This window comes from Cinclus cinclus, chromosome 18, assembly GCF_963662255.1.
Source record: "Cinclus cinclus chromosome 18, bCinCin1.1, whole genome shotgun sequence".
NCBI classification, from domain to species: Eukaryota; Metazoa; Chordata; class Aves; order Passeriformes; family Cinclidae; genus Cinclus; species Cinclus cinclus.
The window spans coordinates 3202278-3465761 of NC_085063.1; the positions used below are offsets into that span (position 1 = coordinate 3202278).

Consider the following 263484-nt stretch of genomic DNA (forward strand, 5'->3'; position numbering starts at 1 on the left):
CTTTAAGAGCCCTTCCCACCCATTATCTGATGAAATAGGTGCTTGTCCCCCAGAAGGTGCCTTCCAGCAGCACCCCTTGTGCCTGGAGCAGTACTTCCCAGCAGGCTGGACCACTGGGCAAGTTCTGGCTGCAGCAGGCAGAGTGGGATACCCATAGGAAACCATCCACACCCTTCCAAGAGCATCCTTAGAGACTGACACCAGGCTCAGTGCTTGGATTTGGAGTCACAAAGCAGAAGAGGAGCTCTGGCTGCCCCTCTGCCCCACAACACACTTGCTTAGAGTGTCCTGGCCTCTTTCAGTCATCTCCATAGCATGCCAGCAGCAGGTGGCATATATTTGAAGAGGGTGACCAGCAAACTGTCATAAACACCCCTCAGAAATATTATTTGAAGTTCTTTCCATAAAAAGAAACTGGAGTTTGATATATGTGCAGAGCACAAAGAATGGGCTCCAGCAGCACATTTTGAAAATCACTGCTTTAGGCAATCTCCTTAGCAGCTTGTTAGATGTTTTATAAGTGTCCTTCCCAGCTCCAAAAGAAATAATACCACTAATGATTGTGTCAGATACAAAATAATTTCACAGCCTTTTTTGTCTGCAAGCTTTCCAATTTCAATAAATCACATGCCCTTCTGTGCAGCTGAAGGAACCCAAATCCCAAGGAACAGGCAGCCTGGCTGGGAAAGAAAATAAAAATAGGAAGGGCACCAGGGCCATTTTTTTCCTGTATTAATTCCAGCAATACTTTGTTTGCCTTAGCAAGCCAGGCCTAGCTGAGCTGCGATTCCTGCTCTGATTAGCACGGCTGAGCACTCTGGGATCCCAGGGGGAAGGGCTGGGATTAAACATGCAGAGGGATAATGAGGGAATCTGCACAGCCCTGCATGTCTCACCGGTTTGCAAAGTGGACTGGTGTCCCTGAGAGGGCTGGGGAACGTCCCAGCTCCCAGGGAGGGGGGGAGCCGTGCCGTGCTACATCTCCTGTCACATCAGGGCACTGTGGGGACCTGTAAGCTCCCTGCAAATCCAGTGCCCCAGAGATTGTCCCTGTGGACACAGCCACACCTGAGTGACAGCATCAATCCAGCAGGAAAAGCTTTCCTGCCAGTGACATCTTGGGGGGCAGCAGGGATGAGACAGGGCAGTTTTAGAAGTACATATTATATTATTGGCTTTTCACAAATATAAAAATGAATGCTATATGTATAATGTTGGAAAATTTTTACTGAATGAATATAATTTATTTTAGTTCTGTTATTAACAAAACTTGCAAATAATAATGTGATAAATATATTTTTCTCGAACTAAAACATGGTGATGTAAAAAGCTTTTGTTCATGTAACTAACTCAGAGAATGGTAAAAAGATAATCAGAAAATTCTTCACATCCTTGGATTATCCTATCTGGATGAAGATGGGAGTGAAGAACACCAGAACGCCAGAGAAAGAATTTATTGATCAGGGAGTGGGCGACAGGATGGAGCCACAAAAAAAGTTGATCTACAGGTTGGGGGTATAATTTTGAATAATGCATGAAGGTCTATGACTATGCAACATTGATGCATTTAACAAAGTGTTTTCTGAGTTAGGGTGTGCTCTTGGCTGAATGTCAAGCACCCAGCCATATAACCTTTTGCTTTATTTTTTGTCTCTCATTGTCTTTCATTAAACTTTTTAAAATTAACCAGGAAAGTGAACCTTGTTTTTCACAGCAGGAAGCACAGGAGTGCCTTTGTGCTTTACCTCCTGGATTTGAAGACGGAATACTGTATAGGGGAAGTAAGAGACTTGTTTCACACCTCCCTTGAATCACAAAATCACTTAATGGTTTGGGCTAGAAGGAAACCTTAAAGCTCATGTTATTCCAGCTTCCCTAAAGGGGGCACCTTCCACTGGACAAAGTTGCTCCAAGCCCCATCCAACCTGGCCTTGGACACTTCCGGGGATGGGGCAATGCTGATTTTTTTTTCTCACAGAATAATTGCAACACAGGTCAGAGTTATTTTAAATACCCAGAAACAACCAGTAAAAATTCATGTTTCTGGGAAACGTGCATTTCCAGGTTTTTTTGAGACTCCCTGTTGAATTTTCACTGTGAGTTATGGGGGAGAAAACAATTGTTTGCAAACATAAATAAATGAGATGAATTGAAAAGAGCAGAGGATGGTGACTCTCCAGGGCCCAATGCAGGTCCAGACCATGAATAAATAACATTCACTGCTAGACCACCCTTCCTGTGGTGATTGCATGCACCAAATCCTGTCCTGAATAACAGCAGAGATCACTCCAGACTCTTGCAGAAAGTGGGGTGAGTTCTCTGGCCTGGTGACCCAGAGGCCTGTGGAGTGTTTGAGGAGAAACACAGTCCCACTATCCCTTGGCACCATGCTGTCTCCACACGCTGGGGCTGATGGTGCAGGTTGTCCTGGTTTGAAAGACAAGTATCTGCTAAGAAAGGCAGGAGTTTCTCCTGTAATGGAAAATGTAAACCCATTCCTCCAAATTATTTTAATTTTGAAATTAAGGAGTTTTCAGGCAAAGATATGGGAATAGGAATAACAGTTCTTTACTAAGAAAATAAAATAAAAATACAGTAATACAAAACAACAAAAAACTGCCAGAGTCAGAATCCAAGCTGATACCCCCTGTCAGTCAGTCAGGGTATGGAGCATTCCCATTAAATGGTGCCTGCATCCTCCTGCAGTGACAGATGTGGTTCTGTTGGAGCAGTGCTCCTGGAGAAGCTGCAGTTTTCCTCCAAAGGTCCAGTGATGATGTAGAAGGGTCAGGTTTTCCCCTGGAATCCAGTGGAAAAAGGCTGCCCTGATGTTCCAAATCTCCGATTTTATCTAGGTAGGAAATGTTTGGCTCCTCCCCCTGTGTGGAGCATCTCCCAATGGGCTGATGGAATTTTATCAGTCCTGCAGTGGGACTCAATGACCCCTTAACAGGAGATATCTCCTGGAGGAAGGATGGGTTGTGGAAAAGATAAAGAGCACTGCCCCAGCTGGTTTAACAGATGGTGATAGAACACAGACTTTTGGTCACATCCTGTATTGAAACCTAAGACACAGGTTTAGCCTCATTCTAATTCCAGGTCCTGGCTGGGTTTCCCCTGGGATTTGTACACTCTCCATCCAGTCCTCCGGTGGCTGCTGCACTCCCAGCTCACACAGTGATGTCACTCAGGATGCTTCCCCTGCCTCTCTTAGCCAGCTGCCTATTTTTTGAATATTTTGTAAGAATTTAATTACCTTTGAAACCTTTTCTGTGCTCTGTAAGACCTGACTGAAATTTAGTAATGGATGCAGAAAGCACAATTTAAATACCCGAAGGAGAGAGTTACTCTGCAATGTGAAATAACATCTGATCCAGCTGAGTTTCATTTATCCACAGCAATTACAATTTTTCCTTATTTGCTGACTGATGGAATTTTGAGAAATTCATTCCAGTCCTGCATGGCCCCTCATTTTCCATTGCAATTCCTGGAGTATCTGGCACCACTAGGGAGATGATTCCACTCAAGCCCTGCCAGGGACTCATCTCTGGGCAGAGCAGCAACCTCAGCTCATCATCTGCAAATTAAAAAATATAACTCAAAGGAGAAGGAAAAGCTCAAACAGCACATAATTAACTATTTTTGTGTGTATGTGCACGGATATTTAAGTTTTAGTTGTTAAAGCTGTCCCTGAGCTCCTGGGCTTTGCCCCAGAGGTGAGTGGGTAACTCAGGTGTGATGATCTTCAGCTCCCATCCATGGTGTTTCCATTGCCCTGCTCTGGGTTGGGATCTCCTCTTGTTTATTCCCCTGGCATAGTCATGCTAAACCCACATAAAATCCCTGTTCCCTTCATCCATGGTCACTGCCTCGGGATCCCTCACACTGATCCCTCATAGGGTAGTGCGGGATGCTTCTTCCAGGCAGGAGAGACTTCCAGTAACTGCAGGAGATGGATAAGAATGGTTGGGGCATTTGGGTGTTTGGAATCTTCTCATTTGTTGTCCTTTGTTTTAAAAACCACCTGACCATTACTGTTCTTTGAATTGTACCATTGGCTGATCCCAAAAAGAAGACTCTTTTCCCATGGCTTGAGGCTTTCATGGGAGAATGAAGATGAAATGTAGATCCCTGAAAGTCTGGAAACATCACTTCATAGGAAACAATCTGCTGTGCCCCTTGGCAGGGAGACACAGGATGGGAGTCATTGATTGTGTGGGTCCGAATGAAGGCTGTCCAGTGGAATTCCAGCTGCCCAACCCAAACTCTGAGGCTCTGAACTTCCACACAACACTTGGAATGTGCCGCCACCATTCAAGTGCACTTGGGAGATTCATTTCCAGCCAATCTGCAGTTTAATGACATCAGGGTCAGGATGGATCACAGCCATTCCCTCTGCTCTTGGGCTGCAACTCCAGTGCCAGATTTCCTTGTGAATTCCAGGGAGCTTTTGGGAATATCACATTCCTTGTGAATTCCAGGGAGGTTTTGGGAATATCAGGGGTATGGAAGCAGCAGCCTGTGCACCAGCTCAGCTATTTTACATTTGAATTTCAGACCTGGAGGCCTGAGGGCTAAAACAGTTTTAATGCTTCGTTTTGCAAATAAACATCCAATCTTACATGGCTACAAGATGCCAGGCAGCCGAGATAACTTATAAATGTAGGAATATTATGGGATAACCCCGATGCAATCAGAGGTAACTTGCCTGTAACACTTGTGTATTGCTTTCACATGTCCCAGCAGCTTTTTCATTGCTTTTTTTAGTGGTTTGGATTTTTGAAGGCAGAAGTTAATGACGTTACAGCTGACTTTAGAGTGATGCCTCCAGCTCCAAGGAGGGATTTTCCAGCAGCCCCATTTCCAAGCCGATGTTGCTGTGGCTTCATGGCCATGCTGCCCCAACATCCTGCAGGATGCCCTGGGAGGAGAAGGTGCATTTTCCTTTCTGAGTCCCTGGAGGCTCAGAGCTCCTGGCAGTGGTGAGCCATGAGCCTGTTCAATGGGATTGCAGACTTTTCCAGAGATCCCTGTGTTCCAGGGAGCCATGCTGGGGCCCTGCTCACAGCCCACGAGGTGCTGGGGTTTTATCCCAGCGCTGCTCTCGAGGAGCCTTTGTTTGCATTATTATCCCAAGCAGTGGGATAGGACTGCCCTACTTTGCCTCCCGTAAAAATAGCCTTGAAATAAGGTTTGATCTTTTTCCAGCCACAGAAATTATAGTGAACTGTTTGCTTCCATGCTCTTCCCAGTCAGTTGTTGGAGCTATTCTAAAATTATTCTTTCAGTGCTTTTTTGTTCTGATGGGGTCACTGAGATTGCTGGTAAATCTTGATACACCTGTCAAAATACCTTTTTTCCCCCACTGACAGAACATTTTGTATTCGATGTTGCAGCATTAGTGTATTTTAATATGTATCCATTTCTTTTGCCATTCTCTAAAGTAGTTGGAAGATGCAATTTTCAAATCTTTTATTGTACAGCCTTTTATCAAACTGTCTCTATAGCTGCTGCTTTTTTGCTTTTTTTTTTTAAATCAGATTTCTCTCTGATAGGATCAGATCTGAAATCATTTGTTATATTCCTTGCATTTTTCATTTCTAAAGGCAGGCATTGCTTTTTTACACAGTTTTTGTGGGGCTTTCTGAGCCTTTTGTACTTCTTTTCTCTCCTTTTAATATCGATTCTAATGTTTGTCAGACTATTTTATTTCTGCCTTCTTTGTTCTCTGCTTTTTAGATCTTTCCTGTTGGTGCTTCTCTATGAGATTTATAACTAAATTTCTTTAATTTCCACTTGACGTCCTTTCTTTAAGTGCTGTTGATACAGAAGAAAAGCAGGAGAAACGTGATAGATTTTCCTGCTGGTTTGACAGTCTAATAAGAGATGGAACACTCCAGCTCCTCATAAATCCTACAGGTTCCTTGTCATGGGAAGAGAATTTGTCTGAAAAATACAAGTGACATCCAGGGAATATCATTAAGGTGTGGATCCAGTCAAGCCAGATTGGTAACATAAATAAATGACTTTACAAAGTGGATCTTCGTTTCAGGAATCCTAGAACTGTGAAAATACCCTGAGCTGCAAGGAACCCACAAAAAACTTCCAGTCCAACCCCTGGCCCTGCAGAGACACCCCAACAATCCCACCCTGTGCATCCCTAGCAGTGTGGTCCATAAGAAGAATTGGAGTGACTTCCTGCAGATCCTGGTGTGTGGTGGATTTAGGTCTGGGTAGGGATAGGTCTCTTCATTCCCTTCCCAGAAGAATTCAGGAAGAGAGATTTGTCACACAGCAGGCTGAAATTCCAGCTCCAATAATAGAGTCACTGAAGAGTGATGTGAAAAATTAATGAGCAGTTTAGAAAAACTCAGTATCCAGCTGCTGAGGAAGGCTGGGCTGGCTCGTGCTCAGCTGCTGCTGTTTCCTTTCCTCATGTTCTGCTTGTTCCTTCCCTTCCTTCCCACCCTCTTTGTTTCGGATCTTTTCTTCATGTCCCAACTCAGCCCAGCTGGGCTGGGGTGGGCAGAGCAGCCCAGGATCACAGAGGGGCACTCCTAAACCATTCCTCCTTCACTATTTAATCCATGAAATCTGTATTTGCAGCACTGATGTGGACCTGAGAGTCTGGGCTGTGCTGTGCTCACACACACACACAAACCCTCCAGGCAGAGCAGAGCAGGGCAGGCAGCAAGCAGAGAAATGTCAGGAAACCGTGAGGTGTTGCTGAGAATTCCAGTCAGGAGTGGCAGTGCACGGCAGGGAGCTCAGACAGTGCCAGCCACGCCGGGGTGTCAGCCTGGGGACAGCAGTGGGGAGAGCTGACAGAGGAGGTGACAGCCTGGGAATGCCCTGGAAGAACAGGGAGGGCATGTGCTCACTCTGGAGTGGCAAAGCAAAAAGAGCTGCTGCTCTCCTTGCAGTAATTCCAGCCAGAAAAGGCATGGAATATATATATATATATATTTTTATTTTTTTTTTCCCCCCAAAATGCTGGACTTCCCCATCCCTCAGCAGCATCTCCCCAGAGCCCCTTTGGCTCATTTTAAACCATCCTCTCCTCTGTGTGAAGGGAAAGTCCCAGGGCTCCCAAAGGAAAAACTGAGTAGCAATACAACCTTTTAAAAGGACTGGTTTTGTGTGAGGAAACCAAGCCATCCATAGAGAAGTTGTTTCATGTGGACCAGGAACACCCCAAGTCCTTCCCCCCATGTTTCCAATAATCAACCCTTGCTGCTGACCAGGCACAGCCTCCATCCAGCCCCTGCTTTCTCATTCAAGAACCTGCTTTAAGAAAGTTATAACTCAGCTGCTGGGGCTGGTACAAAGGAGGAAGTGACAGGAATGTGTCACACTTGGGAATTCTGCTGGAAGATGCCACTTGCAAATGGTCTCCCACCCCATGGCAAGCCTGGCCTGGCTCTCCCTGAGGACTCATCTAAAAGCAAGAATAAACACTGCATTCAACAAGCCCAAGGGAGGAGAGGTTTCTACCACCTTCTCCTGCAACCCTCCCATTCTCTTTAGATGGAGGAAAAAGAATAAAAGTGGGAAAAAAGGGATTTTATAAAATCGTCAGATGATGTAACTTTTTTTTTCTTATGAGAGATTTCCGTTCTTTTGCACATCTGCTGCCTTTGTTTAATTGCAACTAACAAAATGGGGTTTCCTTTAGGAAGCCTGGAGGTGGCACATGCCCCAGCTGTGCCAAACATGCATAAAATTTGGGTTTTATCAGAGGTTCCAGTGCCCAAACTGATGGGCAATGAGACACACATAGAGTCCTGCTAAGGTCACCCCCATGCGAACCTTTTCATCATCCAGGAGTCCAGTATTTCAGTTTAAATCATTTTAATGGTTTGGATTCAGCTGATGAACAGCCCAAAACCAAAACTGTCCACGTTCTTGTCCCAGCCCTGCTGCATCGTGCTCAGAGCAATGATTTACTGAAGTACAGCTGGCACAGGGTCCCAGCCATGCTCTGAGCCCCAGCAATGCCCAGAAAAACAAATCCTGGCAGAAAATTTATTTCCTTGCAAGCAGTAGAAGCTGGCCCAGAAGTTTCCAAGCACAAGCTGCTCTGCAAGTCAGGAGCCACAGAGATATCCATCTTGAGGAAATTAATGCAGTAGGGGGTGCAGTTGTTCAGAGAAGTTTTGGTGAAGATGAAAATAAAATAAAAGAGAGATTTTCTGCTTTTTTTTCTACCAAACCTTCAGTGTTTGGTGTGTTTGCAAAGCCCCTGCTTTGGTTGAGTGGCACATGACCATTGTCCATCTCTCAAGAGAGGGAGCACAGGGGAAAGAGGTGCCTGTGTGGCAAATCATGGCATTTCCTGCAAAGCAGTGGATTGCCTGGGTGTCATAATAAAAATGCAAATTCAAAGTAATAGTAATAGTAATAATAATAATAATAATAATAATAATAATAATAATAATGACAGAATGGAGGCAAGGGCTCCCTGCTTCTGCAGCAATGGGAGCACAGGTGCCCAAAACCCGGCTGGCCACAAGCTTCCCTGAAATTGGAGAACCCCGTCCACTCCAGACCCCTGCAGCCAAAAACATCTCTGAGAAAGCAAGAAAATAAAATTCCTTTTGAAAAGATCAAAGGGCAAAACCTCACTTTAAAACGATCAAGGTATTTTAGGACATTTTTTTACTTTTTTTTTCTCACTGAAAACCATTCACTGAACCTCACCCTGGGCTGTTTCTTGCCCTCCGAAACACGGTTTTAGGGCAAACACCCTGTTCATGACAGTGTTTCACCCAGCTCTTGTTTTATTGCCAAAAAATGAGCATAACATTTACAGATGCAGGAGGCACAAATGTGCCTTATCCTGGTGCCAGGAGCTTGGAGCAAGAGCTCTGGGCTCTGCAGTCACTGCTGTGAGCAGTCCTGAAATTAGTGCAGGTTTCCAAGAGTAGGTTGGCAGATGACAGCCCCCCAAATGTCAGATCTGTGTCTGTCCATGCACAATCCCATTTTCTGAATCTCCAGCCCCGAATCTCATAGCTCAGGGAGGTTTAGTTTCCCATGTCTTATCCTGACACTGGAGACCTCAAGGAGAAAAGGACTCAGATGCTGCTGATATTGGACACCAGCACCATCTGCTCCCCATCCTTATTCACTCTACATTAAAGACTAGAAAGCTCTCATGAAGTCAGAAGAAAGAAAAAACCATGGATATGTCATCTGGGATTCCTGCTGTTTGCTGGTAATTAAGTTTGTCACAATCTTGACAGAGCTGGGAACAATGGAGAGAATCAGAAAGAAAAGGCAGAGGGAGGGAAAATATAAAAGAGTCACTCTGGAGCTTTTTCCTTCTGATTCTGTTGCCAAAGGAAATGATTAAAGGAAATAATGATATCTCCATGGCATTTGCTCTCCAGTTCCACTAACAATTTGTCAATTTTTTCTCAAGCTCAGGTAATGTCATTCCAATATTTACTGGGCTGCACAGCAGTTCCTGGGGTTTCTACCAATTCAAATCTAGGCTCTCCCTCTTTGTCACTCCCTCTTTGTTGTTTTGTCCTAGTTTTAGCCCGTCTTTTACTTTGAGAGAGCAAATAAAGCTGAGCCCAGCTCGGCAGCAGTGTCCCAGAGCTGGGCTAAAGGGCACCCCAGCAGGACTTGCCCATCCTCATCTTTCTGCATGAAAAAGGGATCACTGGAGTTCATTTTCATCTCTTGCCCTGCTCACTGCAGCTCATTTGGGTTGGGAAAAGCTCTTAGGTCATCAGACAGAGTGCAAGGATGCAGGAGAAGCAGGAGGTGTTGGCAGAGCTGCTTTTGGGTGGTGAGAGCTGCAGGAACCCAGACCAAAGGGCCACAGGCAGCATCCACAGAATGCAAGAAGGGCAAGAGACTGCTGGGGCTTCTCCAGTGGAGAGGAGTTTCAGGGCTGAAAAGACACATTTCCACATTTCCAGGGAAAACAGCAGCCTTGGTGTGGAGGAGTGGAGGACACAGAAATATGGAGGGGTCATTGCAAACAATCACCCCAAGCAGTTCTGGAGTTGGCCTCATCCCTGCTCTGTCACAGCCCAGCTCTGGGGCTCCTGCTGGCACCTCCCTGTCCATGGGATTGCCATGGGCCTGGAAAGGCTGGGTTCATTTTGGATCAGGTCTTAGAAGTCTTTTCCAACCTAAAAATTTCTGTGATTCCACTTATTTTCCTTTCGCTTCCTGGACCGAATAATAGTAATTTGCTCCTTAGTTGAAAATACAGACCCTACCAAAATAACTGCAGGAAGTGGAAGTATTCTCAAGGAAACAGAGGAGAAACTGAATCCATCTCACCTGTGTCCTCACAGCAACACTTGAGAGGCATTTCCTGTGCATTCCCAACTTCATGGCCAGAGTTGGGGCTGGGTTTGAAAAATGTGGACACCACAGGACTGCTGCTGTGATGTGCATCTTGTGCTGCCCCACCTCCTCCCAATCTGCTACATCTGCAGAGGGTCCTCAGACTGGACTTTGCAGAGGGCCATGAAAACAGATTTATTTTGGAATATTTTCACTTGCCATTACAATTGATCACCAGAAGCCAAGGAAAAGGAGTGCAGTTTATGAAAACATCAAGCAGGGAATGTGCCTGCAGGAACCTGACAAATGGGACAGCCACACAGAGAGATGGTTTAGAATAATCCATTTTCATGCCAGCTCCAGTAAAGAGAACGGGGAAAGACTGAGCAGCATCCTTCCCTCTGACAACCTCTAGAGCATAATCGTGGCCCTCATCTGAAACCTTGCAGTGGCTCCTTAGAACATTTTTGAAAGACAAGGCACTGTATTTTTCAAACTCTGTCTCAAGCAGGAAACTCAAAAGAGTTCCCTCTGCTGTGAAAAAATAAATGTTCCTCTATAAAACAAGTAAGTTCACATTTTTCAAACCCAGCCTCAACTCTGGCCATGAAGTTGGGAGTACACAGAATAATGCCATCTAAAGTTCTGCTTTGAGGGACTGGTGAGATGAACTCAGTTTCTCCCCCTTTTCCTTGGCTTCCACTTCCTTCCTCCCCTTGCCAGCAAGCAACAGGCTCCTCTGGGATGCATTTTTGTAGGATCTCCATCTTTAGGATGTAAGAGAAGTGGGGAATGGCCTTTTCTAACCCAGCCCCTGTGAAGTGTCCCAACCTCCAAGTTACCTGGAAGGATGAGGAAGAGAACAAGGAGGAAGAGGAGATTCCCTTCTAGTGATCCCCACCTTTGGGTGTGTGCAGTGTCAGGCACTCACAGGAGAGAAGATGGTTCAGTCCAACAGCAATTCCTGCAGACTTTCACTGCACACACAAGAAATGTGCTTTGTGTCCATCCCAACCCATTTATTTTTTTCATCCTAGTAGCTGAGCTGTAAAGGCAAAACAAGCAAATGCCCAAAGTGCAGCCTCGCATTGGGAAATCAGCTCCTAAGTGCCCTGAACGCAGGTGTTTGGGGAAGGCTGGGGGGGTTCTGGAGTTTGCCTCCCTGTGGGACAGAGGGATGGAGTTCCCATGCCAGGCAGTCCAGGGAGGATGATCCAGAGCCTCATGGGTCTTGTCCAGTCTCTGTGAGAGGCAGGAAAAGATCAGGCAGATTTCCTTCATGGTCTCACTCCAGCCTTCCAGGAAGCAGATAGTTTAGTTTTCTCCTTCTCTGCTTCCCCAAACTGTGTGTCTCTTCATCTGCTCCATCCTCTGAGAGTACTCCCAGCCAGGCCCAAAATAATTAAAAGTGTTTTGTGGCTAGTAATTCAAACACTATGAAAGCTCACAGGCATACTCTGTGGGGTTGGGGTTGGTTGGAAAGACAGAGTGAATTTTGGAGGATCTTTGCTCTCTTTTTCTCTTCATCTGCCTCTGGTGACCAACCTGGACAAGTCTTCACACACACCCCCATTTCCCATTCCAAGTCCCAGTCAGAGCTTCTGCTGGGGAAAGGAGAATCACCACAACCACAAAGTGGAACATTCATTTCATTCCAGCAGCAGCTCCTTGACCAGGAACTCCACAGGTCACCATGAAGAAGTTCACAGCCAAATTTCACCGTGGGTAGTTCATAACCAGGAAAAGGCACCCCTGGGACCTCCAAAATGAGTTGTGTCTCCTGAATAGTTCATTATCCAAGGAACAATGCCTTCTGAACATGCTCCTAGCAGGGAGGCTCCCATGGGAAGTGCATTTTAAGTGGATCAGCTAAAATCCTCTTCAGCATTCCCCAGCAAGAAATCCCCAGCTGGAATCTGCAGAGGGAGGGAGCTCATTGCTCCAATAGGTGAAATTTAATTTGACCTTAATAATTAAACCTCCAAATAACAGCTTTGACATGCCAGCTGAACCAATAAATTCCAGGAGTGGATGCAAACCTTTTTGCACTGAGTGGAGTTTACTCATGTGGAAATTTCCTGGTGCTCTACTGAACTTGTTATTGATGTAAATTTTTGTGGCAATGATTAAAAATGTTTCTCTTCCCTTTCAGACTACGATAGAATCTGTGAGTTGTCTGGTTGGGTTGATTTGGGTATTTTCAATCCACTTGGCACAAAGAAATTCCTCATTATTTGAGCTGTGCCTCAGTGCTGATGCACAGGACCTGTTCCAGATGTGGTGCTGGAACTGGAGTCACCTCAGAGCAGCCTCAGCTGGAGCCTGTGGGGCTGGTAAAATCCAACAGTGGTGCCTTCAGAACCCCTGAGAGTCTTCTTGTCCTGAGCCTCATCCTCCAGGATGCAGCAGCCAGGAAATGCAGTGGGACCACCAAGGCACCAGCACTCTCTGATAGACTCAACCACAGGAAATTAAACCAGAGGGTCTGAAATACCAGGTTTTCTCTTGTTCCTCCCTCTACTCAAAAGTCAGTGGTTGTACAACACAGCCGAACACCCATCCCTGAGTTTGGCTCAGGAATCTTGGCAGCTTTGGAAAAAAACCACTTTGCCATCACATGTGTAAGGCTTCCCTCCAGCAGCTCCTCCTGGATTCCAACCACAGACCTCTTTATAAATCTAAATAATTTAAAAGGCACAAGCAAGACCTCTCTAGCTGCTCACACACCCAAATCTGAGTATCTTTACTCACCAAAAAAAGTGCACTAATGAAATTGTAATGTACATGTTAATTAACGTACATATTTTCTCAGTAAATTTTGCACAGCTGTAAGTGGCCAAATAAATAATGAATGTTGTAGAATAATTTATGTGAGCTCTGTTTCTTACTGTACATGTTTTAATTACTGATACGGACGCATCCCAATGAATTATTGAAAGTCAAAGAATAAATAATATTAAAATTAAAAAGTACACCAGAAGCAAAGTTCAAATAGATATTTAATTCTACTAACATGCTGCAGTGTAATCCTTGCCCAATAATTGGCAGCTGGAGAGAAAATGTTGCTCCTGGCCAGCTTGAGCTCCACTTCTTCTCGGGTTTTTTGTGCTTTTCAGTGTTGAAATTCATCAGCTAAAGCTACAAAAATACTTTTCATCACTGAACCTTCAGAAGGAACTAGGTTAATTACATTAATTATGTCAATGCTTCCCTGTGAGGCTGCTGAGGCCCTGGCACAGGTTTCCTGTGGCTGCCCCATCCCTGGAAGTGTCCAAGGCCAGACTGGATGGGGCTTGGAGCAACTTGGGATGGGGGAGGGTGTCCAGGTTCCTTTGTGATGTCCCAACACCAACTTAGAGCGTTATAAGCAGCTTGTCACACTCACAGATCGTTCAGCAGACAATTCCACACCACTCGGGAGTTAATTAGTGAAGCTTTAAAATTCCCCCGTGGAGCTACAAATTGGTATCTGATTTTTACACGGTCAACCAAAGGACAGGGATGTTCTGGGCCTCTAAATGCAGTTTTTGCACAGTGTGAGCTGGTTTTGCAGCTGGGACCAGAGGCTAGGAACAACTGGGGGAAACGGCCAGTAATTAATGCTGCTGGTCATTAGCACGCTTGATTGCTTGCTGCTTATGCACTGCAGGGTAACGGTGTGCAATTTGCTGTGACCTGTGGTTCCTCACAGGTGCTGCTGTGGCCTTTGGAAGAGCTACCCTGCACGCTTTGCCCAGGGAGATGTTTGCAAGGCTTCAGCAGAAGCTGTGCATCTCTCAGGACATGGGATTTTGACACACACCAGGGTGATTCCTGAGTGATGGGTGCAGCCACTGTCCTCAGCCCAGCAGGAATCCTCCAGCCAAAGCTGCTGCTGGCCTGTTCATGCTCCCCTCACTCAGTGCACCATGATGGGAATTCTGCATTCCAGCCCCCTGCCTTTCCCTGCCCCTGCAAACCCATGGACTGGGTGCGGTGGTTTCACCCCAGCCCCTCTTTGCTGCTCGGTCACTCTCCCAGCAGCGGGATCAGGGAGAAAACTGGAAGGGTAAAAAGCTGGGTTGAGATAAAGACAGTTTAACAGGGGAAGCAAAAGCCAGGCACGCAAGGAGAGCAAAGTAAGGAATTAATTCACTGTGTGGTAATTGATAAAAGATTTGTGTTAATCATAAAAGCATTGGGGTTTGTATAAACCAGAATACTAAGGTCTGAAATGAAGCATGGACATTGGATAAATAGATATTATTAAATCATTCTGTTTAAATCCCCTGTTATGAATATTGTGTTTTGTAGTAAATTGTATTTGATACCAGATTGTACAATGGGGGTTTCCCACGGCCTGAGAGATATTGCAAAATCAGATTTCCTGCCTTTGCATAATCCATTGCATCCTGAAAGATTTTGCGATACCAGATTTCCTGCCTTGGTGTAATCAATCCCAACCTATCTGTTAAGACCAGACCCCCACGTCTACTGTTCTTTATCTACCAAGACCACATGGCTGCTTGACAAACTGTCCGGAGACTACAAGGAAAACCATCCTATAAAATGAGCTGCAAACCGAGGTTCGACGGAGCGTGGAGTGGGCGGTGACCCCTCACGTTCCCCAGCGCTGCTGGCTCCGTCTATATCAAATAAAACCATCTTAAATTTTGCTAAATATCGAAACTTTGTTTCTCATTCGTAACAACTGCTTCCCATGGCTGGGCAAGTGCTCAGCACCTCCGGAAGGGCAGGGCCCCGTCTGACTGTGACTTGGGAAGACAAAGCCATCACTCCGAACGTCTTTACTTGCACTGGCTTTCCCCCATGTTGTACACGGAGCATGATGCCCTAAGGCTGGAATATCCCTGGGGTCAGCTGGGGTCACCCGCCCTGCCCGTGTCCCCCAGCGCCGCCGGACGAGGGGCACGAGCGACCTCGGCCCTGTGCGATCCCTGCTCAGCAATAACGAAAATTCGGGTGTTAGCAGCCCTGGGCTGGGCACAAATCCCACCCCAGCCCCGAGGCAGCCCCTGGGGAGGGATTAACTGCAGCCAGCCCGGAGCAGAACGCCGCGGTTCCGAGCGATGCATGCGCCCACAAGGCCCGTCCCAGGTGGGATGCTCTGGTGCCAGTGCTGCTCCCAGGCTGCAGCCAGGAACTGTCCCGTGGATGTGTCCCCACGAGGGGCTCCAGGGCCTCGTCCCACAGCTCCAGTGTCACATCCCACAGCTCCAGAGTCACATCCCACAGCTCCTGTGCCACATCCCACAGCTCCAGGGCCTCGTCCCACACCTCCAGTGTCACATCCCACAGCTCCTGTGCCACATCCCACAGCTCCAGTGCTACATCCCACACCTCCAGAGTCACATCCCACACCTCCAGAGTCACATCCCACACCTCCAGTGTCACATCCCACAGCTCCAGTGTCACATCCCACAGCTCCAGAGTCACATCCCACAGCTCCTGTGCCACATCCCACAGCTCCAGGGCCTCGTCCCACACCTCCAGTGTCACATCCCACAGCTCCTGTGCCACATCCCACAGCTCCAGTGCCACATCCCACAGCTCCTGTGCCACATCCCACAGCTCCTGTGCCACATCCCACAGCTCCAGTGTCACATCCCACAGCTCCTGTGCCACATCCCACAGCTCCAGTGCTACATCCCACACCTCCAGAGTCACATCCCACACCTCCAGTGTCACATCCCACACCTCCAGTGTCACATCCCACACCTCCAGTGTCACATCCCACAGCTCCAGTGCCACATCCCACAGCTCCTGTGCCACATCCCACAGCTCCAGTGCCACATCCCACAGCTCCTGTGCCACATCCCACAGCTCCTGTGCCACATCCCACAGCTCCAGTGTCACATCCCACAGCTCCTGTGCCACATCCCACAGCTCCAGTGCTACATCCCACACCTCCAGAGTCACATCCCACACCTCCAGAGTCACATCCCACACCTCCAGTGTCACATCCCACACCTCCAGTGCCACATCCCACAGCTCCAGTGTCACATCCCACACCTCCAGAGTCACATCCCACAGCTCCAGTGCCACATCCCACAGCTCCAGTGCTACATCCCACACCTCCAGTGTCACATCCCACACCTCCAGTGCTACATCCCACAGCTCCAGTGCCACATCCCACACCTCCAGTGCTACATCCCACACCTCCAGAGTCACATCCCACAGCTCCAGTGTCACATCCCACACCTCCAGAGTCACATCCCACACCTCCAGTGTCACATCCCACACCTCCAGTGCCACATCCCACAGCTCCAGTGCCACATCCCACACCTCCAGAGTCACATCCCACACCTCCAGAGTCACATCCCACAGCTCCAGTGCCACATCCCACAGCTCCAGTGCTACATCCCACACCTCCAGTGTCACATCCCACACCTCCAGTGCTACATCCCACAGCTCCAGTGTCACATCCCACACCTCCAGTGTCACATCCCACAGCTCCAGTGCCACATCCCACAGCTCCAGTGTCACATCCCACAGCTCCAGTGTCACATCCCACACCTCCAGTGCCACATCCCACACCTCCAGTGTCACATCCCACAGCTCCAGTGTCACATCCCACACCTCCAGAGTCACATCCCACAGCTCCAGTGCCACATCCCACAGCTCCAGTGCTACATCCCACAGCTCCAGTGTCACATCCCACACCTCCAGTGCTACATCCCACAGCTCCAGTGTCACATCCCACACCTCCAGTGTCACATCCCACAGCTCCAGTGCCACATCCCACAGCTCCAGTGTCACATCCCACAGCTCCAGTGTCACATCCCACACCTCCAGTGCCACATCCCACACCTCCAGTGTCACATCCCACAGCTCCAGTGTCACATCCCACACCTCCAGTGCCACATCCCACACCTCCAGTGTCACATCCCACAGCTCCAGTGCCACGTCCCACAGCTCCAGTGTCACATCCCACACCTCCAGTGTCACATCCCACACCTCCAGTGCCACATCCCACAGCTCCAGTGTCACATCCCACAGCTCCAGTGCCACGTCCCACACCTCCCCCTGCTCCAAGCCAAGCGCCCAGGCTGATCTTGGGCTGCCCAGCTGGTGCAGCTCAGCTCTGCAAAGCAGCTTTTCCTATGAGGAGCTGATCAGTGTTTCATTCATTTGTTAGATTATCAGCACGTGTGGAAAACAGATCAATGAGCCCATCCTGGCTTGGAAATCCCAAGTCCAGATCCCTGCTCTGCACTTGTGGGTGCATCCATGAGGAGCAGGAGCTGCTTGCCCAGAAGGATCTGGGGCACCAAGCCCAGTCTCCAGGGAGGGACAGCAGTCCCTCTGCCTGCTCCCACGATCCCACCCCAGCACAGGATGGGAGCCCCAACAGACAAACAGGGGAATGAGACACGCTGGAATTCTTAAACGGTGCCACTTCCAATTAGTCTTTTTGCCTGCAGAATGAGAAGAACTATTTTTAAGTTATGTTGAAGATTTGTTTTCAAGCTTTTCCAAGGTATGTCAAGCATTTTCCTTTCCAAGATGTCACAGCTTGCGTTTTTGATCCTTTTTATGACTTGCCTTTGCTTTTTTGCCTTTTTTCTTTCTCCTGTCATATCCCAAACATTCACCAATTTTCCCCACAAAGACAGTATCCACTTGTGATTTTTTATAAAAGGGTTTTCTATGGAAATTCTCAGCGAACAATTAATTCTTTGGCCAGCTCTACAAATGCAAAATACTTGTTCAAACAGCAGCAATATGCCACAACTCCAACACAGACACACAAAATATCCTTAAGATGAATTAGTTTTCAAACAAAGAGGCAAAAATAAATTGTAATTTGCAAATACACTGACAGTAAAATTCACCCACAGAATGGGTTGGGTTGGAAGGGACCTTAAAGCTCATTTCATTCCAGCCCCTGCCATGGGCAGGGACACCTTCCAATGTCCCAGGCTGCTCCAAGCCCATCCAGCCTGGCCCTCCAGGGATTCAGGAGCAGCCACAGCTGCTCTGGGCATCTTGTGCCTCCCCACCCTCACAGGGAGGAACTTCTTGTGAATATCTAACCAAAATTTCCTCCCCTTCTGTTTGATCCCGTTCACCCTTGTCCTGTCACTGCAGCTCCTGAGGAAGAGTCTCTCTCCCATTTCCCTGTAGCCCCTTCACACCCTGGGAAGGTGCAGGGAGGTCTCCTCACAACCTTCTCTTCTCCAGGTTCTATTTTCCCAGCCTGGGAAAATAGGGAAGGGGCTCCAGTCCCTACAACATCTCCACCTGGCTCCTCACAGGACAGTACCCATGGAATTGCTCAAGCTCAACTCATGGACAAAATCCCGGCAGCCCTGGCTAGGACACCCCCAGATATTGCAATTTAGACCCAAAATGCTCAGGATGGTGAGGCTGAACATGAGCCAGCACAGTCCACATCTCAGCTAATAGCCATCATTTTATTCTGAGATGGATTCTCCACTGCTGACGTCCCCTTTCTCACGTGTCCACCTGCAGGACTGAGCAAATCTTCCCTCCTGGCTGCCCACTGAGGTTTCCTTTGCTTCCCCCAAAGGGAAGGAGATGGAAAACCAAGGCCCTGGAGAAGAGGGAGGTGAGAAACCATCCCCTTTTTACCACCTGGGAGCAACACAAAATTCTGCTGTTCCAAACAGCATCTGGGGCTCTTTGATAAAAATGAGGAGCAAAACTCAGGAACTGTTCAGCTCCAGACCAAAAATAAAGTCAAAAAAGCAAGTCAAAGTCATTGCCAGGCTGTCCCCTGCCCCCTGGCCAGGTGACTTGCACTGAATACTGAACCAGTGCATCTCACAGGAACTTTGCTTCAGAAATGATAAATCAAGCAGGTTTTTTTAAAGCTCCACCTTATCACAGTCTCTCCTCCAGCACTTCCATGGGAAGGAATAATTATTTTGTGCTCACTGCATGTATAATGAATTTTCAGGCATACTTGTTTGATCTATAGCATTGAAAATAAAAATCCCATTAGTCTAACAAGCTCACCAATTATTTCCTGGGATCACTGAGCCTATTCCAGCGGAGAGAGTTGCATAAAATTGAAAGTGAACAGGGAACAGTGCAATATGTTGTTTTACAGGGTACAACATTCTAAAATAGTGTTTCACGTCATGTTTGGGGGCAGAGGAAAGAGAATTGGAAATAGCAGCGAGCTTGCATCTGCCTCAGCTAGGTGGATGTACCTAAGCAGGGAAGAAACACATTTAAATTTGCCTGAATTTTGATATTATCTACTCCTGTGTCTCTGTCCAAGCTAGCTTGTTTTTGGAGGTTTCATGTTTGGTTTTGTTTGTTTGGTTTGGGGTTTTTTTAAGGCTTTTCCAGGACACACATTCTCACTCATTTCAGGTATTGAAATCCAGGGTAGTGAATGGCACTCCAGAAAAATTTGTTTCTCTCTCTCAGCTCCAAAGAAAGCCTCAATAACTCGCTCAGACACAGCTGCCTGCACTGGAGATGCACAAAGTTGGATGATGCAGATTTATACCAATCTCCCTCAGTCCCTATGAGCTCCTGGAGCTGTGGGGACAATTCCCCCAGGAGCCACCCACACTGAGCTCTCTCCAGATGCCAACCTCCAAATTAGTCCTGCTGTCCTCTGGGGTGACCACCTCTTTCCACTGCCTGAGCCAAAATAATAAAGAATTCAAATTGCTCTCAGGATGCTGGTGGCAAGCTGAACCCAGCACACACAGGGATTTATTCACTGAAGGCAGCAAGGGACCAAATCCAAGGCAAAGAGTCCCAAGTAAGTCTGCGTTGGAACCCTGAAGCCTGGGAGTTCTGAACTTTCTGTGCTTTCTGGCACTGAGCCCTGGAGAACACTGCTTTTCACCTGAGGCCTTGGAAAAGGTTTCCAAATTTGAGTGATGGAGTTAAAATCACAGGTGTGTAGTTAAATAGAAGTGTGTGCTTTCACATGGTGAAGGGTTTGGAATTTAGGTTTTTTAGAATATAGTAATAGGTATGGGACAGGATGGAGGATTTTTGGTCATTGTCTTCTTGCTTCTTTTCCCTTCTTCTTCATGATTTCAGGTAGTAGTTTTTGGTTGAATAGAAAATCCCGCAGTGCAGGTTATAAGTGTTTGGTTATTGCGTCAAAAGTATAAATAATATAGGTGTTAGCTCTTTGTTGGACTGTTTGGCTTTAAAAAACCTTATAACTAGCTAAATTCACCTCCATTTTGCTCACTTTTAGCTGGTAACTAGAAGTGCTGCAAAAACTCTCTGTGCTATAAATAAAATCTAATAAACAACTGAGGCCGAACACGAAAAAAAATCCATCTCCTTCATGTTTTAATCCTAACTCTGAGTAAAAGCAGAAGAAAATTAAGACAAGCCACTAATTAGATGATGCAACTAACTGCTTTCAAGTCTGCAGCTTGGAACAAGCTGGGGTGGGCATGGACAGGACACAGCTTCAGTCTGAGCATCTGTGTCAAAGCATCAGTAACCCCCAATAAGTGATTTATTGCTGGGGGTTTAAATCAGGATTACACCCAAATCTTGCCCCTACACACATTTGGTAGCTCATGGATCAATACATTGAGGAAGGCACCAGGAAAGAGGCTCAACCTGGTTGTTCCTCTGTTGGCAGAGGTGGCTCCAGGATTTCATCAGCCCTTCCCTGCCATTCTGAGTGTTGGAAGGAGGTGAACATATCAGAATTCAAAGCTCAACTTAATTCTTGTTTGCTCTTTAGGGGTGTTGAGGGATGTTTTTCTGTGGCTCTGGAGGGGCAGAGGAGTCTTGCAGCAGCAGCAATGGCAGGCAGCAATTAGAGAAATGCCTAAAATAGAGACGTGTAACGCTGGCATTCCTGACTTCCAGCACTCCACTCTGCACCCAGAAAGGTGGAAAAGACTGTTCAAACACCCATGAAAACTACAAATTAGACAGATCAGGAAAACAGAACTATTTTGTCCTGGGGGATGGCGTCAGAAGCAAAAATGGACCTTCATGGACAGAAAGGATGATGTGACTTAATCTAACAGGAAAATTGCAGCCCTGAAGAGTGTGGGGACTGAACACAAAGAGTTTTGAGGGTTCCATGGCACCAAACCAAGCCCAGGGTTGTCCCCCAGATGCCAGCCCAGCCCTGGGAGGATTCAGGGCCAGAGGCTGCAGGATCTTGTCCTGGCTCAGCCCGACTGCTGCCTTCTGCTTTTACCCCAGCACATCCCCTTTTCCTGTGCCTTGGAGTACCCACCCATGCTCCTGCCCCTCCTCCTGTGCCTCTCTGCAGGTCACAGCTGCTCTTCTGATCTTTGCAGCCTCTGCCTCCTCACATCCCTGACATGGAGACCCAACAGAAGAAGTGTCCCCAGAGCCCCAGGGGGAACAGGACATGCTGAACTGCTCTGGCTGAACAGATCCCACCAGGAATCAGGTGGGTGTCGAGCAACACCAGAACTAATGGGCTCTCTGGGGGCTGCTGCCATCCCTGCTCACATTTTCCCAGGTAAATGACCCTTCTGTTGGATGGATGCAAATTTCTATTACAAAAGGATTAAAAGCCCACCACCACCAAGAACCCCACACATCTTCTCCCTGTTCCCATCTCTGGAAAAAGATCCACAACTCAAAACAGAACATGGGAGTATTAAAACCAACCAGGAATGATGAGAGAAAAGGCACAAGTGGAGTAATGGAGCCATGAAAATGGAGTTTTAGCTTGTCATACTCAGTACTGCCTAGAGGACTCTGGAAATACTTTGCTCACTGAATCCCCTGTCACCTCTCTAAACATTAGAGACCATCCCAACAGGGCCACGAGCCACTTCTGGTTAGGCTGAGGTTTGTCAAGCACTCCTCAGGCACAGCAGGATATTAGTTAAGGGTTTGAACAGGTGGGCACCTGCAGATCACTTCTGGTGAACTGCAGCATCCCCCACTCTTCCCAGCTGACTCCCACCCACCAGCAGCACCTCACAACCTCCCAGCTCGGAGCCACAGGTGAGCAGGGCTCGCTCCCTGGCAGCAGGGCTGCAGACTGGCTGCTCCAAGGAAAGGTCTTTCCCAGCTGCAGGAGACCCCAACCCCAGCCTGTGTTTCACAATCCCATGAGTGAAGTGCTTCCCTGGGGGAGAAGTGCAGTCTGATTGTCCCTCCAGCTTCCCCACTGACCCCTTCAGCTGGAGGACTCTTCCTGGAGCACATTCTGTGCAGCAGGATTGTGTCCCCACACCTCCTGGCCAGCACTCCTCAGAGCCTGGCACCCAGCTGCTCTCCTGTCCTGCAGGACACAACCTGCTGGGAACCTTCCCTGGTGTTGGGGACACTGGCAGTGTCACCTTCTCACATGGGATGGTCCAGATGTGACCCAGATCAGCCCAGGCCTTTGCCCACACAGAAGCTGCACTCACTCCTTTCCAACACAGAAGCACACTCTGACACTGCAGAGAAATTTCTGGCAGCCAACCCTGCTTCCAGCAGGAGGTGACACTGGGAGACCTTCCCAGTGGGGATGGAACCTCCTTCACCTCCAGATGAGGCTCGCCAGTGTCCAGAAGGTCACACAAAGACAAAACACTGAACTGGAAGCAGAAATCCTGGGCACAGCCCTTCCCTGAGGAACCTGCGGGGTGCTGGCTCAAAAAAGCAGAAGGATTTTGGAGAAGTCTGCTACTGCCCCTGAAACTGGGATGGCTGGTAAAGCTGGGAGCAGAGCAGGGTCACCAAGAAAAGACAGGAAACTCCCCAGAGCCCAGTGAAGCTGGGACAGGGAGGTGGGACACAGCCTGGTCCAGCCACACAGCTCCAGCCATGGGCTACACTGGGAATTTGGGAATTCACACTGTGATCCTCAGCCTGGGCTCCTAAGGAAAACTCCTGCTCCTAAGGAGCTCTTCAGGGATGCTCAGCAGTGGATGAAGGTGGCTCAGAGAACAGATGAGAGGCAGGGCCAGGGCTGAGGCTCGTGGTGTGTCCCCAGAAAAAAAAGGGAGACAAATCCTTTCTCAGAGCTCAGAACCACTGGGAGCCTCCAAGGCATCACCTTTTGGGGACATTGCACCACAAAGAAGGAAAGGGACAGACCTCAGGAAATTGGGGATCTACTTGATCTCCACTTAAAAAAAACAACACTGACAATAACTGGGGCTGAAGAGGAAAAATTATCACAGAAAGGTTTGTGTTGGAAGGGACCTTAAAGTTCATATTGTTCCTCACCCTGCCATGGCAGGGACACCTTCCACTGTCCCAGGCTGCTCCAAGCCCCAATGTCCAACCTGGCCTTGGACACTTGCAGGGATCCAGGGGCAGCCACAGCCCCTGCCCACCCTGCCAGGGAGGAATTTCTTCCCGATATCCCACCCAACCCTGCCTTCTGGCAGTGGGAAGCCATTCCCTTGTCCTGTCACTTCATTCCTATCCAAAGTCCCTCTCCAGCTCTCCGGAGCCCCTTTAGGCACTGGAAGGGGCTCAGAAGTCTCCCTGAAGCCTTCTCTTAATTTCTGCTCCCAACCAGTTGCTCTGCCCACAGAAACTCAGAGTTCCTGCTTGTTCTCCAAAACATGCAGAATTTTATCTTTCCTTCCCCTTTAAAAGGCTGTTTATCATCTGCTCTCTATAAGGCTGTCTTCCATCATCCAGCTTTGTTCCTACCAGTGAGTCCAGTAGGGAATCTCCACATTTGCTCTTGCCCACCCAAGACCAGAACCCCACCAAAACCAGAGAGCCCAGCCCAGGACCCCTGAGCTCTGCGGCAAACTTGGTTTAAATGCCAAGGTGAGGCTGCTGAATTCTGCCTCAGTTTCAGACATATTATCCCAAACCTAAAAGGCTTCTTGAATAAAACATGAAAATCCAGAATGCCATCTGTGCAATATCATTGGACTAATTAAGTTGATATTAAATACAATTTGTTTTACCTAACTCTTACGTTTTTAATTTTAAGCGAATTACAGAATATTCTGGGTGAAATAAGTGTTAGAAAAACTTACTGGAAGCTCCGGCAGCTGAGCTGGAAACACCTGGGCTGCACATGAGAGGGAAGTCTCAGCAGAAACCTCCTGGAGCTCTTGTTAGCAAAAGAAAAATGACAAAGCATCCCTGGTAAAAGTGACCGTGCCCCCATGGGGCTCTGTGTGGGAAGAGCCCTTTGTAGCCAAAAGAAAATGATGTTTGTCCAGGAGCAGCCCCGGGGTCTGTCTGAGGGAAAGCTGCCTCTCAGCATCCCCACGAGCCTGCCCAGCCTCTGCCACTTTCTTGGGTGCCAAAAAAAAAAAAAAATGTGTAAAAATCTTGTAATCCACTTTTGAGACAGAGCAGCAGCCCCGGGCAGGTCCCCCAGCAGCTCTGCCCTGTGCCTTGCCAGGCTGGATGAGAAACACCTCCATGGGCTGCCCAGCCACCCCTCAGCTCCACGGGGAAAGGTGCCATGCTGTCCCCAAACCCATGCTGCCCAGGGCAATTCCCTGCCAGGGGGGCACCGAGGGAGCTGCTGAGATGGGACAGGACTGGTGGCACAACATTCTGTTGATTTAAGGGCTTCCACACATACCCAGAGCCATGCAAAGGCAATTCTTACAGCCTGGCCCAGCAGCAGCAGCTCTGAGTGCCCCCAGGTCACCTTTCTAAGTCCATCCAGCCCATCTAGACATTAGCTCCTCTTTCAGGATAATACCTTTATTAATATAAACATTATATTTATTCATATAAATAATATGAATATATACTATATAATATATAGTATAACATACATATAAGTATATATATAGCAAAATGTAATATAATATAATGTAATATAAATTATTCATATAATTTATTATAATTCAATAATCCCCTTTATTCTAACACAGGGAAGGTGACACTCCTGCAAAGCACTTGCAGGTGAAAGGACTCGGAAGCAACAGGCTGGAAAATCCTGCTTTTCCAGAGACACCAGCCCCAAGGTGAGTGTGAGTGAGGGACATTCCTGCCCCTCTGCCAGCTCTGTCTCTGTGAGGGATGAGAGGTCTGCATCTCTCCATCAGCTGCCCCCATCAGGCTTCATCCTCCACCTCCCAGCCTGCATCCATGGGACCTACTTAAACCCTTGCAGGAGATGCAGCAGCTAAGCACAGAGCACTGCAACTGCCTGCTGCTTCATTTGAGGTGACCAGTGGGATTTTCATCAAAATATATCCCAGTAAACTCCTGTAACAGGCTAAGACTACAGGCAACCTTGAGCAGATGGTGATCTTCCCTTTCCAAAACTTGCCAGTGTCACTTCTGTATCCCAAGGGCCCAGCAGCCCAATAAATGTGCTCAGTGCAGGGAATGCCTGAAAGATGCAGTTCCCAAGCCAGGGACAACCTCCTGCTAAAGTCCAGGACAGTTCTAGGAAATACTGGACAAGCCAGGGGAGTGCTGTGTTCTCACAATTTCCTGGGAGGATGAAATTTTCCATGTTTTCAGACAAACACTGGAAATGCTGAGAACTCAATATTCCCTGCCTCAAAAAAAAATCCCCCCAAAAAAACCAAACCAAAACAAAAGAATTTTGAAAACGCCAAAACCAAAAATAAAACCCAACAACAATAACAACAAAATTCAGCTCTGCAGAACAAGTAGATTTGTTACACCCATGGCAATTACAGGTACGCATTCCTGGGCGCGGGCAGGTCCTGACCAGGATGGGTTTATCCTGCAGTGCTGCAGGACCTGCAGGAAATCCTCCCTGCTTATTCAGGTCTAGGAGACTCGTGCCATTGATTTAACAGGGCTCAGGCTCCCAGCTACCATCCAGCCCTGGGTCTGTGTGCTGACCCCATCCCAAGGATCCAGCCGGATGTGATGGAGCCCAGCAGAGCCAGGAGGCAGCAGAAGCTCTGGAGGCAGTGCCAGCTGTGCTGTCCTGCACATGTCCCCAGCCTCTGCACGGCCCCAGGGCACACAGCAGAGCACACGGAGCCACCCCAGGTCCGTGGGCACTGGTGTCTGCCCGGTTCTGCCACACAGGATTGCCACTGGCAGGGCCCAGAAGGACAGCAGGAAGGGTCCCTGCCCTCCGGCCAGCACCCCTGCAGCACTCCAGGCTGGGGCAGAATGGCTGGGAAGGCACCTGGGCTTCTGGTGACAGCAGCTGGACATGAGCCCAGGTGGGCAAGGAGAACAATCCTGGCTTGTATCCAAAACAGAGTGACCACGAGCACTAGGACAGTGATTGTCCCCTGTGCTGGCACTTCAGGGAATCCTCGAGTGCTGTGCCCAGTTCTGGACCCCCCCACAAGAAAGGCACTGAGGGGCTGGAGTGTCCAGGGAAGGGAATGGAGCTGGGGAAGGGGCTGGAGCACCAGGAGGGGCTGAGGGAGCTGGAAAGGGGCTCAGCCTGGAGAAAAGGAGGCTCAGGAGGGACCTGGTGGCTCTGCACAACTCCTGACAGGAGGGGACAGCCAGGGGGGGATCGGGGCTGTGCTCCAGGGAACAGGGACAGGAGGAGAGGGAACGGCCTCAGGGGAGGCTCAGGTTGGATATGTGGAAGGATTTCTTCCTGGAAAGGGTGGTCAGGCACTGGAAAAGATGCCCAGGGAGGTTTGGAGTCCCCATCTCTGGAGGTGTCCAAGGAAGGGCTGGATGTGGCACTCAGTGCTCTGGGCTGGGGACACGGTGGGGATCAGGCACAGCTGGGACTCAGAGACCTTGGAGAACTTTTCCAACTTTTCCAAATGATCCTTGGATTCTGTGAAGGGATGCTCACATCAGGTACCTCTACCATAACCAGAGTTGGTTTCACCTGTGCTTTCTCTCCCTCCCACCACACCTCTGCTCCCTGTGGCCTCTGGGAAGAGCAGGGATGTGCTAAATCCCAGCTGTGCAATAGATCTGGGCCACCAGGGAGGTGGCACAAAGAGAATCCCAAGTCCAACCACTCACAGCCAGGACTGCCATGACTCCAGTTGGTGAGAAGGGCACTCCTGGACACACAGCAGCCAGTGGAACACTCCTCACCTCCTCCCTGCTACACATAACTCCAAGTTCTTGGTGTCAAAGAGCTTTCTTTGCCATGGGTGGAGGGGGGAAAAAAGCAGAAGAAGAACAAAATAAAAGCCAACCTGAGGAAGTCCAAGAAAGAGTTGAGCTCCCTGACTGAGGTTCAGGACACTCGTGTCCCCCATGATTCCTCCCTAAACCTGCTGAGCTTTAAAGAGGACACTAAAATAGGCTTAATTTTGTGCAAAAGTCTCTCACAGCCTCTTCAGCACCAAGTTTTAATGGGTCAGCTATCAGGATCTCCATCAGGCTGAGTGAGAGCTCCTGCATTCTCTGGCACCCCAAATTCCAAGGCCAGAGCCAAACAAAAGAAGCAAAGCAAACCCTGCTCCTTCCCCTTCCCACTCCCACCCAGGTGGCCAAGGCAAACCATTCCTGCTGAAATACCATTCTGGACTGGAAAGGGCTCAAAGATTGATGTGTCCCCTGGACAAAAAAAGCTGGCAAGAGGGGGGAAATACTATTAAAAATAAAATACATCAATCACTCCACAAATGATACTCTAATGCATCCTTCAGGCAGGAAGGTTCCCTGCTTGGTGCCATGGTCTGTTTCTGTGGGATTCTCTTTCTTTAGGGAGCACACAGATTGCAGCAGCTGAGTGGATCATTTAAGAGGATCTTGCACATAACAGACACAAAACCTGTGTGGGGCATTGCTGGGAGGGATGGGAGCCATGGGATCATCCCAGAGCATCTCTGGGCTCGTCTCTGCAGCACAACACACTGAGAAGACCAGCATGGGCTGGTGGTGGGCTGGGAAGCAGTGGGAGAAACCCCTGAGCCACTTTCCCCCCTCCTCCTCCTCTTCCTCCTCTTCCTCCTCCTCCCTCCCTGCAGACCGTGTGCTTCCCTTCATCTCCCCATCACAGGGCTTTCCCCTCCCTTGGCATTCCTCCTCTTCAGCTGCATCCCAGTGCTTGTGTTTGTATTTGATGTTGGGAATGAACACTCAAAGCTTTCCTGGTGTTCCAGGGCTGGCTCCAAACCCCTCACAGGGATCAGCTGGCTCTGGCACAGCACTCCTGAGTTTAGGATACAAACAAGATCTGTTATCACCTCTGCTTTTCAAATCCAGGAAATTTTCCAGCTCTTCACGATTTAAAGGTGAAACTTTCTGTACTTTGTGTTTGCCTGAACTGTTTGAGAAGGAAAATTGTTTGAAGAACATATTGTCTTTTTTGGTGTTTTGTTTTTTTTTTTTTGGGAATTGAAAGATGCTTTCCCCAGTGGTTTAAAAAGAAAACAACCATAGATGCACTTTTCAGAAAAAAAAAAAAAAGCAAGCACAAAAGCTTGAAACTGGTTCTGTTTCAAAAGCAAAACACTTGAAAATCAGAAAATCAGATGCATAAATCAGGTCATTTCTGAGCAGGAGCAGCTGATCTCTGTCCCTGCAGTCAGCTTCTGTGTTTTCTTTGCTTCTTCTTGTAGAGGAGTTAAACTAATTCCTTTCCCCTCCATTCCTCCTCTGGCACTGGTGGAAACTCTTCCCCCATCCCTGCTGCTGGAGGGTTCTGCAGGAAGCTGCTGTGGCTTTGTCAGAGGCAAAAGCAGCCTGAGGAAGATGAGAAGTGGGAGCCTGGGGAAGGAAGGAAGATCTGCAGCCTCAGGCCCCTGTGCTGTGTAAAATTCTGCAAAAACTGCCACAGAGCCTGGTCATTCCCCTCCTCTCCACTGTTAAACACAGCAGATTTCTTTCAGGGATGAGGTCTCTGCCCACTCCAAAGGCACTGGGACTCCATGGGATGAGGTTTGTGTGGATACAGACCCCAAGATCAACCAGAACTCCCTTCCTGGCTCCATAAAGCAGATTTAGCTCCTAACCCATTTCTAATATGTCTGCTCCTCATAGCCAGATGAATAATGAACAAATATAAATCACAAGGAATTTATCTGATGATGGCAAGGAGAGAAAGGGATGAATAATTTATTTGATAGATATTATTCATCCATGCATGGAGCCAGCCAAGTAATAAAAACATTTATTCACAAATCACTCTGTTGACAATCAAAAACTTTGTACAAGAAGTAATTCATGTGTATGATTTGACTCCCTAAAAACCCGAAATTGAGAGCTGACCTTGCAGAGGAGCAAGAATTGCTAGAGCTGGGCTTATCTTAGACCCACCTCATGCTTTCCATCTCTTTTCCATCTCTGAGACTATGGAAAACAGATTTTCAGCTCTGAACTATGGAAAACCTGACCTTCACCCACAGTCATGACCAAAAATCATTAAAACATGGCACGTGACTCCCATGAAGGCAGAGATGCTCTTCCCACCAACCCAGCCCCATTCCGAAGTGCAGGAGCTCCCTCCATATATAACCACCAGAAAGGCCTAAAAATAACATGGTTTTTTCTTCCAGAGGACATTCAGCTGCTTTCCAAACCCTGTGCAGTTTATTCCGTTAGCAGAGCTCCTTCCTCCATCCCGTCCTGGAGCTTCCAGACTGTTTAAAAAACCCCAAATGTGTCCATATTCCCTCTAAATAACACAAACAACAGTCAAGCAAAGTTAGAGCTGCCACAGATGAAAATATGCTATTTATGGTGCCCTGAATTCCAGTCACTATTTTATGGCCTCAACTCCTCTAAAAAGGATCACAAATCTACACAAAGTCCCCAAGTGCAGCTCTGTGAATTTGGGTCCTCCAAGATACTTAAAACCACATGAAGATGGACTGTTCCCTAGTGACCATCCAAACACAGAGGCACAGAAACACACATTATTCCAACATGATATGGAATAAATTGCCATCTGCTTCCAAGAAGGAGAAGAGGAAGAATTTCTACGGCCACAGCTCTGGAGCTGGTGAGCCAGAAAACTTGTCATGGTTCAATTAATCTCACAAAAAGAATCAAAATCACAGCAGCCTCTCTGAAAAAGATGCAAATCTCCAATCCCCTCCGGTGAGCAAAGGGGGGGCTGGCAATCGTGTCTGAGCAGGTTGCTTATGAGATTTTAGTGCTTGTGGGAAAGCACAAAGGCACAATCCTGGACATATGGCATTTGCAAGGTACTGTCTCCTCCCAGCTGAGATCCTGAGTGCAGGAGCCTGGCAAGGAGCATGAACAGAAGAGCTCAGGCAGGCTGAGCAGATGCCTGGGGGCTCTTTGCAACAAAGACCCTGAAGAAGAGTTTGTGGGGAGAAAGGTGAGAGGGATTAGAGATGACTGGGATGACTCGGGGCACAGGGCTGGGCTTCACACACAGTTCCCAGGAAAAGATCAATAGAGGCAAAATGTGTTCACAGGTAAGAAACTGATCTTGGGATCCCAGATTTGAATCCCTGGTTTGGGTTGGAAGGGACCTTAAAGATGACCCAGTCTGACCCCCTGCCATGGGCAGGGACACCTTCCACCAGCCCAGGCTCTCCAAGCTGGCCTTGGGCACTTCCAGGGATCCAGGGGCAGCCCAGAGAACCTGTGCCTCTCCACTCAGAGTAAATAATTTCTTCCCAGTATCCAATCTGAGCTTGTCCTCCTTCAGCCAATCCATTCCCCTTGTCCTGTCACTGTCTGCCCATATGAAAAGTCCCTCTTCCTCTTCTTTTTAAGCTGCTTCAGACAAGGGAAGGGGCTCTGAGGACTCCCCGGAGCCTTCTCTTCTCCAGGCTGAACCTCCCCAGGTCTGTCTCTACAGACCAGAGGTGCTCCAGCCCTCCCCTTGCCTATCTCCACCTGCAGCAGGACAGGATCTGAGCAGCAGGACCTCAGCCAAACTCCCAGCCCAGGCACAGGCACTCAGCTTTTGGTCCAAATTCAGAAACCCCTCTGGCTCCTACTTCCCAGCACCCAAGGGAGATCACCCAGATCTGCTCAGAGCCTGCTCCAGAGGTGACCAGCTCCCTCCTCCCCCATCCTCAGCCAGGGCATAATTCCCCTGTTTCCATGGAAGTTTTCAGTGGCACACAAAAACAGCCACAAAATTAGCAAAGTTTCATCCAAAAAATAACCCAAAGCTGGGCTTCAAGCCTCCCCTGGAAGCACAGCTATGGCTGAGACACAATTCCCTGCTCCCCACAGGGATATCTGATCTCTCAGGGAGCAAAACCTGCTTTATCCAGTCCTACTCTGCTGCTGAGGGGCCATACTGAATACCAGCTAGCCCTTAAACCAGGGGGATACCCCATTCCAACAACAGGTATCTGTATTTCTGTACAGCCCAACACCTCCACTTAATATACAATGCTTCAATTTCTAGAGCCCCTCAGTTGCACTGTACTCAGAAGAGCTACAAAAATAACCACCGTCAATATTTTGGAGGCTTTAGTACAATTTATAAGTGCATTTTTTAGTAAAACCACTCCTGCCTGAAGAGCAGGATCTCACTGAGAGCCCAAGAGCTTCAGAAATATTGAAATCTCCACCACAACCATTCACCTGCTGCATTTCCATTCATTTCCCCCTAATTACCAAACCCAGCACTTCCTATTAGCTCCAATTAAACCTCCATAGGTATCTAGCAAGCCAGATTTAAGGGAAATTTGAACCACGAGAACCTGCCAGCAAGTTTTGTTTAAAGAAGCTGAGAAATCTTTACCCTCAAGTAAATTCCTCCAGATTCAGCCAGCAGCAGGTTGAACACTTCTCTGTCCTGACTGCCAGCAGGATGGGATGTTCCTGCCTCCAGCACGGGGCTGACCAAAGGGATGGAAAAGGGAAGGAGGAGCTGATGTTTTACATTCTTGAGACTTTTTGTTGTTGTTTTCGCAGGCATCCAAACCGGTCTGCAGGCACCAAACAGCATCAGCTAAAAGCAGCCTGGGGGCTTTGCTGGGATGGGCAGGGAGGTCACTGATGTCCCCGCGCAGGTGACCTGCAGCAGCTCCCTGTGTGCAGGCACCTGGCAGTGCTGGGCAGGAGGAGAGCCAGCTGTCCTGGAGCTCCATCTAGTGCGAGGCACCCTGGGTTTATTCCTGTCCCCACATCTGGGGAAGCTCTGGAAGAGAAAATTAGAAAGAAAACATTTTCTGATGGGAAATACTTGATAGCTGGGATTTCCAGCTACTAACAGGTGAGGAGGCAGTGGTGTTAAATGAAGGTCACAGAGTGATTTCTACAATGTGCTACAACACTTTTGCTCACTTTTATTAAATATCTCTGCAGTGCTATTCCCTGGGAACTCCTGCTTTACACACCTTACAACTGCTCAACTTTCCATGGAATCACGGGATCATTAAAGTTGAAAATTTTTTTTCTCCTGGAATCACAGGATTTCCAGAGACTTGCACTTCATGATTCCCCCCATCAGTAAACGAGTCCATTTGCAGCTGTTGCTGCTGCAGGTGACACCATAAAAACACAGCTCAGGTGCATTTACAACAGGGATTATAGAGGATCCCGATAGGGTTTCTCTGGTTTTTTTTTGTTTGGTTTTTTTTTTTTTTTTTTTTTTTTTTTAAATCCTCTGGTTAGTTTTCGACTTGGAAGTACTTGGGGCTGCAAAAGGTGCTGCTCACAAGCACCGCAACCTCAGAAAGGGCTCGGGTGGCTGGAACACAGCTCTGGTGTTCAGGATTCAGATTTTCATGTCTTGACACCTGCTCCATTGTCTCTGAAAGCCTCTGCACCAGTGGTGCTTAGGGCTCCAGGAAAAGCTGGTTTCTCCTGAAATTCTTGCTGGAAGCTGTCAGCAAACTGGGACCTGCACCATGAGCGTGAGAGGGTGAGCTCCTGGTTTTGTTTTAACCACCAGTATCAAAAGGGGGGGGAAGATAAATAAAGAAGCCTTTTTGGGGAAAGGGCAATGTTAATTTTCAACGGAATGAAGGAAAAAGTGGGATGAGATCCTTCTCACTGCTTTTTCCCCAGATACAGTGAGCTGGACACAGTGACCAAGGATCTCTCTCCCCCAGTACTCCATGCAAATCCTTTTCCTAAAGCCCCTCTGCCATCCATGCCCACCACAACAGCCCCATATCCCAGTGTTTTCCCTTCCTCCTGCCCAGTTGTTCCTCAGGGAAACCAAGACTTTGTGCATGTCATTGTAATTTTAACCACACCAAATAATCAGGGAGCTTCAACTCCTGAGAGGGAGGGGAGATTTAAACAAAGGGGAGATGTGCATGTACCTGAATAAAGATATCAATGATCAAAAGAAATAACTGTTAATAATTGTTATTTGTTCCTTACCAATTGCCAAGATGCATTAAAGAGGCTACAAGGGATTTCCAGCTATTAAGAGGTGAGGAGGCAGTGGTGTTAAATGAAGGTCACAGAGTGATTTCTACAACGTGCTACAACACTTTTGCTCACTTTTTTATTAAATATCTCTGCAGTGCTATTGCCTGGGAACTCCTGCTTTACAAACCTTACAACTGCTCAGCTTTCCATGGAATCACGGGATCATTAAGGTTGAAAATACCTCCAAGATCATCGAGTCCAACTTTTAACCCAACACCACCATTCCAACTAAACTGTATTGCCAAGTGCCACAAATACTCTTTTTTTTTTTTTTTTTTTTTTTTTGAACGCTTCCAGGAATGGTGACAACCAAATCTGTGATCAAAATGTGGGGTTTTGCAGCAAACAGTGGGATATCCCCCACTCCACTGGGCTCCAGCCAGACACAGCCCCCCATCCCAGGGGGATGCTCCATTATTAGTGGACCCATCAGCTGCTGGTTTAATTTGGCTTTGAGTTCCATATGTCTCTCTTAAAACAATTTCCAGAAACACTTTTATTCCAAGGATGCTTTGACTCGAATGTATCTGATCCATCCCCCCCTCTAAATGACCCTTTTACAGCACAGCCTGAGCAGCCAAAAGGAAGCAGAGTTGTTTTCTCCCTGCTATCACAATCAAGTTGTTTGGTATAAAATGTGGCTGAGAAGTGAATCCATAATGTTCCTGGCCATGCAAGGAAACTGCTATTACCAGGGGGAAAATGCAGGTAGTAACTCTGTGGGTTTTTCTCCACTGGAGCTGTAATTAATGTGGATGCTGTGCACTAAGTGCAGGGAGAAATACAGACTTCACAGCAGTGAAAATGCATCTCATTAACACCAGAACTACTGTATCGTCCAAATGCATTATGTTCAGCAAGGAAAAGCTGTGTAATTGAATTCCCACCAAAGCACAGTTCATCTGCATCAAATGGCACTGTGCTCATCCTGCAGCTCCTTCAGGCTGCAGCTGGAAATGAGGATTAATTTGGATACCTGCTCATTACTCAGGGAGCAGGCACACACGCTGTGGTCAGGCTTGGGGCTGCACTGAGAGGCTCTGCTCAAACCCCAGCCAGGCAGAGCAGGGCAACCCCAAAGATTTGGATCTTCTTGCACTCAGGATGCAACAAAGAGTCAAAATTTTTTTGTTCGTGCAGAAAATGCTGGTAAAAGAAACCAAACAATTCATAGGAAGGCACCTCTGCTGCATAAATACTTCAGTAATAATTAATAAGTGATTTATGGAATTTGTTTTGAGTTATTCTAGGCTGGATTGGCTCGAGTGGCAGGGATGTGTATAAATCATTCTGTGCACAGCACCTCCCAATCCCAACATGCAGCTAATGAACCCTCTAGAGCCAAACACGTTCCTCCTTCAGGAAGAACCCACTGATCTGCAGCACTTTAATGGGCAAATTATTATTAATTTAAATAAATACATTAAAAACTCCCAAATACACCAGAGGGGAGAGTTCGGGAAGGGGTAGGAGATATCCAGGCAGAAACAGCAGAGAGGGTTTGGAGGTTTGGAGTGGGAAAGCTGCGTTCTCACTGAGGGGTCTCTCAGTCAGATCCAAGTGGGACTAATCCATCTCTGCTACAGCACCTCCCATCCGTGAGCCCTGGGGTGTGTAAGGGCAGCAGGAGCTCGTTAAATGCACTTTAGCTCATCATCATCATCATCATCATCATCATCATCATCATCATCATCATCATCATCATTTATTCTCCCTTTTCCTCCCCTGTCACATGCTCAGCAGAGCCCCAGCACACGGCTCTCCAGCATCCCACCAGCACAACTTCCAGGCTGAGAACCCCTGCAAAGCCAAACCCCAGAGTTATTTTGGGCAGAGGCATCTTGGGGCAAAGCAGCACACAGGGAGGTCACCCCGTCTCGTGTTGGGGTCCTCAGAGCCTGACTCCCAAAGGACCCCACGGTGAGAAGGGATCAGCCCCCTCAGCATCCCCTTTGGGTGTCACTTTGGGCTGTAGGGGAGCCAGTGGGAGCAATCCATCACCCTCAACTCTTGGAAAACCAGTGACTGCTGAGATATCATTTTAAGCTGCCACTTGGGTGAATTTTACTCACTGGAGGTGTGATGGATGCTGAGCTCTGGCTCGTTCTGGCTCCCTAATCATGTGGGACATGATCCCATCACTTCCAGGACCTCACTGTGCTCACCACTGCCTCAGCTCCCATGCAGTCTGGCACACCCCATTACTTTCATGCTTCAAATCCCATTATTCAGCTCTAACGAGGAAATAATTTTAATTAAGGAAATTAAAAATGTATTTGTGTTGGAATTTTAAGTAGATGTCAATTTGAAGGCATGAAAAAGAGCCCTAAGGCCAGTTTGTGTCAGGAGCAGCAGGGGATGGGGGTGGAGAAGGGGAAGGGCCCTCTGCATGCCCTGGGGACAGCAAAGGGTCCCTGGGGAGCAGGGGCAGGGCACAAAGGCAGGGCCAGCAAAGGCAGAGCCACCCCCCAGCTAAGGGGGGCTCCTGCTCTTTCCATTCCTGCAGGAGGGTGCAGCCAGGTGGGAGTCAGTCTCTTCTCCCAGCAAGCCAGAGGACAAAAGGAGTCAGGGCAGATTTAGGGTGGATGTTAGGGAAAATATCTTCATGGAAAGAGCTGTCAAACACTGGAGCAGCTGCCCAGGCCAGTGGTGGAGTGTCCATCCCTGGAGGAATTTGAAACCCCTGTGTATGTGGCACCTGGGACATGGTTTAGTGATGGGTCTGGCAGTGCTGGGAGAGCAGCTGGTAGTCAGTGATCACAGAGGGATTTCCAACCTCAGTGATTCCACAGATCTATGAAAAGCAGCAAAGAAGGAGTTGGAAAGTCCTTCTGAGAAGCTCTGAAGCCATGAGGCCACAAGGAGGGATGAGAATATTCCCAAGCTGGCCCCGGACCCCATGGGCTGCAGTGGCCTCTCGTGTCCCCTGCACGAGCAGCCTGAGGCTCACCTGGAGCTGCCAGGTCCTGCTTCCATTCCCTCCTTCACACGTTGCTGGTCTCCAACACCACAAGGCTCCATCAGCAGTGTCCCAGGCTTTCCACAGGTGCCACCAACCCACAGGGAGCTCGGCTGAGGGACAGTGCCACGGGCAGGTGGCTTTTGGCCAGAAGGAAGGAGATGCTTTCTCATTTTGTGTCCTTGCAGCAGAGACAGCCCAGAGAAGGCTGCAATGCAAAGCTCAGTTTAATGCAGCTGGCTAAGAGTCCTATCAAAAACAGCAGCTAATTAGTTAAGTAATACCCAGCGTTATTAATGCTGCAGCTCTGCCATCACCCATGTATTTATAATAATAGTGTTCCCACTGTAATAGCATTAATCATAATGGATTTACTAAGAAATTAAGGGGGAAGGGATATTATCTCCCTCGGGAACAGCACTTGACAGCAGCCCTGCTTAGTGTGTGGATCTGGATTGGTTTAATTCTCAATGTCTCACTCATTAATCTGCTTTTCCAATGGCCCCTCACAAACACCCCTCTGGGAGCACAACCACAGAGGGATGGAGGCAGGACAAGCACAGCCAGCTGAGGGGGTCAGGCAGAGCAGCCCCAGGGAAATCTGGCAGTAAACAACCACAAAACAACCACAAAACATCCACAAAACATCCACAAAACAACCACCAGGGTTTTCCCATGGGGTGTGAGGCCGCAGTCCTCTCCTGCCTTGGTGGGCAGTGTCCACTTCTGGGCATCTGCTCTTCTCCAGCCAATCTGAGATTCTCAGCTCCATGCTTAAAAGACCCTTCTAGCTTTACCTGGGGAGCAAGGAACATTCAGCACCTCTTCCCAACATTTATAACAAGCACTTAAAGGTTATATTGACACTTGTTTTCTTATAAACCTTTCTCCGCATCAGGGTCCTGGTTCAGGGCACTTGTCTGAAGCAGGGAATGCAGAGAGACACCCCCAAGGCTCAGACCCACCACCCTCACCAGAACCCAGCCATGATCAGTGCAGGGAGCTTTCACCAGCAGCTACTGTCTGATAAAAAAATAAAAGCTTGATGTATCTCCTACAAGTCAGATAATCTGAATAAAACTAAATCCTGATGAAAATCATAGCTTGATAAAAATTAAAGCCTGAAGTCCAAAGTGATCCAATGATTTTTGCCAGGAGTTCAGCTTTCCTTGATTAGTTTATGGCTGTGGGTGAAGACGGAGACTCCCTGCAGGTCCCCAGAACCACACAGATGTGAGAGCAGCTCCACCTCAGCCCCCTTTGCTGTGGAGAGATGTGCTGGACCAGAATGGAGGGGTTGCAAACCCTCCCCTGCACAGGCAGCAGGGCAGTGGGTGACACCACAGCAGCCACCCCAGGGAAGAATATCCCTTTCCTTGCAGTGGTGCTGTGACACCCTTTGCCAGGAGATCCCGGGGATCCCAGCTGTGCCCAGCAGCCTCCAGACTCCCTAGGAGCAGAACCAGGGCAGGTGTTTCCCAGTCAGGCACTGGGATTTCACCTGCAAGGTTTGATGCTGCTGCCCACTGGGTGCAGCCTTTGAGGTGCAGAGCAATGCCAAAGAAGGACTCAGCCATTGCTGGCACATCCTGAGCCCCAGGGATGAGCAGCAGAGCCTGGGTGCTGCTGTGCCCTGAGCTTGGCTGAACCAGACACTGGCTCAGCATGAACTGGTCCCAGCCATCAGCTTGGTTGGAAGGAGACAACCCTTAAGGTCTTTTCCAACCCAAAGCATCCTGTGATTCCATGGCTCTGTAAGTACTGAGCATCCATGACATCCACAAGGATAAGCAGAAAAAAGAGGAGACCTTCACCCTGCCTCTGCCAAAACCTTTAGTTCCAGTTCAAGGCAACAAGATTTGAGCCAGTTCCTGTCCACAGTGTCACCAAACCCCACAGCCCGGGCAGGGACAGCCCCCAGCTCCTTGCTGGCCACACAGAAGTGGTGGGAACCCTGTCAGCACATGTCCAGGAGAAGCTGCAGCCCTCCCTTGGTCTTTATCCCAATGCTCCCATCATTCTCCCTGAGCTGGAATTACTGTTTGGCAGATTGGTAAAACAAAAACAGCCCAAACTTTCCAAACAACGGCGTGAGCCCTGGTGCTGAGGAGCTGAGTTAGAACCTCCTGGTTTTGCTGAGGGATGGTTTGGCAGGGGAAAATAACATCAGGTGAGCGATGGAAGAGGTGGGTGAGGGAAGATTTGTAACATTCTCTGATAGCAAATGTGTCCTGGAGGGTTTTGCAGCTGGACCAGGACACTGGAGTGAGTCCCTGGGCACAGCCAGCCAGCCCTGACAGCCCTGTTCTGGGCAGACATGGGGGAAGAGCACCCCCGGTCCCCAAAAGCCCTCCCAGCAAACCACATGCACACACAGCCCCTCTGCCCTTGTCCTTCTGCCCTTCCAACTAAACTCTGTCCCTTGGCTCCTGGCCAGGGGATGTGGAGGGTACCAAGCTCCTGCAAATAAAAGGGAGCTCTAGGACTGTGCTCATGGGATTGTGTGAGATTTGTCAATATTTGCTCAGGACTGAGGTGAAACTGAACTGAAGGAGACTGAAGAATTATGTCAGATATTGGATTGGAAAGTGCTATGAAAGCCCATGGAGGTGGCTACTGAGGTATCACCAGCTGTTCAACTAAAAATGGTCTTTTATTTTTTTTTCTCCTTCTTCTTTGTATTTTAACTTATGTGCCAGGCGGAGCTGCTCCCTGTCACAATAAATCAGGGTGTTTTGCATTTTATCTCCATGTCATTACTGGCCAGGTGGAGCTGATACCAAACCATCCGCGGCACGAGTGAGGACAAGAGCCAGGAGAGGCTGTGCTTGACCCCAGGGACTCTGGCACTGGGAATGACAGAATCCCTTCGGATGGAAAAGACCCCCAAGATCATCGAGTCCAACCACGAGCCCGGCTTTGCCAAACCCAGCACTAAGCAGAAAGACCCAGCCTGGATCCGTGTGATGGGAGCTGTCCCAGCACTGAGCATCGGCCGGGACCTGGTTTGGGATACCCCAGCCCCTCTGCCGGTGTCGGGAGGGTGGCAGCTCCGGTGTCCCTCCAGCCCTGTCCGCAGGGTCAGGGATGTGCTGGGCAGGTCCCCTCCCTCCGGGGCTGGGGAACTTTTTGGGTGGACTGCGAGCTCAGCATCTGTCGCCTTCCTCCTCGCGCGTTGGAGCTGGTTCAACACTGACCTGCGCAGGGAGGGAGGGAAACCCATCCCGGCATTGCCCTCTGCTGGATAATCCCTCTCGGAGAAGCTTTTCCTGCGGCACTGGATTTCTACCAGACCAAAGCTGCCACCACCTGAAACTCTGGCTTGCAATGGAGTGCCCAATGCATCCTCCTAAACGACATCTGGACGCTGGGATGTTGAGTTTTGTTTCCTGTGGAAAACAGCCACCGTTCCTCTCCAGAGTCTTTTGGCTGGGAGTGGGGGTTTTGCCAAAAGAATTCCATCCTCTGCCATGTGGAATTGTTCTGCGTACCCCCAGAATATCCTGGCGAGCAGCTGTGCTGGCTGTGGATGCACATCTGGGCACCCACAGCATCCCCAAATGCCAGCGGCACCAGCAGCCTCAGCCGGAGGGATCAGACATTCCCTAAGGCTTGGTGCAGGCTCTGGGAGCCCAGGAAAGCAGCTGGGTGATTGGAAACAGGGAATGGAGCTGTTCAGGGACTGGGCTTTCCTTGGGGAAAAGGGAGCTGAAAATTCAAGAGGGGGAAAATGTTGTTATTAAAAGCCAGCAGCCAGTGACCCCATCAGAGCAGGGAAATATTGGTCTCGAATTTAAAGAATTTTAATGGTGCTCAGGAGAGAGACGCACAAAGTGGTTTGTTGGGAGATGGTTTTTCAGGGAAGTGGGATGCTGGGTGATGAGCCGCTGTTATTTAGGGTGTGGGTGACCTTGTCAGGGTGGCCTCAGCAGTGTCACCTGTGCCCCATCACCTTCAGCCCACTGGGGGCTAGAAGAGAACCCCGGGTCAGGCCCTGCATTCAGGACAAATGGCTTGTGCCCATGAGCTGGGGTTAGTGCCCCTAAATCTCAGGGGAAGAGCCATGAAGGGTGGGCAGGAGCCTCTGCTGGGCCACCAGCTGTGCCAGCACCCCCACAGCAGGGAGGCATCCCGGTGTCCCACGTCTGTCTGTCCAGAAAAGCAGTTCTGCCTCCAGGTGTTCAAGTGGCCATTGCAGGGTCTGTCCCTGCGTGGCTTGGAGAGGTGTTTGTGTGTCACTGCAGGGTTGAGCTGGCACAGGGATACTGGGCAGGAATCCTTCCTGGGAGGGTGCTGAGCCCCTGGCACAGGGTGCCCAGAGCAGCTGTGGCTGCCCCTGGATCCCTGGCAGTGCCCAAGGCCAGGTTGGACACTGGGGCTGGGAGCAGCCTGGGACAGTGGGAGGTGTCCCTGCCCATGGCAGGGGGTGGAATGAGATGGGATTTAAGGTCCTTTCCCAAACAAATCTGAGGATTCTGCAAGCACAGCAGAGATGATGGGCCAAGGCAGGACAAGAGGGCAGCAGGACAAGATCTTAGGTTGTGTCTCTGCTGGACAGCCCAGTCTAAACACCACTGGTGACTGGGACATTTGGGATCCTGAAGCCCTAGAAGCCTCAGTTCTACCTAATCCCAAAGCCATCTCCTCCCTAATGCCCACAGGGGAGTCCCAGGAGCTGCAAAGGTTTTGGAGAACTGTGTGGGTGGGGAAGATCAGTCTAAGCCCTGCACATCATGTCCCTGTTTCCCAGTGACCAAATCCCTCTGAAACCTCCTCCCATCACACACAGGCATGCAGGCAGAGCAGACAGGGATCTGATGGCATTTTCTAGAGAAACTATGCTTTCCCTCAAATGCTTTAAGTAGCAAATTGTAGATGATAGATTTTAGTGGGGACATCTCCCTCAGTGCATCCTGAGAGGCTCCCTGGAATGCTCCTGTACCCACCTGCTTCCATGTGAGGCCCAAGGCTCTCCAGAGAGCTCTCAGCACCAATCATCTCCCCAAAACCCATTACTAACCCATTACTAACCCACTACTAACCCACACATGCATTAACAACTCACCAGCGAAGCAACTGAGCAGCAATTTGCCTCCCCAGTGGCTGATGGAGCCCCCTATTCCCTGCCTCTTTAACACTGCACTGAAGTTGAATGTCCATGACTTAGAGGAGTCCCAGAACATCTCCTGGAGAGAAGAGCAGGAAAGGCACACAGGAGAATCATTTATCCACCTGGAAAGGTAAAGATCCACCTGGAGATCAATGTGACAGAGAGCAGTACTGGGCAGAGCTGTGGATTCCCATTATTCCTGCAGGGAACAGTCCCCCAGCTGCTGCACAACACCAGGGCTCTCCAGCCCCAGGGGTGATGTCTGCTCAGGTTTATTTATCCTGTTTATCCACCCACCTCTCTGACCCAGATTTCCCAAGTGAGATTTCACCCTGCTCCAAAGGTACAAACACAGATCCTTGGTGTCAGTGGACTCTGAGCCTTGAGCAGCCACCAAGGAGGGATCTCCTTCCTGATTTCCCCCCAACCCAAATGTGCAGCACAAATACAAAACACTTCCCTTGCCCTCCAGTACAAATGCCACGTCCTGGCTTTTCCACCTGCACAATTCTCTCTGTACTGAAAACATTCCAAGGGAAAAGCAGGGATGAGACCAGTCTGTATTTTCACAGAATCCCAGACTGGTTTGGTTTGGAAGGGACCTTAAAGCACAGCCAGGGACACCTTCCACTATCCCAGGTTGCTCCAAACTCATCCAACCTACCCTTGGACAATCCCAGGGATACAGGGGCAGCCACAACTTTTCACCCTGCTTTAAATGAAATCATTCTCATACACACATGCAACAGTGACAATGCTTTCCACCTTCCCCAGAGAAAAAAATACAAAGTTTTTCCATAAACTGAAAACACCTGGATCCCAGATTTCCACTTGCCTCCTTTAACAGCTCCGAAGGAAAACACTGGCACAGCTGCAACCTGAGTTGTTGAGGGCAAGTTAATTGAGCAGTTTCCCAGCATGAACTGGAGTGGCTTTCCCAGGAATAGGGACTGAGAGGCACTGAGTGGCAGCCACAGAAACTGCTGGCAGGCACAGCTGCTCCCTCCCCACTGCCCCTTGGTGCTCTGGACAGGGAAGTTCTGCCCTCAGAACCACTCTGGGCAAGGCAGCAAAATGTTCACTGTAAACATTCCAGCTGTTCACTGAGCAATGGATAAGGAATTCAGAGACAGAAAGGTGGTCAGTGCTCAGACATCCTGTTAAACGGAAGGATTAAGGAACCACCCCATCCTTTATTAAAAGGATGAAGAAAGAAGAGGTTGCCATCACTCAGAGTAAGCAGGAAGCCCCCCACACACTCCCCTCTCTGCTGCATTTGCCCTGCTGTGCAGAGCAGGCTGTGTTTGGGTAAAGCTGAGTGAACAGCAAAGCTGAGCTACCCCAGGGCACAGCTGGGCTGCCAGGGGCTGCCTCTGCCATTCCCAGTTCCTCAGCTCCCACATCAGGACACTGCACAGCATTAACCCTGCTCATGATTTCCCCTCCCAGCTCCCCCTCAATGCTCCTCTTGGGACACTTCACTGCATTTGAGATGCTCCCCTGTCATTCCTAGAATAAGACAGAGCTGCTTTAACAACATCTATTAGCACAGTGCACAGTAGAGGTAGTTTCCATTATGAAAAACTAAGCAAAGGGTCTCAGCTCTGCCCCTAAATCTCTTGCTTTGAACTTAATTCAGCTGATTTCTCCTTAGTGTGGGGATTTTCACACAGAACAGAATCCCAGGACCCCTGAGGTCGGGAAAGACCTCCAAGGTCATAGAGTCCAACACTGATCCCCACCTTGTCATCAGCCCACAGCACCGAGTGCCACATCCAGTTGTTCCTTGAGTATCTTCAGGGTTGGGGACTCCACCACTTCCCTGGGCAGCCCCTTCCAAAGCCTGACAACCCCTTCCATGAAGAAATTCCTCCTGATGTCCATTATAAACCTCCCTTGGCACAGCTTCAGATTCTCTCCTCTTGTCCTGTTCCCTTGTTCCCTGGGAGCAGAGCCCAACCATAGCTCAGCAGGCTTTGGAGTGGTTGTCCCTCATGCAGAAAGAGGCCAAACTACACCTAAATCACAGCCAGATCACTTAAACAGGAGAAGGAACTGACCACAGCAGCCACAGGTGAAAATTAATTGAGATATTTAATACAGTGCAATCCATAGTAGTTTCTTAATTAAAATAATTGTGTGCATGTATCTGAATGGGTTATCAATTATCACAAAAAAGCAATAAACATTGTAGTGCTATGTAGAAAAATGTACAACTGAATTTGAAACCTTCCCTACTTCCAAGAGAGCGTGGATCAACTGCAGATCATTCTCACCAATTAAAATGGGCACAGTGACGACGTCGTTGCGGTGACAGACACAGGGCTGGCCACACAGCAGTCAAGGGATATAAATAGAACTGGCAAAGAACTAAAAACCTAAAGCATTCTTGCACCTAAAACACAATAAAGAAGCCGATGGGGGCTTACGACTTTTCCTGGTTTTTAAATGCCTTACAAGACTCCTAGACACACTTAAACTGACTTAAAATTACAGAGTGTTTTTCAGCTTATTTCAATTCAATATATGGCCCAAATTGAAGATGAAGATCCAGCAGTGGCAGGAGCACGGTCCCAAAGCTGAGTGATTTTGCAAATACCTTTTCTACAGAAATTGAACCGTATCGACAGCAGGCAATTCCCCTGCTCCCCCTTCTCTCCTCTGGGCAGACCTTTTTTCCATGCTATGCAGAAAACAGCAATGCAGATCCCACTGCTCTGGGTTAAAATTAAAGATAAAGACATTTTGTTTATGCTTTCTCCTCAACAAAACACATTTGCACCCAGAATAGGTAACCAAAGTCTTTTTTTTTTTTTCCAGGGGCTGCTGTGGTTACATGGTTCCTGCCCAAGCTTCCAGCTCTTTCATGTCATCATCCTCTTCTTCCTCTTTTTTCTTGGCTGCAAAATCACAAAAGAGAACAAGTGAGTGGGAATCTTGACAGAACCCAGTGGCCTCTGTGCCACTGACAAACCAGTAAATGAAGCACCTAAGGCCAGTTGTAGTCAAAAAATACACAAAACCTTCTTGAACTGAAGTAAGGGGTGCTTTGCTGACAGAGGGCAAAACTTCCTGACAGCTCCACTCTGAGTGGAAAAAGACAACAGCTCCCACAGAAAGAAGGTAGTGGGCATGAAAGTTCAGGTGTGGTGTTCTATGATTTCCAAGCCTCTTCCAGAGGGATGCAGCTTCTTACAGAAACTCATCCGACGTCTCCAGTGCTAATCTCTTCCCCAACAAAAATTAATTCCTTCTTCCATCATTGAGTACTGTGAGTGGAAGAAATGAGGTGTTTGGGCCAGGTACAGAATGTGGAGGGGCTGCAGAGCCCTGGGAACATCCCACTCCCCTTCTCCTGTGCTCCCTGGCAGGGGTGTGGATGTGGATGGGAAGGAGCAGCCTGGACACTGCCCTCTCCTCATTCCTGGTTGTTCCAGGGCAGAAAATGCTGCTCTTTGTCATAACCTGACAAGTCCAGTTTCCATCAACTCAGCAAAAAAGCTCTGAACCCACAAATAGCTGCAAAAAAAAAAAAAAAAAAAAAAGAAAAAGAAAAAGTGAAACAATTCCTGGTCCAAGTGGTTCATGTCATTCCAGAAGAAATGTTGGCATCAGGAAAACTGAGTCAGCTCCAAGCTCCAGACCCCTCATTTGTACAAGGCTGGAATTTGATTTTCTATATTAAGCTCCTCCAGCCTCCATTAAACAAAAACAGCTTCTGCCTGCATTTCTTCTGACCCCAACAACAACAAAATTCCTCATTCAGACTGATTAAAGCCAAAATCCAGACAGCTCCTGAGAGCAGGAAAAGCAGGAAAGCTCGTGGTCATCTACCCTTCAATGGATAAAAAGGAGGTAACAGGGTCAGCTCAGCCTCAAAAGACACATTATTATCCCAAAAAGATGATTACACATGAGCCTGAACCATTAGGGACAGCACTCCCTTTGGAAGTCTGACCACGGTAATCACAAGCAAATTTTTAATCCCAGTGTTAAACCAGTTTTAAGTGAAAAACAATTCCAGTTCAAAAAAATAAACCCACACAAAATCCCCACCCAACACCACCCCAGAATCCCAGTTTTTCCCAAGTGCTAGCCTTGAAGGCAGCTTTATTGAACCAAAAAGTGCCACTTAAATACATTCATGAAATTCATGGATTTCTCATTTCCATCCAAAAGCAGCTTAGCATAAATCTTGTGAAACACTGAGCTTTATGCTTGCAGCTTTTACTACCAAAATTATTCACAATTTATATTATTTTAGGCACTTTCCCTAAGTTTTATGCTGTGCAGCTCCTTAAAATATGTCCACAATTAGAACACTTCTTACTTGTGTGCAGTCACAAAATGCAAGGAGTAGATTTGGGTCCAAGGCATTGTGTTTTAAGACTATTTAGATAACAAACCTCACTAAACCAGCCAGGCAATAAAAATGCACTGGTTCACTGAATCTGTTTCTCCTGAATCTGATAAAGTCTCAGATTTCAGATGTTCTGATACAATTCCCTCTCCTCTCACCAACTCTGGTCAGCAGTTCTGCCTGGCAAAACACAACCAGGAACACACAAAATCAGTGGTGTCAGAATAAAAACAGAGTAACACATAAGGAGCAGTGGCACAAAGAGAACCTGCTCTGCCAGTGCTGCTGCTTCCCACACCCATCCCAGCCTGGAAAGGCAGCAGAATAATTATAGACACACTGACCAATTGGGATTATTTTCATCCACGGCTTTTTTGGATTTTTTTTCCTTTCCCAAGTTCATTCCAATACGGAATAGAGCTGCAAAGTCTACAAGTTATTTATCATAGTCAGGCAGATTCAGCAAAATGGGCTTGTAAAGCTTCATATCCCATTAGTGCTGCTTAGAGGTGTCCCAGCTCAGCTGAATTCCATGGGTAATGCTCATACAGGAGGGATCACTTCAGATTTAAGAGCAGCTTTGAACCATCTGTGTAAATATAAACATTTCTTGTCCAGCCTCCAGGCAGAATCCTCATACCAGCTGAAATTCCCTGGATATGTGTGCTCTAGAACTGGGATAACCCTGATGTGGGACTGCCTGGCTTAGGTACTGCAAGAGGAGCCCACAGCCTTCCCAAAGAGGGGACGCCAAGGGAAGATCCTCCCAAAGGCCAGAAAAGCAGGGATCAAATTAAAACCCAAAGCAGCAGCAATGAAGCATGGATCCATGGGGCAATCTGAACCTGCCTGGAGCTGGATGACCCTGGAGGTCTTTTCCAACTTCAATGATTTTATGAGTTAATTTACTCTGCCCTCCCTTTTACAACCTCAGGGTACCTTGTCAAGATTTCTTCCTTGTTGACCCAGCAGGACCCAGAAAAAGTCTCCCTTTTCTCACACCTCCACTGCATCATCCAGGCTGCAGGTAACCTGGATGAGCTGGAGCAGAAAGCAGCTGCTCCTGTGACAGGGAATGATTTTTGTGCTTCTTCAGAAAGGCAGGTGCCCCTCACAGAGAAATGGCACTGGGTGTGATCTGGGATTCAGGAAGCAATTCCAAGCAAAATGTCTGTGCTTCTTGTAGCCTTATCTCCCAAATCCAAGGAGCTGGCAGATTAACAAGCATATTTTTAATGATCCAGGATGTTTCAGAAAGGGTTGATCCATACCTGGCTTGGAGGGTATTGATATTGAGGGCACATTTGGTAGTGGTACTGTCTCCGGACCACTGATTTCCAGCAAGTTTTTGTCTAGTTCTTCTTGTTCTAGTTCCTCTAGTTCTGCCATGAGTTCATCCTAGGATTTCAAGGAGAAAAAGAAGAAAAAAAAAAAGAACTTTAAGTCATATTTATTAACAACCAGATATAGCTGATCATATTATTGAAGAAAATAGCACAAATGCACAGGATCAGAGCGAAGTGAGGAGATGAGGAGTCTGATTCTGATGTGATGATTCCTGTACTTGATCTCTTGGAGGGTGGGGAAAGCAGATAAGAAGAGAAATCCAAGTCCAAATATTCTCAGGTCAGGCCATCCAGAGCATTCTGAACATAAAATCCAGGTCACAGCCACCACCAATTCCAGGAGAGATTTCACAGCCCAGCCCTGCACCCAGGCACACACAAAGGTGCAGATCTCCAGAGAAAGATCTCCTAGGGTCACAGTGCCAGGAAGGATTTCAAAGCCATGCACATGTGGTGCTCGGGGTTAGGGATGGGGCTGGCACTGCTGGGTCAGTGGTTGGGCTCTGTGATCCAAGGCTTCCCAACCCAGAGGATTCCATGACTCACTGGTACAGACAGAAGCAAACTGAAAGCCATACCTCATCAAATTCCTCCCCAAATCCTACTGGCTTGGAGATGGCTGTAGAGATCTCATCTGCCAGCTCTTGCTGTTCTGCAATGTCCTGCATTAATTCATCTACTTTATCAATGTCCCTGGAAAAGAAAGGAAAGAATTGAGTACCAGCAGGCACCTTCCCAACCAACACTGCATTTCCTGGGTTCTGTAGAAATGCCACACCACGGTGACATTTCCCAGGCCCTTCCCCAAAATACACTTTGCATGCAAGCGTGGGTTTTATCCCCCTGGTCTCAATACAATTATAGATGTATTTTGAACTCTTCCCTGCAAACTTAGCTCCCAGCAGTTATACAGACACCAGGGAGAGGTTTTGTTCTGCACCACTGATATTAATAATAATTTGCTCTCTTCCCTGATTCAGCATTATTACATCCACAATATTTGCTTGTGGAGCAAGCACAGCATTCCCATAATACAGTTTTACCTTTAATTATTGCTACATATGCCAACTCCACTGCAGAAAAACAAGTTTTAAGACCCCCCCCCCCCAACTTGAGGCTTAAAATTCTGGCTGCTACAAGACAGATCTGTAACTGCTTCAGGCTCCCATTTTCTTTAGACCACACTGGTGCTACCCAGCTTTTGGATAGACAACACTGGTGCTACCCAGCTTTTGGATAAACGTAGAAAATAAAACGGTAGCAAACTGAAGAAGCACTGATATTAGTGCATTTTGTTCAATTTTAGTTTAAGTGAGAGCCATTCAGAAGGTGGTTTTGCTGCTCCACCTTTGGTTTGAAACACCTGGCATTCAGCAGATCTAACAAATGCCAAACTACAGATCCCGTAGAGAGATGCAGGAGGGATTAACTTACATGTTATCATGAGCAGCTTTCATAGCCTTAGCAGCAAAACCCATGTTCTTAAGCACTTCAGTGTTGGTGTTGGCATTCTCCAGGGCTTCTCTCTGGAATTCAATTGTTGATAGTGTGCCATCTATCTGTGCCAGCTGCTTCTCGTACCTCTTCTTGCGCTTCAGGGCCTGCAGGGCAGCTGCACAGCAAAGCACAGGGTGGGACTGATGAGATTTGTGCCCAAAACAGCCCTTCACACTTTGCACCAATGGCACTCAGCACAGAGAAACAGCAAACGTGTTCTAGTGTTTGCTGTCCACTTTTCCCAGATAAACTATGCAGCCCAAGCCTTGATTTTCCTCCTCCTTATGGCCATCACCTGCCACAGCAGGATGCCAGCCCAGACTCACTCCTAACACCCCACAGACAGAAACCACGCCACAGCAAACAGAAAGCTTCAATATCCAAGCTCATCCACCAAAAACACCCTTGCTCATCCTCATCCCATCCCAGCAGGCAGTGCTGCTGGTGCAGCTCCTGCCAGATGAGGTCTTTGTGCTGCTGCAGGTCCCTCCCTTCTGCTGAACCCCTGGGAGAATCAGCTTCTTCAAACCCAAGGAGAAATGTTCCCTCAGCTTTGCACTTTATTGTGAAATACACGTTCTAAAAATGTTGGCATTTATGTATGTTTTGTGTTACTCCTCCTAGGAGGTGTCCTCACAACAGCCTGAGCTGAGAGAAGCCCTCACTGATGGTGGTTTGAGCAATTTGCTGTTTGTGAGCACTGTACAACATGGGCTGTGCAGGGAGCCCACCCAGGACAGCTCCCAGCCCTGGGGATCAGTGTGGGAGGACTGGTCCAACCTGCTCTACCCACCCCACCCACACAGGGGAGCACCCAGCAGGTGACAACAGCCCACAGCCAGCTCTTCCAAGACACCTGGAGGAAATCATGGGATTTCTGACAAAACACTGACAGGGAACACCAGCTACCTTCACAAAGACGTGGTCGAAGCCACATCTCTGAAGACAAGGCTTGGAGCAACAAACACCTTGTGTGACGTGGAGCAGGACACAAGTGCAGCTTCCCTTCATGGCACTGCCACTGCCCCCTGCTCTGGACTCACCATGTGAGTCCTCTCCATGACAGCCCTGGTCACACAATATCCCCGTGCACTTTAACCCTCACCTCATCCCCAAGCTGCTGCTCCAACAGCCTCAATTCCTGCACTCAGCCACACACACATACTTCATTTCTTCAGTGCTCTGATCTCTGAGAGTCTCACAGCAGAAACCACTTAATGTGACACACGATCAGCACTGCTAAAAATCAGGCTTGGCCCTCCCAAAAGCTCAGTCACACACACCAGGAACAGGGGCAAATAAAAAGCTTTAAATCTTTCAATCTCTGAGAGGCGTTATTTCCAAGCAGAATTTTTTGAGGAGAGCAGGAAACAAGGAGTAGGAAATCCAGACAAGAGACTCCTTCCCTTATCTCCCCTTCCAGAGGGCTGATAACTCAGGGATGTGATGAGCATGTTTCTGCAGCACACACAGAGTAGCTGCTCTCTTAAAAGCTGATGGAGCCCACAGGTACCCCGGGTGTTTTGGCAGATACCATCCTGAGATGCTGACAGTCCTGCAAGATAAACTCCTCAAAGTCCTAAGCAGAGCTTCAGCTCTGCAGCTGGTTATGAATATGCTGCATTTACTTCATTTCAAATTAACTAATGTGTTAGAGAGCAAAAAGAGCACTTTTTTATGGGAAGGCCCAGCTACAAATACCAAAAACACGAAGTAGCTCAGGATTATTTAGGAGAAGCCAGTAAAAACACCTGAACTGTTCCAAGAGAAGCCCAGGACCCAAAATAAGCCTCTGCACTTTGTCTCCAGTGGCCAGTAAAGCTCCCCAGTTTTGGGGCCAGTCCAACATCCACGTGTTTGACAGGAGTGAGAACAGGGGGTTTTCAAAGGACAGTGTTTGCTCTGCAGAATGAGGCACAACACAAATATCCCACACATTCCAGCTTTATGCCACATCATAAAGTGATGAGCAACACATTGCTGGGGTATTTAGGCTGGTTCATTCTGCACTAATGGTTTAATTAAGGATATATGAAGTTTTCTTACTCAGAAAGATAAAAACTGATAATAGCTGTGTTTATATAGTGACAGATGCTGGGGGAATGCCTGAGAACAAGGGGATGTTTTTTATTGAGAATTTTGTGCCTCATGGAGAATTACTAGCAAAACCAATGATTTTATAGCATTATGTAACATTATACAAAGCCAAGTAAAGTGCTACAATTTATGTAGCTCCTCACTCCAGCTTTCTCTGAGAACAATAAAATGAAATGAAAAAAATGCAGTTTGTCTGCATTTCATGCTCGTGTTTAAAACAAGCTGCTCAGACACCAAACATTGCAAGAATCATGGTGAAGGATCTCAAGTTCCTATCAGGATTGTTGGTAACCCTGCCCCTCCCATTCCCACCCACACCACCTGTACACCAGAACTGCACTGTCCCTAAACTTAACATGGATTTATGGTATTTTCTGTTTCCCACCCCTTCAGACTAAGGAAGATACTTATTTTCTCTTCTCCTTCCTAAGGGAACCTACTGAAATGTTTTTGTAACACGTTTTTAACACGTTTTTGTTAAATTTTTTATTAAAGTCAAAGCTATAAAAACTTAATCTGAAGGGAATTACATTGGCTCTTTTTCTCAAAAAAACAAAAACCAAAAAAAAAAAAAAAAAAAAAAACTTTTTCCAAAATCAGAAATAAATAACAACCAGGGACAGCAAGATACAAATGTCCTGTAGCATTATGGACATGCAAGAATTGGGTGTGTTTGAAATCAGTGGGACAGGGCCTCTCTGTGCCCTTCTCAAAGGCTGCTATCACATCAAACAGCCATGGCAGAGGCTCTCCTCAGCACCCACACCCCCAATTATGCCTTTACTGCTTCCAAGACAGTAATTACAGAGGCAGAAATGCAATTTATAGCCAGCTTTAATTGCTGTGGAACTGCTTCAGCAGGACCTGTGACCATACACGAAGTTAAAAAGCTTTTATCCCCTGGCAAGCCAGAGTTCACTCATGCCCTAGAACGTGTTCAGAGATCACCCAGCACAATTTTCTAGGAACAGCTGATCTCAGCTTTCCAGCAGTGGGACAAACTCCTTATCTTGAAGCCAAAAGTCATGCAAGATTTCCAGATGGCTGGGCCAGCCTCTCACAGCAGCTCCTGCACAGGGCCTGATATCCAGAGGTTCAGCTGGATCAGTGGCTGAACTCACTCTGGAATATCCCTGTGACATAAAAACCAGCAGCACCAGCTCACAGCAGCAGCTGCTGGAAGAGGGGATTTAACATTTAATACAAGCCTCAATGTCAGCAAAAATATCTGATCGTTCCATGGGCACTTTCCACAAGACAACAGCAAGAACCTGGCAGTAAAGAGTGTTTTAGACAGCCTTTACAACCTATACCTTCTCCTCACCAGGCACACTGGGTGTTTTTACTTGTAAGTCCAATGTGCAGCATTAAAGAGCCTCTAAAAAAAACGCCAGACAGCAGGTAACAAACCTTAGCTGCATTTTATCTGAAATGTAGTAAAGCTTTCAGAGAATACATATGACTGGGTGGAAAGGAATTAGATATATTCATATATGATTATTATTATTAAATTAAAAGTAATGCATTTAAAACTACCTGGATGACTTCTGCCATCAATCAGAATAGTGAGCAGGCTCAAAATGCCCTTCTCCATATGACATTTTGATATATTAATTGTCCTTATTATCAGCTGTGACAGGGATGTTGGAGCCAGATTTTAGTCATGAAGACTGCCCCACAGAGCCCTGACCAGTTAAAATGGGTATCAATAGTTTATTACCTCTTTCCACTGGCAAAAGAATGTACAATTTCTCTGTGTTAGTGAGCATCAGACTGTGATCTCTGCAGTTCCTTTTTACAGAGAAATTCTCACAAAGAAAACACCAGATTCCAGAGAGGAATAAAACTGCAGCTGAGCCCAGTGAGATCTGGGCTGGCTGCTTCAACTTCTTGAATGTAAAACATGACTAAAACTAGATTCAAAGAACATTTTTTCAGATTTTTTAACACATAAAAAACCTATTCCTTCCTCTGCTTTTTGGTTTGGTTGGGGTTTTTTGGGGGGATAGTTTGTCACCGGTTGTTGGTTGGTTGGGTTTTTTATTTCCAGTCTTTGAACTGCAGAATCCTATTTTCATTTTCTATTTATTTGAACTTCTGAGGTAACCCCCACTGCTAGAAATTCCAGTTCTGCACCTCCTGTTTGACCATAGTGATTCCCAAGAATCCAGGGTTTCGCTGGGATGTCACCATGACAGGACCCAGCTCCCCAACACAAGTAGAAGCAGGAACTCGTGTCACTATCCTGACTAATGAACACCCTGAAATAAAAAGAGCAGAGTCATTCAGCCAGACTCTCCTCCTCAGTCAGCAGATCAGTCAGAAAAACATGACTGCTCACCCAGATAATTTCACTTTGTCCTCCAGAAATGCTATCTGTAAGAATTTGATGTATTCTGAATTATTTTAACTTGTATATAGGCAAATTATTATTATTAAATGAACTGTTGTAAGTCTAATGATTTTCTTTGCAATATTTACAGCAGTTTGTTAGTCAAATGAGATGAATGTTCACTGAGATAAGCAGCTTGCAGGATAATAAAAATATAATTTTACTACATGGTATTGCATTCAGAGAGGAAAAATTGACTATGAATGTCAGTGGTTTTGTTAAAAATCAACAGCCCTCCTGCAAATAAATATTCCTTACACACTGGTAGAACAGGCAGTGCTCCTGGGATATTTATGGACACAGCAATGCTGTAGAATTAATGTTTTTAAATATCATTAGTAGAAAAGAGTAGATCAGCAGATAAAATCCTGGAAGAATAAGGCTTTCTGCACATAATTGGAACTTCAAGTTTTACTGGCAAAAACACATTTCAGCTTGAGAGGAGCAAAGAGCACTGGGAATAGAACTCAGGAGTTTCACTGAATTAAAAAACACACCTGACCAAGGTCAAAGTGTTGATGATGCCACAGGATTTGTCCCCACACAGTGCAGGTGTCTCCTGCCTCTGCAAAACCCTCCCAAAAACCCAAACCCTCCCAAAATTCACACTGACACCCCAAATAGAGAGGCTTTTCCTCCAGGGGAGGACACTGGGGTTCATAGCTCTGATTACTCCAACTGAGGGCAGAAAGAACTCCATGTCACAGCTAATTCTTGCACTCTCTCTGCAGAGATGGCAGCAGCAGAGGTGCCAGGGCACAGGGACAGCAGCAATGCTAATATGGCATGAGGAAGTTCCACAGAAACCTCAGAAAATAACGTGCACCAAATGTCAGCCACGCCAAAATAACAAAGAGTGCAAGAGGAGCTGCCCAAATTTGGCTGACTTGGCCCCTCGAGCTGCAAGCCCAGGCACTAAATAGGATTGAGACAATCAACTAAATAGTGGAAGAGCATTTTGCACATTACCCTGTGCATCCATCTATAAATTGCTCTGCAGAAAGAAGTGGCATTATTTTAGCTGCTTCTGAAAATACCACTCCATCTTCCTGGCACTCGCCTCGGCAGCAAATTTAATCAGGAACAACATCCTGGCTGTCCTTGGAATGGGATAAGCAAGGGGCACTGGAGGTGGAAGCAGTAATTGCCTGCAGTGAGGAGCTTTATCCTGGGCAGCAACTCTCCCCTCTCACTACCAAGATCCAGCAAACTGCCTAGATCTCAAAAAAAATTGAAAAAAAAAAAAAAAAAAACCTAAGAAGGGAATTTAAAGCCACGGACAAATTATCCCCCAATGCTACAAGCAGATAAAAAGACTGGCCACTACAGACCGACCAAACTTTGAGTTTTGCCTTGAATAAGAATCTTTCTGCAGAGGTTTGATGGGACCAGGACTGTTTAACTGTGTTGGTTCAATACAAAGGCACCCAGGCCATACCAAGGAAGGCTCATCCCAGGTGAATCTCAGAACACAAAATGTCAGAGCTCCAAAAAGCCAGGTGTGATTTTAAGCACTGTGGTATCCAAGTGGTTGGGACACAGAGGTACCAAAAGATAAATAAAATAAATAAATAAATCCTCATCAATTCCAGCACAGATCCTGTGCACAGCAGCAGGAGTTCCTTTGCCATGAGGATCACCTGAGAGCTCTGCTGTCTCAGGGATATGTTCAGGTCTGAAAGTCATGATCCACATTTCTCCCTGATGCCAGGGCCTGTCTGCAGCAGCTTCCTGCACCTTTCTTATGGGAAATGTGCACTTTTAGCAGGGAATCGTGGTCAGAGTTAAGACTTAGTCCTTCACTTGTCCTTCTCTGCCTGTTTATTAAATCTCTAATAAAGTTTCCAAACCTAGTCCTCAAAGGAAGGCAACTATTCTCAGCTCAGAGATTATGACTGATTAAAACTATTTCAATAAACCATCCAAACCCAGGCAGAGAATACAAGAAGGTTTCTGCCTAATCTTTTCAAATACAAGATTACAACTTCCTCTTGAGCAAAGCAGTGCCAGAACATTTAGTCTACTGTGCAAGAGATGAAACAAAACAAAAAACACTCCTGCCCTAAAAATCTATAAATGTACAAAAGGAAAAAAAACAAAGAGATAAAGAAAAAAGCATCTGCAGAGCAGCAATCAAGGGCTGTGATACAGCAACACCCAAACACAAGAGGAAGCAGCACCTTCACAGCACCCTGGTTCTGCCAGAGCATCAGGGACTGCTGATGTCCCACATCCACAGCCCAGAGGGGGTTCCTTCAGCCTTGGAAGGTGATTCCTCTGTCCCTTGAATGTCAAGGCAGCACTCCTCTGGTCAATAATCCTCTGTAAAATAATATCCAGGCAACTTTGGGACAGTTTTGTCCAAAAAAAAAAAAAAAAAAAAAAAAAAGGGGTGGAGTAATTTACAGTGAACCTTGAAGTTCAAATGAGAAAACCAGGAATGAGAAATCCAAATTACAGAGACAGCTTTGTTCCACACAGGAGCTGCAATGAGTGTGAGAAATGCTGGTTCAGCCAAAAACATCCAGGCCTGAAGTTTCAAACCATTCCATGAAATCTGATCCACTCTCTGGAAGCAAAGCCTGCACTGCATTTCCCAATTTTCAGTATCTCACTCCTCAGGGTTCTGCATGTCTTTGGATGATGGCAAGGGATTGCAAGGCATCTGCAAAGCTGATCTACCCAAAACACATTTCTTCTTTCCAAATTAAATGATGTATTTCTAAGGTTGTTTGAGTAAATTATCCTCTCTTTCCATCTGCCACCAACTTTGTCAGTTAAAAATCTACAGTTCCTTTGATACACACAAAATTCTGATGTGAAATTAGATCATTATTCAGTATTCAACCAAAGTTTAAACTTTTAGGATGAGAAGTGTATGTTCCTTAAGGTATCCCTGAGATTCTCACAGCCTGCAAATACTCTTTAGGGGTTTTCTTCTTTATTTTGTAGTTGCTGAAGGTAACCATTTCTGGAAGGTAATTCTCTCTTTAAAGAGAATTCCAGTGAGAACTCTGAATCCCTGCCAAAAAGGCATCAGGCTGAGATGAAGCAGCTCTTAAGTGTCTCAAAACGCTGTTTTCTCACAGGAAAAAAACCCAAACAATCCAGTTCCCTAAACTGAACAGCATTTTTGTAATTAGTTCACAAAACTCAGAAGATCCTACCCTGAAGTGGCACACTTCAAGACCTTTTCTTCCTGGGGAACTAAAAGAGTGACTGCCTGGGAATCCATCAGGCATTTTCCAGCCTTGGACCATTACTATTAAAGCATTGCCAAGTCCAAGAATTTCGTTGATGCTGTCATAATATTTAGCATTTTTCTTAACGGCCTGACTTCCCCAGATGAGATATTTTGGGATGTGAAAAAGTACTTTTTTTGTGAATGCTGAGATTCCAACACTGACAACTACGGGGGAAAAGCTGAGAACACAAACTTTTAGAAAGCCAAAAGTTATAAAGCAAATAAGACATACCATATTTATTTCTGAAAAGTTTGTCCTTCTTGACTCAACCTCTAAACACTTCAGTGGCAACACTGCAGTACTTTTTGGGGGCTGAACTGCAGTTTTTAATGGCAATGCCATGCTCTGAGGCTGGGATCAACTCCAGAGCCAGGTTAAGCAATGAACTCTGTTCCAGTGGGGGCTACCAGGGAAGCACTCACAAAAGAGCCTTTCTGCCTCTCACTGTCCTCCCAGGTCAGGGCACATGCAGAGCCCACCACGGGGAGGCTGCCAAAGCATTTTCAGGAAATACCACCTTCACTGGAGATGCAATAACTGTGCACAGTCCCCAGGGAGCCCACGATGAAGTTTGCTTTCTATTAATTTGTTTTATTTCAAAATCAACCAAAATCACCTCCAAATGTTTGAATACCACTGATGCTTCTGTCACTCTGACATTCCTCTTTTCAGTTCCACTACATCTGAGCAACCTCTGCACACTCACCTGAAGCCAACACAGAATCCCCTAAATCTGGATGAGATCCTGCCAAGCCATGAGGAGCACACACAGTGTGTATGTCTGGTGACACACATCCCATCACATCCCAGTAAATGCAGGAGAGATGTGATACTGGTTATTTGGACACCTGCAAACTTCCATCATTCACTGCCACCAGTTGAGAGCTGCAAGACAACACCAGTGCTGGGTCTGTGGCCACTCCACTGCCCCTGCTGCTGGCCACAAGGAAGGCTCCATGGAAGCACAGTGGTTTGGGTTGAGAGGGACCTTAAAGCTCACCCAGTGCCACCCCTGCCATGGGTCACCTCCCACTGTCCCAGGCTGCTCCAGCCCCAATGTCCAGCCTGGCCTTGGGCACTGCCAGGGATCCAGGGACAGCCACAGCTGCTCTGGGCACCCTGTGCCAGGGCCTGCCCACCCTCCCAGGGAACAATTCCTTCCCAATATCTCATTCTGTCAGTGTGAAACCATTCCCCCTTATCCTGCCATGCGGACAACTGTTCCCAGTCCCTCTCCAGCTCTCCTGGAGCCCCTTTAGACCCTGGAAGGGGCTCTGGAAGAGGAATCCCCTTTTCAGGTGAACACTCCCAGCTCTCTCAGGCGGTCCCAGAGCTGAAGGGCTCCAGCCCCTCCTTCAGGAAGTGGATCCCTGCTCCAAGACTCAGGGGGATGATTCAGAGCAGAACCAACCTCCTTATCACCAGCTCTACTGCGGCCTTGGGCTGTCTCAGGCAAAGACAAAAGTCTGACAACACTGATGCCTGCCCTATTTAGGATTCTCCAACTGCATCCTGTTTGTTTCAGACACTTTGTGCCAGGAGTTCCAATTTGCTGGGCATCTGGCTGAAAACTTGATGGAGAGTCAAGGATGAGAGCTGCTCCAGCTTTTAGTTTTTGCAAAAATCATCCATTTTTAAGCGGTGTAAGTAAATGACAAGATTTTACTTTAAACCTCACTCATGTCCACACTTTGCTGGCTGCAAAAAATCAGGCCATATCCTGCTGCACACACCACAGCCCAAAGTCTCTGAGACAAACATCACATACCCAAAAAATAGAAATGGCAATGCAATTTTGGGGCTTTGGGAGCAATAAGGGATCAACAGAGAGACCTGAATGATATAAATGCAAAGCCCAACAGCACCCCAGTCCACATAACCTCTCCACAACCCAGCACAAGTCTAAGTAAAAGAGAGTTAAACCAACTGGACAATTTGCATCACCTGCAAATTACAGTTTTCGAATTAGGAACACTAGAGCGGGATTCAGTAATTAGCTTGGAGTTTAATGAGATTCTAGAATCCAACATCTAATACATTTTGAGAGCAAAAGTAATAAACACAAAGTTAGTAGCTGCAAACATGCCAGATTTCCCTCCCCCCAGTGTACAGGAGCAGAGGAAGGATGTATTTCATCAGATACAGTTACTAAATCTTATCTGTCAGAATCACAGTATTTAGGGGGGTTTTATATGCCACTTTTAAAAGTAGTTTTTCAAAAAGTGTTTGTGAATCCCACCACTGCTCCCAAACTGTTTTATACCACAGAGTCTTGTCTCCAAAAACCTCTGCTAAATGCAGGTAGGGTAGAATCCAAATGAGAAGGTTCCTCTTGTTTTCTAAGGTCTAATTAAAAAGAGAATTATCACTTTTCCCAAGCCAGGTGGTGAATGCTCATCTCTTTAACCTCGGGTGAAGATGAAGGACTCCGGCCTACACTACCATCAATATTCCTGTACTGAAGCCCTGGGTTATGGAGAAGCACCTGGAACTCAAATATCAGTTTTGCATTAGACTGTGACTTCAAACACAGTGGGCAGGCTGAGGCCCTAAAGATGGACTGGAAATGCTGCAGGACTCATGCTTCCCTCCATCAGCACCTTGATGATTCATGGCAACAAAACCGTGGTCACATCTGATTCTGGGAGGAGAATCACTTCTCTTGGCAAGCAGGAGCTTTAAATCACCCTCCCAAACCACGTCTGAGGCTCGCACACACACTCTGCGTGTCTGCCCGTGCCCAGAGCTGAGGCTGCAGCCTTCCCCTCCCTCACTGCCAGACTGTGTGCACCCTTTGAAGCACCCAACATTCTATCCAAAACCATCCCAGCCATCCCGCAGGCGCTGCTGCCATGACCCAATAAATGACCCTCCTTCTGAATTAATGATCTCTCGCTGGGAGATCCCTGGTCACCCTCAGATATTATCACAGGTAGTGCCCCTGGGCAGGGACTACTGCCAGGAGAGGCAGAACTGCCCTCCTTCCTCCTTCCCATCAAATTCCTGCCTCCCTCTCCCAGCCAGCTCCAGCATTTCTGTGGTTAAGTGTGGAAAACAACTTTTCTTTGGTTTTTTTTTTTTTTTTTGTAAGAGTTGGGCTTTTTTCTGGCTCAGCAAGCTAATCCAAGTCATGCCCTGCCCACACAAACACCAGCAGCAGCACAGAGGAACAGGCAGGGCCACTCTGGAGCAGCCTCACTCACCCAGTCCCAGCTGACATCCCAGGCAGGTTCCCTGACAGGGGCAGTCCTGACAGCAGAACCCTCCAGCTGCAGGGAAATCCGATCAACAGACTGATGGGACAGCTTAAAAAAGGCAAAGGGATGTAAGCAGTTGATTTCTGTCACCTGAGGTGACACTGAGAGCCCCACGTGGGCCTAAAGTCAGGACTTCAGCCTACACCCAGCCTCCTGGTTTGTTTGGTTTTCGTGCTGGGTGGAGAATAAGTGTTCCCTTTCCAGGAAAAGCCTGAATTATACAGCAGCAATCTAGCAGTGGGTTTGCATCTATTTTGTGTACTCAGTGCTGAGGAAAAAAGCCCAATACTATATTTATGTACAGTGAAAAGAGAAACTTTGACATCAGGAAGGAAAAACTGCTCACTAACAGAAACCAGAGAGGAGGGAAAATCCATCAAATGTCACTCGCCTGCTAAAGCCTAAATATATATTGGCTTTTCACCCATTCCACTATTTGTGGCCCTAGTGTTAACTAACAGAAAGGTAAGATTAGTGGCAGGCAGGCACAAAACTGCATCCATTCACTCTGCATCTGAACCTGAGCTGCTTTTAACACTGGCACTCTAAGGCAGCACTGAGTTTCTCTCCCTGCTGTAATCTTCACGTGGAGACATAACTTGAGCTTTGGGTTCCAGAAGAAACAGACTGTGGAAATTTTATACCCAAGGCAGTTAGAGCTCAAGGAATTAACCCCTTGTTCCTCTGTGTGCCTGTGCTATTCCTCTGACAGCTCGGCTTTGCATGATTTCCCAGCCACAGGAACAGAAACACCAGAGTAGAAGTGATTAGGATCAGCTTAAACAGCCCTGTAACTGAGCACTGAACCCCAGAGCTCCAGACCCCTTGGAGTAGATGGAGCAGCTTAGTTTGTATCACGAGGTCTGAGCACTGAGAAACATCCCAGATGAAACAACAGCACGGACAAACTGGAGCGGAATAAAAGGAGGCAGCAGCAGCACGGGGCTCCCAGAGCATCAGGCTCACAGCTGCACTCTGCTCCTGTCACTGCACAGCTGATTTTCAGGGCACATGGAAAATGGACTGAGACACTGGCTGATCAGTGTTCAAATTAGTCAGTACTGCTGCTGCTTCTAGAAATTCATTGAGAGGAGTAAATAAATCCACTACTCATGAAGTAGAGATGAAGTGTGGGAGGGCTTTCAGAGGGGTGGGGACAAATCCCAGAACACTGTTTTCAAAAGATCGAACATTTCCATGACAACACAAAACAAAGAAACAGCGTAACCCAAGTTCCTCTCAGAAGAGGGAAGAGTAACTTGTCTGTTTTCAAAAATCCCTTCTAATGATGATTAATCTTGAGAGGTTTTCATCCCATGGACAAAACACAGCAAGCACATTAAAGCCATCACTGCTGCTCTCCCCAGCACACTCAGAACTTTTCATACAAGTTGAAAGTCTCCTTATGCCAGGAAACTACACAGACTGAGGAAATTTATACTACAAAGCCCCTTATTACAACGTCAGAATTTCCCGAGTTGTCTGGTTACATAGCCTGGGTACCCTATGTGCAGATTATGAAAAATACCCACGTAATGTAAACTCATAAATTAACAAAACCCTGCATGTGCTTGGGGCAGCCACAGGAACCAGAAGCCTCTAAGTTTCTTAGATTAAGCTTTCCTTAGACTCGAGAAGTGCAGCAGGAATGAGTGAATGAGCCTTTGGAAAGCGGGTCACTTGGCACCTAAACAATCTCCCAGTGTTCAGGAGCAGAGTGTTTCCTTTTGTTTCCTCAGGTGTGCCAGACACCCAGATTTCCTCTGGGACAACAAAAAGGCCACTCCACATTTTCCCAAGGTTGCTTTAAGCTTCCAGGTAAGCTCCCTGCCCCACTTTATCATCTTCTTTGGGCTGTCCCACAGCAGCTTCCAGGAGCACCAGCAGGACTGCCCAGCTGAGATCACAAATGTGCATCACCCACAGGAGACCCTCCAGGAACAGCAGGGATTCCAGAGTGAAATAATTAAATCTTGGAGAACTAAGCCAAGGATTCTTCAAATCTAATTTTTTAAAAGTTGTTCCAACACTTAAAATAATCTCTAGCTAACTGAAATCATTTTAACCGTATCACAGCATTTCCACTAAAATGACACTTTCACATACAAAACCAACATATTTTTATTTTCAGTTAAAATAGGGATTTAAGTGACTTAGCATCAAAATTGCATACATTATGGGTTATAAACCAGCCTGATGTCAGACAGGGAGAAATCCAGTATCTGGATATAAAAAAGTGCAATTTGTAGGAGCTCAGCTAATGACTGACAACCTGAACTCAGAAAAACTGAGTGTATGCTGAGGGGAATTCACTTCCCAGCAAGCCACAATCAGCTGCCTTAACTCAGCCCAGTAGGAACAGTCGGTCTCTCAGTTCCAGAAATGGAAAAAGTGGTTTCACTTTCCAGCAGAAACCCATCCCTACCCTTCTCCTATTCACAGCTCCTTAATTACTCCTCGGGCTGCTGTGCTGCTCCAAGCCCTCAATTAGTCTGACCCAGCACCCCGTGGGTGAATGGGCAGGTTTTCCTCCTTCCTCTACCTCCAAGGAAATTTAATCCCTCCCCTGCCCAAGGTTCTGAAGGACAGCAGAGAGAGATGGGTTTACAGCAGAGCGAGATAAAGACCGGAGCAGAAGTTAAAGAGGCCCAGTGTGACCCAGAAGATGAAGAAACTGCAGACAGAGACACATTTTAAAGTCTCCTTTAGAGCTCGTTACCAAACTAAACCAAAACCCACAGCACAGACTCACTCATTAGAACTGGTGCAACGTATTTGATTTAGAAGTGACTTGGTTTAGCCTGAAGTCAGGCTCTGCTGAGGTCCTGTGACACATCCCTGAGCCCCTGTGCGCCAGCTCCATCCACTTCAGCTCCATCCACTTCACCCACACGAGTTCTGGAGTCAGGAAGGAAGCGGAAAGTGCTGACTGAAGGGGTGACGTGAAACTCCTAAGGGTAATTACTGCCAATTAACCCTTGCCAGACGTGTGCTTGAAGCTCCCCGTGCCACGGGCAGAACCACTCCTGCTCCTGCACAGAGCATCATCCACAACAGAACAACATCCTGCAACATCCACACAGAAATCAGGATGTGCTTTCCGAAACATTTTTAATGACCAAGCTGAAACAAGCAAGAAGTTTGTTTTCAGAGCACTGCAATGTGTAACGTCACAACTTCCTTATGTCCAGACACACAGACGCATCAAGCACTACCCGGAAAACACAGCCAGACCTGCCTAGGGAAGCCAAGTTCCACCTGGGAAACACCAATTTCATTTATTTAGGAGTGTGTGTGTGTGTAAGAACCTCTTGGAGGGGGCTGAGGGCTGGGAATAAACCCCAGAAAAGCACCATTTCCAAAAGAATTTATATTTCCACGTGAACACAAAACAAAGCGTAAGTATAACCCAAGTTATTCCCAGAAGAGGGAACAATAACTTGTTTTCCAGAAACCCTTCTAATGCTGGCCAGTTTTCTCCTTGGAAGTTCTTCATCCCACAAACAAACGCATGAAAGCTGTAACTCTTGCTCTCCCCAACACGCTCAGAACTTTCGGTGAGAGCTGACGGAAATATATAGAGATTTAACCACAGCCTTCCATTAAGCAAGTTTTGGTAAAGATTTTGTTGATTAGAATTAAAAAACACCGGCAGGGTAAATCAAGGCCTGACGGCACGGTGCTGCCCTGCTTTTCCAGCTGCACCCAGCGCTGGGATATCTCCCTGACCTCTCTCCAAAGTGAGCGGCACAGGACGGGAAGGGAACGCCACGGAGGAGCCGAGCATTATCGCGACATGGGAATCGCGACATGGGAATGGTGAGGGAGTGACGCGACTCCCACACGGAGCATCCCCCCAGGAGAAGGGGAAGGCAAAGGGGAGGCGTCCTTCGCCTCGGAGTGAGGAAACACGGCTGGGGCGCGAATCCCGCCGGAGAGGGCGCTGGGGGATCGAATAATGGCAGCAGGTACAAAATAAAGGCACGAAGGTATCAAATCAAGGCCCCGGGTATAAACACAGCCGTGCAGACGCGGCTGCGCTGTCCAAGGGCCCTCCCGACCTGTTGCCCGGGTTTGGCGCGGCCCGCCCCCCCTCGCCGCCGCTCACCGCGCTTGTTTTTGGTGCCGTGCTTGCGGGCGGCCGCCAGCTCCTGCTCGATCTTCTTTTCCAGGAACTCCTGCTTCTTGCTGAGCATCTCCTCCGTGTCGCGGAGCCGCTGGATCGCCTCCTGCGGGGACGGGCCCTTCCCGCCGCCCTTCCCGCCGGCGCCCGTCCCGAACAGCTTCCCCAGGAGCCCCGACATGGCTGCGCGGGGCCGGGCCGAGGCCGTACAGCTGCGGTGCCCGCTCCCCTCGCTGCGCTCCCTGAACACACCGACCCGAGGCTCGAGGCCGCCGCCGCCCGACTCCGCCCGCCTCGCCCCGCCGCCCCCGCGCCGCCTACAACTCCCGGCGTGCCTTGCGCCGTAGCGCCGTGCGCGCCAGCGGGCTCCGCGCGCGGTGGCTGCTGGGAGATGGAGGCGCGGCCGCAGGGAGGCGCGGGGCACGCCGGGAAGGCGGTGTCTCCCGAGCGGAACCCGGCAGTGGCGCTGGGGCGCGCTAACGTCACGGGGCTCGCTGACGTCACGGAGCGCTGTGACGTCACGGGGCGGGTGTCGGGCAGGGAAGGAGGTGCTGCGCTGTGACCGGGACGGAGCGGGAGGTGACTGCCCGGGGAGCCGCCGGCGGGCGGTCACAGGGTCAGTAATGTCGGAAAAGCCCGGCAAGGTCATTGAGGGGTTAACCTGTGCCCGATCCCCACCGTGTCCCCAGCCCAGAGCCCTTCCTTGGACACCTCCAGGGACGGGGACTACAAACCTCCCTGGGCAGCTCCTTCCAATGTCTGACAACTTTTTCCATCAAATTCTTCTTAATACTCAACCTGAGCCTCCCCTGGCCCAGCCTGAGGCCGTTCCCTCTCCTCCTGTCCCTGTTCCCTGGAGCACAGCCCCGATCCCCCCCTGGCTGTCCCCTCCTGTCAGGAGTTGTGCAGAGCCACCAGGTCCCTCCTGAGCCTCCTTTTCTCCAGGCTGAGCCCCTTTCCCAGCTGCTCCTGGTGCTCCAGACCCTTCCCCAGCTCCATTCCCTTCCCTGGACATGCTTGAAGTGACAAGAAGTGACCACAGGAGCTCGCCCAGGACCAGAGCCTCCTGTCAGTGCAAATCCCCTCTTCCAGCACCCATCCCCACTGCTGGGGTAACTCCCCTTCGTGTACCCACAAGCCTGCTCCAGTGCTGCAGAATTTATTCTTTCAAACTTCCCTTTCCAACGTGCCAGCTGCACAAAACAAGTCTGTAAACCCACAAGCAGGGCTAAGGGGTGGTGACGCTGTGAGCTCATTTCCTGAACACTTGAGTCACATGCTCTGAGCTGTGGGGGCAGCATGGACATAATTCCATCACGTAATCCATAATTTCATAGTACCTATGTACAAAATCCCATGAGGAAGTCAAGTCATGAGTACCTCAGCCTGGTGCCAACTGGATACTTTCGACTTCTCTTTCCTTGTGCTTGGCCTCAAGCACATGTAAAAGTGATAAACTCCCATCTCCAGTCACAGCAGGGTTGTGACAGCAGGTAATTAATAAAACACTTAGACAATAATAATGTTTGTCACTTGATATCAACCAGGAAAATTAATCTCTACTTTGAAGCAGGGCTAGGATGTCACACACCACATGGAAAAGAGGAAAAACAACCCAAACAAATGCTTGTTGGATAAGAGAGCTTTTCTGTGCCCTGTAGAAGAGGGAGAAGCACTGCTCTGGGGAACAAAGAACATCCTATGTAGCAGGTGGGAGTTCATCAACAGAGCCCTGTAATGGCTCCTGCCATGTTCATCTCCCTAACACTGATAGGCAAACACACAGAAAAAATCCTTGAGGCTGATGGAAACACTGCCAGGGCAGGAAAATCCAGCTGACAGCACAGGAGGCTGAGGAGAACAGGGGGAGGGAGGGCTTTTACTTGCCCTTTTCTTCCTTCCACACAAGTGCTGCTGTCACTGACCACCACAGACCTTTGCTCTGATCCATTTCTTCCAGGGCATGGCTCTGGTTCTCGGATTCTCCTGGGAACATCCAGAAAATGCCAAGATGCTTCTGGAGCCGAGTTTGTAAAGAAAACAGCAGTGTCCAGAACACAGGATGGAACCAGGGAGAAAATCAGTGCCCTGAGCACCTCTGATCCACCCCAGCCAGTGGGCAGGGCTCTGCCAGGGAAACAGAAACAGAGGGAATTCAGGCAGAAACCTTCCCTGCAGGAAATGGGAGAGCTTGTAGACATGTGAGTTTGCAGGAGCTGAGGCAGCTGGACTAGAGCAGGGCAGGGAGGACAATCTTCAAAGTTTACTCTAAGAGGACAATCATTTTGCTCAGGATAAAACTTGTTCTGGTTCAACACCACCCCTTGTGCAAGCATCTATCAAGCATCCGGGGTGGGATCTCTGAGCCCTCCTGGCCCATAGTTACGGTAGGGGAAGTCCCCAGCCTGGTATCCCTCCACAGTCACACACAAGGCAGCTGTGTGGCTCTGATCCCACTCCCTAGTTACACCCAGTGCAGCCAGCTGGGTTCCAGCATCCCACCAAGCTGGAGGAAAGCAGGATTTGGGAAGGGCAGGCCAGGTCTCCAGACAGGGCTTCTGAGCTGAAGGAGCTGCACCCACACATCATCACCCCAAAATAGACCTGACTGCACAGACCACATAGTGACAGCTACAGTGTGGGACAGAGGGGAGGGAAATAGGAAAAGTATATTTAGCCAACTATTTCCTGATCCTGTTCCCCTCCTGGGAGAGCAGAGTAAAACAAACACTGTGGATAAACAAACTCTGTCCTTCAAAGCAGACAGCTTTCACAGAAGCACAGACACACCTAAGGAGGAAGGACCACCTGGATGTCCCTGGCCCTGTCAGCTCATGCCAAGCACATGCACTCAGGGCAGGATGCTATGTGCAAATCAGTAACAAGGTCTCAGGACCCCTCTGCAGCCTCCTTCTTTATACTGAGGAGAATTCAGAATCATGGAATCCAAGAGTGGTTTGGGTTGGAAGGGACCACAAAAATGATCTCAATTCATCCCTGCCATGGGCAGGGACACTTCCACTGTCCCAGGGTGCTCCAAGCCCCAGTATCCAACCTGGCCTTGGACACTTCCAGGAATGCAGGGGCAGCCACAGCTGCTCTGGGCACCCTGTGCCAGGGCCTTAGCACCTTCACAGGAAAGACTTTCTTCCTAATATCCCATTTAAATCTTCCATCATCTTGAGGCCGTTCCCCCTTCTCCTGTCACTACAGGCCCTTGTGAAAAGTCCCTCCCCAGCATTCCTGTAAGCCCCTTTTAAGTACTGGAAGTTGCCACGTTTCAACAAGTCCCTATTACCTCTCTTCCCATCCTGTGCACCTCTGGAGCCTGGTTCCACCTTCTCCACCCCCTTCTATGAGGCAGGGGCAAGACTTCCCCTTAACCTCATGTAAACCCTCAACAATCCCTTCTCCCAGCCTCCCCGGAAGCCCTGAGCTCCATTTCCTCCCACCCAACAACAGCTAGAGGTACACAAACATCTTGAAAAAAGTGAAATGAGAAGAAAGGAAGTTAGGGAGTGAGTGAGCAAAGTGAGCTGGTGACAGGACCCATGCAGACTGGAGCTGTGTGACTCTGTCACAGAAGTGACAGTGTAACCCATCATTATATGGTGCAGTCAGGGAACACAGCATACAGCCGTCTGCAAACTGCTATTAAGATTTTTAAGGAAGGAGACAAGAACACCTTGAGGTCAAACAAGGGGCTGGATCAGACCAGTCAGACCAGTAATGCTGGGCTGACTACTGCAGTGCCAGAACAGCCATAGAGTCCCAGACACAGCCAGGATTTCTGTACCCAGGGCTGACTGAACCCTGCACCACCTCTGGATAAACAGGTTGGGAATGCAGCACTTTGCACCCACAGACACCTTAGCAGCTCATCACACAAATTCACCTGGAAAAGCTTGGCTTGGCTTTCCCTACACTGGGAGCAGCGAGAATGACTGGGAGAACAGAGCATGGGGACACACATCCCAGGAGGACCTGGAGGCATCAGGAATGTGCAGGTCTGGGTGCAGATCCTTCCCCAGAAGCCAGTGCATCCTGTGGAAATTCCTGTTCCAGCTGGCACTGGAACATTGGCTCCTGGATGCGTCACAGATTTCCTGTGCAAACCCGGCCAGGTCACCCAGCCCTTAGTGCCCTTGCTGAACAGAGGGGTCACATTTAACTGTTCCCAGGGACTGACTCATTGCTCAATGTCTAAGGCACTCAGAAATCCCTGGATCTGGGAAAAAAAAACATGAACAAACACCCTGGAGAGAACAGCACCCAGACAGAAAAGCCCCCCCCCCCAACAGGTTCCCACACACTGACTCCACATGTGAGGTCCAGGGTGTTTATAAGGTGTAGTACAGACATGGTGATCTTTCTACTGAGACAGACAGAGAGAAGATACCAGACAGAAGTCTATCAGGGTATTTCTTAACAGTGTTCCCAAAGGATCTCAAGATGAACTTGCTTCCACTAGGAAGGATGTTTGCTCTCAGAAGGGCCACCCAAATACTGGGCAATACAGCTTTTAGGCCAGAAAAACCACAGATGGGACAGGCTGTGATTTGCAAAGCCACCTGATTTCAGCAGCTCTCTTTGTAGTACGTTTGTACGGTCCTCCTTCTTTCCCTGATTCAGGGATCTTTGTCTTTCTTGCCCTAAGCTGACCCGTGGTACAAAGGGACAAGAAATAATGGAGCCACTCTCTTCAGTGCCTTGAAGGCGTCAGTGGCCTCCAAGCATTCCTCTGCCCAAGGATGGGAAGAAGCAGCGGAGATGGAAGCCATTCTCTCCCCTATCCATCTACCTCCCCAGAAGAGCTTTGGTCTTTTCCACGGGGATAAATTTGAGCACCAAGTCAGACAGTGCCAGCAGCCCAGCCACACAGTGGCTCCAGGCATCGTCACTCCGAGGTCTGGATGTACACGGGGACAGCCAGCATAGCGCAGGGCCCATCCGAGGCTGTCTGCAGCTCTGCTAGAGCCAGGCTAGAGGCCATGCTGTTGGGCTGCCCAGGGACCAGCTCTGAGTCAGCAGCTCCTGACCCGCCAACCACGATAGACAGGACGGCATCCGACTCCTGGAAGGGCTCTTTGTTGGGGCCCCCCTCGGGGGGGCCGTCCCCGGCAGCGCCGTCCTTGAGCTCGGGCAGCCCCAGCGCGCCGGGCAGCGCCAGCCCGGCCTTGCGCCCCCGCACCACCCGCTTCTTCTGGGCCTTGCGGAGCTGCAGCTCCTTGTCCTTGGGCGAGCCCAGCCGGCACTTGTGGTCCCTCATGTACTTGTGGCGGGTGAAGCCCTTGCTGCACGTGGGGCAGCGGTATTTATAGTTGCCGGTGTGCGAGCGCTGGTGCTCCACCATGTGGGCGCGGCGGCTGAAGGACTTGTTACAGTACTGGCACGTGTGGATCTTCATCCCTGCACACAGAGGGAGAGCCGAGTTAGACCTGGCCATCCCAGCAGGAGAGCGGGACAGCTCCACCTCCTCCTCCTCCTCCAAGGAGCTGCTCCCTGTGTTTAACCATTGTTTTAGTCCTTTGTAAAGTCAAAATATCTTGAGCTGGGAGGGCCCCACAGGATCAGCCAGCCCAGCTCCTGGCCCTGCACAGACACCCCAAGAACCCCACCCTGAGCATCCCTGGCACTGCTGTCCAAACTCCTGGAGCTCTGGCAGCCTCGGGGCCGTGCCCGTTCCCTGGGGAGCCTGGGCAGTGCCCAACACCCTCTGGCTGAGGGAAGAACCTTCCCCTGATCTCCAACTGACCCTCCCTGGCACAGCTCCAGCCGTTCCCTCAGAACCTGTCCCTAGTCACAGAGAGCAGAGATCAGTGCCTGTCCCCCCACTGTCTCTTAGGAAGAAGCTGCAGAATGCAAATAAATATTCTTACCTCAAGTAAGAGCATTAAAGTATCACCAGAAAAACACGTCAAGTACTTGTGATGGAAATATAAAATAATCTTGAAGTACTGTTTATAGCAAATAGCAATTTTATAATACAATTTATAAAAAAATAGGGGTTTTTTTATAGTAAATAAAGAAATTTTCACCTTTTTTCCCCCTCCAAAATATGGTAATATACAGTCTGAAAGAACCCATGACTGTACTACCCATCTGATAAGCCTATCCCATCTGATCCCACTCTGCAGAGCTTTGGGCACAAGGAAACATGTCCAGTTTTACACTAAGAGATAGAAGTCTGACTGTTCCCTGGGGCACGGGAATAAATAATGGGAATAAATTATTTGTCTTTATTAGAATTGGGAGCATCATTTTTGGAACATAAGGGAACCAAATCCCATAAAATTCTTTTTTTTTTTTTTTTGCATGTGACATGGGATGGGGTGGAGTGGACAGAGCACTCTGGATAATTCACTTGATAGCAAACAGACCAAAGAATCCAGCTCAGCTCCTGAGTCTCACCAGCAGGCCCTGCCTACAGAATATATTGCTTTACAAACCAACCCAAAGTTTTGACACAATCCTGGACAGACACTCAAACAGGCCTGCAGCAAAAGAGGGAAAAAAATCTAAAGCTAGTAAATGATTCTCATTTCTCAGGTTTAGTCCTTCTGTCACATGCTCCTGCAGCACCACAGGGAATCCCAGTCACTGCATTCCCAACCACTCACCTGAATGGGACAGAATGTGAGCCTTCAGCTTGTCAGGCCTGTTGAACTCCTTACTGCAGCCTGTGTGGCTACTGCAATGACAACAAATGCTGGTGAGATGTGGCAATCAGGTGAGGAGCAATGTATAGAGAGATCCCAGATCATAAAGAGATCCACGACCCTTCCTAGCAGCACCTAGACGTTTCTCTGGGTGCAGCCTCACCAGGAGTTCCACTGTTTCAACCCTTCTGGGGAGGGGCAAGGACTAAACAGGCTGCCACAGGGACATGTGCTTTTTCCTGAACTACACATGGTCTGTGTCTCACTATGAATGCTCTGAAATGCAGAAGGTTCAAGACCCCAGCTGGAGACAGAAGTATTTTGGAAGGAGGTATGAGGTTGTTTGGAGCAGGGAGAAGCCAGTCAGTCTTAGCTATCTCAGAAAGTCCACGGTTGTGCCATGGATTTGGGATTGCACTTAACAAAACTCAGTTCCTCTGCCTTTTACATTAGGTCCTATGTTGTCACATGGTTTTGGAGATATGGCAGTGAGTAAGAGCCCATCATCCAGGGAACCTCTGTGGTCAGATAATACTCCTTCTCTTTCTAGTGCTCCCCCAAGCCCCCCATGAAGGCAGGAGTTAATTTACAGGGCTGATGAAGAAATGAAATGTGGCCCTACAGAAGTCAGTAACAAAGAATTGTGACTCTTGGGTTCCCAGTTCAACAGCACACAGCATTCCAACCTCCTCAAGCGGTCTGGTAGGTGCCACAGTGTGCCCTAGGATACCTGCAGGACACATTCCCCCCATCCCAACCCCAGGTATGTTCAGATATGATGCTATGTGCAGCCACATTACATACGAGAAGGGACATTTGTATTTCTTGAAGGGCTCGTGGATGAGCATGTGGCGCTTGAGCTTGTCCTTGCGATTGAACGCTGCGTCACACACCGAGCACTTGAAGGGCTTCTCACCTGGGGAGGAGAGACACCAGGGCTCAGGGACAGTCCAGCCACACAGCCTGCTCTGGCCACGGACAGGGCACCAGGCCAGCTGTGCCACACTACAGACTTCCCTGCCCTAGGGATAAATTACACAGAATCAGGTAGGAGAAGACCCTCAAAATCATTGAGTCCAACCTATAACCTAACACCATCTTGTCAACTAGAGCATAGCACTGAATGCCACACAGTCTTCTCAAACACCTCCAGGGATGGTGACTCCACCACTTCCCTGAGCAGCCCATTCCAGTCCCCAGTCACCTTTTCTGTGAAATTCTTCCTGATATCCAGCCTAAACTTCCCCTGGTTAAGCTGGGACACCTTAAGGCTGCAGTCTCTTGTCCTGTCGCTGGTTATCTGGGGGAAGAGACTGATCCCTACCTGGCTGCACCTTCCTGTCAGCCAGTTTAGAGAGTGATAAGGTCTCCCCTGAGCTGCCTTTCTCCAGAACAAACAACCCCAACTCCCTCAGCCACTTCTCAATAAAATACTAAATGGATGGGCACAACCATGCTGCACACTGTTCCTGCTCTCCAGGACCAAATTCCTTAGCTCTACCACCACAGCAGGTGGGGAAGCCACCTGCGTCCTCCACTTCCAAGTAGTGCAGTGCTGGGCACGAGGCTGAACCAAACCCATCAATCTGAAACCACATTACTACAAATGACTCTGTCACCCCTGTAATTCTGTCAGCCAAATCTGTCATCCCTGCTATGAGGGCCCAGGGCAGCCAGGCTGGAGCACAGAGGTGACGAGCACTGGGAGGAGAGGGATGTGTACCCGAGTGGATGTGGGCATGCAGCTTGAGGTAGTGCTCCCGCCGGAAGAACTTCTTGCAGATCTGGCACTTGAACTTGCTGCCCCCGCCGTGCGTGGGGATGTGGCGGCGCAGGTACCGCTCGCAGGGGAACACCTGTAACACAAACACACAGCTCACAGGGGAACAAACACACAGCTCACAGGGGAACACCTGTAACACAAACACACAGCTCACAGGGGAACAAACACACAGCTCACAGGGGAACATCTCTAACACAAACACACAGCTCACAGGGGAACAAACACACAGCTCACAGGGGAACACCTGTAACACAAACACACAGCTCACAGGGGAACAAACACACAGCTCACAGGGGAACACCTGTAACACAAACACACAGCTCACAGGGGAACAAACACACAGCTCACAGGGGAACATCTCTAACACAAACACACAGCTCACAGGGGAACAAACACACAGCTCACAGGGGAACACCTGTAACACAAACACACAGCTCACAGGGGAACAAACACACAGCTCACAGGGGAACACCTGTAACACAAACACACAGCTCACAGGGGAACAAACACACAGCTCACAGGGGAACACCTGTAACACAAACACACAGCTCACAGGGGAATAAACACAGCTCACAGGGGAACACCTGTAACACAGACACACAGCTCACAGGGGAACAAACACACAGCTCACAGGGGAACACCTGTAACACAAACACACAGCTCACAGGGGAACAAACACACAGCTCACAGGGGAACACCTGTAACACAGACACACAGCTCACAGGGGAACAAACACACAGCTCGCAGGGGAACACCTGTAACACAAACACACAGCTCACAGGGGAACAAACACACAGCTCACAGGGGAACACCTGTAACACAAACACACAGCTCACAGGGGAACAAACGCACAGCTCACAGGGGAACACCTGTAACACAGACACACAGCTCACAGGGGAACAAACACACAGCTCACAGGGGAACACCTGTAACACAGACACACAGCTCACAGGGGAATAAACACACAGCTCACAGGGGAACACCTGTAACACAGACACACAGCTCACAGGGGAACAAACACACAGCTCACAGGGGAACACCTGTAACACAAACACACAGCTCACAGGGGAACAAACACACAGCTCACAGGGGAACACCTGTAACACAAACACACAGCTCACAGGGGAACACCTGTAACACAGACACACAGCTCGCAGGGGAACACCTGTAACACAAACACACAGCTCACAGGGGAACAAACACACAGCTCACAGGGGAACACCTGTAACACAAACACACAGCTCACAGGGGAACAAACACACAGCTCACAGGGGAACACCTGTAACACAAACACACAGCTCACAGGGGAACAAACACACAGCTCACAGGGGAACATCTCTAACACAAACACACAGCTTACAGGGGAACAAACACACAGCTCACAGGGGAACATCTCTAACACAAACACACAGCTCACAGGGGAACAAACAGCTCACAGGGGAACACCTGTAACACACAAACACACAGCTCACAGGGAAACACCTGTAACACACAAACACACAGCTCACAGGGAAACACACACACAGCTCACAGGGGAACACCTGTAACACAAACACATGGCTAAGAGCCAGCACCATGCATGGGACATCACGCAGCTGGCACAAGGGATGTAGCCAGGATAGAAACATAAGAAACATAGAATGGGGTGTTATGGAAGGGACCTTAAAGATCATCCAGTCCCAACACCCCTGCTGTGAGCAGGGACACTTTCCACTATCCCAGGTTGCTCCAAGCCCTGTCCAACCCAGCCTTGGACACTTCCAGGGATGGGGCAGCCATAGCTTCTCTGGGAAACCTGAGAAAGAAGCTCACTCACTGCTTTCCCAGGAAGGATGCACTGTGAAAACCTTCAAGGTTGTATAAAGAAAGTACAGATAGAGCTTTAGTAACAAGCCAACAAAAATTCAAAACAGAAAAAGCACCAAAACTTTTTAAAGAAACACATAAGCTGAAACCTTGCTGTCAATTACATAACACCGCAGTGCTGAAGACCAGCATCCCAGAAGGACGCCCTGGGTCCCATCAAAGCTAGCAGTAGGATGGGCTGGGCAAGGACTCCCCAGGTGTTCCTACCCTCCCCACAGAGTTAACTTCACTTTCTGCTTCCTCATCCAAGGCTCCTACTCATGGAGCCAAGGCTTCCTGTCCCCCTCAGAGCCCTTGCCAGGTGTCCAGACCTGGCTCAGGCCATGCTCAGCACTCACCTTCTGGCAGTGAGGGCAGGGGAAGTTGTGCGTTGCTGTCTGCAGATGGTGCTCTAGGGCTTCTGGGGTGGAGTATTTATTGACACACTTCACACACCTGGATGTGGAGAGAAAGCACAGAGCCTGTGAGCAAGGCTACTGCAGCCAACCCCACATCACAGGCTGACCTGCCCAGCCCAGCCAGCTTCCAGGGTGATCTTTGACAGAGTTGATACAGAAAATAACCAGTCAGGTGCTCTAAAAACTCAGCAATCCACATGCCAGCTCACACTCACACTTAGCATCCTTCAGAGAGGAAGATGCTGGAAAATTGGGTGGAGAAGCCATTAAATACCAGTGCACTTGCCACAGGCTGCCATGGGAGCACCCAGAGCTAAGCACACATTCCACACTGATTCCTCATGGAGACAAGCTCAGATAAGGACTTCACTTTACTTCAAACACCTCCTTTCTTCTTCACTTGAAGAAGACAGCCCCCAGCTTGAAGACATCAGCCCCAGAGAAGGAGCTGAGAGTGGGGACACAGCATGGCAGGGGTCACACATGCTGGCAGCATTTCTGCCAGAGGGCTCTGCCAAAGTTAACAGACAGCAGGCAGTGGGGACAGGCACCGGGGACAGGCACCATCAGCAGTGAGGACAGAGGCACTCACACCCTGCTCCTGCTGTGAAACCCCTTCTCCCTAGGTCAGACTAAAACCTCAAGCACAAGCAGGGCTCTGATCTCAGGGATCCCCACTGCTGAGCTATAGAACAAAGCTCTGTAGCACAAGGGTAACTAGAAACTATTGTCTAGGGCAAGAATTAGCAGATATTTATTCCATGAAGTTCCTAAGCGACTCCAGTATCTCCTGGGGTTCCTACTCTCCCTGAACATTTCTATGGGCATTCCAAAAGCTATGTGGAGCTCTTTGTGGAATTCCTCACATTTTCCCTCCACATCAGCAGAAAAGCTTTCCAAGGAATAGACCCTTTCGCAGCAAAGGGATAGGGAATTTTTTTCTGGGCATGGCATCCACAATCCCTTTGCTGCAGGTGGAGAATCACAGAGAAGAGGTTGGGAAGGGTTTCCCTGGCTGTCTGACCCAGCCCAGAGCAGGTTCAGCCATGCCCATCTCACTCTTAACTGGTGATAAGAGGAATTGCAGTGATGGGATCTTCCCACATAACCAGTGCCAGTGTTTTGCTGTCATTCCAAGAGACTCTCTGCATTCAAAGTGCTTGGCCCTTGCAGTCTGGTGGAGGGACCCCCCCATGTGTCACCAGGGTGCCCAAAAGCACCACGGCCACTGCACACAGGGCCCCCTGTCCCCTCTAAGGCCCCACCAAGCATGCTCTGCACCCACTCACTCCTACAAGCCTTGTGAGCAGCGATTGTACTGTACTTGTACACGGCCATGTCCTTCTTGGGGCTGTGCTGGGGCAGCAGGCTGTGCGAGTACTGGTGCACGCCCAGCTCGTACAGCGAGGGGAAGTCCTTGCTGCAGAGATGGCAGCGGTAACTCAGCTCCTCCTGGTGGCTCTTGATGTGCTCAAGGAAGGACTCCAGCTTCTGGAAGGTCTGGGCGCAGGTCTTCACCACACATTTGTACACCTGGGAGAAGGGAGAGCAACTGGAGAGGCTCACCATGGAAACAAGCTGGGCAAAACCTCTGCCAACAGGCAGAACTGCCTTCCTTTCTGTAGAGACTGTCAGGGCACACCTCCGAGAAACAAGGTGGGACAAAGGAGTTTTGATGTGAGGGTGTGAAACCACTTGAGTGGGTGGGACCACAACACCCCAGAACTGATTGTCCCAGGACCAGAAACCTATCACTTCGACTGAAAACTTTGGACTTCACAGAATCATAAAGGTTGGAAAAGACCTCCAAGGCCAATGAGTCAAATCTTTGACAGAACACCAGCTTGTCAACTAAACCACAACAAAAAGTGCCAAGTGCAGTCAGTTACTGAGCACTTCCAGAAGGATGACTGCACCAGTTCTGTGAAAGCCTGACAACCTTCTCAGTAAAGAAATTCCTCCTGATGTCCAACCTGAACCTCCCCTGGCACAGCTTGAGGGCATTTCTTCTTGTCTTGTCCCTTGTGGGAACAGAGCCTGACTCCCCCCTGGCTGCATCCTCCTGTCAGGGAGCTGTGGAGAATGAGAAGGTCCCCTCTGAGCCTCCTTCTCTCCAGGTTGAGGCCCACCAAGCTCGCTCAACCACTCCTCCTCTGCCTTGCCTCTCCTCTCCCCTCTAGAACCCTTCCCCAGCTCTGCTGCCCTGCTGTAGACAGGCTCCAGCACCTTCATGTCTTTCTGGAAGTGAAGGGCCCAGAACTGGACCCACTTCACTTCTTTGCTTTCTCTCTAGTGACCCAAACTTGCTTGCTTAATTCTCACTCAGTTTTTAAAGCCACCCAGACCACACAGCTACTACCCCAAGAGCTGAGCTGCACATGAAGAACTGGCAGCTCCACAGATCAAAAGGCTCAGGACAGACCTCGATAAAGAGTGTATTATATGAAGCCAATCCCAATAATGCCACCCACACCCAATATTGGCACCCTCTGTCCCTACCTGTTCATTCTTGTGCTGTGTCATGTGTGATTTGAGCTGGAAGTAGGTGTTGAACTTGCTGGGGCAGAACTGGCACTGGTAAGAGCTGTCAATCAGGACAACCTGCTTGGCCTCCAGCTTGCCTGCCTCCCTCTCCTCCAAGGGGCTCAGGTCCTGGGGTGGGGGCACTGCATTCCTGGAGGGCTGGGGCAAACCTGGAGAGAGGCAAAGTCACAGCCTGCCATGAGACAGCTCTGAAAGCTGCTCTGCAAGCACCATGCTGCCAGGATACACCAGGCCAGGCTCTTCCTCCCTTTCAAAGACAGACTCTTTAGATCAGATGAATCTCACTAACAGAGTTGTTTAAAATTTGTTGACAGATTATTCAAGGCTCTCTACTACTCCCTCTTGCCCTCCCTAGCCCATTCTCTTGTTCCAGGGATGTAACTGCTCTGCGGAGCAGTCAGAGAAAAGGCCTTCACCAGTGAACCAGTGCCAGATCTACTCCCACCACTGGCAGGAAACAGGAGCTAAGATCCAGCCAGTGGTTCACAGTCCATGATGCCTACGAAGAGCAGCTCCAGTCATCCCTTGTCCTGGACATGACATTGTCACTGCATCCCCTTCCCTACCAGGTCTGGGGACACCAGCAGCAAGGAGCCCTTCCCTGCCTCAAGTATTTACAGGTGACCACCAAGGCCAGATCCAGCCTAGGCATGTCCTGCACAGTGCAAAGCCAGAGCACTGGGCTATTCTAAACCAGCAGCTATTTGTCCCCTAGTCCAGAGGGGCTTGTGCACTACCTGTCAGGTGTGGCTTGTGCACTACCAAAGCTGTACTGCCAGAGAGTGAAAAGGGGGAGATACCTTGCCCTGTTTATGCACATACTGGGACAGAATCTGGAGCCACTGTCTCCATCAGCACCTGAACCCACCATAGGGGTATGAAATGATGCAGCTTCCAGATGGAATTGGGCAAATGCCACACTTAGTGTGAGATGCTAAATACTACCAAGGAATGCAAACAGCACCCACAGCTCCCCTCCCTCCCTGTGGGGAGGTGCAGAGACCTGCAGCCTCTTCACAGCACTGCTCTGCCCCACACACACCATCCCAAGGCACCACACCTGTGTTCTCCTCGTCCTCAGGCTGGTTGGGGTTCAGGGCCATGACCTGCACAGTGATGGAGTTGCGGGAGATGGTGCAGCCCAGCCCTGGAGGCCACACTTTATGGGTCTGCATGTGCTTCTTCACGTTGGACTTCTGGGCAAAGGCTCGGCCACACACGATGCACTGGAAGGGCTTCTCACCTGTGTGACTGAAGGAGAAGGCACCAGGTGAGCAGCTGATGGAGAGAGGAGGCAGCCCCAGGGCAGGGCTCATGGAGAGGGGGCTGCCAAAGGACAGTGCTGGGCACTCGGTTTGGCAAATCACACCTGGACCCAGCAAACAAGGGCTTTGAGACCTGATTCACCAGAGGAGGTGGACTGTGAGAGGCCTGGGGAAACGAGTCTGGGTCACAGACAAAACACCTGTGGTCTGGGAATGACAGGGGATCAAAGGAAGAAGTAGGAGAGAAAAACAGCTCTGCAGGAACATCAGAGCATTCCTTGTCAGGGTCCCTGCACAGGTCTTGGGGATCTCATCACTTTCTACAAGGCTACAAGCCTTTTATTCCCTGTCACCCTTCTCTCTCCTGCACACATCTCTTCTAGCTTGCAGAGCCCTGATCCGCCTGAATGTTCTCTCCCTCGTCCATAACAAAAAGGTGTTTCTACTCTGTGTTTTTGCTTCAAGAGAAAGTGAAGAGTCCAGACTGGGAAGAGGTTCAAAAACCACCACTTGTTCCTTCCATCTGTTCTGAGTCCAGCTGACTTCACTGGGGGGAAAAAACTCTGCAGATTTCAGCCTCCTCCTGCCAGGGAAAAGCTCTCTGCTCAGAGCTCCCTGTACAGACACTGAGCTTGGCTTACACTTCACTAACAGCAGCAAAAAGGAAGGCTGCAGCTTGCTACAGAGGGAGAGGAAAGGGAAGGGCAGAGGCAAGCAATGGGAATGCTGCTACTTCAGTAATCAGGTGACAAGAGGTTTGGCTGTCAAGGTCTCATCAGCAAGGAAAATGAACCTCCAGTCCCAGCATGAAGATTACATCCACGATACAGCCTTCACACTCCAGTCACTGGGGAAAAGGTATCCTGGGGTGAGAGGAATGAAGGATCCTTCCTATTGCAGCACAGATTCTGGGACATAACAAAGCAGACTGCACAGACTACCTCAGCAGAGCTGTGCCCTGCTCCAGCTCAGCCCCTCTGCTGTGTGCAGGGAGTAACATCAGTTACCTCCTGATGTGCTGCTGCAGGTCAAAGTTCTTGGTAAAGGCCTTGTCACAGTATGTGCATTTCAGCTTGGGGGACTTGGGTTTGCCTGAAAGGAAGAGGAATGAGATCACACACAGGAAAGATCACGTGGCACAGCCCTGTCCCCACTGCATCACAGGGCCCTCATCCCAAGACATGGCTGTCCAGAACCAAGAATAAAGAGCTTAAGGAAAGGTAAGATCTGCCTGGCCAGCCTGGGGAGTGGTCATGAGCATAAACATTCATTTAACACAGCCTGAGCCAACTCTACAACTCCCAAGCAGTGTAGTCTGGTGGGGCAGGGCATCCCCTTCAGGCAACAGCAACTGCCTTCCAGGGACCCTTCCAGCTACAAAGCACCAACCTTAAAGGTGCTTTGGGCATTGGGAAAAGATACAGCAAGAGTGAGAGGAAGGGCCTCAGCTCTGACTCTGCTGTGAATCCACCAGGTCCATGCAAGGCCATCATGTTTTCCCTCCAGAGCTGCATAGCCAATGCCACCCCTCAGGGAGCCCATGGCTCAGCAGCCCAGCTGGGACAAGCCCAGTGACCCACAGGGCAGGTGCTGGAAAGGACTCACCTTCCTGCAACCCACTCTCGTTCTTGCAGCGGCGAGTTTTGGCAGCAGCAGGGGAATCAAAGCCAACCACAGCACCTCCTCCTGCACTGCTCAGGGGGGTGGGAGCACTGGTGCTCTTGACCTTGAACCCCTGCTTCCCAGGGCTGTACACAGGGGGAGAGGGGTACACAGGGCTTTCCACACACTGGCTTGGTACCTGTGAGAGGGCAATTCATCAGTGGAACAGATTCTTCTGCCAAACTGGATCAAATTCCTGGTTCACCAGTTCAACAATGTGTCTCTAACCAAAATTTAATACCCTGCACACTGTGAAACTCTTCTGCTGAACATCAAAAAGCATCCAGAAGCTATCAGAGCAGGAGCAGGGCAGCAAAGAAACTCTCCAAGGGAGCTGTCTTGTCCCTTATCTATGTCTCATGCCTGGAACAGCTTCTTATCCCTCTGGTGCAGGTTAGCAGAAGGATCACTGCTGACCCTGTGGATTCACACCAGTGCTGAAGCAGGGATCTCCAGGTCCTACAGCCTGTCCTGGCAGGACTACAAAAGGGAAGGAAGGCACAAGGAAAGTCCAGGTGCCAAAGCACAGCTGTTTATGTCAGGATTCTGATTAGGAAAGAACACTTAAGAGACAGAGTGATCAGTCTGGAGTGATAGTTTAAGGGCATTTCTGCTGCCCACCCTGATAAATTAACACAGACCACTACTTATCCCAATATCCACAACCATTCCTGTCCACTGACACTTTCAGAGCAGATGCCAGTTACACAGGTAAGGATGCCAAACCTCAGCCACATGCAGCAGCTCCTCTTGTGAAGAGCAGTGCAAATGTAGAGACTGCTAACAGCTGATCCACCAGTAAATCCACCTGGCCTGTGCCATTCTTTAGTTGGTGACAAACTCATTGAAATTTAGACTGGATTTTTCTCTCCACATAAGCCTGAAGTGCGCAGTGTGGTGCTCTGTGCTTCTACAGAAGGTGAGCCACTCACCTCTACTCCCTCTCACTCCCAACATATGTAGGTATCCTTCAGCCAGAAAAAAATGTTCAGGTCTCCAAAGCCTGTGCCAGTCCTCTGTCTCTCTTAGCTGTTTCTCCTGTTCTCAGAATCCTCATCATCTTACTGATCTCCTTCTATTTACTACCTTCTCCCAGAGAAAATAATTGCTGTCAAATAACCTAGCCCATCATCCCACAATATAATCCCACATTCCTCAAGGCCAGATTGGATGGCACTTGGAGCAATCTGGTTCAGTGGGAGGTGTCCATCTCAAAGGCAGAGGATGAGTTTTAAGTTCCCTTCCAACCCAACCCATTCTGTGATTCTCTGAGGACAGATCCTTAGGAGCAGTCCTGGCCTTACCTCCATGGGCGGGTAGGGCTGCATGCCCAGGGTCTGGATCTCCACGGTGCTGGATGCTGCCATGGGAGCAGGGGCACTGTACACCTCCACCACCCCGCTGCTGCTGCCAGGCTGCCCCGGAGCCCCCAGGCTGGGTGGGGGAGGCGGAGGCTGCGGAGGGGGCGGTGGTGGGGGCGGCGGTGGCGGCGGGGGCTGGGACAGGTAGCCAGCCCCAGCGTGCATACTCATGCTGCTCTGCAACCAGACAGAAATGCATGCTGGAAATGCAGCAGCCAGGAGCTGCAGGGGCTGCTCCCTCACACACGTTCCCCATCCCGATTCGCCCGCAGGAACAGTGGTGATGTCTTGGCACAACACAGCACATCCAACTGGCAGGTTGGACCAGCACGTGCTGGAGGCCTGGCATGACCTGTGGGTACACACTGCCTCCTCCAAAATCCAGGCCCTCAAGTCCCATTGCTTTTATTGCTTTGTTTTTAAAGCTTTTAATCCTTCTGGTTACAAGGGATATTTTCAGAGCATGGAGAGTATATACAGCCCAGCCAGCCTGGGGAGACCCCAAACAACCCTCCCAGGAGGAGAGAAATCCATGGACAAGGGCCCCAGAAGCCAATCATTATATGGGGGCTCAAAAAAAGCTGGAGAGACCACACTACAAAGATCTGAGCATCCAGCAACAAGCAAGTTTGTGAGCAACACCAAGCTGTGTGGTGCAGTCAAAACACTGGAGGGAAGGAATGAGGCACCCAGAGGGATCTGGACAGCCTTGAGAGGTGTGTCTGTGTGAACCCCAGGGAGTTCAACAAGACCAACTGCACCCTGGTCAGGGCCATCCCAAGCACAGGTACAGGCTGGCAGTGAATGGACTGAGGGCAGCCCTGAGGGGAAGGATTTGGGAGTGTTGGTGCATGAGAAGCCCAATGTGACCCAGCTGTGGGCACTTGCAGCCCTGAAAGCAAACCACATCCTCAGCATTGTGGGCAGTATCCCTGGAAGCCTTCAAGGCCAGGCTGGACAGGGCTTGGAGGAACCTGGTCTAATGAAAGGTGTCACTCCCATGGCCATGGGGTTGGACTGAGTGAGCTTTACCCACAACTCCTTGGATCAACACGTGCCCCTTACCTGCACCGGGGGCTGCACTGCTGGCATGGGCTGGTCCAAGGAGGTGAAAGCAGACATGGCTGACATCAGCACCTCGTCACTGACCAAGATGTTCCCCTGCACCAGGGTCTGAATCAAAGGTGATGGGGGAACCGTGATGTACGTGGAGATTTGCTGAAAGAAAAGAAAGATACACTGTTAACCAGCAACAGGACAAAACAATTCCCAAAAAACAGTGACATTGCCTTTTACTGAGCCTCAGGGTCTCTGCTTCCACAGCCTCTAGTCAGCAGTGAGCCACAGTAATTATCTGGAGCTTCCTGCTGAGTCCGTGGGAGTTCTTAGCTCCACAAACATTCTTCAGAAAGGAGGAAAAAAAATGACAGTAGCACAGAAAGTGGCCGTTGGCTGCAACTCACATCAGGGGTTATTAAACAAGATCTGCAGGACAAACTGGTCATAGACAAGTTCAGGCCTCTCTTGGGTGCTTGCCCCAGCAAGGGAAGGTGGAAAACTCAGGGAGGCTGCTCTGGCTCAGATGGTGAATGTCAGGTTACTCTCTTCAGACTTGACCCAGGTTATAGCAGGGGAGGGAGGCTGTTTCATTTTTTGGCAGTAAATAACCTGCGTTTGCAGCCCTGGGAAGAAGCACTATCCACTGGGACTACATTAACTTGCAAAAAGCAGTTGGTTTGAAAGTACTTTGGAAGCCACAGCTGCAGGCACATTACATGTCATGCACCAGGGACTCACACTGGAAGATTCTCTAGGGAATCAGAGATACTCCAGAGGGGATATTCTCCCAACATTCATCACACCACATTACGTGCTTATTTACAAGAATGAGAGAGAAGGGATGGAGGGATGAAGCTCCTCCACTTCTGCCCACAAGCCAGAACACATCCTGGGGGACAGCAAGAGCCATGGCCTCCTGAACACTGTGAGAGTGCACCCAGACTTGTGGCCAGGCTCTGACACTGGGGCTCCTCAGTGGAGCCCAGGTCTGTCTGCAGCACAGACAGAACATGAAAACCCTTCTGTCCTGTCCTGAAAAAAGGCTGTCAGACATTCCTGCTGCAGGACACCTCACTGCAGAGGGCCCCACTTTAACCACAAGGTGAAAAGCCAACAAAGGGACAACAGCTGAGCCTCCCAGAAAAGAGCTCAGTCATGAGGCACCACTGGATCTGAAACCATCACCTCGATGCCCCCAGCTCCAAATCCCAGCAGCAGAGGCTGTGCTGCAGCACGGTACCTGCCGGCCAGCACTGGGAGCCTGCTGCACAGAGGTGATGGACGGGGTGTACACGCTGTTGGTGGCCAGAGACACTGAGGAGAGGGACGGGGCACTGCCCTGGCACTGCTCTCTCTTGTGGGTCATGAAGGCAGGCAGGGAGTTGAACTGCTTCTTACACTTCCCACATAGGAACACATCTTCATCATCTGCAATGAAGAAGAGCAGAGCTTCAGACCTTCTCCTGCATTCCCCAGTGCTCCACCCAGCAGCCACAATGCAGGGTAACAGGAACCTTTGGATCTCAGCACATCAGGACATCATCATCATCAGGAGACAGCAGCTGCAAGGGCCAAGCTGTCCCTCCTCCCCAACCCCAAGCTCTCCCTAAAGCTAAGGGATGTTACTGAGCCCACCTTAGCCCTAGTCCCATACACAAACCCCACTGTCTCCCTGAGACACACTAATCCCACTGTCTGTCTTCTCATCCCAAACACAGGAATAACCAACCTTGCTTTTAATCAACCCTCTGCTTTTAATCAAAGCAGCTCCTTCCAAAGCATCAGCATTACGCTGGCTGAGGCAGATTTTATTACTCAGGTTGCACAAAGCACAGGAAGTACTTTGGATAAGGGTACAGAGTCACTCTCAGCTTTTGTCCTAAACCCACCCTCCACAACACTGCTGGTTTTTGGCACCTATGCCTGATGTTAGAAGCAGAAAGGAGACAACCCAGTTACACATCCCAGCTGAAATCTGAAGCATTAGCAAACCACACACCATTCACACTCCACGCAGGCAGACTCACAAGGCTGCTCCCCTGTTCTGAGTCACAGCCTGAAGTTGACCACTTTTGGGGACACAGACTGTAACTCCTCATGGGATAACTTCCCCATCCACCCAGCAAGTTCTAGTCCAGCACTGTGAGGGTCCACATGCACATAAATTACCAGCTCATTCATACAGAGATGCTCCAGGACTGGAGCACCTGAGCATCTCCAGACAAGGAGTGGATATTAACTAGAAAGCATGAACAGTAACAGGAACTAGATGTAAGGACAGTGGCTTCTCTCTCCCTTTGTATCTTTATTGGAAGCTCATGGTCAAGTCTGTTGTCATGACCATCTCCAAAAAACATCACTGCTCACTTGTCCCTTCCTCCTGCTCTGTCTGGTGCTGCTGAGCATAGCAGCACCCTACACACCCAGCTGTTCTGCCAGCTGTGCACGCTGCAGGGGAGATGTGCAGCTCTCCTGCCCCTGTCCTCTCTGCCAGTGGCACCAGGACTCACCCATGGGCTGGATGACGGTGGAGGAGTTGACATTGGGAGCAGACGGATCCGTGACACCTCCTTGCCCATCCAGTAAGGACTGCACAGCCAGCACTGTCTGATTATCCATCCCTGAAAGGAGACACAAGCACAGATGGTGAACTGAACACAGCCACACAGGGCGTGTTTGGGCACTGGGAGCTCACTCCTGAGCCACCCTCCAGCTGCTGCTCTCTCCTCCCTGAGCCACTCTCACCTTCCCACCCTCCACTTCAGCAGCAACTACCACACAATAGCAACACTCCCACCTATCTTCAGAACTCCTTTGGTGCAAAAACAGAAGGGAAGAAGGGCATGGAAAGCCAAATGAGGGTTTGGTTTCAGGCACTTGGAGAAGAGAGGAAGGATGCTTATAACACTGGGTATGAAAAGAGCTGACAATGTCACAGGAGTGTGGGGATGTCACAGGGCAGAAGCCTGGGTGGAACTGCCTGGGGATGCAACAGACACTGAGCTCAGGGCAGACAAAATCCTCGTGTGCAGCAGCTCTCCCAGCAGCAGTGTCACAAATGGCTCCCTGTGTTCAAGGCCAACATTCCCAGGTCAGATCAGATACAGGGCGCACACAGCCAGTCAGGTTTGTTGTTAAAACCAGCTTACTTGCTTTGGCATAAACATTTTTCACTACAGTTAAAACATTTTAAAATATTCCAGATAAATACAGAAGATTGGAACTGTTCATCCAGGGAGACAGCCTGGCCAGCAGCATGGGAGCATGGATTAAGAATTACACACTCTTTGTTTTCAGAAATTGAATGTAAAGACACAAAGGACAATCTGATTTTGGAGTAAAAAGAGGAAAACGGGGTGATTTTTATGCACCAGTCCTTCCTATTACTCTTTTATGACACAGAACTCACAAAGGTAGCAAATGGCACAGCAAGGCTGCATGTTATATCTTGTGGATTACAGGAGAGAAGAGAGCTGGGGGGTTCTTAGGTGGTTTCTCACTTCCAGATCTTTGTAAAATGAAACTGCCAACTCTGAACTCAGAATTATGTGCCACAAGAAAGGAAAATGACTTGGTCTGATCACTCCTAAGCAGTGAGGTGAAGACTGTGCTGAGATGAGGAGAGGTTGCTCAGCAGACAGCAGCAGGAAAGACAATGAAGCACCACAGCAGGGCACAGCATAGGGGACCGGGACAGCAGAAGCATCCACCACTCCACGTTCCTCTCATAAAATTTCTCCTGAACAACTGGAATGTTACCTTCTTGATGGGGGGACCCATATAATCTACAGCCTTCTAAAAATACCCTAAATATGCATTTCTTCTGCATTTCCAGTGTGAAGTATGTCACATTAAGATTCTGAGAACACCTTTTTCATCCTCTCACTGAGAACATGCTGCAAACCCTGCTCACGTCCCTGGGAGAGAGCAGAGCACCATCCTCCAAGGGCACAAGCAGCTGCTGGAAAGCAGCAGATCCCACATCACACACTCCCATCAAATTCCCACCATGCCTATGGGAAGCCTTTCACACAGATCACAGAGGCACAGCAAAGCTGCAGGTCCAGTTCTGCAAGCCTTGGCTTGCAGGGAGAGCTGGAGCCAGCCCTGCCAACAGAATGCCACTGAGCCAGGGCTGGGAGGATCTCCTCACTCCAGGCAAAGCCCTGCTCTAAAATAGACCTCCTCCTGCACAAAGAACCTCTGGTCAACTGCAAAGGGAGCACTGCAGCCCTCTGACAGCACAGCCAAGGCAGAGAGAGGCATGGAGCAGCTTCTCCAGCAAAACTAAGCCAGAAGGAAAAGAAGGGTCAAAAATTCAGGTGAAGTATAATGAGAGGATAATTACAATTGCACAAACAGTGCCACTCTTGATGTGCCTAGCACTGGACAACTGGGTTTCCTTCTGGCACAGAGTCACACCTTCCAAGGAAAAAACCCAAACAATTGCGTTGATCCCACTAGGAGGAAGAAGCTTGAGGAGGGGCCAAGACCTGAATTTAATGATGCAGCAACATCGTCAGTGTTGGACTCAGCCACTTGATGGGAGAAAAATGGCCCAGGACAACAGAAATATCTATTTGGCAATTCAGAGCTCCCTCACTTCACTGAGTAACTGCACACCACCACACTTCCCAGAGGGAAAGCCCCAAGGACATGGCTAACAACCCACGAAGACAAGCTGGCAGTTACTTGGTTACATGGATGCCAGTCACCGCCATCCACAGACTCCAGGAGAAAGCTCTTCTTCTTCTTCTTCTTCCCTTTCAAATTTCTCCCAGCTGGAGATGAAACAAGACTGTCCATGCCACCCAAGTGCTAATTTGCCCTCCCGACAAAGCCTTTTCTTCTGATAGGAGCACCAGGTGCTTTAGTGAGAGGTGAAGATGCACCTGTGCCCTGCAGCACCCTGAGACCAGGCTGCTCTAAGAATGCCAAGTCACCATCGACTTGTAATCCAATCAACAAGACAAAACAAACAAACTCGGGCACTAAAAGCTGCCAGTTGCTGTGGGCTTAAAAAACCCCACTCTTTTTCAGTTTGCTAAAAAGCTTTTCTGTCCAGAATGCTGCAGGGAAACTAACACAATGAGAAGCTGATTGCATAGAGGAAATAGGGACCTGATTCTACACAGGATGCTGGCAAATGCACCAAGTAACCTGACAAAATAAGAGAAAAATATTTATTCTCTGCTGCTGTAATTACAGGTGATATTCAAAAGCACAGGTGACAATCCTAATGCCACACCTTCCAGGCAATGGTGTCTCCCCATGTGAAGGAAAATACAACTGTAATCTAATTTAGGAAATCAATGCCTATGAAACAGGCAAATAGGCAGTCCAGTGTCAGACTGCCACAGCCTGGCACATCCTCCTCAGATAGTACCTGGCTTTAACAGGTACTGAGATGCATTTGAGCATAGCCCGTTCACCCACACAACAGCCACTGCCCAGGCTGTGCCAAAGAGCACAGTCACCCCTCAAAACACACATGCAGGGGCCAGCACCCACCCAGGCACTATCCCTGGGGCTGGCACAGAGCACGGCACAGCAGTGGAACCGGCAGTGTGAGCCCTGGGGCATGGAGAGGACGGGGGACCCCAGCATACACGGACCTGGGAGGTACAGGAGTGCTGAGGATGCTCTGGGATTAGTGGTGCTGTTCCCTGGGCAAGAAGACAGGGGTGATGGGAAGGCCCCGCTGTGCAGGGCACAGGAGCAGGGTGGGGATGAGATGGCCTGGAGCACCAGGGACAGGATGAGAAGGAGTGTCCAGGAGCACCAGGCGCAGGGGCAGGGTAGGGATGAGGTGCCCTAGAGCAGTAGGCACAGGGCAGGGAGAGCATGGGATGCCTCGGGGCGTCGGGCACGGGGCAGGGTAGGGATTCGGTGCACCGAGCACAGGGCCTATGGTTAACGAGGGCTACCCGGTGTACAGGGCGGTGCGGATCTGCCGCAGCACACAGGCAGGAGGTGGACAGGACCGGGGGACCGGAGGTGACAGTGGTGTCGCAGGGAGCTGCGGACGGCGTGGCGAGCCCTGGGCTGCGGCGGGGGCCGCCGGCGGGGACTGCAGCTGCGACCGCAGCGCGGGAGACAGCCCGGGGCTACCGGGATCGCCACACGCCTCGCCGGGCCGGGCCTCACGGGGCGGCCCCGCGGCGGCCCCTCGTCCCGCGCGGCGGCGGCGCTGGACAGGGGGAGCTCGGAGGAGCGGGAGTCGCGCACCCCGGTTGTCGCCGCGGCTCGGGAGGTCCCGGCGCGGCCCCGTCTGGCCCCGTTACCTTCCAGCGCCTCGAAGATCGCCTGCGCCATCTTGGAGCAGCGGCGGTAGCGGCGCCGCCAGGGGGCGCCCGCCGCCTGCTACGGGCCCACAGAGCGGGAGAGACGGGGGACGCCCCCGGGGCGTGGGGGGTCGTGTTCAACCCGGGGCGCGGCGGGGCGGCACTGCGACAGCCCGCGTACACCGGGCAGGGACCGCCCGGCGGCCGCCCCTGCCCTTTTCGGGCTTCCGGCGAGGCCGCCGCGGCCGCGACCCCCGCCCCATGACCGGGCTGTGGCGGGCCGGGCTCGCAGCGGCGCCCGCCGCCCTCACGGAGCGGGAAGGCGGGACGCCTCCCTTGGACCCCATTGGCTGCAGGACGAATTCCCCGCACCGATGAGAGAGTGAGGCCGTGGCGCTTATTGGCCGAGAGCCGTGATTGACTGGAGTGAGGGCCTATGGGAGCGGTGGGCGGGGCACCGCCCCCAGAAGCGGCGTGCTGCGGATGCCATGGCCGGCGGGGCCATGGCGAGCGGCGGGGATTCATTTCGTGTTCTGCTCCGCGCCGCTAACGCCCTCCTGCAGCAGCGCCGCTACCACGCCGCGCTCGCCGTCATCAAGGGCTTCCGAAACGGCGCCGTGTAAGTGCCGGGCCCGAGCAGCGGGGTCTCGATTCCCCCCGGTCGGTGGGGAGGCCGGGGATGCTGTGGCGGGAATGCTGTGGCGGGAGTGCGGGAGAAGCGATTCCGCCTCTCTCACCTGCGGTTGGAGAGGTCTGAACTGAGTTTGGGGTCACCTTCGGGCCTGGCTCGCTTAGGTGCGTGTGCTCTTCTCCCTCTGGCTGGGCTCCCGGTTTGCTGTGCTGCTGGACTGCCTTGAAAGTAATAGATGTTTGGCTAAATAGCCTTTAATAGGTTGTTAATAGAATAGAAATGCAATCATTTTCGTCGTATAAAACAAACTATGAAGTATCTGTCCACCTTTGCAGTTATGGAGCCAAAATCCGTGCCCCACACGCCCTGGTGATGACTTTCCTGTTTAAGAGTGGAAGGTATGAACCCTAATTCTGCATTCCTGTGTTGCTGCTTAGAATACTTTTGTCTCAGTTGTCCGTTTTTTATGATTCCGGAGGTTTTAAAAAACAGAGGGATGTATGAACCATGGTTGAGCCTTGTCCTGATAGTGAAGCAGACACAAATATGTATAATTGAGGAGTTAATCACTCATGGAATGGTTAATGAGAACCAGAGGACAGAGTGGGAATTAGCAGATGCCAAGAGCAGTGTTCTGTCCTGTGTTGAAACATGGGAACCCAGGCTATAGCGGTGCACGTTGTGCTTTTCCCTGAGTGCCAGAGGTTCGTATTTAGCAAAAAAAAAAAAAACCCAAAAACGTTTTAAAAGGGCTGTGCTCTGATGAGTGAGCCAGAGCTGAGAGGATTTCTCCTTTCCAAGACATTCCTGGGATGCCCAAGCCATCACTGTAGGTCAGGGATGCAGTGACCAGGCTGAGTGAGGAGGGCAGGGTCCTGCCTTTTATCTCCTCTAATTGTCTGTTTGTTTCCCTCAGTTTAAGGGAGAAGCTGAAATCCATTGCCCAGGCTACATACGCTCATTCCCGGAACCTGGCCTATTTTGTGTTCACCTACAAGGGACTCCTGGCAGCACAGTCCCGGCTGCAGGGGAAAAAAATCCCATTTCATTCTTTCCTTGCAGCCTGCATTGGGGGCTGGCTGGTGTTTGGTGACAACAATCCCATCAACAGCCAGGTAAAGGCACTTGCTGACTGGCCAGGAAAAACAACAGGGGTGCCATTGGTTGGTGGTGCCTGTGTCTGGTGGTTCTAACCACAGATCATTGCTCTTTTATCATGTTCTCTGCACAAATTGCTGTTTTGACTGCTCTGCACTCAAGTCCCAGGTTGTGTGTCTCCATGAGCAGTGTGGGCAGCTGGAGTGCTGGAAGCCCAGGTTCGCCTCCAGAGCTGCACTGAGTTCATAGGAAGGCAGTCAGGTGACCCAAAGCTGTGGGGTTATCCCACCTGTCACCTGAGCTGTGGTCAGTACCTGTGTGTTCCTGGTCTGGCCATCGCAGGGTTAAACTCTACCTGAAGTACTGTGAGTGTAGAATTTGATCAGTTGGAGCTGCACTGAACTAAACTGGCTAAACTCACAATTAAACTGATTAAACTGACAAAAGCTGCTCAGGGCTTATTTGATTTTAAGCTGGTTGGTAACACAGTCACAAACCAAGGAGTAAAACACAGAGCTGTAGATTAATCCAAAGTGCTCGACTTAAGCCAGGCCTTCAGGCTGGTGGTGTTTGGCTGTGTCCAGACTTCCTGAGCTCACACTTGCTTGGCAGGACTGCTCTGGATGTGTTCCATTAGCACCATCTGAGGTGGCATGACCTGGGCAAAACCAGAAGTTGTGCAACTGCATGGAAGTGTTACATGAAGTGCAGCCCGGTGATTGCTAAATCAGAGCAGCAGGACTTTGAGGAGACACAAATACCTGTGGCTTTGCAGACTGCTGATAGGGGAAATTACAGTGTGGGAATTGTTTCCGTACCTCCTTGCTAGATTGTCACTTCTGGAGCTGCCTGTGCTCAGTACTTACCCCCTGCTCTCTGGGTTTTTCCTCCTGCAGATCATCATGTACCTGCTGTCCCGGATCCTGTTTGGTTTGTCTCGGCTGGCTGTGCAAAAGGGCTACATCCCACAGCCCAAGCAGGATCCCTTCCCTCTCGTGGCTGCCCTGGTGTGGGGGACAGTCTTGTGGCTCTTTGAATACCACAGGGAGACTCTGCAGCCCTCCCTGCAGTCCTCCATGACCTACCTGTATGAGGACAGTGAAGTGTGGCACGACCTGTCTGACTTCCTCGTTTACAACAAAAGGACAGACAGCAAGTAGGTGCTTCACTCTAAAACACCTCAGAATGGGATGGGACTGCCCAGCAGCTGAGGGAGAAGGTTATTCTATTGCTCTTGACCTGTGATTTTTTTTTTTTTAAATTAACTTCTATCAAGCAGAGCTGGCTCTTGTCTCCAGGCCAGAATGTCCTCATCAGTCTTTTGGCTCCTTTTAGAGCAAGCACACAACCCACAGAAACTTGATGCAGTCTTTTTTAAGAGGCCTTATTTTCTCTACAAGTGTGGCGTTGGGGTTTGTTCTTTAAAAACTAAATATATTTATAAAATGACAGCCTGACACTAAGTGGAGAGTGTGAAAACATGTTCTATGGTTCATCTGAATGTTTAGAAGTGGCTTTTTCTGTGCTGCTGTGCTCACTGCAGTGTCATCAAGGATGAAGGGAGTGGGGGGACCTGCTGAGCTCTGAAAGCAGGGCCATAATTTCTTCACTGCTGTGGATGGCTGGAAATCCTGTTTAAACTATTACAAGGACAGCTGTGTGCTCCTTGAGAGAGTTCCTCTGCAGTTTCCCTCAGGGAGACAATAAAATGTGTGAGAATAGAACTGTTAAGACTGTCTTGCACAGGCCTGCTAAATCAGGCTTGGAATGACTATTTTTGCTTGTTTTCTTTCCTGAACTTGGGTTGGATCTGGGCTCTGCAGAGTGCACTAATAAATAACCTGTAATTATTTTAAATTTCTCTGTAAAGCTTTTAAAAGCTGCTTGAACTAAATACTAAAAGCAGTTACACAACTTGGGCTGCTCTACAACCACTCCTTGGATCTCATGCTGGGGACTCTGTGTGTTCAAGGGAGCAGCATTTACCAAGCACTTTTCTTTTGGTGAAGCATGACAAGGGTTTCTCTGAGGTCCAGAATCTGCCCTCCAGAGCAGTGGCACATATTGGCTGTAACCAGATTTGAATCTGATTTTGTACCTGTAGTTTGTGCGTGCTGCTGAGCCAGGCTGAGGCAATGAATGGTAATTTATAATAATTTATTATCTTCCTCTCAAAAATACTCTTCTGAGCCCCAGGATAGGGCAGCACACCCTGAGCTGTGGCAGAAGATTGACTAGATAGCTGAAAAAGCACAAAAACTGGTTTAATTAATCAGTTAATAAATTCAAACTCCTAGTAGTGCAAGGCAGTTGCCTGCCATGTAACACTACACAGTTCACTCAATGATGTGCACTGAAATAATTCCTGCCATACTGGTTTGATGTGGTGATATTTCCAAGAGAATTATTAGGTTCCCTGTTCCCTTTTTGGCTCAGTTGGGACATTTGGTTCACTTTCCCTGTATCCACTTGCTTTTCCCTGACCTGCCCATGTCATTTCATAATCCTGCTGATGCTCTCTTCATCATCTTTTGAACTCTTTACCCTCTAGGCTCTAGCAATTTCTCCTATTCAGTGCTACGGCTGAAACAGTACATTACACTTCAGTACAGTTAACTTGAGTAGAAAATATTCTCAAATTCTTCTTAAGTAATTTTTCCTTGTCCTCCTAAACTCCTTTTTTACTGTTACTCATATTCAGAATGCTGCTTTGCTCTTTATTTTCCCACTTTTCTCTGTCCATGCAAATCCATGATGTACATGGTGCCCAAAACCCAAGATACTTCTTTGTCATAATAACTCTCTATGATCCTCCTAATTTCATTGCCAACTTATAATTAACTGTTGTTACAGTCTGGATTAAATAATTGAATTGGAACATCCATCGGGGCCCCATGAAAGCTGTAAAATTAGGAATTTGGTTTCTTTTGGTCAAATATTTTTTCTCTGTATAGAGAAGCATAAAGATCCAATACAGAAATACTGCTGAAGCTACAGGTGAGGTCTGATTCCTTTATAAACATCTTTATTTCCACCACTGCTGTGTATCTGAAGCATCACTTTTTTTTTCTATCAGAAGCCTCAATATTATCCCAAATAAGAGCATTGGTATTCTGCTAAAATTGCTGAATTCCTGCAAGCTTTGATGGGATTTCAGAAAGCTGACAGCTGTGGCTTGGGAATTGCTCCCTAAAACTATTAAACTCGCAAATCCTTGACCATGTGTAATCATTGCAGCAAAAAGGTTCTGTGAGCTGGGGGTGTCTGAGAAGGTTTTGATCTGTTAAATTTGTAGCTGGTATTTCTTCCTCTGAGAAGGGCTTGTGGTTCCCTTAGAGGTGGAATAATCTTCCTCTGCTGGGAATTGTACTGCTGTGGCTGCTGGTGAAGCACTTCAATGTCCATGAGCAGAACAAGTGGCCTTTCCTGACCTTTCCACACTGCTCTCTGTGCTCTCTAGAATATAAATCCCAGCCAAAAAGCAGTGTCTGGAATCAGCCTGGCAGCAGTGAGCATGACTTCTCCTTGGTTCAAAATGCCTTTTTTCTTCTGGGAATCTCTCCCTTTCTAAGGAAACCGTGCCCTAGCCTCCAGCCATCTGCAGTGGAGCCCAGGAGGCAGCTGCCATCCCTGGCAGGCCAGCTCCTCCCGGGAGCACAGCTTTGGGCCTTTGCTGACGGTTGGTTTTCCTGCTGTGCTGGGGCAGGACGTTGAGCTGCAAGCCACTGCTTTCCCCAGGGAAGTAACTGGGACAGCTCCTTAATGACATCAGCCCCCATGGCTGTTCCTGGGACCAGATAGCTGGGGATGATCCCCTTCTGCTGCCAAGGTGTTGGAACAATGCAGGCGTGTAGTAAGGAAGTGAACTAGAAGTAATTTGTCTGAGGCAGACTTTTGGGATATGTAAGTGACACTCCCTGCCCTCCCCCAGGGCATTGTGTGGGGAATGGAGGGCCCTGTTTGGGTTCCCTTTTTATTAGCATTAAAAGCAAAAGAAATAAAGAGACAGTTGGGAAGCCACCTGTGTAAGGCCAAGTGCTTAAGAATCACAAAGAAGGACCATTTTCTCCCCCTAACCCTGACTGGTTTTGAATTTTAAGATGAGCATGGGCTCGTTTGCCTACAGCAACTTTGTTTTACCTTGTTATTCCTTCCTTGACGCCTCGCTGATGCTGAGTGTTTCTAAAGAGGAACAGAGTGTCTCAATCCTCAGACTGTCAGAAGCAAGGAACACTGGATAAAACTGAAGTGTTTAAAATGATGCTTCTCCCTCAGATTTTAAGCCTCTCTTAGAGGCAGTTTTAAAGGTTAATGAATCAAACTGATCAAAAGTTTTCAGCAATCCTGAGCTTTTCAAGTAGACCGACTATCCTGAGCCATTAATCATTTATTTTATGAAGGAACAAAGCAGGCTCGGGGTTATTTACTGCCGCTGCCTGCTGCCCTGGCATACCCACTGTGCTTCCCTTCCCTTTGGAGGACAGCTTGTGTGCTGGGGCTGGCTCTGGGGATGGCTGGAGAACCCTTTCCGGGACAATTGCATTATTTAACAAAGGTGAAAATGAGACAGCTGCCTGACATTTGGGTTAGGGAAGGTTTTCTGGGCTGTGTTTGATGCTGGCAGTGGAGGAGAGGGTATTTCTGAAAGCAAAACCTGTGTTTGGCCATTCAGTGCTGCAGAGAAGGGCTGGAGGAGGCTGGGGCTGCTGGAAGGTGTGACCCTGTGTCTGGGATGGGATTTGGGATTTGTCCTGGCCGCCATCCCTGTGTCTGTGCAATAACCAGAGAACTGGCCCTGTTCAGGGCATTTATCAGAGAACTGTGGGATGGTTTAGGTTGGATGGGACCTTAAAACCATCCCACCCCCGTGCCAAGGGCAGGGACACCTTCCACTATCCCAGGAGGCTCCAAGCCCCATCCAGCCTGGCCTTGGACACTTCCAGGGATGGAGCAGCCACAGCCTCTCTGGGCACCCCGTGCCAGAGTGGAGAGGGTGCATAGAAGCTTTGATATTGTTGCTATGAAACTTTCCTGCCCTGCTAGATAGAGTAGGTCAAGCTCTGCTTTACACCAGGCTGGGTGTGTGTGGGAGGGCAGAGATGATCCCTGGCTGCTGAAAGAGACCCAGAGCAGGGTCTCCCTGTGCAGAGTGAGCTCTGCAGCCAGCTGGCAGCTGCCATGGTGCTGCTGCAGCATCCAGAACCCTGTGCAGATCCCTCACCCAGGAGAAACTGCTGGGACTCCAACTCGTTTTCCCTGCATCAGCACAAAGGTGACCTTTGGATAATACCCCGAGCTGTGCACTGCTCCCTATTTGCCAGGTTGTGTTTGTCTCCCTGGCTCGTGCCAGCCTGAAGCAGAATGTGTTTTCTGATGCTGCTTTTGAAACCCAGCAGATAAGGGAGGAGGGGAAATAAGGCGTCATGTCTGTCTGCCACTGTTAATATTTTTGGGGTGTTAATCTTGAGTTTTCAACCTGTGTGTTCCTACCAGATTGGTGGAGGAGGTAACTTTTTTCTTTACTTAGAAGAATTTTCATGTCTCTGGTGATGAGGAGGGAGAAAAACAAAATAAAACTCTATAATACAGGTATTATTACCTCTGTTTTTGATGTATGTTTTGTATTCATAGTTGCTGTGTAATCCAGGCCCTGATTTTCTGACAGCATAGAATAAAGTAAAGAATGCTTGTAGAAATATCTTGGGTTTTGGGTTTAAAACAAAAAAAAAAAAAAAAGTGAGGGCAGGGGATTGTTGATGTAGCTCTGTCCAGTACGAATTGCCTTCTTGTGGCCATTATTTCTGTATAATCACTCTTTGAATATGACAATACTGTGCTTTCTCTAAAAATAAAAATCCTATTTTTTTCTCTTTTATTCCTGTCATCATTTTTAAGCTAAAATCTATGAAGCAGTGCTTGATTATTGCACGTCTGTAGTCCTGGATCTAGAGAAGCCATGCACAAGGTGCAGTTTTGGCATGGCTTGGGCTCTGGTGTTACCAGCTTGGAAACAACAACTGGTGCTGCTTTGACCCCACCATCAGATTTAATTCCTGCAGGGAATGCCAGGAAATGCAGGGAACAAAGGATGCCAGCTGCAGAAACAAATTGGGATGGCTGACACCCATTTTAAAAAAAAAAAAAAAAAGACAAATAGAGAAAATAAGGATATCTATAGATGGTTTTGCTGCCTCTTCCAAGCTAAAATTTCAGAGGCAATGTGCTGTAGAGGTGACTGCTGTGGTAGTGGGGACGAAGCAAGTGCAGAGTGTCTGTAAGACCAAACCTTCAGCTTTGTAGCTGTTGGAATGCTGGGGTGTCCAGCCTGGGCCTATGAGATGTCAAATTAGTACCTCCAAACTGATGCCAGTCCTACCTTCAAGTGTTTTTGTTTTTTTTTTTTCCTCCTCACAGAGTGTCATACTCTGAGCCCTGGTTCTGCTCCAGGTGAAGCTCTGGGTGATCTGTAAGTATTGTTCTGACAAAAGCAAAAGTGTTCCAACACTTCTGCTACATTTTGGGTTCTCAGTGCCAGTGACCATGCTCAGACTTCTGGGAAGTGAACCTGGACTGGCTGGAGACACTATGGAGAGGTAGAGGCTAGAGCCTGGCATATTCTCAAATCACTCCTCCATACCCCCCAGGCTCCCCAGAATCATTTCAGCCTCCATTCTTCCATGGAGTTTGAGTGAAGGAAATGGAAGCGCCTTGTGGAATGGAGTGGCTTTTAGTGTTTGTGGTGCTTTGGCTCAGAGGATGAGACAAGGCTGCCCTGGCTGGGTATGAAGAGCAGAGCAGGAGGGGAATGGGCTCCGTGCCTGTCGCTTCCACTGAGACACTCTGCATGATGTGAGCTTTAAAAACATGCCACCACAGGAGAGGAGGAGATGTCACTGCTGAGTCTGTTGTGCCCAGCATCCAAAAGAGGAGCTGACCTGGTATCCTGTGAGAGGAAGGGGGCTGTGTCATCTGTAAAAGATGCAAGTGAACAGGCACTGCCTGGCTTTTGCTCCTGGGATCTGCGAGGAGACACCAAAACCAGAGCTGCTGCCTTCTGCCACTGGCCGGCTTTAGACACTGTTTGTGCTTCCAGAAAATTGCTTTGGTTTGCACAGAGCAGCGATGGTTCAGGTGGCAGATAAGGGACTGGAGGGTCAGGGCAGCAGAACTGGGGGGGTGCAGGCTTTCCCCAGCTGCCTGTCCCCACCACAGGAAGATTGTGCCACACTGCCAACCCACCCTCTTGTGAACAAATCGGTGAACTGGGAACGGGGGCGTTGGCAGGAGACCCCAGGGAAGTCCTGCTCCCCTTCGTTCCCTGTGCACGTTCCTTGTGACAGCTCAGCACACTCGTGTGGGAACTGCTGGAGGCAGGACCGACTGCGATGACAGGGACAGTAAAGGTGCTCCTGGGACACCGCCACGCTGCCCTGAACTGAGCACCCTGAGGGGTGCAGGTTCGCATCCTGCCAGCTCTCCTCCCACCCTGCTCCCGCTGCCAGGTGATTTTCCAGCGCAGGTACCAGCTCTGGCTCCACCTGCAGACTTTTCCCAGCACACACCAAACTCAGCGATTGCCGTGGGCTAAATCCTGCTGGGGAACAAAGTGTCTGAACTTTCCAGCCTTCCTGACGGTGTCCAGGACAGAGCGGGGCCGTGCAGACAGGACTTTATCTGGGAGCAGCACCTGCCAGACTGCTAATCTTGGGAGCACGTCTGCACTCCTTAGCAGGGCTGGGGGGAGGCTGCAGCTGTGCAGGAGACGGGATTCATCTTGCTCCCCTCATCCACATGCAAGGAAAGCCCCTGCCCGCCCTTCTCCCAGCAGCGTTCGCCTTTCATTTGTCTCCACAGCCGCCCCTTTTCGCGCCGCCGGCGCTGAAAGCCGTGGAGAAGTCCGAGAGAGGGGACAGAGCCTGCTCCCCCCGAAAAGCTCCTGCATGAATTAGGGGAGGGGTGGGTGAACCCAGCCTTTGTGAGCGAGCGGGAGCAGCTGGTGCAGCAGCTGTGTCCCAAACCCTGCCTCATCCCAGGAAGCGCCGGGCTGAGGCTCCCCAGGGATGGGGAGAGCATGGCCAGCCATGCGCTCCCGCCCGGCTGCTGGGGATGCCTTTTCCCCCCTCCCCAGATGGAAGAAGCATTAACTGCATGCAAACATCTGGTCTAACTGTTGCTTATGCTTCACAGTAATGATGATATTGCAGTGGAAGGGCTCTGGAGAGTGGGGCCTGGAATATTAGAAGGGCCAAGTGTTAATTAACTGTATTAATTTCCTTTAAGCAAGGCAGCGTCTCTATTTGCTCTCTGCCGATGAAGAAATGAGGCACAGCGAGTTGATTTGATTGGTCACGGACATGCACCATGTTTCTGCTGTATTTAAGGATGGAGGGATGCAGGAAAATCACGGCCCTGCTCGGTGTTGCTGCGTTGGCTGTCCCCATGGGAATTGCAGCCACTGCCAAAGTATCCAGCATAAAATCCTTTAAAGCCAGAAACCTGTTAGGCCAGCCCAGGGGCACTGCATGTCAGGATCTGCTCCGCAGCAGAGGAGTTAACTCATCCTTGCAAATGCCTCCTGCATCCCACGCACTGCTGGGAAGAACAGCCCATCTCCTGCATCCCAGGAAGGTCAGGGCTGGCAGCAGGGCTGGGGCAGGAGCCAGCACTGGCTCACAGCCTGGCCTGGCAGCAGCAGGGCGCTGGGGCCACTGTGCTTGACCATGGACTGCTGGGGACACATGGGGCAGCTCATGGGGGCACAGAGGGGTGAAACCCTGGGCTCTGCTCAGAGAGCGTTTGGGTGCCTGGACCCCACTTCACACTTTCCTCATGAGCTTCCCCACATCTGGGCCCTGCAAAAGGCCTGATCTTTAAATGTTATTTTTTTTATTATTCTTATTAGCAGGATGTACTTTTTTCCTTTTTAATTTTGCTTCCTCATGCAGCAGGAGGTTATCAGTATCCTGCAGGCAGGAGATAGTGGTGCTGGGAGCTGCTTGTCCCGTGTCTCGTGGGTGGACACTCATCTCTCTCAGCATATGGGGCCACTCCGGCTCTGTCTGCTGTCCCTGTGTCCCTGCTTCTCCCCAGGCACACAGTCCCACGGCCAGAGATACCGCCTGGCACGGTCAAGGGTAGGTTGTGCTCCCGGCAGAGCTTTTCTTCTGCCCTGTAAGAGGGTATCAGGCAGTCCTGAAGGGGCTGCCGAGATCCACAGCTGTTTGGTGCTTGAAAACACAGAATGCCGTGAATCATCCGCTGAACAGATCAGTCCTTCTGTGTACGCTGGACCACCATCTGAGCCTGACACCTCCAGACTTGCCCGACAGCCTCATTAATGGTCACAGGGCTGCTTTGAACAAGGAGATGGACAACCCTGATCCCTTCATCGCTCAAACACTTTTAGACAAAAATTCTGCAGACACTTTGGCCCGCAGTACAGGAGAGCTCCTGCCCCAGCACAGCTGAGCACCCACTGATGTCCTCCATTGCTGCGGGGGGTGCCACGGGCCTGGGACAGGCTGGAGTTGCTGTCACCCCTGGGGAAGGGGGACACACGGGGGGTAGCCAGGGCACTCCGCAGAGCCCAAAGCCACCCTCTTCCCCACCAGTGACACTCGTGATTGGGCAGAGTCCGCAGGGCAGGGGAGCGGCGTGAACTTTGCTCGTGGGTACGTGCCGCTGTCGTCCCGGGCCATCCGGAGCGGGGAGCAGCCGCGCCCGCAGCCGGAAGCCCATCACCGCGGCGGAGCTGATCCCGCCCGGGACCGGCTCTACATGAGGCTTAAAATCCCCACGGGTGGGCAAACCGGGAGCTGGGGCCCGTTCAGAGCGAGGAATCCGGGGCGGCACACAGCAGTGGGACACCCACCCCTATGGGGCACACAAGCAGGGACACGGGAGGGGACACCCCCACGGGGGATACGAGGGACACGGGAGGGGACGCCGCGGTGGGGGGGCCGCCCCCGGCGGGACAGGGGGGACACAAACAGGGACACGGGAGGGGACACCCCGAGAGGGGGCACAGGCGGCGCGCGCCGCACCCACGCGGCGCCCCCGCCGCGTCCCCGAGCCGCGCTCCCATTGGCCGCCGCCCCGGCTCGGCGCCGCTGATTGGTCGCCTGTCAGCGCGTCCCCCGCCCGCCAATGGCCGCGCGGCACCGCGCACCGCCCCGCGCGCCGCGGCCAATGGCAGCGCGCCCTCGCATCCCCGCCGCGGGCGGGCGCAGCCAATGGGCGGGCGGCGGGGAGGCTCGCGCCGCTTTTCGCGGCAAAAAGGATTTGGCGCGCAAAGGCGCGCGGGGCCGGCGCGCCGAACAATCCGGCGGCGGGCGCGGAGCGGAGCCGAGTGGAGCCGGAGCCGGAGCGCAGCGGCCCCGCGCCCGCCATGGGCCGCGCCTCTGTCCGCAGCCTGCCCGCCGCGCCGCCCGCCGCTCCGGCGGCACCGGCTGCCATGTGAGCCATGGCGGCGGCGGGCGGCGCGGCGGGGCTGGCGGCGCTGCTGGGCAGCGCCTCCCCGCACCTCCTGATCGTCTCCGCCGCCGCCGAGGAGCCCGCGGGCGGCGGCCACCCCGATACCGACCTCCTGCTCTTCGCCACGCCGCAGCCCGCCCGCCCCGGCGCCGCGCCCAGACGGCCCGCGCTGGGCCGCCCGCCGGTAACCCCCGCGAGTGGGATGGGGAGGGGGCGGGGGCTCCGGGGACCGGCGGGACCGGGCCGTGTTCCGGGCTGTGCGGTGTTGGGCCTCGTCGAACCGGCCGTGTACCGACCGGGCCGTATACCCGACCGGCTTATACCGAGCCGGGCTGTAGACCTGAACCGTGCTGTACACCGGACAGGGCTCCATAGAGGGCCGGGCCGTCCTGCTCCCTGCTGTGCCCCGTGCTGTGCCATATGCCGTGCTGTGTCAGCCCGTGCCCGGTGCCCCCGGCTGTGCCAGGCTGTACAGCCGGGCCGTGCCACGCAGCACCTGCCGGCCCGGCCCCGCCGCCTCTCCGGAAGCCGCGGGCCCGGGCGCCGGGCCGTGCTTTTCCTCCCCACCCGCGGCCCACGCCGGCTTTGGGGCGCTCCCCTCAGCGTGGCAGGGTCCCCGCGGCTGGGACAGGCCCCCATCCCCGGCGGTGTGTGTGACAGCTGTCAGCTCCTTCCTGCCGGGATCTGGGGTGTCTGTACCCCACAGTGCTGGGGGGGTTCCTCCCAGAAACCCTCCATCAGCAGGGGAACCGTGGGGGTGGCTGTCCCGCTTCTGACCCCATTCCCTTGCAGGTGAAGAGGAAGCTCAACTTGGAGACGGATCACCAGTACATAGCAGAGAGTTTGCCAGTGAGCCGGGGCAAGGCCAGGAACCCTGCTAAAGGTACCAGCTCCACTCCCCCTGGCCCCCCCCTTGCCAGCCCAGCTCAGAGCAGAGGTCCAGCAGCCCCACTCTGCTCCCACAGACTCACTCCTGGTAGGTTCTTCCAGTCCCTTTGTGTCGGTCTGGATGGGCTCTTCCTGGGGCTGGGCTGCTTCTGCCCACTCTCTGCACCCACTGCTGTGCCTTGGGAAAGGTGGCATGGTTGTCCTGCCCATCTGCTGGATACCACACTGGCTCTTTCCCTCCCTGTGGGATGGAGCTTTAGGTGCCAGCAAGGTGTCAGTGTAGTGTCCCAGGTGGACCCGCTGTTATCTCCCCCCTGAGCCTGCCTGGCACTCGGTGTCTCAGTCACAGTTGTGGTCACAACGGAGCACAGGTGTCACAGCCTGTGCCAGGTGCTGCAACACCCTTCGTACAGGGGATTTGGGCAGATCACTCCATTGCCCTGAGAAAACAGATTGGGTTTGCGGTGTCAGTCCTGGTCACTAGTCCACAAGCCACCTGTGTGACAGGAGTTTTGTGACCTTTCATCTTCAGCTCTGGGTTTCCCTTATGGCTAAATGACACTTGTCCTCTATGCCTGGCAGGGGCAAAGTCTCCTGGAGAGAAGTCCCGCTATGAAACCTCCCTGAACCTCACCACGAAGCGCTTCCTGGAGCTGCTGAGCCAGTCCCCAGATGGTGTGGTGGATCTCAACTGGGCGGCCGAGGTCCTGAAGGTGCAGAAGAGGCGCATCTACGACATCACCAATGTCCTGGAGGGCATACAGCTCATCACCAAGAAGTCCAAGAACCACATCCAGTGGCTGTATGTCCCCTGGCTCATGGGGCTGTGCCTGGCTGTTCTCTGGGGTGGGGGAACTGTGTTGGCCAGACTCTGGGTGGAGGAGGCTCTTACTTGGGTGGAGAATTTTGGGGCAGGGTCACCAGAGCTTCTGCTGCAGGCTAGGTGGTGGCCCCCTGTGGGGAGGGCTGTACTCAATGGCACGAAGCTCCTGAACAGTGTTGGTATCACCTGTGAGTCCCCCTGGGGCTCCCCAAGATCATCCAGGGCAGTGAGGGGGCTGTATCCAGCCTTGGAAGTGGTCCGCTGCAAAATCCTGCAGGGCTGGTTCCCTGGGTGCGGGGTGGGATGTGGCCTGGCCTCAGTGGGGCAGAGGCAGCTGTGGGGGTTGGCTCCTGATGGAGACGTGGTGCTCCCCAGGGGCAGCCAGGCCGCCGTGGGAGCACCAGGCCAGCACCGGCTGCTGGAGAAGGAGCTTCAGGAGCTGCAGGCAGCCGAGCGGCAGCTGGATGACCTCATCCAGATGTGCACGGTGCAGCTGCGCCTGCTCACCGAGGACCCCGCCAACCAGCAATATCCTTTGGTTCTGGGGTGGGGCTGGCTGGGTGGCGGCTGTGGTTGAAGCCCAGTGCCGCAGGCAGGGTGTTTCTCAGCCCACATCCTCGTGTCCCTTCCTTGACCCGCCCCACTGCAGCCTATGTGACCTGCCAGGACCTTCGCAGCATTGTGGACCCCGCGGAGCAAATGGTGATGGTGATCAAAGCCCCCCCAGAGACCCAGCTGCAGGTCTCGGACCCAGCAGAGGTGAGCTGGGGTCATCCTGTGCTCCTTCTCTGCCCTCCCTGCGCAACCTGGTGTTCCCTGGCTCACCCCTGTCCCCTCCCCCAGGCGTTCCAGGTCTCCATGCGAAGCACTCAGGGCCCCATCGATGTGTTCCTCTGCCCTGAGGACAGCTCGGGGGTCTGCAGCCCCGTCAAGAGCCCCTTCAAACCCCCTGCAGAGGACTCTTCTCCCAGCCATTCCCAGCCCAGAGCCTCCCTGCTCCTGCATCCTGCCCAGGATGTGAACATGCCGCTGCTGCCCGGAGAGCAAGGTGGGGCTGGGGACACCAGGGAGCTGGTGGGCTGTCACAGTGTCTCTCATCAGCCCCTCTGCTGTTGGCACAAACAAGGAGCTGGGGAGCTGCTCAGGCACCCTAGCAGGGCAGGGAGGTGGGAAGGCAGGATCTTCATAGCTAGGAAACCATTTTTGGGCTTTATTTGGAGAGTATTGTGGGATTAACAGCTGTTTTCCATCCCCACAGAAGCGCTGCTGCCAGGCCCAAGCACGCTGCCCAGTAAGAGCCCAGAGGAGGAGGAGAGCCTGTCTCCACTGGCCTCCATGGACATCCTGCTGGAGCAGCAGAGCAGGGAGGAGGACTTGGCTGGCTTCTTGGCCGATGAGTTCATCAACCTGTCACCGCCACAGGCACAGGACTATCACTTCGGGCTGGAGGAGGGTGAGGGCATCAGTGAGCTCTTCGACTGCAACTTTGGGGACTTCACCCCCTTGGACTTCTGAAGCTGTGCCTGCCCAGGTGCTTGGGGGAGCTGCCAGGGGAGGGGCAGCCCTGGCAAGGCAGGCAGGGCAGCCCCTCTGGCTCCAGCACCTGCTGTCCCTCCCCCATCCCTTTTTGCAATATTTTCTCTTTACCCCTCCAGCCCGGTGGGGGCCAGTGGCATCCCCAGCTCCAGCCCCACAAGGAGGATGCCAGGGTGGGGTTCCCATCTCAGGGGACCCCCCCACAGGGCCCTGATCAGGGGGAACTGCCCAGGGCAGAGCCACTTCCCCCCAGGAGCCTGTTCCAGAGCTTTAAGCAGTCCTGTGTATAGATTAAGGATTTGATTAATTTATTATTGTCCCCTGGGGACAGCATTTCATTTCCATGGGGGTTTGGGGGGGCTGTACAGCAGAGTGGGGGTGCCGAGAGTTTATGTTGTGCTGGGAGGGGGTGGTGAAGATGTGGGGGATGCTGGGCCAGGGCTGCCCCCCTGTGTGGGGGCTGCCCACAGCCTGGCTGAGTGTGGGGTATTTATTTATTATTTATGGTGTGTGGAGCTCTCCCAGGACATGGAGGGAGCAGGAGGACAGTGCTGGTGCTGGTGGGACACACAGGGTGCCACCAGGGTCTCAGCAGCACATGCTGGCTTTGCTTGTGTCCAAAACGGGGCTGGCAGGGCCACGGCTGTGGCAGGTGGGAGTAGGCATGGGGCTGGGTGGGGCTGGTGGCCTTGGGACCATGTGTGTGTCCCCTGGGGGACACTGAGGTGTCCAGGGGGAGCGTCTCTGCAGGTGAGCACCCAATGCTGTCTCCAGGCTTTCCTTCCCCTCCCTGTGCAGCCCTTCAGCCTTTTGGCTCTGGCTCCCCATCCCTGGGTCACTGGGGCTGGGAGAGGAGGGGAGGGGGGTCCCGGGGCACCCCTGGGCCAAGCTGGAGACGCACTTTCACTTTTACTGCCATGTAACAAGCTTGTGTTCTTCTGAGCTTTGTGTTTAATAAAGGTTTTTACTGACTCTGCTCTTTGGCTATGCTCAGGTGCCTGGGGGTGTGAGGGGTGGTGGGGACCTCAGCTGAGAAACCAAGAGGTCTGGGGTTATTTTGCGGTCTGTTTTCCACTTTGAATTTGAAATACATAACCAGGTATGTCTGTACCTGGGGCTGCAAGAGGTGCTTCAGTCCTTGGTCCCACACAGGGTGGGAATCTGGGTCTGATCCTGCTCTCCCTGCTCCTCCAAAGAGGCTGTGCTATAGGAGGATAGGATGATGGATTTGGATGGGGTTTCCTTTCAGCAGTCCCTGTCCCCTCTTGGCTCCTTCCCTGCCTGGTCCCCTCCTTGCCTTCCCCTGGTTTTGGGGCAGCATTTTCCTGGCTGTGGCTGCAGCACGGTGCCCATGTGAAGCCACTCCATCCACTGAGTTCCCAGCTTTCCCCATTCACCCCAGCTCTTGGCGCTGCCTCAAGGCACCTGGTGGCACCAGTTTCTGGCCCAAAGTTCAAGGTCCCTGTGTCCTTGCTCGCTGGGGACGTGCTGTCTCCCAGCAGCAGCCCTGGCCCCGTGTGCCTTGATTCCCTCTGCAGCACACCAGGACTGATACTGGGGACCTCCAGGGAGGGATGCTTGGAGCTGCCAGGATGGGGCTCAGCTGGGCCACTGCCACTGCCACAGTGGCAGCCAGGGGCGTGCTACTTCCTGCCCATGTTTGTGCACTTTTTCCCCTCCTCCTGGCCAGCCTCCTGCCTGGTTTTCCTTTAAACAGTCTGGTAAATATTTCACCCTGACCATGTTGTGTAACCTCACCTGCTCCTGCACCAGTAGGGAATGGGATCTGAGGCCAGGCTGCTGGTGGGTGCTGGGTGGCACAGAGAGCCCATCACCACTGCCTGGCCTCCTGCCTGCATCCTTGTGCCTCTCTTCCCACACTTAAGGCAGTCCCTAGCAGGCTGTGCTGCCCCTGGATTGTTCTTACAGCTGGACACATGCGGATGGCAGCGTGCAGGTGTGGGGTGCCAAATCCCACAGCTCAGCTCCACAAACCGTTCCCTTTCCCAGCTTTCCCAGTCCTCCAAAGCATGGCAGCAGGGCTAGCCAGGGCCCTGCCACCCCCAAACCAGTGCCCAGCAGGGCAGTGTCCCTCACAGGCTGTCACGGGTGCCCCCTGTACCTGGGTGGGAGGAACTGGTTCTTGTTGCACTGCCACCCCTTCAAACGGGGCTTTTTCAGACAATGACACTGGAACAGCATTCCTGCTGCTCCAGCCCATGGGGCTCCTGTCCCACGGAGCCAGGGCAGGAGGATGGGGACCAGGAGGGAGGGCACGGACCCGAGTCCCTGCCTGCCGTGCTTGTCACCTTGAGGTGGCAGGTGCTGGAGGTTTCAGGAGTTCCTGCAGGGTGCCCAGCCCAGCCATATGCCAACTCCTCCTCATCCGTCCCTCCTCCTCTCTGCTTAGTTCCGTCGTGATGGATGGGGATGGTGATCTGCAGTGCTGCTGAAGGGGACAGATCCCAGCACAGGAAATGGTTTTTGTGGGAGCCAGGAGGCACAGGGAGAGGGGACAGGACTTGCACTGACACCCTGAGTTCCACAGGGCTGTTCCCACAGCCAGCCAACCCCCAGCAGCAACACAGCTCTGCCTGTTTCCCCTGAGCAAAGGCAAACCTTTCTGATGGCATCACCATCACACTGCCCTCGTAGGGAGCCTCCCGGGACACCGAACCCTTGGGACTCCCAGAGCCCACGGGAGCAGCCCAGGCAGGGACAGGGCTGTGTCCCACTGCAGCAGCACAGCCCATCCCTGGGGGCTGCGTTGGCAGCTCCACGTGAGCCATGGCATCGTAAAAATAACCACTCTGCCTCCCAGGATGATTCATGATGCAGCTGAAGGGCTTCCCTCCTGCTATTTCGGATCGCTGGAGAGGGAGCTGATGGTAGCTGCTTTGGAAGAGCACATGGCAGCGTTGGGAAGCAACCCCGGGCACTGCCTGGTTTTATTTATCTGCTCCAAAGATGCTTTTCTCTGTCAGGTGAAGGCAGAACAGTCATGAGATGGGCATCTTGCACACATCCTGCCTGCTTCATGGGCTCTCAGCTCTCATTCCCAGGCAGTGTGACCCCCACAGGGATCATGTCCATCCAGCCCTGGGGTGCTGTTGGGCTGCAGTGGTGACTCCATTGGCACTGGAAAATGCTGCGCAGGATCTGGCCACGGTGCTGAGCCCAGGCAGCCCTGGGACCTCCTGTCCTTGTGCTGTAGGGTTGGGATCTGAGGGAGTCAGGAGAGCTCCACAGTGGGATGAGCTCTGGGACAGGCTGGTAGTGGCATTAGGTGCCCCCCATAAAGGGTTTGTACCTTTAACCGAATCCCCCTCAGAGGGTCCTAGAGGGGTTTGGGGTCTCTACAGGCAGGGGTGCTCTGCTCCAGCTCTGCATTCCACCCCATGCTTCCCTATTTCCACTTCCAAAAACCTCTTCCATTTCTTCTACACAGAAGGAACTTACGGAGGTGAAGAGCAGCATTGTTTATTTCTGGGATGCTGTTGAGTGGGTGCTTCCTTTAATTCCACCCCTTTGAGGTCCTGGGGAGCAGAGCAGAGCCCTGGTCTCCCCCACAGCCAGGGCCATGTCCCCCTTCCCTGCCATGGCTTTCTGGAAGTGCCTGTGGAAGTTGGGAGCACCTGTTATCTTCTGCCATCAGCAGTTTTGCCCTGAATTTCATCCTCACTCTCAGGCTGCTCCTTCCTACATGGAAACTCTTGCTGACTCCGAGGGACCCCACTGGGCAGTGAATATGGATTTTTGGAGCAGATGGGAGTATGGGAAGCCCTTTCAAGGGGGAGATTTTGATCCACGGCAGAGCCTCACCATCACCCAAACCACTTTCATACCCCTGTCCAGGTGATTCTCCTGTCCTTGCTGCATCCCTTGTCTGTGTTTTGTTCCTGCTCCCATTTCAGTTGGATTTGATGATGGCCATGCTCAATAGCTCCAGCCCTCAGACCTCTCTGCCACCCTGGGGGCAGCCCTGTGCCAAGTGTGGTGAGTGCACGTGTACCCTGGATCCCTCGGATGCCCCTGCCAGGGCCCAGGTGCACTTTTTCCACTTCTATTGCCTTGTACACACCTGGAACAGCTGGGAGATGATAAAAATAGCTGTGATGCCGTGGGCTCAGCTCAGAGCACATTATCCCCAAGGGAGCAGGAGTTGAGTGAGTTCCACGTGCTGCAGCTCGGTCATGTTGGGGTAGGGAAGGAGCTTGGATCAGAAACCTGGCTTAAGCAGAGCTGAGCTCAGCAATCAGGGTGTCCCAGAGAGCTCCATGTGAAAGCAGAGGTGTTGCTGAGGGAGGCAAAGCCTGCCCGGGGTTTTGCAAAATCCAAGCAAAACTGGTTCATGCCCCTTTCTCAGCAAGTGAAATCCTGGAATGCAGGCACAAGCCCCTGAGTGCTTGTGCCAGGCAAGGGATGGAGACAGCTCCTCCTCCTCCTCATCTCCCCCAGCCTGCTGGGGCAGGGGGGGTTCACATCTCTGGAAGTGCTGGGATCCCAGCATGTTGCCCCAGAGGGAAACAGCACGGAGCAGAGGCTGCCTGGCACTGTGGGCATGGAGGAGCTAGCAACACCAGGAACTCATTTGGAACCACCCTGGGTGTCAGGGCACCACTCCAGGGCCACCAAAACCACAGTGGGACCACCTGTGCTCAAAGAGGGGCCAACCCAGGGCCAGCTGAGGAAGCCAGGACTTTCCCAGTGCCAACAGTGTACATGTTGGGACCACCTGTAGTCAAACTGGGACCAATTGGGGCCACAGTGGGATAACCAGGGCTATGCTAGGGCCAGCTATGACCACACTATGAGCACCCATGGTCAAACTGGGGCAGACCCAGGGCCATCTGGGCCTACCCTGGGGGAAAGAGCAACCACACTGGGACCACCCTTGACTCAACTGGTACCAGCTGGGGCCACATTGGTGTGATCAGGGCTACAGTGGGACCGACAGCAACCACACTGGGACCACTCAAACTGGGACCACTTGGGGTCTCAGGGCACCCAGGGCTCTGGTGGCGTCAACAACGACCAAAAATAGGACCATCCACCACCGGTCTAGAGCCACCCTAGCGCCAGCTGAGGCACCCAGCACTACTGTAGGGCCAACAGTGACCACACTGAGACCTGTGGTCACACTGGGACACCCAGGGACGGCCACACAACCCGTGAGTGAGAGCACACTGGGCTGCACTGGGTCCAACTGGGACCACCCCAGCGGCGAGCGGGCACCGGGACCCAGCGCGGCCCCGCCCCTCTCCCTCCGCCAAGAGCATTGGTGTTTCTTGGTGCCAATCACAGTTTGTGACCAATAGGATGGCGGCGGGGGCGGGCCCTGCGCGGAGCCGAAGTTGGCTGAGGCGGCGGAGCCGCTCGGCTGAGCCGGGACCGGCGGGGCGCGACCTGCGCACGGACCGAGCCGAACCGAACCGAACCGAACCGAGCCGAGCCGAGCCGACCGAGCAGAACAGAACCGAGCCGACCGAGCTAAACCACGCTGCCGAACCGAACCGAGCCCAGCGGAATCACCCCTGCCGAACCGAAGACAGCCGAAGCCATTCCTACGGCACCACACCGAACCCGTCCCTAGCGCACCGAGCCGATTCCTACGGCACCGAACCAAACCCATCCCTACCGCACCGAGGCCATTTCTTCCGCGCCGAGCCGTGCCCTACGGTACCGCACCACGTCCTACGGCACCGCACTGCACCCCGTGGTACCGCACCGAACCCATCCCTACCGCACCGCACCCCTAAGGCATTGCACCCTCCGGCACCGCACCGCTCCCCCGGTGCCCGCAGCACCGCACCATGATGTCGTGTGCCGAGCTGCTGGCCGTGTGCCTGCTCTCAGCAGATCGCGGCCCCAAGCCCCAGCGCCAGCCGCTGCCCATCTTCCACGACGTGAGTACCGCGGGGGGAACCCCGCACCCCTGCCCAGCCCCGGGACCGCCGTGCCTCCCCCGGGAGCCGCCGCACGTGTGGGCGTCGGGGTGAGGCTCCCTCCCGGAGGAACCGGCCCGAGGGATGCGCCTGAGGCTCTGACAGCCCCGAGCTGTGCATGGTCGTGATGGCTTCAGTAGTGATGTCGTATCCTTCTGCTGCATGCTGGGCCTCTGGGTGGCTGGAAACAGCCCACGCCTCATCCAGAGCTGGCTGTCATGACTCCCGGAGCGGGAGCTGTGTTTGGCAGCAGCGCTGTGGAAGGTTCCCCGGGGCTGTTCACAGCCATGGGATCCAACAGAGCGCTGCCTGCTGCAGCCCCCGGGTGCAGCCCCTGTCCCTGCCCGCTCCCGACGCGCCGGGGTTGGGGAGGATGATGCTCCGTGCGGGTTGGAGGTCGCCCGGGCACCCTGGCGGCTGTGGGCGGCACGGGGAACTGGAAAATGCAGGTGGTGGCTGTCTTTGTGTTCTGAGATGCTGGCACAGTTCCTCTGTCACACCGCGTCCCCTCCAGGCCGTGCTGCTCCTGTGAGAGGGGCCGGAGCTCCGGGGGAGGCAGGGCATCCCGGCCATCTCCTAGGGCTAGTGACACAGCCCGGGCCGGAGCCCAGCTCTGGAGCACCCCCTGCTCCCCCGTGTCTTCCGTGAGCTGGGTCTGGTGGACAGCGCCCAAATCTCCCTGGTGAGAGCCCTGGCACTGCCATGTGTCCGGCACCGCTGCGATCTAAGTCACCCTGTGATGTGGGGGCAGAGGTGCTGGCCCTGCCCTGCAGGGCTGAGGAAGAGAAAGGCAGCGAGGGTTAAGGATGAGGGCTGGTGGTACCCGGGCACCTGCACAGCCCAGGCTCGGTGCCAGATGTCACCTCCCAGCTGTCATCTCCGTCTTGTCCCGATCCAGGTTCACCCCCGTGTCCCAGTCCATCCCAGAGGAGGGGAACAGCAGATCTCGGGCAGCACTTTGGGAAGGTGAATTCCACGTGTGGTCCAGTCCAAGACCTCCTGGCATCCCCAGGAGGGCAGCGCGGCTCCCTCGGCTCTCGCAGCTGCCAGCTGGGGGTCAGGGGCTCTCCTGCCTGGCAGGGGGGTTCGGGCTCCCAGGCTCTCCAGCCAGCATCATTAACCGCACTAATTACTTGTCTGGAGGAAGATGGGCAGGAGGGGGCGGGTGGTGACAGCTGTGTTCCAGCTCAGCTCCTCAGGGCACTCGTTGAGTCGCACATCCATCCCTCAGGGTGTCATTAAAGCAATTAAAATGGGAAATGTTAACAACGCTAGCAGCTGCTTTCCGGGTTCCGACGGCTTCTCTTCCTCTACCCTGTGACTCCTTTGCTCCCATCTTTGCTCCAGAGCTTGACAGGGTGAGTTTAATCTCCGCGCTTTTGGTCTGGGCTGTTGGCCGGTGTCCAGCTGCCCCCAGGCCGCTCGGAGCGAGCATCCCGCGGCAGCAGGGCAGGAGCCCCGCGCGCCTTCCCGGCAGCGCTGCCCATCACAGATCCCGGTGGCTGCTGCTTCCCCTGGCACCTGCGGCACATCTCCTGCCTTTGGGAGAAGTGAAAAGGAGGAGGAGGAGGAGGAGGGCTTTGCCCGAGACGCTTGGCTGCCGGTGCGGTACGAACCGCAGTGCTGCCATCGCCCCGTGCAGCATATCAAGCCTCGGGGAGATTTGTCCCTGGGCTTGCTCGCTGCCCTCCCGAGATACGGGAGCCTCAGGAAGGCCGGCGTTCTGGTGCCTTAGCCTGCCGCGGGTCGATGAGCGCGGTGTCCCCAGGGCAGCTGTCCCCTCCCGGCAGCCGCCTGTCCCTGGCTGCCCGTCCAGCAGCCGCGGTAGCTTCCAGACCTGCAGGCAGAAATCCTATAATCTCCTTCCTTCCCGGGTGTTTGTGGGGTTCATCCAATAAATAAATGCTGTTTCAGTGCACAAGCCCAAGGGCTGAGGCTAACATCCCGGGCTCCAGGCAGTGCCCCTGTGCCTCTGAGGCTGCCAGTCCACCCCGAGGCAAGACAGGGGTTGCTTGTAGGGCCCTCCAGCAGCCCGTGCAGACCTAATCCCTCTCCCAGCCTGGCTTTGCATCTCTTTTCCCTGGCTTTGTCCCAGGGCTGCTGTCGGCCCTGGGGACAGCGCTGCCATTGCTGTGCACATGCCTTGCCCGGGGAGGGGACAGGATTCGCCCTGCGGAGCTCAGGAGCGGCTCTGTGCTGGCTGTGCTGGGCTGGAGCTGGGTCCTGCTCAGACAGGGCTGGGCTGGCTGCAGGCAGTGCGGATCCCTCCCATTCCAGGGGCTCTGCAGCAGACGTGGCCCTGCCTCGGGGGGCACTCCCAGCTCCCTGCTTGTGCCACGTTTATTTTGAGCTCTGGGCAGCTGTCATGTGTGTGCTGGCTCGTGTAACTCACTGAGCCTTGTGTGTGAGGGAGAGGCATCCCCTCTGTTTGCTGAGGCTCCTGCTGAACCCAGGATGGGCTCACCCTGGGTTAGAGATCTTCTCAGCTCTTGGGGATGTTCCCTGAAATTGTGTTCTCCCTCTGAGCCCACAGATAAGCCCTGCTGAGCAAGGTCAGCCTGCGGGTGGGAAATGTTTGCCCTCCCTCAAATCTGCACCCAGTGCCTGGGTGACACTTGACTGTCTCTGGCATGAGCTAGGTGGCCTCTGTGACACCTGGAGCCATAGAGGTGTCATTTCACAAGCCATGTGTCCCTCTGATCACACAGAGCTCTTCAGGATGAAGCTTCTCCCTGGATGGAGAGTCCATGGCAGGGTGGCACGGACATGTGGTAGCCACAGGGGCTGCCCTTGCAGCCGTGAGCACCACAAGGAGCCTGTTAGCCTGGAGAAAGCTTTGCTTTAAAATACAGAGAAATCAGCACTATTTTGGAGCTGCAGGTTTCCATCTCAGCTCCAAAGTGCATCCAGCAGGTCGTGTGTGGTGCTCAGGGAGTGCCTGCCCCACTTTCCTGCCAGGGCAGCAGCCTGGCCAGCTGGAATTCCGGGGGGGAATGGTTACCTAATGCTGTTCAGCCCAAGGCAGCCTCAGTTCCTGCAGCAGCTTGGGACAGGAGGAACTCACTTTGTTCAGAGGAGCATCCTCCAAGGAGCTGTCCCTGCCCCTGCTTTTGATCCCTTTTGGGGAAGGAACCAGGGAGCTCCAGCACTAGAAAAGCCTCTGTCCAGCTGCAAGCCAGAGGCTCGGGGTTTTCCTGGGCAGCTCTTACTTTACCTCGGAGCAGTTTCTCAGGGGTATGTCAGGACTGGATGTGGGACGTGGCCTTGGCACATGCAGCAGAGCTGGCAGTGCAGGAGGAGCTGGGGGCGGAGGGGCAGCGGGGCTGCTCTGGGAGCAGCGTGTGGGCAAGAATAGAAAAGTTCTCTCTCCATTCCCAGCCCTTTTTCTTTCCTAATCTTTCTTCAGACCTGCAGGTTTCTTCATCACCAAGGATGATATAAAGGACAGTTGCCACATAGACCATTTTCTGTTGTTGACTCCATTAGGATGTGCTGGACAAGACCTTGTGCATTTTGGTGTGGGAAAATGTTCCCAGGCTTTGGAAGTGGCGCTGTTCCTCCCTGGAGTTAGCCTCAGACCTTCCAATAATTACTGGTGAAACAGGTCCAGGCAGGGCTGAGCAGCCCCAGCTTTCTCCTGGGTCATGGGAGAAGCCTCATGGTTGGGAATCTGTGTTGAGACCCAGAACTGGAGCAGCTCTCCAACTGTGCTCTGTGGCAGAAGCGGTTACAGATTAATTAATTCACTAATAATTCATTACTGTGTGTGTGGACACAGAGGTGTTGCAGGAAGGGCTGTGCTGAGGGGTGCTTACAAAGCTCAGGGCAGGAGCTGCTCCTCGGAGCAGGGGCTTGAGCGTTGGTGATGCACTAAGTGCTTCCTTACAGAGTGGGTTTGTACCTAATGTTCTTTCCTTTAAATGGACTGAAAAATTAAACAGTTGCCATCACAGGGATGCAGCAAAGTCCTTTCTGCTTCACTTCTGTATTCTCTAGAAGGTGCTTGCTGTGAGTGTGGGGCTTGCTCAGCTGAGGGCTCTGTGCATTAGAGGCAAGAAATGGGTTTAATCATTGGCAAAGGGGAATTGCCCGGAGCAGCCTGTGCAGTCCCAGCAGCTGGGGCTCCTCTACGGCTCCCTGATCTCCTGGAGGTGATTCTCCGTGGTGCTGGGTGCTGCCCGGCTCACTGTTCAGCTGCCCTTCTCTCCCTGCTGCCACACTGAGCCCTGTTGTGTTTTGTCTTGCAGATTTTCCGGCGAGCCGACAAGAATGGTGAGTGCTTTATTCCTGCTGCTGCCTCCCCCTCCCTGCCTGGCTGTGGCTGAAGCAGTGTGGCTCCTTCCCACTGGGAGGTTTGGCTGAAAGAGGGAAGGTGGAAAATGCTTTTCTGCTTCCCCTGGATCCCAGAGCCTTGCCAGGGCCTGGGGATTGGGCTCCCCCAATTCCCCATCTGTGCACCACACAGGACACGGCCCCTTCCAAGCCCTTCTCCTGCCCAGGGGCTCTCAGGCTTCTGCTCGGTCCCTCCCAGGGCTGGTTCTGTCTCCATGCTCAGTCCAGGCTTTTACAGGTGCTCCTGGTTGGGTGATCATGTTTCTGGGTCCCCCTGGAGCCCTGGCATTTGGGAGTTAGGCTCTGCTACCCAGTTTTTAATCCAGCACCCGTGAACCAAGAAGTCCAATATCACAAATGGTTTCCCTGATCCTTTCCACACTCTTTGGCTCTTTCCCTTCATGTAGCTTAGGAGGTGCTTTTATTGCAGATCTCAATGCAGCCCAGGAGCTGAAGTCCTCCACAGAGAGGAAGGAAGAAGCTCTTAAGTCAATGGAGAGCACTTTCTTTCCATGATGCCGTTTGTTCTTGGACAGTCTGCGTGCATTTCTAAGAACACCATGATGGGGCCTTTTGGAAAGGGCTGAAATTCCCACCTGCAATTCCAGCAGCACTCCTGTGTTTTTGCTGGGCTGGTGGGCCACTCTCCCAGGCAGATCTGTGCTGTAATTTCCATGCAGAGCATGCCCAGCCATCCCACACGCCCACGGGAGCGGCTGCGGGGCGCTCGCTGGGGCTGGGATGCTGCTTTCCACAGATACGTAATTACTCTTTTCTTTGAATGCAGATGATGGGAAGCTGTCATTTGACGAGTTCAAGAACTATTTTGCTGATGGCATCCTGAGCTCGGAGGAGCTGTGGGAGTTGTTCAGTGGCATTGACAGGCGTCACTCAGAGTGAGTACCGCGCTGCACGGAGGAGATGCAGGAGAAGCTAAAACTGCCTGAGTGGAGATGGAGGATGTTTGGAGGCGGGTGTGATAAATAGTCAGGGTGAGACAAACCCACCTCTTGCCACACGCAGGTATTCAAAGCCATTGGGCACCAGCGGTGAGCCCTGGTGCTGAGAGCAGTCTGACGTTTTGAGAGCAGCCATGGGATTGACTGCAGTTCCAGAAAATGCCATTCTTTTGGTTTGGAAAATGTAGTCCAGGAACCCCCAGCCCGTGGAGCAGGCTGTGTGTCTGCAGGAGCATGTGGTGGTGTGGGGACATGGCACAGACTGTGAAAGTCACAGACTTTGCCACTGCTGACTCAGGGAACTGCTTTTCACTTATGTAAGAGCTGCTTCCCACCACAAGTGGGCCCGGTGCGTGTAACAGGGGAATTTAGGCCAGCTTCTTGTAAAATAAAGAAAGCCTCAAAGAGCAGGAGAAGGAATTGTGTTTAGCTCTGGTCTCCTCGTGAGTGCTGCTATCCAGAGGGGTCTGTTGGGCTCGGCTGGGATTCTCATCCCATCTTTTTGGGTCTCTATGCCCAGCTGGTTGGTGTGGGTGAGTCTGTCCTGGCACTGGGAGGAACTGGGTGCTGCTGAATTGCACGGCTGGGGTCTGTCCAAACATTGGGGTGCTGCTGGGGACAAGGGGCTGCAGCTTTCTCCCGGTCTGGGGGGCAGGTTTGGCTTCCCCAGCATCTCCTGCACCTCTGACACCCTTGACCAAGGCACAGGTCCCTGCCAGGGTGAGGAAATTTGGGGCAGCCTGAGCTGTACGTGCTGGTCCCAGGGCTTTGCAGGGAGCCAGGGCAGTGGCACAGAGGCCCCTTGTGACACTGAGATGCCAACAGCCACCAAATGCCACCAACAGCAGATACCCAGGACTGGGGCAGTGGGAATGATGGACTCCCAGTGCTGCTGGAGTGGGGTTTAGTTCCCACTGCAGGGATGGGCAGAGAAGTGGGCAGTGTGGGCAGCCTTGTGCTGCTTTCCTTGGAGCCTGGCTGCTGCTGTTGGGCTTGTGGATGAGGTATCTCCTGATAACATCTCTGTTTCTTTGGGCTGTGGTCCCAGGAAGTTGGCAGTGATGTTCCCTTTCCTCACGCTCCATTTTGGGGTGATCTTGGAGTCACAGCACCCCTGGAAAACACAGGGTGCAGTGAAGCTGGGAGCTTTAACCCAGCTCAAAACTGAACAGGGGAGGTCTCCTGCCTTCAGGGCTTGTTCCATCCGTGTGGAGCAGCTGAGGACCTGGCAGTGCCCGTGCTGCCTGGGGAGCCGTGGCTGCGGGGTGCCCCCACAGCTCGTTACCTAACGAGGGTGCCATAGCTATGGCAACGTGGCAATGTCACCAGCTGGTGACATCTACTAGCAGGGCATGAGCCTTGGGTCTTTGTTCTCTTCCTGCCACCAAGAGCAGAAGGGACCCTCAGACAGAGCTGTTTCCAAATTCCTGCCTTCAGCGGCTTTCAGCAAGTGTAGGGAACATGGGGTTTGGGTGTGCAGGATTTAGTGTCATGTGAGGGCTGTGCTGGTGTCTGCTGTCCCCAGGGAGGGGGGCTGGACTGCCCTTCTCCCCTGGGCTTGTTCTTTACACTGTCAGAAACTTGATATTTCAGAAAGCTGGCCAAAGTTTGCTGCCAGATTGAAGAGCTGGAAAGCAGATACAAGTTCCTCAAGCAGATCTGGTGTGCTGCTTTTGTGTCCCAAAGCTTTTGTGCTGATGGGAAGGTTTCACCCTTAATGAGCAGGTGGGTTTGGTGCTGTGTTTGTCATGTCTAGGCTGGAATTTGTGTTTCCTCATCCCTGGCAGCCTGACCCGAGGAGGGGCAGTAACAGAGAGCTCCATGGCCAGCACTGCCCAGACCCATCCTGACCCTCAGCCACCCTTGGAACATGCAGCTGCTCCCCTGGGCCCCAGCGCTGACATCTGGGAACATGAATATTCCAGAGGTTTCCCACATTTCTTGTTCTCCTTCCAGAGAGCCCTATGCTCTTCTCTCTCCACTTCCCACCCCTCTGGCTCTCAGGTGGGATGCTGGGGCCTGTGCATCACACACCTTTGCTGGGCTCACTTCAGATTCTGCATTTCCACAGGAGGCTGATTTTGTTCTGCGTTTCAGGAAATGGTTCCATTTTGGCATAAAGTATCCCCACACTTTAATTCTGTGACATCCAGAAGTTTATGCTGAAACCAAATTCAGCTCTGGATGGCAGCTGGTACAACAAACAGCAGGTCCATGGTTTTGTTTGGCTGGCCCAGAGCTCCACACCAGCTCTGGCAGTGGCACAGTAAGGTTCATCTTCCTGGGAAAGAGCATTTTCATCCTCTGAAACGTCTGGGTGAGAAGAGACTGATGTTTTTGGTGGTATGAGAGCTCCACAGCCGCATCCAGAATTTCAGGGGTTGAATTCCTGCTCTGTGAAACCTGCCCAGGGAAGTGCTGTTTGGTTTTACCCATCCTTCTATCCTGTACCTGTTGGGGAAATTGAAAAAAGTAAAATCTGGAAAATCCATCTTTCCATGAGGTTGTTCAGGAATTGGGTGCAGATTGCTCAGAGCTTTTGTCCTGGAGCCAAAAGGGGGTGGAAGTGCTGACCTGGTGCCTCTTAAAGTCTCTTGGTGGAAATAACCTCAAGCCTGTGATGGTCTGGAAGAAGGGATTTGAGTGAATTCCCTCCTGTCTCTTTACTCAGACACTCAGAACTGCAGCATCTGCCAGTCCCTGATGATGGAGGGTGACTGAAACGCTCAGTGTCACAAGAAAAAAGGTTTGGGAGCCAGATCTGTGATGGCAGTGGAGGTTCCCAACATGATAAATTTTAAAAATAAAAAAAGAAAAAATCCCGTCTGCTTTTCTGCATCTGATTGCTGTTTTCTTGCATAAATTCCAGGCACATTCTGACAAAATCCCAACAGCATAATGATGACAAGATCCTCCATCATCAGTTCAGGCTTAATTACAGTTAATCAGTGGTTTGAGCACAGTCAAAATACAGCTATGGGAAACGTGGAGAGTCTCAGGATGAGTGCTTTGGAGGCAGAGGATGGCTCTTCTCTTGGAGTGGCAATGGCAGAGAGGAGCAGAGGAAAGCCTGCTGCCCCTGGCAGCCCTGCAAAACGGGTCAGGATTTGGTGTGCACCTTCTGTCCGTGCTCCACCTGGGTTTTGTGTGAATTAATCCTGGTAGCATGAGAATGGCCCCAGCAGTCCTAGGGTTTGCCTGCTGTGCTCTGTCCTGCCCCTGCCTGTGCTCTGAGGCTGCTGCAGGCTGTGGGACATGGGGAGAGGTTCCTGTGCAGGGCTGCTGATGGAGCTGCACCAGGGAGGGAAGGGAGCAGACCTTCCCCTGGACAGCTCCAGAGGGATGACTTTTGCCATGAGATGGCGTTGATTGGTTCAATGTTCTATGGTTTAGTGATTGATTAGTTAACATTTCTTTTTAAGTAGCAAGCAGCCAAGATCTAAAGAGTTATTAATAACCTTAGAAGCCATAGGGTGGGAGTTGATGGCAGCTCTTTGTCTCACCTTGGTGGAACTGGCAGTGGGTTGAGCTGGGAGCTCCTTGTTCCTGCTGAAACCTTTCCCAGCCCCAGGGTCTCACTGGGACCAGTTAAAATGCCTGGGTAATGAGTGCACGAAGCGTCCCCATCCCCTGTTTGGTGACTTTTCCCCTTCCCTGGGATGGGAGCCTGTGTTTCCCTGCAGTGCCAGCTCTGGGGCACAGGTCTGACAGGCTGTGCTGTGGATGCTGCAGTGCCAGGGCTCTTGCAGCACTGCAGCAGCTCTGCAGGCTCCACACAGCTGCCAGAAACAAAGGGGAGAACTTTAGAAGGAGCAAAACCTTTTTCCAATGTGCACCGATGCTCCAAACCTCAGTGTCTCTGTCTGGCAGAGCTGCCCAGAGATGGGATCAGCAGAGTTGGACAGAGTGGAGCTGGCAGAGTGAGGGGCTGTGGCTTTGCAGGTTTATCTGTATTGAGTCTCGAGGGAAGCACGACATTTTATCCTCTTTAAAAAGTGCCTGCAGTGCCAGGTCAGTTTGCAGAGCCCTGCCTAACTCGGCTCCTGCGTGTTTAAAATAGCTGGGCTGAGTCCCAGGCTCACACTGCCCCTCTCTGCTGCCTGCAGAGCTCCAGATGCACTTACAGAACAGAGGGGCTGCAGTCCCCCTGCCCTGGCTCTGCCACCCCTCATGCCAAAATATTCCCATGCTCTGAACCACCACCTACTGTTAAAGAGCTCTCAGTGGAAGCCCAAAATAAAGTGAGAGACAGAAACCAGCCTTTGATGTCTCGGGAAAAGCTGTAGGAAGATTTTGCTGTAATTATTTCACCTTAAATGGCATTTTTGCACACTTCACACTCTGTCCTCTAATTTTACATGGGGGTGTTTTTGTCCCTTTTCCCTGTGAGCAGTGTCAGAGGGGGGACAGGGAGAGGTGGCCATGGTTTCCCACCCTCTGGGCAGCAGCACTGCAGCATTCCTTGTTCTTGGAACCTGGCAAACTCCAGGTACCATCAATTCCTCCATGTGTGACAGCACTTAAACACTTAAAAAACACTTAAAAAGCTCTCTTTGGGGCTCTCTTCTACTTTCCCAATCAGGATTAAAAAATGGCTGTAATCATTTGGGGATTTTGAGGCAGCAGAATGCCTTGAGCAGAGGCTGATTTGAATAAATGACATCCTGGAGTCTGTCCCTGCAGGCTCTGGGTGATGCTGGGCATCGAGAGCAGCTCTGCCTCCGTGGCTTTGGCCACTTGAGCAGATCCTACAGCACCATGCAGACCCATCCCAAAACCTGGGGCTGTTTTTGAACATTTCCCCCTCCACCCCAGCAGCACCATTAGCAGCCACTGAACCTGTGCGAGCCCTGCAGGGATGTCAGGGTGGATTGTGCAGTGCAGTGCTCTCTGTTAGTGAAAAGGGTGGGGGTCTGGCCCTGTCTCCAGGTTTTTGGAGCCAGATCTGTGCTTTAATGGCCTTCAGGGCTGGGCCAACTGCTCTGGAGGGCTGTGAAGTCATCCAGCCCCTGGGAACCTGCAGACAGCCCCACATCACCTGGGCTCTGAGGGAGGGAAGGGGAGGAAGAGCAGCTGGAGGAGGCAGAGGGGAAAGGAGGGGGTCTGGTGGGAGAACCTGGGCTGAGGTTAGGGATAAACAGAGAGGGAGCCCTGGCTGGGTGCTTCCCACTTTTGGGGGAAGAGGTTGGGTTGAAAAAGCAGCTCCAGGGCTCAGAAATGGGGCTGCCAACCCAGCTGGCCAGTCAGGGGTGTGGGGCATCTCCATCCCAAGCCCACTCTGTTGTCACAGATGCTCTCTCAGCACACTCCAGCTCCAGGAGATGTTGGTGGAGCAGATTTTCCAGCTCCTTCAGCTTCTAGGTGCTGCAGGGGCCAGACATGGCTCCTGAGCTGCTGGATCTGAACCTGTGCAGCTCCTTATTTTTCTACTGCAGCTTCTGAAAATACATGAACAAGCAGTAAATCCACTGTGACTCAAGCCCCCAAACCCCTGCTCAGCACCACCATTTCCCCCACACCAGCCCCACTATCTAACAGGAGCTTTTTTGTGTTTCTTGCAGCAATGTGGACACGGAGAAGTTGTGTGGTAAGTAGGGATATTCCTGCCCTTCAGAGCTTCCCCTCCCCAGGGTGTGTGTGATGGGTTTGTGTGTGTCTAACCTGGGCAGGGCTGGGTGGCATCAAAGATCCCCGTGGCTGGATCCCAACACGGAGGTGCTTTTCCCAAGGGCATAGGGAAGGATTTCTCATTTCAGTCCAAGTGGGAAAATGATTCTGGAAAGGGAGGGGAATGCCCCCCTTGCAGCTGTGGGCTGTGTGTGGGGAGCAGGAGCAGGGGAGGCAGAGATGGAGGTGCTCAGGAACCTGACCATGGTGTTCTGTCCCGCTCCAGATTATTTCTCGGCATACCTGGGGGAATACAGGAATGTGCTCTCTGCCCTGGAAACCCTCAATGCTGCGGTGCTGGCAGCCATGGACAAAACCAAGCTGGTAAGGATGGCACCAGGGGAGGGCAGCAGGGCAGCTGAGGGTGCAACTGGAGCTGTGGTGAGCTCAGCTGCTCCTTAGTGTGAGATCTGGGGAGCGGGGGCAGCAAACCCTTCAAATCAAGGGGTGTCTGCGTATGCAGGCAGTGCTGCAGCCACACAGCCTGGAGGAGGGGAAGCCAAGGCTGGGGAGGGGAAGAGTAAATCCAAAGCTTTTGTGCTCTGGAGACATCATCTCCCCCCCTTGCAGGGCTCTGCAGTGGCTGCTCCAGCAGCTCCTTGCAGGGTCCTGCCCACAGATACTTTCTGTGAGCATCACTGAGAGCCCGTGTTGGGTTCTGAGCCAGAAGAAAGTGTTTTGGACAAAGTGTTTCCCAGGCAGCAGCAGCGTGGCTCAGAATGTGCCCTGCAGGGCTGGTCCTGCTCTGGCTGGAGGGCAGCACCAAATGTGGCTGGGGGACAGGGACAGGGGACAGGGACAGGGGACAGGGGCTGGCACAGCAGTGTGCTGCTCCAGAGCTGCTGCCATTCCTGCCCTCCCAACCTGGGCCAGAGCTCACTCCTTTGCCAGGGCTCTCCCTCTGCCCACAGCCTGTGCTGATGGGCAATTAGCAGTTTTAATTCGGGCAAGCTCTGAGCCCTGGCTGTGCTGGGCAGCGTTGGGATGAGGCCAGTGGGGAAAGGCAGTGCTGGAGGGGTCCCGGCCAGGGACCAGCAGCCCCTGTTGCACCTGAGCTGTATGGAAGGGTTCAGCTGGGTGTTGGGCTGGTGCTGAGCCAGGGGAAGAATCCTGTCTTTGCCTTCAATGCTTCTGTCAGGAAAATTAATTCCCAAACACCAGAGGTTTATGTCCAAAAAAAGAGACAAAGGAGTCCTTTTCCTTTATTCAAATAAAGGGAGAGGCCATGGGGCATTCCCCTGGGATCTCTCAAATTTTTGCATGATGTAGCCTCCCTTTTTATCCCAATTTCCCAGTGGTTTTCCTCTCTCCCTTTTCCCATTGGCTGAGGTACTTGAGAGGTACAGACTTCCCGGAATGCTGGTACCCAAGATTCTACTTATTGTACTCTAATGTATAAACCCTCCCTTTCAACTTTTAATACCTTTAGAATTCATGGTTTTTTCCCCCATTGCTTCTTTCATCTTTCAGTATCCAATTTCATTTATCAGCAAACCTACAGTTTCTTTGTAAAGGCAAATATCATTTTTTCCATTCATCAATCAGTGGAATCCATCCCATTGTTTCTTTTACCTCTCAGTCTTATCTACCAGCAGAACCACAGCTTGTTTGTAAAGACAAAACTATCAATCCTCTCACTTTGTTCAAAGCAGATGAGGGACAATCATCCATGTGAACACTCCTCTGACCTCTTGGGAAAAGGGGGACCAGTCCCACACTCATCAAAGTGCTGTCTGTGCCTCTGTAGTGTCAGTCCCTCTCTGAGTTTTCCTCTGGCCAGAGCCAGCCTCAGCAGTGTCTCCCTGCATGTGTGGAAATGTCATGCCAGGAGAGGGAATCTCCTGAAAATGCATTTTTATCATTGGTTCAGGTCCCTGGCCCCAGTCACAGTTATTAAGTGTATTTAATAACACAGTTATTAAATACAAGAGGAATCCTCTCCAGAGAGCTGTGCTTTATTTCAGTTCCTTTCTGTTCTGGCTTTTTGGGTAATGAATGTGTACAGTCCTGTATTTCTCCAAAGGGCAGCACAGTCACTCTGTGCTCCACAGCACTGGTGTGAGGCTTTCCTCCCTCCACAGCTTCTGGTGCCACTGGTGTTCCCTGGAAAAGAAAAGCAGGTTTTTCCTGTTGAAGCAAATTTTGATGAACTCATTTCTCCACCTGTTTGGATCTGCCTGGAGCAAGGACAGCCCAGTGTTCCCAGCACTGCTCTCCCCCAGGAGAGGTCTGTGCTGATCAGGTGCTCTGATCCCAGCCCTGATTTGCCCCAGTGCAGCTATTCATCGTCCTGGGAATCTCTTCCCTGCACTTCCCTGGTGTGCTGGGCTCTGATCTGGGAGAAGGCAGGAGTGGGCAGGGCTCCTGCAGAGCCGTGGGATACCTGCCACTGCTGGAGGCTGCCAGAGGTGATAAATGCTGCATTCCTACCTGCTGGGACCTGAATATATCCCACATTTGTATTTCCAGAGATGGACTCCAGCTTGAGTTATGATTATGCTATGGGATTAGTGGGCTGGATTTTAGGCAGAGCTCACGCCTCTGTGAGCCAGGGCAGAGAGCAGATGTCCCATATTGCACCTGCCCCTCAATTCTTTTGGTTCAAACACCTCTCTGAGGTCTGGGAGCCCCACTTTGGCAGAGAGAGCACCCTCATGGAAGAACCAGATGAATTTTCATCCTGGGGAGCTGCTTGTGCACTGAGAAACCTGGAAGAGCCCTGCTAAGGGATCTGCAGGCCCTGCCTGTTCTTGCCAGGCTGTATCTACGAGGACTTTGCCTGACTCTGGAGCAGGCAGTGACATCCAGGCTGGCAGGAAGAAGGAGAAGGAGGAGATCTCTGGCTTGAGCTGTGTCTCAGCACAGCATCTCTTGGTTATGATCCGTTTCCAGTAGGGACCCACAGCTGGAAATGTGAAAATGAGCAGGAGAACAGACAGAGAGCCCGGGCAGCTCTGTGAGAGGCTGCTCAGACCATGCTGGTGAGCTACAGCCAGGAGGGAAATAAGGAAATCAAGGCTCAGAGGGAATGTGCCATGGGTGCATCTGGGAGCTGTGTTTGAGGCAGTGCTGCCAAAAGCCTTTTTTGGGATTGAATATTCCCAGCTCTGTGCGTGTCCCTGCGGGCCAGGATACCTGGCATGGATCACTGGGCTGTGTCCCAGCTGTCTCCTGCCTGGCAGGCTCCTCGATCTGCTCCATGCTCCTTGTCAGGAGAAACCCTGGGGGGAAGTGTGGGAAGTGCAAGCTGGGTTTGTCCTGTGTGACTGCAGTTTCTGCAGAAGTTTTGTGTGTGTGTGTGTATGTGTGTGTGTGAGCAGAAAACCTGCTCGTGCTTGTTTTTATGGATCTACAGGTCAGCAGGAGGAAACCAAACCATTAGGGGTTTCCCATGTCCCCATCCTTCCTCACTGGGCTGCTAGGAGCATGCTGAAGAAAATATGTCTTGTCAAGAAGAGAGGGTTTTTCCTCCACATTCTGTCATTCCCACTTATTTGTAAAATAGAACTTGATGGCTGTGCTGTAGTGTGCTAATTACACCTTATTTTGTGGCTGAATTTCATGTTTGCAATATAATTGCATCAGGGTAGGAAGTGAATAGTGGAAATAACTCAGAAAACAGCCTGATGTTTCTCACAGGGGGTCTGTATGCTAAAATCTTCCAGTCTCCAGTGTGCAAACATTGCAAACTCTCACATAAATACCTCTCTAAGCCAGGCAGACTTACTTATCCTTGGAGAAGAATTATGTGGCCACCCATTCCATTCTGTCCTGAGCTTAACTATCATCATAAGAAGACAATAAAACCCCTCCAAATCAGAATTTGAATACCTTTAACACTCTTGACAACTTGGTGATTTTCATCTGGGTAAACAGAGCCGAAATACCAGTGCAAGACCAAAATTCCTTGTCTTGTGCTTGCTGAGTTATTTCCTTTGTGACTCCCAGCCATGGGGCTTTGCCATGAGCAGAAAATGCTGTGCTTGGTGAGTTTATTGAACCTCTGATAACAGAGGCTTTGACCTCTGTGCAACGTCTGATGAGAGGATTTTGGTTCTTTGCCCCAAAATGAGGAGTGCAATGCTTGGCCGGACTCTGGGTTCTTTCTTTCCTCTGGCATGAGATTTTCCAAATTGATGCCAAAAGGTGAAGCAGCATTTGGAGCTGTCCTGAGGGGTGGTTATTTCCATCCTTGTCTCCAGCAATTCCCCTGGGTGTGCTGTGTTTGACCAGGTGTGAGGCAGGAGGCAGCTGGCAGAGCTGCTGTGTCCCTGTGGGACCCTCTGGAGCTGAGCCCCCTCCAAGCACAGCACTGGGGTTTTGGGGCTGTCACCCCACACTGCTGCCTGTGTTTTTTGGGGTGTAGGGGCTGCCCTGGGCGAGCTGTGGGGCTCGTGGCAGGCTGAATGTGGTGTGGGTGAGAGCAGCTCTGCTCCTGCCATAAAAGTCCATCCATGGGGGACGTGAGGCTTAGGCCATGCAGGGTGGAAGCTGGGAGGATGGGGATTGCTGGGAGGCAGGGTTGGGGCTTCTCCCAGAACCTGGGAAGGGGAATGATGTGGCTGGAGAGAAGTGTCCAAGCCCCGGGCAAGGGGAAGTGTCCGTGTGCACAGGCTGTGGCAGGGCTGGAAGGACACCCTAGAGATGGGAGCACACCTCATTTGGCTGCTTGCTGGAGGTAGGGCCCTTGGTGGTGCCAGAGGGATGGCAGTGTTTGGATTTGGATTTTGGGCAGTGAAATGGAGTATGCAGGGCTATGTGGTGAGTGAATAATGTGCCTGCTGTCTCCCCTGGGAGCTCGCTCACTCCAGCTCTGTCCTGGGGAGCCTGGAGTGTCTCTTGTTCCCCTTCAAGCAGGGAATGAGTACAGGCTGGCAGGAGTTGGGCAGGCACAGAGAGGCAGTGCTGGCAGGGATTTCAGTACCTGCACGCCCTGGGATGAGGAGGGGAAGGGTGAACAGGAATCCCCAGCCCTGAGCTCTTCATTTCTGGGGCTGTGGGCAAGGAAGGCTTTGTAGGAAACCGTGGGGTGCTTGGCTGGGAGAGGCTGGAGGTGCAGAGCTGGAACTCAGTTTGCTATGGCTGCATCTTGTCAGTGTTGTGTCACCTTCTTCCTGAAGCTGGAAAATGAGATTCATTTTCCAGCAGGGATGAAAACCTCCATCCCCCTGACCCCTGGTGCTGGTGGGAGAGACAGGGGCCTGTGAGCATCCTTTGTTGACTCCAGCATGAGCCCAGAGCTTGGGGGATTAACATCCATCCTCTTCACTCTTTCCACTTCCCTTTCCATCCCACCCAGCTGTGCCCAGTCAGACACAGCTCCTGGACTGGGCTGGTGGCACAGAGCAACCAGAAAACCATGGGGGGCTCAGGACCCTCCCCACTGCTCCCTTTCTTTGACACCAGCAGTGGAAGGGTTACAACAAAAATCCTTCTGTGCAGGGCTTCTGGAATTCCAGATCGTCCGTGTGCTGGAGAGAAATGCAGCAGGAATTGGAAATATTTGACCCGAGCATTGGGGTGGCATTGCTGGACATTATTTTGGACATGGTTCATGGAACCTGGGGGGGTGAGGGCAGCCTGGCTTTGGGTGCTACAGCCTTGGGGTCACACGAGGATTCAATGGGGAAGGCAGGAATGCTGCTCCAGCCTGTCTCCTTGTGAGCTCCTTCCTCGAGCTCCCACTGCTGGTACTGCCTCTCTTGGTGCTCACGGGGACATCCTGTGGTTTCTGTGTCCCTTGAGGAGCTGGCACGGGGCTGGCCATGGGGACAGGAGTCTGCTGTGACAGCTGGGCTGTGCTCCCCAGCTGCTTCCTTCTCAGCCTCTGCTCCCTTTCTAATCTAGATCTGCCAAGCCGAGTCAGTTCAGCGAGACAGCAGCAAAGCCAGGTGAGAAAATACCCGTTCAGTTCAGGGAGCTGAATTGGCTCTCTCAAGCACCAATTGACCTTTAGACCAAAATGACAAGGAGTGAGTGCAGTTCTCTGGTTTTCAGCTCCTCTTCTTCAGCCGGTGCTGACCTGTTCCAGGGCCAGGATGAGGAATCACCTCCTGCAGTAAGTGGCTGCAGTGCAGGTTTCTTCCCCTGCTCAGCTCCTTCCTCCCGCACTTGTGACTCACCTTGGGGGTCCTGCAGCGCTGATAGCTGGAGAAGGTCCCTTTCTCATCCTGGCAGCTGCATTTTCAGTTGGGAAATGCAACCTGGAGCATTAGGATTGACTGAACGTACCCAGACCAGACAGTCAGCTGGCCCGGATCCTCAGCATGAGCCCCAGTTGTTTTCCAGCCCGATGGGAGACACCCTTGTTAGATAGGAAATAACCTGGAGTGTCAGTGAAAAGCACTTTGTTTCTTTTGGGGCACTTTAATTGACTTTGCACCCCTGCAGCAGTGCGGGAGCCACTGGGTCACCACTGCTGCAGCTGTGTCCGGAGCGGGGCAGAGTTTGGGGTGGCTGCCACCTCTCTACTGGAATCTCGTGTGCACATACTCAGCCCCGTGCTCCTGGTACTCGCCCTTTGTCATCCAGGTGTGCTGGAAGGACGTGAGCGAGGCTGCCATGGAGCCCCCGGCCCAGGCTGCCGTGCCCCTCTTGGGGTTCGCCAGGACCTCGATGTGCACGCCCGCGCCTTGGAAAAGGAAATTCAACTCCAAGCACATCCTCTCAGGAAAGCCAGGAAACATGGAGGAGCCACCTGAGAGCACGACGTTCCCCAGCACGTGCTTCCTGAGGTGCTCGGGCACCGTCTGGAGGCTCTGCCTGGCCAGCCGGTGCAGCCCAGGGCAGCTGTGGTGCAGCAGCTCCGGCCGGAACAGCGGCTCCGGGCAGCAGAAGCGCTCCTTGCCCAGGGTGATCCAGCGCCCGTCAGGGGTCTGGAACCTGGCTGGCTGATGGGACCCTTTCTCCAGGAGGTCTCCCTCGTAGTCCAAGGACACGTAGCAGCATTGCTCCTTCAGCTGGGTCAGCACCTTCTTGCTCAGGGCCTGCAGCACCGAGAGCTCCGCGGAGCTCTGCAGCAGCAGCCGCTGCAGGTGCCCGGACAGGTGGTCCCCGGCCACCCCCAGGCAGCGGGTGCCCTTCCTCAGGGTCTGGCCCTCACAGACGGGGGTGACGTGGGACATGGCTGCCCCGGCCTCCACGGCCAGCCCGGTGACTCTGCCGTGGGCACAGAGCGACAGGAACCCGGTGTTGGCCACGTGCAGGGCGGGCACCCCGAAGCTCTCGAACAGCAGCTCGGCCGCCCGCTCCCTGTCGCCGGCGGGGCAGGACGGGGACTCAGCCAGCAGCACCGGGTGCTCCTCTGGGAGCACTTTGAGGCAGCAGCACAGGAGGTGCCTCCACAGGGTTCTCATGCTGTCCCAGTCCTCGACCAGGCCGTACTGGAGCGGGCAGGAGCGGGGGGCTGCGGCCGAGCCCGCCGGGCTCTCCGGGGCAGGGGAGCGCTGCTGGGCATCCCGCGGGGTGCCTGCACTGCAGGGATGCACCAGCGCCGTCCTCAGCACGCACTGGGGCTGCTCCTGCCCCGCAAAGCCCCCCCGGGTGAAGCAGCTGCCGCTGTCTATGACCACCGCAGGTTTCAGCATGGCTGGGGCTCCACAGGGATGCTGAGCGCGGAGGAAGAGCCTGCAGTGGAACAAGAAGGGTCTCGTGAGGGCAAACCAGGCTCGGGTACCTGCTCTGCAAGGGAGGGTGGCTCAGCCCCAGTGCAGGACAGCAGTGTCTGCTCTAGAAGTGCCTGCCTATGTCACAGCCTTCCCTCCTGTCTCCTCACTCCCTGTCTGGCTGAGCATCCCTCCTTGGGTTCCTTGCCTCCATGCCTGGAGGTTTTCTGATGGTGCAAGGACAGAACTTCTGCTGGTTTTAAGGAAGTAAGTGGACACCGGACAGTAAAATTGAGTGGTTTAACCAATTCCTGGGCTGCATCTGAAAGACTGCAACCAGCAGGTAAAGAGAGGTGATTCTCCCCATCTACTCTGCTCTTGTGAGATCCCATTTGGAATATTGTGCACAATTTATGTTGCCCCAGCATAAAAGGGACATGGAACTGTTGGAGAAGGTCCAGAGGAGGCCATGGAGTTGCTGAGGGCACTGGAGCACCTTCCCTACGGGGAAAGGCTGAGAAAGTTTGGGCTGTTAAGGATGGAGAAGAGAAGGTTGTGTGGAGAACTCAGAGCACCTTCCCAGGCTGTGAAGGGGCTACAGGGAAGTGGCAGAGTGACTCTTCCTCAGGAACTGCAGTGACAGGACAAATGGGAATGGGATCAGACTGAAAGAGGGAAATTTTATGTTGGATATTAGCAAGAAGTTCTTTACTGTGAGGGTGGGCAGGCCCTGGCACAGGGTGCCCAGAGCAGCTGTGGCTGCCTCTGGATCCCTGGCAGTGCCCAAGGCCAGGCTGGACATTGGGGCTTGGAGCAGCCTGGGACAGTGGAAGGTGTCCCTGCCCACGGCAGGGGGAGATTTGAACTGGATGATCTCCAAGGTCCATTCCAATTCCTGAACATTCTATGATACTATGAATGCTGCTACCAGCAGAGCCCACAGTACATGGAGATGAGCTGAGAGGATCTGTGATTCCAGCTGGCACAGAAAGGAAGGAGTCTGGGGTGCCTCTGTGTGTCCAGGCACTTCCCTGTCTCTCTTGCCTCCTGCTCCTGTGGCATGGTGTGCCTCTTGACCCATTCTTTGGGCACCCTCCAGGCCAGGTGACCCCTTCGTTCTCCCGAAACAAGTTCTCACATGTTCCCCTCTGGACCCATTTACACCCCCCAGTGTAAGCACACATCAGAAATTCATCAGGGAACCTCTCATGGAAGCAGACAGGCTTGGCACTGTTTTCCTGGGTAGAGAGAGCACAAAGCCAGCTCCTGCCTGGACCTGCCAGTGGTGTGGGAAGGAGCTGCCAGCACCCAGGGGGCCACCACAGGCTCCCAGGCTTGTCCCCGAGCTTTGGAGTGAGCAGAGCAGTGTGTGACAGGGGGGCACAAGGGATGCTGTGCCAGCCTGGAGCCCTTCCTGGGGCTGGGGGCTGTCCCTGAGAGTGACCTTTACCTTGTGGCTTGTGTCCATCTGCCCTCCTGCACGGCTCCTGGAGCTGGCAGTGCTGGGGCCGTGGTGCCCATGGAACCATGGCTGCATTCCCTGTTGTGATGTCACAGGCAATGCACCCCAAGGGTTCTCCTGCCCTGCAGTGTCACTTCTGCCCTGAAGTGTCACCTTTGGTGATAATTAAAATTTTATTGAAATCCACCCCGTTTGGTTTATTTAAGGGACAGCCCCTTCCAGGTGTGGTTCCGCTGCACAGAGATGTGACAGATCCTCTCCTCTCTCCCCCAGAGGTACGAGACTGCCTCGAAGATGGAGCAGTTCCTGACCCGGTTCCTGCTGCGGGAAACCATGCACCAGCTGCAGTCCCTGCAGGTGTCCCTCGAGTGTGCTGTGGACACCGTGGAGGAGCAGGCAGGACGGGACAGGTACCGGGCTGGGACCCGCTGGTCCCCTTGTCCCCAGCCCCACTCCTCACTGGGAGGGACATCTGGGAGTGGGATCTGCACTTTCCCAGCCTGGCGTGGAGCTGACATTTCTAGGAATGACTTCAACCCCTCCTTTTGTATTTCTTTTTCTTTTATTCCAGAAAGGAGATCAAGAAATCTGAGGCTTCGGTTGGCCTGAGGTCAGGGAGACGGTGTGGGCGCAGGGGACAGAAGAACATCTGCCTGTCCCCAGCAGACCCCTACTCTGGGATGCTGACAACAGGTACCTGCTGTCCCTCAGGTTGGTTGTGCCCTGCTGGAGCCTGGAGGGGATGTGGGACCAGAACAGAATCACAGAATCAGTAGGGTGGGAAAAGATCTCCAGGACTGAGTCCAACCATTTCCCCAGCACTGCCAAGGCTACCACTAACCCATGTCCTCAGGTGCCACATCTCCAGCAGGACTGGGCAGTGAAGGCTTCTCCTGGATGGAGTCTGGAGCATCCTGGAGAACTGGAACTTCTGTGGGATGTTGTATCTGTTGGGCAGTGGAAAAAAAAAAATCAAGCTTTTTGGATTAAATCAGAAGTTTAGAAGATTTTGTGGGTTTTGGGTTTTAAGCAAGCTTTGGCCATGATAAAACTGAGCTTTTTTTGGGTGACACCTCTGTGCCCTTTGCCGTGTAGGTGTTTGTGTCGAGGACAACAGCCAGTGGATGGCTCAGATCAACAGGCTCCAGCAGCTCATCGAGAAGCTGGAGTGCAAGGTGTGTGCCCAAGGGGGGTGCTGGGGCTGCCCCACAGCTGGGCATGGCCACATCAGTGCTGGGACCCCCCCTCCGTGCCAGCAGCCCCCCTCTTCAGCCCTGGCATTGTCACAGAGCTGCACCATGCACCAGCCCCAGCCCTGCAGAGCCACCCTTCCCTCCCAGCTCTGCTGACCCTCTCCTGGCCCTCTGGGGATGCTGACCAGTCCATCAGGCCCCACAGACCCCACAAATGTGCGGGGCGCAGCCCTGCACTCCCACGGGGAATGTCCCTGGAGCTGTCCCCTGCGTTAGTGCCTCTCCTGCTGCAGAGCTCTCCCATTAATGCTGATTTTACCCCGGTGTTAACGCAGAGCCCACGCCTGGAGCCGCTGAAGGAGGAAACCATGTGCAAAGGACAGGATGCAGTAAGTCCCTGTCCCTGTCCCTGTCCCTGTCCCTGTCCCTGTCCTCGTGGTTTGCAGGGGACCCCTCTCACACGCTGCCCCCGTGCCCCAGGCTGGGGGAGCTGTGCTGTGACCTGCTGATGGAGCGGGGTGGGATTCAGGGCTGTGAGCTGGGTGTGGGACCGTCCACGGGACAAATGCAGCTCCCTCCTGCTCTGCCAGCCCCAGGCAGTGCCCACAGCCAGCCCAGAGGAAGGAGCCCAAATCCCCCAGGAGTGCTCTGAGTGCCCACAGACCCAGGGGGAGGGGTCCCCAAGCCCCTTTCTGCTGGGGGACCTGCAGCAGCCCCAAAGCAGGACCCCCCTTCTGGGGGATGGAGCATCTCCTGTTGGTGTGGTCCTTGCAAAGACAACCTGTCCAGGTGGGAAGGAGCCACTCGGTGTCCCCGCTGTCCCCAGCACGGTGGTGCCAGACCCAGTGTGGTGCCCCAGGATCGCACAGAGGGGGGCAGCAGGGAGGGCAGGGGGGGACAGGCCAGCCCCTGACACCCCTGTCCCTGGGCAGCACATCCTGGTGGCCAAGAGGCAGATCTCAGTGGCCACGAGCAGCATCGAGGAGTTCCGGCAGGCGTTCCGCTCCTACACCGAGGGCACGGCCGGGCACAGCAGCTGCCTGCAGTAAGTGGGGTGCTCTGGGGGTGCTCTGGGGGTGCTCTGGGGGTGGCTTCCACAGAAATGGGGGTTTTAACACCCTCGGGGGACACAAGGATTTGTGTAGAGTGTTTTGTGTGCTGGCCGGGGCAAGGGTGGGCTCGGGGCTGGCAGGCAGGATGAGTGTCACAGCTGCAGTGTCCCTGCAGTAACATCCCATCTGCTGCAGGTATTCCCAGTAAGAACCAGTGCCTTGTTTATGCACTGGTTTATGCCAGCAGGAGTGGCTGTGGTGTGTTCTTGTAAGTGAATGCACAAGCTCCTCCAGCACTGAAGGACTTGAAAGCCATGGAAAGGTGAGAGGCAGAGCTCCTGCAGAGCACTGATTTATGGAGAATGTGTGGGAAACTGCCACGAGCACCTGAAGCTGCCCCTGGGTGAGGCCAAAGCTGCTCCAGAGCCTGCAGGGACATGGCAGTGCCAGCCTGGCCCTGATGGCACAGCTGCTCCCTTCCCCTCTCCCGTGGACCCTCCAGATCCCTTCCAGCAGGGAACATTCATGCTGTTTGCATTTCAAATATCCCTTTTCAGCTCTTCACTTCCAACAGAACAAATTCACATTTTCAATCCAAACAAAAGGAAGATACTCACTGTGACACGTGCGGTGGAGAGAATGGGAGGCTTTTTCTTTGGAATTGATGGGCTTTTTTGTCATCAGAGCTATTTGTGGAGACAGAGGGGTGGCTGCGTGGGCTGGCTCTCCACGTGAGCAGAAAACTGGAGCCGAGCCCAGGGAGACTCCATGGGCCTGGGTCACTCCAGGGAATAGCAAAGCTCCATGTGGGAGCAGGGGATGCAGCCTCAGAGCTGCTGGGTGACATGCTGTGCTGTCCCCCTGGGGCTTGGTCCCCTTGCCAGCAGCTGCAGGAGAGGCTCATCCTCAGCTGGAATTGCTGCTGCTTCCCCTGCCCTGCACCCCGAGCACTGCTCTGCTGCCCCTGCTGCCTCCCACCCACCTGCCCATGGACCGGGGGCAGCCCAAGCTTTTCCTGGGCAGGAGGGAATGTGGGAAGCATCCCTTTAGGGGCAGAGAGATGTTGGTTTGTGCTGTGAGCTCAGCTCCTCCCCTGTGCCTCAGTTTCCCCCTGTGTGAAGGGTGACAAGTGACACACAACTGCTCCAAGGGCTGGCAGGATGAGCTGTGTCAGTGCTAGCGAGGAGTAAGAATAATAAAACACAGAACGTGCTGGCTCCTGGGCAGCAGCAAAGACCAGTGTAAGAGCTGTAAAGCTCCTCTGCCACCTGGACACAGGAGCTGTGAAGCAGGATTTGGGTTTGGGATCCTTTGGAGCTGTCACGAACTGTGAATGCCCCCAGAGTGTGCTTTGGGAGCCTCATGGTGAGACTGACGTGCACAGCAGCGCCCTGCTGTCCCAGGCTGCTGGGGCACACGTGCCAACACCGTGCCAAGGCCATGCCAGCCTGGCCAGCCCCAGCTCAGGGCCACTCTGTCCCCACAGTGTCTCTGCCTGCAAGCTGACGGACGAGGCCTGCTTCATCCTGTACGAGTTCTGGCAGGACGTGACCTCCTGGAGAAGGTGGGATGCTGTCCATGGGTGGGGCTGGGGGGCTCACAGGGCTCCCTTTCCCCCTGTTCCTTTTCCTTGCCCAGCCTGTCCCACTGCTCTGCCCTGTGTGCCCTGGGGCCATCTGCTGCTCACAGATCCCGATAAGGGATTTGGGGAGCAGGGCAGGAGCGGGGGCTGGTGCTGGGGGTGCAGAAGCTGCCCTGTCCCTGTGCGTGGGCAGAGGGTCCCAGCACCACATTCCCCTGACCCTGCACCCTGTTTTACAGCCATTTGCAGTCCAGCTGCAGCAAGACTTTCCAGCAGTCCATCCTCAGCCTGCTGGAGTCCCCGGAGCTGCTGACCACCATGCTTTTCCCAGGTGAGGGGTGCCTCAGTCCTGCCCTGGGTGTGCTGCAGAGGCAGGAGCGGGGCAGGAACAGGCACTGTGGCTCCCTTCAGAGCAGAAGATTGGTTTGAGGTGACCTAAATGAGGTTTTTCAAGCCAGGGTGAGACCTGTTGTCCCCGGCAGGTTTGGCTGTGTGAGCTGGGGTCTGTCCCCTGCCCAAGGGTGCTCTCCAGTGGGAACAGCCAGGAGCAGGGACACTGCCCGGGTAGCAGATAAGATGAGTCCTGTCCCAAATACACCTGGTGCCTCGTTTTGTATTTCACCTGAGCCCTGAACCTGCTCTGCAAAGCACTGGTGCTCCTGGGTCAGCCCCAGGGGCTGCATCCAGGGTCACACCCAGTGCTGGGCCAGGGGTCAGGCCAGCACAGGGAACGTGCACATTCCCATGGTACCAATGCAAATGGGACCAGCTGTGGGAACTGGGAACCAAATAAAGCCCCAGTTTGCTTTCAGGGATCATTTTAGAGTCTTGTAAAATATTAGTCCATAAAATATGAATTAATTTGGACTGAACCCTACACTACCAGTGCTGCTCCTGACTTGCCAGTCCCGCTGAGCACATTCCCAGTGCTCTCCTGCAGAATTTGCCACAGTTCCAGGGGATCACCCCTCCCCAGGCCATGCCATGGCCATGCTCCCTGCCCGGAGTGTGGATGGGTGGGTACTTTAGGACCTCTGCAGGGTGAGGTCCCCCATCTCTGCCACCCCAAATCCCCATTCCCAGTTTCACACTGCCCTCACCTCCCTGCTTTTCCTCTCTTCCCAGCTTCCTGGTGGATCATGAACAACAACTGACCCGGGGCAACGTCTCCAGGACACCATCAGCATGCGGGAGGACGTGGAGCCCTGAGCACAGCCATCACCTTTGTCACCTCCCTGTCCTTCCATTCCCTGATGTGGCCAGCGGGGGCTGCCTGCCCTCGGCCCTGCCAGTGCTTTGCTCCTTTGCTCTTTTCATGTTAATTTATTTATTTTTCCTGCCCCTAAGACATTGTCCGAGCTGCGTGGGGGAGCCGTGTGTGTGGGTGGCAGCCTGGCCCTTGGGGGAGCACTTGTCTGGTGCTGCCCAGGAGCCCTCAGTCCCTCTTGCACTCAGCTCCTCTTCCTCCTGGCTCTGAGGCTGCCCAGAGTGCTTGGGATGGGCAGGGGGAAATGGCACTGGCCAGCTGTGACATCCTGCCCAGGGAGCCAGGGGGCCTGATACAGACTGGGAAGTGTTTTACAGGGAAAAAAATATATCTCATGCAGTGCTTCTGGCAAGGTGTGCCAGATGCAGGTGTACCTGCCATGGTGGCAGCACGTGCTGTGGCTTCGGGACTGGCTTTGTGCCCCACCAGCTGTGCCATGGCTGAACCTGTCCCCAGCACATCCCACTCCCAGGACAGGCCAGTGTGGCTCCAGTCTCTGCTGCTTCCCATAAGTCACCACAGGGCAGTGGTGCCAGAAGCTGGAGCTGACTTAATGAGGAGGGGTCTGGGGTGGGGGGCACTAAATGAGGGGGGAAGGCTGGAGCAGATCCCACCTGCTCCAGGGGTGGCACTGGGGGTTTCCTTGGTGGTGCTGTAGCAGCAGATGCTCTGCTGAGCCAGGAAAAAATGCATTGTCACAGCCAGTGTGGAGGGAGTGGAAGGGCACAGGAGGCAGAAGGGACACCAGCCGCCCTCCTGGCATGGACAACATCAATCATCCTTTTGCCCCTGCCTGTCCCCAAGCCCCGTGTGGCACCATGGGTGCCTGCACCCCCAATCCTCAGTCACCTGGGACCTGCTACCACCCCCGACCTCTTCTCCCACTCCCCGTGGGTGCTGCTCCACCAGAAACATTAATTTGGGTGTTTCTCCCCCAGTCCCTGGATGCAGTCAGTAAAATCTGTGCCTGAAGGGGCAGTGGGTGCAGCTCCATCCTGGGGACCCCTCATACACTCTGTGCTGGGTGGGTCTGACACGGTGTCACCCCTGGCCCCAGGGGGTGACAGCACAAGAGGGGTCTCTGGGTTTTTTCTTGGTTTGCTCCAGCAGAAGCTGCCTGGGTTTGGGGTGCCAGGGAGTGACTTGGCTGATGCCAGGGACAACCTGCAGAGATGGGATCAGGGAAGCTCCTGGCTGGAGAAGAGCAGCAGCTGCTGCCAGCCCAGCCCAGGGCAGGACCCAAACCACAGATGCCCCTTCCAGGGATGGAGTGGCAGAGCCTGTCCCTCTTCCCATCCTCCAAGCACCAGTTGTTTACTTGATTATCAATACCTGCTACTATCCCTGGCCAAAGCCAGGAGTTGCTGCCATCACAGGACAGCAGAAGTGGCTCAGCCCTGTGCAGGGGCAGCTGCTGGGCCCAGGGCCACATTGCCACCCCTGGAAGTGACAAACAAGGGACTCAGGGATGTGCTGGAGCCACAGCAGCACCGAGGGCCATCAGGAAAGGACGAGTTGTGCCAGGGCACAGCCAGGTTGGGCTAGAGAGGGGCACTGGGGCAGCCACAGAGGCAGGGCTGCAGCAGGCATAAGTTTGGGATTCCTGAGCTGCCTCCCCAGCTCCCTGTGGGGTTTACTCCCTCTGGTTCGGGTTTCTTCACCACTGGATTAATGTTTGCAAAAGCCTGGAGACCAAAATTCTCAGATTAAGCCGAGGTGTGGGCAGAGGGCATCCCTGGGGGGCACAGAGCTGGCAGTGGCAGCCAGCTGTGACAGCTGTGACCCTGCAGGCTGCTCTGTGCTCACATAAAAAAAAAGATAATTAAAAACAATGCTCATAAAACAACACACTGAACTATAAACTTAAAAAAATCACTGAGGATAGGGCTGAACTCCAGCTCTGCCTGCACTTGCTCCCAGGCTTTGCCCACTGCATCACCACCACAGGGGAAGCAATTTTTGTTCCTAGAAGTCCCATGGCCAAGGTCAAGGTGTGGCAGCATTCCCCAAAAAGCTGCCTGAGCACTCCTGAAAACCTCTGCACCTTCCCAGAGAGAAGGGGGAGCTGGAGGATGAATATAGTCTTTTTATTGACTACTTTTGAGTAGAACAAACTAAATACATCTGTAACAGTTTGGGTTCCTTTATACAGGACATTAAATAAGTTATGCACAGGAATGAAGTAACAAATTTCTATTACAGAATTAAATGTCAAAAAAAATAGAAACCTCAACCCAATGTCTTCCCACACCCCAAGTTCACATTTATCATTCCATCTTTTAAAAAAAGCCCAACAAAAAAGAAAGAAGCAATCATTCTAATAATGACTGTTAGTATTTCATTCATTTACACTGGGGTTAATTTTAATACACGGCCATCAGTGTTGCATGAGAATTATGGAAGACAATCTATTTACAAGCAATTCCTTCCAGCCCTGCCCTGCTCTCCCTTCCCACCCTGGCACTGTCACCACGGACCCACAGCGTGAGGCTGGGGCTGCAGGTGAGGAGGGGATGTGGGATTGACCTGGGGCTATTCCAAATGTGTCCCTGTCCCCTTAGGGCAGGAAATCCCTTCCTGACTGTCCTGAACACCCCTAGGATGGGCTGCTGCAGGTCAGGGTGGCTCCAGTGTCACCCCCACTGGGAGCTGCCTCAACGCCAGTGCCTGTGCTGGGCTCCAGCACCCACTCCTGGGGACACGGGGGAGACATCCCCAGGGCCACCGGAGCTGTCTTCAACACCAGGAGACCTCGTGGCTTTTTAATAAAACCTTGCAGACAGGGAATCAGCAGCTCTATCCCACAACAGCAGCTTCCCAAGGAGCTTTCCTGAGGGGCCAGGGCTGGAGCAGCAGATCCCCTGCTCACCCGGAGTGACCACTCATTACAGCTGCATTATTCACCTCCAATTGAAGAAGTGATCCAAAAGAACCTGGGAGTTACTCGACTCATTGTGCTCCAGGCCAGCAGTGGCACACACACAGTCAGGGAAGCAGGGCTCTGCTGAAGAGATGCATTTCCAGAGCCTCTGAGCGTGGCTGTGGGAGTTGGGAGCAGCTCCTGGAGGGCCCGTGCCCTCCCTCCCAGGGGCTGTGTCAGTGCCAGCCCCTGCACAGCCTCAGTCCCTGCAGTCCCTCCCCGCACAGCACAGCGGGGACTCTGCGATGGACACACGTCCCCAGGCTGGCCCCCATCCCCACCTTGCTCCGAGCCCGTTTTTGGGACAATCTCCAAAGGTGGATGCACATCCCTGGACGAAGCACTGAAGGAACTCCCGGGAGCTGGGGATAAGAATTGCCACAGGACACCCAGCCCTGCCTTTCTTTTACTGGTGTGGCTGATGTGTGGGGAGAGTATAGGCTGTAAACAACCTCTCGCACCAGTGAGGACGCCTGGGCTCAAAAACAACAGCAGGAACTCACAAACCAGCAGCTTCCAGGCAGTGAAAAAACAAAACAACGGCCCCCAGGTGGAAAGGGCACCTGCACCCAGCCCAGATCTGCTCTGCACATGTTCCCCCAGCACAGGGCCCACCCAGGAAACACCCAACTGTCTGTCTCACCACAGACCGGGATGAAATCCAGCCATCCAGCAGTACCTCCCTGCCACTGCCACTTGTTTTAGAGCAGACAAATCCTCTCCTCCCCCTCTGCAACCCTCAGCTGCCAGCCTGGAGGCAGAAGTGGGCTCAGCTTTTGCCATTGCACAGAGGATGAGATGCTCCCACTGAGAAACTGGCTCTGGTCTGTTCACAACAACTGCCCTGCACAGTCACCTCAGGCACAGCTGTCTGGGAGGAGGGAACAAACATTGGATACCATGGAGGAAAGGTGGCAGGATGAGGCAGTGGTGGCTCTGAAGCCTTGGGAAGCGAGCCTGAGCATGCCACAAGGACAGGGCTCCCTGCATGGGCACCACAGTCTCAGCATCATGGGCACCACAGTCTCAGCGTCTCCAGTGTGTGCCAGGTTCCCCAGGTGGGTGCCCAGTGGCCCCCAGGTCCTGACAATGCTCTGGTGTCCCCCTGACAGGAGCAGAGAGATGCTGCAGGCGAGGCTCAGCCCCCTTCACGAGCCACAAAGGAAAAGACAGGGTGAGAGGGCAAAGCCAGAGCATCAGCGCTCCGAGGGGCGGCGCGATGTGTCAAATATGTCAAGTGATAACAGCTGCTGTGGGGGGTTCTCAGCTTAAAAAACCCCAGGGAACTCATCCAGTGGAGCGAAGCAAACCCTCCCTCCTAGAGTCCGTTCGTGTCTATGGCTGTCACAGATGCCGGCGTGGAGGAGCGCGACGTGGTGGCCGAGGTCTTCTCCAGGGCTGGGCTGGGGATGCCATCGAGGCTCTTGGCTGCTGCTGCCACCCGGCCCGTGGGCAGGGCCAGGGGCTTGCTCTGGCCGTGCAAGCCTTGCCCACAGATGCGGTGGTGCCTCTCCCAGTCCTTGTGCTGGCAGAAGGAGCCGCAGTACCGGGCGATGTTGCAGCCGCTGCACGTCTCGCTGGCCTTGCGGCCGCAGTTCCAGCAGCTCTGCAAGACCAAAGACACTGTGCTTGAGAGGGGTTTAGCTTCCCTAAGAGCTACAGTCCCCCCTCTGGAGGGGACTGTTCATCCCCTCTGGCCCACATTCGGGAATATTAAAATGAGCAATCCGTTAATTCCTGCTATTTCCCAGCTCCTTGCCAATGGTTCTAACCCCCACTGCTCTTTGCCCACAGCCGCTGTCACACTGCTCCGGGCACATCCTTTCCTCTAGACCCACCCGAATGCAGAGAGCAAACAGCAGGCGTAGACTGACAAACATGCTGCAGATGCTGCTATTGGGCCTTTTTATTTCCTGTTTTAAGCAGCTCTATTTTGGTCTCGCTCCCAGCCAAGTGCTCTCCGCAGGGATCACGGCGCGCTGCACAGGCACCATTTGCTCCGCACCCTGCCTCGCTGCACAAGAGGTTGGAGCAGGCCAATTTGGAAAAGCAAATGCTCATTTGAAAGCCTCCCAGCCAGGTGGAAGCACTGCCAGAGCCCGAGCTTCAATCTGGAAGCAGAGCAAAGCCCCTCTGGCCATGGGGAGACGTGTCAGCTGGTGGCTCCTGGCGTGCCACTGCTTCCCTCGGAGCACAGGGCAAGCGGCCAGGCCGGAGCGGTGGCCACAGCTGCGCTGGGGAGGGGAGGAACGGCGGAGCAGCTTCCCTGCAGCTGGACCAGGGCGTAGCAAACACATCCTGGAGAGGGCAAGCTCAGCTGTGGGAATGCAGCCTCTGGCAGAGCTGGCCTTTGTGGGGACACCGCTGATGCGACCACCATCCAAGAGCTGTGGGTGTGGGGTGGTGGGAGATGCTGGGCTGTACCAGGCAGCCCTGTTGTGGGGAAGGGCTGGGAGATTCCCACTCGAGGCTCAGCAGCTCAGAGCCACCAGCTCATGCTATGATTTATAGGCTGGCAGTAAAGCACCCGGCCGGTTCACTTTGGAGTGAGCTCCTCCAGAGCCTGTGTGTCCCCAAGGGTCCTCCACCTTCCAGGAGAAGCAGGACTTGGGACCAAAAAGCCCCTATCAAAAGCTGTGGTAGTTCTTGGAAAACTGGGTCACTGCTTCACAGCTGTTTACACTTCAAGTGTTTTTCAACTGTATTGCAAAGGTTACAAGATGTGCCAGAACACAGGACAGCTTTTAGACAAGGGCTCTAGGGCTTGCACAGGGGTGCTCAGCAGCTCCCGAGGTCCCAGACTGCTTCTCAGGACAGCTGGAGAAGGACATTCCTCTGCTATTCCCTTATGGAGAAATCACTACTTGCCTCATTCCTTCCATGGCTTCCTGAGCAGTTCCACCCACTCCCATAATGTGACTGGTGCGTTCAACCCTCAGCAATTTCACTGGGAATTGCAGGATGGACATAATTCTCTGGAATGACACCTAATAATTCCATGGTCCTGAGCTGAAACCCTCTAGGAGGAGGGGATGGAACTGCTGCCCCCACAACCCAGTAGACATGAACAACACAGTCCCATTGGATTTCTGCTCAGCAGACGTAAATCCTCTGCTCTTGTCCGTGTAGAGAAATTAAAATATGGAGCAAAGCCCACATGGATGGGATGTGGTAGTGCAGGAATGACCCATGTGATTCCTCTTGCCCAAAATCTCAAGTGAACTTCCCATTAACCAAGAGGGAGGGTAACTGATGACTGAAGAATAGAAAGATTCTCTGAGGCACCCATTCAGCACATGTCACTGGCTATGACAAACCAAGAGCTATCCCTTCTTTTCCAACATGCAAGTGTGGTACAGACCACCAGGGATGTGCAAGAACTTTTCCTGCAGCCCAGCTTCTGCCCTGCCCTATTTTCAAGCCCACAAACATAGATTTCTTTTTCTGTAAAGATCCAAGTACCCCACCATAATTTCTGAGCTAAACTGCTGCATGCACCAGCATTCTTTTCTCTTTGCTTCTACACCTCTTTCAATCCCACAAAATCCCTGGTCATGACACTGAGTCCAGCTCAGGGTGCCCAGTGATTGCACACATGCGTGTCCACAGACATCGTTCAGGCCGATTCCCTGCCAGCAAAACCTAAAAAGGATTATTGATGATATTGGTGCACTGCTTTAGTTATTGATTGGAGAGAGACTTCTATAAAGAAAAGGCGTTGAAGACTGGATGGAGTTTGGAGCACCCTGGTCTAGTGGAAAGTGAGATGGTCTGAGATGATCTTTGAGGTCTCTTCCAACCCAACCCACTGCACGAGCTATGTGAAAAGGGGTGGGGACCTGCAGGCTTGACCTGGAGACTCTGCAGCCTTGGAAAGCCCTTCCCAGGCTGCGCCCTGGCACCTCACCTCGGTGGACTCCTCCTGCTCGTTGATGACGAGGAAGGCATCCTCGGTGGCCTGGCGCTTGGCGTCGGCGATGGTCTGCTCCATGCGCGCGCGCTCCGACGCGATCATCTCAAACGCCTTCTGCTCCGCCTCGGCCACCGCCTTCTGCACCTCCGACATGGCCTGGCGCTTCACCTCGTTCACAGCTTCTTCTGGAAGGAAAGAGCAGCCTCACCCACCCGCCCTGGGAATGAGGGGAGCCTCCCAGAGAGACACGGTTCCAGCAGCGTGTTCCCAGCACCAGCATCCCGACCGCTCCCGGGAGCGGCGAGGCTGGGCTCAGTCCCGCAGGATCCCCGTGGCATCGCAGAGGAGCAGAGCCCTTTGGAAAAGCCAGGCTGGGGATGTTGGCAGGCAGATGTGCACATCCTAGGGCGTTCCTGCAGCTGGGCTCCTGCTGTTTCTGCACAGCACATCTGCAGCATCTGTGTGTACCCCAGGCAGGGTCCCCGGCCAGGTCACAGCAAACACTCACCGGCTTTTTTCCAAATCTCCTCCGTGACGTAGCCTGGTCCCGACCTGCTGCTGAACTCCCGCAGGGAATCTGCTGGAGTAAGGGACACAGGGAAAGGTTGGCAAAGCCTCATCCCACCCAGCTGCCACTCACGTGCCCGGTGGTACCTCAGGACACCACGGGGCAGGGAAGGACTGACCAGCCAAAACTCAAAGCAGAGGATTCCTATGGTTAAAGCCAATCCTCAAACACTCAGCTGATAAATTACAGCATTTAATTAGCACCTTGCATTATTTATGACACTGTGTAACCTATCTCCTGGTACTCTAAAACAACAGGAAATGCTTATAGATGCAAGTTATCCAACTTCTGCACTGTCCAGAGGCTGTGAGCATCAATCTGTAGACCAACAGTTTACATTAAGCAAAGTACTTCCCAGCCCCAGGGCAATTCAAAGGCTTGAACTGATGGACAAGCTGTCCTCCAAGACACCTGAAGATGCTGCTTGATGCTTAACTGCACCTTCTCACAACAGCAATAGAGCTGGAAAATTTTCCCTAGGTCCCACAAGGGGAGAAAGCAACAGTGTCCCAAATTTACATAAAAACTCTAAATTATATCACATTTAACAACGCAGGGCTGGAAGTGTATTAGTCATGATATACCTAAATATAGAAAAGCTGGCTGTGCCCCCCAGGCTGTCACACACACCCACTGCTCCCCAGCCTTTGTGGCAACTGGAGCCAGGGGCACTTGGATTCCTTGCAGGAGGATTCACTCTATATTTTGTATACAAACAAGTAGAATATACATCAAATTGACATTTATTCTTGCCAGAAGAAATCCATTTTTATTACTGAATAATCAGAGGTTCTTCCCGCAGAACTTAATTTGCAGTGGGTTTGTTTGGATGGAAATCAGAACTGCATTGAAATAAATCAGCATTTTAGACGTGTTTTTTCCTATAGGGTCAAACCCCTGCATACTGGAAGGTGAAACTAGTCAGCTTCGATGAAGTTGACTCACGATACAAAAATAGAATTAGTAACACAGGTAGCTATTACACTTACAAAAGCCTTTGGTATTTTTAGAATAAATAAACCTTGACATTTAAAATCTTTCAGGCAAGAGGGACTGGAAGGGGGAAGAGTGGTGGAGACTAACACCTTTCCCCCTTTTCACCCCGGGGTTTATCAGCTTTGTTCCAACTTTGGCCAGCAGCGACAAGGGACGAGCAAAGCCGCCTTTAGATGTTATAAAAGCTGCTGCCTGTTTTGCCTCTCTTTTCTCCTTGAGAAAGCCACTCGAGCAGTGCTGAACCAAACTTATCCCGTGGCTGGCATGGACAACCAGCCCCGGGTGCCCGGGGGAGCCAGCCCTGCTCACCGCTGCCCACGGAGTCGGCGCTGGCAGGGCTGTGCTGGCGGCTCAGCAGCTCGGCGCCCGCCTTGCGCGGCTCGGCCGTCTCGGAGCAGCGCCGCTTCCAGTAGTTGAGTTCCTCCCTGTCGGCCTCCTGGCAGCGCCGCAGCACCGCCATGGAGCGCCGCGTCTTCTCCACCATCTCCATGATGCAGTTCAGGGCCTAAGGGAGAGAAGGGGTCGTAGTCACCCTGGGCTTTGTCCCCGTGGAGGGACCATCCCAGGTGGGTGAGAGAGAAGCGAGGTGGCCTTCCAGGATTTGGGATGGTGCCGTGCCCAAGGATACAGCACCATGTAGCTCAATGCCTCCTGACCGTGGTGGCCTTCCAGGATTTGGGATGGTGCCGTGCCCAAGGATACAGCACCATGTAGCTCAACGCCTCCTGACCGTGGTGGCCTTCCAGGATTTGGGATGGTGCCGTGCCCAAGGATACAGCACCGTGTAGCTCAGCACCTCCTGACCGTGGTGGCCTTCCAGGATTTGGGATGGTGCCGTGCCCAAGGATACAGCACCATGTAGCTCAACGCCTCCTGACCGTGGTGGCCTTCCAGGATTTGGGATGGTGCCGTGCCCAAGGATACAGCACCATGTAGCTCAATGCCTCCTGACCGTGGTGGCCTTCCAGGATTTGGGATGGTGCCGTGCCCAAGGATACAGCACCATGTAGCTCAGCACCTCCTGACTGTAGGAAAACTCCACCACTTTCCTATTAGATTAGGGTTGGTTGTGATCCTGGTGTCATGGTCTTACTCCAAATATTCAGCTACAGGGCCTCTGCTCCACCCCAACCCCATGCCCTTTAAAAAGCCTATTAGCTTAAGACCATGAGATCTCTTTGCATTTATGATCAAAGCTGAATTTTAATCCCATCTCTTTGAGGGAAACAGCAGTGAAGCGCCTGGAGGAGCTGGCCTTGCTCAGAAGGAAAAAGCTCAGCATAAAATCTGCCAGAAGCACCATGTCTTGTTTAGAGTACCTTTTATGGTCTATAAAGGGCTGGCACCTCAGGGGAAAAAAAGTCTTAAAATACAGTAATGATACGTTTACTCATTTTTTTAAATCCATATCCTGACTGCACTTAGCACATCTGTGCATTGTGCTGGCCAGGGCTGGGGCAGAAAAGATCCCAGTGGGGATAAGGCTGGGTTTGGTTGCTCAGCTGGCCATGGCAGCACCTGGCCATGCCCTGCAGGAGAAGCTCCCCAGCTCCAGACACTTCATCCACACTGATTTTAGTTTCCACTGACCACGGGCAGAGGAAACCGGCCAGCAAAGTGCTACAGCTCCTCTCAGCCCTCCCCACCATCCACCTGCTCGTGGTGGCTTGTTCCTCCACCAGCCACCAGGAGAGCTTGGATATGGTATCAACAAGGAAATCACAGACTGGAGCAGGTGGAACACTGGGTTGCTGCTTCCCACAGAGCTTCCCACAGCCCCTGCCATTCCTTACATGATCGAGATGCTTCCACTCATCCGCCCACTCCCTCTCAGTCAGGCGGTGATCCACCAGCTCGTCCTGGTAGCCTCCATTCAATCCTGCAACAAGCCACAGCCACAGAGGGATTAGATGGGCCATTGGAAAAAGAAGTGGCCTCAAAACAAGAATAAAGAGCTCTATTTCCAGCTCCCCCTAGCTGGGATTTTAGAGCATCTCTCCAGGTGGCAGCTCTACAGGGGTAATTTCATGCTGGTGCTTTTTTATCCCTGTCTGTTTCACTGTCTGAGAAGTGCTACAATCCACTTGTGGCTCCATCTCTGACCTGCTTGTGGAGCTGGTTCTCCTGTTATAAACTCACAGCAGCTCAGAGCCTGTGATTCAGGCTGTTCTGCTGGAAATACATCATGCACCTCCCACACATCCCTTGGAGAAACAGGACAGGGGGGGTCAATCTCTGTTCTCCTGCTTTGGAGATCTTGGAAAAGTTAATTTCTATTTCCCTGCCCTCTCTTCCTGCCTGCTGCATTAGCTACACTCAACTCACACCAAGTCCTTCCTCCTCACCCTCAGTGACTCCAGCCTTCATACAGGGAAATGCAAACTCTCAGTCTTCCTGTTTACAACTTCCCATGGGGAGTTGTTTCCTCTGAACTACCTGCAAAGACTCAGCTGTAAGGACATGCCCAGCATCACACATCTTTGGGTATGAGTGACCAAGCAGAGAACACCACCAAAGCTCAACGAGGAGCCCTCCAGGCTCTCACCCAGCCCGCCGTGCCTTTCCCGGATCTCTCTGTGCTCCAACATCTTGCTTGGGTCCCTGTAGAGGTGGGAGGTGGCAATATCTTCCAAGGTGTAGTGCTGGAGGGGTGGTGGGGTGGGGTGGAACTGCCCACTGGTGTTCATCAGGGGGATGGTGAGGGCAGGGCTGTGCCGGGGCGCGGGGCTGATGGTGCAAACCCTTTTGGCCGGAGGCTCTGTTGGCAGTGGCTCCCTCTCAAAGCTGCTGTCCTCCCTCCTGCAACCACACCAGCAGAGACAGGCATTCCTTAGCATCCCATAAATGCACTCAGAAAGATGCAGATTCAGAATCAGCAGGGTTTGGGCAGCAATGATTTTTCCACGGGGTAAATGCAGAGAGCTCAAATAAATGCGCTCAATTTGTGAGGTGATGCACAAAGTGACCCCATCAAAGAAAAGAGTTCAGGATGCCTGAGCGTTGCGATTCATCTCTCTGAGCATGACCAAATTAAAATTTCACAGTTTTTACAAATTTGAGGCATGCTCCACATAATTGCATAACAACTTTTATCTTGGAATAAAACATGGTGAAAATGAAGCGCATCCTTCCCAGCCCTGCCAATGCCTCTGTTCTTTGCCTTGGGGGCGGGAAACTGCTCAGCTCTCTGGCTCAGGCTTTTCAGTGCTACCCAAAAGTCCCTCTGGGAAGGAACACAACCTGAATTCACAGTGCACTAGCAACAGTCACTGGAGTCCTAGAACAGCCAGAATATAGCTGTTGGGAGCGATAACATCCTGGATGCTGCTTAAAGCTTTGTCAGCAGCAAAGATAAAACAAAAGACACGACTTCAACAGCTGAGCGGAGTGACAAAAGCTGTTTTTCACCTGTCTGGACTGTGCCTCTTGCCATTGCCGTTGACCTCAATGAGCAGCTCGGAGGAGTCAGCAGGAGATGTGGTGCTGGTGTTGAGCAGGATGTGCTCGTGCTGTGCCAGGTACTGGGAGGGCGTTTGCTTGGCAGCGCGGGCACAGTGCAGCAGCTCCCGCTGCAGCAGAGGGAGGTTGGCCTGGAAAACAAGCACAGGGCTGGATCACAGCAGGGCAGGGGTTTCCAGCTGTTCCAAAAGGTTTGGTTTTCATTAATACCTCAGAGCAGTAACACCTGTGGCCCATGGCCCCCATTCAGGATCCTCCAGCTCCTGGTGCCTGCAGTGTCAGATTTAGTTGTATTTTCCCAGGAGCCTGATGTTGGTGGACCCAAAATCCAAATGCTACAGGAAGCACTGTGTGCTTCCAGCACCTAGTTTGGAAGTGCTCAAGGCAATGCTGGACAGGGCTTGGAGCAACCTGGTCTAGTGGAAGGTGTCTCTGCCCACAGCAGGGGGCTTGAGTGAGATGGGCTTTAAGTTCCCTTGCATCCCAAACCATTCTGCAATTCTGTGATTTAACCATCCCAGGCAGACTCTGCGTGCCAGCACTTCAAACATTCCAGATCTGAACATTTGCAAATAAGATTATAGGCTCAAAAGCTGCCACATGGAGCTTGGTTTGCCTCCTTTATCTCCAGCACACAAGCAGACATATGCGGCACACGGCACAACGTCAGCCAGTCCCACATGGCCGGTGCAACGCTCTGTGCAGCCTGTCTTGGACTCCAGCAGAATTGCTGTGGTGCTTGCAAGGAGAGCTTTCCCAGCAATGTCACACTGCCAAGAGGCATGGGCAGGCACACGGAGTGTCAGCAAGCCCCAGCAGCTCCCTGTCACCTTCAGGAAGGGGATCACAAACGGCCGGAGGGGGAAGTTGGTCGCCTCTTGCAGCTTGCAGTGAAATTCCTCGATTGTCACCGTTGAGTTCTGAGAAAAGAAATTAAAAAAATGAAATGGAAATTTTTTCTTATTTTAAGACATATGGGAAATGGCTCCGAATGAACAGAACTGGGAGGGAGACAGCATCTGCCGCTCCAGGACTGACATTGTTTGCATTGGATCCTGCTGGATGCAGCCGGCAAGGCTCAGGCCAGTGAAGCAGGAATGCTGCACTAGGAGAGAAGTGGGAACTGCCTGGCTCAGCATCCTCCCAGCTCTAGGGTGGGACGCAGAGGCTGACTCCAGGGCAGCAGGACCCAGCTGGCATCTGCTGCATGCTGGGGCAGACTGTGGAGAGTCAGACTTCGATCCCAGCTGCTCAGAACTGCACGCTTTCCTCCCCTTCCTCCTTTTCAGTTCTCCTCATCTAACCTATCCATGGAGTCTCATCAGCCTTCTGTTCACTGTGGTCCTCTCCTGGTCCAGCCCTGCCTCCCCCAGGGCTGCTGAGACTGGGGAACCCGTGGGACAGCAGCATTTGATAATCTGCATATACAACACTGACCCCTGCAGCCATAAGCACACTTTGGGGTGAGAACAACAGCCAAAGCCTACCTGGACAGCTTTTCCTTCCCTCCCTGAAAGGGTAGGCTAAGGTACTACCCGACATCCATGGAATTATATATGCTATATAAATGCAGCAGCAGCATTTTACATCTAGTGCTTAAGCCCTGAGAGTGACCATGAGGACATGGACAGACTCAGGCTTACTGCCAACCTTGGAAGCAGAAATGCTCCAGGCTGCTGCAGTCTAGCTCCCTTCAGGGCCTGCTGAGCCTCAAAAGAAAATGTGCCAAAAAGCAGAGATCAGTGCAGGAGCCCCACTGGGTGCCCCATGGGACCACAGCTGCCCAGGGCTCCAGGGCCTCAGTCCAAGGTCACAGAATGGTTTGGGTTGGAAGCATCCTTAAAGGCCATCTCATTCCACCCCTGCCATGGGCAGGGACTCCTTTTACTCCTTTCACTTCCTTTCCTTCCAGCCTCCTCCAAGCCCCAATGTCCAATCTGGCCTTGGACATTTCCAGGGGCAGCCACAGCTGCTCTGGTCACCCTGTGCCAGGGCCTCACCACGCTCACAGGGAAGAATTTCTTCCTAATATGCAATCCAAACATCCTCTTTTTCAGTTTAAAGCCATTCCCTCTTGTCCTGTCACTCCATGCCTTTGTAAAGCATGTGGAGTATCATGTCTAATGCACTGGACAGCATTTCTCCCAGTTATTCTGTATAAATGCAAACACTGGATACAATTCTGCACCAAAACCTGTTCATTTGGGTATGAAGGGTATTCTCATGGCAGGGGTAAGGAATGAGATGATCTTTAAGGTCCCAAATCAAACCATTCTGTGATTCCATGATTTACAGAAAAGTTTTGGCCAATTCCTTCCAGGTTTCCTTCAGTTCAGCTGCACACAAGCTTGTGGCTAAGCCACTGGACCAACAGCTTTTTGAAACACAGCAAAGGCAAGAAAAAAGAAGTCACTGAGTTTCTCAAGAAGCACAAACATAGGAGTCTTGCTCAGCAAAGATCCAAACAGCCAATGTTGTGTGCCAGGATCTGGGAAAAGCCAGGCAGCCCGGGATGGTGCAGGACTTACCACGAGTGCCAGAACGAGGGTCCGGACCTTCTCCCCAATCTCTGGTGAAATGTCATTCCCAAACTGCTGTAGGGTGGTGAGGAAGCGCTTCAGCTTGCTGAGCTGCCGGGCTCCACATGTGGCTGGGAGCTGTTGGTTGGTCAGTGAGGAGGAGGAAGATGAGGAAGGGCCGTTGCTGAACCTCTGGGGTGGGGATGGGGCCCCGTTCAGTGTCGGGGGGGAATGGTTTATTCCGTTGGGCACTGCAAAGGGGAGACAGAAGCCATGCTGAGCACCAGATGGGCACATCCCTGTGCTCTGCTGCTTAAATGGATCCATCCTCCAGCCAGCAGGCTGCTGCTGCTGCTGAGGGGCAGCTCAGGTGATTCCACCTCATCGGAGGAGGCCTGGCAGACTGAGCCTGCCATCCCTTCCCTGGGGATTTACATGGAATTTCGCAAACACTGTTGTTTTTTCCAACCTGCTCCCATCTGCAACTTTGCCTCCTGTAACTGGTGAGCATGTCGAAACAGACTGAAAGGCTGGAAGTCTGGGAACTCAGCAAGGCATTAGGATAAATTGTTGACATCCCCACACCGTGGTTGTGCAATGTCGAGCCCTGTCTGATGAGCAGCTGTGCACTGGGGCCCCAACTCTATATAAACCCAGAATTTCAGAGTGAAAAGCACATCACTGGAAGTAGAGTCATAGCTGTTCCACTGGATTTAGCCTTAAAAACCCGGTCCTGGATCCTTTATGGATTTAAATGCTGACAAGGGGGTCACAAGGTATAAAAACCATTTCAAGTGATGGTGTTCAGAGAAGTCCTGAAACCACCTGGCAGAGCTGCGCCTTGTGTGTGGGATGAGCAAAAACTTGTGAGAAAAGATGCCAAAATTTCTGCTGCAGCTTTATGAAGATCATGCCAAATCCTGAGGAACCCAGTGAGGGGTTTTTCAGAGAAGACAGGAGGTACTTGAATAGTTAAACAACTCTGGGGCATGCCAGGGTCAGAGGCTGGAAAGGCTCCACACACCTGGACCTTCGTGGTGAGCACAGGAGGGAAATTTAACCAGAGTCAGTTAAGATGCAAGGAAAGATAAGGCTACAGAGACCATCAAAGGTGGTTCCTGCTAACCAAGGGGTGACAGGCCTCACAGACAGATGATGAGATAAAGGTGAAGGCCAGCACTGAGAGGATGGAGGTACACAGGCAATGAAAGCTCATGCCTTTTTCAGGGAGCAAAGCAACCTGAAAACTCCTGTTCACACTCCCAAAAAGCAGCAAAGCAACAGGGACATCAGGACATACCCACAGGTACAGCTCCGCAGAATACACCAGAGCTGTGTGAAAGGCAAGGCCTTTCTGGTAATTACTCAAAAAGGCCTTTATTTCACTATAGAAGGGTTATAAATAGGGTGAAGCTGCCACGAGAAGCTCCCCTCAAGCAGCAAGGCTGTGCAGCTCTGTACCCTCCGGCAGCCACAGCTAAGGCGCCTTCCCCCTTCTCTGTTTCACTTCCTCTTATTCTTTCAGATGAAAGTCTGGGGAGAGCAACGGGCTCTATTTATACCTCAGGAGAAAGAGGGCCTGTGCGACACCCCTGGGGCTGTGAGGGAGCCTCGGGAGAGGCTGCGAGGAGGGAGCAGAGGATGCTGGTGGATGGGGGATGCCGTTAGACAGGGCCCGGTAACTGCGCTCTGCTTTCCTGGGCTCACCCCTCCTGACCCTCTGCCAACGGCACCACCGCAGGGCAGCTGGCAGTTATCTGATCCTGCACACCACCAGGATCTGCTCCACCACACACCACACAGGCAGGCTGGCACCTCGACTTCCAGGTGAGAGCGCAGCGCCGGAGCAAGTGAGGCGGTGTACCAAGAGCAGTGGGATTGCTGGTTTGGGGACAGCAGGATGATAGCGCTCCTGGGAACAAAGTCCTCATTTAAGGCTACTCTTAAATTCTGCCTTAGGTCCTACACAGCGAAAGGTTTCGCTGCTTCTCCAACCCTGTGTTACTGATCCACAGGCAGGCATGGCTTTGTTCCAACTGCACCACCTCACCTGCCCAGGCCATGGGCTTTGACAGGGCAGGTCACACCCCCACTGAGTGACCAAGACCCTCTGGTGCAACCGAGAAGTGAAAGAGCAAGAAGGAACTTCACCACAGGTCGCAACTCTCATCCATCTTGGAAAGAGGCAATTAAGTCATCTGCAATCAGCAGATTCAGGCTTCTTGGCCCTTAACAGCATGCCAAGCATCCTCATTGGAAAAATTAATTTCTGTCACTTTGCTAATGGTCTTTTTCTGCCTGAGCAAAAGGAGAGCTATTAAAAACGCCTGAGCACATAAAGATGGGGACAATGTGTCTGGCGGGATAACCTGGTGATTAGTGCTGCTGCCAGCACCACACAGCACATCACAGTGTGTCCTCCAGGAGGCTGGGCTGGAAATCTCCGAATCCCACTGCCAGCGTGGAACTCTGAGACAGCCCAGACACTGTCGTGGACAGCACAGCAAAGCAGAACCAGCTAGGAACACCCTGTGCAGGGAAAAGGGGTGAGGAGAGCATGAAAACATGAACATGTCATGTGTGGAGGTCAGATAACTCCATGCCTAACAAAGTAAAGTAGCTTTGCTCTGGAACAATGCTTTTAAAAAGACATTAAATGGCTTAAATGTTGGCTAAAGAAGGAAAAAAAACCACCCTGTCTAGGCTGTAAGAAAAGACTGAAGGTCCTTTCCATCCACAGAGTCACCTCTGAGCAACACTCAGCTAGAAGTGGGTGCAAGGCTGTGCTACAGCTGGGCAGGATCAGGACTGACTGTGGCTTAATAAAAAAGATTATAAAGAGAAGATGGAGAAAAGAGAATCTGGATGGACAGCAAGGAATTTTCAAGGCTGGGAAATTAAAAAGAAAAACTTTCTAATCTCAGCTGCAGGAATGCTGTCTGCAAAGTGAGATACAGCAGAGTGGGAATTAACTCCTCCAAAAGATAAAGAGGAAAGCTCAGCTCTTGGCTTGCTTGAAGCTGACCTGATAAGAGATTCAATTTCTTAAGGAGTTCATGGTGGAAATCAAGGCTGCACCTGCGAAGGGAAAGACTCAAGGCAGCAGCACTGGGAGCAAGGCAGGAGCAGGCAGAGGGGCAGAGGGGGATAACACAGCCTGGTTGATGTGCTGCACGCGCTACAGAAGTGCCCAAGAGCCCCGGTCCCCCCTCCCTCCCTCCCAGCCAGGCAGCATCACCCGCCGTGCCCTGGCTGATGGCTGAGACAGCCCAGTGAGTTCTACGAGCAGAGCCTTCCCCCCTGGCTAGAGCTGGTGCCAGGGGACCAAGCAATGCAAGCAGCATTCCCGGGGTCTTACGTGCAGTCGGAGTGAAGGACACGGGCCGGGGGCCGCCGGGGTTGACGGGGGGCAGCGGTGGCATGTTGGGAGGAGAGGACCTGGACTGTATCTTCACTTCCACGGGCGATCCGGGCATCACTGGCACCCTCTTCTCACCAGCAACTGTACCAAGAGAAGGTGGCAAGGCTTAGTGACAGTCACCGACAGGCATTTCCCCGCCCAGCGTGCCAGGAACAGTTGCAAGGGTGAAGATAAGAGCCGGGGGAAGTCACGCAAGGCTCCCACCCGCTCTGCAGGGCCCCGAGCTGGGGACAGGCCCCCGGGGTCACACCCATGGTGGTGTCTGTGATCACCATCCCCGTCTCCTGACTCCATCTCCTCACCCCTCAGGCCCAAAGATGCTGTTCAAAGTGTTTCTGTCAATTTGCTTTGCCCCTATTTAAGATCTCTCTGATACTCCCCAGGTGTGCCCATGCTCACCTCACCGAGCCTTTCCAGAGGAATCCCAACCTCTGCGAGCCATGCAACAAGCAATGTGGACTTGGGCTGTGCCACAAGTGACTGGAATGGGCCTGGGACTGTCGAGGTGAGCCGATACCAGCTACTCACAGCCCCACTCCTGTGTGCAGTCTCTAGTGCCTAATCTATCACCAGCTCACTGCAGCTTCCTTCTTTCCAGCCTTCAGGGATGTCCCAGCTCAGGGGAACAGTGTGACCACACTCCCAGCTCCAGTGGCTGGGATCAGCTTCACAAGACAAAAAGGAAGAAACATCCTAATGGAATAGGGGGATGCTTTTTTTTTTCCAGAGGGGTGTTTTGAGGTATTTTTGGTTTTTAAAATGTGGACAACTCAGCAGACAAAGCCTAAGGATCTCCAAAGCACAGCTCCCATGGGAGCCAGTCAAATTTCAGGCATGTTCTGTATTGCACTGCCAGCATCTCCAGTGTCCATGACCCCAAAGAAATAACCCCTCTGAGATGATGGTCCCCACTCCCTGCTCTTCAAGCTGCCTCTCCCCTCTCTCAGTTAACTCATTAATGAGATGTGAGCAGCTTGTCCCACCCAGAAACACGGCCGGGTCCCCAGCACACCCAGCTGCACCCCAGCTCAGGCTGTGACAGAGCTCAGCTCAACTTCCCCCTGTCCAGTGATGCAAGCTGGCCTTGGGATCGTTACCATTTAATTTGTTATCCACAGTTCTTACAATATCTGTCAGCTGCAAGAAACTCAGCTTTTGAGCCCAGGCAAAGCGATTAAACGTTGCATTCCCATAGAGCACTGAATAGGTAGCAAAATTCTGCACTGAAATACAACCCAAACCTGCTACTTCTTTTCTCCCAACAACAAAAACGCTGCTTACAAGAGCAGAGAAAACACAAACTGGCACCTGAGCCCTTGTATTGCTGCCTGGGATCTGCTCTGTCACCGAGCTGCCTCATTTATTTTCCTTATGGCAAGTCATGGTAACAGATTAACTTTGTTATTCCCAGCATTTCTTTTTGCTGTTTGCAGGAAGGGGAAGCAGGGACGATACACACTGAAAATCCATGTTTTCCTGCCCTGTCATTACAGGTGGAATAACTTGGGCTGGAATCGCTACAAAACCCACGTCCCAGAACATTTGCGTCTTCATTTATCTAAGCCTGCTTTCAAGAAAAGGAAAAAATCCTAGGCTCTGCTTTCAGGAAGTGGGGAGATACTGAAGCCATGGGAAACTACTATTAATTTTAATATATAACTACATTAATCCCATATTGCAAACTACTGTACATGTGGTCCAGCTTCCATACAATTGAACCCTGATATGCAGACTCTCCCTGTCATTCCCATGAATGAATATGACATTCAGATGAATAACCATGCTTTGATGTAGGAACATGACATTATTTATACATGTAGACACCTAATCCAGCAGGTGAGTTTATCAGCAAGAGCAAGGAAAAACCCCTGACCTTCTTTCCTCTCTAAATAAATGCAGCAAAACAGTGGGATTTTGTACACAAAGTTAGGGGTATTTCTACCACAAAAAGTCTGAGTTCCCTCACCCAGGTAAGGAAGGGACACACTGCTAAGTCACCGAAATTTTTCTATCGAAACAGCACTAGTTGTGCCTCTCCAGCACTCTGTCACCTGCCTGATGACCATCCAGGGACCCACTGTCACCCATCTGCCTCTTCTTCTTCTTCTCCCTCTTCCCATGAAACCCCCTTTCCCAGGTGTACATGGCCAACCTGATATTGCCATACTCTGGAGAGCAAGAAATCCTTACGTTTTCTCCTATTCCTTCCTAAAAGGTTCCTCCTAGGGCACATTAAGAAAGCAGAACTAATTTGCTTAATTTACAAGGAGGGAGATAAATTTTGCATAGAATTTATAACCCCAAAATAAAACCAGCTACTGTGTGAGACACCAAAACTGAAGCCCACAAGAAGCCAACACCTTCCTTTCCAAACCCACTCCAACAGACAAGAAGCAAACAGGATTGTTAAATTTAAAAGCTTCCTGCTAATGACCTAGGGCATCTATAAATGCAGATAAAAAACATCTTTCTGAAGCTTTTCATTTTTAGCCTAAACATGTCCATTTAATGAGAATCATCTGAGCAAACCAGGCTGTGACCAAGGGCTTGAGTCAGCCTTGAGTTGACCTGGGGCTACAGCTGAGCCAGTGAGCTGCTCCCTGAAAAAAGGCTGCCTTCCTGGTCTCACTCTTTCACTTCCATCACTTGGAAATATTTACTGTCTCACCAAGAGCAGCTTTTCAGCACTGCCTCCAGATGCACAGGGAGGATGCAGAGATGCTCCTCAAAATACATGCAAGTCACTCAGCTGTGTCACTCACCTGAAGAGTCAAATGCCATCACAGATTTTGGACAATACTCTAATAAGAATAATTGTTGTAAAGGGCTGAATGCTCCAAGCACCAGAGCAAGGTATCTGCCCAAACCTGAATCAAGAACTTCTCCTTCCAAACCTTACCTGGATCAGAAACACAAACGCCGTTGTTACTTCCCAAGCAGCGCCTGCAGGAGCAGGCCAGACAAGTTTCTGGCACAACACTTGGGCTGCCAAGCTGCCAAATGTCCAAACTTTGCAATGACACGTGCTCAGCTCTGCACCGGGACCTGCCCAGGGTGACCCAAGGCCAAGAGGTGGCAGCAACCTGGACACCTGGGTGGGAGAGCTCCTCCCCAGCCTCAGACTCACTGCAATTTCCCATGGGAGGATGACTCAGAGAAAATGCAACCCAATGAGATGCTGTTTGAGTCTTGGCCCCGTGCAAGAATTCCATCTCCTCCCAGCAGTGGCGGGCTGCGCGGCGCAGACTTGGCAGCGCTGAGCTCCAGATCTCAGCTCGTGCTGCTGGCTGGGCACAGACCAGCCTGTGCTCCTGCCCTAGATATTTGTGTGTCCCATTTAAGGAGCCCAGGTGTGCAAGAGACCAGAGAGCCCCAGAGCTGTGACTGCACCTGGAGCCCTTTCTCCCTCCCCGGGTTCATCTGCCTCTGCTCTGGCTGTTGGTGTGCACCAGATTTCCTCCACTGCTCCAGTTCCCATCCTGGCGTAACAAATTAAAGAGGAACATATGTCAGCATTAAGTGCAGCTGATTTTCCTTTCTGGAGAGGAGAAAGAGCAAAGTGAGACAATGGGACAAGACGGCAAGAGAAAATGTGGGGTCTCAACTGATCCTCACAGAGGTGCCACTCCTGCAGTCCCAGCTCTCCAACACCACAGCACATTTCAGAGGGGGCAGTTTCAACACCAGCTCCAGACAGATCTCATCCTATTTATTTTCTCTAAATAATTCTTCCACCTATGGTGTTTAGTACAAAGAGTGTTGCTGTGACAGGCAACCTCAGCATTTACTTGCACTATAAACTGTATAAAGAAGCCGCTTTATTAAACTCTTTTATTAAACTCTTCATGCCTGTGGGCTTGAGAAAAGGGAAAAGGCAGAAGAAAAAAAAAATCAGCAACAGGCTCGGGACTATCTCAAGTACACTGGAATTTAAATTAATCCTTAAATTCCTTTGGCAATTAGTGAATAAACTAAGTGATGAAAAATAAGTAAAAACGGTGCATGAGGAGAACTGGATGTTACCTTCCCCAAAAAAGCAAGCTAAGGAACTGGAGAAGAGTAACAGTGAGGGAGACAGACACAAATGGTCTCCTCCTCCATCCTCTTCCCAAAGTTCAAAATCTAACTCAAGGCAGTATCAAGAGGTGCTCCACTCTGCTCAAGAGAAAACCTTGATCTAGACTCCTTGCCAGAGCCATGGATTTGCTGAGACCAAGGGAAGAAAGAAAGAAAGAGCCACTGCTACAGAGCAGAAAATGGGGATGCTTTATATCAATTTACACTGTAGTGTCTGCATGGGCACAACTTAATCCAGTCACCTCCCTGAGTGGTATCTTCCAGCCATTCCTGATGCAGATAGGATTCTTGACTCCCTGGCACAGGAGTTAAGGAGGAAGGATGAACTTGCCTGCCCCAGGAGTGATTTTGGAGCTCTCATTTGTAAATAAGCTGCAAAGAGTCAGAACTGTGTCTCACCAACTCATGTGCTAGACTCCAGCTCTCCAGCTTTCTGCAGAAGTCAAACCATGAAATATCTTGGAAGAAATAAGAGAAAACCACATAAAACATAAGACAGCCCTGCCACACCAACAGCTATGCTCAGGTAAGGGTTTGCTTTTCCCTTTGGCAGCTTGCAGGACAGAGAACACCCAAGCAGACCTTGTCAACAAAGCTTTTACCACTACGTGGTTACATTGCAAACCTGTAAATTAACAAAGGTATTTTTTGAGTAAAAGGCTGTGTACAAGGGTATGCCCAGTGGTTCAGTCTCAGGAGGGAAAGCAAGTAATGATTTCAGACAGAAAGGTTTAATCAAAACAGATGTTTTTGATTTCCATCTGGAACACGCAGAACATATTTGTAACCTAAAAAAGTCTCATCACCCCAAAAAGTATAAAGCTCCAAATTCACAGCTGGCCCTTGAGAGCAAGGGACTGGAAAACTGTCCCATTAACAACAGCCAAGGTCGGATCCAGCAGAAGATTTTCTTTGGTCACCCATGAGCCAGGTCTGAGCTCATTCCAGAGCCAGTGGACAAACAGACACCCCAAAGGTGATCCAGCCCACCCCAAAACATCCCTCAAAGCAAGGGACATCCCTTCAGCCACATCTCTTTCCACTGGCCCTGACACTTCAGGTGAGCACTGGGGCTAGAGGCCCAGTGAATTATAGGAATTTTATTAATCTATTATTATATGATCTATGAATTATAGATCACCTCCAAGTCAGCAGAATGACCCCTTTCCTACAAGCAGTCCTTGGAACTTCTTTCCCCACCATTTACACAGATCAGAGTCCCCAGCTTTAGATAACGCAATGCCAAAGTTGGCTAAATGGATAGAGAGGCCATTGGAAAGAGGGAAGTGAAGGAGGGACAGACCTTTAACAGCCCCCTCTGACCCAAACTATTCTATAATTCCACAAGTAGCTCCATGCCTCATGCTGGAGGGCAGGCAGGGAAATGCCCAAGCCCAGCCACGCCAGCCCTGATGTCCCCAGAGAGGAGGACGTGCTGCAGTTGGCTCGTCACAGGGTCCCTGTTGATCATCTGAATGCAGACGAGAGGCAGCATCAGTGTAACCTGACCTGATAATGTAAATAGGGTGAAATGAAATATGGTTCGCCACCTCCCCAGCTTTGGCGAATGTTTATTTTGAATAACATGCTTATCTGCTCCAACTGCTCACCATCTGTTTTCAGTCTCCACCAAGCTAATATTTTTCACATTTAGGAACTGAGAAATGGGAAGAATTACATTTAAATTTTATTAACATCTTTCCTCCGCTCCAAGGTTGCCTTTCCCTCCCCTTGATGGCTCTAAGCCATCTGTAGAGCACCTTTGCAGTTCTCCAAGGCATGCAGATGAGAAGTGATCTACATGCAAAGCTAGAGTATCATTACTCAGGCTTCCAGAAGATGCCATTTACTGCTTCTCCACCGCAATTCCCTCCCTCACCTGCTTCCAGACAGGTTCCCCAAGCTCAAACTCAAATCACATCATCAAGGGAAAAGTAATATTTTATCTTTTTGCAGCATTGCTGCATCAAAAAGCAACAGAGGGGAAAGACTGAAGATCAGCATCAGGAACAAGGCAGCCAATACAGCAGCTTTCAGAAAAAATGGATTGGTTTGGTCTGTCCCAGTTTGGAGGAGAGTGAGACACTGGAAGGTCTGTAGTCAAAATGACTTCCCTCTACAAATACTGACATTTATTTGCTTGTGGGGTGGTTTCTAGAGGTCTCTCTTTGCTTGAGTCAACAAAAGGTGATTTACAACCAGCACTGGGGGACACGAGTGTGTGGCATAACCAGGTCACCAGCAAGGGCTGGTCACACAAGGTCTCTCTCCATCCTCCTCCCTCCATGCCATGGAGCTGGCCAAGATACTGCTCCAGCATCGGTGGCAGTGGTAACTCATGTCATTGTACAGATATTTCCTCCACTCCATGTGATCAGCCTATTTTTACTCTGTTTAGCTCGGTTTTTATGGCACATCCCAGTTCCTGAGCTGTAAGATGCTGTGGGAGTGGAGAGGGCTCAGCACCTCTCAGGAGAGCCTTGCATCACACAGGAGGGAGCTGCTGAGCCTGGGATAGGCATTTTATAAATCAAAAATAAACGCGTGTATCTCCATTGCCATCTAGTCCTCTCCCACACACAGCTGTTTCACTTTAAATCTCAATTCAATGTGAGACTCAGATAGAAGAACTTGAAAGAGCAAAGTATGTTATCGTTCACAAGCAGTCCAGAAAGCAGTTAATAAGGGAAATAAGATTAATAATTTATTCCTGAAGGCAGACTGCAGATCTTTATCCATCTTGCCCTTCAGTGATTTTTATAAAATCCTATTAATGTGCCTGGCTCTACGAACTCAGCGGTAGCACAGGTTGGGTTTGGGAGCAGTTCCCAGCCAGACAAGGTGGCTGCAGCTCCAGCTCTGCCTGTGTCATGGCCATGTCAGACCCAGCAGCACAAACCTGCCTGCATGGCATTCCTGAGCTCTGCTCTCCTGTGGAGCCACGGACTCAGTCCAGGACCAAACCCTGGATGCAGGATTCACCCCACAAACTATCACATCCAAGATGCCCCACAGCTGTCATACATCAAGCCCCCAAATTCTGGTCACATCGCTTCTACAAGAACAGAAACCACCCTGCTGTGGTAATCCCCACTCTCCTGCTCTCTTTTCTATGAAGAAGGCAAGGAATAGTTACCCTGACAGCCATTTCCACCCAGGAGCTGTAGCTGCTCTAGCCATTCCCTTCCCACACCACTAGCATCTCTACAAATAAATTTTGGGGACCAAAGTTCATCCCTTGATGTCCCTGGCAGCAGCTTTTTCTCATCACTCTCTCTGAAGGATGCTGTGAGCCCTGCCAGGGAGCCCACGGTGTCCCAAGGCAAAAAACCCTCCTCATCCTCACCAGCTGATTGCTCTGCCCTCATCAGAGACAGCCACCCTGAAGGGAGGCATGCACTCCTGGAATATAGCCCAGGAGAACCCATTCCTGGAAACCAAGGCCTGCATTGCAGTTTTAGGACAGGAAGCACTTTGGGGATTGAGGGGAGTGACGCAGCCTCCCCAGACCACCCCTTTGGTTGGGTTATAACCTGGGACAGCACACTAGTTCAGCAAAGCCAGAGCTGCTCACTAATTCATACGCTCAGTTACTGCTAAGCATTTTGGTAATTTTTCATTAATTCCTTGTTCCATTTAACATTACAGAATCAAGGTTTTTTTTTTTTATTATCACCCACTGCCAGAACAATATTAAGAAATATTTCCTCCTCCACACTGTTTACTCCTTGGGCTAAAGCACTGGGAATGAAAAATGAAAGCAGTTACAAATATCAAACTGGCAATTATCACAATCATGGCAAAAAATTAGTTCTTAAAGTCTCAACCTGCTGCACTGCTCTCCAAAGCTCTGACTGGAACAACGGTGGCAGGAGCAAAGTTTCCAGATGGGAACATCTGTGTCTCATTTGCCGCAGGGAAGAAAACACCAGGAAGATTAACAGCTCCTGAGGCTGGTGGAGCCCAGACACAACATGTACAGAAGGGATACCATGGAGAAAGGCTTGGAGCAACAGCCTGCTATCAAAGATTGGGATTTTTTTATTTAATGATTATTTTGTGGTGCTTCTACGCAAGGAGAGATGTCAGGGCAAAAGAGAGCTTGGGTTTTACTTACTGTAAATGCTGTGTAGAGTGAAAGCAAGAATTGAGTTAATTATGCTCGTATTAAAAAAATAAAATAAAAGCAGCATTTTTATCATCTCGGCTACTTTTAAGATAGAAAAATTAATTTCAAGAGCTGGCTTTAAGGGGTTACACTCCCAAAAGGTCTGAAATTACTCCCTGCCCAGAGCAGCACGGCCATGCATTTGCCTCTCTAGGGTCCAGTGAACACCAATTTTACACCAGAGAGTGAGAAGTGATCCAACAAGTGGGAAACTCATGGTTGAATGACCAAGTCTCCCCTGGCAATGGCAGCAAAAGCCCTTTTCCCTTAGGAGCATTCCTTACATTCTGCCACGGTTTAGGGACCACATTTCCAAAGGTGGGCAGACATATAATCCACAGGTTTTACAGAAGAACAACTGAGCACTGTAATTTTGAGAATGCAAATCTGTTTTTTCATTCTGCTTAGGCTAAATACCATGGAGTAAATAAAGCTGGAACTTTTGTACCTGTAAGATTCTGGGAGGTCCAAAAGAGGGGAAACACAGTGAAACAAGCTCTAAGTTTAGAAAGCATTTTCCACCTTAACAGAGGCTTCGAGACAGCCTTTAGGACATGTTTTTGTCTAGCCCTCATAAATCCTTTTAAAACTTGGACTGCTGACCATTTAACAAGCAGCTCCACCCTTCTCCTGCTCTCCAGATGAAGCACATTTGCACTGGGTTCCATTTTGCTCCCTCCTTCTCCGACCCAGCAGTACCAGCAAAGCAGCAGAGCCTGGGGAACCGTGGTTAATTGGCATCCTCTAATTACTAATTAGCTCCAAGGGGCTCTCTGCAGCTCCGAACAGTCAATAGGAATGCATTCTCTGATTTAAACAGGCTTGGGGAAAGCAGAGCTGCTGGAGCAAGCTCCTAGGAGTGACCCAAGGAACTGCACAGGGAACCCACAGCTCCCCATGGAGGATCCAGCACCGGGCCACCACCACTGCAGCCCTTGCTGGGCTTCTCAGGAACAGCTATGCAGGAGCCTCAGGAAGGGTTGTAGGGTTCTCTCATCCAAGGGGACCATTCCCAGGGGGTTCTGGCTGCTCTGCTGCTTCTCACAAGAGTCTTTCACACAGATACTGCAATTAGAGATGTCCGAGCAGCATTTGTGGTTTAAAATTCCAATCGTGAGAGATTTAAGCCACAAATTCATCCCATCACCACTCCATTTAGGAACCTGAGCCTCCTCGCTGCCTGACTTTGTCCTTCACCAAGAGAGCTGAGGAAAGGGCACTGTGATGGCAATGTGCACAGAGCAGATCCCAGCAGGAGCCGCCAGTGCAGCGCACGCAGCGGGGCACAGCTCCCACTCTGCAGCACAGCCTTTCTCCCTGCTGAGCTGCTCCAGGAAATCCAGGTGAGCACTGCAGGTCTGCCATTCCCAGAATCTCCTCCCCATGAGAACCCCCTTCCCAGGAGAATCCTGCAGCTTCTGCACCGTGAGTCTGGCTCATCCCAAAAGTGATGGTCACCGGGTCAGCGAGCCTCCTTTTTCACTGCCTCGTGTTTTACATCCCAGCTATCAGTTTCAATAGGAAAAGTTGTGGGAAAGGAGGACATTTTCTAGCCAATCCCATAAGAAACTTAGGAGGTGCTGAGAAGGATGCTGTTTCTAGGTCAGCGCAGTGGGCCCCTTTGCTGAAGGCTTCCCACCAGCGGTCCCGCTCTACCCGCTGCAGGATGAATCCCTGCCTCTCCAAGGACAATAATTTTGGGAGTTTCCTCTGAGAAAAGCATCCCATCGAGCAGAGGCCACTGCACTGCCTGGTGCATTTTTAACCCCAAGTAGCTGAGGGATGGTGTGCCAGTGCCAGGTGAGTTCAGATCCCAATCCCACAGCACCTGGCACTTCAGATCCTGCCCACCCCTGTGCCTCTGCTCCCAGTTAGCTGCTAGGAGTAAGTCTAGCCACATGCAGGACAAGTTCCTACAGGGATGTGCATGGTCTGTACAAAAGTTCCCAGAGATTGCTATGAGGGCAGCAAGGTTTACTCCACTTTGTTGTCATCAGAGAATCCAGAAATCCTTCAGGCACAGCAGCTCCTTCAGGAGAGACAGCCCTGTCTGTGCAAAGGTATCCTTTCTCCCAGGCATCCCTGAGATCAGACTGGACCTCCACAGTGATCCTGCTTCACTGGGTACAACAAACACAGGCATTGGCCATGACTTGAGCAGGTCCCCATCCCACACTGACATACCCCAGGGGTCTGCACAGCAGGGCAGAGACACCCTGCAGCACCTCAGAAGTTCAATAAATACAAGGAAAAAGAGGAACAGCCTGAAAAAAAATCATTAAGTCTTTAAAAATAAAAATATTAATTCAAACCCACCTTAAAATCACCCCGTGACTGAAGATTTGGGAGCTTTAAACCTGATTACTAAAGACATACAGGAGGAGTTTAAAGTCAAACTTTAAAACCATTTAAGAAGACATCCCTCTTGCTGTTCTCCATCTTCCAAACTCTGCTGCTTGATGCTTTGATCCCCAACACTATAAATCAACCTTAAAATCATCACTGACCTCAGAAACCAATACTGAGCAAATCTGGATTTCTTAGAGCATCATGCATATCACTGAGCACACAGGGATCTGGGCTAATGAGAGCAGGAACATCAGGTCTGGGTTTTAAGAACAGGGGTGAATAGAGAGTACTCCAAATGAGTAAAATACAAACTGGGATAAAAACAGTCTCTGCATACCAGGCAGACACAAAGCAGCAGTGCCAGCATCTCAAGCACCACTACTAATAACTGTAAATAAGAGCAATTAAAAAAAGCAAGGTCACTTCTGAAAGAAGTGAGATCTCAAGGCAGAAAACCACATTTAATCCATAACAACCAATGTGACCGCAGAGAGGCACGAGTAATACCAAGGACACCCAAAGCCATTACAAAAGCTTATATAAAACTTGAAAAAAACCCCTAAAACTAACAACAAACCTGTTTGTTAAACACAGACCAGGTACAAATCCTGACCATCTGGAGAAGGAAGCAGTCCAGAAGCTCATAGTCAGAGGGGCCAGTTTAGATGAAAACAATGGTCATTACAACAAAAACAAAACAGAAACCAAATCCAGCGCAAAACAAACCACTAACCAAGTTCTACCACAAACCCAAAATGAAGCAATCAAGGAAGGATACAGAAAAACATTCCCCCTTGAGTCCCTGAAGTCATACCATTTCCAAATATAAAGCAGAGTCTTAACACAGAGCCTCCTTTCTCCAGATGGAGGCTGAGGAGCAGGAATTCACCACTGCCAGCCAGCTCCAGGGCTAAAGCTCCAGCAAACTTTAACCAAATCTGGACAAGTTGTCCAAGAAATCAAAGAGGAACTCGGGAAAGATTTGGGAAATCTCTTTCATCCTCATTAATTACAAGCTCCTACAAGTGCCAGAGGGGATCATCCCTCTGCCAGTGTCTGCAGGGAAGGGTCAGAGCAGGAACCAGACTCTGCTCTGTGGGGACAAGAGGAACAGGCAGCAACTGCTGCCCAGGAAGTTACACCTGAATGTGAAAAACTTCTTTACTGTATGGAATTGTCCAGGGAGGGCCAATATCTCTCTCACTGGAGCTATTCCAGAACTGTCTGGACACAACCCTGTGCCACGTGCTCCGGGAAGACCCAGCTAGAGCAGGGATGTGGGACCAGAGGCCCCGCTGTGGTCCCTCCCAATGAGACCCACCCTGAGACTGTGTGCCCAGGAGTGTCCCCTGCCCCACAGCCAGGGTGGCTTTGCCAGGCAGCCCTGCAGCATGGTGCTGGCAGTGCTGCCCACACCAACACCCCTCTCACTGCCCTGCTGATATTGCTGAGGAAGCCAAGCCTCACTAATGACTCCCCAGCTCTGTGGAGAGCTCACTTCATTCACTTGGGCGCTAAGTGCATTCAGTGCTGCCCAGCTAATAGTCCCTGCCATCAATGGCACACGCAGGAGCCTTGCCAAGATGACAATTCTGCCACTTAAAAACACTCTTCACACCACTACACAAATGGTTCTTCCTCTGTGCCCCAAGCCTGACCAGCTTGTGGGAAATTTCCACCATGGCCCAGAGCTGGAAGCACAGGAGGAACACATTTAGGGGTATAGGGGCCTGATGATGTGGAGGGGCCCCAACATACCTGGAAACCCATGAGCCAGCATCTCCTGCAGGGTCCAGGCACAGAGAGATCAGGATGCACAGGAGACCCACCAAAATTCACTATTTAGAATCATGGAATGGTTTGGGATGGAAGGGACCTTAAAAATCACTCTGTTCCAACCCTGTTCAAACCCCTGAACGCCTTCCACCAGACCAGGTTACTCCAAGCCCTGTCCAACTGGAACACCAACGCTGCCAGGGATGGGGAATCCACAGCTTCTTGGTCTGTTCAGGGAATGATCCCAGCAGAGATGGATGCACGGCCGTGACTGTTTCTGCTGTGCCTCCTTCCCCTCGCTCTCATGGGCAGCAGAGGTGCAGAATTTCCATGGAAAACCTCTGGAGAGGGAGGGCTGGCTCAGCTGCTGCTGCACTTGCTTTCAACCCATCACATGGCAACACAGCACAGACAAGTCTTCCCAATTCATCATTCTTAGGGTTGTCCTCAAGTAGTTACCAGTAACCTGCATTAACCTGCTGCCCATCAACTGGAGCACAGGGGAAAGACAAAAACCCAAAAAGCTCAGTTGCCAAAATTGTGAGATCAGGGCACAAAACAACCCAGCAAACCCCCAAGTTTGTTCTAAACTACCATTTTTCTCCCCTGGTCACAGCAAAGCCTGTGACACAGTGCCTATAAATTTCCTCTAATGATGCAGCAGTGAGGAAGAGCCCCATCTGTGCCTGGGCACAGGTGAGACTTTTCACTATCATGTAAGTGCAGGCTGCCTTTCAATTACACTCACCAGCCCATTAGGCAAATTAGATTTGCATATGAGAGGATAACTAGAAAGTCAAGAAATAGGCCCTAAAGGAAAATACATTCTATAAGCTACATGTCCCTAGGAAGATGTGGCCAGGGAGTTTGCTGTGCTGTTCAGTGTTTTAGGTTTTCATGGTGTTCAGGTTTCTCTCAGAGCTGGCGTGGGTTTGAGGACAGCCTCTCCACCAGGCAGAACTGAAGCCAGACAAAGGCATCTGCGTTCCCTGCATCCCCACCATCTAAAAAGATGCCCATATTTCTGCAGGGCTTTGCATCCCTTGCAGGCTCTGCCTTGCAGTATGCTGGAAAGGAGATTAAAATATTACCTGTGTGAGAGAATTTCAATTGATTCCACTTGGGTTTCAATAATATATCACTGAACTACAGAATTATTTCCAGCACCCAAAGAAGGTCCAGAGGGACATGATACCCAGTGGTATGGCATTACACAGGTGTCTCATGTCACTGAGGACATTCATGTGGGCTAAACAGTTCTGCTCAGGTGATTCTGAAGAATTCATCTGCCTGCACACTTTTTTTTTTCCCTGGTGAGTGTATGCAAAACAGAGACAACCTAGCTCATCTCCCAGAATCCAGATGGCACTTGCAAACCTTGTCTGTGTATCAAATGTTGTTTTTTAGATCAAGTGTCCCTGGTTGACAACACAGAACTTCATGATGCTATCTTTAGAGAGGCTTCTCTGCAAAGAAACACCCTTGGAGCATACGTTGCAGGAATATGCTAATGTGGCAGGGTGTTTTCAGCCACCACAAATGGATCTGTTCCTGGGAGCTCAGACACCCCACAACAAGCTGAGACTGGCTGGAGATGAAGGGTCACACAGCCCCTATGGAAAAGGTGCACCAACAAGTTAAAAATTGCAGAGAAAGGTTAAGTTACACCAATAGAGAGATGCAGGATGAGCTCACAGCAAATGCACTCACACACAACAATGATGATTACCAAAAAAACCATACTAAATGGGTGAGGGCAGCTCAAAACAGACAGCAACACCCGAGACTTTCCATTCCTTGACTTCTCCTACAACTTCAGATTCTTAACCTATTTCCTGTTCTGCTAAGTGCAAGGACATTATAAAAACCCAGTTATTTTTCTTCCTCAAGGTCTTCACTTCCTCCTCCACATTTCATGCAAAGATAAAAGCAGCACATGCAAAGTAAGTTCTTTAAAACCAGCCCATTAATAAAGAATAAAACTCTACAAAACTTGCTGTTTCACATATTTCTGTGATGGTCATACTACCTTCAACAAAAAAAAATGGTAGCAGATGTTAAAAGAAAACACCAGCATCCCCCCAAAACCCCATCCTGAGTCGTTTCTATTCTCCTCAGCTCCAAGAGCAAGAATCATCACCTGCATGTGAAAAAGCATGAAAAACCCCCTGACTTAAACACATGCCCCACTAAGCAGCAAAACGGCCTAACAAAAGCCAAGAAAAAAACAAAGAAAGCTGCAGAAACAGGTTATGGTACAGCTCAACCCTGGGATCAGAAGGTGACACCAACAGCACTGAGGTGGCAGAAATAACCCCTTGCGCCCGCTGCTGAAAAGAACATTTCAGAACAGTGACATCAGGTAAAGCAGCAGCTTTTGAAAAAAGAAAGTGATCCAGGAGGTAGCTCCTTCCATATTGCAGGCGCTCACAGTAAACACCATATGGCCTGCTAATTTAATTAGGGAGAAGAAACCCCCTAAGTTTGAGATTTGACTTTGAAGGGTTTAAAACAAGCCTGAGGAAAATCACTCGAGATATTCCATGAGGTTGCCTTGCCTCCTTCATCCACCTTCTGACCCACCATGCCTGGTGGCTCTCCCCAGGCTGCACAGCACCCCTACGAGCTGGAGTTGTGACAGAATTCTAAAATTCACTACCTTCCCCACCACTGCACCTGCACGGATGCTTCCCAGGAAGATCTGGGTGGTCCATGCCAAGCAGCCAAGCCAGGAGAGGTCTGGATCAGGAAGGAGGGACATGCAGTAAAGAAACCAAGTACTTCATCTGAAAAATATTCTCAGATAGCAACAAAAATTTTTATTTTAAATCCTCCCAATCTACATTGGCAGATCCCACCTGCCAAATGGAGGATGGAACTCATGGAGAAGGTCAATGTGGCAAGTGGTAGAGAACCAATGCTGAGACACAAAGCCTCAGGGCAAGTCCACTCCCCATCCATAGGTAAGTTTGCACTTGTAATCTTGAGATCAACCAACCAAGCTCCAGCTGTCCCTAAAGACTTCTGTATCTGAGCAAAGTCTCAGTGCAGTGTCTAATTCCAGACTAGCCAGGAGACTCTGTTTGCTGAGTAAAATGTCATTCTCCACTGTGACTGTATCTCCCACGTCTCTTTGTGAGCAGAGATGGGCATTTCTAGGATCATTTCCAGCTAGAGGTTTGCTTTCCTGCATCTGTGCCACGATGGGACACTGCAGCACCACTGCCACACTGCCCTGCCAGGTCTCAGCACGAACTGCTCAGTGCATCACCAGCAGGAACAAGAGCCATCCTGTGGAAGTGGCTGCTGGGGCACCAGCAAGAATGCCAAGACACAAAAGGTGATGATTGCCTGAGGAATGGCCTCCCAAGCTCTAAGAGCTGAGGCTTAGAGGTTCTGGTAGGCTCTCACCTTCAGCACCCCCTGAGGCCCAAGCAGAAGCAGGAACACCTCCATGATGCTCCAAGGACCACCATCCCCTCATGAGCTCCTCTGTCCGGAGCCTCCAGCACAAACCCCATCAGAACAAACCCCATCAGCACAACCTTTAGGGGGGCCAGCTGGGTAAGGGAAACCCAACGTTTCTCCAGAGAGAGATGAGACCGACCTCAGGCCTGGGACAGGGCTTTGGCACCCAGGCTGCCCGGGAACAGAGGGAAGCTCTGCCTGATGCCTCCAGCACGGGCACCAGCTGCCACTCTCCTCTACTCCTGCCTGGCACAAAGGAGGTCAGGGCTGCCTGGGCTAATCCACGTCACAGACGTGACCCACCTGTGTTCTGCACCGAGATGCTCTGTGCCTCTGAACAGCAGGTGCCTTTCCCGGGCCCAGGTAGGGCAGCAAGGGATGCTTTCTCCTTCTCTCCTCTTACCACATCTTGTCTTGAGGAAAACCCAGGGTGCTCCAAGCTAGCACTACCCCAGGGGATATTCTGGGAGGTTTGGGCTTCCATGGAACCTGCTGCCCTGCAGATAAATAGTGCCAGGAGAAAAATCACATTGTTCCTAGAAATTTGTAACTCTCAGTTGGTATGGAGTTTCTCCTTGACTCCTCTCAACAGCTGACTACACTCACAAATTAACATCCCACTTGTTTAACTATGTTTTCCTTGTCTATCCTGACCCAGGTTGGGATCTGTGTGTCCCTTTAATAGGTGTGTCACAGCAGTATGCCAGACTTTCCCATTTTCTAGTATTAAAAAAAAAAAGCCAAGAAACAAGCCCAAAGCCAAATAACAAAACATCTAAAACCTAGCAGACTTCTTCCTGCTAACAAGGAAACCTCCTCTCAGGACACTGCAAAGATTTAATTTACTACCAATTGCCCTCTGGTTATTTTACATTTATAGGGTGGGGGCTGAAGAAAGGAAGAAAGCAGAGAGGGTGTAATTAGCTTTGCTTGTAAAATGTTCATCCCAGTTGTAATAGCAACTGGACCCTATCGGGGCCTTAATAGATTTCAGGGTTTTGTTGAAGCTGAAGGGTCTGTGTGGATTGGGGGGTGGGAATAAAAAAAAAAAAAAGGGGGGGGGGGGAAATATATAAAAAAAAAATCAATAAGCCGATCCTACATCTCGCCACAGCCCCATATGGAAGTAATCAAGCACAAGGGTGGCAGCTGGGGCCAATAACAGTCACCTGCAGTTGAGGGACGTGGGGGTTTGGGATGGGTTTTTGATGCTAATTTCCTGGAGGAACAATGCGGGCGCGGAGCGGCAGCCGCGGGCGCTGAATGGAGCAGCGGAACAATGGCTGCACCTGGCGCTGCGGGCAGCGCACCGAGCCCGGCAGCGCCCGCACATCTGCTCGCACAATGCCCGCTCCCCCCGCCGCGCTCACAGCCTGCAACAGGTCCGGCATGCAGCCCTCCTCCTCCTCCTCCTCCTCCTCCTGCTCCCCTCGCCACGGCTGGTGACACTCGTGCCTCTTCGGAAAGCTGCTGTGGTCAAAGGGATGCACACTGCATCTCGCTGCCACGGACAAGGCGAGGAAGGAAAACTGACTCTTGGCTTGGAAGATCTGCAAGTGTTGGTTCTTCTAAATGCTCTTCTGGCCACCTGTGACTGTCCTCCTTCAATAGCCCAAGTCCTGCTGCAGCCACCAGAAATGGGAATCCCGCGGCTGAGGAAATTCAATGCGCATTATTCTAAAACCTTAAGCTTAGCTTATAAAAATGCCACTGCCCTGCTCAATAAAAGGCGTGATAGTTACACTTTAAAATGCTTTGAAACCTCTGAAATCGCTATTGTCCCGTCGGACATAAGCTGCTGACACACAAAGCCGTGCTAGGGTCAAGGTCCTGCCTCAGAAAATTGCTTGCAGGCCCAGGAACTGAACCCAAGCCTCTCCGTGCTGCACTTTAACTGTGGGATCACCGCTCACCATTTCTTCCTGGCTGCTGCTCCCACTCTAAACAAAGGTTTTTCCAGCCGTTCCCTGAATGCTGCATGAATTAAGGCAGTCTCCATCATAAAAATAAAAGTTGAACAGACTCCCAGAGACCTGCAGTGACGCTGCCCCCAGGGACTGCTCTGGAGTGTCTGTCGAAACACATTTCATACCTAGCTCCTAACAAGCAATCAGATATGGAAATAGTCACTAGATAAAGGCAAGCTTACAATCCAGCCCAGAACAAGTATGGATAAGCCAGCTCTTATAATGGCCAACAGGCAACAGATTATGACCATCTCCTGCTCGGATTTAAAAACTAGCCAGCATTGACTTAAATCTGCTGTATGTGCCCAAGTCCTCAAACAACTGTGTTCAGCTCTCCAGCTATACTATAAACATCACACATATACATCAAACAAATCTTGTTTTTTGTCCAAACCTTAAAAAAACAGATCTGGAAAAAGCAAGAGGCCACCTGGCTCCCCCATCCCATCCCATCCCATCCCATCCCATCCCATCCCATCCCATCCCATCCCATCCCATCCCATCCCCATGGGAGAGCACTGCCTCCTGCTAAATGCTGCTGCTGGCTATTGCATTTATGGGTCAATTTGGGGACTGGAGAGCTGATTGACTTGAAAACTCAGCTCCTGCAGTCAAACCACACAAACCTGTCAAACCAGTAATAACCTCTATAAGCCAAAATCCACCGTGGATGAGGCAAGACAAAGCTTTGTAAAGCAGCAGGAAAATCACCTGGGACCCTCTCTTGATGCGACAGGAGAGGCAGCATTGAGTGAAACCCCGCTCTCCTGGGGACACCAGTCCTGTAAGACTGAGAAGAACAAACCAGAAAAAAAACCCCAAACCCAACTGCCTGACCCAGGGTTCACGTGAGCAAAGCTCCCTTGGCTTTGGCGGGTTTAAACAAGCCTCTGCAAAACCAGCAGATGCAAGTTGCAAAAATAGCAGCATCTTGGAAGTAAGCAGGGGCTGTGGCTCCAGTCCTTGGGCAGAGCAGAGCCTGGCTTGGCAGCACTGGTTTGGCCTTTTCACTATTAAATGGAGTTTCTGCTCTTTTCCTTGGGGCATTCCCAAGGAAATAGAGTTCTCAGATTAACGATTTACTCTCCTTGCCTTTAGCAATTCTGCTCCTTCCTCGAACACTTCAAATCCTTCCCTTGGCTTAGCTGCACTTTCCCGTTGACAGTATTTGCTCAAACTGCCTTTGCTTTACTCCTTTTTCATTGTTTCCCACACTGGAGTCTCTGAGTTTTGCATTATTTGTGTGTTTGTCTAACTGCTGGATGTGCTGGGCTACCTGGCTATGAAGGGCACACAGTCATCTGGATGAAGTCTAGATAGTTGCAAATATCAGACTGAACATCCTTTCCATATTAATAGAGAAAATCATGTCATCCAGCAGACAACAGTGAGGGGAAAAATGTGTCTTCACTTGGATGTCCTGCACCATTTCTATGAAATTATTAGGACAGGCCACAGAGTTTCAAGTCACCCTCTTCCCCAAAATACAACCGCCTCTCATCTAAGCCCTCAGCTCATCAGGCACCCTAAATCCTTTTTAAAAATAAAGAAGCTTGAGGGAAAAAAAAAAACAAACAAAGTTTCCTGCAGGGCTTGAGCAAGACTCTACCAAATTAGTTGTTTAATGGCCAAATTGTGCTGCCCTGATGCCGGCAGAACTTCCGTTTGCTTAATCAGGGCTCGACCCGCAAGGAGACCGCAGGAGCAGCTGCTCCAGCACCCTGCACTGCCTTCACAAATACAGGAAATCTCCAGGAGAGCAGCAGCAAAGGAGCATGGCTCTTTGCTCCTAGATACCATCACACCCTGTATGGCTTTGCTGGACATTTTTGGGGTTTCAAACTCCTTTGTGCTGGTGCACTTTGAGATATTGAAGGGCACACACTCCTTCTGCTCCCTCTCCAGGGACACACAGGAGGTGTTTGGTGTGTCTCTAGAAGCAGACTTATACTATACAGTATTTTTAAAAGCCTCTACCCAAATGCTTACATGGTGCAAAAGAGGCAAAACCTTAAGGTGGCCCATGGAGTGGCCAAACTGGCCAAGCACAGAGCCGCAGCCCAAGCACGCTGCCAGGCAGGCTCTCCCTCAGGAAACACCATCATTTGACATGTTTAAAGCTAACAAAGCAACACCAAAGGGAATCATCCTGCACCAGGCAGCCCAGCAAATATTCCTCTCTCTCTTCTTCCAGCCTGACAGCAAGCAATGCTCAGCCACATTTCTGCTCCCCAAACTTTGAGTGCTGATTTTGGTGCATTTGTGGCTGGGCAGGGATTCTCCAGCACATAAAATGGATTGAATATCATTGTACAAGAGCTGAATGGTGAAGGGCGCAGAAAAAGCTGGTAATATTTGGGGAAGCAGCTTAAACATGCAAGGGAAGGATCTTTACAATAAGCTACACCAGAGGGTCACAGGAGTAATTTCAACTGCTGAACACCTCCCAAGGGGAGGGGGGGAAAAGGGCAGGTTTAAATTAAATGTGCAAGATCCAGGGATTACAATAGAAAAAGAGAAAATACAGCATGTCAACAGCCCATCAGCGAAAACATATAGGGGAGGCGTGTTCTGGTGTCACAAGATTGATCTGGGAGATTTAGATGCTGGGAGCATCAGTTTCTGTTCAAGGAGTGCAAAGACAAAAAAGGGAGCAGTCTCTGCCACAATGCAGAGAAGCCCTGAAAACACAGGGAAAATTAAGGAAATTTGGGAGCCAATGGAAGAAATCCACCTCTGCAGTTTATTCCCCCCCTCCCAGTTTCAATACCAGCATGCAGAAACCAGAGTAAGCCTAGGCACAGCAGAAAAACACGTTCTGCTAAAACACACAAACCCCTTCCTGCTTTGCCATTTCCCCAGAAAACACCAAATCCCAGCCCTCCGCTCATGGGGGGGGGCGGGGGGGAGGTAAAAAAAAAAAAACATTCCATAGCAACCCAGAACGAGCTGTACCGCAGCTCTCCTCAGAGAGAGTTTAGTGTTTTTTCAGCTGCAGAATCCTCACATGCAGCCGGCTGGGCTATTGAAGTTTTCCCCAGCACTGCAGAGGACCGAAGCAAGGCCGGCAAAGCGCTGCGGCCGCCGCTCCCACCCCGTCCCTGTACCTGCTCCCGAGGTGCGGGCTCTGCCCAGCCTACCTGCAAAACCCAAGGGCTCCCCAAACCTTGCCGGGGCACCAGGGCTGAGCATCCCCCCGAGCATCCCCCGCGGCCCCGGGTACGCCGAGCGCTGCTTCGAAATAATCCCGTTCCTTGCTTACCCTACCCAGCAAGGTTGCGAGGATCCAGCTGCCGTGCGATACACCTCGTTTCTTCCAAACAGAAAGAAAAGCGCTCTTCCTCCTCCTCCTCCGCCCGTGATCTTCGAGCGCAGCCGGAGCCCAGCCTGCCTTCTCCTTTCATTAGCTGGACATGTGTCAGGTCCCGCACATCTGCGATTTCTCACTGCCTGGAGCCGCCTGTCCGATTCCAGGGAAACACAGATGGATCCCAGATGGGAAGGTCCTGCCAAACAGACCAGCTCTCCACCTTGCCAGAATACCCAGCTTAGAGGCAACACACCCTCGGCTCGCTGCCTGCTCCCTGCCTGCGCCGCGCTGCTGCCAGGCTGCTCGCCAGCTGATGTCACCAGGCACACACCTACCAGCGCCTCGCCGCCCGCCTGACATTAACTTGTTAAATACACGGGATTTGTTTATGGCCGGCAGAACAGCGAGGCGGGAGCAGCTCCCCAAAGCAGCCCTGCCTTGTGCGGCACCGGGGGCACAGCAGCCTCCGTCTCAGCCCTGCGTTTAGAAATCGGGATGAGCTCTTGGGTAAACCGGAGGATTAATTTTCCCAAGGTTTCCCCGTGCACGTAAATCTTCGCTGCGAACCCCCCCCGCCCCCCAAGCGCAGTGCCAGAGTTTGCGGCGCTGGAAAAGCTGGCATGTGTTAGCAATTAGAAGCAGCAACAAGATAACAAGATACCGATGTTGCAAGGGTACCAAACACGGACTGGAAAATTCAAAGGAAGAGCAATTAAATGTGCAACATACTATCCGGCTCGAAGAGGAAGTGTTAAAGGAAAATGTAAATCCTAGATGTTTTATACCGGGAGTAAACTCCACCAGAGATCTCGGAGCAGGAAGCCGCTGGACCGCATTTGGCCGTTCCCCCCTGCCATTAAGGCACAGACGCGGCGGCTCTGCCACCTACAAGGCTCCTGGTAATCCTGACAGGCTGCTCCCCGAGGTGCGGCGTAACAACAGATATTAACTGCAGGCTCCCGACTAATCCCATCAGCCCGGCACCACTCACCGCCAGCCGGGCGCTGGGCAAACACGGATTTACACAACAGCATTGCCGGTCCCTGGCTGCCGGGGTACTGCCCGAGCAGGGGCAGCCACCCCTCCAGACTGCCCAAGCCATCCTGCTGCACACCCTCCCACTGCCAGCTCCCGTCAGACCACCCCTGGAGAAGAAGCGATCTTTGCATTTTGCCTGCAGACCGTGCACAGGCACGTTTTAAGACCTCGGGAGGGATCCACCGCTCCAGCCCGTACAGCTGAGCGGGTTCGGCTCTCGATCCTTTCCAAATCTCTGCAGTCAACACCACCATTCTCTCCAGCTACTCTTTTTGAGAACCAGGGACCTCAATACTTTCCCAGTTCAGCAGACTAAGAGCCTGCCGCTGCCCAGGCTGGGGGATGCCGCTTTTTCAGAAGTCTAGAAATCGTACATGCCAAATTCTCCACAGCTGGTGTAGGCACGACAGGATAGTTATTTGTCCACGGGCAGCAAAATGCTCCTTTTTATGGAACTCCCAGTGCTCTGGCAGGCTACTGCTAAGCGCTATGTCCATAAACCTGGAGGTACTGCCCCCCTGGCATCTTACCTAACCCTTCACCCTAGCTTCTCTGCTTCTTATTCCTAATTAGTTTAAGGTATCTCTGCTTCCCTTTGGGAGGGGAAAAGGCTGTAAAGGGAGAAAAAGGCTTTAAAGGAAGCATTAAAAAGCATTCTGCAAGCAGACACGGCATGAGTTCATGAACACAGGGACCACGATCTCCTCCTGCAGAGGACAGGCCTCCCAGTATAGATAGGATGCTGCATAATGGGGGGGGCAGTTTGGGCAGGAGACTGTGGGCTGCTGTAGGAGCACATGAAGCTGCTGCTTCCCTGGCTGGGCAAACACATCACCCTGACAAGAACAGCCTGGCTGCAGGTAGAGGGGGCACAGGTTTGCAGCAGCTCTCCCTCCTCCAAACTTCACCCAAGAGCAGAAATTCCACATGCTTCAGTTAGGAAAAAAGAAGTGAATCAAATTCAAGTATCAGCAGACAAACACCTGGAGCATCCCATGAGATGATGCTAAGGCAGCAAAACAGGTTGGGAACAGGCAGATCCAACAGTGCCTCCCAGCACCCCCTTCTTCCAGCACCCCAGTCCTCACTGGAGGGGCTGCTGGCGAGGCACACCAAAAAAACATTTAAGTTCAGAAAGTTCAGCTCGCTGGGGCTTCTGACACTTCTGATGGAGGTTGCGCAAAATACCGAAGCTCTCAATATTTCATAAGCTGAGATGGAAAAACCATCTCTAAATTACACAGACAATGAAGGGAGGCACAACCCAAGCAGCTCCACCAACACCAGAACTAATAAAGTTATTTTCCTATGGACTTGCATCTCATGGCTGTCTCCCTGGCACCTCACACTGTGAGGTCCCCAACAGGAGCCGTCCCCGGCCGGGCTGTGGAGACAGCGGTGGCTCTCATGTGGATTCTCTGACGTCTTCTAAGAAGGAAGCTCATGTTGCAGCTCTGTCTCTAGTGGAGATGGTACCAGGCAGATGCATCCAGCCCTGTCCTCCCAGCATTAATACAGCACCAGGCACCGCTGCTCCCTGTGCAGCCCCATCCCAACATCCCCAAACTAGCCTGAATCTGGGCAGCGAACTTGAAAGCCAAAAGCTGGCTTTGGTATGAATGTGATGGGGGGGATGCTGTATGATGAATAGCAGATGCTCAAGAGATGAGCCTGGGATCTGTCAGGTCTTTGGGTCAAAGCCGTAAGTACCCTCAGAAGGCACAGGGGACATCCTGGGGCTGGAGGGCTTTATGTGAAATAGGTAACCAGCACGAGGTGTTCCGAGGTGTTCCCTCGCCTGCTTTTTTAATCACGTTTCAGCTTAAGGACCTGAACAGCTTGTAACACTTCACACAAACAAAAGCTATCCACAACTGTGACAACTGGGTTCTAACTATCCTTTGTCAACCCACAGCCAAAAATATCTCCTTAATGTTTTTACAACCTAAAGCACTTTGAAATGTCAAGAACTCAGGTCACTGCAAGTATTTTAAGTATAGTTACAATGACTTTATAAACCTTTTCAAAAAAAAGGCACACAACTCTTTATCACAGTGTCCACATCCCAGTGTCTACTAAACCCCCGCCCTCCTCAGGGAAGACATCCCCACTTCTTGCCATATTCTGGCAGGAATATGCCAGATTCCATGGCTCACCATTTAGAATGAGAAAGATGGATGTGTGCTTCTTGGTTCTTCAGGTATGAAAACTATGGACACCAGGGTGCCCTGAGTGGAAGTCATTGCCAAACCTCCTTTGAAAGGCTCATGGATTGTGTCTTGCACATGATCCACATGCCTCACCTCACCCAAGCCGTGACCTATGCCTAAGCTCACGCCTGGCAGAGGCAGGTCTGTGAAGTATAGAGTCACAAAATCCCAGAGTGGTTAGGGTTGGAAGGGACTTTGAAGCTCACCTCATTCCACCCCTGCCATGGGCAAGAACACCTCCCACTACCCCAGGTTGCTCCAAGCCCTGTCCAACCTGGCCTTGGACACTTCCAGGGATGCAGGGGCAGCCACAGCTGCTCTGGGACATCCTGTGCCAGGGCTCCAGGTTGTTTCAACACCATCCAACACCTGGGACAGGGAGTCCATCCACATGTCATCTACTGAGCCCCCCCTCACTGTTCCCAAGAGGCCTGTCTGTTCCTAAATATGCATTAAAGCAGATTTTGTAGCCCAGACATCAACAGCACAGCAGAAAGAAGCAGAACTGCAGGGAGCATGGGGAGAACTGCTTTCCCCAGCTCACCATGCTAATCTACTTCTGCTTTCTTCTCCTGGGAATGTTCCATGGAAAGAACGATGCAAGCAAAGTTTGAACACTGGGAGCTATTGATACCTGCTGCTCAGTGTGGTTTCTGAGGAAAGCAAGGAAATCTGAAGAATTTTTCCAGTTTGCAGTGGAATTTTTATGCCTATTACAGCCCATTGCCACAGCAAGCACAAGAGACCCAAATTCTGATTTTTCTGCTATTCCACAGATATTTCATGATGTGCCTCGGCTTTATTTTTTGCCTGCTGTGTTCTTACCTCAGAAAGAAGCTTCACTTGAATTCAAGGCAACCCTGGAAAGCCTTTGCCGTTTTAAGCTGACCACTTTCCATCGCACAGAAAAAGAAATCCAAATGCACTGAGGCAGCCAAAGCCATTTATCAGGCTAAGTAGAAACTGTAAATTCATGCTAACTGGAATCTGATGGAAACCAATTGGGATCCTCCTTCTCCTCCTCCTCCAGGCTCAGGTCTGGCAGGAAAGTCAAACATTTTATTGCCTTCTTTATGCCTTACATGACAGTGGAGCCAAAAGAACCCTTTGAAGCGATGCTGGTGGGGTTGCAAGGGACACTGAGTGACTTCAGTTCAAGCTCAACCCCCCAAAACGAAGATTAGACCTCTCCATTCCTGGCAAATTTATCACATTTAACAAACATCCTCTTTTCAAGATATCCATTATTTGAATTAGTACATGGCAGATTATGTTAACAAGCTTAATTTGTCACAGAATCATGGAGAAAGGTTTGGGTTGGAATGGACCTCGAAGCTCATTTTGTTCTATTTCCTGCCAGGGACACCTTCCACTGTCCCAGGCTGCTCCAAGCCCCAATGTCCAACCTGGCCTTGGACACTTCCAGGGATCCAGGGGCAGCCACAGTTTCTCTGGGCACCTGAATTAAACACAATCTGAGGAAGTTACTGAAACTAGTCCTGGCCACCCATTGAGGGAGGGGACGCACATCACCTAAGCCCATGATGCTTTATTCCTGCGGCCATGTATGTAAAGAAAAAACATGCAGGAACTGATGTCCTATGCAAAAATATCCCCTCCAAAACAACAAACCAATTCCTAAATCTAACACCCTTGCTCTAATTAGAAATCCAAGCTTCTGTAGCTGTCATGGGTATTGAAACCAAACACAGAAATATGGAAAAAATGAGTAATCCTATTTGGAGAAAGTAAAATCCTGCCTGCAGAGGATTAATTCTAGTCCAACAGCCCTGCAGCTTGACAGTATTTTCCAGATCAATTGCAGTGCCTTTTGATTACAGAGATTTGTTCAAATACATACATCCACTCCCCTCCAATTGTCATTTTGGTGATTCTCAACTTCAGTTGCCCAACATCCAGACCAGGAGCATTCCTGGCACTGGAAGCTGTGTGGATGGAGCTCTGCTGCAGCTCTCAGCCACCTCTCCACTACTTTAGAAAACCCAATTTCCTGCCTATGTGTGACAGTTCTGCCCCACTCCTTGCAGGACCATCCTCTTTAGCACCTGTTTATGGTGCAGACCAGCTTTGGAAGCCAACATCCTCCCTTTTTCAGGTGAGGTGGCTGCTTTGAAAAAGCTGTGTCCTGGATCAGGCACCCTACTCTGGGCTCCCAACCACCAGATGTGGAAGACCATTTACAATTAGGCAAGCACAGGTTTAAGCCTAACAAAGCAGCAGAATTTGGTTTTTTTGCCTCATCCCAGGGGCTACTGTGAGCAACAAAACGCACATTATGGATCCCAAGCCCCTTCTCTACAGCAGGTTCACTACATCCCAGTTTCTTTCCAGCACCTCCCTCCACTGGTGCCTTCCCTGCCACAAGCTCTGGCTCTTCCCCTGAGAATGGCTTTTCCTTCTTTATCTCGGGCTCTTTTAACAGAAGCCTTTTTTCCCAGTTTCACCCCAAGCTTCCCCCGCTCCAGGCCCTGGGACTGCACATCTGTGAGGGCTGCTGGGGCTCTGCTCCTTTCCCAGTGCTTCAGAGGAGGAAAGTGGTACCTCCCCATCATACAGCCACCCAAGGAGCGTTCTTTTCTCATTAATTAGCTGTCACTAACCTGGTAACCTTGATTAAAAAAAACCAAATTCCAGTCTCCCTTAAAAAAAATAAAAATAAAAATCCCAAGTTGTTTTGTTCATTACACCCAGCAAAACCACCATCTGAGGATTTTAAGCAAGGCTTCCCAGTAGCATCCCAGCTGGCTTTGCAGGTTTAGCACCGAGCAGGACTCCCTTCCTTCCAGCTCCAACCAACCACAAAAAACACATTTCAAACATGGTTTTTGCTAGTTTTTCCTACATTTCTTTTTCTTCCCCATTTTTCCTTGCCAGCTCCCTTCTCCCACTTTCCGCTGACCCTTTAGACCTAACAAACGCTGGCTTAGGGGAGAGAAAAAAAAGAAGAAAGAGCCCAGTGCAGCCCTTTGCGCCTGGCCCGGCATTCCAGCGCTGCGCTCCCGGCTCCACAAAGTCTGATTTAGGAGCACTGCTGGGAGCGATTAGTTTACGAAAGGCCCAGCACGCCCACCCAGGCACAGGGAGGGCGAGAGGCTCCCCTTTCACCACTGCCATGTGCCTCCCATCCCATCCCTTTATCCCATCCCCATCCCTTTATCCCATCCCCATCCCTTTATCCCATCCCCATCCCTTTACCCCATCCCTTTATCCCATCCCCATCCCTTTATCCCATCCCTTTATCCCATCCCCATCCCTTTATCCCATCCCTTTATCCCATCCCCATCCCTTTATCCCATCCCTTTATCCCATCCCCATCCCTTTATCCCATCCCTTTATCCCATCCCCATCCCTTTATCCCATCCCCATCCCTTTATCCCATCCCCATCCCTTTATCCCATCCCTTTATCCCATCCCCATCCCTTTACCCCATCCCCATCCCTTTACCCCATCCCCATCCCTTTATCCCATCCCCATCCCTTTATCCCATCCCCATCCCTTTATCCCATCCCCATCCCTTTATCCCATCCCCATCCCTTTATCCCATCCCCATCCCTTTATCCCATCCCCATCCCTTTATCCCATCCCCATCCCTTTATCCCATCCCCATCCCTTTATCCCATCCCCATCCCTTTACCCCATCCCCATCCCTTTACCCCATCCCCATCCCTTTACCCCATCCCCATCCCTTTATCCCATCCCCATCCCTTTATCCCATCCCCATCCCTTTATCCCATCCCCATCCCTTTATCCCATCCCCATCCCTTTATCCCATCCCCATCCCTTTATCCCATCCAGCTCGGTGAGGCTGTGGCCGGGCTGGGGGAGGCAGCCAAGGCAGAGCCGGCCCGCACAGAGGTCAGGGCGGAGCGCTGGAGATCGGCACAGCCCCGCGCTGCTGCAGGAGAGGAGATTCATTAATGGGATGCTTATTAAGAGAGCTCAGCCTCCATCCAGACTCTCCTTTTATCCTGCCTGTTGTCTCTTGTTGCTATGTCCTGCAACTGCTTCTTCCTTTTTGTGTTCTTTTTCTGTTTCTGCTACCATGCTTTTAATCTCTTAGTTTTTAAAATCTGCTTTTTTGCCTTACTTTTGCTTCCCTTCCCCACTCTGCTTCCACCATCTCCAGGCTCCTTGTCTGCCTCCATCCCTTCCCCTAGAGCACAGAGAATCCCCAGCAGCCCCAAAAGCTGATCCTGAAAATCATCACTGTCCTCCCAAGCACTGGAAGCCCATGGAATCTGCTGAGCAAGCTCAGCCACCTGCCCAGGTGTCTGCTACCTGACCCTGTTACCCTCCTAGAATTAAAGCATGCATCAGCCTCCCCAAAACATGTGGCATGGGGAACTTAATGGTATGTTCTACCAATAGCTGTCAGACTTTGTCCAGCTCATTATCCCAAAATGCCTGGTATGGATGTGAGACAGAGTTAATTCCCCAAAATTGAAGATCAGATCAGTGGTAGGAGAGGCAGTGAGAAAGGAAAAGGGAAAACAAGTTGTAAAGCATCATTTTGGAGTCCATCAGGGTTTTGACATTCTCCAACTGGCTTCTATTAGCATTGTATCTGTGCTTGGGTGCCTGAAGGAGAAAAAAATAAAAGGAAAGACTCATTTCCAGAGGTACAGAGCACTCAGCAGGTTCTCTGTGCTTCCACTGCCTCTGCAGTGCCTGGATGCAGCTCAAGGAGGACCAGGCACAGTGAACAAGGACCTGAAATTTTATTACCTTCTCCTCCTGCCGGAAGCAGAGCCTATTTGCAGATTTACAGCTCGTGTCAACAGGAAGTTCATGTTTACAAGTTTCCTGGAAAAAAAGCCAGCATTCCTGTCCTCCACCACAGCCTGGTGGGAAGGCTGGCTCACGGGGGAGTGATCAGATGGGTATGGGAGACAGGAATGAGTTTTAGCCATGTAAAACATAGAGACAAATAGATAAAGCTATGAAAAAAAAAAAAAAAGAAAATTGAAGGCCAGAAGGAGAACAGTAATTCAGCAATTTGGTGGAAAATGCACAGCAAGACAGCACAGCCGTGCCTGGAAAAATACTTTTGCAGCATCTGGGATTCACACTTCAAAGAAGCAGAAGAATTTTAAGAGGATGAAAAGCTATATTCAGGCTAACATGAATTTTTCTCCTCTGGCCCAACTCTCCTGTCATTCCCATTACACTGTTCCTCCAAGAGTCACAGCCAAGCTCAGCTGCTCACACTGGGCTGGGCCCTTCTCTCCCAGCAAAGGCATTAACGGGACCACAGAGTGTCTGGTGGTGCTGCTGGATCCACCAGGATCCATCCATCCATCCCCAAGCTCAAACCCAGATGGTGCTGAGGACATTGGTTATTGCCTTCACAAACTGGAACCCTGGGCCTAAACAGCCCTATCTTGTGAAACCTGGATTTAAAATCTTCCCCTTTCATATGGTTATTAAAAAACACACACACACTCTCCCCCTCCTCACCCCCAAACAAACCAAAATAAAACTGAAAAAACCACAAAACTGAAACCAGACAAAAAACCCAATATTTGTTCTAAAATTACACAAAACAAGAGGACATGAGGACAGCCAAAGGTCAAGCAGCCAGAGCTCTACCAGGATGCCAAATACCCAAATCACTAAATATTTATTTAGGCTGTGCTGTACAGTTTAGTAAAGACAGATATGGAGTGTTTAGGGTGGTATCTGATCTTCTGAGAACATACTACTCCAAATAAAAGTCTCTGCCTTGACAGATGGACATTTTCTAACAGAAGGATGATCCAAATCACAAGATTCCCCCGAAACAAACTCATTCAACAATACACAACAGGTACAGAAAACCAAGTCTCAAGAAGTGACACTTAGCTTCTCCCTAGAGAAAGAGCTGGAGAAAACCAAGCTGACAAAGCACTTGACCCACGCAGCATTACCAGCTTCCAGGATCTAACATGCAGAAACTTGAAACAACCAAGTTGAAGAGGAAACTCAGAACAGGTCCTTCCAACACGACCACAGCTGTTCCCAGCCCTTGCAGGTGTCCCCAGTACAGATTTAGGGAGACTCTCCCTCACCCAGAGCTTCATGTCTCATCCCCTGAGCACCTGAGCTCTCTCCACATCAACCAGCAGCACTAAGAACAAAACTCCCAGTAGAATCAGAGAGATGAGAAAGAGAGAGTCATGCAAAGGTTCCAAAACTTATTTTTCCACCCTAAGTCCTCAGCAGAAAACCACTACTGAGGAGCTGCCTGCTCTGGAACCAAGCGTTTCACATCCAGGTGTCACCATCCCTGTGCAGGAGCATGGAAGTTCAAAGGGAAGATTTTGTAATAGGTTGAAAGGAGCATATGCTGAAAGCATCCCATCAAAGCAGGCAGGCGTGTTCTAACCCACACAGTGGACATACCTGTTCAGACAACTTCAAGAGCCAGAAGAACCTAAACATTTGTATAGTGAAGGTAATTCACATGCACAGAGAGAAAAAAAAAGCAAGAAAATAATTACCTTCAATCCCAACCTCAGATTTACTAAACTTGAAACTTCAAAAGTCATCAAAATCTTAATTTTCTACACCACAAGTTACACTTAAAAAAAAATAAACAACAACAACAACAAAAAAAAACAATTCATGGAGAATGATAAGAGAGAGACAACTTAAAAAAACAACAATAAAAACCTGGAGCAGTAGATAAAAAAAGAGAGATTCACCAGCAAAACTCCTCTAAAGTGGGGTTGGAATTGATAGCAGAGGCAGTTAAAACTGCAGTATTCTGGGAAGAGCCAAATTGATCTGGCTGTCCTACTGGGGAACGGGGGAGGAACTAACAAAACTAAAGCAGCTCAAAGACACATTAACTTCTTCTTCATTTCATTAATCCTACCCAGGGCTGTGGCTGAGGTGAAGCTGAGTTTATTGCTCCCAACCCTGCTCTGGGGTCTGCTCTGCCCAGGTGAGCCAGCACCTCCCGGGGCTGCTCTTAACTTCTCCCAGCTGTGTTTTCTCCATGTCCCAAACGTCTCCACCTGGTTCTGCAGATGGAGCAGCTGCAGTTGAAGGCAAACACCTGGTGAGCCACAGCCCTGCCCTACACTGCAGGGGAGATGTGAGTTACAGCAGCTCCTGCCCCATTTAAGGCCGTATCAGGGTGTGTTTGTGGTTAATCATCCCTTCCCCTTTGAGCCCAAGGAGCCTGAAAACTCAGCTGGGCAGCTCTGCATTGACCAGTCACCAAAAACATCCTGAAGATATGGAAAGAAGTGCTAAATGCAGCACAGGTCCTGCTCAGAGCAGACCACCACTGAATGCTCCAATGTTTGTACCTTTACAACAGCTCCATTTCTCAGTTTCTCAGCTGCACCACCCCAACCAGCACAGGAGCTGCACATGTGTCCAGGCTCCCTGAAGGGCTCCAGGCTGGCAGGGGGCTCCCTTGGGACAGAGGAAGGAGGACCCTTGTCCTATTCACTGCTGATGTCTGACCCGGTGAACGCTCGGAAATTCACTTCTCTAAAAAGAAAAGCACTTTGACAAACACTCATCCTCTAGGGAATATCATGATGAACAGAGAAACAGGAGTAGTAGGACTGTTTTTAAAGGGATTTCTACAGCAGTCATGTCAAGTAACACCTCTCTTCAAGTCAATACTGTAGTCTGAGCAGGCTTTTAGTCCAACAGTTCATTCTTCTTAGAGACTCCCTACCACTAAGTAGCAGTGCCATACAACTACCTGGGTAGCAGTACTGCTTCAGCATTTCTTTGCACCATTTTCCTCCAAGTTTGTGGTCAGTGATGGCAATATTTATATTAAGAACACAAGGGTATATAACTGTAAGACTACAAACTGGAGAGGCAAACAGTGCATTAAAAAAACCCCCAAACCCACTTCCCAACAGGCTCCAGACATTTATGGTCACCAAAGCACCAGCAAAAGAAGCTGCTTGTTACTTAGCAGTAATTTTCAAGTGACTTGAGCTGAATTCAGTATTGTAGTCACACAGGGAAAAAAAAAAATCCACAAGAAATGCTCAAGGCCAGGCTGGAATGGGCTCTCAGCAACCTGGGATAGGGGAAGGTGTCCCTGCCCACAGCAGGTGTTTGGAACAGGATGATCTTTAAGGTCCCTTCCAACCCAACTGTTCTGGGAGTCTGTGCAATAAAATATTGGGGGAAAGGGAGATAATTTAAGGGTTAAATTATATCTTAAATCTTGCAAGGCCAAACTGATAGGAATCAGTTCCAGAAAGCCTGCAGGGTCAACTTGTATTGACTACAGAAGATCCTTGTGCAAATTAAAAGGTTTCCCTGCCTGTTTGTTTCGGCATATGGAAAAGCTGCAAATTCATTCCCTGAGGTTCGCACTGAGGAGGCTGTTAAATGCCAGGACGAGTCTCAGGACTGGGATGTTTGGATGGTAAGGAGTGCTGGAGGTGCAGCTTGCTGCCATTTTCCTATGTGTTCAGGAGTCAAGTCAAATCAAGGCAACATTTGTAAAAGCCCCTCTCGGGCCCTATTTCCAAACACCTGCATCCCTGTGCCTCCTGGGTCCCCCTGCTCTCCTGTTTCTCAGTGCATCTCTGCAGGCAGGAGCAGCTCACTATGAAAATGCAGCATGCCTGTCTTCCTCACCCATGCAGAGCAGCTAATCCCAGCAGGATAATCCAGCTTTAATGAGAAAACTATAGGGCCTTTGATAAAGCATATAAATCTTATAAAAGCCCTACTACAACATTCCTTAGTCTCTGGGACTGGATGACTGACCTCTAAAATGGATTTTGCATGTGGCTGTCTCAAGCTGCGGAAGGTAACACGTGGCAGGGAGAGCAAATTGTTCCCTCTTGTTTGCAAGACACCATAAAATCTGTAACAGTGCTGGAGGCAAATTTCCCATACCTCTGGACATGTGTTGCACTCCATCAACAAAATACCTCATCCTCTGCCTGCCACAGGAGCCAGAGGACACCGCCATCTCCCACTCCTTTTCTGCAACTCACTGCACACTTCCCCACGTGGAAATGACCATGGTAGAGCTCACCTGCCCCAAGTCAGTGGCTCCAAGGGTCCAGTAATTTCCTACAGCCCAACAAAGTGCTGGGAGATGGCAGGAACTGTGTCAGAGCCAACCTGGGCTGCAGTGCAGCTGCTGAGCTCCAAGATAAACTTTGGAGCCTTTGCCAAACTGGGAATCTGTGTCAGGTTTTTGTATGACAAAAAAAAAAAAAAAAAAAAAAAAAAAAAAAAAATATTTGAGAACAATTCCTCATTACAACTTAGGTGTAGAAATCCACAGACCTTTTTTCTGACCTCACAAGACCTCATTCCAGCACTGGAGAAGAACCCAATGAACTGACATTTCAACACTTTCTTTTCCCCTCAAGAACAAACACACAACTTCTGAGAAAAAGCAGTGATGCTCTGACCTGACATGACCAGTCGTGTTGAGGGATAATTCCTGTCCTGTATCAGTGACTGGAATTACCAGGGCTTTGCCAACAGCTTAATGAGATGGAAACTCATGCTCCCAGTGCCAGAATTTGTTTGTTGGGCTATAAACTATTTAGATGCCCTGAATATTTTGCTCCTGTGTTATAAAACAGGTGTGAAGAGGTGCATCTCCATTCACGGAGCTGCTGCTTGGAGCAGCACGGCCTTTTTGACAAATGTAAATTCCTGCTGTGCTGCATGTACACAGGAGAGCTGTCCATTGGTGTGTCCTTCACCAAAAGGGGCTCTCAGAGCCTGGATGGGGACTGGATCATACCTGCCCAGAGTCTACCTGAAGCTGGACCAGCTCCAGGTTCTCCAGGGCTTCCTGGGCCACCTTAGACCAGCAGGAGCAGCAGCAGGACAGTAAAAGTGCAGTGCTGGTGGAAAATAAGGCAAAACTTACACAAGGGAAAAGGGGAGATTCTGTGCCAACCAAACTATCTTGTTTGGTACCTGTGAGACTGAAGGCAAGAGTTCCTGCATGGATCAGATCCAGGTCTTTGGTGCTCAACTGTGCTTACACCACCAGGATAGTCCTAGGCATTGATGGGAGGATCAAGATGTGGTAAACAACATTGAGGGGCAGTACTGAGTCTATTTTGAGCATATTTTCCCATAAAACCATAAAAAATTTCATTCAATTAATATTATCTCAAACTCAGCTTTCTTAATTAGAGGTACAGGGCTCGAGGGAAACTGCTGTAATTATTAAATGGGAAATAAAACCTGATGAACACAGCAACTGAAGTGACTGAAAACTTAAATAAAACTGGTAGAGGACAAATCATGAAATATCTAAAAATCACCTGCTCAACAGTTTGTGTGCTCTGATAGTTATTTACCTATACACATGCACAAAGAAGTTCTATTCTCCCTCTTGCTAAAATCAATACTAGACAGGAGAAAAAAAAGGTTTGTTCAATGAGACAAATATATTCAAGTAGGAAAGAGTCAGACAAGCACATGGGAACGCTTTTGGAGTATTGCAGTGCAAAACCAAGACTTTCCCTCAGAAGATTCCATTAAGTTAATTTCTAGGTGCTCAGCACGCTTAGATAAAGAGGGAAAACAAAGCTTCAATGGAAAAAAAAAATCATGACCTGGGGGGATAAAAGGATACCACCAGTGTATTCTGGAATGTGGAAACTCAGGTGGGCCAAGGGCAGTAATTTGAAGTCAGGTGTTTTGCAGCAGAGGGGTGAATAAACACCAGTAAATGGATGCAGGTGATCCACCCACAGCTCCAGTGGGAGCTGATCTGCAGTTGCTGATATGGGAGTCATAAGAACAAGGCACTGCCTGTGTGACACAGCTCCTGAGCCGTGCTGCTTCAGGAGTGGCAGTGCCTCTCTGGAAGAACATTCCTGAGGAGGACAGTTTCCAGCACCACGTGAAATACAGCGTGTCTACTTACTCACCACGGAAGGTGATCCATCAGCATCTGTAGTGTGAAGAGGGAGGCAAACAGCAGAAGGAAAGCAAAGTGCTAGAAAGAATTCCTGGCTAGAATTTGCTGCTTTTAATCTTCCCATGAACACGGGCTGTGAGCTGCAGAATGACATACTCGCACCAGGAAAGCAAAATGGGTACAAGGCTCCCATCCAACTCAGATTTAATGGCAGAGAAGATAGATCTGCTCTTTGAGAAAAATCCCAATTGTTGATTTCTATTTTGTCTGGCGATGGAGCACAGTATTCCTCCTTCCTTCCTGCCAAAAGTGGTGGAAGTATGATGTGCTTTAAAGTAATTACAGCAGCTCATCCCAGAAGTGGTTGCATTTCAAACGAGGCAGGAGATGCACAAGCAGGGAGTGGCTTTTCCCAGCTGAATGTTGAACCTGCCTTCAGACCTGGGGATGAAAAGGTTCTCTCCAAAACAAACCACCACATTTCCTTCTGACACCTGTCCAATTTGTCCCCTTCTGGCTTGCCTGACCCTGCACCTCCATGGATGGCTGCAAGACCCAGGGCAGCATGGCCCAGTGTGGCACCCATGGGCAGGACATGCCTTCCTACAGGGACTTAGCTCAATCCAAGTTGTTTTGAACTGGTATCTCTCTGACTACTCAGCAAAACTGGCAAACATTTGGCTGTGCTAACCCTGTATAGCCCTCCAAACACTGCAGTATTTAGAAGTGTGCAGTATTTTCATTATTGGTAGAACAGCCATAATTATCCAAATAAAACTATTACTATACTGGGCCTTTGATCATAAATAGAACTTAATGGATTTTATTACATCCCAGGAAGCGAGAGCTACAGAAGGAAAAGTATTGCTAAATGTGCTTTGCTACTACCTATCAATTTCTCCTAAACACTCAGCACTTAAGAAATACCCAAAGAAACACACTGCTCCCACTGCATAACCATTGCAAGTTCCCCTCTGAGCTCTTCCCCTTTAGCCAGCTCGCAGGGGACATTTCAGCAGCTGAAAATTAAAGGGTCACAATATTGAGCCTTCAGGTATCAAGTTCACAATGGAAATAGCAGCTGACACAGAAAGGGCTCTGCTGAGCACGGCAGTGATAATTCTGTTGCCTCGGAGCTGGAAGCAGCTCACTTACACAAAGTTTGTTATTTAACTCAGCGAGAAACGAAATAAAATGCCACAGCCATGGATTTATTCCTTACACAGCCTCTTTCAAATCATACTCCACACTGGAGACGCGCTGGCAGCGAGTCTTTAACTCTGGCTGCAGTATCCTCTTAAATCCAAATAATTCCCTGTCAAGTGCTGGGGAAGGCACTGATGGTCTCGGCAAGGGCTGCTCGTCCTGCAAACCTCTGCAAACTCTTCTGCTGGAGCCAATCTTCCAGAAAACTTCACAGGAGCCAAACACCACTAGATGCCACAGGTCCATGACCAAGAGGCAAAAAATCCAGGATATCCGACAGCCACCAGCCCAAGTGGCCTCATGAAGGGCAGGAACAAGGAGGACTTCAGTGGGGTGGCCAGATATGCCAGCTTCCCACTTGCCCCTGCTCACATAATCCAGGAAAAACCATCCTGCCACCCCCGGGGACTCCCCACCTGGCCCCGCTCCGCAGTGACAGCCCAGGCCTGCTGCTGTCTCCCAAACAGATGCATTTATTCTCCTGAGAGCCTCCCACGTCTTATCTGGCTGGCAGTTTCCAAACGTCGAGCGCCAAGTCCGGCTAAAACCACTTTAAGCTCTTTTAGGCAACAATTCCTGAAAGTGTTTTGGCAGGGGAGCGAGGGAGGAGGGACGGCCGGGTCCCCCCGCACTGTCCTGCTGGATGGGCACAGAAAGCAACCCCTGCACCCCACTCTGGAGATGCTGTAAACAGGACCTGGCACAGGAATGGATGTATAGTTTACAGAGATGCCTTGCTTCAAGCAAATTTGCCTCTCAACACATGGCCAAACTCTCACGCAATAAATTAACTATTTGGCAGCCACCAAACTAGTGCTGGAGCCAAACCAATTAGGGTTTAATGTGATCCCAATTTCCTATTTCTGAGACGGGGGTCGGGGAGGCGGGGGGAGAAGAGGGAAGAGAAGGGAGGGAGAGCAAAGTAAATCCCCTCCTGGTTTATAAATCCTTGCCAATCATCCCAGATAAACCTGTCACCCACAGCTCTAAATCTGTATTTGCACTCGCATGCTCCGAGGGACGCGGTGGGAAAAGGCGCATCAGACGCAGCCAGCCTGACTCCCGACATGTGTTTCCCATACTTGGGAAATTCAATCATTTAAAAAATATTTACCGAGCTTTGTCTTTAATTAGAAAAACATGACGACGGATAAGGCGAGTTATTGTTTCTAAGCTAGAAATGTCAGAAATCCTCATGATGTCAGAAGATAAACCCCATCAGTGACCCGCAGACACGCTGCCAGGGCCGCAAATGTTTTGAGGGATTTTTTTCATCTCCCCTCAAAGTTCAGCACTTTCCAGTTACAATTCATCGGTGGCTTCTTGGCCCCCAAGAAAGCTAATCATGAAGGAGGAGGAGGAGATGGAGGGAAGGCTCCTGCAGCAGATCTGCCAGAAGGGTGTTTTAATGCAAACAAGCTCGAGCAATGGGGGAGGAACAGAGGAACATTTGACTTCTTTGTGTTTTAACATCCTGACTCTGGTACTTCCCCTGCACAAATACCTGCCCTCAAGTAAGATAAGCAAATTAATCTCCTCTGCACCTGGAAATGCCTCAGGCTGAGCTGTCCCCATACTTTGAAAAAGTTTTAAATTAAGCCTCTGCTTAGCCAAGACCCGGGAAATGCTCGCTCTCGGGAATACAGCCTCAAAATACTGCAGCCTACAATACTCACCTAAGAAAAGGAAGCTGCCTGTGCTCCAAGCCGACACAACCAGGAGTCCTGCCCACCCGGGACCATGTGTGACCCTACAGCTGTACCCTACACTACAGCCCCCGCTCCACCTCTGCTCGATCCAACACCTGCAGCCAGATCCGGAGAGGCTCCGCAGGCAGGATCCACAACTTTAAAGTATAAAGCAAATATTTGTTGGCCAACAAACAAAAGATAGCCAGGATGTAATGAGCTGTCAGGCCCGTTTGTGTGCTCACCACTCCTGTTAAGGTGACTGAAGAGTCTTTGCTGACACAAGGGGGTCAGGAAGGGTCCCTGGACTGGCTCCTCAGCACTGCCAGGCTGTTGTTGTGCCACCAGTGCCAGTGTCTGCTCGCCCCAACCACCCCTCACCAGCCCATGGCCAGACCAGCCCACTCCCACGCACCCCAAAACTGCTTTATCTCCTTCAGGGCTTTATTCCTCCTTCTCCTCCTCCTGTTGCCTTCTGGCAGAAAAGGCAGGATCAAGCACACACAAAGGCCAGGTGGGAGCGTGTCAGGTGACAGATTTGGAAGAACTTCCTGCTGCAGCAACCAGGTGCACCACTAGGAAGTGAAAGCCAACTCCCAAGAGATCATGAGGATTAAAAAGTACAGATAAGCAGGGAGAAGCTGGTATTGATGCCAACAAACTGGTGTATCCGTCGAGTCCAATCTTACAGCAGTATATCTGCAAGCATTCACTAAGTATTTTTCTGATTATTTTAACCACAGGTAAAAAAAGGTTAACTCTGCATTTTTCATTCAAAACCGTACCTGTAATGAGAGAATTCTGTAGTATTTTTCAAATAATTTTTAGTGAACTTTGAAGTGTCATGTATGGCCCCAAAGCCAAGCCAAGAGCATGCCAGGTATCTTGTGAGAATATCCTTGCAACCCAAGGCTGAGTACTATTAGCAATGACTACCTTAAATACCAACATAAACCTACACTGGAGAAAATCCCTGCCTGAACAGCCTGATCCTTTAAATTATCCCCAGTGTGCAAAGCACATCATTGAGGAAAACATGTGCAAACTTGACCTCAAAGTCCAAGTGCTAGAAAAATTGCTACCTGTAGAAGTTAGTGCTGCTCTCTGATGAAATGGAGTAAAGGACAATTTAATTGACTTCCAAGGTCAGGGTTGATTAGCTTGGAGTGCACAGCCAAAATTATGCCCAGGATATGTCTGTAGCTGAATCAAACAAGGGTGTGCACACACTCAGGATGTGACACAAAGAGATGGGAAGGTGACAGGGACACAGGAGAAGTTTTAAGCCCCAGACACTGGCTGGACAAATGCCCTCAGGAAGGTGGTTTTCTGGAAGAGTTCCAGGTAAAACCCTTCCCCTGGGACTTTTTACATCAGGGAGGGAGAGATGGATTCACTTCTCACCTTTTTGAGTCTTACAGCCACCTCCTTCTGAAGGGGGAGAGTTCTCCTCTGATTATTGCCAGCAAGAGGGAAACTTGAGCAGGTCACCCCCCTCTCCAGTGGCTCATGGCAGCCTCTCGAGGTGCCTGTGACTCCTTGGCAGCTCAGGATGATGGAAAGCACTTAGCTCACTATTCCACTCCAGTCCTGTTTCCAAGAGTCAACTCCACAAGCTCTTCCCCACGTACAAGCTCTTTTCCATCCTCAGTGTGCCTGCAAATCAAAAATCTATTTTTCTTTTCTCTGACTGGTTTAAAATGCCGATTTATTTCACTCTCGTGAACACTAGCACAAAGGAAGAGGAACACCTAAAGCCTTTCATTTTACAGCATATGAAAATCAAGACTAAGTCCCTGAATTATCCATTTCAATTTCTGGCCATTGGAAATATGTGCATAAGAAGAGCATATTCATGAGAGCCAGTATGTGCCTTAAAGGAACATGGAACATCCCAAAGTTTCAAAGCAGCCCCACATTTCTTCTTTCTTTCTTTCCTCATTGTTAGTTTCACACTGAGCACTGATCCACTTCTCTGTAACACACATCCAGAGAAATCAAGCAACCTCCTGACATTGCCAGGATCTGTAAAATAACAGCAGAAATCATCGGGCTATGCAGATAATTAGATTTATAAAAATTACGAGTCCACAGCTGATTATTCACATTCTTGAGACCAAAGATAAACCCCAACAGTGTTCTTGGGCTGATACTGGGCCCAAGAACTGAGCGATGCCTCCTGCAAGTGCTCACACTCTTCAGCAGCTGGCACTAGCAGGGCATCCTTACCTGATCTATCTACAAAGGTCTTGATACCCAGAGCACATATCTATGTGCTTATCTTTATAAAGCAGCTGCATGGCTCACCAGACTTATCCTTAGCATTCCCCAATGGATGCTGGGCCACAGGCACATTAAACTGAATAAAAAATAACACTTTAGCTCCCACTGAGTCACTTCAAGCATTTCAAGTGCTCTCACCCTTCTCCTGCCAGGGACTATGGCCTTGCTGTCCCTGCTGCCATGGGGTCGGTGATTGCTTGCTCAGTTCTGTCAGCAGGACCCAGATGAAAAGCCCTAATCACAGAATAACAGACTGGTTTGGGCTGCAAGGAACCTGAAAGATCACCTTATTCCAGCCCCTGCCATGGGCAGGGACACCTCCCACTGTCCCAGTCTGTTCCCAGCCCCAATGTCCACCCTGGCCTTGGACACTGCCAGGGATCCAGGGGCAGCCATAGCTGCTCTGGGCACCCTGTGCCAGGGGCTGACCATTCTCACAGGGAGGAATTTCTTCCTAATTTCAGACATGGTTTAATATTGCAAAACTCAACAGCCACATATACATCAATATGTCCATGCCACAATCCAATAAAATATTCAAACAACTTGTCCCATGTTGCAGAAAGTGTCACAGCTGAGAGGAACTGGTTTCACATACCCACCCTGAAGCTACCACGGAGGCACAAGATCCCTGTCTCCCTTAGCTTCAAATATTTTCAGCAGGATTTCAAAGGTCTGACTGTCCTCCCTGTGCTCAGTCTGAGGGAAGCAGGGAATCTGACCAGCCTCTGGATACAGCACTGAGCTGCACCACCACAGACACACTGGGTGGGATTTGTTTCATCCAGCTCCTCACTGCCAAAGTCTAAGCCAGCTCTCCTGGACTCCCCTTGCAGTCAATGAAAAAGCCCAGGCACTTCCAATGCGGAATTTGTCTCATTCAGAGAGAGGTGAATGACTGGAGAGATGAATCACCCTCAGTAGCGCCTGTTTCTCCAATGTGACTTCAAAGGGAGCTTGGGGAAAGGATTTTGGGCACAGACTTTGGACAGCAGGGTTAGAGCACACAGTCTCACCCGAGCTCCTTCTGTGGGGCCTTTTCTTCAGGGCTGACAAAACGAAGGTGAGGAGCCAGGTGCCAGGGCTCTCCAAAGCCACCTGGACACAGCTGTCCCACCGCGGTGCTCTGCAGGCACCTGGGACACGGGCTAGGTAAAGTCCACACACCTGGACAGACTCATGCACTTCCAACTGCCCTAAGGGCTAACAGCCTCACCCCAAAATCTCCATGCACTCTGCCCTAAGCAGCACAATAAAGTATAAAACCACTCTGCAACTTCTGTCACTTGGTAATTCCTTCTCCATACCGGGAATGCAGCTTTCAGAGGTTTCCACGGTAGCATCTGTCTTTACACTGCTTCCCTATGAGCAATCACACTTCATTTTAAAATTCCTGAATTCCCTGAGCTTTGGAATGTGCTTTTAACTGCTTTATTTCCTTGTCCTGAGCAATGCCTTATCCAGAGTCACCTTGAAGCCATGATCCAGCCCACGTGTAATGGACACTGCTAGACACAGACATCCTGGCTCCGTCCGGCATCCCAAACTCCTCACCCCGGGATGGCTCCACTTCCATTCCCAATTGTGCACAAACAAGCACAGGCCGCAGAAAAGCTCAGGAGGCAGAATTACGGTGAGAGGCACCACGTGCTCTTCTGCCAACCTCAAGGCTTCCAGAGGGCACAACGCCGCCGGCAACAAGCGCAGGATTCTGGGGAAACTGCCGCAAACGGAGCTGAAGATACGCACCCTGCCAGCTGCACGCAGGGCAGGGTGCTGCTGCCAGCAGGTTTAGGAGCACAGGACTCACACTCACACTCACACTCACAGTCACAGCGGTGCCAGCTCGCTGCCCTGCCGAGTGCCCGCAGCCGGCATGAGGGGAAACACCCGTGCCCAGCTCTGCCGCGGGCACTGCGCTGCGCCAGCGCTGCCTGGGACACTACGGACGTGTTTTAGAGCCAGCGTGGGCAGTGCCAGGAGGGCGCAAACCCGCTTTGGCTCCGGCACTCGAGGTCGGGCACTGGCGGCCCCGGCCGAGGGGCGAGCGCGGGGGCTGCAGCCCCGGTTCCAGAGCCCCTGCAGCCTGGAAACGCCACACAAACCCGGGCAGGGCCGGCCCGGGCTTGCGGCCGGGGGTCCCCGAGGCCCACACTCGGGGGAACAAACCCGCACGCTGAGGACCGCACGCAGCCAGACGCGCAATCACAGACTGCCGTGCAAAGCGCGTCCCCCGCCCGCGCCCCGCTCCGGGGGCTCAGCCCCGCTCCCCCGGCCCGGCCCCGGCCCCGGTCCCGGCCCGGCCCCGGTTCTTACACTGGCAGCTCCCCGGGATCCCCACCATGGCCCGGATCCTCGGCGCCTCCTGCCCGGCCCGGCCCGGCCCGGCCCTCGCCGTGACGAGAGCGGGGCGCGGCTTCCCCCGGCCCGCCCCGGGACCGCCAGGAACGGGAGATGGGGAGAGGGGAGTGGGGGTTTTGGGGTGAGTTACAGCGGAGCTGCGGGGTGTAGGAAGGGAATATGGGGAGAGGGGAGTGGGGATTTGGGGTGAGTTATAGGCGAGTTGTGGGGTACAGCCTTCACAGACCCAAGGAGCCACATTCCCCACCTCCCCGGAGGTCTCTGCCTCCCCTCAAGGTGTTACAATACCTTTACACAACCCAAAAGGTGTTACAATACCTACACCCCCAAAATATGTTAAACCTACACCCCCAAAATATGTTAAAATACATGTACACACCACCCCAAAGGTGTTACAACACCTGTGCACACGTCCCTAAAGGTGCTACAATACCTATCCATCCCCAAAGATGCTACAATACCTGTACACAACCCTAAAAAGTTCTACAATACATGCACAGCCCCAAAAGATGTTAAAATACCTGCACACAACCCCCAAAGGTGTTACAATACCTGTACACACATCCCCAAAGGTGCTACAATACCTGTATGCTCCCAACGATGTTACAATACCTGTACACAACCCTGAAAATTCTGCAATGCATGTACACACCCAAAAATATGTTAAAATACACAACCCCCAAAGGTTTTATAATACCTGTAGTCCCCCCTACAGTGTTACAACACCTGAGGATGGATAAGTTTGTTCCCAACCCAACCCCAGTGCCTCAGGTATTGTTACCAATGTAGTTTTGCTCCCTTCTAGCACTTCCCACATTCCAAGCTCACCTCTAAACCACATCCACAAAGTGTCCCAGGGAGTCCTGCTGCAGTCAGATATCCTCGGCAAAAGTGAGACGTGTTTCCACTCCTACAAGCTAAAGCTTTCACTGCATAGGTACCTCAAAACCCAGAAATGCCAGAGTTTGAGATCATGAGAGCTTCACTGATAGCCTGAGACTCCTATTCAAGGGAGTTTGTCTCTGCTGAAGCCTCATAGAATCATGGAATATCCCTGAGCTGGGAGGGCCCCACAGGATCAGCCAGCCCAGCTCCTGGCCCTGCACAGACACCCCAAGAACCCCACCCTGAGCATCCCTGGCACTGCTGTCCAAACTCCTGGAGCTCTGGCAGCCTCGGGGCCGTGCCCATTCCCTGGGGAGCCTGGGCAGTGCCCAGCACCCTCTTTGGAAGGACCTTTTCTTTATGCTGAAGTCCAATCAGCATCTGAAAACTAAGCACAGCTTTGCTCCCATCCTGAAGGGATTTGCCATTTTAGGTGTTCTCTTGGAAGCTGAAAATACATCAGCTAGGTCAGGAATGTCCCCAAAGACTTGGGAGTAGCTGTAGGAGGAAGATATGTGCCTGCAAATTCGGTTATAGCTGGGGCTTCCCTTCCCAGCAATAAAATATATATGTGGTCCTGGAAGCAGGGCCTAGGGAGATGTCCTCACCAGTTACCAAGTCAGGCTGGTACCAGTGTGGCTATGGATGCCCTGCTTCAGCCTAGGAAGAACTGACTGCAGTGAAAGAAAGCTCTTGGGATGTGGCAGGAGATCCAAACTGGCTGCCCTAAGGCACTGTCCATGCCTTCAAGTCACCGCCTGTATAAACAAGGCATTGAGATCTGTGAGCCCTCCTGGGGAAAAAAGAGCACAGGGGTCAGGGCTGCTGTTTCCAGTAGGACCATGCTCCCAGCAGACTGGGAGTGTTTGTGTGCCCAGTTCTGGGCTGGTGGTTGCTGCCAGCCCAGCCCTGCAACTCAGCAGTGTTTCACTCTTGGTGCTTGGTGAGCCACAGGCTCTGTTGGAGTTTGCTGGCCAGGAACAGGCATCTCTTGGGCCCAGATGTCCCAGGATGGAGCAGATCCAAATTTGCACTAAAACAACAGGACCATCCATCCAGTCCCATTGTCTTGGTTTTAAGTTTGTGGCTTTGCCTCCTCCCCGGCCCCCTCTGTCAGAGCCCACATCCCCCGCGCCGCTCTTATCTCCTGCCACGCTGGCTGCAGCTTGGCTCTGGTCTGTGTTTGCCACCACTTCATTTCTGTGTCATCTACAGCCTCGCTGGAGCCAGTTTGACACCGCTGAAGCAGAAAGGGCCATTGTGTGGGGTGCTGATAAGGGCTTTGTTTTTATTTAGCTGGTCCTTAAAGCCTGTCAGGCTCCTTGGAGAGTGGCAGACTGGGCTCCACAGGGGCCCACCGTGTTGGGAGCAGCTTCCCAAGACACCTGAATGTGCCAGTACCAGCCTGGCATCTCCCTGAGGCCCACCCAGGGAGCCCTCTTTGTGCTGAGGGCACAGGAGATGGAAATGCTGTGGTTACAGTGTGGGGCTGTTGCTGCCTGCTCTGTGTCCCATCCTTCCAGAGCACCACAACCTTGAGAGATGAGCCCTGCCATGAAGTGTCACTGCTCAGGTTGAGGAGAGGGTGATGAGGACTGGGAGAGCAAAGCAGAGCACTGGGAAGTGCTGGGGAAAGCTTTGAAGGAGCAGGAAAGGTATTTTCATCTTCCTTTCTCTTCCACAGCTTTGATGGAGCCCAAGGTGAAGCTACAGTGGGCACAGGGCAGCTCCATGACAGGGACTGCATTGCTGCTTGGTTTCTAAAATGGAACAGCTGTTTTGGAAACCCCAAAGAGGAGAGGATTGTCTAAGTAATACCCCTGGAATACCAGGAAACAGTACACATGAAGCCTGGTCTGGCAGGCCTCAAGGTTGATGAAGGGTGTAGCTGTTCATGACAGCAGTTTTGGAAATGTTTCCATAGGTTTATGTGACTTCCCCACAGAAACAGGATCATGTTTGAAATACGGCCATCCTACTGCTCCTCCAGCAAGTGTGTTTGAGGGAGAGGGAATGGTGTGAGCAGGGAATGGGATCTCTGTGCTCTTAGATCTGAGACAAGTGGTACCAGGTCGTGGCTGAGGTGTGGGCATGGTCTTGTCGGGAGGATGAGCTCCAGACCTTGATGTTCTGTGAGCAAGGGGAGCATGTCACATGGAGATACCCTCTGCCACAACCTGCCCTGCAGGAAGCTCTTCTTCTCTCCCTTCCCCCCCCAGATTTTAAGCTGTACAGAGAGCTGAGCTTGTCCCTTCTCTGTGGAACAACAGCCATCAAACGAAGGCGTCAGATGCAATTTTTTCCTCTGCTGGTACATTGGTAGACAGAGCAATGCTCTTTATTTGCTCCAAGAGAAAAAAAACCCACCCAGCCTTTATGAGTCTGGATTTCTGTGCTGTGTCCAACTGAGCAACACCTGTTCACTCAGCTGATGCTGCTGTTTGTCCTTGAAATAGGCTGGTGGATGAGAGAGGAAGCTCTACAGGCATGTGGACTTCATTTGGAACCCTTTTCTTTTTATCACTTGAACACATCATGTATTTGGGACAAGAAAAAGGCTTCTCAGCCCAGTGCAGTGTGTGGGGACACACATACTGGAGAGGTAGATATATATGTCTCAGTATTTATACACATCCGTCACACCCGAATGAACAGCCACAGTTTTGCAAACAGCATTTTTAGGACTGTAAATACACAGCCACTATACAGGGTATGTATCTATGGCCAGTAAACCACCAAAATATTCATACATGCCCTCCAAAAGTCAAGAGCTCCCACCCTCTTTAGAATATTTAATTGGATATCAGGCAGTTGGGTCACAGACACTTTTTTCCATGATGAATTCTCTATCAGGTGCACAGAGAATGGTGCTTGCTGTATGAGCAGGTACTTGGCCTCTGCTCTGGTTATTTGCTGCCATCCTATAGCTCAGTTCATGCCATGCTGAGCAAGCTGTGCTCTGAAGGTATTTTTTTTTTTCAGTTCTATTTGCTGTCCTGCCACATCCTCACCGCTAGCTGAACACTGATGTGAAGCACCATTCTGGGTTTGGTCCCATCCTGAAGGAATGATGCTCCTTCAGCTCATGCAAAATTCTACTAAAGAGAACAGGATGGACAGAAGGGACGTGAAGCTGTTGGAGAGAGTCCAGAGGAGGCCCCCAAGGTGATCAGAGGAATTGGGCAGCTCTGCTGTGGGGAAAGGCTGAGAGATGTGGGACTGCTCAGCCTGGAAAAGAGAGGCTTCAGAGCAAACTAATTGTGTCCTTTGAGTACCTGAAGGGAGCCTGTAAGAAAGATGAAGAGGGACTGTTTAAAAGGACTTGAAGGGACAGGATAATAGGGAATGGCTTCAAACTGAAAGAGAATATGTTTAGATTAGGATATTGGGAAGGAATTCTTCCCTGTGAGGGTGGGCAGGCCCTGGCACAGGGTGACCAGAGCAGCTGTGGCTGCCCCTGGATCCCTGGAAGTGTCTAAAGCCAGGTTGGACATTGGGGCTTGGAGCAGCCTGGGACAGTGGAAGGTGTCCCTGCCCATTATGAGAATGAGATGATCTTTAAGGTCCCTCCAACCCTGATTCTCTCACTCTATGAGACCTCATTGCCTGGATAGCCATAGCCCTCTGAATAAAACCAACATAACAAAGATGTCTGCAGGCAGCTGAGCTAGAGGGAGGGAAGGTCTCAGCTGATGACTTTAGCCCTGGGTAGAACAAGCTCTTTCAGGCAAGGATGTATGGCCAGGCTTGCTCTCCACAGCCTTGTCCTGCCTCTTCCTCACGCCTTTGCTGCCCCCTCCCAGTTCCCACACCAGCTCAGTCCTTCCATTTCCTCTACAGCAAGGGCAGATCTAGTGGCAAGGATTAGTGGCTTTGATCAATGAACAGCAAACGCAAAAGCAAAAGGGAATGTTGTTTGGAAATCTCTCATCTCACAGGTATTTGTGGCTCTAAAAATGCTGAAAAAAAAGACATTTCTGTCATAGAAACGAATGGGAAATGAGATAAAGGATTTCTCTCACAGGGCAGGCCAGAGTACCCTGCCTGCTTCCTTCACTGGTTTGGGAACTGGTTTTCCAAACAAAGAAAATAGAAAGCTTAGTACAGGCATCATTAACAAGGGTGAGAACTGAGTGAAAGGAGAGCGAGGCAGATGGTGCCAGAAGGGAGGTCTGGAGGTCACGGAGTTTCTCAAGGTCAGTTCTGTGTCCGGTCAGTGTTTCTCCTGGCACAGTGCAAGTGGTCAGCATTGTGTGTAGAGGCAGTGCGCCCATGGGGAGAGGATGGGATCTCATTGAGCAGAAACTTCTGGAGGAGGGGATGGGTGGCATGAGACCTGTTCAGCAGGTGGAAGGCAGAGCACACAGTGGCTGTCGAGCCCAAACAGACAATAATTCTGTCATAAAATCTTGGGACATTATTTATCATGCAGGTCCCTTTTCTCAAACATGAATGTTTGAGCATGAGAGTGTCCAGCCCAGCTTAGAAGCTGTAATTCTGTCCCTGAAACCATCTCAGATCTTCCTCATTTGTATGTTTAAGCTGATGGGTGCCTGCTGCAGCCATAAAGAGGCTGATACTGTTTTGAATATCTTATTTGTTTTCCAGAGGCCATCTGGTTGCATTTCTTCATTGTTTGAGAAAGCAGTGACAGTGTCAGTGCTGCATTACCCCAAAAATGCCCTGTGCTGGGAGAGTGAGCAACTGGAGAGGCACAAAAGAAAGGTGTGAGCACTCAGCAGTCGGAGCTGTGCATCACTTTATGAGATCTCTCAGCAGCTCACTGAGAGGAACAAACTTGCTGTTCAGGACCCCAGGAGCCAGCAAGCAGCTCCTGTGCCATGTCATTAGCTTGTCCATGTCACCAGCTGGCCGGGCACCCCACAGCTTGTGTAGCTCAGGGTTTCAGCTCTGGGTGTCCCTCCCAGTGCATGCAAACTGGGATGGCTGTTGGGATCCACAGATCTGCTCCCTAGGAACAGTGAGGGAGCACAGTGCTGGGCATGATCAGGCCAAGGTGATCAGACTCCAGTGGCTGGCAAGAGCTGAGGAAAGCCCAGGCCCTGCGTTGGTTTGGACTCATCAGAGGATGATTCCCTGGTTGCCTTGCTTTTGGTGTCTGAGAGCAGGGACACTACCCAGCCTTGGGGATACAAACCCACCGTGTGTTTTGGTGTCATTCAGGAACCTGCAGCTGCAAAACTGCTCAAACTTTTGACTTTGCAGCCTCAACCCAGCCCCTTGTCAGAGCAGCCCCGAGCTGAGCCCTGCCTGGCTGTGCAGGCTGCCTGCCATCTGGCACAAGCAGGACCAAGGAGAGTTAAATAAATGTTAAATACACACTAATGCCATGTGACACCAGCAAAAGGCAGTGAGTTCTAGCTCCAAGAGTCTGCTTATGTAAACAGCATCCTGAAATTAATATTTACCTTTTAAAACAAACAGATATTTGGGGTGTTTCACAGCCTTTCTGCCTAGCAGATGCCAAGAACAACAGCTTGGTACTGCAGGGAATTGGCTTGATGGCTCAGGGGACGGTAAACTCCCCACCAGTCTCCAGACTGTGAGGTCAGAGCCAGTCCCTCTCTTTTCAAGCAGCTAAATTCGCACAAGTGCCAGATTAATCTTTGCTCAGGGGCTGCGACCTCTAATGAGGAGTGGGAGCCACCCCAAGTCGCAGCCGGGGAGCGGGATCTGAGCGGCAGATGGGCTGGGGTGAAGGATTTGGGGATGCTTGGAGCGCTCCCTTGTCCAGAGGGGCCCTGGGGAGGCAGAAGGGCTGCCCTGTGGTGGCTCCTTGGGTGACAGCATAGCCACCAGCCTGGCTGCTGTCCTCCCCTTCCAGACAGACCTGCACCTGTGGGGTAAATCCCATCATTTCCCTATGGAGTGATGGTTGTGCAAATCACAACCGCAGCTCCTGTCAGAACACAGCCAGGCTTGGGGATGTTGCTCACACATCCCAGCTTCTGCTGCACTTCCATGAAGACATTGTGGCCATCCCCATCCTCATGGGGTTTGCTATATTATTTTAAACCACTTTATATCATTTTTCAGCAACGGGATGTGAGCAGCCACAGACACAAAGCAAAAGTCAGCTGCCACCGTGGAGGTGTTTGGCAGTAAACAGCAAATGAGAAGAGGCTGGGGTAGGAGCCTGATTTTGGGTTTAATAGGGTATTTATTTATAAATATTTGAAGCAGAAGGAATTTTTGGTGTGTTGCACAGCTCACAACTTCTACCATCACCCCCAGTTGGATTTTATTTCAGCCCTCTGCTCCTAATGCACCTTTGTCCCTGGTACTGTGCTTTCATCCTCATCCTCCCAGCTCAGGATGACTCTTCCCTCTTGGCTGTGGTGCTGGTCCCCCCATGATCCTGCCTCTGGGTGCGCTTTTCCCGGAGGATTTTTGGGTTTACGTGGCTGTGCAGGGTCCATGCTCACAGCCACCATGTGCCTGTCATAGTGCTCAGCTGGCTCCTATTTTGGACTTTCAACTCCCTCCAGCAGATTCTTGGTGATTTTTCAACCTCCCATGGAAGCGGAGAAAGGAGACATGCGATGCTGATGAGCTAGGGATGCACCAGGGCTTGGGGCAGAGCTCGGAATCCCAAATCCATCCCTCCAGGAGCACACAGATCCTTACAAACATCGCACCCTGCGTGAGGGGACACGGGGCTGCCACCGCCGTGGGATGACAAAGTGACAGCGCTTTTGGGGGCCATTACCTGCCAGGCAGGGCAAAGCAACCCCATCGACACCGGCAGTGTGCGGTGGGAGCCGGGCTGGGGGGAGGATGTGGGGAGGCTCTGCTCCCCCCGTAAAACAAAAACCAACAACGACACCAGCCCGGCTGCGATGGGGCCCCGCCACGGGCACGGGGCTGACGGGGACTGATCAAACAGATCACCCCAAAAGTGACGGCAAGGCGAGCTGAGCTCACTAAACCACATGAAGTATGGGATGCTCGGGTGCCAGGGAAGGGCTGCACCCAACCTGGGCTGCTCAGCCTTTCCAGAGCGGCTGTGCGGAAAAACGAGTGCGTTTGTGTACGGGTCCGTGTCGAGTACCTCTTTCTCTTGAAACCTAATCCTCTTTGCATTGGAACTGCTGACAGTGCTTGTCAGGGCTTGCAGCCAGGGTGATTTAAAAGGTGATAGCGAGCGGTAAGAAATTCATCTGCGCCGCCCGAGTCCCACGGGAGCTGCGGCTCAGCGCTGGGGATGGCACCAAGACGGTGACAGCCCGGCAGGAAGGGCGGCTGGGCTGCTCCCCTCTTCCCTTCCTACAGTTCGTTCGGTTTGCTAATGAGGTCACCCAAAGCTGAGCTGGAGAAAGAGTTGGGTGGTTTTTTTGTTTTGTTTTTTTTTTTTTTTTTTCCTACAGAGTGACAACTCCAGGCTAAAACTGGGAGGATGTGATGGGGTCGCTGGAAGGCCTGTGGGGACATGGGGACAGGACACCATGGGTCTGGGGAATGCTATCAGCCCTCCTGCTTGCCAGGTCAAGCTCCAGAGAGGGTGTCCAAAACACTGTTGTGTCTGCACGACACCTCAGCATCCCTTTAAAAATTAATTAAAACTTAATTATCATGTTTGGTGTGTGGTAATAGGGTGCTAATTTCTCCTAAGTAGTGGCTGACATATATAAGACAGACCTGTAATCCCCGCTATTAAAATGAATGGGTAAGTTGCATTTTACACCAAAGCCTAAAAATAAAGGCTGCAAATAGACAGATTCAAATAATCCTCTCTGAACTGGAAAAAAGAAATGCTGGAGTTTTGAGGAAGAGCCATGCCCCATATAAACAGGGATGTTTTCAGAACTGGCAGGGAGCAGGACTCTTCAGGGAACTGACCACAGAGCTTGGTTATGGGTGATGGATTAGAGGAAGGTTTCCTGCCTTCTGATTTGGACCATGGACTTTGCCCGGCCTGTGTCCAGCTTCACCAAGGGTTTTGCGTGAGGATTTGCGCACCCTGGGGTTTCCAAGGAATATTTTTATACTACAGAAGAATAAAAGAAAATAAATATAAAAGAAATCTTAATATATAAGAATATAAAACATTTAAATATTAATGTATAATATGTGGAAAAATTTATTTTCTTATCCAAACCAAACCAGAGAGCAGCAATTCTGTTACAGGTAGCGAGGGCTGAAAATGATGGAGCTGAGGGAGGGGTTTTGCTGAGGGTGATGAGTTGGATCCCCCCAGGCCGTTCCCTTGCTTTTCCAGCAGCTCTGCCCACCCTTCCCTGGTCCCCCGGACACAGGAGGGCACGGGGCAGCTGCTGTCCTGGCCGGGGAGTTCCCAGACCACTCGCAGTACCCGCAGTCTCTCCGTGCAGCCAGAAGGAGCGGTGGGAGCGTTTCCAGGCTGCGGAGATGCCCTGCAGAGGGGCACGGCACCTCGTGGATGCTCTGCCCAGTGCCTGGCACGTGCCATGGCTGCAGCTCCAGGCCTGGCCTCCTTCCCACCAAGATGGCTTTCCTAGAAAGCTCTGCCTGCTGACCGCTCCCAGAGCCCCCGCCGTGCCCTGGCCCCTCACCAGAGATGCCGTCAGCCTGAAGGCAAGCAGGGAGGAGGCCCAGCAGTGCCAAGACCCCTTGCATCCCTGCTCAGGAGCTGATGATCCTGAAACAAGACCTGCTGGAGTGCCCGGCTGTTTTGGGTTTGAGTGTGAAAGGACACGTGGGTGTGTCCATCCTGCCCTGCAGCATCACCTGGCACTGCAGGTGTGCCCATCGTGCCTTCAGTGATGAGGGAGTACGCACAATGCAGTTTGGTTATCGCTTCTTTTTTAATAGCTTTTACAGTAAAAAATAATCCAGGACCACTGAGGAATTAACAATTGTTGTGATAGCTGAGCCTTGAAGGCAGCCTTCTCTCCCAGCCTTCTCTTGCTCCTGGTCCTCTGGACTGGGCCTCGCTGCCCCAGGCTGCCAGGCCATGTGGCACAGGGTGGCTTCAGCTGGAGCAAGGGGACATTCCAGCTGGGAAAAGTCCTGTGTTAATTTGGATGGAAGTTCATTCTGGAAAAGAGGAGTGAACAAGTGCGTGTGACATTTTTGTTCCAAACTCAGGCTTTGCTTTATGTGCTAAATTGTGGAGTTGGAGATCAGAAGAAGTTGAAATAATGAATTTCACTGTTAACTGACTTAAAAAAAAAATTAACTGGCAAATTCTGAAATGTCATTATTTTTCCGGCTGTTCAGCACAAAAATCAATCTGGAAGTGCCATTATCTGAGCCCCCAGCAGCCCTGTGATCCTGACTGGCTCCAGAGGTGCTGGTGGATCCTGGACAGGTCCCAGTTTGCTTTTGCTTCCTCAGAGAGGCCCCTTGGCTGCAGTGCACATCTTTTGCAGAAGGATATCAGACTTGCTGCCATCTCCCAGTGGCATCTGGGGCTCTGTCCCTACCACCAGGAGGGCGAGGGAGATTTTTTGGAAGTTCTCCTGACTGGACTGCCCTCCTGGATCAGTGATGCAGTACCTGCCCTGGGATTGTGCCTTTCCCCGGCCAAGGGTGGCACAGGGTGCCCTGGGAGCAGCCAGCTCCACCCAGGAGTGGTGGGGAGCATAAAGCCCATATCAGCAATGATTTCCTGACAAACAGTGCGGCTCATTGTCTGTTCTCATTTATAAACTGCTCCACACCAGCCATCTGATATCCATTATTACAATTACAAACAACCCACAGTAACTCTCCAGCTGGTCAGCTCCATCCTGACAGCACTGCAGCCATTCAAGGATGCCATATGGTACCAGAGTTTCCAAAGCAGCATTGTCAATCAGCCTTATTAATTTCTGAGTTCATTTCTTTTCCTTTTAGGGATATATTTTTTCCTTTCTTTCTATATAAGACAGAGACACTTCTCTGGCCTCAATTTGGAATATGCAGCTTGACAGAATAATTGAAACATCTACATCTCTGAGGCAGCTGGCAGAGAAAGGAAGAGCCTGAACTCTGTGAGCAGCCCCCCGAGTACTGGTGCTCATGCAAGACCTCCAAGTGTCTCTTCCCATCTATACCCCAGTGCGTGCCATGAGAATATTAAAAACCCATTAGATCCGGAGTGCCGGACATGGCTGGCTCTTTACTGCAGATGGAGGACTGCTAATGGCCATTTCCCTTCGATCTCTGAGTCTCCTTTGAACTATATTTATTTTTTGCCCAACATTTTGGAGCCTACGGGTGGTGCCATTGAAGTCAGTTGGAGATGCTAAGATGCTGCCAGCTCTGCTTGTTCCCATCCTGTGGAGAGCAGGAGCTTGGGAGAATCCCAAGGTGATTCCCAACTGGATGGACTCTTCCTTCGGGGTGGTTTCTGGGGGATTTCTGGTGATTTTGTGTCTGTCCACTTCCATGTGGCACCACTGCATGGTGTATCTCTCACAGCGTCACTGTGGATGGCACTGAGGGAAAGGGCTGTGCTATATATGCCATTCCCAACCCTGCAAACACATCCAGGCAATGCACCACAGCCACTGGCTGTAGGGACTGCTGGGCCTTAATTTTTGCTTTGCTTTGTAAAAATACAAAAGTATTTTTAAGCAAAAACAGCAAACACCCACGGGTGGTTTCTTTCCTTGCTCAAGGCAGCAGGATTTTGTGGCTCTGAAATGCTGGGCTCCAGCTAAAGCTCAGCACCTGAGCTCCAGGAGGCTTTTTTATTCCCTGGGGGTGGCATAGAGGTGATGTGGGGAGTGAAGGTGGAGACCTTGGAGGATGAGTCATGGGCACCCTCAAAATGTCCCTGTGAAAATGTCTCCACACACTTCCACAGTTTTTCTCTCTGCAGCTGACTGTGTGCTGTTCACAGTGGAGCAAAAGCTTCCTGTTGGGATGTGGGTGCCTCCAGCAGCACCCCAAACATTCTTGGCTGTGAGTACCCACTCCTGGGGTCCTGGCAGAGCTGCTCAACACAGGATTTCACTCCTGGCAGTGATACATCACCAGGGAAGAGGAATCAGGCTGAGAAGGGAGAGGAACATCCAGTGGCTCCTTGCACCATGGTGGGTGAGAGAAGCAGGTTTTGGGGCTGTGCATTATGCAGATCATGTGGGATTATGTAAAACCTCTTTGTTCATCCTCCCTGTCAAGGGCAAAGAGCTCTGTGGGGCCAGGACAGTTTGGGGGGAAATCTGCAGCCGCACAGATGGTGACACCAGGGCTCCAGCCACCGGAGGAGGATGTCCCCTGACTCCTTGTCTCACAGTCCTTATGGGCATTTCCTCGTTGCTTTTAGCTCTTGGGAACCCAGCAAGGATCCAGCAGTAAGCCAAAGCTTTGCCCAGCTCTGCCAGTGGCTTTTCTCCTTCCCAGAGCTGAGGGCAGTGTCCACCTGTGGAGGGAAGCTCTGGGAATGTGTCAGGAGCAGCATCCCTTCCATGACAGCTGTCACTGTGCAGTGTCACCACTGCAGTGCCTTCACCCACGGGAAGTGCAGGTTATGGTGCTCCTACCTGTGCTTGCCCTTGGCATGGGCTGGGAGCCCCTTTGACACAGCTATTCCTTATTGCCATCATTTCTGTCTGATGCAGGGCACACTCTTTGAAGGGTAGACTGAACAGGGTAGATTGTTTGATTTATCTCTGATAACAAAATGGCATTGTTTTATTGCTGTTTCACGCTTGTTTGGCTCCCAGCACAGTCCCTGTTCCCACCTGGGTGTCTTCAGCCATGGTTTGGTGCCCAGCTCACACTCCCATGAGGATACTGCCAGGCACTGAGGTGCTGTCCCAGAGCACAGGGGAGGTTGTGTCTCCACGGATGAATTCCCATCCCCAGCTGTGCCCTGATCTCACCTGATGCAGCTCGTGGTGGTGCTGTGATGGGGCAGAAGCCCAAGGCCCTGCTGATGCCCACATGGGCTGGGTTTATGTTGAGTTTCTGTCTGGCTTTTCCCTATCCTCTGGCTCTCTCCAGTGTGCAGGGCAAGGTTTCACAGCCCTGTTTACATGGACACCCAGTCAAAATTCACTCTGCTGCCATTTCTCTGCTGTTTGGAGTTTGGCTCTGTTGTTTCCCAGCATTTTCACCAGGACAGTTCATCCCAGCCTTTGATCCCAGCTCCCCTCCCTGGCCAGGTGCCTGGGCCTTTCCAGGAGGGCTGGAAGGAGGACTGGAGGGAGGACTGTCCTACAGCAGCCAGCCACTGCCCCAGGACTGCTTTTCCTTTTTCCCCATCCCTGATGCAATCGTGCAGTTTCCCCTTTGCTCCCTGAAATGTGTCCAGTTGCTGAACCCCTTCTCTTTCATGACTCTGCCCATCACCAAGGCTCTGAGATCCACACTTGCTTTTGCTTGGAGCTTGTTTGGGATATTTTTCGTCCACAATTTTTTTTTTTTAAATGTGGGATTTTGCTGTTTTCTCAGCATTCTTCAATTATGATTTCACATACCCCCAGGAGTGTACTCACTGCTGACATCATTTTTTTCTGAGCATCTGAGGGAAAGCCAAGCTAATATAACTTTCTGGTCTCATTCCTTGGTTCCTTCTTCTGCTCTAACCCTTCCTGACAGGCATGGTTCCCTGTGTGCCAGGTGCTTCCTTGGGAACACCTCACCATGAGCATGGAGCACACCTTGGTTCATGCACCATGTGGCCATGGTGCCCTGGGCCAGTTTTGGCATCATCTTGGAGCACAGGCTGGGCAGGGGAAGCTCCACACTATCACCCCTCCTGACTGTGACTGCAATTTATACTCAGATCAACAGAGGAGAGAATATTTCCCTTTTTCCCCCCCAAGCTCTTGAGGGTGTTAGAGAAAAAAAAAAACCCACTCTGACAGCTGCTCTGCCTGGAGCTTCCTGCACCAAGGATGGGGAGACAAGTGGGCAAGGGCATGATGCCAAGGTCAGTGTTTGCTCCAATGCCTTTTCCACACCAGCTTTCCAAGAAACTCTGCAGCAGGAAAGAAAAAAAAAACAAACAGAAAAAACCCCAAAACCCCCAAACAAACAATAATTAAAAACAACAACAACAACAACAACAACAACAACAAAACCCTGATTTTTTCATTTGCAGCTGGAGCGAGGCCAGATTTTGCAGCAGGATGTTTTTTGGTGAAAATGGAGCTGTTGTCTTCTGGCTAGCACTTGTTGAATGACCCCTGCCTGGCCACCACTGGGCAATGGCAGAACCAGGGCTGGGACATTGAGCTGAGGGGTAGCAGCCACTGCCTGCTGGGTTTAGGGGCTGAGCCTGGACCCCAGAGGGTCCCCTGTGAGGTGCCACCAGAGGGGACCGGCCGCCTCTGCTGCGGGCTGCGATCACAACTCCGCTTTGAAAACTCTCCAGTGCTTTGTTCTCCCCCTGATACAATCCATTTGGAGCAAATGCAGTCTCGGAGCATCTTGCCAAGCCCGCAAGCTTTGGGGAGGGAGGCTGCTGCGAAGCATTAGCGGCAGATAAGGCCTCCTTGGGGATGGCTGGCTGGGGAGGGAGGGACGCTGGGGGAGCCTCGGCTCGCCTTGTCCTGGCCCGGGCACTTCGATGACAGGGCAGCCAGGGAATGCCAACCTTTGCCTCGGCTGCTTCACCGAATTCATCCTGTCACCGCCCTGTTCCTTCCCCTATAGTGCTCCAGGGCCCGGCCCTGCTGCTCCTCACATCCCATCCCCATGGTCCCCTGCTTGCCGGGCACCCCAGGGTGCCGCAGCATCCCCCACTTCCAATGGGAGCTCAGTGCTGGACCCGACAAGGAGAGAGGTGTGAGACGTGACCTAACACAGAGAGATGTGGTTCAGTGGCAGGGGTTGGGACGGAGCCCCTGTGCTGGTGCTGAGCCCCAGGGTTGGACTCACCCCACCTGCAGTCACAGGTGTGCGGGGAATTTTTTAAGCCCCTGGGGGCAAATTCCTTGTCCTGCCTTGTCCTGCCCTGATCCATGCAGACAGAGGAGGTTTGGAGGTGCAGGAAGGGATGCCCGGGATACCCTCAGGCAGGGTCAGCAGTACAGCCGGGGATCCCCGGGTCCCAGTGAGGTGTCGGGGGTGGGTGAGGGATGTGCTAATCCCTGTGGGATGCAGTCTGTCCCCAGCCTGGGGACCTGGGGCTCTCGGTGACAGTTGAGGGGGTGGGAGCGGGGCAGGGTGAGGTTAATGCCGTTATCAGCCAGGGCAGGGGGTCTCCAACAGACGAGGCCTCGCCGGCCAGATGGGAAGTCTCCACAAAGGAGGATCCCCTGGCAGCAGCTGGTCCCAAGGAAGAGGTTAAGGCGACACGTGTCAGGGCAAAGCCCAAGGGTGGCAGACGCGGCCCAGGCCTTTGTGGGGGTCACCTCCCATCTGACGGGGAGCAGGTGGGGTGGGAGCCGCTGGGACCGGGGCCTGAGGGATGGCGGCATGGCTCTGACATGGTCCTGCCGGGCAGTGGCATCTCCTGTGACAGCCATTCGCCGTCTGCCTTTGTGCTTTTGCAGATTATGAACCCTTTTTTCCCCAGAAAGAATGGCAATGGCCCCTTGGCAGGAGATGCTGATGGGGGCTACTGCATGCCCTGGCCTGGAGCTGGGGACAAGACAGGGGATAACGAGAGGATCAATGACTTGAGAGCTGGGGCAGGGGCTGACCAGGCATCCTCACAGTCTGACGGACACCAGGATGGGTGTCCATCCTGCTTCCCACATATGTACAACTGGAAAAACCACAGGAAATGCTTCATCCCACTGGGCACTGCTGGCCCCAGGACCCACTCTGGAGGCCAGGATCCAGCCAGGGGTCAGGGCTCACCCCCTGCCACAGCTCAGCCCCTCACCCAGCCCAGCCCCCCCCAGCCCTGGACTCCCCCTTGCCACAGGGCTAATTTCAATTATCGTCTCCAGGCCATATGAATTCTATTAATATCAAAGTAATGAGGTAGTTACTGCGATTTGGAGGAACGGCTGGGGAATTGCTCGGGATAGGGTTTCGCCAGCCAAGAGGGTAAATTAAAACCTCCCTTTGGAGAGGAGAGAAGGGCTGTAGCAGAGGTGAATGGGGGCCAGCCTGGAACTGGGGGGATGGTCACGGCTGTCCTTCCCCTGGGGGGCCACTGCTGCCATCCCTGCCATCCCCCTCATGCCAGGGGGCTCCTTTGGAGATGCCATGAGCTAGATGGGGAGCTCACAGCAGGGATGACGCCCCCCATTCCCTTTCTGCAGCCCCTCCAGCCCCGGCAAAAGACCCCTAAGGATTGTGCCTGAGCATCCACAATGGAAAACAGAGGGATGGATCCCCGCCTTCAGCCTTCTTGGAGCCTTGTGGGTTCAAGCTGCTGCCCTGGCGTTTGTTTTGGGGTGCCCCTCAAAATAGCACTGAAATGGGCAGTGTGTGTCCCGTGTGCAGCAGCACCCCAGGGCTTGGGACTATGCTGAGCTCCCTCGAGGCACACAGCATGCAGCAGCCTGGGAGAGGATGGGGAGTGATCACAGACCCTTCCTGGCACCTGAATCAAAGGAACTGAGGCTTTTCCAAGTCCAGCACCCCTCCCTGACCGTCAAAAAGACCTGTCAAAGCTGCCAGAACTGCTCCTCTGGGCAGACATGAGATGACTTGAGAGACCTGAGAAGACCATAAGGAAGGAGAAAATAGCAGGGAGGGAAGGGGAAATAGCAGGAACCATATGTATATGTGTACATCCTCCTGCAAATCAAGTTCCAGCTACTTGTTGGGCTGAAAAAAGAGCTTTGTGTGGGGCAGTGGATGGGCTCCTCCTGCACACCCCCCGGCTGCAGGGTGCCTGGGGACACAGGCAGAGCCTGATCCCAGCTGCAGCGGGGACCCAGCCAGGAACTGGGGACGTGGGGAGTGCACGAGGCTTAGCTGGGGGAGCATGAATATTTTAAGGGTAAAAATAACTCTTCTTGTGGAGCACGGGCGTCACACACGCCTGCCAAGCTGGGAGGGAGCAGAAGGTGCCTCCCAAGTCCTCAGGAGAAGAATTGGGTGAGGAAGGGGAGGATGGGTTAAGAGGAGGGTAAGGTTTGTGCCCTGGGTGCTGAGCAGAAAGTCAGGGCATGTGGGAGGATCCTGTTGGACACTGCCAGCCCAGAGCCCAGAATAACTGAGCAGTGAGAAGGGGTGAGGATTCCTCCTCCGTGCCCTCTTAGCCTAGATAAAGAGGGAATATTTTTATAGTGGTGGTAGTGAGACACAGGACAGGGTTTCCCAGAGAAGATGTGGATGCCCCGGAGTTGGGCATCAAGGCCAGGTTGGATGGGGGCTTCCAGCAACCTGGCTTAGCAGATCTGTCCCTGCTATGGCAGGGGGTTTGGATTAGATGGTTTTTAAGGTCCCTAGCAACCCAAACCACTCTGTGATATCATAACCAGCAGGCTGAGCAGGCAGTATCCCCTGCCCCGCGTGCGGCACGAAGCCATGCGTGCTGAGATGAGCCAGGTCATCCCGTCCCGTTCCCCTGCTTGTGCCACCAGTTCTGCAGCAGCCGCGGGTGTTACAATTCGTGAGCTGGCGGCAAAGCCCCCCCGGATCCCCGCAAGGCTCTGTCCCTCGGCAGGCAGAGCCCAGCCGGACGGTGGGCTGCGGACAGAAGGGGTCCCAGCGCCCAGGGTGGGGATCCCCGGCCGCCCCCAGCCCGCGGCAGCGCCGGTGGCTGCAGAGTGGCTCTTTGCTGGCATCTGCTGACAGCGGGAGATCCTGCAGCCCTTCCCAGGGAGCGACGCTGAAACTCAGCCCGGAGATGGCCCCGGACCCGCTCCCGGGAAGGAGCAGGTCCCTGGGAGCGTGGGTCTGTCAGCCAAGCACCTGCCTGGAGCGCCCTGCAGGGATGTGGCTCTTGCAGGGAGGGTGAAGCCCCACAGAAGGATGGACTTAACTCAAAACTCTGATGCCGAAGGTGGCTTTCCAGCTAAAAGTGGGAAAGCCTCCCTCAGGCTTCAAACACAGCCTTTTCCTGGGATACAAGGCTCTTCTATCCCTCCTGTGCCTCTGTTACAGGCTTAGCACAGGAAGCTCTTCCTGCAACGTCCCCTGAATCAGGAATGAAATCACACCCGTCGAGGTCTCCTTGTGCTCCAGACAACCTCTTGGAATCACAAATCATAGAATGGTTTGGGTTGGAAGGGACTTGAACATTCATCCAGTTCCACCGCCCTGGCCATGAGCAGGTCCGCCTCCCACCAAACCAGGCTGCTCCAACCCCCATCCAAGCTGGCCTTGCACACTTCTTGGGATGGGGTTTCCACAGCCTTGGTGGTGCCATGTTGACAGGCCATCAGAGAGAGCTGACAGCAGCAGAGAGAAGTGACATTTATCAAAGTTCTACCTGTCGAGTTAAAAAAAAAGCAGGAGAGCTACAGAATCCAGAATCATGGGCAGGGTGTCCCACCAACTCTGCAGTCCAAGAGATGCTTATTCCCAGTGCCAGGGAGGAGGAAAACAGCATTTTCATTTGCAAGCTGTGAATTAACTGAAAAATGGCCCAGTTGAACTGAAAACATGATGGCGGATTTTACAATCCACAGCTCATGTGCTGATTTTATTACTAATTTATGTCCATTATCTGATTGACACCCCTACCACTGATGCCACTTGGTCTTAGAGCATCAGAGATCCAAAGCTGCACAAGGTAGTGACTGGGCTTGAATGTGCGACAACTTTTGCCTTTCCAAAATTATTTTAACTTCTGAGTGCTGCTTTTTCCCATCCAGTCTCTTGTTCCTTGATTAAATGATCCTGCCCTGATAACGTATGAGCTGCCATGCAGTGGCATAAGCATTTTCCCACTGTGAAAGCCCAGCTGACCGTGGTTATGTTACAGACATCCATGAGGGAAGAGCCTGCATGAGATGGAAGAAACTTTGTAGGGACTAGTTATGTCCCAAAGCAGAGAGAAACACTCTAAAGGACTTGGAGATCCCAGTGATTCTGAAGTCAGATACACTTGTTTTTGCTGTGTTTCCTGCATAGTGAAGGATGAACCCATCTGTTAAGTACATATTGCATATCTAAATCTGTTAATATCTAGACTAAAATCTATCTAGATGATAAAAGCTATTTACCTTCCATCCCTTGCAGGATTTTATGAGTCTCAATCCTGCAGGGCAGGGTTAGTGTCATGCCCTTCCATGAATTCCTGGGAGCACTGAGCAGAGCAGCCCTTTCCCAGTGCTGAGGGCTAAGGATTGTCAGGCCATCCAGCGGCCTGAGATGCTGTCTGGGTCCTCACAGTTTGGGAATGTTGTCCTGAATCCTGGATCCTCACAGTTTGGGAATGTTGACTGAACTTGAGCTCTTCAAGCCTTTTCTTCAGAAGGGAGTAATTCAATTAACACAAGTAACAAAACAGCTCACTACACTCTATAAATAGACTGGTGGGGTCTGACACAGCTCCTAGCTATGCCAAGAAATGGGACTAATAATAGCTGCTAAACGAAGGGGTTCGGGGGGCTGGAGAGAATAGGCAGAGAAAATGCCAGGATGGCTTAAACCTGCCATGAAAATCACCTGGGGAAGTGTGAAATCCCAGAATCCCAGAATGCGTTGGAAGAAACCTTAAAGCTCAGCTCATCCCACTCCCTGCCATGGGCAGGGACACCACTAGCCCAGGGTGGTCATAAGCCCCATTCAACCTGGCCTTGGACAGTCCCAGGGATCCAGGGCAGCCACAGCTGCTCTGGGTACCCTGTGCCAGGGCCTCAGCACTCTCTGCAATATCCCAACAGCCAGCGAGGAAGCTCTGCTGGAGGGGATGGCTCAGAGTGGGGGGCACAGAGCCCATTGCTGCCACACTGCCAGGTCCTGCTCCTGGGGACCGTTTGGAGGATGGTGGAGCCAGGAGATGCTTTTTCCAGCTAAAAAAGCAGCAATTTCCCTCAGGGTCGAGGTCAGGGTCCTGGCAGTACCCCCAGTCCTGCACCTCAGCTTTCTGCACTCCCCAGCCCCTTCTCCTCCCACTGCTCCTGCTGCCAGGAGAAATTCCCAGCTGGGCTTTTGTCACCGACGCACGCGTGTTTCTGCGGGAAGTTTCTATTTCTGTGAATAGCAATTTTTCAACCAACTCCTCCCCCGCCTGCTTGCTTTCACAGGAGCCCTGACGAACGCCACTGGCATGCCTGGAAGCTGCAGCTCACTCCTGCGTGCCAGCCCCGGTCAGAGCCTGCGCCCTCTGCCCTCCCATCCCAGAGCCTGTCCTACAGCTCCCCGGAACAGGAATTAGGCTCGTGGTATCTTGTGAGGGTCATAGGGAGCTGGGACCACTCTGTGTGCTGGGCTCCTGATGCTCACCGTGCACCCTGGGAGAGGCAAGGGCTAAAACGAAGTGGGGGAGCCTGAGAAGCCAAGCCTCTGGTAAAACCTCAAAACAGCAGCACCTCTGCTTGGGAGACACCGAGACCTCCAAGAACATCCTGGCACGTCCCAGTTTCTCATGCCAGAGCTCTTGCCAGGCCCAGTTGTGAAGAGGAACCAGCAGATTATTTCTGTCTTTGATTAAACCTGAAGCCAAGCCCCCAGTACTTCACCAGTCTGTCAGCCCTACTTGTCCCCTCCTGATGGACCCTCCTGATGCTCAGAGTGAGTCTCCCAGTTTGAGACCAGGGTCTTAAGGGCACTTTGGATTCCCTGTTTCCATTAGAAGACACCACCTGCAGTACTTGTCTGGGGTGTCTATCCCACGTAAATTGTCATAGGAATATTAATTGCTGAAGCAGGGGGGTCCCACAGCCAGGCAGAAGTGGTGGCTGTGGGATGTGTTCTGTGCTGGGGGTCACTGAACATCGGCCTTGCTGCACTCACAGGGTGAAGCTCTTTCCCCAAAGGAGGCAAAGTCAGAGTGCTGTGACCTGGATCCTAGTGTTGCCTTGAGAGGCTGCCTAGAACAGAGGCTAGACAGTGTAAAAGGAGTAAAGTAGGTATTTTTAAAAAGGCCTTCAAAGGATAAACCTTAGGCAGTACAGGAGCCCAGCCCTGGCTCCACCCAAGATGGGTGGTGTGTCATGAGTTTTCCCACTTTTATAAGTTTTGGTCCATTTCCATATTGGGGTTAATTGTCCAGTTCCAGCTCCAGGTTATGCAGTTCCATCCTCCCAGATTGCTCTCCTCAGCTCCCTGTTGTTTGCACTTTTTGGGCCTGAAGCTGCAATGGTGTCCTTGGTTCTCGGGCTGGAAAAGGATTGTTTTGTCAAACTAAACTGTGAAGAGAACTTAATATGAAGTTGAGTTACATACTAATGCAATACAGAATCTGGAAAACATGAAAGTTAAAACTGAAGGCATCACAAGGACTATGGTGCTTTCTCCATCCCAGCAGCAGGACAGGGAAAGGCATTGGAACCATCTGGATGGCTTCCATGCACATCCAGGCCATGCTTATCAGCATCGTGCCTGAGGGCACAGAGCTGAGAAATGAAAGGGAACAACCCAAACTCTGTTGCACTGAGAGCACTGTTTAGTGATCCCACTGCTGGCTCAGATGGGAATGGGCCCTTAGAGGCTGGAATTATCAAAAGCAGCTCTTGGGAATGAAAAAAAGCTGGACAAATTGCTGATTGCAGCTGCCTGGCTGGAAAAGAAAGTGAGTGCTGCCAGGGCATGTGGCACTGGGGGAATGAGCTCTGTGTCCACCTGAGGACCCAAAGACCAAATTCTTCTTGCTGTCCCCAAACTGAGAGGCACTGGCAGCAAGAGTGGGGCTGGACAGGGGATGGGATCAGAGTGGAATATCCTTGGGGTGGTGTAGAAGTGCTTGCCACAGCGAGCAGCTCTGTACTGCAAAGGCAAAGTGTCACTTAAACCCCGGACATTTTAGCAAAGAGAGAATCAGGAATATGTAATGTGTCTGTTTTGCAAAGAAATAACCTTCGGGGTTTCCTCTGCTGCAACCTCAAGAAATTCCACAGCTGCTACTGCGTGGGAGGGAGCTCGGGGAGCATTTTTCTCCTCTGCGTGAGGCTGATGCTCAGGGCTGGCTGCAGCCCTTGGCCAGGAATGGCTGTGCTGAGCAACACATGCTGCAGCCCCCCTGCCTCAGGTGCCCAGAGCCTCTCTCCATCCCCTTCCCAGCCAGCCATAAATGTTACAGAATTCTTACAAATCCTCGTGCTTTCCAGAGGGGCTGAGACCTCAGTAAGTCCTGTCCCAGAGGCTCCTGGAACTGCTTGAAGCACTCTGCAAGGGGCAGAGGGGATGTACCAAGAGTGATTTGCTACTCCTGGAGATATTTTCTGCTCCTAATTAATGCAGTAAAAATGGGTGTCTGCCAAGGAAGTAAAAATATCCCCGTTTTCAAGATCCAGGGCAAGCAAGGAAAAAGCAATGCAGACTCTTCTGAATGTCTGCAGACACCGTCTCCCCCTGCCTGGCTCCTGTTTAACACCCATTGGGACTGTTTGGAGGTTCCTGCCCTGGCTGTGGCTGCTGGGGTGAGCCATAGCTCTGTGCCCAGCTCCCATTGCTCCTCCCGTGACAGCCCAGCACAGGGACATCCACAATGTCCAGGGCCAGACCTGGGACAAGCAACAGAGCACTGGGGACCTGTGTCCATCCCCATGGTGCTCCCAGGATGGAGTGGAAGTACTGGGAAGATCCTCCTGATGTCCTGTGTCAGGCCTGAACAAGGAGCACTGGGGAGCACTGAGGGAGCTGTATCCCTGCTGGTGCCCCATCCCAGGATGGAGAGGGGAGAACCAGGCTCTTCCAGAGTCCCATCCCAGGATGGAGTGGGGAGAACCAGGCTCTTCCAGAGTCCCATCCCAGGATGGAGTGGAGAGAACCAGGCTCTTCCAGAGTCCCATCCCAGGATGGAGTGGGGAGAACCAGGCTCTTCCAGAGTCCCATCCCAGGATGGAGTGGGGAGAACCAGGCTCTTCCAGAGTCCCATCCCAGGATGGAGAGGGAAGCACCGGGGACTTGTGCTCTTCCCTGTACCCCACTCCATGATGGGGAGCATCGGGGAGCCGTGTCCCGTCCCGGTGGCCCTTCCAGGGTTGGTGCGGAGAGTACTGGCGAACACTGGGGAGCACTGGGGAGCATCCCGGTGTCCTGTCCCGGGAGGGAATGGGTCGGGGCCGGCGTCCCGCTCTCTCCCAGGGCTCCGTCCCGGTCCGGCGGGGCGGTGCGTGGCGGGACAAGACGGGGCGCGGAGTGGAGCGGTGCGCGGAGAAACTGTGCCGGGTGTGGAGAGGCGGTGCGGGGAGGTGTGGGACGGGGACAGGCGGTGTGGGACGGGGACAGGCGGTGTGGGACAGAGACAGGAGGTGTGGGACGGGGACAGGCGGTGTGGGACAGGCTGAGGGGCGGTGTGGGACGGGGACAGGCGGTGTGGGACAGGGACAGGCGGTGTGGGACAGGCTGAGGGGCGGTGTGGGACGGGGACAGGCGGTGTGGGACGGGGACAGGAGGTGTGGGACAGGGACAGGCGGTGTGGGACAGGCTGAGGGGCGGTGTGGGACGGGGACAGGCGGTGTGGGACGGGGACAGGAGGTGTGGGACAGGGACAGGCGGTGTGGGACAGGCTGAGGGGCGGTGTGGGACGGGGACAGGCGGTGTGGGACGGGGACAGGAGGTGTGGGACAGGGACAGGCGGTGTGGGACAGGCTGAGGGGCGGTGTGGGACGGGGACAGGCGGTGTGGGACGGGGACAGGAGGTGTGGGACAGGCTGAGGGGCGGAGTGGGACGGGGACAGGCGGTGTGGGACGGGGACAGGAGGTGTGGGACGGGGACAGGCGGTGTGGGACGGGGACAGGCGGTGTGGGACAGGCTGAGGGGCGGTGTGGGACGGGGACAGGCGGTGTGGGACGGGGACAGGAGGTGTGGGACAGGGACAGGCGGTGTGGGACAGGCTGAGGGGCGGTGTGGGACGGGGACAGGCGGTGTGGGACAGGGACAGGCGGTGTGGGACAGGCTGAGGGGCGGTGTGGGACGGGGACAGGCGGTGTGGGACAGGGACAGGCGGTGTGGGACAGGGACAGGCGGTGTGGGACAGGCTGAGGGGCGGTGTGGGACGGGGACAGGCGGTGTGGGACGGGGACAGGAGGTGTGGGACGGGGACAGGCGGTGTGGGACAGGCTGAGGGGCGGTGTGGGACGGGGACAGGAGGTGTGGGACAGGGACAGGCGGTGTGGGACAGGCTGAGGGGCGGTGTGGGACGGGGACAGGCGGTGTGGGACGGGGACAGGAGGTGTGGGACAGGCTGAGGGGCGGTGTGGGACAGGGACAGGCGGTGTGGGACAGGCTGAGGGGCGGTGTGGGACGGGGACAGGCGGTGCGCGGGGCGCTGAGGGGCGGCGCGGGGCGGTGTGGGACGCGGAGCGCGCGAAGATGGCGGCGGGCAGGCGCGCTCCGCGCACCGGGCTGCTGGAGCTGCGCGGCCCCAGCGGGCAGTGGCTCCGCGTCCTGCTCACCCTGGCCGAGGACGTGCTGGGGGTCAGCCCGGCAGACGGCCCCGGGCCCGGCCCCGAGGCCCCGGCGGCACAGCTGAACGGCGGCGAGCCGGGCTCCGCCGCGCCCGAGGCGCTCGCCAACATCAGGCGCACCGTGCGCGTCGTCAAGCAGGATGTGGGGGGCCTCGGCATCAGCATCAAAGGTGAGGCCGGGCCCGGGGGTTCCGGAGCGGCGGGGGGACAGGGGGCACCGGCAGCGGGACTTGTTGCTGCTGCCGTCCCGCAGCTCGCTCGGAGCGAACCCCGCGGGGAGCGGGGCTGAGGCCGGGGTCCTCACACCCCCAGCCGCAGCTCGGGACGGGGAGGGGGACACGTGGCAGTGACGGGACCCGAACCGTTCCCAGCCTACGGAAAGAGCGATGATTTGGTGTGTTGGAGTGACCGGCCAGTGCCTGCCCGCCGCGTCCCGGCCGGGATGAGGTACCGCAGGGTTTGTGTGCCCGAGGGGCTCCCGCTGCCCCCCGCACCCACGGATAGGGTTCTGTCTCACGGGGCAGGTGGGGTGCAGGGGGCACCCGGTTACACCAAACGAGTCCTTTTGCAGCCAAAGGGAGGGGTGGGCCGGTGTGTCCTTGTCTAACCGTGTTCCTGAGTTGGGAAATGCCCCTTTAAAACTGTCAGCAAAACGAAGGGAGCGATGTAAAGCCCCTGGAGATCTGCCGGCGCTGGGTGGTGTGTTAAACCAGCGCACTCGGGCTTGGAGATATGTGCTCCCGGGAGCGCGGCTACGGGAAGCCTCCCTGTTTAATGTCTGTTTTCCCTCCCGAGCTGGCCCGCTCCTTGGTGACTCGCCTGAACTTCAGGCTGGAAACTTCTTAGGGCAGGGATGGCGTTCCTGCCTTTCTGCCTGCCTTTGATTCTCACGTGGCTCCGAGCGTGTTGGAAACTGTGAAAGCAGGATGAGAAGGGCAGCGGGGAGACAGGGACAGGGCTGTCACGGAGCGTGGCTGTGAGAGGCAGCGGGCTCGGCAACCCCGGGGGCAGTGACGGGGCAGCTCTCTCCTCCTGACGTGGCTTCTCCTCCCAGCTCAGAGGGGACACAGACGCAGCCTCCGGCTCCCTCTGGAAGAGGGGAGGTTTTGCAATGTGAATGTGCGGGAACTGGATCGACACTGCTGGCCGTGTCTGCAGGGTGCCCGAGCCTGCCAACCTTTTTTTTTTTTTGGGAAGCACAAACCCCCTTTAGTAGCCATCCTTTGGCTGCCAAGTTATTGGTTACTCTGTGGCTCTCCCAGGAAAGGAAAAACTTCCCTTGGTTCAGTTAAAACCTTATTTTTGCAGTGACGTATGTGGAAAAGAAGTAGTTGCCATCAAAACTGGGCAATGGAAGCTATTGTAGAGGGTGGGGCAGCCTTGGTAGGGCAGGACATCACTCCTCACCGGGCTGCTGACTGTTCATGCGCCAGCCGTGTTTCCCGTAGGGACACTGGGTGTCACCCGGGGGGCGAATGTCCTGCCACGGGACGTGGCTTGGGGCTGACAAGACAGCGGGGAGCCTTGCGAGAGCCGGGCTGGCGGAGCTTCTTAGCTCTGGCAGGGCTCTCGGAGCTGGCAGCCCGGCCAGGAGCTGCTGCTGCTGCTGCAAGGACGGAGCAGCCCCCGCCGGGGCCTCTGACAGCTGATAACCGGAGCCCTCGCAGGGCTTGGCAGGCGGCTGAGCGAGGAAATGCCTGTGGCACTGGCTGGAGCAGCCCGGGGCGGGCGGTGACAGCGCGCTGGGCACAGCATCTCCCTTTGGATGAGGATCATCTCTCGGAGACTCCTCGGGACAGGCTGTCCCGGGGCACATCGGGCATTGCTGATCCCCGCCTGCCACGGGCAGTGGCTGCTGCATCCCTGTGCCCTGGCACGGAGGCAGCTCGGATCTCCCTGCGGGTTCAAAAGTCAATGTGCAAATTGATCTCCTGAAGCCGCCGGGAGTTTGAATAGCATTCTTTCAGTAGGGACAGCGGGGAGCAGTCGGTAAGTTGGGCTGCTGTGTGGACAGGAACACGCAGCCAGATTGGTTCACCTCTCTCTGGCTCTTTGGCCTCTCCAAAAATATTCAGCTGTCTTATCTGTTGAGATCATGAGGTCCTTGGAGCCAGGATAGTTGCTCAGCACAAATGATTAACAATGCAAATAAAGATACACTTTCCTGCCAAAACTGATGGGGAGATGGCCAGGTTATGTGTTCGCTCTGTGAATAATCTATGACCAATCTGAGTGGTTTTGGAGCAATCACTTCATCAGCTGTAGAGCCTCATGGTACTTTGGCTGCTGTGGTTGGTACAGGTGTCCTGTGGGTATCTGGGGGAGTGGGCAGTGGGCTGACCTGGCACAGTGCGTTGAGTACCAGCAGAAAGGCTCAGCCTTGCTGGAACCATCTGGTACTAGAGCATCCCCCTCCCCACCCACTCCTCTGAGTGCTCCAACAGCCACAACCGCTCCCTGTCTCTTCTGTTTCAAGGTGGCCGAGAGAATAAAATGCCCATCTTGATCTCCAAGATCTTTAAGGGGCTGGCAGCGGACCAGACCGAGGCGCTGTACGTGGGGGATGCCATCCTCGCCGTCAATGGCACCGACCTGTCCGAGGCCACGCACGATGAGGCCGTGCAGGCCTTGAAGAAGACGGGCAAGGAAGTGATCTTAGAAGGTAGGAGACAAGGATGTGACGGGGGCAGAAGGGTCCTCCTGTACTGGCATGACACGGGTGGCTATCATCTGCAGCTGCATTTGCATACTCTTTCAAATGGAAAACAACATATGCAGAGTAATTTGTCTGTGCTCATCCGGAGAGCTGGAGGTAACTGCTGGGATCTCCCTGTCTCCTTCCTGAGAGGAAAGGATGTGTGTGCCAGTGCTCCATGCCCAGAGGCTGTGTCTCCCTGCTGTGGGACCTCGGGCAGGCAGCAGTGGGAGGTGTGGGACAAGTTTCTGGGATTTGGGATTCTTTCATTGCACAGCATCACCCCCACGTCTGCAATTCCTGGGGCAAGAGGAAACATTTTCTGGTTTTCCCATGGTTTTAATTTAAACCCACATCCCTGGCTGGTGTAGGTTTATGCCAGCGGGGAGGGGGTGCACTGGCTTCCCACTCCTGCTGAGCACCTTGGGGTTTGCTGGGTGGGTTTTGGGCAGGTGGAGGGGGAGGCAGGGCCTTTTCAGGAACTACCCATCCAGGGGATGCTGCTCACTTAGGGAATCCATGGAAGCTGAGGCTACAAACATACCAGAGATGCAGCCTTCACCACCCTAGAGCAGGCTGTTCCCTGGGAACAGGCTCCCTCTCAGTACCAGGCAGATGGTCCCTGGTGTCTCACAGCCCTGAGAGGGCTGGCACACTGCAGGAGCCACTCAAGCCCTCCTTGAGGACTGGGTGAGGGTTGATGGTTTGGAACTATGGGAGTTCCTGAGGGAGAGACCCCATTCTTCTCTGGTTAACCTTCACATCACCTCTGTCCATGTTTGCCCACCCTCTGCCAGCTCAGCCAGGCTGGGATAAGCATCCCAGATCTGTCCCTCAGGAAAAGAGCCTTCCCCTCTCCTCATTTCCAACCAGTCCATGGGGTCACTCTGCTTAACGGGGGGGGTGAGGGGGGGGTGGGTGGGTTGGTTCTTGGCACCAGAGACCCTTCCCAGGTCCCAAAGGGAGGTTTGATTTGGGGGCAGTGCTTGGGGCTGTCCCTGGACAAAGCAGTTCTGTGTGCTGTGCTGCCAGCGACCACCATGGCTCCGGCTTTCCTGTGCCTTCCCCAGATTGTCTCAGCTCCAGATTTTCATTTTTAGCTTCACTCAGCCCTTTCTGCTGTGGGTTCCTCTTCTCCTGGGAGCCTCAGAACCACGGTTCAGCCAGAGGAATGTGCTGCTCTGCACAGCTGCTGGGAGCAGATAGGGTTGGTGGTGGGGTGGTTTTGTTGTTTTTTTCTGACCAAAGAGAAATACAAGAGCTTCTTTCTTTGTGAGTCTGTGAAATTCCTGCCTGGAGCTGCTGCTCTTGGACCACCCTCCCTCTGTTTCTTTTCATCCTTTGGTCTGGGTTTCCTTTCTGCCAGAGCTGCCAGAGGTTTAGAGGAGCTGCCCTTTCTGGAGAGAAAAAATTCTCTGCCTGGACCCCTCCTCCTCCTCCATCCCCTGGATCCAGGTCCCCCTCCTGGGAGGCAGCTGCAGGCAGGACCTTTGCAGTAGCTTGCTGAGCTCAGGTATGACCTGCTGGATTCCTTAATTAATTACAACTCCCAGCAGGTACCTCCTTGGGAGGAGACTGGGGCTGGGCTGGCTCCCACTACAGAACTCTGGAGCTCTAGGATCACTTTGTATCTGATGTTGTTGGGGTCCAGCCAGAGCAGAGGAGGGATCTCCACTTCTCATCTGATCACTGATGTCACTGATAAACGTGATACATCTCCATCCCCTCCCTGTTTTTGGGCTTGCTGGCACAGTGCAGCACAGCCATGGGAGTGTGCTATGGTCAGGCTGTCACTGCCCTGTGGAGGTCTTGGCCCTGCTTATACCTGCCACTGCTGTGGCTGTCCAGGAGCTGGCTGGCCAAACACCCTGCCACAGGGAGAGGTAGCAGGGCTGAGAGGCAGGGGCTGGCCTTAAAGTGCCTGGAGGGTGTTAACTCCGGGGGTTTCCTGCTGCCTTCTCCTGCTTGTAGAAGGCAGATCTTAAAAAAGAGCACCTTATCATTACTTGGACACTTTCTGCTCCCTGCATGTTGCCAGGAGGGACTCCAGCTTTCCTTATGGCACTCCGAGTGCTAAACGAGAGTATTTGGCACAGCCATTGTCTGTTCACTCCTTGCTGCTTCTGGCTACAATCATTCCTGGGATCCAGAGTTTTTAGGGTGGTTTGCAAGTGGCATTGCAGCAGGTAACAAATCTTGGAGATCTGGCATCTCCTCACAGGGCAGTGAGCTGGGCTGAGACTCCCCAGAGTGGCAGAGCTGGGAGGTGATGCGTTTTAATAGGAGTATCAGCAGTGGCTCCATGTGCCAGATTTCACCCTGGGCTGCTCAGCTTGGCTTCAGGCTCCTGGATGTCATTGCTGCCCAGGCGTGAGGACATGCAGATACCTCTCTGTGTGTCCTGCCAAGATTTTATTTGGATGTGCCAAACTACTCTCTTGGTATTTGCAGGAGGAGCTGGACTGTATTTATATTACATTGTTATTTCAGGGAGAGTTGCTCTCCCTTGCCTTATTTTTCCCTTCTTTTTTTTTTCCTTATTTTCATTCCGTGGAATTTAGAGACTCTCCATGGCAGGGACAAGGCTGATGAACATCCTTCCAGCTGCCCTGGGAAGGGTTCTGGGTACAGGAGTGGTTTTGCTGGTGAGGCTCCTGTGCTATATTATCACAGGGGAGAACTGGGAGCTGTGGGCAGGAGGAGTTGGGATAGCTGTGGGCATCTCACATCCATGACTTGCTTGCCACAGGGATGCTCCTGGGGCTGCCTCTGCTCTTTAGGACTTGCTTGGCCAAGTAATTGCTTGGAAGTTTGAAATTCAGAAAAACGGGTGCTGCGAGAGACTGGGGCTGGGGATTCTCCAGAGTGCTGGTTGCCATCACCCTGGGAAGGAAGGCTTTGGATCTGCCCTGGGGATGATGCCAAGAGGCGATGGGACACATCTGCCACCTCCACGCCTTGCTGCTCTGAAGCTTTGCTTTTCCTGCGGGGTTTCCTGGGTTTGTTTCTCCTCCCTGGAAACCCGGAGGGTTGTCCCATGATCTCCCTGCTGACTGTGCAGCACAGGGGAATGTTTAGCAAAGAGCTGGGAATGGAATGTGGAGCTGAGTACTGGGATGGGATCCTGGGGCAGAAGGAACAGCAGTGGTGCCTCACCCTGCAGCATCCCATGACATCTTCCTCTGTGGGTAGAAGGACTTGAGCTGAGGCAGCTGGGACAGGTGTTGTGTTCATACTAGGAGCCAGGAGCAGGGCATGGTCCCAAGGTGGGGTGCTGGGGTCTGTGCTGACCTTTTTGGAAGCACATCAGAGCATCAGGTTGGAGCTGGTAGGTCATTTCAGGGTGTCTCTTTGGAATGTGTGTTTGCTCAGCCCCCCAGTTTAACATGCCAGTTTTGTGTCAGTAATCTTGAGGCAGAGAGGGAGCAGCTGGAGGTGGGATTAGCATCTCTGTAGGCCAGCACTCGATCTCCAGGAGCTCTCTGGAAGATTTCCTGATGTGATAGCCTAGCTGTGTAGATGATGCTGGGAAGATTTTGGCAGGAGAAACAGCAGCACCATCCTACTCCTGACCAGAAATGGAATCTGGAATCTCTTATTTGAATCCACGCTGTGATCTCCAGGCTGAAGCAGAGTGTGGTGGTGCCCCAAGCAGTGTGAGGGTGTTCCTGAGCCTGCTCTGGATGTCCAAGTCTGTTTTCCTGCCTGGAGGAAGTCTTGTGGCTCCTCAGTGAAGCTCTGTGGGCTCATGCTTGGCTCTGAGCAGTGTTGAGCCATGGGGATGTGTGGGGTAGGTCGTGCTGACTCAGGATCCAGGGTGCCAGGAGTTATTGTGATTGTTCTCCATCCTCCTGAGGGATGGGGTGATGGAGAGGGAGAATTTCTACCCAAGAAGTAAAACCAAGGAATTTTGATGTTTTAGCCCCTTTCTGGCGTGCTTGAAGAAAAAAAACCAAAAAACAACAAAACACCTGCAACACAGAGGCAGACCACGGCCTTTGGTTAAACATGTCCCTGGTGCAGCTGGCTCCAGGGTTCAGGATGCATGGGATGCTGCAGTGATTTGGAGCTCCTGTGCCACCACCTGGCCCCCTGCAGAGGCACTGTCCTGGCATGGGATGGGTGACCACACACCCAGATAATTTTTCTGTTCCCCAAAACCCTAAAACAAAGTTTTCCTTAGTGCAAAGCCCTGAGTAGTTACAGGTCCTATTTGTCCCCTGACCTCTGTTCTGGAGAGGATCACTGGGAGAGGCTCTTTCCCTGGAGAGCCCAGGTGGCTTTGGAGGCCGTGTGGATTAGCCCAGCAGCCACCAAGGGCTGTGTGCCTGCTGTATGTGGCTTTAAGTCAACAGCAGCCAGGCAGTGTTGCTACCCAGTGGTTTTTGGAGGGTGCAGGCTGACAGGGAGCAAACAGGAGCCCCAGCACTGCAAGATGCTAATTAGAAAGAAAAAACACTTCAAGAATTACAGTTACCACTAGCAGAGGTGATGCATGATATGGTGTGAGTCGTATGCTTTAATGAGATGGAGGTAATTAATTAATCCATTCATTACCAACTGCAGGGAAGGGACTGGCAGAAGTGTTAAGTCAGCCCTCTGCGAAGCAAGTGCTGGGGTCACTGGAGGGGACAGCAGCTCTCATGGAGTGGTGACCTGCCCTTGGCCAGGGAGCATCGCAGCCTCCAGCACCTCCCAGCTCCCCGTGCTGCCTCAGGACCCCCGTGCTTCGCGACCAGCCTGGAACGCTCCTTAAAGCCACGTTCCGAGACGCACGCCCTGCCTGTTGCCTCGTTCCCCGTGCCCTGTCCCGGACTGGGCACTGCTGCTGTCCTCCGCGGCTCCCTCGGGACGTGGCCCTGCCACCGCCCCGCTAATGCCGGTGACGTCCCCGGCGTGCTCGGGGAGCCGGGCTGGCGCAGGGGCTCCGCTCGGGTTTCAGCGGCTCAATGGCATCTTTCTGAACTCCAATTAGTTCCCAGGCACCGGGATAATGGCAGGTCCCCGCTGCCAAGATTAATGGCTCGGGTCAGCTCTAGCGTGGCTCGGATTCCTGCGGGAACGTGGCTATTTTTGTAACGGGAGGTGCAGGGCACGAGGCTGGTGGCCCCCCGCCGCCGCCTTGGCCTCGGGGTCACCGCGGATTGACCCGGCCCACGTGGCACAGCACCGTGGCCATTTATAGCCCTACCTGCAGCTCCTGCCGGGCTGTCAGGATTGAGGGGTTTTAGGGAGCTCACTGGGGTAGGAATGAAAGGGGAGAGCACAGGATATGCTGAGTTGGAACAGACCCACCGGGATCATCCGGTCCAACCCCAGGCCCTGCACAGACATCCCAACAGTCCCACCCTGTGCATCCCTGAGAGCATTGTTCAAACGCTCCTGGAGCTCTGGCAGCCTTGGGGCTGTGACCTCGGGGGAAGATGGGTGGGAGATGGGTGGTGGTGGCCAGGTGAAGTGTGGGAGTGGATGGCTCTGCATGCAGACTCTTTCCTTGTGGGAAAAGCACTCCTTCCTGGCAGTACATCAGCCTGCTGTGGCTTGGCTGCAGTGATGGAGCTGGGCCCATCCAGCCACCTACAAGTGTTGGCTGCAAAGCCAAGCTTGTGTCCCCCATCCTGCCACCCACTCTGCTGGCTTGGACCTGGCGTGGAATCAGCCAGGATGGCGGGGGACGTGGCTGCAGGCATGTGTCTGTCCCGTGGTGTTTTCCTAAGGGCCTCCAAAGGGAAACCCTTCCCTGGAGTCAGTAGCTGCTCCCTTGCTGCCCCACAGCAGGGCCAGGACTGGCATCCCTCCTGCTCAGCTGGAGTTATTCAACCAGTATTGCCAAAGTCATTTTCAGGATGTGGTTGTGGGGCCCCATCAATTTGTGGTGCCTTTCATCTCCCCCTTCCTCCAAACCTCTGGAGCCAGCTGCCATCCCAGCATGGCTCTGAGGGCTGTGGCTCTGGAGCCAGGCTCGCTGGGGACAGATTTCTTGTCCTTGGGTTGAAGCTCACAGGGCAGGGCTGTGCGAGCAGAGAGCGCACTCTCTAAGGCTTTTCCTGGGGCCAAGCCAGGGTATTTGAGAGCTGTTCCTCAGCTGGCAGCAGGACTGGCTGTACCAGCACAGTTTGGACTGTGTAATTTTGGCCTGGGACTCATTCCCATTTCCCACCCCTGGCTGTGTGTGCTGCCCCAGGGAACTGCTCAAGCCTGGATCTGTGAACTCATCTGGGTTAAAGGGAAAGAAAAAAGGGGGCAAAGGCCGTTTTTATCCCTCTTGCAGAGCTCCCCAGTCTTGGATTTTGGGGCTGAGGTACTGGGAGTGTTCAGGGTGTAATGTGATGGTGGGCAGGCCCTGGCACAGGGTGCCCAGAGCAGCTGTGGCTGCGCCTGGATCCCTGGCAGTGCCCAAGGCCAGGCTGGACATTGGGGCTTGGAGCAGCCTGGGACAGTGGAAGGTGTCCCTGCCATGGCAGGGCTGGAATGAGATGGGCTTTAAGTTTCCTTCCAACACAGACGATTCTGTGATAAGCAATGTCCTGTTCCTAAAACAATTGCTCTTATCACTGAGGCCACAACCTCCCATAATTGTCTCTAGCAGCAGGACCCTTACCATTCCTGGGGTTAGTGTACAAATCCTCAATCTTCCCAAGAGCCACACAACGCTCCATCCCCCTGTACCATGCAGGAAAGCCCCACTGACATCAGATCTTCCCGATGCCCTACAAGCTCTGGCATGAATGTGCCAGCATTAAGGTCCTTTAAATGCTGCTTGAAATACCCAATAAATGGAATAAAGGGGGTTGGAATGGGATGATCTTTAAGGTTCCTTCCAAGCCAAACCATTCTGTGATTCTGTGTCACTTCATGTGTGACCTTGCCCACCAGTGCCCCCCCTGCATCCGCAGGGGCTGGGGACCCACAGCAGACATGGGTGGCGGCTTTGGGGAACTGTAGAGGGGTCACCAGTTCTGATGCAGGGAGGGTGCAGAGGTTTTCAGCAGGGTAGGATGAGGCTGCCCTGGCCTGTGCCATGTCCTCAGCGGGTGCTGCCTCTCTTCCAGTGAAGTACATGAAGGAGATCTCGCCCTACTTCAAGAACTCCTCGGCGGGGGCGACGGTCAGCTGGGACCCCTCTCCTGCTGCCCAGCAGAAGCGATCATCCCCACTGCTGCCCTCTCAGGAGCTCCGGGAGAGCCGGAGCGTCCCTCTGAAGATGTGCTACGTGTCCCGCAAGTGCCTCCCCGCTGACCCGGAGCACAGGTCAGCGCCTGGCGCTGGGCCGGCGATGCCACCGCGGTGCCCCGGGGAGCCGAGGGCAGGCAGGGACTCATCGGGGCCGTGTCCCTGCAGGTACCTGGAGGTGTGCTCGGCGGACGGGCGCGTTGCCCTCTTCCTGCGGGCCAAGGACGAGGCCACGGCACAGTCGTGGCTCGGCGCCATCCAGGCCAACGCGGCCGCGCTGCTGCCGCGGGTGAAGGAGGAGCTGCGGGCACAGCTGGCGGGGGCCGGCACGGTGGCCGGACGGGACATCAAGCACGTGGGCTGGCTGACCGAGCAGGTACCCCCGGTCCCCCGCCACCCCAGGCCACCGTGCTGCCGGTGACCCTGACCCAGTGCCTTTTCAGCTCCCCAGCGCCGGCACCAGGAACCTCCTGGCCGTGCTCACAGAGAAGGAGCTGCTGCTGTATGGGAGCCTGCCACAGAGCCGGGACGCCCTGGGCAAGCCCACGCACAGTTATCCCCTCATCGCCACCAGGTAGAGGCCACCAGCTCAGTGCCCTCTGCCCCGCTCAAGCATAGGGTGGTGGCAGTCCCTGGGGGCAGTCAGGGCAGAACCTAAGGGCTGGTGTCAGACCCCCCAAAGTGGTGACAGTGACCAGGGATGGTGTCAAGGGCTGGGGGTCAGGACAAAACTCCAGGGTGGTAGCAGGGGCTGGTGATGGTGGCACGGGCGTTTGAGAGGTTGGTAGAGTCCAGGGCTGGCGTCAGAGCAGTGGGGATGGTGACGGTGGGCAAGGGGAGTGTCAGGGCCATGGGCACGGTGCTGAGTAGCGGGAATGGGGCGGGGGTTTCGGCGAGTGTCGGGCGGGTTTTGAGGGCGGGTTTTGAGGGAAGGATTCGGAGGAGGGTTCGGGCGGGGTTTCAGGGTGGAGGGCGTGGGCTCAGGCGGGACTCGGGCGGGGTTTTGGGGTGGGGGCGGTTCCAGCGCGGACTCTGCGGGGCCTCATCCGCGGGGCTGCAGCGCCCCCTGGCGGCCGCGGAGCGGAGCGGGGCCGTGCGGGACACGGGGCTGTGCTGGGGCCGTGCTGGGGCCGTGCGGGACACGGGGCTGTGCTGGGGCCGTGCTGGGGCCGTGCGGGATACGGGGCTGTGCTGGGGCCGTGCTGGGGCCGTGCGGGATACGGGGCTGTGCTGGGGCCGTGCTGGGGCCGTGCGGGACACGGGGCTGTGCTGGGGCCGTGCTGGGGCCGTGCGGGATACGGGGCTGTGCTGGGGCCGTGCTGGGGCCGTGCGGGACACGGGGCTGTGCTGGGGCCTTGCTGGGGCCGTGCGGGATACGGGGCTGTGCTGGGGCCGTGCGGGACATGGGGCTGTGCTGGGGCCGTGCTGGAGCCGTGCGGGAGCCGTGCGGGATACGGGGCTGTGCTGGGGCCGTGCTGGGGCCGTTCGGAGTGCGGGGCTATGCCGGGGCAGTGCAGGGGTGCGGTGCTGGGGCGGTGCTGTGTTGGTGCTGGGGCCGTGCGGGACACGGGGCTGAGCGCTGGCCGTGCCGCAGGCTGGTGCACTCGGGGCCGGCCAAGGGCTCGGCGCTGTACGAGGCCGAGCGCTCCTTCGCGCTGCGTGCCGGCGGCCGCCTGGGCGTGCAGACCCATCTCTTCAGCCTGGAGAGCCCCCGAGAGCTCGCCCTGTGGACGCGCCTGCTGGTGGACGGCACCCACGGCGCCGCCGAGCTGGCCCAGGAGGTCTCGGCAGGTCAGCGGGGTCCCGGGGGGGCTGGAGGGTGCGGCGGGACCCTCGGCTCACCCCTGTCCCGTCCCCATCCCCAGCCTGCACGTGGAAGGGGCAGGACTGCACCCTGACCGTCCACATCGACAAGGGCTTCACCATCTCCACCAGCGAGCCCGGGCTCAACAGGACCATCCTGCTCCAGCAGCCCTTTGAGAAGCTGCAGATGTCCTCGGATGATGGCACCAAGATGCTCTACCTGGACTTTGGTGGACCGGAGGGAGAGATCGTGAGTTGGCTTTTCCTTCAGCAGCCCCACCCAGGCTCCCAGGGGGAGAGGGGGAGCAGAGCACCCACCCCGCTCACGGCATCCATCCTGCCTGGCATGGGGGTGATACATGGCCCTTTCTGCCCACCCCAGCCGGGGTTGCACAGCCTTTCCCAGGCCCCAGTAAAGCTGTGGTGGGTATGGGGAGCTCTGGGCATTCCCAGTTGAAAGCTGGCTGATGCAGGAACAGCCTTCCCCATTGCAAATATACCTCCTTTCCTTTTTTGCAGCAATTGGACCTTCACTCCTGCCCCAAGACCATCGTCTTCATCATCCACTCCTTCCTGTCGGCCAAGGTGACCCGGCTGGGGCTGCTGGCATGATGAGGGAGCCCAGCACTGGCCGGAGCAGCCCAAGCCCCTGGCCCATCTATGCACCTCCCTTCTGGCCGAACCCAGCCCCAAGCCATCCCGCAGAGACTACAGCCCCCATGGGATCACATCACTCCCACCAAGGAAAAGCACCATCCAGCCAGGAAAAGCCCCTCTTGGGCGTTTGGGGCAGCAGTGGGGTGAAATCCCTCTTGGATGGCAGCACCAGGACTTCTCCAGTGCCTTCTTCCCCTCCTTCCTTAGTGGCTGGAGAAGCCTGTTGGGAGCCCACGAGTGGACACGTGGCCATCACCCCAGTGCCTTGAGAGATGATATTTTCTGTACAAAGAACCCATTTATATCCATGTTTTATATTTATATTGCCCACTTCAAAACGCTGATGCAGCAGTTCTTCCACAGCTGGGTTGGACCCCTCGGAGAGTCCCCAGTCCTGCAGCACAAGGCTCTGTGTCTGTTTTCCAGACAGGCAACCCAAGGGCTGGAGGCTCAACCAGCTCTAAAATGCTTAAGGGACAGGAACTGCAAGATCAGCTGTATTTGCCAAATTTTTCCATATGGTATGGAATGATAGGAACCACTTTTCTCTATTGGAGTTGGACGGTTTGTTTGCTTTTGTGCACTCTGGGGTCACTTTATTTCTTGGTTTGGGTGGGAGGGTTATCAGGTGGCTGCTGCGGAATGACTTCTTTTATGAACCAAAAGATTCTGCATGAAAATGCCTATTTTGGAGGGGTTAAATAAACTTTGCAGATCACAACCAGCAAGAGCCAAGGTCTGTCTCCTGGTTTCACTTGGAGAAGTTGAAAGTCAGTTTGTGGGTGGTGCCCGGGCTGAGCCTTGGGGTTTTCCAGCAGGGGAAGGAAGGGATTTTCCTGGAGACTGCTGTGAGCTGGTGGTGCCAGAGACACTGCAAGGGGTTCAGGTGGGGACACAAAGTCTTTAAGGTGCCCAGTACTGTGTTGGGAGTGGAAAAGAGGGACATGCAGCAGCACCAGCTTTGGTGAGATCAGATGGGTTTGGATTCCCTACACTTTAGGATGCTCAGAGGAGGGTGGGCATCCTTTCTAAACTCAAGAAAGTTTTGTTTTTTATATTTTTCTAGTATAAGTAGCTGCTTGGCTGAACAGCAGCAGAGGCTTGAAAAGTTGTTGGGACAACGGGAAAGGGCTCTGTTTGCATCACTGCAGTGCCAAGTTCTGGGTTAACCACCCCCTTTTGAGCTGGCCCTGTACATGGGGGCACCTGGAGTCTCCCAGGAAAGCCATTAGCCAGGGACTAAAACACTCAGGCTGCAGGCAGAGGAATGACAACTGATGGGCAGCAGTATAACAGAGAAGCTGTGTCTGCCCCATCCCTGGAAAAGGTCAAGGCTAGGCTGGCTGGAGCTTGGAGCAACCTGGGACAGTGGAAGGTGTCCCTGCCTATGGCAGGGGTGGGATGAGCTGGGCTTTAAGGTCCCTTCCAGCCCAGAGCATTCTAGGATTCTGTTGTTTTTAGTGATGTCAGGTATCCTGCTGCCCTGTGAAGGGAGGAGCCTTGAAGGAGGTATTGGAGTGATACACATGCTTTTAGCATGTGCTGAACTGCTCCCCAGGGCAGGGACCCTGATGCTCTGGCAGCCTTTGGGGTGCAGAGGGAGAAGTTGCAAAAAAGGGAAATCCATCGAAATTGAGAGAAACTAGGGCAGTGAGGTGTGTGTGGTGTGGGCAAGGAGGAGCCATAAGATGAGGGGTTTGGGTTGGAAGGGACCTGTCAACTCATCTCATTCCATGAGCATGGACACCCTCCTCTGTCCCAGGCTGTCCAAGCCCCAGTGTCCAACCTGGCCTTGGACAGGGATCCAGGGGCAGCCACAGCTGCTCTGGGCACCCTGTGCCAGGGCCTGCCCACCCTCACAGGGGAGAGGCAGCACAGTAAGAGTGTGTTTGGTGTAAGAAATAGTTCCTATTTGGTACATCAGCACTCGGCTGCACAGCTCCTGGCAGGACTGGGTGATGGAGAGGAAGGGGATGTCCCGTTCGTCCCAGCACAGCCCCATGGCTGGCAGCAGGAATCTTTCATGATGAACAAGCCCTTACTTTTTATTGCACATAACTGTCAGATTTCCAGGAGACCTCGCAAAATGGATTTGCAAAAGAAAAGAAGAGATCCCCTCCGCCCCCATTCCTAACTGTTAAATCAATACAATAAGTAATTTAGAAACAGATGGTGTATTTTTCTGTGATCAAACGCATGTCAGCACAAGGAAACACATTATTACTGCAATTTACCTTCCTCCTCTTGCCCTGCAGCCATTAGTCTTTGGGGTTCATTGCAATAAAAGAGGGAATCGCTCCCAATCCAGAGCAGATTTCCTATTAATCTTATGGACCACAAACTACTTTAACTTGCCCAGAGCTGCTGCTTCATGCCTGAGCCAAGGAGGAAATAGCTCAGGTTGGAGTTGGATATTTATTTTCTTGGCTTTCTTTGCATTTGGTGACAGTATGAGGGTATTTTCCCCTTCTACATTTTATGGTGGTTTCTCAGCCTCTTCACCCTTGTGACACCATCCATCGCTTAACGGGATCCTTTTCCCAGGGATGCTCCTGCAAAGGGACCCATGAGTAAGACAATTGTCTCTTATAATGAGGGTCTGGAGCACCAGGGGGGGCTGAGGGAGCTCAGCCTGGACGAAAAGGAGGCTCAGGTAGCTGGAGATGTCTCCCTAAGCCCAGCAGGATCCTGGATTCCTGGGAAGATGTCTGGAGAGGTGCTGTAAGCACCCTGGGGACCCTGGCTATTTTCCAGTCTGGTTCCATAAAATAGAGGCCACTGCTCATCACAGACCCCAGAGTCTTGGGGAAAAAAAACATTGCAATTATTCCCTAACACTTCTAGTTTTCCTAAAATTTCCAATGCTCATTTGTCACAGCAGTGGGTGTTGATCAGAGTGCTGCAACCTTCCCAAAGGAGCATCTTGAAATATACACCTTGGGGACACAGTGCTCCTGCCCAGCAATTTCAGCTCTTGCGAGGTGGGTGATGCAGGAGTGATGGAGTCCTCATTTGGAGTTCCACAGAAAGTCTTTATTTATTAGGTCTGTGCTGTGGAGGGTTCCAGGGACGAGGTAAGCCTCAGGGAAGTCAGACAGAGCAAGGGTTTGTATAGGGATAGAGAGGGAGTGGTACAGAGGCAGGATAAGGGGAAGGGCCAATGGGATACATTGAATCTGCATAAAGTAGTGAAGAATATTGGGAGAAACCTCTTTTCTCACCACAAGCTAGTTATGCCTAGGGGCATTTCCTCCAGGGTAGGGCAGTGGGTTTTCTCTTAGCAGACACACCACACTCATTGATGTAAATGTCCAGAAACATTCCGATATCTGGGATCACTGAGTTTCTCTGCCCCGGGAACATTTTGGGGTTGGCAAAAGGGACTGAATCCCAGAGCAGAATGGTATCTGTATAGAGTGAGGAACATTCCTGCTTGGGACCACCATGCTGTTTCCTGGAGAGGTGTATAAGCTCCTAAGGGTTTTATTCTGCTAGGCAGATTTAAAAGCAGATTTAAAATAAATATAATGAACTCTTACAAAGCTGGAATGAGAGGAATGGGCTCAGGTTAAAGCTGATTTCCTCAGTTTTGTCACTTTGAGGCAGCTGAAGTTTTATTTGGTCACCATAATTCTAACAGCAAGGGCAATTCAAAGGTGTGTGAGTGGTGGAGAATGGGAAAGGGAGGAAGGAAGATAGCCCTGTTCTGCCCTCTACGTGGAGCTCTTGGGAGATGTCATTTGCCAGAGCAGGGCTGAAATGGGAAATGGAAGTCGAGGCACAGAGACTTTGGCATTAAAGCCCCAGCCATGCATGGAGAGAGCTGCAAAATGCCAGTGGGGGTGACAGCAGCCCAGTTCTGCTGCGATCCCTTCCCCTTTGGAGAACACCCAGGCAGGCCATGGCAAGGTGAGGTCTGTTTCCTCCACAGGGAAACCCAGCGCTCTCGGCATCCCCAACAGCAACGTCACGAGCAGGAATTTTCCCCAGAAATGGCTTTTTCAGGTTGCAAGACCTGAAAAATTGCCTTGACTGAAGAAGCTGGAGAGGGAAGAGAGAGATGCAGCGGGAAGAGTGATTAGGTTGTCCCCAGGTGTTTGCTCACCCCCGGCAGAACACAGTTTCCCTCCCGACACCGCTTGTACTTCCATTAGTCAGCTCTGACCTTTCAGTGCCGTAATCAAACAAGACAACCCAACACTTAAATCTGAGTGTTTAGTGCTGACATTTACAATTGGTTCTCGAGTTGGAGAGAACAAATGAAAATTTCCTGGCAGACAGCATGCTGCAGGGCAGGGGAATCAAATAATTCCTCTGCTGGACCGCCGGCATACTGGCCCCCTTTGGCTGAGCGGTGTCTGGGCTAGAACAGTGTCATTGGAAAGTCAATATTCACCTGGAGTTTGTGTGATCCCACTCACACTGCCCCGTCAGGGCATGAGGAAACTGGATTTGGCATTTGATGGATGTAAACAGGAGGGATCTTCCCCAGGAGGGAGCCCTGGGGAAGTGGGAAAGATATATTAAATGTTAGGGATCCGAGGCTGTAATGAGGATATTTTCTCTCGTTCAGCCTCGGCTGAATCCTTGCCTGTAAAGTGAGTCCTTGGTGCACCCCATGGCACATCCCTTGGCACATCCCTCAGTGCATCCTGTGGAACACCCCTGGCTCCACAGCCCCACATGTGCCCCATGGTGGCAGTTTGGCCGTGCCATCCTTGTGCACATCCCTGGATGGGGATGGGCTTTTCCAGACCTTTCTCCAGGGGAACCAAGCCCAGTGTTTGCCTGGTGAGGATAAAAGCCTGTGGGACATTGGGGTATTCTGGGAGTTGAAACACCCCTGGGAGCCCCCAGGTCCTATATCCATCACCCTTGTCCTCATGCAGTGTCTTTTCCCAAGGGATAGCTTCCCACTTTATGAAGTTAAATCCACTAAGTGTCTGGACAAGGTTTCCCACACTGCTGCTCATGATGTTCAGCGCTCCTCCTGCCTCCTCCAAACAGAGCAGTCAGGCTGTAAACCATGACAGCACAACTCCCTCTCACCTGCCTGGGAAGAGCCTCATCCCAGAAACAGCCTTAAACAGTCCAAAATACTCTGAATCTTTTCTTCCTTTGCTAATACAGTACTTGAATAAATTCATATCTTTGTTTTAATTACAGAACTTGAGCTATCTGAAATGCTCTTGCTGTATTTTCCCAGTGTTGCTCCATGTGCTGCTTTCCTGAAAAACCAAAGTTCTGTGCAGGGACATCCCATCAGGATTTGACATGAGAACTGAGATCAGAATTTGTGTGTGCAACTCCAGATTCTGAGGGTTGTCCTGTGCAGGGCCAGGAGTTGGACTTGATGATCTTTGTGGGTCCCTTCCAACTCAGGATACATTCCATGATTCTATGAAAAGCAATATTTTTTAAAAAAAGGCTTATTTCTCACCTTTATCAAATTGCACCTAAAAATTGCACTTTAAATGTGGGTTGGTGCTTGGGGCACCCAAACACCCCATCCTGCTCCATGGGTGCTCCTGGAAGCCAGGGATGGGAGGCAGGACTGGAGAATTTATAATTCCCCTTGTGCCCACTGGGCTGCTGCTTTCTCCCATGTTCCTGCTCTTTTCATCCCTTCTGGAAACTGATTGTTTCTCCTTTTCTTCCTCCCCAGTGCTGGGTGTGGTGCTGGGTCCCTTCCAGGTGCCTCATGTGACATCTCCATGGGAACAGGACACTATGTGGAATCTCATGGACGGCAGGAGAAACGGGTCATGGATGTCCCTCTTCTCCTGTTGGAACTAAGGGTAAAGGAAACTGGGGGAAAATGTTTTAACCTGTGATGTTCTCAGGGAGACTCTCCCCCAAAACAACAGGGCAGCTGGTGGGGGAAGTTTTCAGCTGCATCCTTGGGTGGGAATTTCCTTGTTGGGGGGATACAAAGCAGGTTGGTGTGGGCAGGGAAATAGATGCTGTGCCCAGGTGGGACCTCAGAGCAGCTGGAGCTGTTCCTCAGTCCCTTTGGGCAGCACTGGCACGTCCCTTTGCCTCTCCCTGCCTCTGTTCCTGGCAGAGCTGGCCTCTCCACAAGGCTGAGGTGGGAATGTAAACACCTATTCCCATTTCTTCTTGGGATGGGCCCTATTTCCCATCCCCAGCTGCTGTTTCCTTGCCATCACACACTCTCCAGGAGCTTCACCTCCCCTCCCAGGACTCTCCTGTGTGCTCCAGCTAAACCCACTCTGTACCTCACTTTGTCTGCTTCCTTTTAAGACTTCAGTAAGAACTCTTTTGCCTTACTATAGGCTAATCTTCAAGTTTCTGGACTATTTGCTCTCTCTGGAGTTTCTATGTGATATTAGTCTGCTTTCACTCATTTCTACTCTTTTTGGTTAAAATAACAATAGAAGCTGAGAGTACAGAGGGAAGGAAGGAAATGGGCCTCATGCAGCATCCCTGGTCATGATGAAACAGAGAAAAGAACCCACAGGTGACACCTGGATCACCCTCCTTACCAGGAAACAAGGAGGCAATGGTTTGGATGCTGTTACTAAAAGCACTGGGGAAAAACTCAGCAGAAATTCGGATGCTTTCACCCCAGCTCTGCTGCTCATCTTTTTTGGGAGCAGGGATGGGTTGGCTTTGTGCCTCAGTTTCCCTTTCTGTATAATGGGCACATCCCTGCCTCCTCCCAGTGTGTGTTGATAGCAGAAGAAGAGCACAATCCTGCAGCGTGAAATATCCCAAGAAATTAAAATCTTTGGGAAAGTTCCTATAATGTCTTTGTCCATGTATGATCCCTTTCCAAATGTAGATCTTATGGCACTTGTCTGTAAGGAAATGCTGCAGTAAAAAACTGAATAGTCCTATCTATCTATCTGTCTGTCTATCTATCTATCTATCTATCTATCTGTATTTCAATTTATTACATCCATTTAATTTTCCTCCGAGTGTTCTCAAATAGATGAGGTTTCCAGAGGCTCAGGTCCAGAGTTGGGCTCAGTTGACAACCAGGAGATAAAGGTTTGTTTTGCAGCAACGGGATGAAAAGCACAGAAAATTCAGCTTGGTTTTATAGCACTCATTCAGGAGTCCAGAAATAGGATTTAATGTATGATGTGGTGAGATATAGATGAGACCTATTCAGAGTTCCTGTGTTTTTGTTATATTATATTTATCAATGCTGCATGGGAGATATTTTCCTCCCCAAAATAATTCCTTCTGAAGCAGAAGGTTTCTGAAGGCTTTGCTGTACTGGTGACACATCCATGTGCAATATAAATGACCTGTTGTTTCAGCAGATGATAATGGGAATAAATACCAAATTAAAATAAAATAAAATCAAACCATGTAGATCAGGAAAAATTGTGGAATTTCCAGTACCCAGAAAGCTCCTGCTCCAGCAAAGGGCATGTAGCCATGGCAACAGGAGCCCTCACTGTCACGATAATAAAAAAATATATTATTCTAGGAGAGCTCTTAAAAGGGAAATATACATTTCAGTGAGGTGGATGATGAAATATTGTGCAGCAAAGAGAAGAACGAGCCGGAGGAGCCCAGAAAGTGTTGCTAACAGTTCTGCCACCTTCCACAGGTAGGATGGGGACACAGCCCTGGCAGGAGGATCCCATGGCCACATCCAGGAGCCGGTCTTTGCTGACCCTTGTGGGTCCTTTCAGGATATTCTGTGATCCAGGACTCGCTGCCTCCGTCTCCTCCATGTTCCTGTGCTGTGAGTGGGAGAGCACCGTGGATGAGCTGAGCCCTGCTGTGCACCTGGAGCAATGCACATCCACTGGAAAAGGCTGGAGATGGAGGGGCTGTGCTGGTGCAGGGCAGGGGGGCTGCAGGGGAGCCCCGGGACCCTGCTGGGGTCTGGTGGCAGCAGCCAAAGCTCCAGTGTCAGTAGGGACATCCTCATGGCATCACATCCCCCTGCACTGCAGGGACATCCTCATGGCATCACATCCCTTTGGACTTCAGGGACATCCTCATGGCATCACATCCCCCTGCACTGCAGGGACACATGGGGAAGGCTTTGAACTTTTGGCAAAGAGAAAATCATGGAGACCAAGCATGTTGGCTGAACTTTTCCTGGGTTTGAATTTTGTAAACAGGCTAAAAAACAGTGCTGGCAAGTCAGCATTTCCCCAGTGGTGATAAAGTGTTTGTTTGCAGAAAACTTTGGAAAAAGGGAGAGAAGAAAAAAGCTGTATTTTTCCCTACAAGATACCCAAGGTTTTGTGCCCAGAAAGAGCCTAGGGGTGACCTCCTCAGTGGAAAAGTCCAGGTGTCTGAACCTGCCTGGGGTGGGAGGCAGGGCTGCGATACCCTGGGAAAATCACCTTGCTCCAGGTGTGGAGCACCTGGCTGGACCTCCATGTCCCCATGGCCGTGCCCTGGCACCCCCAGACAAGGGACAGCTTGTGTCCTGGTTGTGCAGGACTGTCCATGGAGGAGCAGATCTGAAGCCCAGGGCAGGGAGGGATATCCTGACAGCCACAGGAGCCTGTGAGTGCTGGGGCTGCTCAGTGCTTTGGGGCTGTTTCATGGCTCTCTCTGGGTTTTGGGGTTCAGTCTGGGGCATCCCAGGGTCCTGCCTGATGACAGCACTGAGGTGTGGGGTAAAAACACCCCCCTGTCTGAATCCTTCTTGTGGGTGCTCTCTGCCATGTGGAGGGGGGAACCTGACCTAGGAATGGAGAAAGGGAAAGAATTGACCCAAAAGCAGAGGCTGCATCCTCCCTGCTGTGAGCTCTCTGCTGCTGGGATGCCTTAATGGGTCACACAGTGGGATTCTTGAAGTTGTTTTGTGCAGGGTTAGGAGCTGGACTTCCATAATCCTTGTGGGTCCCTTCCACCTCAGGACATTCCATGATTCTATGAATCTGTGAACTGTTATTTGTCCCTCCTCCTGCTGCTGCACACTGTCTGTGGTGACCCTGCCATGCTCACACCCACCCAGGGCAGACTGACATCACTGTCCCAGGAAATCTCTCCTGGCAAAACACCTGGAAATATTTCTGGATTCACCTGAGTGCTGAGGGAAGGGTGATGGCATCCCTGGATGCTGCTGGCACTCTGTGCCTCTGCTCTGCAGGGGAGAGCACAGACCTGGGGCTGAAATAATCTGCTGCCCAGAGAAAACCCTCTGTGGGCTTCCTTGCAGCAGGGAGAAGTCATCGCATGGATATCTTGGAGGAAATATCCCAGATCTCTTTTGAGCCAGAGATAACAAAGGACTTGGGCGCTGCAGCTTGTCTCCACTGCCCTACAGCACATCCCCATGCCAGGGATGCTATTCCAGCTCAGGGCAGTGAGCGTGGAGTGGATGGTAATTCCCATGACCTTCACATTTAGAGGGAAGCAAGAGAAGCACAGATTGCCTGCAGAAGCCCTGGCAATGCCACTGCAGCCAGCAGCGTGCCCAGCATCCCCTGTGCTCGTGTGGCTTTGCTCATATTCCCACCAAAGCACTGGGGCCAGGGAGCTGAGGAATCCCAGCCCTATAACCTGGGCTTGAGCCCCCAGCTCCACATCCTGCAGCCAAGAGGGGATTTCCTCTGGACATGGTTTCCATTCTCCTCAGCCTCCCCTTTCCCCTGGTGGGGTGGCATTGATATCCATGTCATTTTAGCCTAAAGCAGAAACTGAGGTGCTTGGCTCCAGGATGCCCAGCACAGCCCAGCAGAGATATAAATACATAAATACATAAATACATAAATAGCTCTCTTCTCCATTAGAGAGCAATTCCAAAATTGCATCCAAAGCCACCAGCAATGGGCCAGAGTGCAGCCAAAAATGATCCCAGGGCTCTGGAAATTTCAAAAACGTCTGTTTCAGGCATCCCAAAATATCAGTGCTTTTTTCCCCCCTTCTATTAGATCTATCGACAAAGAGTGCAAAATAAGCACAGTTTATAAAAATATGGCCAGAGCATATGATATATATATAAAATAGATAAATATAAAAATATATTATTTATATATATTTATTTATTTTTAATATAAATAGATATATTAATATAATTTATATTTTATATAAAAATCTGTCAACTTGGCCAGAGCAGAAAGGTGGGAGCTGGCTGCTGGAGGCTGGTGGCAGCAGTGGGATGTGGGGGCTTGGTCTGTCCCCCTGTCACACTCACTGAAGGGATTCTCTCAGCACACCCCCAGCTCTGGCTGCTCTTCTCTTTTAGGTGCTGCTGAAAAATGAGATAAACAGGGAGAGGAGGGATTGGAGACCCTCCGAGCATCTCCTTCCACGCCGGGGGTGACCCTTGCTCCGGCTTGGCTCCATGTCGATGGCTAGGGGGAGTTTATTTTTGGTTTTTTGGTCTGGGCTCCCGGCTTTGCCGCTGTACCCCGGACGCTGCAGGGGGAGCTCGTGCCGTGCGGCAGCTCCATCCCTCCGCATCCCTCCGCATCCCTCCGCATCCCTCCGCATCCCTCCGCATCCCTCCGCATCCCTCCGCATCCCTCCGCATCCCTCCGCATCCCTCCGCATCCCTCCCCATCCCTCCGCATCCCTCCGCATCCCTCCCCATCCCTCCGCATCCCTCCCCATCCCTCCGCATCCCTCCCCATCCCTCCCCATCCCTCCCCATCCCTCCCCATCCCTCCCCATCCCTCCCCATCCCTCCCCATCCCTCCGCATCCCTCCGCATCCCTCCCCATCCCTCCGCATCCCTCCCCATCCCTCCGCATCCCTCCCCATCCCTCCCCATCCCTCCCCATCCCTCCCCATCCCTCCGCATCCCTCCGCATCCCTCCCCATCCCTCCGCATCCCTCCCCATCCCTCCGCATCCCTCCCCATCCCTCCCCATCCCTCCCCATCCCTCCCCATCCCTCCCCATCCCTCCCCATCCCTCCCCATCCCTCCGCATCCCTCCCCATCCCTCCCCATCCCTCCCCATCCCTCCCCATCCCTCCCCATCCCTCCCCATCCCTCCGCATCCCTCCCCATCCCTCCGCATCCCTCCGCATCCCTCCCCATCCCTCCCCATCCCTCCCCATCCCTCCCCATCCCTCCGCATCCCTCCCCATCCCTCCCCATCCCTCCCCATCCCTCCCCATCCCTCCGCATCCCTCCGCATCCCTCCCCATCCCTCCCCATCCCTCCGCATCCCTCCGCATCCCTCCGCATCCCTCCCCATCCCTCCGCATCCCTCCCCATCCCTCCGCATCCTTCCCCATCCCTCCCCATCCCTCCCCATCCCTCCCCATCCTGCCTCCTGCTCGCAGGAAATTGTCTCGGATGATCCCGAGTTTCCTATCTTGCAACTAACCGAGGAGGAATTGAGGATGGAGACGTCGCGCTTCAAATGACCCCGCTGCTCAGACGGACAGACGGACAAGGAGGTCAACAGCAGCTGGTGGCTGGGAAAGCCTGCAGAGGAGAAGCTCCAGGGAGAGTTCAGAGCCCCTGCCAGGGTCTAAAGGGGCTTCAGGAGAGCTGGAGAGGGACTGGAGACAAGAGATGGAGGGAGAGGACATAGGGCATGGCTTCCACTGCCAGAGGGCAGGGATGGATGGGATATTGGGAAGGAATTCCTGGCTGGCAGGGTGGGCAGGCCCTGGCACAGGGTGCCCAGAGCAGCTGTGGCTGCCCCTGGATCCCTGGCAGTGTCCAAGGCCAGGTTGGACACTGGGGCTGGAGCAGCCTGGGACAGTGGAAGGTGTCCCTGCCCATGGGGGTGGAATAGGATGATCTTTAAGGTCTCTTCCAACCCAAACCATTCTAGAATGATTCTGTGATAAATCCAGACCTCCAGCCTGGGTTGGGCACTGCTAAATCCTGTAATGGGCTAGAATGAGCTCCAGTTTTTAGGCTCAGTATGCTCAGGCATCATCTGAGCTGATCTCCCTGGTTTTCTGGGTTCTGGTGCCCATTTCCAGCAGGAGCGTTTGGCCCTTTGAGTGTTCGCTGACACACAAAACACCCCAGACCCTGGGCTACCCTTTTTGGGAGGAGCTTTCCTCCTTGCTCCAGAAGAAACTTCCCGGGAGATGGGCAGAGGGTGGAGGGACAGCAGAATCCGTGCTGAGCCCAAGACTCCCTTTGGGAGACAATGTGGATCTCAGGGTACTGCAGTTTTTAAATAGGAGGAGGGAGAATTGTCTCCTCTGCTTGCCTTTCCTTCCAGCCAGAGAAGGTTCAGCATTAACTCTGCGAAGGGGAAGGTGCTGGGATGCTGCAGGTAGGGTGGGACACCCACAAATCCCCAGCTCTTTGCACACAGCTCAGAGGTGTGGGCATCCCACCCTCCTTGTCCAAGGAAAATTCAGCTCAAGGAAAATTCATCTCAAGGACCATTCAGCTCAAAGATCTCCCCAGGATTTTTTAATTCCTCTTGGACTTTACCTTGTCTGAGGTAACCTTATTTTCCTGCTTGTAATTCCAAGGTTTTCTCTGGATCAGGACCAAAGCACCAGCTCCTGGGATAACCACAGACTCCTCTTGGCATCAGTGCCGGTATCCTGGATACAAACCCCACAAAAACTGGCTAAACAAGGAGGTTAAATAAACATGTGCAGAATTATTTATGTATCTTCCTCTGCTTGCTCTGGGGAACAAGCAGAAAGAAATTAAGGAATTAGGAGTGACTTATCCACCAGGAAGGCTCTTTAGTGTTTTATCTGTATTCCTCATAGGTGCTCTTTTCATATTAATATGAAGGCTGTATATACATAAGAACTTAAAGCACATAGGAGATAGAAAGGGCATTGGATAAATTTGAGATAATTTAGCTTTTATATGTACACAAATATAGATACACACATCATTACCATTTGATTTATGCGTGTGTGTTTACACATACAAATCTTATATTTACATATTTATAGAAATGCTGAATGTATTGGGTCCTGTCAGAGACAGCTTCCAGATAAAAGGAACCCAGGGAGTGAAATGGATGTAAAAAAGGAGCAAACAAATAGAAAATAATGATAAATCAATAGCCTCACCTTTCTCTTCTGTTACTAAAAGTAAATTACATTGCTGAACAAATACACTTTTTACCCCACAGGCTGCTGTAGAAGGTGGTCACAAACAGCTTTCCCTCTTCATCAGCTTGGTGGGTTTCTATTTTTCAAACATAAAAAATCACAACTTTCCTTGGAAAGCAAGCCACAGGTTCCACTTTGCCCCAAAATCCACTTTTCCACCTCATTATCCCCCATGGAGCTGTGGTTTGATGCCTTGGAGGCAGAGTCCAATGCCTGCCTTGACGTGGTGGAGCTGATGGGAACTGGAGAGGGGATATTGTGGGATTGTGATTGGTATCAGAGCAGCTTTCACCAAATCTTGCTTCCCAGTGGAACCAGACGGTTTTGCCTAGAAAAGCACACCCAGGTCAGACATCACACACTGCTCGTCCTCTCAGGGTGCTCATGGAAGAGGCTGGAGAATTGGAAAGAAGCACTGAAGTGGAATTCCCCACCTTTTCTGAGATAATGCTTCAGTTCTTGCTTTCTCCCCACCTTTGTCCTGCTAGTGGTTCTTGGTGTTTCTAGACTGAATCAAGCATGAGCTTTGAACCCTGAATGTACTCCTGAAGGGCAGGGTCTGGCCTAGACCCTCACCCCAAGGATTTGGCAAAATAAATGTGAAATCACTTAGTCCGTGCAGGTGAAGCTCTCCCAAGTGCTGCTCAGACAGTGGCTTTTTGGAGTGGCTTCTCTTCTCCAGACAAGACAATATGAGATGGTGTTTGGAGACAAAAATATCATGAGAAGAGCAAAACCCAGCCCTTGTTGGGGCTGCTTGTGCCCTCCTGCAGCAGATGGTGTCTCTCGGCTCCCTTTGAATTGCTCTCAGTGCATTACTTGGTTTTCCATTTCATTCTCTTTCCTAGGAGCAAGCTCAGCTTTATGTTTCCCTTTTAAGCTGATTGAAATAAAGTATTTGAACAAATGTCATGGGCACTTAGAAATCTCTCCTCTGTTTACTCTCCTTTGCTTTCATTCTGTCTGCCCTCTGCAGCACTGGCTCTTAAAGCCTTGAGTGCTGTCTGTCAAAATTAATGTATCTTGCAGGCAGCATACCGGACAAATTCATTAATTTTTTTGTATATTGGAAATGTGCCTTTATGAAGTCTCTGTTCATGTTTTCCTGGTGGTTGAATAGCTGAGCTTTATGAGCCATCAGCAAAGAGATGGTGGCTCCTTGAGAGACATTAGGTCCATGCCTCTGGGAGCGTGGTCTTCATCCAACAAACACTTAGAGTCAGTGCAGAAAACAGGCCCCAGAAAGGAAGTTTTGTGCTCTTCCCAACTCCCTTTATATATCCACCATTGCCTGTATAACTCCTGGAGTTCCAAGGGGAAAATCCAGGTGTGATTTCCACTTCAGGGTGGTGTTTCTACTGTTCCAGCTCCCCTGGAGGCTGCTCGGTGTCTGGAGAGCCCCATCCCTGGAGCTGGAGCTAGTGCACCTTCTTTCAAGCCATGCTGTCACCGTAAGCACCCAGATCACCCTTCTCCCTTCCTTCCTTCCCTTTACCCTCAGGAGATGCCCGGTCCTGGGGCACAGAGCACTTACAGTGCTTTGCACTGTGCCATGAGGTTGGCACCCACAGGGAAAGTGTCGTCGTGTTTCTCCAAGCAGAAAAGTCCATAAGAAAATTTGGTTGAAACCTTGGTTGATTTTCCAGGGCAACAGGAGCTGTTCCAGGCTGTATTCTCTTCCAAGAGGATTGTCAGAGCTCTGAGGTCTCTCATAAGCCCTGTCCAGCCTAGTCGTGGACACTTCCAGGGATCCAGGGGCAGTCACAGCTTCTCTGGGCACCCTGTGCCAGGGCCTGCCCACCCTCTGAATAAAGATTTTCTTCCTAACATCGAAGCTAAACCCACCCTCTGTCAGCGTGAAGCCATTCCCCATTGTCCTGTCACTGCATGCCCTTGTCTCCCTCTTTCTTGCAGGCTCCCTTCAGGCACAGTTAGGTTACCCCCAAACCTTCTCTCTTCCAGGCTGAACAACTTCAATTCCTTCAGCCTTTCCTCACAACAATCCCTCTAATCGACCCCATGGCCTCCTCTGGGCTTGCTCCAGCTCTTCCATGTCCTTCTCATGCTGGGGATCCCAGTGCTGGAGGCAGCTCTGCAGGTGGGGTCTCACCAGAGCCAATCCCATCCCTGGAGGTGATTAGGGTTAGGATTATCACTTCCTCTGGATGGGATATCCTCAAGCCCCTCGACAGCTGGGAGCTCTGTTCCTGGACCCTGCAAACCCCCTGGTTTGCCCTGGGAGTTGCCCACTCCATGTTTCCAGGGCTCTGAGCACAGATGTGTTTATTTAGCTGATTTTCATAGGTTCCTTCCAGTGATGCAGGGAGAGTGAGAGAGCTGTGTACATTAAATGAAGGCAGTGTAAAAAAATCAATTAAACTCCCATCTGAGCTGCACAGAGAAGGGAATAAATTGGAAATTATTTTTAAAATGACAATTTGGATTGTTCCCACTGCCAGCTGGACCAGTTCCTTCTGCTGCATGAACTGCAGCCCTGGATGGAAGTGCTGGAGGCTCAAGTAGCTTCAGAGAGCACAAAGACCAGCAGAAATAGTTGGAAAGTGCACCCAGGAATGCTGGTTTCAGGTAGGAATGAGGAGCACTGGCTGTCCAAGCCCTTGGCTTGCAGGATGTCATCGTCCTGTCCTTACCTTTGCCTTTGGAGTCCTTGGGATGGGTCCATGCAGGGGAGGTTGTGTTCAGGTGGTGCCACTTTCCAGTCCCTGGTCTGTTGGCTGCTTTAATACAAACTTTCTTGGTTTCAAAAGCTCTTGAATGTGTTTTCCCCCCACCCTCTGCTGTTGAAAAGTTCAATGAAAACACCGCTCTTTCATTAGAATGAAATGGTTCATTTTAACAAAAGGCTTTGAATTCTTTTCTTTGTAATTTATTGCAAAATGTCACGTGTGATTATTTGTAAGAAAAACAAGTGTGTAGCCAAAATAGATGCAGAGATCAGACTGGGAGGACCTGGATGTGCCATCTGGCCAGATTTGTGCTCCAGGACTACCATGGGGGTAAAGGAAATGTCCCTGTCACTGTGGGGTGCCATGGAGGAACTGCTCACCAGGGACGTGTGAAAAGGAAGGAGTGGGTGAAGAGTTCTTATGGAAATTTGGGACTGAATAAGAGAACCTGGGCATTGTCCAAGAGCCAAAGGAGGTGAAAAAGTCAAGATAGAACATGGGAAAAGGGGGACAGCAGCAGCTGGTATTGAGGAATGTGATCCTGTCCTGTGGAATAGGACAGAGATACAATAGGACAATGGGCCAGGGAGGGCAGATTTTGGCTGTGGATGTGCACCCTGTAGCCCATCCTGCCCACTGCATCCTACAGTCTTGGAGCCACCCAGGTGGGAAAAGCCCTCCAAGATCATCCAGTCCAACCACTGACCCAGCAGGACCATGTCCACCACTAACCCATGTCCCCAGGGGCCACATCTACACATCTGACCACCTCCAGGGATGGGAACTCCACCACTGGTCTGTGCAGCTGTTCCAATGCCTGGCCACCCTTTCAATGAAGAAATTTCCCCTAATATCCAATCTAAACCTCCCCTGGCCCAGCCTGAGGCCGTTCCCTCTCCTCCTGTCCCTGTTCCCTGGAGCAGATCCCAAATCCCCCCCTGGCTGTCCCCTCCTGTCAGGAGTTGTGCAGAGCCACCAGGTCCCTCCTGAGCCTCCTTTTCTCCAGGCTGAGCCCCTTTCCCAGCTGGTCCTGGTGCTCCAGCCCCTTCCCTGGACACACTCCAGCCCCCCAATTTCCTTCTTGTAGCCAACCCTCCTGCATCCAGGTCAGCCCCACTGCATTGGGCACATCCCTGGGCCCTGTTTCTCACTGCCCAATGACCTTCCAGAACATGAACTAGCAGTTTTAGGCAGAGCTTGGTACCCTGGAGTTGATGAATGTTCAGAAATCCTCATTCGTGACACCCATTGTGTGAATGACTAGAAAAGTCTGCATTTACAGTCACACATCTTGAGATCTGGGTGCTTAGTTTTGCTTTCTGAGCCTGCAACACTTCCATTTTCAGTCTTCTCTTTAAAACCAAAGGCTTATTTTTTTCCTTATATAAGTAAGTGGCCACTGGCCAGGGGAGGGACTTTGCAGCTGCATGGAAGAAGAAAGTGCCAAGCCCTGTGAGGCAGGGGGACCAGCAGCCCGTGTGCAGGGATGGGTTCAGCCTTTGCAGCTGGAGTGGGGCAGGTCCAGCTCAGCCCTTTCCCCTTGCAGGGCTCAGCTCTGCAGCATCTGGGAACCTTTTTGCCCCCAGCTGCTGATTTTGGGGGCTGGCTTCCCCAGCTGGGACGCAGGGAGGCTGCAGTGTGATGGGGGTGACAAGTGCACTTCCCTGAGCTGATGCCAGAGTCTGGACCTCCCTCCAGACCTGGGATGCTCTTAGGACAGGAGATGATTTAGTGCCAGAAGGTTTCAGCACCAAGCTGAGGGTTAACTCTCTGCTCGTTGGGAGGGGGGAAGGGTTAAGCTTTCAAAACCAGAACCTTTTATTTTTGCAAGCAAAATTTCACACTCTCCACCCAAACCAACACTGAGGACCAGGGTATATTTGAGCCTGTCAGCTCTGCTTTGCTCTGTGTTGTTAAATAACCCCACTGCTCTCCACCTGAAAAAATGTCAGAGGGAAATTGAAAAATAACATTTTCCCCTTTTGCTGCTGCCACACATGCTTTCCTTCGACAGCAACTGGCATTGCTCCAGCGTCTTGACAATGTCTGAGCCAGTGGGTGCTGCTGGAGCTGGTACAAGTGGTTGGGTTGGATCCTGGGTGCTCCTGGGTGCTGCATCTCCCCAGGGACCCCACCCTCTATTGAGTTCTTCCTCTGAGAAGGGAGGGGATAAGGAAAAGGAAGGGAAGAGTGTGGTTCAAGTGTTCTGAAGACTGAAACACACAGATAAGGACCACAAGTGGTCCAAAAGTGCTGGAATCTCCCCACTGTGACAGCAGCACAGGGGGTGGCTGGGTGCAGTGGCAGTTGCAGTGGCTTCACCTACTCAGCAGCTTAAAAGCACGGAAAGAAGTTTAAACCCGAGTCACCTGCACTTTTTATCACCTTGTTATGAGCTGTGCTACAGGTGCTGCCATCTCCCTGCTGCCTGCAGGGACAGCAACTCCAAGTTTGCTTGGTTTTGTCACCTGGCTGAAAAATCAGGGACACACAACACCCCTGAACGTGCTCACGGATAGAGGTGAGGAGAGGCATGGCCAAACCTGAGCACCCAAACCTTGTTGGGTTCAGCCCACCCACCTGGCATCTCCTGTCACCTCATAGCCAGAACGGCACAGAAACATGGGGTAGTTGGTTTGGAAGGGACCTTAAAGCTCAGGTCATCCCAACCCTCATCATGAGCAGGGATACTTTCCACTGTCCCAGGCTGCTCCAAGCTCTGTCCAAGCTGGCCTTGGACACTTCCAGGGATCCAGGAGCAGTCACAGCTTCTTTGGGCAAGCAGCATCCAGGCTGGAAAACCTCTGAGCCATTTTGCTGGTGCTTGTGGCCTGTGTGTTCTCCAGCAGTGTTCCCTTTCCTGTGGACACCAGCACCAGGTCCAGCCAAAGCTCTTCACATCCTGGGGCTGAGCTCACCCAAGCAGGAACGAGGAAGGGCTTTGCCAGCCCAGGGGCACAAAATCGCCCTGACAGCAGAGAAAGCAAAGGTGTCCTGGCAATTGCTTCAGCACTGAGCCTGCAAGTCTGCTGGTTTTGTTCGTGCTCATCTGAAAGCCTTTGACACATTCGAGCTGCATGTTTCTTTTATGAATATGCAAATCAAAGCAGTGAAATTACAGATAATGATATGTAGTCAAAACTTTTCAGAAGTTAATGCATATTCCTTATTTTGCAGATTTCTATCACATTTGTATTTGCAAAATAGATGAGATAACGCCGCTCAGGAGAACAGCTTTCCTGTCAGTGCAGCAGCCATACACCTTTCACATCCCACTCTGGATTGCTGCCAGCTCCTTTCCCAGTGCCAGGGGCCCTCAGCAGCATCCCGGGCTGCTGAGGAACAGCTGAGCTGCCCCTGGTTTCAAGGGCTCTGTGTTGGCACTGCAGGTATCCCACGGCTCTGCTCTGTGCCATGATCCTGCTGTAGGGCTGGGACAAAGCCCTGTGCAAAAAACCATTTTGGGTTCAGCTTTCCCAGGCAGGGGGACACAGGAGTTGCCTGCATGGCTTGCCTGGCACTTTGGAATTCATCCACAGTGTCCTGTGCAGTCCAGAAGGGTTTTCATGGAAAAAGAAATTACTCATTTGCTCATTTGTTGCTGTCTTGCTACAAGCCCAGCTTTAGATATGACAGTAATATAATGCCAATGTCATAAAATACTTTTAAACTGAGGGTATCTTTCCACAAAGCAATTCAGTACTTTTCCAAAGTGAAGTTTTCAAGATAACACTGGTCTGGTGTGGTTTCTTGTTGTACAAAAAATGTACAACCCCAAATATTTGGCTTTATTCTTGTTGTGGTTTAACCCCAGCTGGTAACTCAGCATCACACTCAGCTGCTCTCTTATTCACCAACACCCATGGGATGGGGAGGGAAACCAGAAAAATAAAACACCCAGGGTTCGAGATAAAAGGAGTTTAATAATTGAAATAAAGTAAAATAGTAATATAACAACAGCAACAATAGCAACAATTAAAAGGGAAATAACAAAAACAGAGATGAGAATAAACCCTGAGAAAGACAAGTGATGCCCACTACAGTCACTCCCCAGCAGTGATGGTCCCTCCTGGCCAGTTCCTCCCCAGTTTCTGTACTGGCCATGATGCTCCATGGTATGGAATATCCTTCTGGCCACTTGAGATCAGCTGTCCTGGACATGCTCCCTCCTGGTTTCTCCTGCTCGCTGGCAGAGCATGAGACACTGCAAAGTCCTTGATTTAGGGTAAGCAGTCCTTAGCAACAACTAAAACATCAGCATGTTATCAGCATTATTCACATACTGAGCCCAGAACGCAGCACTGACCAGCTACTGAGAGGAAAATTAACTCCATCCCAGCTGGAAGCAGGGCAATTCTGCTTTAGGAGGGATGTCAGAACTCCTGGTTCAGACCCGTTTGCTGCTGCTCCTGTGATGTTCTCTGTTACCAGGTGAGATGCAGTGCTCACATCTGTCTGCTCCTCAGTATTTTTCCCTCCTTCTGGAACGCCCAGTGCAGGGCAGACACAGCTCCCTGGGACCTGTGTGGGCTGCATGAGCCAGGTCCATCCTTTTGTCATCAAATATTCCACGGCAATTCCACGGGAGCTGACCCTGCAGGATGTGAGCCCCAGTCAGCATCTCGGCATCCCTGTCAGCCCCCATCAGCAGCTCTCTGCACACTGCTGGGCCTCCTACAGACATTGGGTTGTGCCTGCACCTCATCCTGCTCCCAGCTGCTCAGCTGGAGCCCCAGAGCCATCCTCAGCTCCGTCCTGCCTGCTGCATCCCATCCCATCCCATCCCATCCCATCCCATCCCATCCCATCCCATCCCATCCCATCCCATCCCATCCCATCCCATCCCATCCCATCCCATCCCATCCCAGTGACAGAGGAGCCCGGGCTGCCCTGAGCGCAGCCGTCCCCGGCCTGAGGGAACCCGGGACAGCATCTCCCCCCTCCCAGCTCAGCTCTGCTGGGAACCCGAACCCTTTCTGCTCTTCTCCCCCACTTCATGTCACCGGCTTTAATAGCGTGTGTGGGTGAGCGGCTCCGAGCCGGAGCTCCCTCCTCCTCCTCCTCCTCCTCCTCCTCCTCCTCTTTCTTCTTGCAAACACCTACATCCTTCCTGTATTGTTCCAAACCACAAGATAACGAGCCGAGCAGCAGCGCTGAGCGCAGAGGTCTGCGGGGGCAGGCGGACCCTGCGCTCGGGCCCCGAAATGTCACCGGAAACCTCTGTCCTGCCCTTGCATAACCGGGGCTGGGCTGCTCGCCCCAAAGGACACCGCTGGCCCCAGCCCCTGACCCCGTCCAGCCTTTTTTTGGCCATCGTGTCCCTCGCTGTGGCACCTGTGGAGTGGGGCTGCTCTGCTTCTGGGAGCTCCTCGCTGTGTTCTCACCAGCACTTATTTTAGCAAAGAGCTTTTATTCAACTTTCTGAAAGTCTTGTCTTTCCCCCAGCTCTTGTTGGGCCACCTCTGATCCAGCTCTGGAACGGTTTGGGTTGAAAGAAACATTAAAGCTCAGCTCATTCCTCCCCCTGCCATGGGCAGGAACACTTTCCACCAGACCCCGTTTTTCCTAGACCCATCCAACCTGGCCTTGGACACCTTCATGGATGGGACATTCACAGTTTTCACACGTGTCCTGCCAAAGTATTTTGTCTCTGTGTTCCTCTGGTCCCTCTCCATCCCGTGTGGTAGGAAGAGCATTAACGGAAACCTCACAAACTCCTCAGGGTTTTCACCTGAGAAAGACAGCCAAAAACTAGAGAAAAAAATAGAGCTAAATGCATTTCCCAGGCTTCCTCCTGAGACTGTTGCATCCTTGTTTTGCACAGATGTGGTTCAGCACAGCTGTTTGTGCTCTGCCAGCCTCAAAAAAGGCACTGAAGTCTGGACAGCTGCCAGACAGGGATGGTCACTCCTGTGCTTGGAGCAGCCTGGGACAGTGGAAGGTGTCCCTGCCCATGGCAGGGTATGGGATGAGCTGAGCTTTAAAGTCCCGTCCAACCCAAACTCTTCTGTGATTCCGTGACACAGAAGGTTCTGTAAATACACACCAAACCCTGCTGTGGTCACACCAGGTGCTCTGAGGTGTCTCCACGTGCACTGCTGGGGCTGGGAAATGTACCTGTGCCCCACCATGAACAAGGAAGAAACCTGGCAATAAAACATTTGGTGACCATGTGGACTGTGTTACCCAAAGCTCCTGTGACAGCCTCGTCCCACGTCCCCCAGCCCTGCCCTGCTGAGCCTGCTATGCATTCAGTGTCATGCTGGCAGTGGATGATACTCGCTGCTGCTTCAAACCCCAGAGCAGATTTCATGCCTAAAACATCATAATTAGGAGGAATGGTGGAAAGCTGCAGGAACAGAAGGCTCTGGTGGCTCTCCAGGAACTGCCAGCTGAGATTTGTATCGCTCAGCTTCGAGGAAAACCTTCACTCATATTGGTTTTTCACAGCCAAACTCTTCCCTTGCACCTGGCAAAGTCAAGCCAGTTCCCAGACAGACAGCTCTTAATAGGATTTGGTTCTTGGAGGTTATCCCAGGGCAAACACGAAGGTCCTGATAAGACAAGGCAGGGCTCCCAAGGAGCTTGGAGTGCCCCTGGAGCTCTCTGCAGCCGATGCCCTGCACTGTGCAGGGTCAGGCCATGGGCTGTGTCTCTCCAGGAGCATTATTATTGGCTGATGCTATTTTGGGAGAGCCTGCTGTAGGCCTGGCTGGATCCTGTACCCCACCAGCAGTGCTGAGCATGGATGTGGGAATGCCTGCACTCCTCTCAGCCTGGATTATGGGGCTGCTGTCCATGAATGCCTTCAAGCCCTTTTTAACCCTGCTATGGCACCATCACCACACCAGGCCTCTCTGGGGAACACAGAATTCAGGGGGAGCTGTCTGCCCCGTCTTTGACAAGACAAACTCCTTGTGTTCCCCAAACCAACTGTTTCTCCTCAAGTGTTGTGCAGAATTGCCAAGGGGAACTGCAGAACTCAGCTGTGGGCATCGAGGCCCAAGAGCAGCCCCTGTCCTGCCCTGCTCTGTGTGCTGGGATGAGCTGATGCTGAGCACTGCTCAGTTCCAGAACAGCCATGAAACCAAGCCCAGACACCCTCAAACACAAATGTGCTTTGGTGGGTTGAGTGTGGGTGGATTGTGGGTTGACCTACTCTATCACCAGGTGAATAAACCTGCCTGGTGGTTTAAAAAACAGAGCTTAACAACACCTCACCATGCTACAATATAAAACTGGCTTGATCAGAACCCTCCAAAAGCATTAAGGATCAGCTGTTCCTTCTGGGGCACTTTGATAAAACCCTCACTTGCTTTTATTGATGGTCCTACAAAGGCTGAGAGAGCTGGAGTTGCTCAGCATGGAGCAGAGAAGACTCAGGACACCATCATGCAGCCTTGAAGAGGGAAAAGAGGAGAGCAGCTCTTTTCACCATCAGTGACAGGGCAAAGGAGAGCAGTTTTAAACTAAAAGAGGGGAGATTTTGATTAGGAGTTAGGGGGAAATTCTTTTACTCAGAGAGTGTTCACTAGCACAGGATGGCTGCCCCATCCCTGGAACTGTCCAAGGCCAGGCTGGACGAGGCTTGGAGCCTCCTGGGAGAGTGGAAGGAGGTGGAATGAGCTGAGATTCAAGGTCCTTCCTAAGCCGACCCATTCTCTGTGCCAAACCCTCCAGGAGCACATCTTCCTGCTCTGATATCCAGCAGAATCTGGCTATTTCCACCTCCAAAAGGAAACACTACACAGCTCACTCCTGTGCAGCAAAGTGTCCCCGAGGAGAGCATCCAAGAATTCCAAGAATGGAAGAAATGACCCATTTTGTGCTCACTCCACCCTCCCAGAGCTGGACTGATTATCTGCATGGCTGCCCTACCTGGAACATCATGCAAACCCCAGATCCCCAGGGTGCTGATGTCTCTGCAAATCCAGAGAACCCCCAAAAGGCTTTTGACCACTCCCTGGGAAGCTCAATATTCCCCTGCCTTCCTGCCAGGGATCTGTGTGGTGGAGGAGCTGGAAAAAAGGATGCAGTGGAGGTGTGTTATTATCTTTTCATGGGAAATTCCTAGATGAAAGAAAGAAATTTAAAGTTCGTGTCTCATTCTGTATTCCTTTCATTTTGGGTTTTGAGAAAGAAGAAATTATTCATGTCTCCAGTTCCTGCCTTTGCTCTCTCTCATTTCTTTCTCTTCCTCTGTGCCAAAAATGAGAATACAAAGGGATGGATGGCAAATGTTTATAGGGAAGAGGAGATGTACTCTCTCCTGGTTTCTGAGTTTTTCAACTCTATAGCTCTAAATAATGCCTGAAACTGTGCAAAAATGGCAACTTGAAAGGAAAAAAGTGAACTGCTGAGACATTTCCTTGCAGAGGAAAGAAAAGAAATCACTTCTTGGACATTTCTTGCTTTAATGCATTCAGTGTTATGAAGGGGTCAAAGGAAAAAAAGAAAAAAAAACAACATAAAAACATGAAACTTTTGAATGATTATTTGAATTCCTGGGGGTGGGGTGTGTCAATAAATCAAACTTTCCTAACATGTGAAATGGGAACTGTGCATTTGTTTTGCAACATGACTTTAGATTGCTTTTCAATTATTCAAAATAAGATATTTAGTTGTGTTTTTTTTTCTCTTGATATTTGGAGCCCAAACCTGGTGTAGATTTTCTGAATGTTTCCAGTGGAATTACTGAGTACTGAGAAAGGCCCCAAGTGCCTGAGGTGTTTTGCCAGAAATACTCTCAAAAATTTAGGGTTTTTTTTGTGGCTGGCTTTTATTTCCCTCTGATTTCCAGGGAAGGGGACAGTCCCTGTGGGCACTGCTGCAGCTCCAGGAGGGAAGCTGGGACTTGCCCACCTGGGTGACATCCATGAGCTAACACTCATTGTGCCCATTGTCAGGGCAATCAGTGTGATTTGCTTAATTAATCCATCCTCACAGTGCAGGCTGGCTCTCCCTAGAGATGGCAGCCAAGCTGTGGTCATTCACAAGGATATGAGGCATTCCCAGGAGATGAGATTTGAGGGTGGAAAAGGCCTTCAAACCCATCCTGCGCCCCCCATTTTTCCTTGGATAATTTTAGAAGTTGGGAGAGCCTCCCCGTGGGCCATTTCCAGGGTGTTGGTAGGAGAATTGGGGGAGTGCCTGTGGTCTTTTTCCCCCTGTATCCCACATTCGCTGAGTGGGAGACAGGATGAGCTTCCTAAAGGGTAGGACTAGTCAAAAGACCAGCCACAATTAAAGCACTCAAATAAAGCTCTAATTATAAAAAAACCTCCTCTGCATAACTACAGAAATATTTTGTGTAAATTGCTTGAGGAAAAAAAAATTCTATGAACTGTGTTCCAAGCCAATAAATCTCCTTGCAGTGTAGTGCTTCTGGAGACAGTATCTTGTGTTCTGACAGTCTGTGCACTCCAGAAAGACTTAAAAAAAAAAAAAAAAAGTTCAATATGTTCTGAGATGCCTTTATCCTGTTTCTCTGCTAACTTCCCCCAAGCTGGTCTGTCTCCTGGAGAAATCCCAAATCCCTGGCACTTCTTCCAGGCCTCCTTTTGACTGTGGGAGTTCCAAGCTCCTGTTCAGGAGACAGAAATGATGACGTGCTCCATGTGCCCGGTCTGCCTCTGGACATCCAGCTCCCAGATTCCTGCTGCACGGAGCCCAAAGGGATGTTGGATGAAGTTGGCTGCAGTTGAGGTGGGTCTGAAAGCCCAGGTGGCTCTCTCCAGTCAGCCTTCCTTGCTCCCTTCTGCTCCCATCAGATGCAGGGTGTATCCAATGGTCCTGCTGCTTCCCATGGGACTGAAGTGCAGGATGAAATCAGGGACAGAGGGATTAAACCAGGGCTGCAGGAGCCAGATCCCCCAGGTGTGCCTGCAGTGAGCTATGGCCAGCCTGTGGGTGATCAGGAGGGAATCCAGAGGGGAATTGCTGGTTTTGCCTGGGAATTTCTCTGAGACCAACAGGATTTTCAGCTTGTTGATTGCTAACAGGTGGCATTTTTAATTCTCCCCTTTGTGAGGAGCCACGGGAAGGGTTGAGGAGCTGAAGGAACCTGGCTGTGGAACAGCTGCTCAGCTGAAGGGTGGCCCAATGGCAATGTGGACTGGGATGCTCAGTTATGGGACAGGGGGGTGTAAGAGGAGGGTGAAGTCACACCAGACTCCAGAAGACCCTCTAGGACAGGTGGTTTCACATTTTCCATCTGCCTTCCCTCCACAAGCAGCAGCTCTGAGGGTGATGGATGGCCCAGGGCACGCATGGCTCTCTTGGCTTTGTGCAAGACACTGACCTTTGGTCTGTATCCCATCTAAAATAAGTGTCATTTTATAGTCATGGCTACCTCCCGTGACCAAAAATTCATCTGGGAAGCAATGAAATGTGCATTAATTACATCTTGAAGAGCAGTAGAAGTGTTACTCTCTCCCACAGACTTGCAGTGCAAGAGGCTTCATTCATCATAAAATTTTAATGGGATCACAGGCTGAGGAATTGCATTTTGCTGCAGGTCCCCACCTGGCTGGCCTTAAAAGCCACGAGGAGGGATAGCACTGCAGCATCTCCTGGTCCTTTCTGCTGTGTCTGGGTGAGGCTTCCTGTGTGTTCCCAGATTTTGCTGCCTTGGGGCTGCAGTGGGAGCATAAACACAGGGAGAAGAGCAAAGCAGGGTGTGGGCAGGAGCCGTGGAGGTGCAGAGGGGGAGAGGCTGAGCACTGCTGAAGACACTCAGCTGCACCAACACCTGCAACGAGCTCACCAGTATCATCTGCAAAAACACCACCTCCTAAGCCCTGGTTTAATTGACCTCTGTCCCCACAATAATAATGGCACAGCAACAGAAAGTTCTCTAATGTGCTTACAGTATAATAAAGTAACCCCACTAGGAATAAAATCTCCAGCAATAACTGTGCCAGGTATTATGCTGATTTATCAAATAGCATTTGAAAATCAAGAAGAGGTGAGGAGACAGTGATAAAACATTTGATCTCAACTCTGACTCTAAATTACCCTTCTGGCCAGCACAGTATTTCATCCAGAGGAATAGTTATTCTTCTCTTCTTCAAAAATCATCATTCAACCCAGGAATTCTTCACTCCCTGTGTTTTGGAGGAAGCCCTTTGCCTGCCAAGGGGATGCTGGGTTTTTGGGACTCAGGCTCACAAACCTCCCTCGGCAGGGTGGAGCACGTGGACTGAAAGCAGACTGACTGTGCTTCATCCCTGTGAGACACAGGCTCTTTTTTGGGCTTTTCAGTCCACAGGAGGGTGGCAGAGCTGCCTCATGTTATGTTTGCTTGGTGGGCAGAGCCTTTCCACCCCTGGGGACAGAAGTGGGTAGAGGGCAGGAGAAGCACAGCTGGTCCTGCTCAGGAGGTTCCATCCCAACACTTGCTCCATGCAGCACAGAGTCCACTGGGAATACTGGGTACAGCTCTAGTGCCTGCAGTGTAAGGAGGATGTGGAACTCTTGGAGCAAGTCCAGAGGAGCCCATGGAGTTGCTGAGGGCACTGGAGCACCTTCCCTGTGGACATAGGCTGAGACAGCTGTGGCTGTCCAACCTGGAGAAGAGAAGGTTGTGTGGAGAGCTCAGAGCACCTTCCCAGCCTGTGAAGGGGCTACAGGGAAGCAGGAGAGTGACTCTTCCTCAGGAACTGCAGTGACAGGACAAATGGGAGTGTGCTTAAACTGAAAGAGGGAAAATTTAGATTATATGTGAGGAAGAAGTTGTTCCCTGTGAGGTTGGCCGGCCCTGGCACAGGGTGCCCAGAGCAGCTGTGGCTGCCCCTGGATCCCTGGGAGTGTCCAAGGCCAGGTTGGACATTGGGGCTGGGAGCAGCCTGGGACAGTGGAAGGTGTCCCTGCCCATGGCATGGGGTGAAAGGAGATGAGCTTTAAATTCCCTTCCAACTCAAACCATTCAGTGATTCTATAATGCCATGCTTGCCTCTGTGGGCTGAGCCATGGCACAGGTGGCAGTGTGGGTGTTCTGGTGGCCCCCACCGTGGTGAAGCACAGGTGTGTCTGGGAAGAGGAGCTGGAGGTGCTGTGCAGCCAGCTCTGGGTCTGAAATCCAACCTGTGCCTGGCACTGCCCAGCCTGAGGGTCCTGGTGCTGTGCCCAGAGCCAGCTCCCAGGGCACAGCTCGTCTCCTTCACCATGGACTCGCTCTGCAGCTGGACTCCAGCACCTTTGGGGACAGCACCTTAGGGCACAGGGACACTTGCCAAGGTTCAAGTCTGCCCTCGGTGGGCACCAGGACCTCACCAAGGCTAGCACAAGGCCCGTGCTCCCAGCACGTGCTGCAGTTGTCAGGGGCCTGGGATTTGTCAAAGGAAGTCCTTTCCTTTGATCCTTCTTGCGTGAAGCTCTCAATATTGCTTGTCGGGGCTGTTTTCTCCTCCATTCCACCATGGCAGTGATGATAACTCAGATTTAACAGAGACAAAGTGTCCTCCCAGTGCTGCCGGGGCACTCGTGCCCTGTGCCGTGGGCACAGCTCAGGGTGGTGCCACAGGAGGATCCCAGGTGGGGAGCAGACTTCCCACACATCCTGGCTGTGTGGGAGGCTGTGTCCTGGTGGGGCAGTGGGATGTTGGTGGATATTCCCCATTTCTGTGGGAGCCAGGCATGGCTGTCCAGGGGCACCCACCTGGGTCAACATACCTTTGCTGATGCTGCTGAGGTTTGTTCAACCCTTTATTACATCCCACAGCAGTGCTAATTATGTGTTCATAAACCAAAGTCAAATAGCCAGGGCTCTCCCTGCTCCTGCCTCTTCACATCCCTCTCCATCATTAGCCTGAAATCTGGGAATGCCTGATTTGGTCCTGCCTCCCTGCCCTGCAAACCCTGGCCCAAAGCTGTTCCTGAGCCTTTTGAGGATCCAAGTGTTGCTCTTTGACTAAAACTGGGAGCTCCACAGCTTATCCTGCCCTGGAACACCATCTCTGCCTTTGCAGCTGCTGGGGCAGGTGGAGAGGAGGTGAAGGAGAGCCAATATCCTTCTTCAAATATGGAAAAAATTACTGCAACAAAGAAAGCAATAAATTCTTCCTGTGTTCAAAAGCAAGGGATTTGCTTTGTAGGGAGAGAGATTTAGGTTATCTGCCTGGAATTTAAAGGTTTTTAAAGGGAGGTTAGGCACACAGGCAGGGTTTAGGGAGAGCTGACCCTGCCCTGAGGCTTCTTGAGACCAGGCAACTGAATTTTCCACTGCTGTTAATGACAGGCCAAGGGTTCAGAGCAGGGGGAAGCTCCCCCAGCCACACCATCCCTGCCTGGCTCAGGGTCCCAGGTCCTGACCCTCTGGGCTGGGCTGAACCCCTTTGCTGAACTGGATGCATCCTTTCAGCACTCAAAGAGGCTGATATAGTTGGAGAACAGCTAATGGCAAAGGCAGATAGGGACAGAACAAGTGGGAATGTATTTAAACTGAAAGAGAAGAAATTTAGGTTGGATATTAGGAAGGATTTTTTCCTTGTGAAGGTGGGCAGGCCCTGGCACAGGGTGCCCAGAGCAGCTGTGGCTGCCCCTGGATCCCTGGAAGTGTCCAGGGCCAGGCTGGATGGGACTTGGAGCAACTGGGACAGTGGAAGGTGTCCCTGCCATGGTAGGGGGTGGATTGAGATGGGCTTTAAGTTCTCTTCAACCCAAACCGTTCAGTGACTCTGAGCCAGCTGTGATGGTGGATGGGAGGCTCATCTCTAAGTTGCTCCCAATTCCAGGTCCATGACAATTAGCCAACAGCTGGAATACCATTTAAGCACAGCTGCCATCATGCAAATTTAGAGATTAGTAGGGATTAAAGTGGTTTGGAAAGCCTCACAATTTCCCATTAATGCTCTGGGCTCTCTGATAGCCAACTGCCCTCCATTCCCCAGATGGCTCCACATCCCCAAGGCTGGAGATGGGTCACTGTGCCCTCTGTGGTGCCCCAGAGCAGCCACCAGCCCTTTGAGAGAAGCAGAAATGCAGGGAGGTGGCCAGAAAGTTGTCAAAAGTGTGGTTATTGCTTTGCACAGTTCCCTGTGAATTGGCAAGGTCACCTTTCAGTGGCTCCCTGCACTGCTGTCCCACAAACCTTCTCTCAGTGGACGTCTCCAAATCCACTGTCACGGTGACCCAAAGGTGACAGAGCTGGGGCTGCCAGCTGGGCTGCAGGAGGATGGACTTCATGGACCTTCCTTCAGAGAGGACACACCACAGGCACCTGGTGGCACCAAAGCTCCCAGTGATGGTCCCTTCCAGACCTTCTCCAGGGCTGGAAACCTCCTCCCTGTGATCTCGGAGTCTCAGGGCCACTTACCTGCCACACACGCCAACGAAGAATTAATCTCTCAGCAGCTCTCCCTGGAGGAAATCCTATCTCTTCACTGTGATAACTCAAGGAAGGTTTTCATAATGTTCCATCCTTATTTTAATCATTGCATATTTATTATGAAATTGCAGAGTGAGGAGAGGGTGGGGCAGGTGAGAATGTGATGGGAGAGGAGAGAGGGCTGGAAAGCTGAGGAGGACAAGGCAGAGGCCACTTCCAGGGTGTCCCCCAGAATAAGGAGAGATTGCTTCAGCTCTACTTTTCATACGTTTTATTATAAAGAAAGGTAAGATAAGCATTGTGAACCAAATGTGCCAGGTGCTGCCAAAGCAGCGCCCTCAAACAAAATAAAAAATAAAAAAAACCCCAAAAATGCACCTTATGAGAAACTGTAATTACGCTCTCTAATTTTTTCATAAATAGACAAAAATCATTGTCAGCAATTTTTTAAATAGATGGACATATGGCCAGAAAAAAATAATAATGCCATACAACATGGATATAAATTGTCCATTTCTTGCTGTACAAATAATAGAAACAAGTTTGGCAGGCTTTTTCTGTTGGTTTTTTATACACATCTCCCTTCTATGTATAACTAAAAAATGTGCTACAATTAATATAAAATGCTTTTACTATAAAGTAAACTACTAATTTCTTTCACAAAAAAATCTTAAAGATGTCTTTAGCACAGCTCTAAAACACTTAGTAAACTACTTACAACTATCCAACAAATTATATTTTCATGATCTCTTTCACATTTGTCCTCTCGTAGTTTGCCTTCTGCTCTCTCCCCCACCTAGCTAGCAATAGTTTTATTTATTTTTGCAATTTTTTTTTTTTTTGCCAGACCATCCAAGGCTTTTGCATGTACAATATTCACACAAACTTCACATTTTCTTGCACAAAGTTTAGTGCTGTTAGCAAGTCAAAAGAGTGCATCCTCCTACTGAGCTGGCCTAATGCTGCAGGACACCAGACCTGGGTTTATGCTGCGTCTAAAAGCAGTTCACTAGGAAAATAGTCTGTAGCTAAGCTGATGGCAAGCAGAAAAACGGTGTCCTTA

General features: G+C 51.6%; 8 protein-coding genes across 13 annotated transcripts; 4 read left to right on the forward strand and 4 right to left on the reverse strand.

Annotated features, from left to right (window-relative positions):
• Positions 1-43612: 43612 nt before the first annotated feature.
• CHMP4B (charged multivesicular body protein 4B) lies at positions 43613-64124 on the reverse strand. The gene is made up of 5 exons (XM_062505055.1): positions 63840-64124; positions 48678-48855; positions 47822-47936; positions 47169-47295; positions 43613-44437 (listed from the first exon to the last, which is right to left on the reverse strand). The coding sequence occupies exons 1-5, from the start codon at positions 64033-64035 to the stop codon at positions 44370-44372; spliced, it is 684 nt and encodes a 227-aa protein (XP_062361039.1). The 5' UTR covers positions 64036-64124; the 3' UTR covers positions 43613-44369.
• Positions 64125-68179: 4055 nt separating this feature from the next.
• Positions 68180-88988, reverse strand: ZNF341 (zinc finger protein 341). Of its 2 annotated transcripts, none has more exons than XM_062505025.1 (15): positions 88736-88988; positions 84962-85072; positions 83692-83879; positions 82458-82610; positions 81336-81569; positions 79990-80170; positions 79377-79461; positions 78165-78355; positions 77060-77253; positions 75885-76093; positions 74501-74597; positions 72237-72369; positions 71318-71429; positions 70475-70545; positions 68180-69263 (listed from the first exon to the last, which is right to left on the reverse strand). In XM_062505025.1, exons 1-15 carry the CDS (start codon positions 88764-88766, stop codon positions 68752-68754), a joined length of 2502 nt encoding a protein of 833 aa, XP_062361009.1. In that variant the 5' UTR covers positions 88767-88988; the 3' UTR covers positions 68180-68751. The 2 variants fall into 2 exon arrangements, with proteins under 2 accessions (XP_062361009.1, XP_062361008.1); XM_062505024.1 differs by having other exon boundaries at positions 79975-80170.
• A 231-nt stretch (positions 88989-89219) lies between these two features.
• On the forward strand, positions 89220-102425 carry PXMP4 (peroxisomal membrane protein 4). Of its 4 annotated transcripts, XM_062505270.1 has the most exons (7): positions 89220-89354; positions 89702-89764; positions 90283-90481; positions 91361-91620; positions 96879-99598; positions 99705-100135; positions 101730-101807. In XM_062505270.1, the coding sequence occupies exons 1-5, from the start codon at positions 89224-89226 to the stop codon at positions 96913-96915; spliced, it is 690 nt and encodes a 229-aa protein (XP_062361254.1). In that variant the 5' UTR covers positions 89220-89223; the 3' UTR covers positions 96916-99598; positions 99705-100135; positions 101730-101807. The 4 variants fall into 4 exon arrangements, with proteins under 4 accessions (XP_062361254.1, XP_062361256.1, XP_062361253.1 ...); XM_062505272.1 differs by lacking the exons at positions 96879-99598; positions 99705-100135 and adding an exon at positions 102408-102425 and having other exon boundaries at positions 101730-101820; XM_062505269.1 differs by having other exon boundaries at positions 96879-100135.
• Positions 100927-105160, forward strand: E2F1 (E2F transcription factor 1). The gene is made up of 7 exons (XM_062505268.1): positions 100927-101121; positions 101730-101820; positions 102408-102627; positions 103024-103176; positions 103293-103407; positions 103492-103696; positions 103907-105160. The coding sequence occupies exons 1-7, from the start codon at positions 100927-100929 to the stop codon at positions 104161-104163; spliced, it is 1236 nt and encodes a 411-aa protein (XP_062361252.1). The 3' UTR covers positions 104164-105160.
• Positions 105161-109575: 4415 nt separating this feature from the next.
• NECAB3 (N-terminal EF-hand calcium binding protein 3) lies at positions 109576-135351 on the forward strand. Of its 2 annotated transcripts, none has more exons than XM_062504911.1 (13): positions 109576-110090; positions 114377-114401; positions 115249-115357; positions 120982-121007; positions 121314-121411; positions 130427-130563; positions 130725-130864; positions 131249-131328; positions 131682-131735; positions 132279-132391; positions 133885-133962; positions 134220-134311; positions 135106-135351. In XM_062504911.1, exons 1-13 carry the CDS (start codon positions 109998-110000, stop codon positions 135132-135134), a joined length of 1074 nt encoding a protein of 357 aa, XP_062360895.1. In that variant the 5' UTR covers positions 109576-109997; the 3' UTR covers positions 135135-135351. The 2 variants fall into 2 exon arrangements, with proteins under 2 accessions (XP_062360895.1, XP_062360896.1); XM_062504912.1 differs by having other exon boundaries at positions 130725-130846.
• On the reverse strand, positions 127555-128673 carry ACTL10 (actin like 10). The gene has a single exon (XM_062505220.1). It carries the CDS (start codon positions 128671-128673, stop codon positions 127555-127557), a length of 1119 nt encoding a protein of 372 aa, XP_062361204.1.
• An 899-nt stretch (positions 135352-136250) lies between the features above and the next one.
• CBFA2T2 (CBFA2/RUNX1 partner transcriptional co-repressor 2) lies at positions 136251-195833 on the reverse strand. Its single transcript, XM_062505009.1, has 11 exons — positions 195788-195833; positions 152981-153124; positions 149632-149873; positions 147934-148023; positions 147053-147234; positions 146190-146443; positions 145438-145523; positions 143954-144149; positions 142589-142657; positions 142075-142265; positions 136251-139773 (listed from the first exon to the last, which is right to left on the reverse strand). The coding sequence occupies exons 1-11, from the start codon at positions 195813-195815 to the stop codon at positions 139486-139488; spliced, it is 1770 nt and encodes a 589-aa protein (XP_062360993.1). The 5' UTR covers positions 195816-195833; the 3' UTR covers positions 136251-139485.
• Positions 195834-219986: 24153 nt separating this feature from the next.
• Positions 219987-232364, forward strand: SNTA1 (syntrophin alpha 1). The gene is made up of 8 exons (XM_062505026.1): positions 219987-220251; positions 222558-222743; positions 229829-230027; positions 230118-230325; positions 230393-230523; positions 231544-231740; positions 231815-232002; positions 232272-232364. The coding sequence occupies exons 1-8, from the start codon at positions 219987-219989 to the stop codon at positions 232362-232364; spliced, it is 1467 nt and encodes a 488-aa protein (XP_062361010.1).
• The last annotated feature ends 31120 nt before the right edge of the window (positions 232365-263484 follow it).

Coding starts and splice junctions, on each gene's coding strand:
- CHMP4B (XM_062505055.1), bottom strand. CDS start 64,035: ATGTCGGGGCTCCTGGGGAAGCTGTTCGGGACGGGCGCCGGCGGGAAG. Junction 48,856..63,839: donor CGGCACCAAAAACAAGCGCG/GTGAGCGGCGGC, acceptor TTTGCTGTGCAG/CTGCCCTGCAGGCCCTGAAG. Junction 47,296..47,821: donor TTGGGGAGGAATTTGATGAG/GTATGGCTTTCA, acceptor TTGAAATCCTAG/GATGAACTCATGGCAGAACT.
- ZNF341 (XM_062505024.1), bottom strand. CDS start 88,766: ATGGCGCAGGCGATCTTCGAGGCGCTGGAAG. Junction 85,073..88,735: donor GATCTTCGAGGCGCTGGAAG/GTAACGGGGCCA, acceptor GTCTCCTTTCAG/GGATGGATAATCAGACAGTG. Junction 81,570..82,457: donor CAGTGCAGCCCCCGGTGCAG/GTAAGGGGCACG, acceptor GTCTGGTTGCAG/AGCAGCATGAGTATGCACGC.
- PXMP4 (XM_062505269.1), top strand. CDS start 89,224: ATGGCCGGCGGGGCCATGGCGAGCGGCGGGGATTCATTTCGTGTTCTG. Junction 89,355..89,701: donor GGCTTCCGAAACGGCGCCGT/GTAAGTGCCGGG, acceptor CCACCTTTGCAG/TTATGGAGCCAAAATCCGTG. Junction 90,482..91,360: donor ACAATCCCATCAACAGCCAG/GTAAAGGCACTT, acceptor TTCCTCCTGCAG/ATCATCATGTACCTGCTGTC.
- E2F1 (XM_062505268.1), top strand. CDS start 100,927: ATGGCGGCGGCGGGCGGCGCGGCGGGGCTGGCGGCGCTGCTGGGCAGC. Junction 102,628..103,023: donor AAGAACCACATCCAGTGGCT/GTATGTCCCCTG, acceptor GGTGCTCCCCAG/GGGCAGCCAGGCCGCCGTGG. Junction 103,408..103,491: donor AGGTCTCGGACCCAGCAGAG/GTGAGCTGGGGT, acceptor CCCCTCCCCCAG/GCGTTCCAGGTCTCCATGCG.
- NECAB3 (XM_062504911.1), top strand. CDS start 109,998: ATGATGTCGTGTGCCGAGCTGCTGGCCGTGTGCCTGCTCTCAGCAGAT. Junction 110,091..114,376: donor CGCTGCCCATCTTCCACGAC/GTGAGTACCGCG, acceptor TTTGTCTTGCAG/ATTTTCCGGCGAGCCGACAA. Junction 131,329..131,681: donor TCGAGAAGCTGGAGTGCAAG/GTGTGTGCCCAA, acceptor GTGTTAACGCAG/AGCCCACGCCTGGAGCCGCT.
- ACTL10 (XM_062505220.1), bottom strand. CDS start 128,673: ATGCTGAAACCTGCGGTGGTCATAGACAGCGGCAGCTGCTTCACCCGG.
- CBFA2T2 (XM_062505009.1), bottom strand. CDS start 195,815: ATGGTGGGGATCCCGGGGAGCTGCCAGT. Junction 148,024..149,631: donor CCCTCGTTCTGGCACTCGTG/GTAAGTCCTGCA, acceptor TTCTTTTCTCAG/AACTCAACGGTGACAATCGA. Junction 142,658..143,953: donor CGCCGACTCCGTGGGCAGCG/GTGAGCAGGGCT, acceptor TTACTCCAGCAG/ATTCCCTGCGGGAGTTCAGC.
- SNTA1 (XM_062505026.1), top strand. CDS start 219,987: ATGGCGGCGGGCAGGCGCGCTCCGCGCACCGGGCTGCTGGAGCTGCGC. Junction 220,252..222,557: donor CCTCGGCATCAGCATCAAAG/GTGAGGCCGGGC, acceptor TTCTGTTTCAAG/GTGGCCGAGAGAATAAAATG. Junction 232,003..232,271: donor GTGGACCGGAGGGAGAGATC/GTGAGTTGGCTT, acceptor CCTTTTTTGCAG/CAATTGGACCTTCACTCCTG.